Genomic DNA, 260,854 nt, shown 5'->3' with positions numbered 1-260,854 from the left:
CAATCAACCTAGCAACCAACACAATCTCTGGGATGTGGGAGGAAACCAGAGTACCCAGGTGAAATGCACTTCAAGAGAACATTTCAGTGGGCTGTTTGTTATTATTTGTGCTGGCAAGTCTGCTGCCTCAATTAGGCAAACCAGACTTTGTTTACTAAGGCAGGTATATTAGTTTGTTGTCAGGACTGGAGGGCTTGAGTAATGAGGAGAGAGTAGTAGGCTAGGTTTGCTTTCCCTGGAGTGAAGGAGGCTGAGGGGTGACCTTATGGAGGTTTATAAAATCATGAGGAGCATAGTTCTGTACAATGGTCAATGTACTTTTGATGGTCACCTTAAAACTAGAGGGCATAAGTTTAAGGTGAGAGAGGAAAGATTTAAAAGGGACCTGAGGGGACAGTTTTTCACACAGAGGGTGGTGGTATATGGAATAAGCTCCAGAGGAAGGGGTAGAGGCAGGTACAATTACAGTGCTTAATGGTCATTTGGACAGTTTCATGGATAGGAAAGGTTCAGAGGGATAAATGGGACTAGCTCAGGATGGCATCTTGGTGGGCATGGATGAGTTGAGCTGAAAGGCCTATTTCCATTCTGTATAACTCTATGACTCTATGACTCAAGATGTTTACATCAGCTCTGTCAACATCTCACATAGGCATCAAATATTCTCTGACCCTAAAGAGGTAACAGGCTTGCTGAGCACAAATGGCCTCTGGACAGATGTGATCAGATTGATTGAATCAATGGGATTCTTTGTAATGAAACTACACAGGCACTGACCAGGGGTTGGGGTCTCCAAAGCACACAATGAGTTTTAAGCATCTACCTGACATTACGGGAGTAGATTGGATTGAGTCAATTGGATTTAGAAGATGTATTTTAGAAACAACCTTAGCTTTGGGTCATGAAGAGATCAGGGAGCCACTTGCACATCAGCATGTGATATCATGTTGCAAAACTTTCTGCTGTATTCTTAGTATGCAACTCATGCATACCTCGGCCAAACAACTGTCCTGCCTTTTCCCAAGAAGGTCTTGGATTTAACTGCTAGGTCTATTTTCAATCCAAGGTTCAAATTCATCTTTGACTGAACTGTGGTCAAATTCTCTCTGGTGGTGTTGATCCTTCACTATACCTGTCCTTGTGGACAGAGCTGACTATTTTGCTGCACTTTCATCCTGAGCCTGACTTGAACAGACCACTGTTCAGATGAATTTAGGAGATGTCTGTTGTGAATGCAAATGAGCCACAAGACCAGGACTGTAGATGTAAAAGGCCTTCATTCAGCACAAGCATACGTTCAGGAAGAGACCTTGTGGAAATTTTCTCCTGGCAGAAATTCAGTAGAATTTCCCTGAACTCAAAGTACATTCTTTTATACTCTTAAGAACAAAGATTAAAGCAGGTGGTAGGATACAATTTCAATAGCTACAATGATAAGGTAAGATATCTTTATTAGTCATATGTACTTTGAAACAGACAGTGAAATAGATCTTTTGCGTAGAGTATTCTGGGGGCAGCCTGCAAGTGTCGCCACGCTTCTGGCGCCAACATAACATGTCCACAACTTCTAACCTGTACGCCTTTGGAATGTGGGAGGAAACTGGAGCACCCGGAGGAAACCCACACAGACACGGGGAGAACATACAAACTCCTTACAGACAGTGGCCGGAATTGAATCCAGGTCACTGACGCTGTAATAGTGTTATGCTAACCGCTACACTACCGTGGCTTTATAGTTTACTTCAATAGTTGAATAGGTGCACATCTTAATTGATAAGACACCTCTGAATGTTCAAACACCAAAATAATTCACATGGATGGTCTAAAAGTGTCTGAGGACAGAAACCTCATACACCCTCAGAATTTAGTGTTGTGAGGGCAGACTCACTGGGTACACAAATATCAAAGTCAAAGTCAAAGTCAAGTTTATTGTCATACGTATGATTACACGTATGCACAGGTGAAATGAAAAACTTACTTGCAGCAGTATCACAGGCACATAGCATCAGAGACACAACGTTCACAAGAAAAACATAATTAAACATAAATTATACATAATTATACAAGAAAGAACAAAATTAGAACAAAAAACAACAAAGTCCATTGTGGTGTAAAGTGATCAAAGTGGTCATAGTGTTGCTATACTAAGGTAGTAATTAGGGTTGTGCAGATTGGTTCAAGAACCGAATGGTTGAAGGGAAAGTAGCTGTACTTGAACCTGGTGGTGTGGGGCTTCAGGCTTCTGTACATCCTGCCTGATAGTGGTTGTGAGAAGATGGCATGGCCTGGATGGTAGGGATCTTTAGTGATGGATGTTGCCTTCTTGAGGTAGTCCGTCATGTGGATACTATCAATGGTGGGGAGTGATGTATTGGGCTGAGTCCACTACTCACTGTAGCTTCTTACATTCCTGCACGTTCAGATTGCTGTACCAGACCATGATGCAACCAGTCAGGATACTTTCAACATTACATCTGCGGAAGCATGTTAGAGTGTTTGGTGATATGCTGAACCTCAACACTAAGAAAATAAACAAGTTGGCACGCCTTCCTTGTGATTGCAGATATGTGCCTGGCCCAGGACAGGCCATTCGATATGTCAATGCCCAGGAAGTTAAAGCTGCTGAATCTCTCCACCGCCAAACCACCAATATAGATTGGAGCATGTTTGCCCTCCTTCCCCTTCCTGAAGCCAACAATCAGTTCTTTAGTTCAGTGAAAAGTTGCTGATGTGGCACCACTGTTGAGTTCCACCTTGCAGAATCAGGAGTTGGCGCGAGATTTGGACCAGGAGCTCTGAAAAGAGGTGAGTCTCTGTGCATGTGCTTGTGAGTTTCACCTTGCAGAGTTGGAGCTAGATTTGGGGCAGAAGCTTTAAAAAGAAATGAGTCTCTGTTCGTGTGCTTGTGAGTTTCACCTTGCAAGAGTCTAAAAGAGGCACATTTGCAAATTGTTAATAGTTAATTGGCTAATTAACAAGAGCGAATTAAAGGAAGGTAGGTATAAGCAGAGTGGCCATTGTTGGAATGGGCCAGAGTTAGAGTAGAGTACTTGATGCTTTGGCTCTAGAGGCTTTGGTGAGAGGAGGCAGAAGTTAAGGTAAGTCTCTGGTAAGGTTCTTTCCTTCTTTCTTTGATTTTTTTTCTTTAGTGCCAGGCTAGAGTAGTTAGAATGGTTCCGGGTCAGTGGTGTGCTCATCATGTGAGAGTTCTAGAAGACATCCAGTCTCTCTGATAGCTACATCTGCATGAGGTGCATCCAGCTGCAGCTCCTTACAGACCGTGTTAGGGAACTGGAGTTGCAGCTGGATGATCTTTGGCTCCTATGGGAGAATGAGGAGTTCATAGGTAAGAGCTCAGGGAGGCAGTCACTCCTAAGCTGTAGGAGGCAGGTAGCTGGGTGAGTGTCAGGAAAATAGGCAGGTAGTGCAGAGTACCTCTGTGGCCATTCCCCTGAGTAACAGGTATACTGCTTGGGGGTGGGGAGGGAATGACCTACCAGGGGAAAGTCACAGGTCTCTGGCACTGACCCTGGTTGTGTGGTGCAGAAGGGAAGGGGGGAGAAGAGGAGAGCGGTAGTGATAGGGGATTCAACAGTAAGGGGGTCAGACAGGAGATTCTGTGGATGAGAGAGAGACTCCCGGATGGTATGTTGCCTCCCAGGTGCCAGGGTCAGGGATGTCTCAGATTGGCCCACAGCATTCTGAAGGGGGAGGGTGAACAGCAGAGGTCATGGTACATATTGATACCAATGACATACTGTAGGTAGGAAAAGAGATGAGGTCTTGAAGAGGGAATATAGGGAGGTAGGTAGGAAGCTGAAAAGCAGGACCTCAAGGATAGTAATCTCTGGATTGCTTCCTGTGCCACAGTGAGGGTAAGAATAGGATAATTCGGCAGATGAATGTGTGGCTGAGGAGTTGGTGCAGGGGGCAGGGTTTCAGATTTGTGGATCATTGGGATCTCTTCTATGGAAGGTATGACCTGTACAAAAGGGATGGGTTACACCTGAACTGGAGGGGGACTGATATTCTTGCGAGCAGGTTTGCTAGAACTGTTGGGGAGGGTTTTAAACTAGTTTGGCAGGGGGATAGGAATCCAAGTGATAGGTCAGAGGTTGGTGCATTTAGTGTACCAGTAGATGCAGAGTGTAGAAAGACCGTGAGGAAGGATAGGCAATTTGAAAGGGCAAAATTGCAGTCAGTTGGATGGGCTGAAGTGTGCCTACTTTTATGCAAGAAGTATCAGGAACAAGGGTGATGAACTTGGAGCATACGTAAGTACATGGAAATATGACGTTGTGGTCATTACAGAGACTTGACAGTCACAAGGGTAGGAATGGCTGCTGGATATTCCAGGGTTTAGATGTTTTGAAAGGGACAGGAATGGAGGAAAAAAGAGGTGGGGGGGTGGCTTTGCTGATCAGGGAGAGTATCACAGCAGTAGAAAGGGAGGATGTCCTGGAGGGATCGTCTACTGAGTCAGTGGGGGTGCAAGTCATAAACAGGAAGGTACCAATCACTCTATTGGGAGTACTCTACAGACAGCCCCTCCCCCCCACCCCCTACAATAGCAGCAGAGACAGAGGATCAGATCGGAAGACAGATTTCGGAGAGGTGCAGAATTAACAGGGTTGTTGTCATGGGTGATTTCACTTCCCTAATATTGATTGGCACCTCCTTAGTGTAAAGGGATAGATGGGGCAGAGTTTGTTAGGAGTGTCCTGGAAGGATTCCTGACACAGTATGTGGACAGGCTGATTGGAGGAGAGGCCATTCTGGACCTGGTACCAGGCAATGAGCCTGGTCAGATTGCAGATGGGAGAGCATTTTGGAGACAGTGACCATAACACCTTGACCTTTACCATAGCCTTGGAGAGGGATAGGATCAAATGATATGGGAAAGTATTTATTTGTGGGAGGGGGAATTATGATGCTACTAGGCAGGAATTTTGGAGTGTAAATTGGGAACAGATGTTCTTGTGGAATTGCACAATGGAAATGTGGAGATTGTTTAGGGAGTACTTGCATGGGGTTCTGGATAGGTTTGTCCTGTTGAGGCAGGGTCAGGATGGCAGAGTGAAGGCACCATGACTTACAAGAGGCGTAGAATACCTTGTCAAGAGGAAGAAATAAGCTTGCCTAATGTTTAGAAAGCAAGCATCAGACAGGGCTCTGGAGAGTTACAAGGTAGCCAGAAGGGAACTTAAGAATGGACTTAGGAGAGCTAGAAGGGTACATGAGAAGTCCTTGGTGAGTAGGAATAAGGAAAGCCCCAAGGCATTCTACATGCATGTGAAGGATAGGAGGATGACCAGAGTGAGGGTAAGGCCGAACAAGGATAAAAGAGAAAACATGTCCCTGGAGTCGGAAGAGGTAGGGAAGGTCCTTAATGAATACTTTGCTTCAGTATTCACCAGTGAGAGACCTTGACATCTGTGAGGATGGCATATAACAGGCTGAAATGCTGGGGAATGGTGATGTGAGGAAAGAGCATGTGCTGGAACTTTGGAAAAACATTAGCACAGATAAGTCACCGGGGCTGGATGGGATATATCCAAGGTTATTACAGGAAGCGAAGGAAGAGATTGCTGCACCTCTGGTGATGATCTTTGTATCCTCATTGGCCAAAAGAGTAGTGTCAGATGATTGAAGGGTGGAAAATATTCCTTTGTTCAAGAAAGGGAGGAGGGATAATCCTGGGAATTACAGGCCAGTGAGTCTTACTTCAGTGGTGGGCAAATTGCTGGAGAAGATTCTTAGAGGCAGGATTTATGGGCATCAAGGTTCCTCATGGAAGGCTCATTCAGAAAGTCAGGAGATATGGGATCCAGGGAAACTTGGCTGTGTGAATTCAAAATCAGCTTGCCCATAGAAGACAGGGTGGTTGTAGATGAGTATATTCTGCCTGGAGGTTGGTGACCAGTGGTCTTCCACTGGGATCTGTTCTGGGACCCCTGCTCTTTGATTTTTATAAATGACTTGGATGAGGATGTGAAAGGGTGGGTTAGTAAGTTTGCAGATGATAAAGGTTGGTGGTATTGTGGATTGTGTAGAAGGTTGCTGTGGGTTACAACAGGACATTGATAGGATGCAGAGCAGGGGCTGAGAAGTGGCAGATGGAGTTCAACCAGGAAAAGTGCGACGTGATACACTTTGGAATATCGAATTTAAAGGTAGAATACAAAGTTAATGACAGGCCTCTTAGCCATGTGAAGGAACAGAGGGATCTTGGGGTCCACATCCATATATCCCTCAAATGTTGCTGCACAGGTTGATTGGGTTGGTGTATTGGCCTTCATTAGTCAGGGTATTGAGTTCATGAGCTGTGAGGTAATGTTGCAGCTCTATAAGACTCTGGTTAGACCACACTTGGAATATTGTGTTCCGTTCTGGCCACCTCATTATAGGAAGGATGTGGAAACTTTAGAGAGGGTACAGAGGAGATCTACCAGGATTCTGCCTGGATTGGAGAGCATGTCCTATGAGGATAGGTTGAGCGAGCTAGGGCTTTTCTCTTTGGTGCAAAGGAGGATGAGAGGTGACTGTACAGAGGTGTACAAGATAAGAGGCATAGATTGAGTGGACAGTCAGAGACTTTTCCCAGGGTGAAGATGGTTAACACAAGGGAGCATAATTTTAAGGAGACCGGAGGAAGGTATGGGGGAATGTCAGAGGTAGGTTTTTTACACAGAGCGGTGGATGTGTGGGAGAGGGTGTGGAGGCAGATACATTAGGGACATTTAAGAGACTCTTAGACCAGCCACATGAATGATGAAAAATGGAGGGCTATGTGGGAGGGAAGGGTTAGACTGATCTTAGAGCAGGATAAAATGTTGGCACAACATCGTGGGCTGAAGGACCTGTACTGTGCTGTACTGTTCTACGTTCATTCAACCAGGTGTCCTATCTCGCTCCTGTATGCTGATTCATCACCACCTGTGATTCACCCAATAACAGTAGTGTTGTCAGTGAATTTGCATATGGTATTGGACCTGTGCTTAGTCACGCACTTGTGTGTATAGGGAGTGGAGCAGGGTGTTAAGCACACAGCCTTGATGTGCACCTGTGTTGAAGGTCAGTGAAGAGGACATGTTGTTAGCAATCATCACTGATTGAGGTCCCTCGATTAGGATCCAGTTGCAGAAGGGGGTACAGAGGCCTGAGTCTTGCAACTTGCAACTTCGATGAGATGATTTTGTTGAATACTGAGCTGTAATCAATGAACAGCAGCCTGATGTATGTGTTTCTGTTGTCCAGATGGTCCAGAGCAGAATGAAAAGCCAGAAAAATCACATCTGCTGTTGACCTGTTGTGGTGGTAGGCAAATTGAAGCAGATCCAATTATTGATAGATGAAGGAAATATGTCTGTCTGTGCTAAATGATAACAGAAATCTGGTCTGGAACCTTCATTGATCTCAGTCACAATGCTGCAAAGTAACTTAGCTGAAGGTGCCCGCTTTCATGTAGGCCACTTGACATAGCTTCATTGACTTGTGTTTGACTGCTGCAAATGAGAACCTGTCATGGTCATGGCAGCTTATAAGTTATCTCTTAAGCAAACAGCCTCTGCTGTGGGTCAGTGGCCTGTAATCTGTAGACAGTACTGTTTACAAAGCTGCCCTTTTAACTTCAGAACTGATTACTGCTTGTAATTTACATTTAAACAGTTTTTTTTCAGAATCAAAATCAGGTTATTATCACTGACTTCTATGTCATGAAATTTATTGTTTTGCAACAGCAGTACAGTCCAAAGACATAAAATTACTATAAATTACAAGATAAATAAATAGTGCAAAAAAAAATGGAATAATGAAGTAGTGTTCATGGACCATTCAGAAATCTGACGGCGGAGGGGAAGAAGCTGTTCCTGAAACATTGAGTGTGGGTCTTCAGGTTCCTGTACCTCTTCCCTGATGGTAGTGATGAGAAGAGGGTATATCCGGATGTTGCAGCTTCTTCTTGAGGCGCTGCCTCTTGAAGATGTCCTGAATGGTGGGGAGGGTTGTGCCTGCATGGAGCTGGCTGAGTCTATCCTCTGCAGCCTCTTGTATCATGTGCCACTGGAGCCTCCATACCAGGTGATGATGCAATCAGTCAGAATGGTCTCCACTGTACCTTGATAGAAATTTGCAAAGGTCTTTGACATACCAAATCTCAAACTCCTAATGAATTGGAGCCACTAGTGTGCCGCCTTCATGATTGCATCAATGTGTTGGGCCCAGGATAGATCCTCCAAGATGTTGACATCCAGGAACTCGTTTGAATTACCTAGCTGCTCCCCCTATTTCATAACCTCCTGAAGATATCCCAAATGATCCCCAACAATGTCAATGAGTAGATACTGGCAGGTCAAGATTACAGTCTGCAGTTTCACACAAGATAACTGTAGAAAAGTGCAGTTTGTAGTCAACAGTGGAACCACCTGGAACAGAGACGAAGTACAACCCAGGATAAAAGTGCAGCAAGTGTAGTCAGCTCTGTCCATGAGGGCAGATGTGATGGCTAAAGTGCAGGCAGTGAAGAATTGGCACTAACTACAGTTTATTCAAAGATGAAGTCAAAACTTGGACTGATAATAGACCCAAACAGCTAAACCTAAGACCTTCCAGGGGACAGGCAAGCCAGTCGTTCAGCCAAGGTATGCATATGTTGCATCCCAAGAAAATCTTGTGACATGGTATCAAATGTAATGGTGACATAGTATGTTACCATTAATGGGAACATGATATCTTCTATAGTCAATGTGAATGGATAATATTAACAGAGGGTATAACTTCAGTGACGTGAAGGGGCATTTTATGGGAGTGTTGACTCCTCGGGTATAAGACAGTAAGGTCTGAGCATGCATCTGGTGTGCTGTGGGTCAACAAATGAAGCAGGCATTGGATCAATTACAGAAGTTCCTGCAGAAGGAAGTGTGACCTGCAAAGCAAAGTAGCAAACTGGCCAGAAAACTGCACCAGAGTGAAAAGTGTTCGGTCAGTGGAAGATTATCCCTTAAGTTCGGGGTCTATGTTCAGGGTCAGTGGAAGATTACCCATTAAGAGCAGCCGAAGCCAAAGGTATTTCTTTGATAATGACTTGGCAATATCAGAACAATGGAACCATTCACAAACCTTGATAGGAGAGCCAACTTTCAGGACAACAGCTCCACAAACGAACAAAAGGCTCAGCATAGAATGCAGAAGAGTACATCAAAGTAACAGGTGCTTCAGCCCACAATGTCTGTGCTGACCATGATACCAATCCAAACTAATCCCTTCTGTCTGTACATGGTCTATATCCCTCCATTCCTGCCTATTTGTGTCTCTGTCCTAAATGCCTTTTTCACTGGCAAAAGATTCCAGGCACCTCCCACTCTCTGTGTAGTAAAAAAAAAAAACATTTGCCTTGTAGAATTTTCTTTAAAAACTTTTCCCCCTCACCTTAAAGCTATGCCCTTTAATAGTTGACATTTCAACACTGGGGAAAAGACTTTGACTATCTACACTGTCTATCCCTCTCATAATTTTATAATCATCTATCTGGTTGCCCTCCTCAGCCTTCAATGCTCCAGAGAAAACAGTCCAAGTCTGTCCAACCTCTCCTTATAGCTGGTACTCTCTGATGCAGGCAAAATCCTAGTGACCTCTCTGCACCTTCTCCAAAACCTCTACATCCTTCCTGCAATGCAGCAACCAGAACTGCAAACAATACTGTTCCAAAGCTGCAAAGATCCTCCAAGGGATGTTACAGTAGGGATGTACATTAATATTCACCCAATAGTAATGTAGAAGAGGTTAAATAGATGATTTCTTGACTTCTAAGAAAATGGCAAGAAAGAGGGAAGGTCCGTGGGATACTGTGAATCAATTAGGATTTCAGGTGTTGGGAAAGTAGTGGCACAAAGATGGGGAGGTTTAAGGAACAACCAAAGGTCAGATCATTCAGATAATTGGAGGCCCTCAGTTGGCATCACTATATTTATAAATGAAATAGACAATGGAAATAAATTCATATAATCAATATTACCAAAGACACCAATTGTTTGTGGGATTGTAAGTATGGTGGATGGCAATAATGAACCACAAAGTGATATTAATAAATTGAATGAATAGGCAAAATTCACCAAAACCTGCCAATTTCAATTTTGATATAGAATTAAAAAATTGTTTTCAGTCGTATCTTTATGCAACTTGGGACATTGCCACCACTGGTAAAACACGTTGCAACAGAAGAAATAATGGTATCAGTTTATTCTTGTCACATGTATTGAGATTCAGTCATAAGCTTTTGTTTTGCATGTCATCCGGACAGATCATGCCATACATAATTACATCAAGGTAGTGAAGGCAAAACCGAATGCGAAGTATAGTGTTACATTTACAGAGAAAGTGAGTACCGAGGTAGACAAATCAAGTGCACTGGCCACGAGGTAGGTTGGGTGATCAAGAGTTCATCATTTAGCGGTTGAGAGGTTTATTCAAGACCTGATAACAGTGGATAGAAGCTGTCCTTGAGTCTGGTAGTTCGTGCCCTCAGGTTTTTGAATTGTCCTGCCCGATGGGAAGGGAAGAAGAGAGAATGACTGGGGTTGCTGAGTGATCTGTGATGCCTTCTATTCTACTGCAGAGCAGCACAGTGGTGCAGCTAGTAGAGCTATTTGCCTCACAGCTGAAGAGACCTGGTCTTGATCCTAATCTCTATCTGTGTGGAGTTTGCACATTCTTCCTGTGCATTTTTTTGAGTGCTATGGTTTCCTGAGATGGCAAAAGATCTGCTGGTTGGTAGGTACATTGGCAACCCTAAATTCTCCTCCTGGTGGGTGGTAGAATCTGGGAGAAAATAATGGGAATAAGGGAAGAATAAATGGGATTAGTGAAGGATTAGTGTAAATAAAGGTCAGGACAGACTTGATGGGCTGAAGGGCCTTTTTCCCTGTTGTGTGACTTGATGACTCTCTTGATCAGTCCTGAGGGGGTGCAGTGGAACCATTATTAACATGCAAGTATTGTAGCTGATGGTTGCTTTGTAGTCAGCTCATTCCATTATAACCTGAGATTGTTCTGACTATGAAAGCAGGATGGGCAACTATGAGATGTGCAGAACAGTGAGCAGTCAAGGTGACCATGAAACAGACAAGAAAACAGGCAAGTGCATCTGAGGGCTCACTAGAATGGAATCAGTGGCCAGTACCAATGTCAGCTTCTGCTGAACACTGGGTAATTCCAAGACAATTATAAGTAATAGGGTCATTGAGCAAGTCAAAGGTCTGTGGAAACAAAACTTGACTTGATTACTGTTGAAGAACAGATGTTATAAGTGATTCTTTTCACTACAAGGTCAAACAGAATCACATCAATTTCAATTGAACTTTCATTTGGAGAAGGCTTTCTCCCTAATTGTGCAGAGTATGGCATTTTAATACATAACCAGAGGTGGTGGTACAGATATTCTATCAGTACCAAGCCAATCATATAAAACTGAACACTGAATCAGTTGAACACTGAACACTGAATGTCATCAGTGACATCTCTGGCCCTGTGGTTTGTAGACCCTACCTTCAGGCCTGGAATGTGAGAAAGGAAGGTGTCCTGCCATGTTAAGTTCTGTACAGAACAAACTAATACTCAAAAAAGGGACCTTAATGGTCCTCTAAACTAGGGGGGTGTTGCCAATTAAATGCAGAACATGATAAAACAACACCAGATAATGACTTTGCCTAACAACTATACTTCTTTATTTACTTTAAATACATCTGCTTTTCTTGTAAAAGTGTGTATAATTTATTTTAATTATGTTTTTCTTGTGAATGCTGCTTACATGATGCTATGTGCTTGTGATGCTGCTACAAGTAAGTTTATCATTGGACCTGTGAATACATGGACTTGTGCATATGACAAACTTGACTTTGAGCCTTATTAATTGTGATTAGTTCAAACAATTCAAAGATTCACTACGTAGTTTCATACAAGACTCATTAACTCTTTAGTTGAACAACTCTTAATTACACAACTCTTTAGTTACTTTTGCAACTTCCAAATTCTACTACTTATATTCAGATTAAGACCCACTCTTGATGAACCCGACTGGGGTTTGATCTGGTGAGTTCTTCTCTGAGTCCCTGACCTAGCATCATCATCTTCATTGGTTGGTCTCTGGAGTCACTGCTGTCAATTATTTCATAAGGCACCCTTTTATTTCTTTTCATACCTTGAAGCTGTTACTTCATTCTTTACTGCCATTTATGCAGCTGGAAGTCCACTCCTTATCCATATAAGTATGTGCTTTTTTAACTGCTTTAAATTACTGCTGGCATCATTCTATAATTATCTCAACCATTGGTTCCTTAATTATCAGAGTGTCTGTTTATGCTTTTGTAATTTATCAGACTGTCCCTTTCAGAAATCCCAAAACATCCCCATTTGCTTGTTCTGTTCTCTGGATAGTTCAGTGGGATGTAAAAGGATTCTCCACACTGGTGCCCCACAAGGCTGCATTTTCAGCCCTTTACTCTACTCCCTATATACTCATGACTGCATGGGAAGATTCTGCTTTAACTCCATCTACAAGTTTACAGATGATACCACTGTAGTGGGACATATCTCAAATAATGATGAGTAAGAGTACAGGAAGGAGATAGAGAGCTTAGTGACATGGTGTCATGACAACAACCTTTCCCTCGATGTCAGCAAAACAAAAAAGCTGGTCATTAGCTTCAGGAAAGGGGGCAGTGTACATGCACCTGTATATCAATGGTGCTAAGGGTGAGAGAGTTGAGAGCTTCAAGTTCCTTGGAGTGAACTTCACCAATAGACTATCCTGGTCCAACCATATAGACACTATGGCCAATAAAGCTCACCAGTGCCTCTACTTCCTCAGGAGGCTAAAGAAATTTGGCATGTCCCCTTTGACACTCACTGACTTTTTACTGATGCACCATAGAAAGCATCCTATCTGGATACATCACAGCTTGTTATGGTAACTGCTCTGCCTGGGACTGCAAGAAACTGCAGAGTTGTAGACACAGCCCAGCGTATCACAGAAACCAGCCTCTTCCCCCCCCCCCCCCCCCCCCCCCCCCATGGACTCTGAAGCAGCTGGCATAATCAAGACCCCATCTACCCAGGTTATTCTTTCTTCTCCCTTGCCTATCGGGCAGAAGATACAGGAGCCTGAGGGCACATACCACCAGGCTCAAGGGCAGCTTCTTTCCCATGGTGATAAGACTATTGAACAGTTCCCTTATACAATGAGATGGACTCTTGACCTCCCAATCTACTTTGTTAATCCTTGCACCTTATTATCTACCTGCAATGCACTTCTCTGTAGTTGTGTCACTTTACTCAATACTCTGTTATTGTTTTTACCCTGTACTACCTCAATGCCCTCTGTACTACCTCAGTGCACTGTGTAATGAATTAATCTGTATGAACAGTATGCAAGGCAAGTTTTTCACTGTACTTCAGTACCAGTGACAATAATAAACCAATATCAACTATGTTTGCATGTTGATACTGATCAGGTGTTGATCATGTGACCTTCCTACATTGTGCCTCTTTGTTCTACGGTCCCCAGCATCTCTTCCTAGCCAGCAGAGTACTTGACTCTGTGTGTTTGTGTGTCCGTGTGTGTGTGTGTGTATAGGGGTCCTACACAATCTCAGTCCAAATTACTCACTGTCATTCCTTGCTTATATTGCATTCCGTGGCATCCAACAGTATCTAAATCTTTCCCATGTCACCAAAGAGAGAGTTTATATTGTCCTCTTCTTGTCACATGGTTTGTTTACCAGCACACTCTCCGATACTGACTGCTAACTAACTGAAGGGCTGAGCACACACTTTAACCCTCTATGCTGCTTGTCCTTATTTAGTGAAAAATTAGAATCACTCCTCTGCAATTAAGTGTTTCGGAATGTCAATATCTGATGTTATGCAGAAGAAAAGTACATCAAATGTTGCCACAAATGACTTTGTGGGAGTCTCTAGAACAGATCAGACCACACGAGTATTGTATTAAAATGTGCGCACTGCTTCACAAATAGAATGCATGGGCAATGGAGAAGTCTCACTGTTTACTTTCATTTACTGTAAGCCCCCTGGGATTTCTTTAACTTTTTGTCTTGTGGATATTTCATTCATTAGTGGTCAACTCCGTGTTGAATAATGTCTGGTGTGGCTCAGGAACTTCACTCTGGCAAGGCTGCCTCTCTTGCACTTGCTGGAGATTGAGGCAGGAAAACAAGAGGCACAAACTCCACTCAGATATCCATTGTTATCTGCCCCTTCCAATCCCCTCTTGAACGGTCAACCTCTAGTGGCTTTGACCATTGGGGCATCTCCCCAGTCGTCCAAAGCTCACCAAATATTTAAATCTTGTCCTTGCAAGTTGTCCTTGCAAAGAATGTCCAGGAGTTCATGACCTAGTGGCCAGTTCACCATACAGAATGTCCTTGAAAATATGACCGGTGAATGTAACCAATCTGTTGCAAATGTCATAGTTTACTAAGGGATGTAGGTATGAAGAATGAGCGTAATTCTGGATCTAGTTTGGGAATGGAGCCAAGATATGTGAACCTATCAACACCCTTCAGTAACACATGATCAAGATGAAGGTCTGCCAGGGTCTGGGTCACCATGTTTGGCTTCTTGGTGTTGGTAGTCAATCTAAAGTATCTATTGGAGTGAGATTCTATCCATTAGCTACTGGAGTTGTTCCTAAGTCCAGAAGGCCAATTTAGAATTGTGAGCATTGAGCAACTCCCTGATGAGAACCTTCAGCACTTTGGTCTTGGCTCTCAAATGGGCAAGGCTGAACAGCTTTCAGTTCTGTGACAGAAGCAATGAGAAGTTCACCAAGGAGTGCTGGCACTAGAATATAACCCTATTTCACCCCGCTGCATAGTTCAAAGGGTTCCACCTTTACACTGCCACAACTGACCCATCCTGACGTGAACAGATTACACTAAGCACCATCAGTGCCTGGCTGATTTTCTTCAGCAGTTTTAATGAACTGCTTCTGCTCTCAGCCATGTGAGTCAATGAAGGTAACACAGAAAGGTTACCTTGCTCACTGCATTTCTCTTAAACTGAGAAGATCATCTCTTGTGGATCTCCTGGTTCTGAAACCAGGATTCAGTATAAGAGTGAACAAACTAGGTCAGCATTCTAGTCAGGGCAACACTGGCAAAGACGTTCCGCACAGTGCTCTGCTGGGAGATGGCTCAGTGTATTTTCCCTGGAGTACAACAAAATAATATTCTGTGTATTTTCCTACCAGTTTATTATGAAGTGTGATGCTCTCCCTTGGTTTTGTATTCAATGGAGCTGTTTTCTTTGGTGGAACTGTTGCCTTCTTGACCCCATTGAAGGTGCCCTACCATTCCCTGTGTCAAAGGGTTTCTCCAGCAGAGTTGTACTTTATTTCCAGCAGCTGTTAAGACATTCAGAGCTTCTCATTCAGGTCCCTCTTGTCATTGACGAGGGTGGTTTATTTGACTTGTTCCAAGACTGGTTCCATTACAACAATATTGGCCGCAAATCTGTCGGCACTTTTTCCCTTCACGTTTTGAGAGTGCTGTGTTGCACGTGATGGCTCACTCCTTCTATGTGTGGGCAAGTTAAAGAGTTTGTTCAGTAGAGCTGTAGGTTATTTGGGAGACAGTAGGGTGGGCATTGATGATGGGACTGTCTTTCTACTTTGAAGGAAAAGATTCAAGGATTACATCCTGACCTTGGTACATGTCGGTGAGTGACCTGTGCCAGAGTCAGTGTTCCAGTAGCTGTGTGTGTGGGGGATGTTATTAAGCGAGTCATGCCCAGCAATGACCAGATCCAGCTGGTGACCTGACCTTGGATGTCTCCAGGACAGCTGACATGGGTTGTTCAGAATCAGGATTATAAGCACTGACATATGCCGTGAAATGCATTGTTTTGCAGCAGCAGCACAGTGCAAGGCATAAAAATTACTATAAGTTACCAAAAATAAATAAATAAAATAGTGCAAAGGAGAACTAACAAGATGGAGTTCATGGGTTCATGGACCATTCAGAAACCTGATGACAGAGGGGAAGAAACTGTTCCTGAAATGTTGAGTGTGGGTCTTCAGACTCTGGTACCTCCTCCCCGATGGTAGTAATAAAAAGAGAGCATGCCCTGGATGGCGATGGCCCTTAATGATGGATGCTGTCTTCTTGAGGCACCGCCCCCTGAAGATATCCTCAATGGCGGAGGGTTGTGCCCATGATGGAGCTGGCTGAGTCTACAACCCTCTGCAGCCTCTTTTGATCCTGCACATTGGAGCCTCCATACCAGGCAGTGATGCAACCAGTCATAATGCTCTCCACTGTACATCTATAGAGATTTGCAAGAGTTTACTTACACAAAACTCAAAGCAGCACCATAGACCAAGTAGTTTCTGTTAATTATGATTTATAGTTTGCCTTCCATGATTTCTGAGGGAACTGTAACATCCTCACTCTTTCATTTTGAAGTAGGGATATGTTGGGGATTTTGATGGCAGTTTAAATTCCTCAGAGAACTGACCTTTCATCTCTGGTGGAGCAGAGTGTTAGATCATCCTCACTCATGTACTTAACTGGTGGGTAAAAAGAACACATTCCAAGCCATCTATTGGGAATTCAATCAGTGAGAGCAGTGAGTGCCTCATAGCAAAGCCTACATCTTGCTGATGCATTTCCACTGAATTCCACTCTAGTCAGATAAATGTGTGATGTTTTTCTTCTAGTAATCCATTAACATGCCTGCAATATTTGGCTCCTTCCCACAGAGGTGAGCACCAGAGTGGTATTTATTGCATTCTAGTGATCCTGTTGTCTGCAATTACAGCACTCACCTCAGTGGAGGCTGCCAGTAGCGATTGTAAGAAGTGATCACATGCTACCTTTAGCATTCACTGATTGTTGTATAACCAACCATTAATTTTCATTGCACGTAGTTTCCCCTGGATTTAGGGAGGGGAGGGATGAGGGGAGGAATAATTAAGGTTCCACTTTATATATAGTGGCATTGCACAACCACAGAGTCTCACTGTGCTTTTCAGTGCGGTTTACAGCTCGCTCCATCACACTTTCAATGAAATTGTATTTATTAATTTTTGGTATTTGTATCCATCTCTTTACTGTTCTAAAAGAGAATTAACCTAGTTGTTTTAAACAGGTTGGTTCCATTAACATGTAGTTAATGTCTTGCAGTGATCTTTAAACTGTAAAATTGGACAGTATTTTTCACCTGTGATTTAAATTTCAGTATTTGGTTTTCCAGTATCAAAGCTGTGAAAAAATACTTGTGCAGTGATGTGGGTTATGGGCGATAGGGTTGGGTTGCAGTGAGAGGAGGAAGAGATTTTCTTGGGGTGATTTACAACTTAGTCCCACCCATGGAGATGATAGCATTTGGGCCTGGGCTCCTGTCACAAGAACAGAACATGTCAGTGTAAATTCCCTGCTATCGATCACAGTGGTCTCCAGCACAAGAGTCTAATGGAATACAAGTACTCATCTATGAATTGTACATGAGAAAATCTTCACTTACACATACCAATGACTTAATCTGCAGTTTTTGGAAGATGTGCTCTGAAATAAAAACACTGATATAACTTGATGAAGGCAGAAAGAAATCCTTTTTTGTAAACATGCAGGCACCAGGGTTTGTTTCGCAATGAGTTACCTCATGTATTTCTGATTATTTGACTTCTAGCTAACATTGGTGAACTCTGCTGGTGTTCTTATGTAGCAGGTATTATATATTATTTATTGTATATCTTATGTAGCAGGTAATATATTATTTAACAAGCAGCTCATGTTTTACTAGTTATTAAACAGGGTTTACGCAATAATATATATGTAGAAACTGCTGGTGAACTCCATTCTATTGCCAAATATCTATCTCGGTATTTCAGAATATGCCACCCTATATTTATAAATCAATACATACTTTGCCTAATAGAATTCACTAACCTCTGGTTAGTCATTTCTTTCTTCATATTGAATTGTGTAGTGCTTGCTCTGTTGAAAATAACATTTCATTCTGCTGGTTTAGAAAAAATATTCTTGAAAGATTATCTGGAAATGTTCTTTAAAGTGGAGCCTCAAAATGTAGAGATGGAAGATGAGATTTTAGGAATTTTTTTTTAATGAGTACAGCAGCTTGCTTTTTTAACCTCCAAATTTAAGCAAAGCATATTGTTACATGCCAGTTGTTTTCAAGTTGAAAGGGAGCCCTTCTCAACCCATTGTCTGCCTGCATGGCAACCTAGAAACTAGCCAGCAACTCCAAAATGCTGACATCAGCCCACAACGCCATTCCCTGAAAAGTGATCCTCGATTTTAAACGTGTGATGTTGACAATGTTTACGCAGGTTTTTTTAATTTTAAGGTATTGATCACTGTCTTCAATATACTCTGTGACTGAGTCCCCACAGTCTTCTGGGGGAGGGAATTTCTTCCCATCTCTGTCCTTCATGGCCAACCCCTTATTTTGAGACTGTGACCCTGGCTATTTACCCCTCAGCTGGGGAAATCTCATCCCTATACCTACCCAGTCAAGTCTTCCGAAAATTTTGCATGTTTCGATGAAATCACTTCTAGTTCTTCTCAACTCTATGGAGTATAGGCCTAGTCTGTTTAATCTCTCTTTGTATAACAGACTGCCAACCCAGGAATCAATCCTCTGCACTGAAGCAAATGGGAGGATGGTCCTTACACCTAACATTTGTGTTATGTAGTTATAATAAAGAACTACAGTTCCCAGTAGGCAATGCAAAGGGTCACCTGGGGGAACAGGAAGTGGCTGTAAAAGAGAGGGAAAGCAAGCCAGTCTGTTGTTCGTTGTAAAATGTTCATATGTTAAACCCACGCAAAGTTTGTCTCTTGATGAAGAACAAATGTAACAACATCAACAAGATAAAGGTCCTCTACCAACCTGTCCTGCTGCAGTATACTGCCACCCAACGAAAGATGTTCAGAGCAAGACCCTGGAATGTATGGGCCACATTCCATATCTCGGAGTCACCTCTCAGCAAAGACGGACATGGATAATAAAATTGACTGTTGTCTTCAATGTGCCATGGAAACTTCAGTTGCTTGAGGAAAAGTATGCTTGAAGATCAAGACCTCAGATCTGATGTAAAACTTACGACCTACCAAGCAGCATGCTCCTACATGCTTCTGAGACCTGGTCTACGTACAGCAAACATCTCCAGGCACTGAAAAGATACCACTTACGTTGTCTCTGCAAAATCCCCCATATTCACTGGAAGGATAAGAAACATAAGTGTCCTCTCCCAGGCCAACATGCTCAGCATCAAGGTCCTAAGGCCATGCAGACACCCACACCCACCCACACATACACACAGAGTTATCCCATTATCAGTGTCTCAATGTACCCCTAAAAGCCTCAATCCTCTCTAACAATTTAAGTTGCTCACGTCTCATAGCACGTAGTCAGGAAAATAAATGAAACGCTGGCAAACATTTGAAAAGAACTTTCCATTTAGTCTTGCAGAATAATGTTGGCTTTCACTAAAAACAGGAGGTAGAAATGTTCCAGTTGCAAAGACTTACCAGATGGAGGACAACATCCTCCCCTCATGGGGAAAGGTTACACAGTTTGTCAAGCTTGCTGAGGTTGTCAGAAGTGAAGCAAGTATGCAAATTTCTGTCAGCTTTCTTCTCAGGTCTCCTCTTGTAACACCAATGGTCATGTGTTGTTACACTAACATACCTATTCTTTGATGGAGATTCATAGACTGGGAATTGCATGAAAAAGGTTAGTTAAGTTTTATATTTTACATTAATATTTTGATTATTTCTGAGTGTTTTAATTGAAACAATTTAATATTATCTTAAATTATATATCTCCATTGTAACAGTTTTCAAATGTTTCTGAGTATCAGATATTTAAAACATTTTAAATTTTTGTTCTGCCTTTGGGCCATAAGATTCCTCCACCAGCTCCACTTCCAATCAGACAGTCTGGGTGTTCTGGGGGCAGGCGTTCTGGACTACACTGCCTAATGAAACATAGAACTGCAGATGCTGGAATCTAGATGAAAAACACTATGATGCTGGAGTCTAATGGCTACTTATTACTGGGGTTTCACTGTGTCACCACTGAGATTGTCTTTCAGCACCGACACTAGCTTGATATAGGAAGGCAAGAACCACAAGTGGTGACTTCGAGTCCTGTGAGGTATGGTCCAATTAACATCCTCTCTATGTATATCTGTATGTCTGCTGGGTGATTTTCCTCATTGTGGCATGCACTCATCAGTACTATGTTGCATTGTTGTCTTTATCCTTATCAGTTCCAGGCTGACAGTCTCTGGGTCTTGATGGGCTTCATTCTAGGATTCTAGATCTTAAAAAAAAAAGTGGCTAGTGAGATGGTTGACGTATTGGTTTTAATTCTCCAACACTTCTTAGATTTGGGGAAGATTCCATTAGGTTGGAAAATAGGAAGTGTCACTACTTGAAGGGTCACTTCATGGAACTCAGGATGTTGACACAACTGGTATAAAGGCTATTGTAACAGATAAGTGTTTCTCCCCTATAAAATAATATTAGTGAACAAACAGCCCACTGAAATATTCTCTTGAAGATAGTAACCCTTCACTGGAAGTTACAGGATGCAGCATTCCTTGCAGTGACACCCACGGCAATTCGTGGCTTGGATTAACATTAGGATATGTCAAGCAGGACAATACAGATGGAGTTATTTGTGAAGAGTTAATTGACAAGATATGTGATTGCTACAGGTAGAAAAAGGATAAAAGGAGCTATGTTTGTTCCTAAAATAATTGACTTCTGGAATGCAGGGAGTCAAGATATTATTTAATCTTGTGATCTTATTGAAACAAAGTCCCAAGGAGGCTTGACAGAGTAGACGTGGGGATGTTTTCACTGGTGGGAGAAACTTGAATAAGGGGACATAGTTACAGAAACGTACAGTCATTTAAAACAGATGCATAGGAAGCTTTCACAAAGGGTGTGAATCTCTTGAGTTCTATACCCCAGATGTTTTTGGAGGCCAGATCATTGGAGGTATTGAAAGATTGGGGAATTGACAGTTATGGGGAACTAATACAGAAGATGAGGTGAGATCAGGGGCTGAACAGCCATGAGTATATTGAAAGGTAGGGCAAGTTTAAGAGGCCAGGTAGCCTACTGCTTCTCCTACTTACGCTTTTATTTTCATGTAATCAGGCCTAGTATATAGTAATCACTGGATACATTGTGATTTTTAAGTTATCCTGAAACTGTGTACTTGGTGGCTGCCTTGCATTTACCTAAATAAACCAGTGAACAAAGGAACCTTGATTGATTGCTCTGGGTGCCTTCTAGTCCCCTACGTTGTATTAAAAAATAAATGGGATCCTGAAACAAAAGACTGCAGGCCAGTTAGTTTAACATCTGTCAAAGAATAAAGTTAGGAGCTATTATCAGAGACAATTATAGCAAAGCACCTTTAAAAAAAAAAATTAATAGTATGAACCCTGGGACTTCACCTTTTACAATTGCTATTACAATGACTTGGAAGAAGGCAAAACAAAATGGTTGCTAGATTTACTGATGACACAAAAATAGTCATAGAGGCACAGAAACAAGTCTTTTGGCCCAACTTGCCCATGCTGACCAATTTGCCAGCTGACCTTACCCATTTGCCTGCATTTGGCCCATATCAACTGAACCTTTCCTATCCATGAAACTGTCTAAATGTCTTTGAAATGTTGTAATTGTACAGTCCTTTGGCTACTCATTCCATACACCACCACAGAGAAAAACGTGTCCCTCGGGTCCCTTTTAAATCTTTCCCCTTTCACTTTAAATCTATGCCCTCTAGTTTTAGTATCCCCTATCCCAAGAAAAAGACTATGACCATCCTCCTCATCTACGTCCGTCATGATTTTATATACCTCTTTTAGGTCACCCCTCAGTCCCCTATCTTCTGACACAGGCCAGCAAAAGAATATAACCCTGCGTGAAGCCTCAGTCAGCTGTCTGCTTGCTGGCATGGAAGAACAGATGGCTACCATCTAAGAACAGAGGTCTCACAATAGGGATTGGACTGCAGCCATGCAGAGAGATGCCACCAAGTAATACACTGTTTTGGCAGCAGAGAGCAGATAGCTGTAAACCAGATAGTAAGGCAGTTGATAGAATGTCACTTTTGTAGTGGAGCTTGGAAATGCTAACCTCCTCTCCAAGGTGTTTGCATCTCCTCTGCCATCACAATTCCCTGTTGATGCCTTTGTGTGTGTCCTGGAGCCAACCAGCCCAGAATGCTGCTTTTCAACCCAAGGAGATTTAGGCAACGATTATTGAGATGCAGAACTCCTCGCACTCATCCATCACGGCCATCTGCAGTGCCAACCATTCAAAGGAAGGAGCTTTCCACAGGCTTGCCTGCAGCAACAGTGGTAGGGAGCTGCCATTTTTCAAATATTCTGCCACACAGCATATTGGTTTGGAGTTTTATGAGAAAGTCAAGTCAAGTTATACGTTATTGTCATTCACCCATATGCTATAAAACACATGGAGGAATGAAATGTCATTTCCCCCAGACTCGCACAACAAAGGACATACAGTACATAGAACAGAGGGCATACAGTAAATGCAGACAAAAAATTTGTGTAAGTACAAATAGTTCAAAAAAGGGTAGATACAGGATACAAAATTAGTGCAGGGAAACCAGGACTTCTGACGTGGCATTTGTTTGTAACTGCCTCCAGGGTATTCAGGAGCCTGAGAGCCTGGGGGAGAAAACTGTTGTACAATCTAGTAGTTCTGGCCCGGATGCTCCAGTACCAATTGCCAGATGGCAGTGGGACAAATAGGTCATGGGAGGAATGAGAAGTGTCATCTATGATTCTGCAGACCTTTCAGGTGCATCGTGTGTTGTAGGTGTCTAGGATGGAGGGAAGAGGTACTCCAATGATCTTTCCAGCTGTGCTTGCAATCCTCTGCAGAGTCTTAAGATCTGAGGTATTACAGTTACCTTACCAGGAGTGGGGATGGGGATTTGCTGGCAGCCAAAATTGTCAGGAGAGCTTTAGGCAAGTTCAGACACCCTTTACAAATACCAACACATGGAACCTTTGTCACAGCTGGTGGAGCAGCTGCCATGGAGCTCCAAGGATCTGTTCTCAGTCCTGTCCTCCAGTTTTTCCCATGACTGTGTGAGTTTCCCCGGGTGCTCCAGGTTCCACCCACATTCCGAAGGTTTGTTGGTTGCTTAAGTGAAGTAGCCACTACAAATTGACCCCAGAGTGTAGGCGAGTAGTAGAATCTGAGATGAGTTGATGAGAATGTGGAGGGAATAAAATAGGATTTGTGTAGGTTTGGTGTAAATGGTGACTGACAGTCAGCACAGACTCATGTACTAGAGGTCCTGTTTCCACGCTGGTTGACTCTGCCTCAAGAGGAACATGAGTTTGGAGGAGATCAAAATCCTTTCTAACACCATCACCAATGGAAGCATTGGTACAGGAAAACATATCACCACTTTAATTAAAAAATGGGACTCATGTAGGATGAATGCAAATGTTAACGGTGAGCACAGACTCATTGGGATGAAGGACCCATTTCTGTACTTTATCTTTCTATGACTCTATGACTTTCTTGGTGAAACCTTGTCAGCTTTGCCCAAACCTCTTGAACAATATTTTTCTTCCCAAAAGAAAAGTTGATTGAGAATCATTTCCAATTATTATTTGAAAAGTAACCGGAACAAAAACAAAAAGTTCAAACTCATGGATAAATCAATAAAACGGTTATGTAGTTAAAGCAGAATACACTGGGCTGAAAAAGGAAAGCAGAGAGGGATGACAAAATCTCACTGGTAGATTGGATAAAGGTAAACCCAAAGGTATTTTCTGAGGGTAAAAGAATAACCAGGGAAAGTGTAAGGGTCCAAGAGGGACAACAGCAACAATGTGTGCATGGAGCCAGAAGGTAGAGGTGAACTCCCAAGTGAATACTTTTCATCAGAATTCACAAAGGAAACCAACTTTGTATTTGGAGGAATCACTGAAGGGGAAGGTGAAATTCTCATACAAACCTCTATGACTAAACAGGAGGTATTCAAAGCCTTAGCAGGCTTAGAGGTGGACAGATCCCCAGGGTTAGATGCAATATATCTGTGGCTGTTAAGGTAGGTGAAGAGATTGCTAGGGCTCTGGCTGAAATTTTTAAATAATTGGAATTGGTTTATTATTGTCACTTGTACCGAGGTACGGTGGAAAAACTTGTCTTGCACATTGTTCATGCAGGCCAATTCATTACGCAGTGTATTGAGGTAGTTCAAGGTATAAAAATACAGAATGCAGAATAAAATATAACAGCAACAGAGGAAGTGCAGTGCAGGCAGACAATAAGGTGCAAGGTCATAACAAGGTAGATTGTGAGGTCAAGAGTCCATCCTATCATACTGGGGATCCATTCAATAGTCTTATAACAGCGAAACAGAAGTTGTCCTTGAGCCAGGTGGTACATGCTTTCAGGCTTTTGTATCTTCTGCCTGATGGGATAAGGGAGAAGAGAGAATGTCCCAGGTGGGTGGACTCCTTGATTATGCTGGCTGCTTTACTGAGGCAGCAAGAAGTATAGACAGAGTCCATGGAGGGGAGGCTGGTTTCCATGATGTGCTGAGCTGTGTCCATAACTCTTTGCAGTTTCTTGTGGTCACGGACAGAGCAGTTGCCATACCAAGCCGTGATGCATCAGAATAGGATGCTTTCTATGGTGCATCGATAGAAGTTCGTGAGTGTCAAAGGGAATGTGCCAAATTTCTTTAACCTCCTAAGGAAGCAAAGGCGCTGGTGAGCTTTCTTGGCTGTGGTATCTGTGGTTGGACCAGGTGATGTTCACTTCTTAGAACTTGAAGCTCTCGACCCTCTTGACCTCAGCACCATTGATGTAGACAGGAGCATGTGCACTGTCCCCCTTCCTGAAGTCAATGACCAGGTCTTTTGTTTTGCTGACATTGAGGGAAAGGTTGTTGTCATGACACCATGTTACTAAGCTCTCTATCTCCTTCCTGTACTCCAACTCATTGTTATTTGAAATACGGCCCACAACAGAAGTATCACCTATATATTTGTAGATGGAGTAAGATTGTTGGCCAAAAGTGAGGTACCAGATGACTGGAAGGCAGTAAGTGTGGTCCTCCTTTTCAAGAAGGGCAACAGGGAAAAGCCTGGTAACTGTAGACTTGTCATCCTAACATCAGAAATAAAGTTATTGGAAACACCTCTAAGGGAAAGGATTAATGATCACTTGGAAAGGCAAGGATTAATGAGGAGTAGCCAGCATGGCTTTGACAAGGGCAGATCCTGTCTGATCAATCTGACTGATTTTTGTTTCAAGAAGTAACAAAGTGGGCAGTGCAGGAGGCATAGTTTACATGAACTTTAGAAAGGCCTTTGACAAAGTCCCACTTGGGGAGACTGGTCCAAAAGTTAAGACCCATGGAATCCAGGACAAGTTGCTAAAATCCAAAACTGACTTGGCAATAGGAGACAGACGGTGATGGAAAAGGATTATTTTGGTGATTGGATGTCTGTTCCACAGGGAGCAATGCTGGGACCATTGCTGTTTTTAATATATGTGAATGATTTGGATGTGGATGGAAGAAACATGATCAGTATGTTTACAGCTGACACAAAGTTTGGTGGAGCTGTTGACAGTGTTGAGGGCAGTCTTAAGCTACAGTGTGTCGGTGAAATGGTCTGAGAAATGGCAGATAGAGTTTAATCGAGTTAAATGTGAGGTGATGGATTTTGGGAGTACTAATGAGGCTAGGACATGCACCATGAAGGGAAAGGTCCTCGAAGCATTGAGGAACAGAGTCCTTAGTGTTTAAGTCCAAAGATCCTTGAAGGTGGCGGCATAGGTAGATGATGTGGTTAAGAAGGTATGTAGGATACTGGCCTTCATTAGGTGGGGCATTGAATAAATATCAACTCGGAAAGTGGGCCAATGAGGGGCAGTTGGAACTTAAGTGCAAACTGCTGCATTTTGGGAAGTTAAACCAGGGCAGGATACACAGTGAATGGCAGGGCTCTGGAGAGTGTTGTAGAACGGGGAGACCCAGGGTACAAGCTTATAGTTTCCTGAAAGTGGCAACACAGGTAGGCAAGATGGTGAAGAAGGCCTTCAGCAGTGAGGTTATTGACTGCAGGAGATGGGACATCATGTTATATCTGTACAAGATGTTGGTGAGACTGAACTTGGGAGTATTGTGTACAGTTCTGGTTATCTAGCTTTAGGAAGGATATCATTAGGCTGGAAAGGGTGCAAAACGCTTCACAAGGATGTTACTGGGACTGGAAGGCTTGAATAGTAATGGATAACAGGATAGGCTGGGGCTTTTTTCCCTGGAGCATAGGAGGCTAAGCAGTGACCTAATAGAGTGATATAAAATCAGGAGGGGCATAAATAAAGTGAATGGTCATACTCTTTTTCCCAGGGTAGGGAAGTCTGAAACTAGAGGGTGTAGGTTTAAGGTGAGAGGGGAAAGGTTTAAAGGGAACTGAGGGGGAAGTTTTTTCAGAGGGTGGTGGGTATATGGAACGTGGTAGTGGAAATGATGGAGATGGGTTCAATTACAATGTTTAAAATACATTTTGACTAGTTCATGGATAAGAAAGGTTTAGAGGGATATGGGTCAAATGCAGGCATGGACCAGTTGGGCGGAAGGTACTGTTTCCGTGCTGAATAACTCTGACAGTCTGACAAAAGGCAGAGAGGTTATGCCTTGTTGTGACTGCTGAACTGAGCCACATGGAGGCTGTAGCTGAGAGATTTAAAAGGTCTTTATTTATATAAGGTCTTTATATACGATAGAGTAGCAGTAAGCATAACGTTATTACCATGTTATATAATGCTATATCTTATCTTTTTAACACAGCAGATCTTCTAGAGACATTAGAGATGGCAGATGCTGGAAGCTGGAGTGACACACAAGACGCTGGAGGAACTCAGCAGGTCAGGCAGTGTCTATGGAGAGAAATGAACAGTCAGTGTTTCAGGTCGAGACCCTTCACCTGGATCCTCCTCCTTCTGGAGAATCTATTTCTCTCCTCCTGACACTCAACAGTACAGTGATGTTTTATACTTTTAAACGCAAAGACAACAGTAAATGATTAACTACAATGGCAATAGTTACCTACTCAACTTTAACATTTTGAGTATTGACATAACTTCTGCAGAATTACATATTTGCAATGGGAGCACATTCCATCTGGCAGTACCTCTTTGAATATTCAAGTACTGGTGGCTGATCTGACAGCTTCTAAGCACAAACTCCAGACACTCAAAATACACCTCTTTTGTTAGTGTTGAGGAATGGCTCCCTGAATATACAAACAGCCAAACTATTAAATGACATTGTCCTGAACCATGTATTAAGTGGCAGGGATATGCCTTTAACAATGTGTTAATACAGGAGATGGCCACTTAATGGCTTCTGTGGTCTCATAATGAAGGTTTCAAAGAGCTTCATTTAACGTGAACATTCATGTATTGTCTTCCCCTGTGTAGATACAATGGTACAGAATCAGAATGTCCCACACCCGGCATTAGTTTTGATAGCCTTAAAATGTTAGTGGAAGTTGAATTGTGGACAGGTATTATTTCTGAAGACCAGTTCTCATTATAATTAATGCTTGCTATATCCATATAGTTGCATAATTCCAGAATAATCTCTAACATGCTCCAATTTTATAAAACCTTGGTGAAACCTCAGCTGGAGTACTGCGTGCATTCTTGTCATCACACTGTCGGAAAGATGTGATAGCCCTGCTGAGGGTGCAGAGGAGATTCACCAGGATGTTGCTTAGGATGGAATGGAGCATTTCAGTTCTGAGGAGACAGTGGGGAGGATAGGTCTGTTTTCCTTAGAATGAGGGATGTTAAGATGGGATTGATTGGGACATATAAAGCTATGAAGGAAATAGATAGGGTGTTCTTCAGGAAACCTTTTCCCCATATCAGAGCTAGATCAAATTAGAGGACATAGATTTAGAGTAAGGGGTAAGAGAGGATCTGAGAGACCTTTTTCACCCAGAGAGTGGTGAATACCTGGAACACTGACTGAGAGAGTGATGGAAGCAGAGTCACTGATAGCATTTAAGTGCCTGGACAAGCACATGAATTGCCTAGGGATAGAAGGCTTTGGGCCAAGTGCAGGAAGGTGGGATGAATACGGATGGGTGCCCACTGGTCAGTAGGGATGTGGTGGGACGGATGGCCTGTTTCCATGCTGTATGGCTCCATGACTCTATTTTAATGCTGAACTGGCAATTCATTCCTTATTTGTAAACAACGGCAGGGTCAAACATTTACATAACAAGACTATCCGCAATTGAAGGAATAATCAGTAGCAAAGAAATATTTAAAATGACTGCCACTTACAATACAAATATATTATAGTACATCCACAGCAATGCTTGAAATAATACATTTCCTAGTTGTTACCAGGTGGTCTGAAGAATGGGTCAAGGAAAGAAACATAAATATTGGATTGGTTAGGCCAGGTTTTCAGGCACAAATCATGCAAAAAAAAAATTGACTTAACCTGGAGCCAAACACCTGAGCAATCATTTCCAGGTGAAATAGCACCATTGAGAAATTGGACCAGACACCAGAGTATGCTATTTATGTCAATGCAAATGACATTGTTCAACATCAAATATTTATCTAATGAGATCACTATTCATGAAAGAACTCTATTCATCCTTATCAACATGTTGGAGCTCTAGGATGCAAATTACAACTGTTTCTTAACTGTCTCAGAAAAACTAAGAGCACACTACAATAGATTGTTTCATTTGTTGTTTAAAAGATCATGTTCTTTGGGAACTGGTCTAACTGATCACCTGTTCCCTTCACTGTCAAGTGTAACTACCTGAGCGTTCAAAAATTGGTTGGAGAAGAAACGCAAGATCAGAGAAAAATTGGGAACAAGGAAGAGGTGCCTCCCCTGGATGGTACACAAGAACCCAGCCCTCAGGTGCGAGTTGTTCTTGGTATTGCTGTCTGTGCCACAGGTATGCCCATACCATGCACTGCTGCCGTGACTGTCACCTAAGCTGACTTCCATTTCATCTGAGGATCCAAGATGGAGAACTTGGAGCTAAGGAATACACTGAAGTTTGATGCAGCCAATGCAAAGGCTTTGTGCGAAGGACTGTAATTTAAGATCCTGGTGCCACTGAGGCACTTGGCCATGTGTAACAATCTTGCAAACAATTGTTGGCCATATTGTTCAATGAGGCCACATGAATGGCAGTGGTGCTTTGTACATACAATGTATTAACTTGATGAAACTACAAATGTATAGACTTGACAATACTATGAATATATAGATAGGTGACACTATGAATGTTAAGAAAGTCACGTACTGTTTTGTGAAGACATAAAAGACTGCAGATGCTGGAATCTAGTGCAACAAGCAATTTGCTGGATGAAATCAGTGGGTCGAGCAAGCATCTGTGTGAGGAAAGGAATTGTCAATGTTCTGGGTCAAAACTCTGCATCAGGACTCAATGCAGGGTTTCAACCCAAAACGTTGACAGTTCCTTTCCTCCTGCAGATGTTGTTCAACCCACTGAGTTCCTTCAGTAGATTGTTGCTTATGGAGAGGGGATCTAGATTCCCATGGTGTTGTACAGCACAGAAATAGGCCCTGCATCAAATCATATCCATGATGATCAACTATCAGGTAAAGATGTGTTGAACTGAGCAAACAGTCCTAAATAATGAAGTCAACACCTAGAGGTCTAGTCTCAAGATCCAAGTGATTTATTTGCACATATATGAGAGAAACAGATGGAAAGCCTTGCCACTGAGCAGATGTGGATTTTACACAGAAAATACACATTGAGGTACAATTGGCCTTTTATAATATTTTTCACTGATATGTCAACACATTTATCATCTCTATAGAATTAAGAGTTTGTTCAGCTGGTCACTTGCTCCTCACAGTTTTTAGATTAGATTGTATTAGATTAGTTTACTGTCATATACACCAGGATGCAATGAAATTCATTGTTCACATGATGCTCACAGAGGTGAACAGTATACAGGGTAATAATAAATACAACAAAACATACAACGATGAGCGCAAAACAGCAGAATGGTGCAAAGGAAGTAGTACAAAAAAAAGTGACAATAACGGAATAACTGGGAGAGGCAGAGTGAAGAGTATGAGAATGTGGCAGGGCCACCAGGAAGTGGGTGTGAGAGAGATGGTTGGTTTACGAATCTGATAGCAGTGGGGAAGAAGCTGTTCTTAAGTCTGGACATCTGGTCTTTCAGGCTCCTGCATCTCTCCCAGAAGTTATAAGAAAGAAAAGCAAGTGGCCAGGGTGGCAGGTATCCTTGAAATGTTTACAAGTTTACATGTTTACCTATATTGTATCCTATCTGTCGTACCCTGTTCCATCCCCCAGCCTAAAGGTCAAACTATACATGTGACCCTTTTGTGCATTCCCTTGACCGTTCTTTGCTTCCATGCTCTGTTAACACCATCAATTTCTGTTTAGATTAACTACCTTGTTACATCCATCACTGCCACCTTTTGATAATTCTAGTCAATAGACTAACTTGACCAACTACACAGTAACTGGCAAATTGGTAAATTGGTTTATTATTGTCACATGTACCGAGGTACAGTGAAAAACGTCTTGCATACCGTCCATACAGATCAACTCATTACAACAGTACATTGAGGTAGTACGAGGTAAAAACAATAACAGAGTGCAGAATAATAAGAGTGGAAATTATTTTCACCCTATTCCTAATTGCTCCATACACTATCAATATTCCCATCCAGGAGACATTGTTGTTCTCTGGCAATTATTATCATTCACTTCCTGATTGTTCTACACACTATCAAGCCCCAAAATATTTCTAAGAGCAGCCGAATAAATATTAACTAATGGGATATAATTCTAATGTAGAGGTAGATATCAGCAGTCACTTCCCAACTCCAAAATCTCTCCCACCATGTTTTAACATATAATTCCATTCTCATTTTCCTTTCCAGCTCTATGAACCTGATTTGCACAAAATGGTAATGCCTGATTACATTCTTTCGATCACCCTTCATTTCCCTAAAATTTTCAGGTGGATGGGGGAAGAAAGGCTTCCTTCTATTCCTCAAACTTGAGGCATCTGTCTTGCAGACATTGAGACACAAGAGACTACAGATACTGGAATGTGAAGCAACAGACAAAATGCGGGATGCACTCAGCGGGTCAGGCAGCATGAGGTCCTCCAGTCCAGGTGAGGGGTCTCGACCCGAAACATCAACTGTCCATTTCCCTCCACAGATGCTGCCTGGTCTGCTGAGTTCCTCTAGCAGGTTTGTGTGATAAGTCTGTCATGCAATTTGCCGTTGGCATTTATATCAACTTAATCTCCTAATGGATTATGTGGTTTGTGCCCAGTAGTCACCAGTTAAATGAGTGCAAAGTAAAAATTGGGATCCCTGATGTCAAATGTAGATTCTCCATAATTATATGAGCCTTCGCCCTTAATTATATTCTTCAGCTTTTCTTCATCTTTGTTGGCTTCCTATACATCTAATGTGCTAATATCAATCTTCTGATATTTACTACAGTAACACATTGCCAATCAGTCATATTTTCTGTTGGTTAAAAGTTGCATCAGGTACTTGGCAAATGAGAACCCTTAATTAATGATTAATGCATACCACATCCATCAGGAATCTAATTGCAATTGACAGGCAGTTGTAAGTTTGATAAATTCACCATGACCATACAGTCTCATGGTCTAAATTGTCATACAATTGATCATCTTTGGTCAATAATGTCAGTCCACTTTATATGCTGGGCAGTCAAATTTGGCATTGGTCTGTGTATCTGCTGCAGTAATAATAATCAGGTTCACAATTTCAAATGACTCCAAGCACATCCTGAACTTGTATTGACCCTCTCCTCATTAATCTTTTAACCTGTTTGAATGAGGCAGCCATTATCTCGAGTCAGGTTGCTCACTTGACACCTTAGTTCTTCAAGGTTTTGCATCGCAAAGCCAGCCTGAAGTCCATTTGCACACTGCTTCTGCGTAATGACCACAATCTGGACCACTTGGCACTGCAGAAGCTCCATTTTATTCTGTAGCTCTGATGTCCTTCTATCCTGTGCAAGAGAATCTTCATCATCTAACTTTACACAATGTAGGGCAGCATAAGTAATCACGTTCTTGCCTTCAGCAAAACACAAAATGCTGGAGGAACTCAGCAGGTCAGGCAGCATCTATGGAGGGAAATGGACAGTTGATGTTTTGGGTCAAGACCCTTCACTGCCAACCTACCACATTCTTTACCTTATTTGCCTTCCACTTCTTATTCTCAACCAGTTCCCCACTGAATACGACTGCATCCTGTAAAGATGCACTAGGGCATCTATGCTTCTCATGGAGTCATAGAGACATACAGCACAGAAACAGGCCCTTCAGTCATCAAGTCCATCCCTGCTGTCAACCACTCACTTACACTAATCGTACCATAACAACATATGTTCAAAGACATTTCCAGAAATAAAATTTATTCATAAAAAAGCATATACAAGAAAAACAAAAACAGTCCATGGCTTCCTTTATGTTCATAGTGTCATTCAATATATATATTTATAGTGTTATCAGTCTTTATATTTTTTGTGTTTTGCACCTTGTGTGTACAAATCACCATTGCCACTCATGGCCTCCTAGAATGATATAAACGTCCAGTGTTTATAAGGCTTTTACATGGGGCTTAGCTGCTCAAGATCCAGTTGCAGCTGTCCTTCCCCACAATGCCTTTGCGTTGGTTGCACCAAGCTTCAGTGCATCCCTTAGCATGTACTCCTGCAGCCTGGAATGTGCCAGACAGCAGCATTCCCTTACAGACATCTCACTGTGCTGGAAGACCAAGTTTCAAGTGGACCAAAGTGCGTCTTTCACTGAGTTGACAATCTTCCAGCAGTACCTGATATCTGCCTCAGTGTGTGTTTCCAGGGATCAGCCCGTACATCAAATGGCACTCTGTAACACAGCTGCTCAGGGTGAACTTCAGCAAGGTCCCTTACATCCTGGAAGGGGAAGTCAGGAGAACTAGCACCAATCCTCATTGATTAGTCTGAGGTGGAAAGGGTGAGCAGCTTCAAATTCCTGGGTGTCAACATCTCGGAGGACCTAACCTGGATCCAGCACGTAGATGCAACCATGAAGAAGGCATGCCTGCGTCTCTACCTTCTTAGAAGTTTAAGAAGATTTGGAATATCATCAAAAACTCTAACAAACTTCTATAGATGTTCAGTAGAAAGCATTCTACAACACAGCCTTGTGTGGAAACTCCAATGCACAGGAACACAAGGCTACAGAGAGTGGTGGACTCATCCACTTCCTCAGGGTACAGTTCTCCTCACCTTCGAGGACATCTACAGGAGGTAATGTCTTGGGAAGGCAGCATCCTTCATCAGTGACCCCATGATCCTGGCCATGCTCTCTTCTCGATGCTGCTGTCAAAAAGGAGGTACAGGAGCCTGAAGACCCACACCTCAAGGTTCAACAACAGCTTCTTCCCCACTCCCATCGGGTTCTTGAACCGACCTGAAAAATCTTAACACTACCTTGGATTACAGTTTTTTTCTCTCTCAGTCTTGCACTAATGCCATTGTTTATTTTGCACGCGTGTAAGTTATGTATAATTAGCGTTAATTCAAGATGATGTTAATTTATGTTTATCCTCGACTTGTAACGTACTGTGCTGCTGCTGCAAAAAGCTGATTTTCATGGCATTTATACCCTGTGTATGTGTATCTATGACAACAATAGACTTCAGTGTTTCCACTCCTTCTTTGCAAATGCCAGACCTCTTCCCATAAAGAGGTAAGCCATCATCTCATCCTTATCGGAGCCGTCCCGGGGGCAGCATGTGCGACAGATGAGTCGCCGAGTGTACAGGAAAGATCTGACAGAAAGGACCCGCTCATTGCCGACCAAGCGAGATCTCGGTGCTTGTTAGTGAGTTCTGGCAATTAGGCATTCTGCTTGGTTAACCATCTACAAGATCCATTGAGTCCTTGTCCTACAGTATCTGCAGGATGGTCAGTGCTGACCACTACCAGAAGGACTTGTGGTCAAAGGTGTTTTCCTGAAAGAACTTTCCACGAAGGATGGATAATTTGGCAAGGTCCAACTGAATGGAACACTGTGCAGCACCAAGACCTAGACCAATCTTCACAGCACCAGTGCCAGTTAGATCCTCAGTATGTAAGTGACACTTGATGCCTGTGCACTTTGGTTCCATGCCCAGCTTGTTGCAGACACACAAAAAGATGGCCATCAGGACAAAACAATGTTGAATACACTTTTTCTTCTGCTATTTGGGGACTTGTGCATTGGGACCCATCAGACACGCTCCATCTTGGATCCCCAGATGAAACGGAAGATGGCTCAGGTGACTGCCACGGCAGAGGAGCGGAGGATGGGCCACACCCATGCCAAATACAGCAACACTGAGAGCCCTTCGTACCTGATGACCAGGTTCTTACCCACCATTGAGAGGGAGCACTGCTCCCACAGACCCACTTTTTCTTTAACCTTGCTTATCCACTCCAACCAATTGTTGCCTCTGCCCCTCTGAACCAGATCCCCACCACCTTCAAGTAGTCCTGATGGTGAAGGGAATGGTGGACTTGTCGGACCAGTTGCCAAAGAACACGGCCTCGCCCTTCCTCTTGTACGGAGTGAACTCTGGATTGGAGGATGATCTTGGAGGATTCTGAGGCAAAGCGTGAGGCTTGTCAGGTCTTCATCTCTTGGAGTTCCTCCCTCACATCCACCCCCCTTGACTGCAGAAGGAGAAGGTTCTATAAGTACATCTGGAGTTGGCACATTTCCCACTGACTCTGTTTTGCTTTCTGAACACTTTTGAGGATAAACAACCTTTTGATGTTCTCCTTGGTTGCTTCCCACCAGTGCATCAGGGAAGTCAAAGAGCTCTCCAACCCCCATAGTCTTTTGTTAGTTCCCCAATGTGCCCTGGGGTCTGCAGCCTTATATTCAACTTCCACATCCCCCTGCCTGCCTTCTGGTCTTCCTAGAGGTGACAGTCAGTCCAAAGAAGACAGTTGTCAGAGAAGAACACCATGGATCTGACCATGTGTGCCTTAGACACAAAGAGGAAGCCTATCCGAGATCAGGCTGAGCAATTGGTCTTGACCAAGCGGATGGCTACTGTAGTCCACCAGCAGGGTTGCTGAAGAAGTTGCACAACTTTGCATCTGTTACGAGTCAGGTTGCTATTGGTGAATGTCCCTTTAAGGCACCTGGACAGTAGAGTAGTAGTGTGTGTGTGTGGTGTCATCAAGACAGCAAGATTATAACAACGTGCTGACGGTTTTGCTCAGTGAGTCGAAGTGAGTCGAAAAGAGAGAGGAAAGAAAGAGAGAGAGAGGACACTGACTGCTGGTCACAGTAACAATGGATGAAGAACAATAGCTGTGTCTGTCACTACAATCCATGCATGGATTTTTGGGGCAAACAAGTGGAGTCCACTTTGTCATTAACCTGTAGTGGAAAACAGGTATTTCTGTGGGTGACCACATCTCGAATGCCTTCGGGGTGACAGATACTTCGGAACAAAGCAATGGAGATCACAGGAGATTGAGGTGTCGTATGGGTTCCATCGTGGAACATGTGGATTTTGTAAATTCTCTCTACATTCTCTCTGCATTTTCTCTTCGGTCAACGGTGGTTTTGCAAAGCCTTTGCTCACGTTTCAGCTGATGACTTGCTGAACTGAACTTTGAGAACTATTCCTAGACTTGGAGTTTGGGAATTTGCCACACACACACTTTAAGTCTAGTTTTGGGGATTATGTTTTGATATCTGACATTTTTTACTTTTCTTATTATTACAAGTAGTTATTAATAAAATAGTTTTAACACTTGTACATGACTCGGTGTGTTTCTATTGTTGCTGGTACGTAACACATCATTTACCGTTTGCGTGTAGAGTCTGGAGGTGCTGTTCAGTCTGCTGGGATCACAATCGCGACCACCTCCAATAACTGCAGAGGTGAGGCAGTCCTTCCTCTTACAAGAAAGTTACAACTGCCTTGACCTCAGCAAGGTATTCCACAGCAGCAACACATTGCACACGTTTAAGTGATGCAAATTTCATATCTATAACTTGTTTTTTAAAGTTTGACGTTCATTGTCACATTCAATAGTTCTGAACCCACATGACCACTGCTTTTGCACAGTGCTGCACTGTTTGTGGGCTTAGGTCCTGGCACTGATCTCCCACAGGAGAGGGATCGCCTGTGGTGAAGTTGGTGGTGTTGCTGAGGGGAGATCAGCCTGCATTCCGATTACTCCTGTCTCCATCTGTCTCTGCAGGGTTTGTATTGCCAGTGTCCTCAGCTGGGGTGCATCGAGCACTGCACTGCTGCAGGCCTTCTGGAGCAGGGAGTGACCAGCTGGTTGCTTCCTTCTTATGTTCCTGGCTGTGGGCTCTCGTCCTCCTTTGTGTCTCTCCTGATTTGTTGCTTCCTCTGCCCACATCATCGTTTCACCGTTGACAATTCATCCTCGAATGAGGAGAGGTCGCCGACATCTGTCTGGGACTTCTTTCTTTTCTTCCCATTTCCATTATTCTCAGAGATCCATTGCCTCTTGGGATAGTGCCTTCCGTGCCTTTTCCTCTTCACCACCTGCCATTCTCCTTCTTGTTCCTCTGGACCCCTCTTCCATTGACTCCGTCTCCTGGGGAAGGGGCTGGTGGTTTGCGGCTGGGGCTTGGGAGTTGAGGCGGCAGGGCTTTCCTCACTCTTCCTGGTCTCGTTCTCTGCTGTCGTCTTGGCAGGGTGAGAGGATATGTGGGCATTCATGGGGGGCCTGTTGCCAGCTCCCACACTTATTGCCTGAGTGTAAGTTCAGGCACATTTGGGGCAGACTCTATAAAGGTGCCTTGCTTCCCCATGTAGGTTGCAGCGCTTGGTTTCTTGCAGTCCTTGGTCTGGTGGCCTTCCTGCTTGCAGTTCTTACAGATTACTGCACTGCATTGATCCACCATGTGCCCAGGTTGCAGTTTCAGTACACTCTGGACTGTCCTGCGTACAGCAGTACCATGATTTCTTCCAACTGCAAATACCGAGGGCAGGTGGATGATAGCTCCTTTTTGTCCACCCTCAGCTTGAATTTCACTTGCCGTTTGTATTGTGGAGGGTCGTGGCTGTCACGTGACAGCGCTGCCCCCTACCTGGTCAGATGACAGCACTGCCACCTACCTGGTCGGAAGACACACCACTGCTATCAAGGTTTGGCCCCGTCCCACCCATCAGCACACACCTGACCATTGGCCCTTTGTAATCGATTAGTCCTTGCTGGCACCGGGCCATTGGCCTTTGTAAATTACCTGGGCTGGACTCCCCAGCCTCCCCAGCACTATAAAGGGTGCCACATGTGCTTGGCTCTCTCTCTTTGTCTGCTCCAAGGGATCACCCTGCTTCATTCAGGCCGAGGACCGTGGAACGGCGCTGGAGAGATCGTTGGTGAGGTGTGCACTGTTGAAAGGATTGGGAGCATTTCCTGAGAAGTTCAGCCTCCCACCAGATAGAACAGTGATAGTGTTCCACTAGACCTAACCTTTCACCTCACCAGCCTCCAACTGAACACCTCCTTCTTTCCAGTCCTGAAGAAGGGTCTCAACATGAAACTTTGAACTATCCATTTCCCTCCATGGATGCTGCCTGACCTATGGAGTTTCTCCAGCATTTTGTGTGTTGCAAAACACTTAAATAGGCAAGGTTTAGAGCGATGTGGGCAAAACGTGGGACTAGCTCAGAAAGCCACCTTGGTCAGCTGGAACAAGTTGGGCTGAAGGGCCTGTTTGCATGCTATATAACTCTTCGACTCCATGACTAGCTCCAAGCAGTGAGCATGATTCATAAGGATATAATAAACCAGAACAGAAGCAGGCCAACTGGCCCATCAAGCCTGCTCTGCTCTTCATCATGATCGTGGTTGATCTTCTATCTCAGGCACTTTTCCAGCACTGTCCTCATATTCCTGAATCCCCTTCAACTGAACACAACAAATAAGCCTCCAGAGCCCTCTGGACTGGAGGAATTCCAAAGGTTCACCACTCTCTGAATGAAGAAATGTATCCTTATTAAATGGTCTGTCCCTTACTCCTTAGCAAGGGAAGCATTTTACCTGCATCCAGCCTGTGGATCCCTGTAAGAGTTTTCTAAGTTTTGATGAGATTCTCCTCTTATTCTTCTAAATCCTAAGGAATATAGTCCCAGCCAATTATTCAGATACAGCAACAGGAAGTAAACACAGTAAAGGACTTTATGCAATCATTTCAGCAATTGTGCATCAGAATTCTTAATATAAGACTTGCAACATCCATAATATTTTGAGCAAAGTCTAATATGAATTATTGCTGCCCGGAGTAGTACAATAAGGATTTCACCAAATACATCAGAAATGTAAATCAATGACTCAAATTGTCTATCCAATCATTTGTGGTCAGAGAGATTTGATGGTGGGGTTGTCTACTTTGTCCAGTCAGGTTTGCATATGAAAATATAGATAAAATGCAATGGTAATTCAATTTTTCCACATTACAGCCATGGCTACACTTCAAAGATACCTCATCACCTGTAAAACTGCTGATCACGAAAGGTTTTACATATTTATATATTTCTTTGATTCTGTTGAATATTGGCTCAATTAATAGAGACTTCTTGGAGTGGTTTGTATGTGCCCTTGGTCATTAGAAACATGAACTATTGAACCACTTCATAAGTTCAAATGAAAAACCATAAAGCAAGTATTTTTTCTGTTTGTCGTTTACCACAGAAAACATATGGTTTGAAAAGAGATTTCTAATTGTAGACATCCTTCTCTTTTAAAAATATCATACAAATTAATACCTTTTGCGATTTTAAATTATAAATTAAAATCAATAGCCTGTAAAGAGATTTAATCTAATCATAAATGCTGACTACTGAAGTAATAATTGTAGAAGACATTTCTCCTCTTCAATGGGGAAGTTGCTGTCATTGAAATGAATCAGGATATACAAACCCTATGTAACCAAGAATAAGATGTAGAGAATCATGAGAGAAGACATGGAGTTGGTGATGGAAGAGGTAGTGATTAGTGATAGGCTGTTGATCAAACTGGTATCCTGGTGTAAGATCAGCTGGGAGTGTTCAGTGCAAATGTAGAGCCAGTGGGGCTCAGTCCAGTTTTGGGGTCATTCCTCATTTTATTTGAGTTCTGCAGGCTAGCCGTATATTCTGTGCAAAGGGTATGACAATTCAGATAGAATATTAAACTGCTACTGCACCAATGGGAACCTTATTTTTAACTAAGGAAAGTTGAGAAGCAGAACAATGGAATGGCAAGAGACAGTAAGTGTAACTCTGGAGTCCCATGGCTTTTGTGTGGACTGTCTGGTGAAATAAATTTAGGAGACAGGAATCAAATGATCTTCATGTTTTAAGAGCATGGAAAACTCATTTGGCAAGAGTTAGCACAGTCTGTGAATGCAAACATGCATGAGGTTTGCACAAGGATCTTCAGCAGTGTAGAAAGATTGAGTTAATTGTTGAGTCGGAGCTAAAAAATACACCATTCTTTACAATATTAGCTGTCAGTCTTAAAGGCTGCAGAAATAATGTTGCAGTTTCAAAATTTCACTATCATTGTGTCAAAGGAAAAACTCATAAGCCTTGCCAAGTCAACAAGAAAGGAGTACAAGTCATCCAGCAATTTGCAGAGAAAATTACCACTTCATAAATTGTTAGACTTTTAAAGAATGAATCATTTCAAGTGTTATTAAAATGACATTCTCAGAACAGATATTGTTCCAAGTTAGTGTAGTGCATTCAGTGCTTACAATGTGTGCTCCTCTACACTGGAGAAACCAAATGCAGATTGGGTGACCACTTTGAAATTCACCTCCATACAGTGTGCAGGAGAGACCTTGAAATTCTGGTTGCCTGTTCCTTTATATCGCCTATCCCACTCCCACTCCCACTCTGGCCTTCTGCAATTGGCTTCTTTCACTGTTCAGATGAATTCCAGAGTAAGTTCGAGGAACAGCATCTTTCAATTCGGAATGTTACGCCCCTCAGGATAACATTGGATTCAACAATTTCAGGTAGCCAATCTTCCCAGTCAGTCCAGATGAAGGGTCAAAACGTAGACTATCCATTTCCCTCCATAGATGCTGCCTGACCCACTGAGTTCTTCTGGTATCTTGTGTATTGCTCCAGATTCCAGCAGCTGCAGTCTCTCTTGTGTCTCCTGTGCACCCAGTGTGTGTCAGTTTGAAGGGTCTTCACTCTGTAAAATTAACCCTGCTTTTCTTTGAAACTCAAAAAACTACAGATGCCGGAAACCTGAAAAGCAGGAGGTGGATAAAGAAATAGACTGGAGACCCTTCATCAGAGGCATTGGATGAAAGATCTTCGACCTGAAACATTAACCCTGTCTCCCTTTTCACAGATGCTGCCTGACCTGCTGATATTTTCCAGCACTTCTGCTTTACTTTCGCTTTTTCTTTTTCCATGCATGCTACCTGATCAATTGGATATTTTCAACATATTTTGCTATTCATTTAGTCTTCCAGAATTTGTCTCACAGTCTAAGGAGGTGACTTGGAAGTAACTCTTGAAATAAATAATGTCTGATTAAATTGCCACTCTTTTGAAAGAAAAGAACACATTCACGTGACATCTTGATACTTAAAAACAATACCAAGCCACAGCAACATATAATAAAGAACACAGTTACTGAAGTCATTGGCCATATTGAGTTAACCTGGTTCTGAAGAGGTGAGAGGTCGGCAGGAATTCCAATCCAATGAGGTAAGAAAGCTGCTTCATACTTAAATAGCTTCAGAAATGGTGAATCGGGCAGTGAAATTATCAAGGAAAATTGTCTCTCCAGCAGCCAGATAGAGTGCTCAGTATCCAAATGTCCCTATAATCATTATAGTGTGATTACAATGAGCAAAGATAGAAAGATCTTGACCAGGGGCACAAGAAATTCTGCAGATGCTGGAATCTGGAGCAATACACAAAAAGTGCTGCAGGAACTGAGGCAGCGCTTCACCTGTGAGTCCGAGTGTGTCATTTATTGCATCTGGTGCTCCCAGTGCATCCTCCTGTACGTCGATAAGATCCAATGCAGATTGGGTGACCGCTTCATCAAGCACCTTCGCTCCCTCCAACACAACAGCCAGGACCTCCCGGTGACCACCCACTTCAATTCCACATCCCACTCCCATACTGACGTGTCTATCCATGGCCTCCTCTACTGCCACTTTGAGGCCAGGCGCAGGTTGGAGGAACAGCACCTCATATTCCGCCTTGGAAGTCTCCAACTTGATGGCCTCAACATCGATTTCTCTAACTTCTGGTAACCCCTCCCCTTCTTTTCCTTCCCCCCCACTCCTTTGTCTTTCCTTATTCCTGTGGCTCCCTTCCCCGGCCTTGATGACCTGCACATCTCCTCTCCTCCATTCTTTATTCCATGGACCACTGCCATCTCCTACCGATTCCTTCTTTTTCAGCCATTTGCCTCTTTTACCTATCACCTCTCAGCTTATTACATCTTCCTCCACTCCTCCACCCACCTACCTTCCCTCTCTTACCTGGACTCGCCTATCACCTGAACTCACCTGTCCCCTGCCTGTGTGTGCTCCTCCCCCTTCCCCCACCTTCTTATTCTAGCTTCTGCCCTCTTCCTTTCCAGTCCTGATGAAGGGTCTCAGCCCAAAACATCGACTGCTTATTTCCCTCCATAGATGCTGCCTGACCTACTGAGTTCCTCCAGCACTTTTTGTGTAAGATCTTGACCAGGACTGTTTGAAGTGTCTGAAAAGAAAACATCTCCTTTGGAAACATTAATGTTCTCTTCAATTAATGTTCACCAATCCATTCTATTACTTGTTCTGCAAAGATGACATTCTTGTATTTCTTTCTGAAGTAATCCATTGCTTTTTCTAATTATTTCTTATCAGCAGTGATGGCTTTCCATACATTTGGCATGACTTTTATATAATCACCCCTTCGCACTGAACATCTACATACATCACATTCTCTCAGTCTCCCCTAATGCACCTGAGATATGCATTTGTCTGTTCTGTGAACTCGTGGAGGATTTCGTCTTGTAAGTGATGATAGAAGGTCCAGGAGCAAGGATATCCAGTGAACATATGATAGTCTCCTGGAATATTACGATGCTCGTCATCCATCCAATCATGAAGATTATAATGTTGCCAATGTATTCTTTTGATGAAACTTTCATGGAGGGTTGGAAGGGTAATTTTGAAGACAGGAGACAGATAATTGGCCATAGAAGGTAAAGTGTAGGCTTGATGACCATTCAGTTTTGCCAAAGCATATAATGTTGCATATTCCCCCATCTGGTTGCAAGTCATCCACTAGAGTTAATTGTCCAAATTCCCTATGTTGAAGTTTTCATCCTTGCAGAGTCTTTCTTTGTATCAAGTTCCAATTTATTTCCTGTTTCATTTTCAAAAATGTTTGGATATGTGGCTGCTTTGTTGTCAGTCATGTATTTATGCATGTATGTAATCAAACATAATGTTATTAAAGCAACACACAAAATTAACAAAGTCATTTTCATCTTATTTTGCCATTGAAAAATTCTCTTCAGAAGATTCATTTCCTGGCACTCTTCACGTTGTGATTTTATGATTTTGTTTTCCTCAGGTCAGAGTTTCTGAAATTCCAAAATTGTACATTACTAGAAAATCAATAATGAGTTTGAACAATTCTTCAAACTTCACTAATGCATCAGTAAAAATGAAATATCAGGGAGGTAATTTTTGCTTCTTACGCAGAACACCTTACTGGTGTAATTGATGGCATACTTTCACAGATGAAACGTGGATATGTAACTTCCTATTCTATCTTTATCTAAGTCTTATATGAACATGTTTGGCAGTTGGAACCTCAAAAAGCATCTTTGAAAGGCACCACTATCACCTCCTGATAATAAGCGCACTTATGAATTATCATTGTTCCCTGTACATTGCTACTCAGCCAATTACTAACCATGTTGTACATTTGTTTTCAATCCTATTAGCTTCAGTTTAATCTAATAGCTTCTTATAAGGGACTTAACAAATACTCTGAAAATAGTTGCAAATAACATCCATAGTATTTCCCTGTCCACTTCATAATTTGCCTTTTCAATACATTCAATCAAGTCTGTACGGCAAGATCCATGCTGTACAAATCTATGCTAGTTATCTTTCCAATCAGATAAAATTTTTAAAGTGAGGTTTCACTTCATCCTTTAGAATAGCTGACAGTAATTTCCTGACAATAGGCAGTGGATTAAATTTTCTATAATTCATTGGCTTCTCTCCTTCACCTATCTTAAACATCAGAGTGACATTCATAACCTTTCAATCTAATAGGAAAATTCCTGAATCAAGGGAATTTCAAAAATAGGGTTATTGACCTGAAATCTTAATTCTGTTTCTGCATCCAGAGGTGATACCTGACCCGCTGAGTATTTCCAATAATTTCGCCTTTTATTTCAGATTTCCAGCAATTGCAAGTTTTTTTTATTTTCTGAAGTGAAAATTGGGACATCTATAATGTTCACCCGTTCCTTCCTTCGAAATCCCTGCAGAAACAGTCTGGTCTTGGAGATTCTGAACTGTAGCCACAGCATTTTGTTGGGTAGTGAATGGTGCCCTCACCCCCACCCAATTCCCCCAGTATGTTGGTGATCAGGGAGTCAGCAAGGATAATGATATTAAATTTCAAATGTAGGTGGTTAGTCTCTCCCTTGTTGGAGGTGGACATTTTCTGAAACTTGTGTGGCATCAATATTTCTCACCACATATCAGTTCATGCCTGAATGGTCTCTGGGTCTTGCTGCACACAAGCAGGGACTATTCATTTTCTGAGGAGCTGCAAATGAAACTGTTTATTGGTCACTGATTCAAACATCCCCATTTCTGATCTTTTGATGGAAAGAAGAAGGTTGATGAAACACCTGAAGACGGTTACGCCCAGGAATTTCCTGTAAAAGTAGCCTGGAGCTCCAATAACTGTGAGGGCAGGCACGGTAGTGTAGTGGTTAGTGTAATGCTATTACTGTGCCAGCGACCTGGATTCAATTCCAGCCGCTGTCTGTAAGGAGTTTGTACGTTCTCCCCGAACCTGTGTGGGTTTCCTCTGGGTGATCCGATTTCCTCCCACATTCCAAAGATGTACGGGTTAGGAGATTAGGAAGTTGCGGGCCTGCTATGTTGGCGCCGGAAGCGTGGCAACACTTGCGGGCTGCCCCCTCAGGGCACTCTACGCAAAAGGTGCATTTCACTGTGTGTTTCGATGTACATGTGATGAATGAAGATATCTTATCTTATCTTTTATTTGTGTAAGGCAGAATTCCAAGCAATGAAATGTTTTCTCCTTGATGTCCACTGACCTCACTTTTATCAGGGTTCCTTGATAACACATTATTCTTTCCACTGCTGCCAATAATGCAACAAATGAATTATGCTGATTTCACTCACAATATCATTATCAGTTTTCAGTGGCCCCACATTGCACCTGAACACTTTCCTTTCCCTCCCTTGTTGTCTTCACTTTGATATTTCAGTCAATGGAGTTTGTACTAGTTGTTGCTTTTGTGTCGGCTTTTTCTTTAAGTTTTCTACAGTTCCTTAGCCTTTCAGCTGCAGAGTGGAAGGTGAACTATTCCCTGAAGATTTTTTGAAATGACCCCAACTTCACCAAACACAGAAATCATTCTTCTTGACATGAGTCTTCTTTCAGATCAATTGCCAACAAACCTGTGGTATTTTTAATAGCGTAGTTTTTCTTTAATAGCTGGGTTCTTCCTGTTATAAGCACTGGTTGAAATACATGGCATTAGCTGCATGCTTGGGTCTGATTTTGCAATGCATACACCCAATCATTGTTGCATGAGCATTGACATCCTGATTCATTTACTATGCATACATTTACCTTTAAATGCTTTCCTTCCATCAATTGCCAGCCTATCCCTGATTGTGGTCTGGGTCTTGCTGCATAAACTGTTACATTTTCTGAGGAGTTGAAAAATGGAATTGATGGTGTGCACACACATCTATCAATCCTGTAACCACTCTTACCCCAAAATGGCACAGAATGTACAAAATACAATGCATGTATGCAATGCAAGTGAAACTTGCACAAAATTGACATTCATAACCTCAAATATAATGAATCCTACCCATGCAACTATTATTCCTGGGAGATTCTGGAGGAACTGAAGGGAGCTCTCCTTAGAGGTAATGGACCATCAGAGTCAACCACATGCACAGGGAAGACGATGCAGAGTGCAGTAAAGTTCACCACTGCCCTTAAATTTAACACCTCCATGTGTCTCCACACTTGACATATGAGAGCTCTGCAGTGTCACATATTTATCTAGAAACTGGATTCCCCACCTCCACCCTTTTTAGTGCACGAGACTGTCATTGTGTTTAAGGTTATTACACAACTGAATACTTCACAGAAGAATCACGAAACTTTAAAAAAAGAAATCTGAAATCACATTAGGGTAATTCACACCCATAAACAAGAGCTAAAATATGCAGTTCACAATGGGGCCAACACATTGATGACACCTTTCTATACATTAAACATAGAGGCGTGTCAACCCTTACTGACACACTTCCCATGGTAACAACAACTTTTTAAAAGTTGTTTTTCAGTTCTGGGCTTATTTTTCCAGTTGCAGCAGCCAGAGCAGCGGAATGGAGGACCAGCAGCTTTTTAAGAGTTGTTTCTGATTGGCTAAGTGTGTGGCAACTCAGCCAATAAAAAGAAGGTAGGGTAAAATGGAGTGGTCATTGTGACAGTGGGCCAGCAGAGACTCAGCCACATGTACAGGGAAGACGATGCAGAGTGCAGTAAAGTTCACCACTGCCCTTAAATTTAACACCTCCATGTATCTCCACACTTAACATATGAGGGCTCTGCAGTGTCACATAGTTACCTAGAAACTGGATTCCCCACCTCCACCCTTCTTAGCACACGAGACTGTCATTGTGGTTAAGGTTATCACTCAACTGAATACTTCACAGAAGAATCATGAAACATAATAGAAACATAGAAAACCTCAGCACAATACAAACCCTTCTGCCCACAAAGATGTGCCAAACATGTCCCTACCTTAGAAATTACTGGGCTTACCCATAGCCCTCTATTTTTCTAAGCTCCATGTACCTATCCGAAAGTCTCTTAAACGACCCTATCGTATCCTCCTCCACCACCGTTGCCGGCAGCCCATTCCATGCACTCACCACTCTCTGAGTAAAAAACTTACCCCTGACATCTCCTCTGTACCTACTCCCCAGCACCTTAAACCTGTGTCCCCTTGTGGCAACCATTTCAGCCCTGGGAAAAAACCTCTGACTATCCACACGATCATTGCCTCTTATCATCTTGTACACCTCACTCAGGTCACCTCTCATCCTCCGTCGCTCCAAGGAGAAAAAGCTGAGTTCACTCAACCTGTTTTCATAGGGCATGCTCCCCAATCCAGGCAACATCCTTGTAAATCTCCTATGCACCCTTTCTATGGTTTCCACATCCTTCCTGTAGTGAGATGGCCAGAAGTGAACACAGTACTCACAGAACACAGTGTCGGGAAAGCAAATGTTACACCCTGTGCGGGGAAGCAGGCCACCTCTACAAGGCCTGCCCAAAACGGGCCTGTACCTACGCACAGGCAATAAGAGGGGATGCCAGCACCAGCAACACCCCGAGGAACACTGACACGCCCCTCACCAGCACGGGGGCCTCAGAAGAGACCTAGGCCAGGAGGGGTGAGGACAGACCGACCGCCTCGAGCCCCCAACCCCTAGCCACAGACCCCCAGCCCCCTCCCCAAGAGGAGGAGTTAATGGAAGAGGGAGTGGAGGAGGGACAAGGAGGAGAATGGCAGGTGGTGAAGAGGAAGAAGGCACAGAAGACAACGGGCCATGGAAAACAAGGGGACGGGAAAGAAAAGAATATTGCAGCAGATGGACACCAGCAACCTCTCCTCGTCAGAGGATGGAAGCAGCAGCGGAAGCCGGCGACAGAGGCAGAGGAAGCGGCAGAATGGAGGAGGGGAAACCAAAGAGAAACAACAGACAGGAAAAGCGAGGGAAGAAACCTGCCTGCCGACCCCCAGCTCCGGGAGACCGGGAGCAGCACCATATCCAATGCACCCCAGCAACGGGAGATGAAAGAAACTGGACCACCAGAGAAAAGGACAGGGGCACAGGTGGATCCCCACCAGAGGCACCTCCAGCCTCGCCACAAGGGACCCCACACCCAGTGGGAGACCACTCCCAGTATCTGAGCCCGGAATCAGTGAGGTTCACCAAAGCTGTGGGCACGAGGGCCCAGGACAAATGAAAATGGACTGTGTGAGTGGTACTGAACTCCAAAAGAGCCACGGAGATAAAACTGGGATCTCTAAACATGCGCAGTGTGAAGAGCACTGCACGATGTGTTAACGCCTTGCAGTTCCTTGCCAAGGTAAAGGCGGATGTGACTTTCTTGCAAGAGTGCGGGCTGCCACACCTCCGCAACTATCGGTGTGGTCGGGAGGCAATGATTGTCACGCTTCCAGCCTGGGGATTCTGATGTGGGGGGGCAACTTCTCAGTCACTGAGGTCAGAGAGGTGTGAGAGGGCGGCTCTTCGTGGCAGATGTGATGTACTGGAACACTCCGCTCTAGTTAATTAATGTATGCGCCTCGCCCGTGCGGAGCAAGCGGCTGGCCATCCTCCAGCAGCTCCCACCGCTGCTGGTGACGTCCCGGCCGGTCGTTCTGACCGGTGACTTCAACATCATCATCGATGCGGCTGGACGATCCGGCAATGCCGAGAGCAGACTGGATAGCACCTCCAGACACCTGATGGAAATGGTAAAGGATGCCAAGTTGCGCGACGCCTTCAGCACCACTGCAGGCAGAGCACAGCCGCAACACACCTGGTCGAGATCGCACAGCTCAGCCCGGTCCCAGATCGACCTCCTCTTCGTGTCGGAGCCAATCACGGTCAGATCCACTGACGTCGCACCGGTGTTCTTCTCTGACCACCGTCTCCTTCGGGCCTCCTGTCACCTACAGGAGGACCAGAAGGCAGGCAGGGGGACATGGAAGTTGAATGCCAAGCTGCTAGCCCCAGAGAGCATTGAGGAGCTAAAGAGGGATTATGCAGGTCGGAGAACCGTGAAAGTCCTCTTTGACTCCCCTGTGCACTGGTGGGAAGCGACAAAGGAGAACATCAAGATGTTCTTCATCCGCAGAGGGGTCCAGAAAGCAAGACAAGGTCAGAAGGAACTGTGCCAACTCAGGACAGACCTGCAGCAACTTCTCCTTCTGCAGTTGAGGGGGGGTGGATGTGAGGGAGGAACTCCGAGAGGCAAAGAGCCAGCAAGCCCAGCTCCACGCCTCCGAATCCTCCAAGATTATCTTCCGATCCAGGGTTCGCTCCATGGAGCAGGATGAGACGTGCTCACGTTTCTTCTTCCAAAAGGTGCACAGGGGGAGCTCTGTGACCCACAGCCTTAAGGAAGAGGACGGCTCAGTAACATCCTCGCAGACGGACATATTAAGGATCTGCAGGTCCTTCTATGCCAGTCTGTACGACAAAAAGGCCACAGACAGCACAGCCTCCCAGAACTTCCTGTCCTCTATCACAGAGGTCTTAGATGACAGCAAGTGGGAGAGTCTGGACCAAGCACTGATCCTGGAGGAGCTGATTGGGTCTGTCCGTTCCTTTGATTCAAATAAAACTCCTGGAAGCAACGGCTTACCGGTGGAGTTGTACTCAGCTCTGTGGGACTGGATGGGCCCGAACCTGCTGGAAGTGTACAATGCTATGCTTCAGTCTGGCAGTATGTCAGAGTCTATGAGGAAGGGCACCATCACCCTCATCTACAAGCAGAAGGGAGAGAGGGCGGACATCAGAAATTGGAGACCCATCTCACTGTTGAATGTGGACTATAAGATCCTGTCCAAGGCCATCACCAACAGGGTCAAATCTGCTCTGGGACAGGTGATCCACCCGGACCAAACCTGTGCTGTACCTGGCAGGAAGATCTTTGACAGCCTTGTGCTGCTCATGGACACAATCGCCTACATGCAGGACAGAAGGGTGGACACCTGCCTGGTCACCTTGGACCAGGAGAAGGCCTTCGACAGGATATCACACATGTACATGTTGGACGTGCTCTCCAAAGTGGGCTTTGAGGAAGGAATCAGGAATTGGATCCAACTGCTCTACACAGACATCTGTAGCGCAGTCCAAATCAATGGGCAGGAAACAGACAGCTTCCCCATTAAGTCTGGAGTCAGGCAGGGCTGCTCTCTCTCCCCTGTCTTGTTCGTGTGCTGTATAGAACCCTTTACTGAATCCATCAGGAAGGATGAGAGCATCAGAGGGGTGACATTGCCAGGCAGTGAGGTCACCCAGGTGAAAACCTCCCTGTATATGGATGATGTCGCCATCTTCTGCTCAGACCCAAGGTCAGTTCATAGATTGATCAACATCTGCAACCAGTCTGAGGTGGCATTGGGGGCCAGAGTCAAACGCATGAAGAGCGAGGCCATGCTCTTCGGCAACTGGCCCAACCGATCCAACATCCCCTTCACCATCAGGCCTGACTACCTGAAGGTGCTGGGGATCTGGTTCGGAGGAGCTGGGGCGGGCAACAAAAATTGGCGGGAGCGGATTAGGAAGGTGAAGCAGAGACTGGGACAGTGGGAACAGCACTCCCTCTCAATAACTGGGAAGAACTTGGTCATCAGGTGTGAGGTGCCCTCAGGGCTGCTATACTTGACACAAGTGTGACCTGTTCCTCGCTCCTCTGGCTCGAAAATCACCCAAGCCGTCTTCCAGTTCATCTAGGGGTCCAAGATGGAACGGGTCTGATGGGTCGCCATGCACAAGTCCCTGGACAATGGGGGCAAAACTGTCCCCAATGTCACCCTCATCCTGATGACCACCTTCGTCTGTGGCTGCATCAGGCTGTGTGTGGAACCAAAGAACATGGGCACCAAGTGTCACTATGTGCCGAGGTTCTACCTGTCCCCGGTGTTGCAAAGGATTGGCCTGGCCCCGTTGCCTAGCAACGCACCAGTCAGCTGGCCGTTGCCGCATTACCTGTCCTTCATGGAAAATTTCTTCCAGACCAACACCTTTGACCACAAGGCAGTGGTCAGCACGGAACATCCTGCAGACACTGCAGGAGAAGGACTCAATGGATACTGTGGGGTGGTTCCCTGAGCAGACTGTCCAGACCATCTGGCAGATTGCCTCATCACCAGAACTCACCAACAAGCACCAAGACCTTGCTTGGCTGGTGTTGAGGGGGGACTCCCAGTCAGATCCTTCCTGCATGGTCGGAACATCAGTCCCAGCGTGTGCTGCCCCTGGGAGGACTGCGCTGGGGCCAAGACAGTCGCCCAGCTCTTTACGGGCTGTGGGTTTGCAAGGAGGGTGTGGCAAAAGGTGAAAGGGTCCTTGTCATGGTTCATCCCCAGCAGCTGTGTAACAGAGGATTGTCTGATCTACGGGCTGTTCCCGGGGACACACACATCAAATGTTGCTGGAGGGTCATCAACTCGGTGAAAGACCGCTCTTTGGTCTGCCCAAAACTTGTGGTCTCCCAGCACTGCGAGATGTCCATAAGGGACTGCTGCCAGCTGGCACATTCCAGGCTGCAGGAGTACGTGCTGAGGGACGCACCGAAGCTGGGTGCAGCCAACGCAAAGGCTCGGTAGGGGAGGACTACAGTTTAGGGTTCTTCTGCCACTGGAGAGGGAGGTGCGGGGGTCAGGCGAGAAAGCCCCTTAAATATTGTAAATACAGGACTGGTAGCTCCCAGGGAGCTACACACGTGGCATCGGGGCTGGTGTTTTTTATATACAAAGGTAACACAAATGATTGATCTGTACAAGAATGTAAAGGCTTGCACTGTTTTATAATTGTATATGTTTGTCTTTTATTATGAATAAAGTTTATTTTGGAATAAAAAAAAGACCTTTGACTTAGTGTAGTCAAAATGACAGTCAGAGCAGTGGGTTGCTTCTCCTGAAAGATGTGGGAAGTCAGGGAACCTCATGGTCTCCCTGATGACCACATCTGTGGCAAGTGCAGCTGCAGCTCCTGACAGAACAGGTCAAGGAACTGGAGGCGCAGTTGGATGTACATCTACGAGGCTGAGCATATCATAGATGAGTTTTAGTGAGGTGGTCACACCTAAGGTGCAAGCTACAGATAGATGGGTGACCACCAGGAGAATTAAGGGGAGTAGGCAGACAGTGCAGGGTTCCCCTGTGACCCTTCCCTTCAGTAACAAGTATATCCCTTTGGATACTGGTGGGATGAAGGGTGGGAGAGGTGACTTTTCAGAGGCCAGTAGCTGGGTTAGTGGCACTGTGCACAGCTCTGAGGCAAAGAAGGGAAGGGTAAAGTTAGGGAGAGGGATAGTGATTAGGAGACTTGATAGTATGGGCAAAGATAGGTGTTTCTATTGCTGTAATTGAGACTCCAGAATGGTGTTGCCTCCCTGGTGCCAGGGTCAAGGACATTCTGAGAGAGCAGGGTGAGCAGCCAGAGGCTGTGGTCAATATAGGTACCAATGACATGCTCAGGAGCAGGGATGAGGTCCAACAAAGGGATTTTTAGGGAGCAAGGTAGAACGTTTAAAAAGCAGGATTTCCAGGGTTGTAATCTCAGGATTACTACCTGTGCCATGTGCTGGTGGGGTGAGAAATAGATACAGTACATAGTGCAGTTCAGTATATGGCTATGGAGGTGGTGCAGGAGGGAGGGCTTCAGATTTATGGATCATTGGGCTCTCTTCCAGGACAAGTGGGACTGGTACAAACAAGACGGTTTGCACCTGAACTGGAGGGGAATATCCTCACTGGGAGGTTTGCTGGTGCTACTCGAGAGGGATTAAACTAGAGTGGTAGGAGGTTGGGAACCACAGTAGCAGGGCAATAGGTGGTAGGGCTGAGGGCAAGGGACAGGCTAATAAGCACAGTGGGACTGATGGGCTGAAATGTTTTTTTTCAATGCTAGGACTACTATGGGTAGGGAGGATGAACTTGGAGCCTGGATGAGTACATGGAATTATGATTTTGCCATTAAAGAGACCTGGTTGTGTGAGGGACAGGACTGGCAGCTCAAAGTTCCTGGGTTTTGATGTTTTAGACATGATAGGGGGTAAAAGAAGTGGAGGACTTGCACTACTGATAACAGAATATCACAGCAATACTCAGAGGACACACTGTAGGGCTCAACCACAGGAGCAACGTGGGTGGAGCTCAGAAATGAGAAAGGTGAATTGTGCTGATGGGATTATACTATAGGCTCCCCAATAGCCACAGAGAGGTGGTGGAACAGATACATAGATAGATCATGGAAAGGTGCAGAAACAACAGCGTTGTCATAGTGGGGACTTTAACTTCCCCAGTATTGATTGGAACTTCTCTAATACAAGAGGCTTAGATGGGGCAGAATTTCTTCAGTGCAGAAAGAAGCTTCAGAAGAAAGAAGCTTACCTAAGGTTTAGGCAGCATGGATCAGACAGGACTCTGGAGAGTTACAAGTTAGCCAGGAGGGAGCTTAAGAATGGATTTAGGAGAGCTTGAACGGGGCATGAGAAGTCCTTGGTGAGTAGGATCAAGGAAAACCCCAAGGTGTTCTGCACATATCTGAAGAATAAAAGGATGACTACAGTGAGGGTAGGACCGATCAGGGATAAAAGAGGAAACATGTTCCTGGAGTCGGAACAGGTAGGGGAGGTCCTTAATGAATACTTTGCTTCAGTATTCACCAGAGAGAGAGACTTTGACATTTGTGAGGATGGTGTACGACAGGCTGAGATGCTGGGGCATGTCGATGTGAGCAAGGAGGATGTGCTGGAACTATTGAAAAACATTAGCATAGGTAAGTCACCGGGGCTGGATGGGATATATCCAAGGTTATTACTGGAAGCTAGGGAAGAGATTGCTGCGTCTTTGGCAACCATCTTTGCGTCCTCACTGGCCACAGGAGTAGTGCCGGATGATTGGAGGGTGACAAATGTTGTTCCTTTGTTTAAGAAAGGAAGTAGGGATAACCCTGGGAATTGCAGACCAGTGAGTCTAACTTCAGTGGTGGGAAAATTACTGGAGAAGATTCTTAGAGGCAGGATTTACGAGCATTTGGAGAGGCATAGTCTTATTAGGGACAGTCAGCATGGCTTTGTGAGGGGCAGGTCATGCCTCACGAGACTGATTGAATTCTTTGAGGATGTGATAAAGCACATTGATGAAGGTAAAGCACTGGATGTGGTGTACATGGATTTTAGTAAGGTGTTGATAAGGTTCCTCATGGAAGGCTTATACAGGAAGTCAGGAGGCATGGGATCCAGGAAAACTTGGCTGTGTGGATTCAGAATTGGCTCGCCCATGGAAGACAGAGGGTGGTGGTAGATGGAGTGTATCCTGCCTGGAGGTCGGTGACCAGTGGTGTTCCGCAGGGATCTGTTCTGGGACCCCTGCTATTTGTGATGTGGAAGGGTGGGTTAGTAAGTTTGCTGATGATACAAAGGTTGGTGGTGTTGTGGATAGTGTAGAAGGTTGCTGTAGATTACAACAGTATATTGATAGAATGCAGAGCTGGGCTGAGAAGTGCCAGATGGAGTTCAACCCGGATAAGTGTGAAGTGATACACTTTGGGAGATCAAATTTGAAAGCAGAATACAAGGTTAATGGCAGGACTCTTAGCAGTGTGGAGGAACAGAGGGATCTTGGGGTCCACATCCATAGATCCCTCAAGGTTGCCACGCAGGTCAATAGGGTTGTTAAGAAGGCGTATGGGGTGTTGGCCTTCATTAGTTGGGGTATTGAGTTCAAGAGCCGCGAGGTGATGTTACAGCTCTCTAGAACTCTGGTCAGACCACACTTGGAGTATTGTGTTCAGTTCTGGTCGCCTCATTATAGAAAGGATGTGGAAGCTTTGGAGAGGGTACAGAGGAGATCTACCAGGATGTTGCCTGGATTGGAGAGCATGTCCTATGAGGATAGGTTGAGCAAGCTAGGGCTTTCCACTTTGGAGAGAAGGAGGATGAGACGTGACTTAATAGAGGTGTACAAGGTGATAAGAGGCATAGATTGAGTGGACAGTCAGAGACTTTTTCCCAGTGCAACAATGGCTAACACAAGGGGACATCATTTTAAGGTGATTGGAGGAAGGTATAAGGGGGATGTCAGGGGTAAGTTTTTTTTACATAGAGAGTGGTGGGTGCGTGGAATGCACTGCTGGCAGAGGTTGTGGGGGCAGATACATTAGGGACATTTAAGAGATTCTTAGATAGACACATGAATGATAGAAAGATAGGGGGCTATGTGGGAGGGAAGGGTTAGCTAGATCTTAGAGCAGGATAAAACGTTGGCACAACATTGTGGGCCAAAGGGCCTGTACTGTGCTGTAGTGTTCTATGTTCTATGTTCATCCAAGAGGAGGTCTTGAAACAGTCTGTGGAGAGTCAAACAAGAGGAGAAAATATATTAGACCTGGTTCTGGGAAATGAACCAGGCCACGTGACCGACCTGATAGTAGACGAACATTTTGGGAACAGTGACCACAAATCATTATGTTTTAAGTTATGAATAGGATAAAATATGGATTTTTCAGGAAGGTACAAAATTGAGGAAGGGGAAATTCTGACAGGGTAAGACAGGAGCTAAGGGGCATTCATTGGGAGCAGCTGATGTCAGACAATTCAACATCTGACATGTGGGAGTTGTTTAAAGGCCAGCTGATCAGAGTTCACAATCAGCATGTTTCTGTAAGAAGTAAGGTAAGGGAACTTCAGATGACCGGAAAGGTCCTAAATTTAGACAGGAAGAAAATGGAAGCATGCATAAGGTTTAGGAAGCTAAAATTAGACTGGGCCTTTGTAGAGTGTAACAATAGCAGGAAAGTACTCAAACAGGCAATTAGGAAGGCCAAAAGGGGCCATGAAATGTCCTTAGCGAGCAGGATCAAGGAGAATTCCAAGGCATTTTATAATTGCATTAAGAAAATGAAGATAACTAAAGAAAGAATAAGTCCACTCAAGGATGAAGGAGGGAATTTGTGCTTGGAGTCAGAAAGTGGCTGAGGTACTAAATGAGTACTTTGTGTCAGTATTTACTGAGAAGGATTTGGAGGATAGTGAAGGCAGAATGGGGCATGATAATGTGCTGGGACATTTTGAGATTGAGGAGGTAGTGCTGGGTCTTCTGAAAAGCACTAAGGTGGATAAATCACCAGGGCCTGATGGCATATATCCAAGAATATTGAAAGAAGCAAGTGAGGAGATTGTTGGGGTTTTGACAAAGATCTTTATGTCCTCACTAGTACAAGGTGAGGTCCTGGAGGACTGAAGAGTAGCAAATGTTGTGCCTTTGTTCAAGAAAGGAAACGGGGATAATCCAGGTAATTGTATGCTGGAGATCCTCACGTCAGTGGTCGGGAAGCTATTGGAGAGGGTATTAAGGGATAGGATTTATGCGCATTTGGAAAGGTAGGTGTGGGGGAGGAGGGGAGAATAGATCCACTGGGGGATGGGTCAGACGTAAGGAGAGAAAGGCAAAAGAGGTAGAAAAAAAGAGGCTAGGAAAGGGAAGAAAAGATGAAGCATGGTGGGTGGGGGCTGGTTGTGGGGAAGCGGGGTACTTAAAGTGGGAGAATTCAATGCTCATACCATTAGGCTACAAGGCCCCTCCTCCCCCACACCTGCCTATTACTATCTCTTACCTGCATCTACCTATCACCATCCTGTGCCCACCCCACTTCCCCTCTTTTGTCCACCTATCACTGCTCTGCTTTTCCCTCCTATATATTGGGCTTCCCCTTTTCCTATCTTCAGTCCTGAAGAAGAGTCCTGACCCTAAATGTTGACCACCTGCTTTTATCCACAGATACTGCTTGGCCTGCTGAGTTCCTCCAGCATCATTGTTTTATAAGTTAGAGTGACTATTCAGCTCTTACAGTATTGTACAGTTACATATCCTGGCTTGACATAATTTTAAATAATCCTTTATCAACTGCATAAGTAGTGTACAGCTCATATAGCCACCACAGACATGAGCCTGCATGGACAAGGTGGAGATGAGGAGATACCATGCATCTACACCAGAGAGACAAGGGAGAGAATGTTGGGGGAACAGGTGGAGGGGGAGTGGATGCTTCAGAGCTGAATTGGATCCCTAATGATTGGAGGTAGTCACAAAAAGTCAACAGCCAGAAGTCAGTCACCCAGGGGAGTACAGGGAGAAATTCCATAACTTTAAACAATTTGTTTTGTGTGGATCAGATTGTAAGTTTGAGTGACTATTGAACCCTTGCATTATTGTACATTTATATATCCTGGCTTGACATCTTTTTAAAGAAAAAGCAACATGAAAGTTGAATTGATCGACAGCAGAAGCAGGAGATTTTCAGCTCTTTCTAAGGCTGTCAGCTCTGCAGTCATAACTCCTCAATGAATCCCCACACTTGAGTCGTGAGACACGCGACTAATGTGTGCTAAGCTGTCCAAGTGTTTCATCAATCCTGACAATCAGTGAGGATAGGCAGCAATACCTCCGGCACGATTATTCTCAACACTGGTGTCCCACAAGGCTGCATCCTCAGCCCTCTACTCTACTCCCTATATACTCATCACTGTGTGGCCAGATTCTGCTCTAACTCCACCTACAAGTTTGCAGATGATACCACCATTGTAGGCCGTATCTCAAAAAACAATGATGAGTCAGGGTACAGGAAGGAGATAGAGAGCTTAATAGCATGGTGTCATGACAACAACCCTTCCCTCAATGTCAACAAAACAAAAGAGCTGGTCATTGACTTCAGGAAAGGGGGCGGTGCACATGCACCTGTCTACATCAACGGTGCTGAGGCTGAGAGGGTTGAGAGCTTCAAGTTCCTGGGAGTGAACATCACCAACAGCCTGTCCCAGTCAAATCACATAGATGCCACAGCCAAGAAAGCTCACCAGCACCTCTACTTCCTCAGGAGGCTAAAGAAATTCGGTATGTCCCCTTTGACACTCATCGACTTTTATCGATGTACCATAGAAAGTGTCCTATCTGGATGCATCACAGCTTAGTATGGCAACTGCTCTGCCCAGGACCACAAGAAACTGCAGAGAATTATGGACACAGCCCAGCGCTTCACGGATACCAGCCTCCCCTCCTTGGACTCTGTCTTTACCTCTCGCTGCCTTGGTGAAGCAGCAGCATAATCAAAGACCCCACCCACCCAGGTCATTCTCTCTTCTTTCCACTTCCATCAGGTAGAAGATACAAGAGTCTGAGGGCACGTACCACCAGGCTTAAGGACAGCTTCTACCCCACTGTGATAAGACTATTGAATGGTTCCCTAATATGATGAGATGGACTCTGACCTCACGATCTACCTTATTGTGACCTTGCACCTTATTGCACTGCACTTTCTCTGTAGTTATTGTTTTTACCTGTACTATCTCAATGCATTCTATACTAACTCAATGTAACTGCACTGTGTAATAAATTGACCTGTATGATCGGTGTGCAAGACAAGTTTTTCACTGTACCTCGGTACAAGTGACAATAATGAACCAATACGAAGAGGCACTTAAATAGGAATAAGAGTATGCAGAGTATGGAGGTATTGGTTAGCGAGACGCTATTACAGTGCCAGCGATCGGGGTTCGATTCCCGTCGTTGTCTGTAAGGAGTTTGTACATTCTCCCGTGTCTGCGTAGGTTTCCTCCGGGTGCTCTGGTTTCCTCCCACATTCTAAAAAAAGATGTACGGGTAGGTTAATATGGGTTTAAAAATGGGCGGCGCGGACTCGTTGGGCCGGAAGGACCTGTAAATAAAAATTTTTTTTAAAAATTTAAAACATTCCTATCTATGTACCTGTCCAAATATCTTCAAAATGATGTAATTGTGCCCGCCTCAATGTTATGAGACATGGGACTGATGTGTGCTATGCTGTCTAAGTATTTCATCAATAATATCCTGATGGTTGTCCAATATCTCAGCTAATGAAAGGAAATGCCATGAAATCAGCCAGTAGGGTGTGGGAGGAGTACTGGTACATTTGCTTGACTTGCTGTCCACGATTTCTCATGAACCACAGTGAAGACGTGTATTTTGATCTGCCATATAGAGTCACAGAGTTTACAGCACGGAAACAGGCTCTTTCGTCTAACTCTTCCATGCTGACTGAGCTGCCTGCTGGAGATAGTTCCATCTGCCTGTATTTGGCTGATATCCCTCTAAAACTTTTAACTACCTGTCCAAATGTCTTTTAAATGTTGTAATTGTACCTGCCTCTACCACTTCCTCCAGCAGCTCGTTCCATAGGTGGATCTTATTCCAGCAAATTATCTCAGCTTTCCTCTTTCCCAAGCTTTCCTGCCAACTTCACATAATTCATAATCCAATACACCCTTACCAGCATCCTTTATCAACTGTGTAAGGAATATACATGCACATAGCCATCACAGACATGAGCCTGCATGTCCTTCTGGACGAAGTGGAGATGGGGCGATGCACACATCTGCGCGAGAGAGACTAGGGAGAGAATGTTGGGGGAAGGGGTGGAGGGGGAGTGAATGCTCCAGAGCTGAAGTGAATCCTTAATGGTTAGAGGTGGTCACAAAGAGACAACAGCCAGAAGTCAGTCACCCCCCCCCCCCCCCCGGGGAAGTACAGGGAGAAATTCCACAATCTTAGTCAATTTGTTTTGTACAGATCAGAGCATAAGTTTGATTGACTGGCAAGACACTTAACAATGCTGATGTACAGAGGAATCTTGGGGTCCAAGTCCATAGCTCCCTGAAAGTGGCTGCACAGGTTGATAGGGTGGCATGCTTTCCCATGAAACACGATTTCCCATGCGCAAAGCCATGCTTACTATCCCTAATCCATCCTTGCCTTTCCAAATGCAGATAGGTCCTTGGTCTCCGAATCCTCTCCAGACTCACTGGTCTGTAGTTCCCTGGCCTGTCCATGCAGCCCTTCTTAAGTAAAGGCACAACATTATCCACCCTCCATTCTCCAGTATCTCACCTGTGGCTAATGGAGATTTAAAAATCTCTGCCAGTGCCTCAGCAATTGATTCCCACAATGGATACACTTGGTCAGGTCCTGGGGATTTAGCCACCTTTATGGGCCTCAAGATCACCAACACCTCTTTCATAATACTGATATATTTTAGGACATCACTGTTCTCTTCCCTGAACTCCCTAGCTTCCATAACCTTCTCAGCAGTAAATACAGATGAGAAGTATTCATTTAAGACCTTACCTGTCTCCCGTGGCTCCACACATCTCAACATGTACTATTATGTTAGTCCGATCAAAACATTTCTTGAGCTGTAAATGAAAATTTTAAAAAAATGTACGTGTTGGAAATGTGAAATAAAAACAGAAAATGCTAGAAACAGTCAGCAGATCGGGCAGTATCTGTGGACAGAGAAACAGAATTAATGTTTCAGTTCGAAGACTTTGTCAGAACTGGGATACAGACATTAAGGAAAATAGTTCATTTGCCTGGATGAGTGCAACTTCAGAGTTACCCGGACGCTGTGTTTCAGGAGGCAGTCACACCCATTACATTAACTACTTCAAATTCAGTCTGTGGTCAGGGACAAGACAGTGTGACTATGAGTGAGGCAGGTAGGGGGATCCAAGAGGTAGTGCTGGAGGGGCCTCAGACCTTGAGCTTGTCCAATGGGCCTGAGATTCTTGTTCCCTGTGTGGATGAGAGTGGGAGCTGTAGGAAGCATGAGCAACCAAACCATGGCACCTTGGTTCAGGGAGCCATTCAAGAGGGGGCAGAGAAGAGAAATGTAGTTGTAATTGGGGTTAGTTTAGTCAGGGCAATGGACACGATTCTCTGTCGCAAGGGTCGAGAGTCCTGAAGGCTGTGTTGCCTGCCTGGTGCCTGGGTTCAGGACATCTCATCTGACCTGCAGAGGAATTTAGAATGGGAGGGGAAAGATTCAGTTGTCGTGGTCCATATAGGTACGAACGACATAGCTGGAACAAGGAAAGAGGTTCTGCTGAGGGAATTTGAGCAGCTAGGTACTAAATTAAAAAGCAGAACCAAAAAGGTAATAATATCTGGATTGCTACCAGAGCCACGTGCAAGTTGGCACAGGGTCAGTAAAATCAGAGAGTTAAATGCATGGCTCAAAGATTGGTGTGGGAGAAGTGGGTCTGAATTCGTGGGACATTGGCACCAGTATTGAGAAGGAGGGTGCTGTTCTGATGGGACAGGCTCCACCTGAACCATGCTGGGATCAGGGTCCTGGCGAATCGTATACAAGGGCTGTGGATAGGGATTTAAACTAAATAGCAGGGGAGTGGGTTCAACAGATCAGAAAAGTATAGATAAAATAAAATGGAAGGAGAGAGTACATGAGGTCACTGAAGTCTCCAGAATAAAGAATAAGACGGAAAGATTAGAAGGGGATAAGAATTTAACTTCAGGCAACGTGGAGACAAATTTGAGAAGAAGGGTGGTGAATAAAGAACTGAAGGTGTTGTATTTGAATGCACGCAATATACGAAATAAGATAGATGAGCTTATAGCACAGTTAGAAATTGGCAGGTATGATGTTGTGGACAACACAGAGTCGTGGCTGAAAGAAGATCACAGCTGGGAGCTAAACATCCAAGGATACACATCCTATCGAAAAGACAGGCAGGTGGGCAGGGGGGTGGGGTGGCTTTGTTGGTTTAAAAAAATGAAATCAAATCCTTAGCAAGAAGTGACATAGGATCAGAAGATGTAGAATTCTTGTGGGTAGAATTAAGAAACTGCAAGGGTAAAAACACCCTGATGGGAGTTGTATACATGACCTCTGAATAGTAGCCAGGATGTGGGGTACAAATTACAACAGGAGATAAAAAAGGCATGTAAGAAGGGCAATGTTACGGTGGTCATGGGGGATTTAAATATGCAGGTAGATTGGGAAAATCAGGTTGGCACTGGATCCCAAGAGAAGGAATTTGTAGAATGCCAATGAGATGGCTTTTTAGAGCAGGTTGTGGTCGAGCCCACCAGGAAAAAAGCAGTTCTGGATTTGGTGTTGTTCAATGAACCAGATTTGATTTAGGGAACTTGAGGTAAAGGAACCCTTAGGAGGCAGTGATCATAATATGATAGAATTCACGCTGCAGTTTGAGAGGGAGAAGTTAAAATCAGATGTATCAGTATTCCAGTTGAGTAAAGGTAACTACAGTGGCATGAGAGAGGAGCTGGCCAAAGTTGATTGGAAGGGGACCCTAGCAGGGATGACGGTAGAGCAGCAATGCCAGGAGTTTCTGGGAATCATTTCATTTCATCCCAAAGAAGAAGAAGTATTCTAAAGGGAGGATGAGGCAACTGTGGCTGGCAGGGAAGTCAAAGACAGCATAAAAGCAAAAGAGAGGGCATACAATATTGCAAAAATTGGTGGGAAGCTAGAGGATTGGGAAGCTTTTAAAAACCAACAGAAGGCAACTAAAAAAGAAATAAAGGAAGAAAAGATGAAATATGAAGGTAAGCTATCCAATAATATAAAAGAGGATATCAAAATTCAAGAGAGTCAGAGGGCAGAAGTGAGTGTAGTCACTATTATTACGGAGAAGGTGCTTGGAAAGCTGAAAGTTCTGAAGGTAGATAAGTTACCTACACAACTGGACTACATCCCAGGGTTCTGAAAGAGCTGATGAGATTGTGGAGGCATTAGTAGTGATCTTTAAAGAATCACTAGATTCAGGAATGGTTCAGGAGGACAGGAAAACTACAAATGTCACTCTACTCTTTAAGAAGGGAGGGAGGCAAAAGACAGGAAACTATAGGCCCGTTAGCCTGACTTCAGTGGTTGGTAAGATGTTAGAATCAATTATTGAGGATGAGGTTTCAGGGTACTTGGAAGCACATGACAAAATGGGCTGAAGTCAGCATGGTTTCCTTAAGGGGAGATCTTGCCTGACAAATCTGTTGGAATTCTTTGAGGAAGTAACAGGCAGGATAGACAAAGGAGAGTCAGTGGATATTGTTTACTTGGGATTTTCAGAAGGCCTTTGAAAGGTGCCGCATATGAGGCTGCTTGTGCTCATAAACAAGATAGGAGCCAATGGTATTGCAGGAAAGGTATTAGCATGAGTAGAAGATTGGCTGACTGGCAGAAGGCAAAGAGTTGGAATAAAGGAGGCCTTTACTGCTTGGCTGCCTGTGACTAGTGGTGTTCGCAGGGGCTGGTGTTGGGTCCACTACTTTTCACGTCATATGTTTATGATCTGGATGACGGAATTGATGGCTTTGTGGCCAAGTTTGTGGATGATACAGAGAAAGGTGGAGGGGCAGGTAATATTGGGGAAGCAGGGAATCTGCAGAAGGACTTGGACAAGTTGGGAGAATGGGCAAAGAGGTGGCAGATGGAATACAGCGTGGGGAAGTTTATAGTCATGCACTTTGCTGGAAGGAATACAAGCATAGACTATTTTCTAAGACTTGGGAGTCCTAGTGCAGGATTCCCTAAAGGTTAACTGCTTGAGTTGGTGGTAAGGAAGGCAAATGCAATGATAGCATTGATTTTGAGAGGACTAGAATATAATGCTGAGGCTTTAAAAGGTGTTGGTCAGACCACATCGGAGTATTGAGCAGTTTTGGGCCTGAAATCTCAGGAAGGATGTACTGGCATTGGAGAATGATCCTGGATATGAAAGGGTTAACATAAGAGGAGTGTTTGATCGCTCTGGGCCTGTACTCACTGAGTTTAGAAGGATGAGGGGGGATCTCATTGAAACCTACCGAATATTGAAAGGCCTGGATAGAGTGGACGTGGAGAGGATGTTTCCAGTAGTGGGAGAGTCTAGGACCAGAGGGCACAGCCTCAGAATAGAAGGACGTCCCTTCAGAACAGAGATGAGGAGGAATTTCAGAGGGTGGTGAATCTGTGGAATTCATTGCCACAGACAGCTGTGGAGGCCAAGTCATTGGGTATATTTAAAGCGGAGGATGACAGGTTTTTGATTAGTAAGGGTGTCAAAGGTTATGGGTAGAAGGCAGGAGAATGGGATTCAGAGGGAAAATAAATCAGCCATGATCATACGGTGGAGCAATGGGCCAAATGGCCTAATTCTGCTCCTATGTCTTATGGTCTCAATTAAATCTATGCCCTCTTGTTTTTGATATTCCTACCACGGGAAAAAGATTTTGACTATCTACCCTATCTATGTCTCTCGTAATGTGAAGTTTACTTCCATATTTTGGGTGTGAACAAATGGTTCCTTTGGGTTGTACACTTACAATGGGAATGTATCTTAACAAACAAGTCCATCCTTTCAACCATTCAGTTCTTGAACCAACCAGCACAACCCTGATCAGTAGTTTAGCAACATATTAACCACTCATCACTTTGTAATAGTGATAAAAGTGGTCATAGTGTTCTTTATTGTAAAAATTGTTTAATTTATGTGTAACTTGTGTTTTTTTCTTGTGAACGCTGCTTATATGATATCATGTGCCTGTGATGCTGCTGAAGTAAGTTTTTTATTGCACTTGTGCACACACGTACTTGTGCATATGACAATAAACTCTACTTTGTTTATATCTCTGAACATTCTAATAGCTTTGTTGAGACAAAGTAGTGCACACTTGTGTTCTAAAAATATCTGAGGGTAAAACCTGGATATCAAAAGCTTTTTTCTTTTACCACAGTATTTTGAGGGTACCACTCTAGATTCACAAGCACCCCAAGTATTGATTGATAAAATAAATATGACAACAAGCATATTTGATGTGCTAAGAGATAAAGTAGCTGCTCTGGAAAACAGGTGGATAGGGTGATGAAGAAACCATTTGGCACACTGCCATTGTTAGTCAGGGCATTGAGTACAAGTGTTAGGACGTCATGTAACAGCTGTACAAGACGTTGGTGAGACTGCCATTCTGTGTACAGCTTTGGTCGCCTAGTTATTGGAAGGGAGTCATTAAGCTGGAAAGGATGCAGAAAAGATTCACAAGAATATTGCGAGGACTGGAGGGCTTGAATTATAAGGAGAAACTGAATAAGCTGGGGCTTTTTTCTCTGGAGCGTAGGACACTGAGGAATGACCTTTTAGAGGTTTATAAAACTATGAGGAGCATAGATGGGATAGATAGACTCTTTTTTCCCAGGGTAGGAGAGTCTAAAACTAGATGGCATTGACTTAAAGTGAAAGCAGAATTATTTAAAGGGGACTGGAGGGGCACATTTTTCACACAGAGGGTGGTGGGTATATGGAATGACCTACCAGAGGAAGTCGTAGAGGCAGGCACAATTATAACATCTAAAAGACATTTAGACAAGTACATGGATAGGAAGGGTTTAGAGGGATATGGGCCAAAGACAGGCAAATGGGACTGGTTCAGGTAGGCAACTTGGTCGGCATGGATGAGTTGGCCTGAAGGGCCTGTTTCTGTGCTAGTTTATGAAAGACAGACACAGAGCGTGTGCTTATGAATAAACTGTGTAAATTACAACTTGTTGCTTTTCCTTCTTCAGATCGCTTTGGTTTCCGTTGCATAACTAAAAACTAAATTACAAATGGAAATAAAGTAATTAACATACTTGTTTCCTAAATATAACACAAAAACTTCAAACAACAAAGGCAAGCAGGACACTAGAAGGGTAAGCTTTCATCTCGAAGCATGACACGCATGAAATACACGGTTTCTTAAAGAAATGCTACTTCTTAACACACACACACAAACCTTTCAATCTCACCTTCTCTCTCTTTCTGTTTCTCTCCATCTCCCCATGTAACTCAAAGGATACTAAGCTTCCTACAGCTTCTTATAACTTAGAGCATCCACAACCCTCAAAGCAGCTCAAAAACAGACTCATGCACAAAATATTGAACAAAGAAGATTCTTAAAACAATCATTCACACTTCAAGGAAACGAGTTGCTTGTCCATCTGTCCTGTGGCACTGTCTCTGTTTCTCATATTCCCAGTCCCCATCATCTCCATATGGTGTTATTAAGACCAGAGTTGAAGCAATCAAGACTAGCATGACTTTCATTTACTTCCGACTGCCTTTCTCTTTCTCATGTTTCTTTCTTAAGTTATTATTCACTTAGTCACTCATCTTCACATGATATCTTAACATAAGTAGGCACAATTTAAAAAATACCCTGCTGTTCTATTTTTTCAACTGAAGTGCATGACCTCGCACTTACCATGAGCATGGGCCCATTTTAGTCACTGATAACTTTTTGTTGATAACCATCCTGCAGTGGTTCAGAGAGAAGTTTATTTGAACAAGTTCTTCAGGATTTCCTGTCAGCCTGAAGCCTGTTTGAAAGATTCAGCTTTGAACCTCATCATTCCCCACAGCTGCTGGGATAGATATTTTGATCAATGTGATCAATTAGGTGACAAAACAAATTGATGAAGGTGGAGCAGTGGATGTGGTGCATATGGATTTTAGTAAGGCGTTTGACAAGGTTCCCCATGGTAGGCTCATCCAGAAAGTCATGAGGCATGGGATCCATGGAAAATTGGCTGTGTGGACTCGGAATTGGCTTGCCCACAGAAGGCAGAGGACGGGAGTAGATGGAGCGTATTCTGTCCGGATGTCGGTGTCTAGTGGTGTTCTGCAGGGATCTGTTCTGGGACCCCTACTCTTTGTGATTCTTATAAATGACTTGGATGAAGAAGTGGAGGGGTGGGTTAGTAAGTTTGCAGGTGACACTAAGGTTGGAGGTGTTGTGGACAGTATAGAAGGTTGCTGTAGATTACAACAGGATATAGACAGGATGCAGAGCTGGGCTGACAAATGGTAGATGGAGTAATCCGGAAAAGTGTGAAGTGATGCACTTTGGAAGATTGGACTTAAAGGCAGAGTACAAGGTTAATGGCAGGATTCTGAGCAGTGTAAAGAAACAGAGGGATCTTGGGGTTCAAGTCCATAGATCTCTCAAAGTTGCCATGCAAGTTGATAGGGTGGTTAAGAAGGCATATGGTGTGCTGGCTTTCATTAGTTAGGGGATTGAGTTCATAGCTGCGAGGTAATGTAACAGCTCCATAAAACTCTGGTTAGACCACACTTAGAGTATTGTATTCAATTCCGGACACCTCATTATAGGAAGGATGTGGAAGCTTCAGAGAGGGTGCAGAGGAGATTTACCAGGATGCTGCCTGGATTAGAGAACATGTCTTATGAGGAAAGGGAGAGTGAGCTAGAGCTTTTCTCTTTAGAGCAACGGAGAATGAGAGCCAACCTGAAAGAGGTGTATAAGATTATGAGGGGCATAGATAGAGTGGACAGCCAGCACCTGTTTCCCAGGGTGGCAATGGCTAATACCAGAGGACATCACTTTAAGGTCAAAGGAGGAGAGTTTAGGGGAGATGTCAGAGGTAGGGTTTTCACACGGAGAGTGGTGGGTGACTGGAACACACTGCCGGTGGTGGTGGTAGAGGCTGATACAATAAGGACATATAAAATACTCTTAGATAGGTACATGGATGTAAGGAAAATGGAAGGTTATAGGCTGAGTAGAAGGGAAGGGTTAGATTGATCAGGTTTATACAGGTCGGCACAACATTGTGGGCTGACGGGCCCGTACTGTTCTCGGTTCTATGTTCTAGTGTATAGTCCATGTTGGTTTACCATTTGAAGATATCTGCCATATCATTAAGGCTTAACTTCACCATGTAAACTTTTTTTAAAGTTTACAGTTATTTTCAAAGGTTCCTAAAGAAAGAAAACACCAGCCTGGCAGTCTAGTTTAAATTTTTTCCTCCTGGTTTCTGTTAATCTAAGAATTTATCAAATAAAATAGTATACTTTGACAAGAATAAAAAAAGAACTTCAACAACATGAATCAGAAATGTTGAGATTTGGGATTTTGAAATTAAAGACAGGACAATGGGAAAATATATTGTGATATTTCTGTGATATTCCAGGAAATGTATCTGGAATTATCAAAGTAGTTAGGATGTACTATATTGGATAGTAAAGTTTTTCCGGGGTGCCTGAATAACATAAAATATATAGTTGAATAACTTCAACTGTATATTCTCAATTGCAAACAGAGAAATTACCCACTAAAGGTGAAGTTTTCCAATATTATATTTGAATAGGAATAAATTAACTGGGTAATTTCACAAATTTTGTGTGTGGTGCATGTATGTGATTCAAATTGACTGAAGTGTTGATGTAGTTGGTTCTGCTCTGGGAGGACAAGTATTACAAACTTCTCCCCACCACCCCCACCACCCCACCCCCACCACCAGCACTGGAAAGGCACCTATAATTTGAAAACTTCCAGGAGTTAAAGCCAGTTAAGGAAAAAAATTAATACTTATCCCACACATAACTGGAAGCAAGAAGCATTTGAAATAAATGATTGCTCTGGAAGAAAGTGTTTCAGTTATGAGAAGACACTCCACATTGTTCTGATTGTAGAACAAATGGATTCTGTCGTAGATCAGTTATTGGAAAATGGGACAGTTTGGGAGGTTTTTGAAGATTTGATTTACATGGGATTTTTGAATGTGTTTGTGTGATCAATAACAAAGCATTCTTTCATTGTAGAGTCTTAACGATTTGAAGTCTACTTGAAGTATGCATGATTGTGTTTTAAGCCATATTGTATGTTTGACTCTTGAGAGCAAGTTATGTTTTTTAACATTTAAAGTGTGTGAATTCTCTGTAAAATGTAGCATCGGATTCTCTTGATGTGCACAAGAAAAGAGACAGGGCATAGAAAGAGAGACAGAGAAAAAAATGACACAGGGAGATGGGGAGAATGAGACAGAGAGAAAGCTGCACAGGGTGGTAAAGAAGGTATATGGCATACTTGCCTTTATTAGTCAAGGCACTGAGTTCAAGAGTCAGGAAGTTATGTCGAATCTTTATAGAACTCTGGTTAGGCCACATCTGGAGTACTGCATTCGTTTCTGGTTGCCCTATTATAGGAAGGATGTGGAGGCTTTGGAGAGGGTGCAGAAGAGGTTTACCAGGGTGCTGCCTGAATTAGTGGGCATGTGCTATAAGGAGAGGTTGGACAAAGTGGGGTCGTTTTCTCTAGAGTCATGGAGGCTGAGGGGAAACCTGATAGAAGTTTATAAGATTATGAGAGGCATAGACAGAGTAGACAGCTGGTATCTTTTTCCCAGGAGTGTCTATTACTAGAGGGCATGCATTTAAGGTGATAGGGAGTAAGTTCAAAGGACATGTGAATGTGCAGAGAATGGAAGGATATGGATATTGTGTAGGCAGAATGGATTAGTTTAGTTTGGGATTTAATTACTAGTTTAATTAGTTCGGTACAACATCATGAGCCGAGGGCCTGTTCCTGTGCTATGTTCTGTGTCCTAAAGTGAGACAGAGAAAGAATGAAACAGAGAGAGTGAGGCAGAGAGGGAGAATGAGGAAGAAGTGATAGAGAGAAAAAGAGAGACACAAAGGGAAGGGATAAAAAGTAAAGATACTTTAGGTGTTTGTTAAGTCTATGTCTGGAAGAATTAGTCCTATATTCTAGCAGACAGGATATGTTTAAGCAAGAGATTTTGATATTTAATCACAAATAAATTTGCAGGACTTCTTATGTTTTAAGGGCAGGGTCTCTTCCAGAAGCTGTTTGAATGTGAGAACTTGTGCAGCTCCACCTCGTCTTGTTCTTTGGCATGACTGTTAAAGTTTTATTTCACAAAAGAAATGAAACATTTTTAGGTTATATGGTTACTTGCAAATTTCCTAAAGAACGAAAGCATCAGCCTGGTTATTGTTGTTTTGTTCCCTTGCTTTTGGCATCTGTCATTTTATTTCTGTTTTTTAAATGTTGTCTGAATTAGCAATGCAAGAAATAAGTACCTGATTTTCACAATGATCATCTAGAATTCCAGTTAATATTGTGAATAAAGTGAGGCATTTTAACTTCAGATACAAGATTCCTACATATTGGAATTGGCAATTCTGAATTGACATTTTGTGAAATGTTTGGGACAGTGGGGGTAATCTGAGATGCTATCTTCCTTAATGTCACTTGTGATTTTTGCCATTCTAACTGATTTTCTGGTTCTGAAGTATTTTTAAAAAACTTCTTTGTTTTGATTTGGTTACAGTTAAGAACATCTTTTTCCCCATCACTTGCAAAGAAGTACATCTATTTAGTACCAGATGGAACATTTACTAAAACATGTTTTAATTTGATTACTGTGCTTTGTCAAGTGTGAATAATCAGTGCTGTAGACTGGTTTGTGAGCAAAGGTTTACTTGTGATGGAACAAAGTAAGGATGAACATGGAGAGCTCTGAGTGTAGTAGACCTGAAAGATTAGGTTGAAACTTGTCTAAATGGGTCAAACAGATGGTCAGGAGGACATAGGTGTCCAAAAAAGGAATAGGGTCAGTTGTTTTAATCAAAAGTTCTGCAACAAAGAATGGGAAACTAAAAGCTGTGGCAAAGTCACATTTTCTTTTCCTTTTTTTATAAATAAAGTAACTTTGAGACTGTGGACAAATGGAAAGAATGGTGGTGTTCCTCGGGAAAGTGATTGCAACTAATGAGGCTGATTTCAGCTCATCAACTCTCCCGTACCTCGGGAGAACAGCTGAACTTGAAGCACGTTCTAAAGAGCAGTATTTTACACATTCTTTTCACAATAATGTCAAATCTCAAGAAAGGAAAAGACAATATAATGAGAAAATAATGTTGGTGACTCATGATAGAGGTAGAAGACCAGAGGCAGAATTTTATGAAATATAATTTTGCATCAACCAGTGCATTGTACCGAAGCTGCAAAATAGCACGGACATAACCTGGCCCAAACTTGCACCAGGTAAACTCCATGTGGGATATTTAAGTGTAAAACCTGTGACAAACTGCAAGATTCTACGATGCCAACCATTCTGTAAGCAACGGTAGAGTACTGTTGGAGACACAAGAGACTAGAGATGCTGTAATCAGGAACAAAAAACAAACTGCTGGAGGAATTCAGTGGGTCGAGCAACATAGTGCACTGTTTGCTGAACTCGAATAAGCAACATGAAGGGAGATATTATTGTGAACACAGGCAAGGTAACAGCATTGAGTGTAAGTATGAAGTAAACCATCAAACCAGAACAATGTGTCAGCTAAAAGTGGTATAAAAGAAAATGCCCAACCTAAACCAACAAAATTCTTCACTGTCCAATAAAGGAAATCAAGACTTAAACATAGCCTAATATTGCTTCCAACAAATCAGATATCACATCAAGATGTATTGGTATTGGTATTGGTATTGGTTTATTATTGTCACTTGTACCGAGGTACAGTGAAAAACTTGTCTTGCATACTGATCGTACAGGTCAATTCATTACACAGTGCAGTTACATTGAGTTAGTACAGAGTGCATTGAGGTAGTACAGGTAAAAGCAATAACAGTACAGAGCAAAGTGTCACAGCTACAGAGAAAGTGCAGTGCAATAAGGTGCAAGGCCACAACAAGGTAGATCGTGAGGTCATAGTCCATCTCATTGTATAAGGGATACATTCAATAGTCTTATCACAGTGGGGTAGAAGCTGTCCTTAAGTCTGGTGGTACGTGCCCTCAGGCTCCTGTATCTTCTGCCTGATGGAAGAGGAGAGAAGAGAGAATGACCTGGGTGGGTGGGGTCTTTGATTATCCTGGCTGCTTCACCAAGACAGCGAGAGGTAAAGACAGAGTCCAAGGAGGGGAGGCTGGTGTCCGTGATGCGCTGGGCTGTGTCCATGTACTTTATCAGGCAATTCCAGCTATTTTAAATGGAGTCTTGACCCAATATGTCGACCATCCCTCTACTCCACAGATATTGCCTGACCCACTGAGTTCCTCTAGCAGTTTGTTTTTTTTGCTCCAGCGACACACAAAATGCTGGAGGAACTCAGCAGGTCAGACATCATCTATGGAGGGAAAGACAGTCGATGTTTCGGTCACGACCCTTCTTCAGGATGACTAGAATGGTATGTGCATGGTACATAGTAATTGGTTAATGGCACAAACTCACCAATTTAGAGAGAACGGAGGAGTGATATTACCTGAGTGGATTAGCAATGAACATCCAAGATGAATTATGAAATTTCACCTGATGTGAACCTGCAAAATTTAAGGATAATTCAGGGTCAGGTAATTTATCAGATGCATGTGGTGATTCTTCCAATGATATGATATTAGGGGCAATATTAGGACATATAGCTCCAACCCACTGTTTAGAGTGGAAAGTATTGGACAAACTGGACACAAATATCTATGGAACATTCAGAAAATGCTTCTTATGTAGCTTACAATGTCTCTAAGTGAAGTGGATGGTTTGTAACTAATTATGTTTACCTCTACTGGCACTTTGGCCTTGGGGAGAGGAGTATCCTTTGAATCATCAATATAATGGACCCCTTCTTCTTTAAGACTTGACCAATTAACAGAATCTCTGAGATTGCCCACATCACTGCTATTCCTAAGTGGAGTCATTCTTATCAATGCTACTATGGCCTGCTGTCCAGCCTCTCCACTGGCTCTGAAATCCTTAGATTACACAATGAATGGTCAGTCTCTCATGAGCTTGATTGATTGGCTTCTCTAAACACTCCTCTTGCATCCTTTACCTCTTTAAGGACCACTTTTTCAGCCTGTCTCATTTTCAATAGATCTTTCGTGTCTTGTCGTTCTTTAGTTGTGCCAGAGTCCTTCAAGGCTGTTCCATCTGTTGCTATATAACAAGCACCATTTTTTGGGGGTAGACTTGTTCCTTAAGATGTTTAATTTCTTCCTTTTCTCTTAATTTTTTTTTGAGTATAGAAATAACCAGCACGTAATTTAATCTCCTTTTGATCTACTCATTCCCGAGTAACATATTCCATATCTTTAAAGAGGATTTGGCCTCCCTTTGTGAGTGATTCTGCCAATAATACCCTGCAAGTCTTGGTTAACATATTAATAAGCAGCTGTAATACTTTGCCCAACATCCTACAATTTTTTAGGAAAACCCCAAACATCAAAAATATTGGTACAGTGAAAGATTTTTTCATTTATTAATTAACTATTACATGTGACTATTAATTCAGAGTATTGCGATCTTAAGTATGATTTAACACAATGTATTCTGTAATATTTTTATTCTCTTTTTTGATGCATGTACCCTGTATTTTTTCTCATGGAATTAATAAAAATAAGTAAAAGAAAGAAAGACTTTGTTTTACATGTCATCCATATAAATCATTTCGCATCAGTACATTGAGGTAGTGCAAGGGAAAAGCAATAACAGAATGCAGAATATAGTGTTACAGATACAGAGAAAGTACAGTGCATGTAGACAGTAAGGTGCAAGGCCATGACAAGGTAGATTGTGAGGTCAAGAATCCAACTTACCGTATAAGAGGTCTGTTCAATAGTCTTATAACAGCAGGATAGAAGCTGTCCTTGAGCCTGGTGGTACGTGCTTTCAGCCTTTTGTATCTTCTGCCCAATGGGAGGGGGGAGAAGAGAGAATGTCCAAGTTGGGAGGGGTCTTTGATTATGTTGGCTGATTTTCCAAGGCAACGAGAAGTGTGGACAGAGTCCGTGGAGGGGGGCTGGTTTTCAGGATGTGCTGAACTGTGTCCACAACTCTCTGCAGTTTTTTTCTGGTCTTAGGCAGAGCAGTTGTCATATCAATCCATAATGCATCCAGATAGGATGCTTTCTCTGGTGCATCTATAAAAATTGGGGAGCATCAATTAGGACATGCCAAATGTCCTTAGCCTTCTGAAGCAGAGGCACTGGAGTGCGTTCCTGACCATGGTTGGACCAGGACAATGTGTAAATGTTGATCATACAGCCAGCCCTAAAATCTAATCCTATTACAGTACACAGGCCATTTCATCTTGTCACTTTTCAAGACCCTTCAGGCACAGATGACCTTCACTCAGTTTGCTCTCCTCCTGTCAGTCTTCAATGGAGTCCTTAAACCTGTGTGAATCTTTCTTCTGTGTGCTTAGCTTTATCTCTCAATCCTCAGGCAAAGCAATTCAATCAATGTCCATATAATTTCTTTATTAGAGTCTGCTTGATTTAATTAACTCCAGTGGTCAAAATGCCATAACCTCTAAAGGGCTCATGTGACCCCCTCATACTCCACCTAGATCAGAACCTCATGGTCTTTTGACCATTGTTCAACTTCCTCACACTGATCATTCATATCCATTCCTACCTCATTTTTTCTGCAGACCAATCTCGTATACCCTTGTGTCCACCACCTTACTGACCATAGTCACTCAATAACAGAGAATGCCCCAACAGTCACTGTTTTGCAAAGCCATTGTAGCTTTCAGTTCTGCAGCATCTCCTCGGGTAAAGTAATAACAAAATGAAGGACCATAGTGCAGGTAGCAGAGACATCACCATCTGTATGGTTTATATTTTAGCTGCATAATTCTTTAGTTCTTAAGTAATTTACTTAAACTGCACATTGTTAGGGATTATTCTGAAGTTATGAAATCATGGAGAGCAGATAGTAATTAAAATGAGAACCAGTCTTCAGGAAATAAAACCTGTTCACAATTTAACTTCAACTGATACCTTAAGGTCATTGAAACCAATCATTGTTTGTGGGACATTCTGATTCTGTACCATTGAAACTACGTAGGGGAAGACAGTAGATGAATGTTCATGTTAATTGGTGCTCATTGAAACCTTCAGGATGAGATCAGGGAAGGTATTAAGTGGTCAATGCACACAAAATGCTGGAGGAACTCAGCAGGTCAGACAGTGTCTATGGAGGAAAGTGACCATCTCCTGGATTAATGCATTGTTAAAGGCGTATCCCTGCCAATTAACATGCAGTTAAGAACAGGTCTGTTTTGTCATTTAATATTCTGACTAGCTGTATTTTCAGGGAGCCATCCCTCAACACTGTAACAAAAGGGGTATATTTTGAGTGTCTGGAAATATTGTGCTTAGAAGCTTTCAAACCAGCCACGAGTATTTGAATGTTCAGAGGAGTTCTGCTAGTTGGGATGTACTGCCATTATAAATCTGTAATTACCTGTCTACATCGGATAGGATGCTTGTGGAGTGAGAGAATCATTCACACATTCTGTTCTCAGTCAAACAGAAACATGTTTATTTGATTGATCTTTCACCTCAATGAGGAGAGGGTGGGACGTGGTTACCTTACCAGTGCAGTTGGCACATTCTCTCGCTGACTGGAATGTTTTAGACATATTCTGAGATAAGATGCAGCATTTCCAATCATGCACAGGCGTGATGTTATCAACTTTTGACCAATCGAAGAAGAGAATATGTGATCAGCTGCCTCTGATATCACTTTCTCTACATGATCATTTGTGCTTGTAGATCCCTAGTTTGGTCAGAGTCTGATGGTTTCATGCCTTAGGTATCTGTAGGTTCAGTTAAGGCCTTGGTTATCATAGGTACTAGCAGGCTACATAAATCCCAATGATATATCTTTGGAATTCTGCACAAAGAGAACTATGGAGGCTCAGTCATAGTGTATATTTAAGATAGGGACTGATGGATTTTTAGATATTGAGGAAATCTTGGGACATGGGGTCAGTTCAGGAAAGTGGTGCGGAGGTAAAAGTTCAGCCATGAACTTATTCAAGGGATGATCAGTCATGAGGGGCCTCATGACCTCATCCTGCTCCAATATCTTCTGTAACTATGTCCTTATCTCACCATTTCAAAAAAATTAAACCCTAGTTCTAGTTTCTCCCATAAGAGGCAACATTGACGTCCCATTAAGATAATTTGAACCACAAATAACGTTTGTCATTCAATAGTCTTGTAACAGCCAGAGTGATGTCCAGTATCCCATCAAGCTCTGAGAGGCCACTCTGCTGGCTAGGAAGAGATGCTGGGAATCACAGAACAAAAAAAAGCATGGGGAAGGAAGGTCACCATAATCAACACCTGGTCAGTATCAACTGAGAACAAAGTTCAGACAGTTTTACAGCCCTGCAGACTGTCCCATTATAAACCATCCCAATGTGAGCTATCCAGAGGACTAAACAAGCAGATGGGGATGTTTTAAGAACTAACCTTGCGGAAAGAATGATTTGATAAATTACAAAAACTCAAACACTCTGGTAATTAAGGAACCAAATGGTTGATGGGATGAAACCAGCAGGAATTTGATAAAGTTAAAGAAACATGTATGGATAAGGTTTGGAATTATAGCCGTATAAACAGTAATAAAGAACTAAGCAAAGTTTGGAAGGTACGTGAAGAAATGTATAAAAAGCTGCCTTATGAGATGACCAGCAGCAGTGACTCTGGAGACCAACCACTGAAGAAGACCCTGAGTCAGGGACTCTGAGAAACACTCACCAAGATCGAACCCCAGCTGGCTTCATCAAGATTGGGAATATCTGAATACAGGTAGTAGGTTTTGAAAGTTGTGAAAGTAACCTAAAGAGACATGTAACTAAAGGAGTTTTGAAACTAACGAGTTAATGAGTCTTGTTTGAAACTACGTGGTGAATCTTTGAATTGTTTGAACTAATCACAATCAATCAATAAATATAGATGTTAGACAAAGTCATGGTCTGGTGTGTTTTATTGTGTGCTGCATTTAATTGGCAATACTATTCTGATGCAAAGTATTGTTTTGTGAAGTCAACTGCTTCCCAAATTTCTCTCTTCCTTTCCTGAAGATATCACAACCAAGAAATTATTCCACCCTTTCAACTGACGACAAAGCCTGCTTTATGTTTGGACCATTTGCTCCAAAATTCTAGTGTGTACAGAGCCAAGGCACTTGGGTAGAAACTCAGGTAGGTCATAGGTCAGTGTGAAGAACAGATGATGGGGGATGGGGATGTTGGTATGGAATTTAGGGTTTCTATTGGGGAAGGAATTGGCACATTGAATTTCCGGTTGAGGCATCTAGGGACATGATAGGACCACAACCAGCTGCTGGAGAGGGTGAGCAGTAAATGATTGCTGAAATGGGTCAGGATGACAAGTAGTTGAGGGCTGATCTGGACCATGATTTGCTGGAGTCCGGCAGAGTGGCCTGAAGGAGATCTGTGGTGAAGGCTCAGTAGAGGACATAATGGAGATCTACCTGTAAGTGGTTCCAAGCACCAGTCTCCATGGCCTGGGATGTGATCAGACAGGCCATCTTCAAATATTGCCAAAGGAGTCTCTCTAGTCTTATAAAGGCTTGTTGTTGTGTGACTGGACGCCTATCTGCATTTGGTGCAAAGGGCATTGAAACATATATAGTGAACCATTCCTTCGTCCTCTGGTTAAGGGAAAGTGGGAATGGGCAATAAATGCCAGCACTGCAATAAACAAAATTGACTCATTTAAAAATGAAAAACTAAACAATGATGAGTTTCTTTCTGTCCAGATGAAGGGTCTCGACCCGAAACATCAGCTGTCCATTTCCCTCCACAGATGCTGCCTGATCCATTGACTTCCTCCAGCAGTTTAGTTTTTGCTTCAGGTTCCAGCATCTGCAGTCTCGTGTCTCCATGAATTTTTGCTGGTAATTTTAGAGATGAAAAGATAGATGGTGGCTCAGGTGATGCGTGAACTGGTTGGGCCAAGTGGCCTGCTTCTGCTCGTATATCCTACGTAATCCCACAAAAGACAAAGTTCTCCATTCATCAGTATGGCGCAGTGAGAATCCATGAATAATTTGGTGTTCAAAAACTGTACAGTAGTTAGTTGGTTTCTGTTAGGATTCCAGCACATAGCACACATCACAACTTTACACTGTGCTTTAGAAATATTATGCTGAATGAAATTCAGTGGGAGTTGGTAACTGTCTGGGATTTTCCATAGCTGTCACTGAGGAACTTTAGTTTTCATTTATACTGCAGCATTGACATGGTTAACCTTCACAAGATATTAAACAAAATTTCTCACTTACCAACATAAATTGATATTTAGAGGAGACACTAAATACTTGGTCAATGATCTAGGATTTTGGGAGACATTTCCTGAATTCAGGGCCTTGACCATTGAAGGCATGGATGAGGATAAGGGTTGCACCAGAGGCCAGAATTGGAGCGATAGAAAGCCCCTGAAGGTTTTCATGGCTGAAGGAGGTTATCAAGTTATGGATGGGCAGGGTTTGAACACATGGATGAGAATTTCAAACTTGAGGTGTTTGTGGCTTGGAAACCAATATTGTTCAGTCAGCTCAGAAGTGATGGGTGAAGTGAACTGGGAGTCAGACAGAAAAATTTAGCATTGGCTCAAATTGACAGGGAGTGAGCAGTGGAAGACCAGCCAACAGGTCATTGGTGGGTAAGTCTGGGGTAAGAAGAAACACAATTGAGGTTTCAGAAATAGATGGGGTAGGCAGGGACGGAGATTGGCAACATTGCAGGGATGGAAGTCGGAGGTACTTGGGGACATGAGGTTGGAGTTCATCTCAGGATCAACATACAGATGCCACAGCTGTAAAGAAAGGGGTTCAGCCTCAGACGGGGAATGGATCTGGTGGCTTAGGATCAGATTCAGATTAGTTTATTGTCACATACACCAGGGTGCAATGAAATTACTTGCTCACATGAAGCTCAAAGAGTATCTCGAATGAAGAGTAACTCAAATGAAGCCTATCTCTGAATAGAATGGAGCTGGTGCATCCCCCTATAAATGAGGAGGTGAATTATTGATCCCATTTTGAGACTGTAACTGCCCCATTAATTCCATATAAAAACAGTGAATTGGTCTTTTGGGTGAGAGCATATTTCAAAGATGACCTTAAAATTTAGTTTCTATTGCTGTACCACTGAGCTGAGCACCATTGTCATAGCCAAGTAGATATGGGAGCTGAAAAGAGATGAAACGAGAGCAGAATTGTTGGAATCACATTCAATGTTACAGATTACTGGAATAGAATTGCCCCCAGCAACATGCATTAGAACATTGGATTCCCTCACCTGGCCTATACACATAGTCCAGCACTATATTTTCAGTAATCCTCAGTCCTTAATAAATTGTGAAAGAAAATTTGGGAGATATTGGATTGACTTTCAGGTATTTGGAAAGAATTGTCAGTGCAAACTGAACAGTCCTAAATTTAAGCCCTGTTTTATTTGGCCTTCTGATTCTAATGCAATTTGAGCTGGACTTTTGGACAACAAAACATTGATTGTTTTCAAGTTATGCTTAGATTTTTCAGCCTTCTGCATGAAAAAAATAATGTTGAGTTATATGAAAGATCTTTTTGTTTAATTACCATATTTTCATCACAGAGAAAGCACGAGACCCATTTTCACTTCCTACCCTTATCTTTCTCTGGTTGGCAATTACCCATAGTTGTTTGACTTTGACTCCTTGTTACTTTGCTATCAACGTTCAGTCAGTATGCTGCTCTTTTTGTTTCTTGGTCTATGTTGCGGTTTAGCTGTTTTGTTCTATTTTTTTCTTGCCTCAAGTCCCAACCCTTTTTCTGTTGACACTAGAAAACGACCTCAACCTTTGGTGCTGGACCAGAATGCCAGGGACAAAATCCTTAAGCGAGGTATGTCTTGTTAACTTTGATAACACCGTGCAAATTATTAAATGTAGGTAACGCCTTGAAACAGAATGGAAGATTATTGTGATGGCTTTAATTAAAGAAAGTCTTGTACCATTTTTATGGCTAAACTAAGCCTCGAGGGGTAATTAGATTGTTAATAATTAAGAGCTTTCAAGGCAGAATAGTTACTTTTCAGCAGAGTTGATCAATAAATATATATCGGATATTACTAGTGCACTTCTGTACTAAATGCAGTGTCCAACTGTTTTCTGGATTTATTAGTATACACGTTTTCATTCATCATTTGCAAACTGTACTGTCTACTTTGGACTTGAATCTTTGACTCTGTATCTAACTGCACCTACCTCATAATAACATGGTGGCTTGATGGCTGGTGTTGAGGAACAAGGGATAGCCAAGTGTCAGGATCAAAGCTAAGAGCTGAATTGGGATTTGAGCTGTAGTTGAAGCTGTAGGAATGCAGGATATATGAGGAAGCAATTTGGATGGTGTTGGATGGAGACTTCCTTCTCCAGGCTACACATTCAGGAAAGGGAGAATGCTAATCTAACTAGCAAACAGTCCCAACTTTACTGACAAAAAATCTGCTAGAGGAAATCAGTGGGTTGAGCAGCATCTGTGGGAGGAAAGGAATTGTCGACATTTCGGGTCAAGACCCTGCATGAATCCTGATGTAGGGTTTTGACCCTAAACGTCAACAAATCTTTTCCTCCCACAGATACTGCTCGACCCAGTGAGTTCCTCCAGCAGATTGCTTGTTGCTCCAAATTCCAGCATCTAGAGTCTCTTGTGTCTCCAACTTTACTGACTAATGACATCACTGAAGTGGAAGTCTTGATCAAACATTAAGCTTCTTGTTTACATGTTAGACCCAGTCATTTGTTCCAAACAGATGACCAGCACTTTCTAGTTGCTGATTGGGATCCTAGTATCAGAATCAGAATCAGGTTTATTATCACTGACATATATTATGAAATTTGTTGTTTTGTGGCAGCAGTACAGCGCAAGACATAAAGACATAAAAATCACGATAAGTTACAAAAATAAATAGTTAGTGCAGAAGAGGAATAACGAGGTAGTGTTCATGGGTTCATGGACCGTTCAGAAATCTGATGGCAGAAGGGAAGAAGCTATTCCTGAAATATTGAGTGTGGGTCTTCAGACTCCAGTACCTCCTCCCTGATGGTAGTAATGTGAAGAGGGCATGTCCCGGATGGTGAGGGCCCTTAATGATGGATGCCGCCTTCTTGAGGCACAGTCTCTTGAAGATGTCCTCAGTAATGGGGAGGGTTGTGTCCATGATGGAGCTGGCTGAGTCTATAACCCTCTGCAGCCTCTTTCGATCCTGTGCATTACAGCCTCTATACCAGGCGGTGATGCAACCAGTCAGAATACTCTCCATAGAACATAGAAAAACATAGAAAATCTAAAGCACAATTCAAGCCCTTCAGCCCACAAAGCTGTGCGGAACATGTCCCTACCTTAGAAATTACTAAGCTTACCCATAGCCCTCTATTTTACTCAGCTCCATGTACCTATCTAACAGTCTCTTAAAAGACCCTATCTTATCAGCCTCCAACACCGTTTCCAGCAGCCCATTCTACACACTCACCACTCTCTGAGTAAAAAACTTACCCCTGACATCTCCTCTATATCTACTCCCCAGCACCTTAAACCTATCTCCTCTTGTGGCCACCAGTTCAGCCCTGGGGAAAAGCCTCTGACTATCTACCCTATCAATACCTCTCATCATCTTATACACCTCTATCAGGTCCCCCCTCATCCTCTGTCTCTCCAACGAGAAAAGGCCAAGTTCCCTCAACCTGCTTTCATAAGGCATGCTCCGCATTCCAGGCAACATCCTTGTAAATCTCCTCTGCACCCTCTCTATGGCTTCCACATCTTTCCTGTAGCGAGGCGACCAGAACTGAGCACAGTATTCCAAGTGGGGTCTGACCAGGGACCTATATAGCTGCAACAACACCTCACGGCTCCTAAATTCAATTCCCCGATTGATGAAGGACAATACACCATATGCCTTCTTAACCACAGAGTCAACCTGCGCAGCCGCTTTGAGCGTCCTATGGACTCGGACCCCAAGATCCCTCTGATCCTCCACACTGTCCTACCATTAATACTATATTCCGCCAACATATTTGACCTACCAAAATGATCCACTTCAAACTTATCTGGGTTGAACTGCATCTGCCACTTCTCAGCCCAACTCTGCATCCTATTTATGTCTCTCTGTAACCTCTGACAGCCCTCCAAACTATCCACAACACCCCCAACCTTCGTGTCATCCACAAACTTACTAACCCACCCCTCCACTTCCTCATCCAGGTCGTTTATAAAAATCACAAAGAGTAAGTGTCCCAGTACAGATCCCTGACGTACACCACTGGTCACTGACCTCCACTCAGAATACGACCCTTCAACAACCACTCTTTGCCTTCTGTGGGCCAGCCAGTTCTGGATCCACACTGCAATGTCCCCTTGGATCCCATGTTTCCTCACCTTCTCCATAAGCCTCGCATGGGGTACCTTATCAAACGCCTTGCTGAAATCCATATACACAACATCTACTACTCTCCCTTCATCGATGTGCTTAGTCACATCCTCAAAAAATTCAATCAGGCTCGTAAGGCAGGACCTGCCCTTAACAAAGCCACGCTGACTATTCCTAATCATATTATACCTCTCCAAATGTTCATAAATCCTGCCTCTCAGGATCTTCTCCATCAGCTTGCCAACCACTGAGGTAAGACTCACTGGTCTATAATTTCCTGGGCTATCCCTACTCCCCTTCTTGAATAAGGGAACAATATCCGCAACCCTCCAATCTTCTGGAACCTCTTCTGTCTCTATGGACGACAAAAAGATCATCGTCAGAGGCTCCTCAATCTCCTCCCTCACCTCCCACAGCATCCTGGGGTACATCTCATCCGGTCCCAGTGACTTATCTAACTTGATGCTTTCCAAAAGTTTCAGCACCACCTCTTTTCTAATATCTACATGCTCAAGCTTTTCAGGCTGCTGCAAGTCCCCACTATAATCCCCCAGATCTTTTTCCGTGGTGAATACTGACGTAAAGTATTCATTAAGTACCTCCGCTATTTCTTCCGGATCCATACACACTTTCCCACTGCTGCACTTGATAGGCCCTATCCTTTCACATTTCATCCTCTTACTCTTCACATACTTGTAGAACGCCTTGGGGTTTTCCTTAATCCTGCCCGCCAAGGCCTTCTCATGTCCCCTTCTGGCTCTCCTAATCTCCTTCTTAAGTTCCTTCCTTTTAGCCTTGTACTCCTCCAGATCTCTAACATTACCTAGCTCTCTGTACCTTTTGTATGCTTTTCTTTTACTTTTGACTAGATTTATTATAGCCTTTGTACACCACGGTTCCTGTATCCTCTCGTGACTCCCCTGTCTCATTGGAACATGTCTACGCAGAGCTCCACACAAATATCCCCTGAATATTTGCTACATATCTTCCGTACTTTTCCCAGAGAACATCTGTTCCCAATTTAATCTTCCATTCTCCTGCCTGAGAGCCTCATAATTTCCTTTACTCCAAGTAAACACCTTTCTAGCCTGTCTGTTCCTATCCCTCTCCAGTGCTAACGTAAAGGAGATAGAATTATGATCACTATCACCAAAATGTTCACCCACTGAGAGATCTGACACCTGACCAGGTTCATTACCCAATATCAAATCAAGCACAACCTCCCCTCTTGTAGGCTTATCCACATATTGTGTCAAGAACCCTTCCTGAACACACCTAACAAACTCCACCCCATCTAAACCCCTCACTGTATGGAGATGCCAATCGATGTTTGGGAAATTAAAGTCCCCCATCACAACAACTCTGTTATTATCACACCTTTCTAGGATCTGCTTCCCTATCTGCTCCTCAATAATCCTGTTACTATTGAGCGGCCTATAAAAAACACCCAGCACAGTTATCAACCCCTTCCTGTTCCTAACCTCCACCCACAGAGACTCCGTAGACAATCCCTCCACAACGTCCACTTTTTCTGCAGCCATGACACTATCTCTGATCAACAGTGCCACTCCCCCACCTCTCTTGCCTCCCTCCCTGTCCTTCCTGAAACATCTAAAACCCGGCACTTGAATCAACCATTCCAGCCCTGGAGCCATCCAAGTCTCCGTAATGGCCACCACATCATAGCTCCAAGTATCAATCCAAGCTCTAAGCTCATCCACCTTGTTCACAACACTCCTTGCATTAAAATAGACACTCTCAAGCCTGTCTGAACACATCCCTTCTCTATCACCTGCCTATGGTACTTACTCCTAGCCTCCTCTATTTGAGAGCCAAACACCTCTTCCCCAGTCTCTCCAGTACGGATCCCACCCCCCATCAATTCTAGTTTAAACTCTCCCCAGTAGCCTTAGCAAACCTCCCAGCCAGTATGTTGGTCCCCCTGGGATTCAAGTGCAACCCGTCCTCTTTGAACAGGTCATACCTGCCCCAAAAGAGGCCCCAATGATCCAGAAAACTGAATCCCTGCTACTTGCTCCAATCCCTCAAACACGAATTTAACCTCCTCCTCATTCTGTTCCTATACCCACTATCGCTTAGCACAGGCAGTAATCTGGAAATTACTACCTTTAAGGTCCTGCTTCTCAACTTTCTTCCTAATTCTCTATAGTCTCTTTTCAGGACCTCGTTCCTTTCCCTACCTATGTCGTTGGTATCAATATGTACCATGGCCTCTGGCTCCACTGTACATCTGTAGAAATTTGCAAAAGTCTTTGGTGACATACCAAATCTTCTCAAACTCCTAATGAATGAGAGTTGCTGGTGTGCCTTCTACGTAATTGCATCAATGTGTTGGGCCCAAGATAGATCCTCTGCATGGTCTCCCAATAAGGAAGCTGAGGATCCAGTTGCAGGGGGAGGTACAGAGGCCCAGGTTTTGAAGTAGAACAGTTAATACCTAAAAGATGGGCACTGTGTAGCCAACGTTTCCGACCCATGTTTAAATCTTACATTTAAAAGCTGACACTTCCATTCAGAATAATCACTTTTTACCTGTGGACAACCAATCCTGGGATAACGGCACTGTGTTGTCCTCCAAAGGAACACAAACTTCTGCGGATATTCCAATCTGTGGAAAATCTGCCTGATAAACCTGTGTCAATTAAGCCTGCCACAAGAAAGGGCATAGATGTGGTGAATGGACACAGTTTTTTTCCCAGGGTTGCGGAATCAAGAACTAGAGGGTATAGGTTTAAGGTGAGAGGGGAGAGACTTAATAGGAACCTGAGGGGCAACTTTTTCACCCAGAGAGTGGTCAGTATATGGAATGAACTGCCAGAGGAAGTGGTTGTGAAAGGTACGTTAACAACGTTTAAAAGGTACTTGGACAGGCACATAGATAGGAAAGGTTTAGAGGGACTGGGCCAAATGTGGGCAGGTGGTACTAGCTTAGATGGAAATCTTGGTTGCCATGGACCAGTTGTGCTGAAGGGCCTGTTGCCATGCTGTAGGACTCTATGACTCTAAGAACAAGCTGTCTTCTCTATTATTATTTAAAGTACTTGATTTGAATGTATGTCATTGCTTTTCATTGTCCTGTGTTATTTTAAGTATTTTGTTTATTTTTTACATTTTAAAATTTAAGATTTTTAATTTTAATAATTCTTACGTGTTTCTGAATGCTTATGAATGATTCATAGACATTCAATCTCCAGGACACCTTTGGCAGCTGGTAAATGTGGGGACAGGATTTAATCAAGTCTTGCAACAATTCAGGAGGTAGGGCTTGTCAGTTTTCATTGTAAAGGCGATGCATTGCACTTATAGTTGCATAAACGTAATTGCTGGTTCTATGGTTATAACATGCTGCAAGTGACGAAGGATTTTGATATCACCTTTTTCATAAATTGAACCATAACATGTGCAAATGGCACAGCCGTGCAGAAAACTATAGAATTACCTTTTGCTAATCCCCAAAGCCAAATTGTAAGTTGCGCCTGTAGCAATGCACTGTTTGACGGGTTGCCTTTGTGTGAAATGGGTGAGAGGGTGTGGTCAAGACAAGAACGAATGAGCCACACGGAGACTGGAGCTGTAGATATAAAAGCTCTTTATTCAGCACCAGGCATTCTGAGGAACATTCTCTCTCTTGGAGACACTCTGGAGGAACAGGAAAATCATCTTGAACTCAAAGTACATTGAGTTTTTATTTTCTTAAGAAAAAAGATAACAGCAGGTGACAGGATACAATTTCAAGAGCTACAAGGACATTATTTACTTTAATATTTTATGTCTGACAAATGATAAGATAAGATAAGATTTCTTTATTAGTCACATGTACATTGAAACACACAATGAAATGCATCTTTTGTGTAGAGTGTTCTGGGGGCAGCCCACAAGTGTCGCCATGCTTCTGGCGCCAACATAGCACGCCCACAACTTCTTAACCCATACGTCTTTGGAACGTAGGATGAAACTGGAACACCTGGAGGAATCCCACGTAGACACAGGGAGAACGTACAAACTCCTTACAGACAGCAGCTGAAATTGAACCCAGATTGCTGGTGCTGTAATAGTGTTATGCTAACCACTACACTACCATGCCTGCCCATTGGTTCCACTGAATTATATATTTATAATGGGAGTACACTGTAACTGACCAAACACCTCTGACTGTTCAAACACTTTGCTGGGACTAAGCAATTCATATAGCTGGTCCAAGATTTTTTGAGGACAGAAACCCCAGACACTGAAAATTAGTGTTGTGAGGGCCTAACTCTCTGGATACACAAAATTCTCAATTATTGATAGACAGAACAAATATGCCTCTGACCACGTTTGATGTGCTAAGTGAAAAATAAGTCTGGTCTGCAAACTTCCTTGATCTCAGTCACAATGGGCAAAATAACTTAGTTGAAGATGTCAGATTCCTGGTTTGATGAAGGCCACTTATCATAGCCCCATTGTCTGACATTTGGCTGATGCAGATGAGAATGACTCACGGTCATGTCATTTTACTAACCATATCTCTTGAGTGGCCTTTGGCTGTGCACCAGCTGCATCTGTTCTGTTGACCATATTGTTTGTTTACAAAGCTGTCCTTTTCATTTCAAACCCATTACTTGTAGTTTACATTTGAACAGGTTTTGTTTGAACACTGATTCTCATTTGTTTTAATACCTGCTATCCAGTGTTTAAAAATCCCTAACACATCCTGGACAGACATCTGTCCAAGGAAGGCCAAAGTCTAATTACCGAAAACCTCAACAAAAGACCCTTCACTCAGGATCCCTATCCAAAACTCTAGGCTACTACAAAAGCACATCTCTATGTGGAGACACAAGAGACTGCAGATGCTGGAATCTGGAGCAACCAACAATCTGATGGAGGAACTCAGCGGGTCAAGCAGCATTTGTGGGAGGAAAGGAATTGTTGATGTTTCAGGTCAAAACTCTGCATCAGGATTGGTGCAGGGTTTCAACCTGAAACGCCAATAATTCCTTTCCTCCCACAGATACATCCCTATGTGGACCTATATACTATCTAATCTGGCTTTCTACAAGAATATAGCGGTAGTAGCAATAAAACGTTGCTCCATGTGTTTGACCACATCCTCTTCTTTGATGCCTTACAGCAGACATTATATTGTTATTTGGATTCTAGCCACCCTGATGTGACTGTGCTTCAGGATTTGGTGTTTCACATCAGATCCTTGCTGTTGAAGGTGCCTGTGTTTAAAGATAGTAGTTATGATTTTCATGGCATTTCACTGTCTTTTCCCCTGCAAGCACACCGCAGCATACATTGCATTCTTTAATCTCTGTTTAACTTTGAGACTATCAGACATGTGTAGACAAGTGGAACCAATTGGGGAACTTAGTTTGTCTCAAGTTAAGAATCACACAAGCACTAGGTCGTGTGTTCGCCATGATAAAGGGATGTACGGGTCAGGGTAACCACAGTAGGTAGGTTCCGTTGAAATGTCTACACATCTGTATACAATTCCTGAAGGAAGTCCTATGTCTAACAATTGCTAACTGAACCACCCACCATATTGTATGAAGAACCTCAGGCCCATGCATCAAGGCCACAGAGAAGCCCTGCAGAAGTGGTGGAAGGAGTGCAGTACCTCATAAACTACCCGCCTGTCCACCCCATCAGACACGTACTGTTCCATCTGTGGAAGAGTCTCCAGTTCCATTGATCTAATCAGTCACTATCGAACCCGCGATACCGGAGTAGAAGCAAGTCATCCTTGATCCTAAGGGACTACCCAAGAAGAAGAAGTGATAATGGCCAATTCAATTATCCAAATGTAGACTGTAACATAAGAAGCAAAGGTGTAAAAGAGTTCCTGACCTCTGTTCAGAAAAACTTTCTTGAATCAATACTTTCTGCCTCAATGAAGAAGACAACATTGCTGAACTTGGCTCTGGGAAATATAGAATCAAGCTAAGTGAAGAAGGTATCAGTGGGAGAACACCTAGGAAGTAGAAATCATAATAACAAAAGGTTTAGAATAAGCTATGGGAAAAATCATCAAGTTCTTCAATGCCCAGGTTAAACAATGTTTATTAGGGAAGAGCTAATTTCAAAGGGATGAGTTAAGATCTGGCCTGGGCAAACTGCAATCGAAAATTGGCATGAAAAACTCTAATTGAACAACAGGAGACCTGTGGTAGTCAAATGGTTAAAAACAACCACCCCAAACAAGAAAATGGACAGTATTTTCAGTTTGAATAAGTATCTGGAGGTTGTCACATACAAGGGCAAATAATGGTTCATGATGCTCTCTGAGAATTCTAAGGAAACACAAGCCAAGAGATTGATAATGATTTAACTGAGGCAGTGAATCTCCATGGATTAATTGATTGATTACAGAATTATGAATCAGGATCAGTTTTGTGGAGCCATTGGTGGCAATTAAACTGTGAAGTGAACATAACCACAGACCAGAGCAGTGTAAGATAAGAAATAATACTGTGTTCCATAAGTAACATTCCCATTAAGCAGCAGTGATAAATTGAAGGTTAGCTCCCTTTAGCAAGACTTAAGGTCTCAAACGAACAATAATTTGGGAGCAACAAGACATCTAGTTGTATTGAGATAAAAAACAATGTCCACTCTGAGAAACCTCCACTGGCATACAAGGCCTTGGCCGCAGGCAGAAGAGCTGGCTGTTACTTTAGTAATTAGAGGCCTAAATTAGGACAATGAACTGGGGAGTGAGAGCTTTTTATGAACTATCAGGATGAATCAATTCCATGCTCCTCTGATACCTGATTGGCTCAGTACCAATAACTAAGATGCCACAGAACTGGTGAAGTGGAAAATGGAGGTGATCCTGTAGCAATCAAGAGTCCAGCTGCAATAATTTGCAAGAAGAGTTTGAGTAAAGCTAATTAAACCTTTCACCGGTTATCAGTAATATAAGTGTGAATCTGGAACAATAAATGTCTTTAAGTTACAGTCTAGATACATTCCCATCAGAGAGAATGGTAGGGAAATTAAAGCCAGAGCAGCTGGGTAACCAAGAAGGTAGGAAGTAAAATAGAGCAGAGGAAAGATGCCTGGTTATACCTGGAGATGTCTCTTCACAAGAGAGAACCAGGGTGATTACGTACTGTTCACACGTGATTTAAAAAGAAAATTAAGGAGGCTAAGAGAGAGTCTGAAAAACCACTGGTGGAAAGCATAAAAGGGAGCCCAAAAATATTCCATCCCTATTTCCACTGGCAAAGAATTCTCCATCTCAATATAATTTGCTTCCTGTGAAACTGATTCATTGAGATCCTATTAATCATCCTTAAATTATATGTGTTATGAATCTTACTAAGTTTTTAATAAGTTCTTTTATGCACCATCTATTTCCAAAAATGATAAATTTTGACCATTAACATTGCTTCACTCAGTAACACAGAACCACTAATGGAGCCCAGTTATATGATAGGGAATGAATGCTTTTGGACATCAGGAAACTGGGAAGGGTTTCACAGTTCTGACTCCTGAACTCCTTTAACCCAAAGCAAAGTTGCCACAGCAGTCAGTGTTAAAATGTCTACTGCATCCTGTCTTTTCAGGCTTTACCACAAACAGAGTGCCCGCTCGTCTTGATGCCATCGTGATTGGCAGTGGAATTGGAGGACTTACAGTGGCAGCAGTGCTGGCCAAGGCTGCCAAACGTGTTCTGGTGCTGGAGCAACATGACCAGGCTGGAGGCTGTTGTCACACATTCATTGAAAACGGATTTGAGTTTGATGTTGGTAAGCCATTTCCCAAATGTATCTACAGAGCTCTTCGAATACATTGTTTGGTGGCTTTATCACTTCTTTCTAATGTAAAATAAGTTGGTTCAGTCATTTGATGAGCAGACATGCCCTTTAATGAGAGAGAATGAAAAGTTGCATGATCTGTGTTCCTTGAAACTTCACATGGAACGAGCATGTGCACGCAGAACAAGAGAAGGAGATGAAATGTGCCTGAAGCCAGAGCTTTGAAGTAGCTTCAGGGATGAGGTGAAGAGGATCAGAAAAGAGTTTAAAGGAACAGGAGCAAAATTTCTGAAAGTTCTACCCTAAACTGAGGAAGGTGCATTGCACAGAAGGCCAGAGGCAGGAGGATGGCAGAGCTGGGACTAGGACTGGAGGTGGCTGCAGAAGCAGCAACACACAAGCCCAACAAGGGGTGTATAAATTTGTTTCAGGATAGTAAACCATCAGAGGTCATGGAGTGAAGAACTAATGCACAGGTAGTGAAGGAAACATGCATTTTACAGCTTTGGATCTTGGAACATGTGGCTGTAAATGCATTGAAGGAGATGACTCTTAGTTTGGAAAACAATTTTGTGGTCTTAGTGATAGATTCTGTCGGGGAATAGATCAGCAGGGGACATAATAGGGACCTAAAAAGATTTTATTAAAAGTACCACATATTGAACTTGTCAGCAGAATTGGTGCAAGGATAAATGGCAGCACGAGTGGCAGGATAAGAAAATAAACAACTGAAATAAAACAGAAAGGACTAAAGTGTGGCTATTTTACAAATGTGGGGTCAGTATTAGCACCACTGCTCTCCTGGATACATTAATGGCTTGGACTTTGATGTGCAGGGGATTATCTCGAAGGTGCCAGATGGCAGAAGTACTATCAAGTGTGGAGAAGTTAGTAGCAGACTTCAGGAGGAATACAGATTGAGAATTATTGGTCTGATTAACACAGAAATGCCCTAAGTGATAAATTCTGGTAGAAGAATGAAAAGAGTGGCACAATTACATTTAAACTATGTGGCACAATTGTTAATCTGGGGAAAGAACAGAGAGGCTAGGTGTGGATTAACATATTAGATAAAGGACTGGATAGCAATGTTCAGACTGCTGTACATAAACTTACATTTCTAGAAATTTGTCTCTGATCAGTGGTGCTAAATGTGCTTTCTAGGCCTCTTCCGTCCATTTCATTCCACTGCTCCTGCTGGGTCAGAATCAGATTCAAAATCAGATTTATTATCACTACCTCATGATGCGAAACTTGTTGTTTTGCGGCAGCAGTACAGTGCAAAGACATGAAGCTACTATAAATTACAAAATAAATAAATAGCGCAAAAAAAGGAATAATGAGGTCATGTTTATGCGTTCATGGAATATTCCAGAAAGGAGAGTACGAAAAACATGTAAATGAGACTAAAACTTTGCACATCACTGATTTTGTCCCTATCTGGAATATTGCATTCAAATCTAGCCTTCAAGGAAGATATGAGGTGAATTTATTGGAGCAGAACTGTGGGAGTTCAGTTAGATAAGGGAAATAAGAAAGGCTGGGTTGTTCTCCATAAAGCACCATCAACTCACAGCTTCAAGGTCATGAAAGGAATAGGAAAGCTGAGGTTTTCTGGTCAACTCTCCTGCTTCTTATGACACAAGAAAATAAGGAACCAATTAATTCCCTTTTCTGAGTCTTTCGACACCTGCCCCACCAAGTTTGTTCATGAGGAGAATGCTGATCTGCATATTTAATCCCTTATCACCCCCTTAAACAAATTGAGTAAGATTGCAACCTGGTGAGGTAACAAGACTACCATTGTTAAATCACACTGACTATTTGAAGTTAATGTTCGACTAGCTTCTTTCATAGTAAACTGGTAATATGATTTGTATTTATCCATTCCAAATTATTGCTTTGTACATTTGTTTGTTGTATTAATTTTGAATAATATTGGTGTTTCACTGCACTAGTCATAAAACAAATTGCTTTATTGCAATCATCCCATACTTCCTTATGCCATAGAAGGAGGCCATTTGACCCATCAAGTCTAGACCAGCTTGGAGAGCAATTCTATCAATCTCATTCGCTTACATGTCCATCAACTCCCACTGATTCTCCTGCCACCCATGTATACTAGGGATAATTTACAGTGACCAAATACCCTGCCAACCCACACATCTTAGCGATATGAGAGGGAATTAGACCACCTGGGGGAAGGCCATGCGGTCACAGGGAGAACATGCAAACCCCATGCACAGATCATTGGAGCTCAGGATTGAATCTGAGTCACTGGAGCTGTGAGGGACAGTACTAAGTGCCACATCAGTGTGCCACCCATCTCAATCTATGAAGGTTAGTCTTCAAAGTTCTGGCTTGTGTGTACTCCTTTAATTGGCTGTCTCTGAGATTTTGGCAGGGGCCTAAGGTATTATCAGTGAGCTTCCACAGGATAACACTCAAACCAAACTTTTCTGGATAGGTTATGGGGTCAGAAGTAACCTTTGAAAGAAGGAATTGTCTGGCTTAATTTTGTGCCGAAGTTTATTGTGTAACCTGAAACAGCATTCACAAAATAAAGGGGAAGCAAGCAGGACAGAGATGAGAAGACATTTCTTCACTCACAAGGGACTGAATCTCAGAATCAGAATCAGGTTTACTGTCACTGACATATGTCGTGAAATTTGTTGTTTTGTTTTGTTCTTTACTCAAGAGGTCTGTGGAGGCTCAGTTGCAGAATATAATCAAGACAGTGACTGGTAGATCTTTGGATAGTCAGGAAATCAAGCTGTCTGAGCTTGAGTGGCATTTTGATAGGTACATGAACAGGTAGGGAATTGAGGGATATAGACCACGTGCAGGCAGATTGCAGTTTAAATGGGCATCATGGTTGGCGCAGACATTGTGGGCTGAAGGGCCTTTTCCTGTGCTGTACTGTTCTATGTTCTATGTTCTATGGTATAATGTAGGAAGTGGAACAGAGGTAATAGTTCAGCCATGATCTTATTGAATGGCTACTGTGCTTATGTCTGGAGCAAAGGAGGCTGAGAGGTGACATGAAAGAGGTAAAGATAGGGTAGATAGCCAGTGTCTACTTCCCATGGTAGGGGTGTCTAAAACTAGAGGGCGTAGGTTTAAGGTGAGAGGAGGAGGAGGTTTAAAGGGGAATCCAAGGAGTAAGTTTTTCACACAAATAGTAGCTGATATTTGGAATGAGCTGCCCAACATTTGAAGCACCTAAACAGGTACTTCAATGAGCAAGGCATAAGAGGAATATGGAATTAATGCAAGCAAGTCAGATTAGTATAGATAGGCATAATGTCAGCATAAACATGGTGGGTCTGTTTCTATGCCATACAACTCGATGACTCAAGTTCTGAAACAGGAACTCTGGCACCTGAGCCAGTCAGCCAAGAAAAATTAAAGCTGCTTTATTGCTCCATCTGCTGGCAGAGATGAATTGGGCAACATAGCACAGACGAGAAATGAGAGAACCTGGAGCCTTTGGTTGTTATGGCATAAAATTCACGAAGTTAACCTACTCCTTCCTCTGGCCTCAGGTGTCCATTATATAGGACAAATGCATGAGTGTGGAATGCTGCGTGTCATCATGGACCAAATCACTGATGGGCAGGTGGAATGGCTTCAAATGGATGATCAGTACGATAATATCATCCTGGGTAAAGGTGACAACTCTCGTAAATACGAACTTCACAGGGGCAAGCAAAGGTTTATTGATGCCTTGAAGAGGCAATTTCCTCAGGAGGAGCAAGCAATAGAGAAATATATGACACTTGTAAAGGTAATTTTAAATTTATTCATTTGTATCATTGATATATTAGTGTTAGAAAAACTAAGGGACTTTTCTTCCAAAAATCATCACCTCCTTCTATTTCTATTTATCCCAGTACATTTCTGGAATAACTTCCTCCCTTACCCCTTGTTTAAGTAAGAACATGGACAATATAAACTTTCAATTAATTCACAGTCAATATGTCAGACTTTTAATTTACCAAAGTTTTATTGGTGGAATCTGGAGTTTGCCGGATTCTTACCTTCTGCATCAATAAATTGGAAGAGGAAAGTTGGCAGGTATTCTCGGCCAAGAAATTTATAACAATTCAGACAGAAAGCAGCAAAATGAGAATGGATGCAACTGGTCTTTGAAAGAACAGTGGGCCAAATGGCTTCATTGCATGGTAAGATTCTGCAATACTAATGGCATTTAATGCAGAAAGTATCATCCTCGAAGAAATTTCCTCTTTGTTAACATAATACCAGTTGGTCATGAAAGTCTTTCAAACAAAAATAAAGCAAATTGTTCAAATACTTTGTGGATATTTTACCATAAATGTTTGCTCTTCCCATGCAATTTTGGTCTAAGTGGTATTCGAGAAATTCTTTCAGTTTTATTCGTCCCTCAGTTGGCCCTTAAACTCCATCTAGTGGTCGCTTTATGTGTATCAGGCATTTAAAAACCTCTTTAAAAGACTTAACCATATTCCAGTAAATTAGTAAAAGGATAGCAGTGAAACATTTTCATCTTTTGAAAGCAATGATAGTCATACTGCTTTGAAAGAGTAATCTATGAAGTCCTAAGATATAATGGCCTGGGTTTTGCTGATGTTTGAATACTGGCGGTTCTATTCAGTATTCATACCGAATAGAACTGCCAGTATTCACACATTTAAATGGTAGTCATTCAATGATCTTCATGCAAGGAAGGGAGACTGGAACTTGCTGAGTAATAGTGGGGGCATGCACCTGAAGGTCTAAATGGCCTCCTTTTGTCCAGTAAATGTCTATGATTCCATGTTACAAGACACTCAGCTAGTGGACTTCCCATAGAGCTCCATCTCACTGAGATTCTCCGTTGGGGAATTGAATCCCTGACCCTGTGCTGGTGCTGAGTGAAGACTGACACAGGGTCCTCAAGACCGTTGACTTCAAGGAGATGGTAGAGGCTGCGAGGAAGAGGGGAAAAAATGTTAATTTCCTTTTGCTTAATTACTTGTGATTTGTGCTGTGCCTTTAATTAACTTAAGGTGTTTTATCAACAAAAGTTGAAATAAATTAATTTGTTTCACTGGTTGCTAAGGGTTGCTGAATGTCAGAGAATGCAGGGACATTTTAAACAGCTGGATGTTTAAAAATTTTAGGGGAATCTTGGGATTGGGGCTTTGTTCAATGTGTAGTTCAAAGCTTTGCCACCACTCATAGCTCACTGCTGGAGGATGGGATGGCAAAGGTCAACAGGTGAGGACCTCTGCACTAGGCCAGATATGTTTGGGTGCAGAGTGACTCCAGATCAATCGTGGGCAGTAGGCTCATGCCAGCAAGTTCTGGCCCAATTACTGGTACATGAGAAATATCCCATCCAATGACTTGTTCAGTGCATATCTACTTGAAGGGAAAGTGTGGTGATCTTTTGTTAAATAAATTGCTTCTGAATGTCCTAGAAATGTGATCATTCCTTCAGTTCCACGAATAGTAAATGCGATCATTTTTATTGATGTTGCAGCAAGCTTCAAAACATGTACCCCTGATGGCTATCCTGAAAATGATTCCCTTTCCTTTGGCCAAATTTCTTGTCAGCACTGGCATTATCCATTGGATCTCCACAATATTTAAGGTTGCAAGCACAAGCGTTACTCATATTGTTAATGAGCTGACAGAAAACCCAGATCTAAGAGCCGTCTTTTGCTACATGTTCACTGGTAAGAGAATGCTTTTATGTTCCCCCCTTCTCTTCTTGTCTGCTATAACTGTAAGATCTCAGATAGGAATAAATTCTAAGATGATCACATGAGCCTATTTATGCCTTTCAGGTGCTGATTCAGTTGACATCTTGTCTATCTTTACAGTTCATTTTGTTTTTATTCATCAGTGGATTTAAGAGTGTGCTCACTTCCAGAAATCCATAGCAAAACAAATTTTTATTTTTCTTTCATTGTGCATACTTAATGCAGTGGGTCAGCAGACCTATCCACTCTCAGTGCATTGTTCCACATGCTGCAGGATGCACTGCCGATACTCGCCAAGTCTTGCCCAAACATCTCCTTGTAAACTGCTGTCTCTGAATATGCAAGGCCAGTTTTTATTGTCCCTCGCTAACTTCCCTTGAATTGGCTTGCTTGGCCATTTCAGAAGGCAGTTAAAATTCAGCCATGTTGTTATCCATCTAAAGTCACATGTTAGCCGGACAGGGTTAGGCATTAATAAATGTTTCTTGTTTATTATTAACAATAACATTTGTTCTCAAATTCTAGATTTTAATCTCTTTATACATGTATTTAATTACTTTCCCACTTCTGTGGGATTTAAAGTCAACTGCTCAGGCTAATTGATTGCAGAAGAAATAATTTAAATGTAGATGTCCTTACCCTGCCAGACGCTGTTGTCTCTGAGCTCTCCTCCTGTTAAATAATTTCTCCAAAGTTCTAGCAAGTATTATAGAGAAAATTAACAATTTTTAACACCACGGGTCCTTGTCAGTAGATTTTAATTATAGTTGATGATCTTCCAAAATAAACTACTGCTTCATTTTCATTAGTTAGCTATTGCTTGGAGCAGATTATTGATTTTACAAAAACAATGAATCAGGTAACAGTAATTTCGATAAAAATAATTCATACCTAAAGTCTGTGCTGTGCAATATTAGCAACTGATGTGAATGTGCCTCTTAATGGCTAAAATCGCAGACAAGGTATCATTAAAACATATTTTCATTGATGTTCATCCCTGGTCAAAAGTGAAAAATGTGTTATAGAGTTGCAGCTGCATTTTTTAAGTTTGAAATTCATTTTCATTGAATTCAATGAAATTAAATTTCAGAAGCAGGGTAGAACATGTAATCACTGCCAAATATCACATTTAGTGAAGCACATCAGGGGTGGATTTCTAGACAGTTGAGAGTTCCATACCCATGTCATGCAGAGAAATTTCTAAATATAACCGTCTAAAGATGAGACATCGATCAGCAAATCCGTACTATAGATGTAGGCTAAAATTCCGGTCAATTTGCAATTCTGTTCAATTGTGGAGTTTAATATACGCTTGCAAAGTTATGTTTATGGAGTAATGATTTCAGAAAGAAGGAAATTATTGCATGAATGTACAGATTATTTATGGTAGGAATCACAGTCTCTTTGCCTCTCTAGGTGTTCCACCCAAAGACACCAGCTTTGTAATGAATGCGTTACTGGTACACCACTATAAGCGTGGTGCATGGTATCCCAAAGGAGGGGCTAGCCAGATTGCTTTCCATTGTATTCCAGTTATCCAGAGAGCAGGCGGAGCTGTTCTTGTGCGTGCTCCTGTGCAACGAATCTTAATTAACAAAGATGGAAAAGCCTGTGGTGAGTTTAAAGCCAAACCTTTTCACTACCTCTTCTCTGACCCTTCCTGCCCACAAAGGAAGAACAATGTAGCCTTCATGAAACTATGTCTATTAATAGCCTATTCCACTTTGGTCCTGTCAACTGGTCAATTCCTTCTTCATCTCAAAAAGAGTTGCATTTCATCTTTGAGCTACCCTGCTCAAATGGGCAACTTTTCACTCGAACTAAAGAATGATACAAATACTAAGAGTGCAAACTCTGGTGTAAACTCAAACTCAAGTGTAAATTGACATTGTTAGTAACTTATGGAGCCAAATTTGCATCAGTGGAATCTACAGCACCATCAGTTGCAGGGAAGTCATGGTCCATGGTTCTACATCATCCAATCTACCAGTGGCATTCAAAGCTCCAAGTATGGCATATGGAGAGAGTTCAGCACATGAACATGCTGATCCAATGATAGATTAACCTGTTAACTTCTGCTCCAATTCTATCTGCCTTTCCTTTTTAAAATGAAGCATTATTTTATGCAGAGAAGGGAAATGCTTCTTTGTGTCTGCACTCTCCTGCAGAGGATTTGATATTGCTCCAATTTGAAATCATCAGTCATGCACAAGACACCATCTTTCTACCTCATCAATTGGCTGCTGATGAGCTTAAATAAAAGTGAAGACACCAGCTCTTCATAAACGTGGTTCATCACCAAACAGAGATTTATTTGGCAATGTTTTCCACAGACAAGGTAAACATAAATGAAAATAGAGGCATTAATTGCAAAAGTACACGTCAGATTAAATGGACGGAGTGGAAAGATTTTATTTCCTTTATGCATTTTTACCCTGTTAATGAGTTCCTATCTGCACTGTTAGAAAGTCAGGTCTTTCGATTTTCTCAGAAAATTCACACCCACACCAACAAACTCATCTACTCGTTGTGTTTTCATCTACATGATTACAACATGGCTAATTGGTCAAGAATTTGAGCTAGAGCAGATCGAAAGTTGCAGTTTTCACTTCAGTTGGTCTCTTCAGCCTTGTAAAATTTACTTTTAGGGAAAATAATATCAACGGCTATGAGCTTTCTCATGAGTTTTATTTACTATAACCATATGTTCTTGTAGGTGTGGCTGTAAATAAAGGGCAAGAGGAAATATGTATTTATGCATCTTCAGTGATCTCTGATGCTGGAATATACAACACCTACGAACATCTTTTACCAAAAGAAATCCAAGCCAAACCTGGTAAGAAAATAATCTACTTTATCTTACTGTGGCAAACATATCTTATTGTATCAGGATGAATTTTCTTCACCTGGAATATCTATACTTTTCAGCTCTGCAGCACAAGGCTGATAAACAGTTGATCTTTATAGTCAATGTTGTCACATAGGCAAAAGCATATTTCTAAGTTCACTCGACTCCATTAGCAAATGCTATTACTGAAGACATCAACAAATTATTAAATATCCTGATTATTTTTCTTTCCACCACGCAATAGAATGCAACAGGACAGGCCATATATTGTTTAGTTATGAAAAGTTCTATGTGGAACTGCAGCATTTAGCACCAGCAGGTTCAGAACTCTCTCCTGAGTGTGGATATCCCAAACTTATTAGTTGTGTCCCATTGGAGATTTCCTGACTATGTCCCACCACTAGAATCTCCATAGTCCAATAGTGGAACAGGAGCTTGCTGACATTACTCAGCACCAGGGAATCTGCTGCCTCTTTCTACACCAAACTAGATCTGGCCCAGCATCTGCAAACCCATTTACTTAAATGGAAATTGTACAGCTTTTAAAGAGGAAGCTAAGATTGAAATAAGATAGATTTTTAACTCTTTGTGTTTGCCATTTTTAAAAATATTTCAAAGTATTTAAAATTATTTAGGTGATTTTATATAGAAAAGGTTTATTTAATTTCTTGATCGCTTATTATATTATTAATTGCCTTTAAATGTTGACCAATGTTAGGGACATTCAGAAGCATTGAAAATTCTTGCGCCTTTGGCATCCAATAAAGGCTGTGATGAGACTTTGCTGAATGCCACAAGTTTCCTGAGCGTTTTGTGGGCAGGGCTTGTTTTGGTGCACTCAACAGGATTTGGTCACACCAGCTGAGACCATGTCAATGCTCAGAGCCTTACTGCTCAGCTTCAAAATGGCTCCTACCAGCAAGATCTGCCATACAGATCTGGAGCAGGTAAGAACGGGACATTGGGGAATGCAAGTGGTGAGTATGGGTGGCAGACTCCACTCAAGAAAACTTGGTCCATGAATGCTGATCAGTAATCTTTTTTTTCCCTATGTAGCCATTCAGTCACAACTTGGCATGGTACAGCACAGCATGGGATCATTCCTTGTGTTCGTTGGTCTCAAAGGTACAAAAGAAGAGTTAGGATTGAAGGCAACCAATTATTGGATTTATCAAAACAACAACCTGGATGAGTTGTAAGTCACTGCAACATCCACTTATGTCAGTTCCAATGCCAGCAATTGAACATTGTGCAAGGTTGAGGGGAGTGGCGGTGGAGGTGTTCTGGGGTATGCAACACTATTCTGTTGTGTGCACCAGTGTCAATAACAAAGATGCACAGTAAAAGCAGCACTTGTAAAGGCAAGCCAATCCCACTCCAAAATTTCAAGTCCAACACTCATCAGTTTCTGTTCCTACACCTAGGATTTCCTCCCTAAAACATATTGCTTCTCCATCCCTTTCTTCCTCCTTTGAGCCTTCTTCTATCATCTCCAATGGCTTGGATTTTCATGAGAAGTGCTGGCAGTTCCCCACATGATTTCTGGAGGTTCACGACTCCTGTATCAGCATGTGGGAACTATCAGAGTTGTCCGTGTCACAGTCATTCTGATTTTGCTCTAAACCTAATCAGCAACCGAGTTACAACATCCCGTAGTTTCCCAATAGCTCTGGTGGGAAATTGGTTAGACCTGCACATTATTTCATTGGAGAGGAAGGGTTGTGAGGGAGAGAGGTATATTATGGTTAATTTTTTTTGTATTAACTGAATTAACTTAAATATATTTAGTTGTTTTTAAGTGTATTTTCTGTTTAAAGTTCTTTTAAAATATAATAACTTTTATATATTTTATTAGTGTGATTCAAACTCTTTGGTGGTACTAACACTAATTTCATCTGGGAGTTACGTGGCATAAAGGCTACCTAAACATTTCAATGAGTGGGGCTTACCATTTATGGATGGGTAACCCTGTGTTCCATGGTCCTCATCAATCAGGTCAGAGCTAACTGCATTCACTAAGTCTTGCCTTGAAGTTGCCTGCACGTAAGTATGATCCTGGTGGGTGGGGACAACTTACATGGAGAGTTCAACATGTCATTTGCTTCTTTTCTCTCTATCTAATGCCCTCATTCACCAAAACAATTCCATTACCCACATAGCTTTGGAAATCACTCCAACACAAATATTCCCTTTGTTCTCTCCACCTTTCCCCCTCTCTGCCACTTAAAATACACCTGTTTTCTCACTTTTCTGGTTCTGATAAAAGGGCAATGACCTGAAACATTCTTTGTGTCCCTCTCCACAGACGCTGCCTGGCCTGTTGAACATTTCTGTCATTCACTATTTTTGATTCAGATTTCCAATATCTGCTGCTTTCTGCTTCAGAGAAGGTATAACCATGTGTCAGTCCTCTAACTGTTCACATCGAAAATCAGTGGAACTACCTTTCCTGAAATCAAAAACATTTCCAAAGCTATTCTAAAAATGATTAAATGTAAAGGATGAAAGGTTTGATTGTTTCTATTCCTGAGTTTCATGTTTCAGAATGAACCACACCATTTCTGCAAGCAAGGAAGAATTTATCAAAACTATCCCGATGTTATTTATTACCTTTCCATCTGCCAAGGATTTCACCTGGCAGGAACGACATCCAGGTAATTACCAGCAATGTGTGTTGAGGGAGTTGGGCAGACAAACAGAGCATGAGACCAATTAAATAATCAATAATTAAGTATTTAATAACTAAATAATTAAGTTTTTTAAAGGATACACACATAGGCATGCCTTTCCGGTGCATGTCCATAGTGCAAAGAGACATCTAGTCTCCCAGAACATGAGACTAACTTGATGTGCTTGTAAAATTCTTATCGGCTACATTTAGGCTGTTGTAGTTCTTTCAAGGCACAATGTTTAAGGAAGCTTTCACACAATTACAAAGATTTATGCTGATTCAAAACTAATTTTTCCTTTTCTCCCTGTTGCATGGCTTCCCTTTGGGAAAGTTTGCACTGACCTGGCAGTGATATCTTTAATTGTACAATGTCTTCTTGCCACACAAAGCTTCAGAAAAAAGGTCAATCTGAACTTAGTATCTGTTGTGTGAATTGTTTAATATCAAACCCCATCTGCAGCAATAAATAGTATCCAATTTGTATACCATGTTGCTTGTTTACTGATCTCTGGTCATCTCTTGGGCCACAACTGCAGAGAGACCTACAAATTGAGTCAACAATTATGATCATGGAGGGTATCACAGTGAGCTGTATCCTCACAGCAGATCCAACAGAAGGGAAGGCCATCCTACATCTGCAGGGCAAAGTCAGTCAGTTGGTGGGAGGAGTGTGGGAGAAGAGCCGTGTGTATAAACAACCTAACTAGTAGCTGCTGAGCCACTCCCCAGAAAAGAGATTGGAGCTCCCTCTGTGGCCCCAGTCTGGGTTGTCTGGTGAGTCTCCATGATGATAGACTTGGCCCACCTTCTCCAAGCTGAGCAATGTGAGCAGGGTTTCTCCCAATTATCTGTTATACTGAATTTCCTGCATCTTGGCACCTTTGGCCCACTTCCATGCCACAGGTAGCTGGATGGAGAGTATGGTTTTATCCTTCGTCTACATTAACCATGAACATAAACAGATAACACCATCCTTGTTTTGTATGACTCTTGTGCATGTAGAATAGCAACAATAATATAGCATTTATGTCATTGAAACAGAAAATTGCAACAATAATATAGCATTTATGTCATTGAAACAGAAAAAGCAGCAGTATGTGTGTCTGTGATGCCTCCTTTATATTTGTGCATTGAACATTGAATTATTTGATTTTCCACAACTTGCTTCAGGTGACCACAGTTGCAAATTGGAGAGATTTCAACATTCCATTTATGCATTGAGTGTGTGGGCTAGGAATGAAGAGCAGAAACTTGGGCTGAATTTTTCCATGGTGTAGAGCTTTTGAGGCCAAATGTGGAAATCCACAGGCATCTGGGCTGATATCAGATGCTTCCTCACAGTCTGGAGCTCAAACCTGTGATCTTTGGATCCACATGGTTCTGTTACAGAATTACTTCACTGAGGCGAATCAATTTTTATGCACCCCCATCAAAAGAAGAGTGTGGTGTATGAATGGGACACGTGCAGAACATAGCAAGTAGAGTGTTGATAGTTTATGTACATAGCCAATTGTACTGTTGAAATTGAAATGAGAATTTGCAAAAATATCTACATTTTTATTTCTAAAATAATTTGTGTACATTTATGCAAAGTACCTTTATGACAAAATGATAATCAGAACAGTCACAGTGAATGAGCCAAGAAGGCTTTCTCCTGAGATTCCCAGCATTACGGTAGCCAATCTTTAGCCAATATATTCACTTGTGATATAAAGAAATGGCAAAGGGCACTGGGAACAGCACATGTGATGGGGCAAGACACCACCCCAGCTCCAGTACTGAAGACTTGCACTCCAGGACTAGCCACACTCAAACCAAGCTGTTCCAGTACAAGTACAACTCTGGGATCCGTAGCACATTGACCAGGTACATCCTGATCAAAAAAAAAGAACATATCCAATTCAACTAGTTACTGCTTAATCAGTCTACTCTCAATTATGAACAAAGTGACAGAAACTGTCATCAACAGTGTTATCAAGTAGCACTTATTCATCAATACTCTGCTCACCAGTGCCTTGTTAGGGTTTCACCAAGACCACTCAGTTCCAGACCTCATAACAGCCTTGGCCTAAACATGGAGCAAAGAACTGAATTCCAGAGGTAAGGTGAGAGTTACTGCCTTGACATCAAGCTTGCATATTACCACTTGTGAGATCAAAGAGACCTGGTAAAACTCAAGGCAATGGTGTGGAGGAAAAAGTACTCCAGTTGTCTGAGTCATACCTTGCACAAAGGAAGATGGCTGGAGGTTAATTACCCCATCCCCAGGAGTTCCTCGGAGAAGAGACTGGGCCCAAACGTTCCTGGACCTTCTCTCCATAGAAGGTTACAAGTGAAGTTGATTGTTAATAATTCCACAATGTTTAATTCCATTCACAACTCCTCAGCAACTGAAGCAGCCCATGTCTACATGCAGCAAGGCCTAAATAACATTCAGGCATGGGCCATTAAGTGGCAAGTAACATTGGCAGCACATAAGCACCAGGCAATGACCATCTCTAACAAGAGAGAGATTAATCACTTCCAATTAACACTCAATGGCTTTAAGATCATTGACCTTGGCACCATCAATGTCCTGACAGTGACTCACCTCCTGACACCTAAAAGTCTTCCACCATCCACAAGACACAATACAGTTCTGTGATGGAATCCTCTCCTGGATGAGTGCAGGTCCAACAACATTCAAAATGTTTGACACCACCAGGCAAAGCAACCTGCTTGATTGGTACCTCCATCCACCACCGTATATATTTCATTCCCCCCAGCACTGATGCATCAACCTCTTAGGCCACTCCAACAACACCTCCCAAATAACCTCTACCAACAAGAAGAACAATGGCTTTGGGTACACCAAAACACTACTGCCCACATGTTGATCTCCAACTCGCACGCCATTCTGACTAGGAAATAAGTCGCTGTTCCTTCATTGTTGCAGGGGATAAATCATGAATTTCCCTCCCTACAGCATTATGGGTGTATCTTCATCAGTAGAGTTTCAAAGTTTTAAGAAGGCAACTCACCACCACCTTCTCAAGGTCAATTAGGGATGGACCAATAAATGCTGGCCCTGCCAGCAACATCCATATCCAAAGAAAGGACAAAATAAAAGAAAATGAAGACGGGCACCAGTAAATATTCTGCAGAAACTCTGGGAACAAATCACATCATTAAATATTTGTTAGCCTGCTGTTATTATAAAGCACCCTATGGTTTTAGAGTCATTAACATTACCATTCACAACAGGACCTCAAAGTTTGCATTTTGATTTACACAACTGAAATTTCAGCAGGCTCTCTCTTTGAAAAGTAGATAAAATCAATGTATAGTAGCTGCAAACATGGAAAAATAAGAACAGGAAAAGATTGTTCGCCCATTTGAGCTTGCTCCACCCTTCAATATGATCATGGCTTATCCATTACCTTAATGCCACATTCCTACAGTCTCCCTATACCCCTTGATGCCTTTAGTATCTGTCTATTTCCTCCTTAAATAAACTCAGTGACAGTGTCCATAGCCTTCTATGGTAGAGAATTCCACAGGTTTATCACTCTCATAGTGAAGGAATGTTTCCTCATCTCAGTCCTAAATGACTTGCCTCATAACCTGTGACTGTGATGGCTGGTTCTAGACATCTCCAGCTAGGGGAAGCAACTGCCCAGCATTTAGTCTTTCAAGCTCTGTCAGTATTTTGTATGTTTCTATTAGATCTCCTCTCATTCTTCAAAATTCTAATGAGTATCAGCTTAGTCAGCCCAATTTCCCAACAAGTGACAGTCCTGCCAACCCAGAAATCAGTTTGGTGAACCTTCGTTACACTCCCTCAATAGCAAGTGTAATCTTTCTTAGGTAAGGAGACCAAAACTGCACACAATATTTCAGGTGTGGTCTCCTACTCAAAATCTCTTGCAATGACAGCCAATATACTATTTGCCTTCTTAAAACAATCAGCTACACTTGCATGTTTACTTTCAATGACTGGTGTACAAGAATATCAACATTTCCCAATCTCTCACCATTTAACTAATACTCTGCATTTCTTTTCTTCTTACCCATGTCAATACTTCCAGATTTATTCATGTTTTACTGCATCTGCTACATATTTGTCCAATCACTCAAAATATCTAAATCGTCTTGAAGCCTCTTTGCATCCTCCTCAGGTCTCGCTATCCCACCCAATGTTGTGCTGTTGGCAAACTTAGAAATATTAAGCACACTCACTGTGGTACCTCAATGGTCACTGCATGCCACCCCAAAAAAGACCATTTATTACTAGTTTCTGTTTTCTGTCTGTCAACCAGTTTTTAATTCATAGAGAATCAGAATCAGAATCAGAATCAGGATTATTATCACTGACATATGTTGTGAAATTTGTTGTATTGTGGCAGCAGTACAGTGCAAGACATAAAAGTTATAAAAATAAATAAATAGTGCAAAAGAGGAATAATGTGGCAGTGTTCGTGGGTTCATCGACTGTTCAGAAATCTGATGGTAGAGGGGAAGAAGCTGTTCCTGAAACACTGAGTTTGGGTCTTCAGGCTCTGCACCTCTTCCCCAATGGTAGTAATGTGAAGAAGGGCACATCCCGGTGGTGAGGGTCCTTAGTGATGGATGACACCTTCTTGAGGCACCGTCTCTTGAAGACGTCCTTAATGGTGGGGAAGGTTGTGCCCGTGATGGAGCTGGCTGAGCCTACAACCCTCTGCAGCCTCTTTTGATCTTGCGCATTGGAGCCTCCATACCAGGCAGTGATGGAACCAGTCTGAATGCTCTCCACCATTCATCTATAGAAATTTGCAAGAGTCTTATATAATTACAATTATATAATCCATAATCTCATGTGTTTTAATTTTGCACACTTACTTGTTATGTAGGTCTTTATGTAAGTCCTTCTGAAAATCTCAATATACTGCATTGTTCTTTCTTAGTAATTCTACCAGTTATATTCTCAAAAGCCTCCATTGGGTGTGTCAAACAATACCTGCCTTTCATAAGTCCATGTTCATTTCATCGAATTTATATTTATATTTTCTCAATGATCTGTTAGCTCATCTTTCATTATACACTCCAGCATTTTCCCTACCACTGATGTAAGCTAACTTGCCTGTAGTTCCATGTTTTCTCTCCTTTTTAATACAGCAGTTACACTGGCTGCCCTCCAGTTTTTGGAAGATGACAATATGCATTCCATTATTTCCACTCCTATCTCTTTTAGTACTCCGGAATGCAAATTATCAGGCCCTGGCAATTTATTGGCTTTCAGTTCTGCTAGTTTCTCCAGCACGTTTTTATTTACTATTATTAATTTCCTTTAAATCCTCCTTTTAATTCTACTCGTACTTCTCTTGCATTTCTAGAAAGTTGTTTGTCCATGAAGTTTTTGGATGAGATTTTGCCTAATTGCACTTCCATTTCTTTGTCCACCATTATAAGTTCTCCTGTGGTAAGGGATTTTTGTTTGTTTTCACACATCTTCCTTCTTTTTGTATACTTATAGAAGATTTTACCATCTGCTTTTATACTCCTTTACTCTCTAAATCTATTTTTATTTCAGTAATCCATTCCTTGACCCTTTTTAGTTAAATTATAAGTTACTCTCATTCCTCAGGCTCGGTACTTTTTCTAGCAGCTTGAAATGATTCCTTTTCAGATCTAACACTTTTCTTAAATTGTTTTGTTAGCCATATTTGTGTTGCTTTTTGAATAAATCTGGATCAACCTAAAAACTGCCAGATTGTTGTGCAATCCCATCCAGTTCACTAATATCCTGATCTGGTCTATATGTGTCTTCCGGTCCCCTGGAATGAAATGAAATGAACAAAACCGAATGTTAAAAAAAGCAGTTCCAGCATTGTTCCTTAAATGTTAGCCATTGTCTGTCCACCATCATGACTTTCAATGGAAGTCCCTAATCTATCTAGCCAACTCACTGTTCATATCTTTATATTTTCTTTTGTTAAGATGTAGGATCCTAGTTTCAGATTAGCTTTCCAATTTAATGAGGAACTCTATTGTGATATGTTCACTCTCTCTTAAAGGATCTCACACAGCAAGGTTTTTAACTAACTCCTTCTCATTGCACAGTATCCAATCCAGGAGGGCCTGCTCATTAGTTGGCTTCTCAATTTAGTGGTCTGAAAAAAAGAGAAACAGTCCAGGAATTCAACCTCCACAGTATTTTTTCTAACTTGGTTTGACCAGTCCATAGTTAGATTAAAGTCACCCATGATTACTGCAGTACTCATGTTATTTGCATCTCTATTATTTTTGTTTGACTCATTCCCCTTTATTGCCACAACTCTTTGGAAGCCTATGGACATCCCCCACTAATGGTTTCTGCCTCTTGGTGCTTCTGAGCTCCATGAACACTAGTTCTACGTGTTGATTTTCTGAGGCAGTATCCTTTCTCACCTTTGCACTGATTTCATCTTTTACAAACAACATCATTTCATTCCTTTGATCCCATCCTTCTTAAATATCAAATATCCCTGGATATTCAGCTCCCAGCCTTGTCACCCTGAGTTATGCTTTGCAATAGTAATTATATCATATCTGTTTACAAGTATTTGTGTTGTTAATTTGTCTATTTTATTACAAAGGTGTTGTATCTGAAGCCACAGTATTTGTAATAGAGTAACAGCACTAGTAGATGTAAACAGATTTGATATCATTGTCATTGCAGAGGCATGACAGCAGGCACCAAACATGTGAACATTTTCGGACATCCTAACATTTGTTTATGCACTATGGCACCATTTGCCAAACTATCATCTTTTTCTTTATATTTTAATCCATCCCAGTTCAAAAGGTGATTCAATGTTACTTGAGGTACACATTCAAGGGTAAGAGATTTTCTCACACTAACAATGCAAATGAAAGCACCTGGGCTTTATGATCGATCAAAAGGCGATTAATTGATGGAATTGTGAAGCAATTCAGACCCTAATTTGTCAGTACCCAATTATTGGAAGGCAAACTGAAGAGAGAAAGAACAATTGTCAAAAAGGTCACACAAGCATTAAAACATTTTGGTTGTATTTTACTTTTCAACTGAGAATGTTGTTACTTACAGTCTGTGTTAAGGAGAACAGTTAGTAACTAGGCTTGATTTGATTTACTAATCTCTCTGCGGTATGCAGAGATGAAAATATCTGCAGACTATAGTGACACGTTTAAACTTTTGGTCTTCACAAACTATCTAGAGAATAACTGCACATGTTTCTGATTGTCAGGAAATTCATGTATGACTATTCTGACCATGGCTCGCTACGAGTGGTTTGAAGAATGGAAGGACAGAAAAGTAAAGAATAGAGGAGCGGATTATGAAAAGTGGAAGATGGGCATTGCCAGGAAACTATTAGACTGGGCCATAGATTTATTTCCGCAGCTGAAGGATAAGGTATCATTAAACCCATGATTCCTTTCTTTTTAGCTTGTTGCTGGCAAGGCCAGTATTGATTGTTCAGATCTCATTGTCTGCTGAATTGAATGACCGTGCTGCAATATTTAGGTGCAGTTAAGAGTCAATCATGTCAGAGAGTCTGGAGTCACATATAGACCAGACCAGGATATTAATGAACTGGATAGGATTGCACAATCATCTGGTAGTTTTAAGACTGATCCAGATTCATTTAATGGCTTTAATTTTAAGTACCCCAGCTGCATATGACAATGAACTCGACTTGGACATTGCATTGGCAGGATTCAAACTCATATCTACCAGTGGTCCATGACTTCTGGATGCTTGTCCAGTAACCCAGCCATTATGTCTCCATACCCCTTACTGAGCATCTCAACACTCCATGCTTGCCTTCATTGCTAGGGGCATAGAGTCTAAGAGTCAGGAAGTCATGATGCAGTTGTATAAATGTTTGATTAGGCATCACTTGGAGTATGCGTGCAGTTCTGGTCACCCATTACAGGAAGGATGTGGAGGCTTTGGAGAGGGTTCAGAAGAGGTTTACCAGGATGCTGCCTGGATTAGAGGGTAATAGTTATAAGGAGAGGTTGGACAAACTTGGTTTGTTTTCTCTGGAACATCGGAGTCTGAGAGGACACCTGATAGAAGTTTATAAAATTATGAGAGGCATGGATAGGGTAGATAGCCAGAATCTTTCTCCCAGGGTAGTAATGTGGAATACTAGTGGGTATAGCTCTAAAGCAAGAAAGAGAAAGTTTAAAGAAGATGTGTGGGGCAAGTGTTTTTACACAGAGAGAGGTAGGTGCCTAGAACGCGCTGCCAGGGGTGGTAGTGGAAGCAGATACGGTCGCAACATTCAAGAGGCTTTTAGATAAGCATATGGATGTCCAGGGAATGGAGGGATATGGATTATGTGCAGGCAGAAGGGATTAGTTTAATATGACATTATGCTTGGCACAAACACAAAGGCCTGTTCCTGTGCCATACTGTTCTACGTTCTAAAGAATCCAAAGATTTACACCCTTAGAGTAAAGGAATTGCTCTTTACACTCACTGATCATTACTAATATCAGCATTCTAGCCTAGAAACTTAAATTCCCCACACTATTGTGGTGGGATTTGGACATTTTCAGATCAACTGTGCAGGGGCTTGAATTTCAAGTCCAGTGACTTAACCACTATTCTTTTTGTATTTCTCTCTAAAGTAGAAGGATTTTGAAGTGATTTTTTTCATTACTGCTTTCACACACAATTCCACCACCTTTCCTCAACTGCATTTCCCCTATTTCCTGCATGTCTGTTTGCACTCGCTCCCCAGGACAGTTCCCCTGGTACTCACCTTCAATCCCACCAGCCTTCACGTTCAACGCATTATCCTCCAGCTCCAACATGATCCCACCACCAGTCACATCTTCCCCTCTCCTCCCCTTTCTGCATTTTGCAGGGACTGCTCACTTTGTGACTCCCTGATCCACTCTTCCATCCCCATCCACCAGTCCCCATACCGTGACATCTTCCAATGCCAATGGAGGAGATACACCTCCAGTCCATTCACCTCTACCCTTCCCACCGTCCAGGAGTCCAAAACAACTATTAAGTGAGCAGCAATTCACTTGCACTTCTTCCACTGCATTTGATGTTCACAGTGTGGCCTCCACTGCATCGGAGAAACCAAATACAGATTAGGTGATGACTCTGTGGGAGCACTTGTGCTTAGTCTGCAGGGGTGACCCTGAGCTTCCTGTCACATGCCACTTTTATTCTCATCTCACTCCCGTTTCTGACCTGTCTGTCTGTGGCTTCCTCCATTGCTGTAGTGAGATCCAATGTAAACCAGAAAAACAAGATCTTATCTTCTGTCCTGGTACTTTGCAATTTTCCAACTTCAGTTGAACTACTCCCTCGTTGTTTCCCATTATCGTGCTTACTTCCCCTTTTCTTCAAATTCCCTTGCTTATGGTCATGCTCCTTATCACCTGATCTGTTTTAACCTACCTCCACAAAGGCTTTTGTCTTACTCCTTACTCCTCCACCCAGCTCTGCTTTGATAACTGTAAACCCTCCACTCTCCCCCCCATCCCATCCCACCCCACCCCAGTTCTGAGAAAATTCCAGAATCTACAGAACTTTGGAAATTGACAGCCAGAGCATCATCATGTCCAACGTCACCTCCTTCAAAACTCTGGGATGTAGATTCTCAGATCCTTGGGATTTATCAGTTTTCAGGTTCAGTATCTTCTCTAATAGTACTTGTTTTTACTAATACCAATTTATTTTACTTCCTCATCTGCACTGGATCCTTGGCTCTACAATGTTTTCATTAGGTTTTGTGTGTCTCTCCAACATCAGCACGTCCTTCCTAATGTATGGGGCCCAAAACTGTGCACAGTATTCCAAATGAGGCCTCACTCGTGCCCCATAGATCCTCATCAACACTTCCTTACTTTTATACACTGTACCTCTCAAAATGAATGCCAACATAGCATTCGATTTCCTTACTGCCAATCTGACCTGGTGGTTAACCTTTAAGGTATCCTGCACGAGTACCCCCAAGTCCCTTTGTACTTCTGTACTTTGAATTATCTCCCCTTCTAGATAATAATCTGCCTGTTTATTTCTGTTTCCAAAGTGTACAAGTGCACATTTCTCAACATTGAATCTCATCTGCCATTTCCTTGCCCATTCTCCTAAACTATCTAGGTCTCTCTGCAACCTTCCTGTCTCCTCAATACTCCCTACTCCTCCACCTATCTTGGTGTCATCTGAAAACTTAGCCACAAAACCATTTACTCCATCATCCAAATCATTAATTTACAGAGTAAAAAGAAGCGGCCCCAACACCGACCCCTGCAGAACACCACTAGTAACTGGTAGCCAACCAGAACAGGATCCTTTTATTCCCACCCTTTGCTTTCTGCCAACCAGCCAAATCTCCACCCATTCTATTATCCTACCTGTAATTCCATGACCTCTCATCTTATTAATCAGTCTCTTGTGCGGCTCCTTGTCGAAGGCCCTTTGAAAGTCTAAATACACAACATCTACCGCCTCTCCCTTATCCACCCTGCCTGAGATTTCCTCAAAAAAACTCCAATAGGTTGGTCAGGCAGGATCTTCCCTTCACGAAACCATGTTGGCTTGGCCCTATCTTGCCTTGCACCTCTAGGTATTCCATAACCTCATCCTTGAGGATCGATTCTAATAACTTTCCCACCACCGATGTCAGACTAATAGGTCTGTAATTTCCTTTATGCTGCCTCCCACCTTTCTTATACAGCAGAACTACATTTGCGACCCTCCAGTCCTCCGATTCCTATCGATTCCTGGAAAATTATCACCAGTCCCTCCGCAATCTCTAAAGCCACTTCCTTCAGAACCCGGGGATGCACCTCATCCGGTCCGGGAGACTTATCAGTCTTTAGTCCATTTAGATTTCCTAGCACCTTCTCTCTAGTAATCTTAACTGAACTCAGTTCCATCCCTTGGGACCCCTGACTATCTGGTATATTGCTGATGTCCTCCACAGTGAAGACCAATGCAAAATACTCATTTAGTTCCTCTGCCATCTCTTTATCATCCATTATAATCTCTCCCGCACCATTATCAATTGGTCCTATATCAACCCGTGTCTATCTTTTACTCCTTATATATTTAAAAAAAACTCTTAGTATCCTTTTGAATGTTATCTGCCAACTTTCTTTCATAATTCATCTTTTCTTCCTAATGACCTTCTTAGTTTCTTTCTGCAGGTTTTTAAAAGTTTCCCAGTCTTCTGTTTTCCCAATAATTTTTGCTTCCTTGTATGCCCTCCCTTTTGCTGTTATTTTAGTCTTCACCTCTCTCGTTATCCACATTTGTGTCTTTTTTCCATTCAAAACCTTTTTTCTTGGAATCTATCTATCCTTCATTTTCCTTATTTCTTGTAGAAATTCCATCCATTTCTGTTCTGCCGTCCCTCCAGCTAGCTTACTCTTCAAATCAATTTGGGCCAGTTCCTCTCTCATACCATTGTAATTTCCTTTGTTCCACTGAAATATCGATACACCAGTTATCAGCTTCTCCTTCTCAAATTTGAAACTGAATTCAATCATATTGTGATCACTAGTTCCTAATGGTTCCTTTACCTTTAGTTCCCTAATCACCTCCAGTTCGTTACGCAGCACCCAATCCAAAACAGCCGATCCCCTGGTGGGCTCATCAACAAGTTGCTCCAAAAAGCTGTCCTGTAGACATTCCACAAACTCACTCTCCTGAGATCTACTGCCTTGCTGGATTTCCCAGTCCACCTTCATGTTAAAATCTCCCATAATTATCTTAACATTGTTACTATGACACGCTTTTTCTATTTCTAACTGCAACTTATCATCCACTTGCTGACTGCTATTAGGGGGCCTATATATAACTGCTACTACTGTCCTTTTACCCTTTCTATTTCTTAGCTCCACCCATAAGGATTCCACTTCTTCTGACCCAATGTCCTTCCTTTCTATTGATCTTATATCATTACTAACCATCATGGCCACACCACCCCCTCTGCCTACCCGCCTATCCTTCCTATACACTGTGTACCCCTGGACATTTAGTTCCCAATCACATCCATCATAAAGCCATGACTCAGTGATTGCCACAATGTCGTATTTATTAATCTGTTGTTGTGCCACTAGGTCATCTACCTTATTCCTAATGCTACGTGCATTTAAATATAGTACATTTAGTCCAGTATCTGCTACTGATTTTGTTGTACTTCTATTGTTCAGCAAATTATCCTGACTTTTCACCTGCCTGTCCTTCTTGCCATCCTCACTGCACACTGTCTTGGACTTGTTTCTATAAACCTCCTCCCTTACCCTAACATCTTGTATCCTAACATCCTGGTTTCCATCCCCCTGCCAGGTTAGTTTAAACCCTCCCCAACAGCTAAATTAAACATTCCCACCAGGATATTGGACCCTTTGGAGTTTAGGTGTAACCCATCCTTAGTGAATAGGTCATGCCTCCCCCAAAAAAGGTCCCAATGATCCAGAAATCTGAAGTCCTACCCCCTGCACGAGTCACTCAGCCACTCATTCATCTGCCAGATCTTTCTATTCTTACTTCTGTTAGCACGTGGCGCAGGTAGTAATCCAGAAATTACCACCTTAGAGGTCCTACTTCTCAACTTTCTTTCTAACTCCTTGTATTCCTCCTTCAGGACCTCTTCTCTTTTTCTACCTATGTCATTGGTACCTACATGTACCAAGACTTCTGGGTCTTTCCACTAAGCTCTCTATCTCCTTCCTGTACTCCGACTCATCACTGTTTGAGATACAGCCTACAACGGTGGTATCACCTGCAAACTTGTAGATGGAGTTAGAGCAGAATCTGGCCACACAGTCATGAGTGTATAGGGAGTAGAGCAGAGGGCTGAGGACGCAGCCTTGTGGGGCACCAGTGTTGAGAATAATCGTGCAGCCCTTTGCGCATTCCAATCAATTTGCCTTTGAAAGGAAGTCATGGAAAGGAACTAGTTTACATCAGCACAGCACCTTCTTCTGTCCTCAAGTAAATGATCTTTCAAAATGATTACTCAACGGAGAATACCTCCTCAAAGAGTAAATACTGTTAACCAAAATTCTTAATATTTTTTCAGCCTGACCAATTGTCATAGAGCCATAGAGCATAGAAACAGGACCTTTAACCCATTGAGTCCTATTAAGCACCCATTTATATTAATCCCATACTTATTCCATTTTATTCTCCCCACACTCCCATCAACTCCTCCCAGATTCTACTACCCCTTTACACACTAGGGGCAATTTACAGTGGCCAATTTACCTACCATCCCATAGGTCTTTGGTATGTGGGAGAAAACAAAAGCATCTGGAGGAAACCTATGGAATCACGGGGAGATTATGCAAAATCCATACAGCCGGCACCAGATATGAGGACTAAACCTGGGTCACTGGAGCTGTGAAGCAGCAGCTCTACTCGCTGAATCACTGTGCTGCCCAGTATGATCATAATGTGACATCATTTTAACAGGGTTGTTTGGTAATGAAAGCCAATACAGTCATATCAATGAAATGTAATTGTTTAATGTGAAAATCCTAGATTGAATACTTCAAAGCTGCAACCCCCCTCACTAATCAATACTACCTGGCTGCTCCTCGTGGGGAGATGTATGGGATCAACCAGGACCTCGCTCGGTTCACTCCTGACGTTGTTGCCTCTATCAGAGCAAAAACTCCTGTGAAAAACCTTTACCTCACTGGTAAGTATTCCACTGAGTCTATGTTAGTCAAGAAAGAGAGTTTGTTACGTAACTATCTCTCTGTGTTTGCAGACACAAAATCCAAAATAAATCTAAGTGGATTATAAACTCGAATATAAAAGCAAGGATGTACTGCTGAGGCTTTATAAGGCATTGGTCAGAGTGCATTGGAATACAGTGAACAATTTTGGGCTCTGTGTTGAAGGAAAGATGTGCTGGCCCTGGAGAAGGTCCAGAGGAGGTTCTCAAGAATGATCTCGGGAATGAAAGGAATGTATGAGTAGCATTTGATGGCTCTGGGTCTGTACTCAATGGATTTCAGAATGTTGACGGGTGATCTCATTGAAACCTACAAAATACTGAAAGTCCTGGATAGAGTGGATGTGGAGAGGATGTTTCCATTAGTAGGAGAGTCTAGGATCAGCCTCAGAATAAAGGGACATCCCTTTAAAACTGAGATGAGAAGGAATTTCTTCAGCCAGATGGTGGTGAATCTGTGGAATTCAATGCCACAGAGGGCTGTGGATGCGAAGTCATTGGGTGTACTGATAGGTTCTCAAATGGTAAAAGGTTTAAGCATTACAGGGAGAAGGTGGGAGAATGGGGTTGAAAAATAAATCAGCCATGATTGAATGGTGGAGCAGACTCATTGGGCTGGATGGCCTAATTCTTCTCCAATGTCTTATGGTTATGGTATAACAGTCAAGTGCTCTCCTTCTCACACTGTAGTTCTTCCTGTGCTTAGAGCTGCCGGCAACAGCAGAGATCAAGGCCTCAAGGGCCATTGGCAACACTGACCAGACGGTAATTCGTCAACCTGCATTATCAGGACAGTGTCATTTCTCTGCCCAGACCCACCACCCACTTACCTAATATACTTTCTCTGGCTGAATATCAGGTGTGACCTTTGTTCTATGGCTGCTTCCCTTTATTACCTTGACCATCACAGCTTACACAATATAGTTTTTTGATTGAATCTCAGGAATGGCACTACAGTTGCTCTGTGATGAGAAAATATAAGTGAGTCATTTGTGTCTCAGAACTCAGTGCACTGAGCTGCCTGGAAGCATGAAGTAGAAGAATCCCATTATATTTTGCCACTTATATTTTCCCTTTCGTACCTTCTGTCCCACACAAGTAATACTTGGCAAGACTAGATATCCCAGACATAGACAAGTAAAATATAAGTTGCTCACTACCTGTCTCAGCTCTGGTAGAAGTTCTGAACATCTTCACTACAATTTGTTCACAGCTGAGACAAACTAGTTTCATCAAATCAAAAAGTAAAAAAGCTGCAAATGTTGAGTATCCCCAGCATTTTCTCTTTCAATTTTTTTACTTTTTGATCTAATGAAACTAGTTTGTCTCAGCTGTGAACAAATTTTAGTGAAGATGTTCAAAACTTCTACCAGAGCTGAGACAGGTAGTGAGCAATTTATATTTTACTTGTCTATGCCTGGGATGTCTAGTCTTGGAGATTATCAAGAGGAGTCAAACTCCCAATTATTTTTGAGGTTTGGGCCTTAATTATTGACCTGCTATGTTCAAACTCACAAAAATTTAAGAAACAATAGTTAAGCCATGTCAAAAATCTTCCACAGCAATCTCCATGGTTACAACATGTTTAAGATTTTAGATGGTCTAAAAATAACTAATACAAATTCCAAAATCATCACAAGCAGTTTTTCAGGCCCTGATTCCTTTATTTCTAGAACTGCAACCCATCCACTTATCTTGTTGAACTTTCTTGCAGGTCAGGACGTTTTTTCTAATGGGGTAGCTGGAGCGATGCATGGAGGCCTCATCTGTGCCTCTGCCATTTTAGGGCGAATTGTGTATCTGGATCTTATTCTTCTTAAAAGGAGACTTAAGAAGAAAGAACATAAAAAAGTGATGTGAAACTCTTACAGCAGGAGTTATCAATGCTCTACTCCCACATATTTCTATGGCACTCTGCATTGCAAAATATAGGATGCTTGGTTCAAAGTTGTGTCTAAGTTGTTACTGTCTCTTCATTCTCAATTGTTTTGCTGCCACTTTCTCTTTTGGCATACAGTTTATGAATTTTCTTGCCAGTCGAGCACACAGAAAACCAATGTCAAGACTGGAGCCAAAGGGTTTTGTTTTAATTATTCACTTTTTGTGATCTAGGCATCGGTGGCAAGGTCAACACTTGTAGCTCATCGCTGATTGCTCCTGAGAGGTGATGACGAACAACTGAGTGTGTACTTCAGAGGGCATTTTACCATAGAACCATAGAACCATAGAACAACACAGCACAATACAGGCCCTTTGGCCCACCATGTCATGCTGACCTTTAAACCACACCTAAGACTATCTAACCCCTTCCTCCCACATATCCCTCTAACTTAAATTCCTCCATATGCTTATCAAACAATCTCTTGAACTTGTCCAATGTATCAGCCTCCACCACCACCCCAGGCAGCACATTCCATGCACCAACCACTCTCTGGGTGAAAAACCTCCCTCTGACATCTCCCTTGAACTTCCCACCCAATACCTTAAAGCCATGTCCTCTTGTTTTGAGCATTGGCGCCCTGAGAAAGAGGCGCTGGCTGTCCACTCTATTTATTCCTCTCAATATCTTGTATACCTCATCATGTCTCCCCTCATCCTCCTCCTCTCCAATGAGAACAGCCCCAGCTCCTTTAGTCTCTCCTCATAATCCATACTCTCTAATCCAGGCAGCATCCTGGTAAATCTCCTCTGCACCCTTTCCAACTCCTCCACATCCTTCCTATAATGAGGCGACCAGAACTGGACACAGTAGTCTAAGTGCAGCCTAACCAGAGTTTTGTAAAGCTGCATCATCACTTCGCAGCTCTTAAACTCGATCCCCCGACTTAACACTCAACCACATGGGGTGGAGTTACATAAAACCAGGCAGTTAAGGAGTGCAAGTTTTCTCCACTGAAGGACATTCATGGGCCAGATGGGGGTTCTAGGGGTATCTCATGGTTTTTGGGTGGTCATCACTTCTACTAGCTGCCTGATTATTGACTGAATTTAAAATTTCACAGCTGCCCTGCTGGAATCTGAAACCACTTCTCTGGATAGTCTAAGCCTGTGGGTTAGGCAGCCGGTTAATTTAACTGTTCACCACCACTGTGCTCTGGAAGTTCTGTTCACTCCAGAACCCAAAAATCAAAATGAGATTCTCAAGGTAAACTCTTTCCATTGGTTAAGAGCCCACTGTAGGATGGTTTAAACCACAGAATAATATGTTCAGCATTTCATTCTTTTGAATAGTCCATGCTGCCTTAAGACAGTGCAAGAGACAGCCATGCAATGCACTTGGATTCCCGTTGTTGGATGAACTCAGATGTACCAGTTGGAAACATGAATTTGGAAGGATAACAGCTCCTGTTCTCTCCTGAGTTTAAGTCAGAGCTGGTTGACCAAAACATCCAGTTCATGATTTTCTGTACCTTTTTTTTGCTAACATTGTGGCCACTGTAAAGGAGATTGCGATGTTCTAAACTCTGTCTAACATCAGTCTCAGTCCAATGACTCCCATAGCAGGCAGAGGCAGTAACTGAAGCAAATGATGCCCAGATTCACCACACAGAGGTTGATGAAACTTGAACAATGAAGATAAGGTGTCCATTGGTCCATAACAATAAAGTAATGCAAAAGTCAATACTGCAAATGCTGGAAATCTAAAAATAAAACCATGAGATGCTGAAAGTACTCAAGAGGTCAGGCAGGGTCTGTGAGGAGAGAAGAATCAACATGTCAGATTGTTGATTCTGTTTCTCTTTCTACTGATCATGTCTAACCTATCAATATTTTCACCATCTTTGTTTTATTTATGATTATAAAGTGTTCTTGTCAGTTATCTGTGAGATAGTTGACAATGCATTAATATCCTGACCTCAGTATTGACTAGAAAATCTTTGGAATATCAGAAAATTTAAAGTTCAAACATCTTCTGCCTTTGAAAGCACTGTCTGCTGTACTCTCAATGACTGGACTAGATTTCTGATAAATGTATTTGACAAAAAAAAATGATATCATAATGAGATTCACCATTACCTTCAACACATCAGCACAGCCAATTGGCCATCTGATGAAAAATTTGTTTGAAAATTATGTCCTCAGAACTTGCACAAAATACATAATGGACCAAATACCAATGATTGCTGTTCTCCTGTATGTTTCTGAGACATGGAACAATACCTCAAGGCATCATTGCTCACATAAGAATTCACAGAACCAGAGTGGAAAGGAGTCATCCCCAGTCCTGAGGAACTCCCTCAGAAGAAGTAAAAGTCATTTCTAGGCTGCCATCTGGTGTAAAATGTGAACTCTGTTTTGGAATATAGAGGTAATGAGGGAGCAAACTCTATGTATTAAAACTTGTAAGTTTAACAAGGTTGTATAACTAATTATCCAAAGAAAATTCATTATTCATTTACATTATTTTTATTCAATGTATTAACATTCATTTTTAGTAATACACTTATAATCTATGTTTTAACATCCAAAATTACCTCTTGTAAATTCCTAGTAAATTTTGCAAATATCACAACTAAGATCTCTACAGATATTTTATTGGAAGGTTTGTCAATGACTGTGCAGTATATAATTAATCCTTCAACTTAATTTTATGATGAAATAAGCAAAACGGGATGCATTTTAGGATTCTAGTTTCTCTCTATAATCGTTGTGCTGAGATTTATAATAGCTCTGCATTGCCACTGTCAGGAAATTATTAGTACTGCAGTTGTCGGTTTTATCTTGAAAGAGGAAGTAACAAGGCACCATAAAAACAGATATACTTACTACATTAAGAAAACACAAAATAAATCAATCATTTACCTGCACTTACCTTTTAACTCCAGGTCAATAAGCAAATGGAACCTTGGTACGTTCTCAACTGTCTCTGATATAAAATTAAGGGCCAAGATACTAAGTATGTCTGGGCCTTCAGCTTGGGATATCAGTGTTTCACCATTGACCTTGGTACTGAGTTGAGCAGCAGAACAATGAGATCAGTTGAACCACTATCCAATCTCAAGCTCATATCTATGCACAGATGTAGAAGTCAGAAATGTGCTGAAGACCAAACAGGAGACTTATCAGCTGGTTTCCAATGAATTACTGCTCACACGCAAGTATGATCTGAGCCATTATTCATTATATTCCTCGAAAGGTCTTTGGGACACCCTGCAGTTGTTGTTGTTATTGGTGGGTAACATCATTACTTCTAGCATGTTCATCGAATCATAACATTTACAGGACAGAAGGAAACATTTTTGCCCCATACCGGGTGTTTTGTGTAACATGAAGGTAAACACTGCAAATTGTATTGGCAGAATCACATTTACTTTATTTCAATTTCTAAAAAATATGAATCTTTGATACCATTAAAATGTTACAACATTATCTATTAGCTCAACAAAAGGGAAGATCTTAGAAGCTGTATTGTTGAAACATTTGCCCCTTTGACAGCCACAGGGGTATGCACAGATACTTAGCTCTGACCACTTTTGAAGGGGCACATTAATAACACACATATTATCGACATATCTATATATACTAGCAGCCTTAAAGTTCTAACAATTACTGGAGGACCCAAGCTCCCTGGTTCCACCCAGCCATTACTCTACACAAATCGCTGCAGGAACAGAGCTGTATTACTGCAGCATAATTAGAAATAGCCCAGAAAGAGGCCTTTCAACTCGTTATGTCCATGTTGTTCCACAAGTTTAATTTCACTTCACATCTCTTGTTCCTGATACTTTCTAAATGTGGTGAGGGTGACTTTCTCCACCACCCTTCAAAGCAGTAAATTCCACATCCATACTACTTGTTGAATAAAATATTTCCCCACTAATCCTTCTGCCAATTTACTTAAAGCTATGGCCCCTGATTAAAGACCTCTCTGCTGATGGAAAAAGGTCCTCACTATCACCATCATTCCCTTATGCACCTCCATTAAATCTCCCCTCAATTTCATTTGTCGCAATTATTTTGAAGCACACCATGAAATAAGGAATAGCTCATTCATCTAATTGTATTTTCAGAAAATAGTATTTTGCATATGTTATTTTAAAAAGTGCAAAGTAATTTTTCAGTGAGCTAACCAAATATACAAAATATAATATTTTTACTATACAAATCAGAAATTATAATTGTCAATTTTCAGCTAGCAAATGATTGACACGATGATAAAATATTCTGTTATCTATTATTTTGGCTAACAAAGATTAATCTTTAAGTTAAAACAGTGAGTCTTCCACAGCAGTGTTCAGTATTCAATCACAGTAAGAATACCAACAGTAACTGTTGGCCTTAAACCTTAGTTCCACATATAAAAAAGCTAAATTCTGTTCACATCTTTCACCAGGTGTACAGTAAGAATAAAAAAGTAAATGCGACCAAGAACATGGAAAGAAAGGTGATTCACATTTTAGTTTGCACTGGAAAGAAATGTGCCTTTCTCCTAACAGAAACACAAAAGTATCAGTTGACAATTGTTGCACCTTGTCACACATTAGGAACCAAACAGAGCAACATGCAAAGCACACAGAGGCCTAGGAAGTGAAGTGCATCCAAAAGGGTGTAGTAAAGGTTCATTTCACAGTGGACCAACAGCCATTCGTTCATGTGCCCCCTGTAGGACAGGGGCTTAGACAATCAGGCGGTTGGAGAACTCGGGGTGGAGGGGGCATGGTTTTCAGGGCCTGGGCCATCCAAGAGGTAAGGGCACTGGCAAGCCAGAAAGTGAGATCAGACTACACACCACAGTATACAGTCTATTTTAAAACAGGGCGAGATCAGACTGCGACTGGATGTGTGTAAAAATAGATTGAACTCAAGCCAGACATTTTTTGTTCATAAAATCAAACCACTCACTTACAGTGCTGCACAATGTCCAGACATGAATGACAGAGAATTATCCTATCACTTCCATTCTGGCACATAATAATGGTGCCACAATATGCAATCCAGCCAAAGCATCCTTCTCTTAACTGCTCAATAGCAATGGCATTAAACTCACAGTAAATGTACAAATGTGAGAAGAAATTTGATAATTGAAAGAAAAAGTAGATATTGAAGATAAAATGCAAAAAAAATAGAATCATCATTGGTGCTGGAGAGGCAGCCATAACATTAAAAGTATTTGAACTCAGCAGCTCCTGAATAAACACTGTTTAGCAGGAGTATTAAGGCCAAACACACTTTATCCAATACTGGCAATGCATTAAAACTGACAGCTAATGCAATACAATATTTTTGAATATTTATTTATTAATTAAAGAACATATTAAAAGTTATAACTTTAGTAAAATAATCATGATAGATTAAAAATAGGATATGTACTTAGATAATTTTGTATTGCAAATTAAGAATTTGATTTTTTTTGTAACTTTTTGCAACAGTTGCTCCTCTTACCATCCAGTATGCAAAAATAGCATTGAAAAATTTTGGACCACATTTCCTTCCAAGGTGAATATTTGTTCTTTTCAGAATCAAGGGAATTAAGTGGATGTCAAAGCTTTCACTTTTGAACCACTGAAAGTTACCATTATGTGTGGAAGACTGTAGACTTGCTGTCATAAATCTACATCAGCAACTGGCTTCTCCTTGAATTAACACTTACTGAAATTGTTCTACTTTGATGGTGCCATCATTTCCTTTGATAAAAACTGTGTAATTCTGCACTGATTTTCATACATTGAAGCTGCGCTAAAAGTGGAACAAGTTCAGTTCCTTTCTTCCAGAAATTCAAGATGTTGGCAACTCTTTTATCTTTATGATAAACAAGAGCTCTTAGCCAGACATATGGTAGCAGAGCAGCTAAATTACTGGATCTGAACCTGTTGACTTGGACTTGAGTTGGACTCCCACACAGCAGCTGGAGAACTTAAATTCAACTAATGAAATGAATAAGCTATAAGATGTTGATATTAGCAATTGCAACCATTTTGATTGTCATAAAAAAACCATCAGATGTCCTTTTGGGAAAGATACCTGTCAACCTTACGTAGTCTATATGTGAATCTAGACCAGTCAAATGTTATCTGCTGAAACTTAGGAGAGTGAGAGGGGACTTGACTTAAACCTATAACATCCTGATGGGTCTTGACACGGTGAATGTAGAAAGAATGTTTCATCTTGTGGGAGAGTCTAGAACCAGGGGGCCATTGCTTAAGAATAATGGGTCGTCCTTTTCAGACAGAAAAGCAATGAATTTAAGAGAAAAAGTAAATGAGATATTTTCTCCCAGAGGGTCATGAGCCTTAAGCATCCAATTCCTCAAAGGGTGGTGGAAACAGAGTCTTTGAATACTTTGAAGGCAGAGGTAGACAGATTCTTGATAAATCAGGGGGTGAAAGGTGACTGCAAATGGACGGGAATGCAGAGCTAAGGACATAATCGGATCAATCATGATGTTATTAAGTAGTGGAGCTTGAAGGCACTTAGTTTAGGGCCAATTAGGAATGGACAATAAGTGTCAAGCTTTCCAGCAATAACCAAATGCTGTGTTCAGATAATAATAAAAGAGGCAGTTCAAGAAAATAAATGTTACTCTATTGGAAAAATGAAAGTTACTAGTGCGTGGTAGAATTTTGGGGAGAGTTGATGGGGAGAATAAAAAAATGGGATTAATGTAGTTTTAATGCAAATGGGTGATTGATGGCTGGCATGGACTAGGTAGGCCAAAGGGCCTGTTTCTGTGCTGTATCTCTCTATGACTCTATGACTATGTTATAGGTTCAAGTCACATTTCTGACAACTGAGCACATAGTTCAGATTGAAATCTCTAGCACGGTATTGACAGATTGCTACATTGGGAAGATAAGTATACTTCAGGTAAGGTACTGAACCCACTCAGATAAAAGTGGATCCCATACCTTTGTTAAAAAATGTTGATGAGTTCTCCCGGATACAATTGTAGTAGAACAAGTGTAAACTTAATCCAATAGCAACCGCAGAATACTAGGGCATGAACCAAAATGTATCTCTCTACCAACACCTATATAACAGGTTATCTGGTTTTATCTGTCATTGTTACTTTTGGATCTTGGAGTATGCAAATTTTCTGTCTTGGTTCTTGCGTTGCAACATTGACTACACTTCAAAAAACAGATCATTGGATATAAAGTGTTTTGGACATCCTGAAGTTGTGAAAGGCACTATATAAATACAAGTATCTTATTTTCTTTAATATGTGCTAGATACAAAAATTTCCATAAGGTGAGGAACTATGTAGGAATATTTAACCTTGATTTATCACTGATATTGCCGTTGTATATGTTTTTATTATATGGAACATTCGATGACAATACTATGACAGCCAATCAACTGGTTGGATGAAGAGTAAAGCTCACAGACATCATATACAGCAAAGTCAATTTATTCAGAAATGTCACCATCTTCTCCTGATAAGAGCAGGGTAATTTCTCCAGAAAGTTATGATAAGTGGAAAATAGTAACATATAAATTATGAACATAAAATCCAACTTGGTCACTTACAGCTCTTGTCAATTAAGCATGATTGGCAGGAGAATTTCCAATCACTTCTACTCCAGCTTGCAATGACAACGTCACTACATTCAGCCTTTATTAAATTAAACTTAATTTAGGATATCTGTGTTATGATGGCCCATTCTAACACTTCCAATTATTATACTTAAAGGCAGAAAACTTCATTTCTTCAATATATTTTGTAGGAATAAGTGACTGAGGATTTCTCTCTTTTAACATTTGCAGACCTGAATTTATAGACATAGAATAAACAGGCGACATCACACCTTGGCATTTTGTACAAACTCTGTGGACCTTTGTCCTTAGAAGAGAAGGGATGGCTCAGTCTAGTGCCCTAGTTACTTTGAGGTTGCTATTGGCTAAGGGTTTATAATCACTCTGCACCTTTCGAAGATTATCTCATGCTTCGAAAACAGAAGCATTTGAGAATGGAACAGCAAACAAGCTTCAATGGGCTAAGTGGTTTTTGTAATTTGTATGACGTCAGTCAGCTACAAAATTTAAGAAGTATCAACCTTGCCCACAAAATAAAAAGAACACTAATGCTCCTTCTAGGGAAGTTTACATGGAAAACTGAACATTTGGATTTTTTACATGACTAGTTCACCAATTGCTGATGATTCCTGCAAGGCTTTCCTGTGACCAGTTGTGTTAGTCGATAGATTGTACATAGTTTCCAGGAAAGTATCCAGTAATTCCATTGATGACACCTTCATACCATCCATTTTCATTCTTATTGATGACATAGATAATTTCTCCTTCTTCGAAAGTCAAATCTTCTTCGCAGTTTTTTTTGTAGGCATAGAGTGCAACAACTGAGGTGCGGAGCAAGGTGGGGGGTGGGGTGATGGGGAAAAGCAGAAAAAACATTTAAGTGTTGCTTGACACAAAGTACTGACTCAAAGAACCCCAACCAGAGTAACGTGAAGCAGAAATATCTGCACAAGAATACCTTCACAAGAACCACTAACACAGACTTTGTTTTTGACATTGTTTTGCCTGAAACTAGTTTGCCTTTGCATTCTAATGGATTACGTCATGGCAGAGAAAGGTATGTTATTAGCATAATCATATCAATCAGGCAGGCAAAATAGATAGGAGAAAGCTTTTAAAACCAACTTTAAATTTACAAGGCAGATTCAGGCAAGGATAAGCACAAGTGTACCATAGCTAAAGGGAAAACATAAACTGAAATCAAAAACATTTTCTGGGAAGAAGCTAAATTGATGTAAATTTCAAAGACTCCCAATGAAAAATAGAGGAACATAATGTTTAAGGGACCGGGAATGTGAAGGAGTGGGGTGGGGGAGTGGGGTGGGGGTAAGATGGAAGGACAGAAAATAAGGTTAAAAAGAAGTGAAGGCAACAGATAGTCCAGTGAAGCATTTTAAGTCAACGCTACCAATTCCATATGCATTCTGTATGGCTTCACCTGACAGTGACCTTCAAACCAATAACATTTAAAGTTTTTTACCTAGCCCTCATTAACATTTTCAACTCACATTACTGCTGAAAGACTACAGTTTATACTAATGGAAAGGTGAATATAAAAGAAACAGAAAGATGGTGGGGGTGGATATTCAGTGACTGAAAGCAGAGAAAATACGAACATGGAATAATTAATGGTAAACTTAAACATTGCTGAAGGCCGTTCTTACAACAATTAAACCAAATCATAGTAATAAACAGCAAGATTCTAAGTCTCTACTGTGCAATTGTACCCCTAATCCTCAGCCATGATCAAGATGAATGGCGGAGAAGGCCTTAAGGGCCAAATGGCCAACTCCTGCAGCTACTTCCTCTGCTTCTATGATTCTGTGAGACCCACCAATGATGAAGGGTAATAGGTTTCTAAGTCAGAATTGTACCCCTAATCCTCAGCCATGATCAAGATGAATTCAGACCCTTTGCCTCTTCTACTTATCACCTCTCAGCTTATTACATCTTCTCCCCCTTCCCAGCCACCTACCTTCCCCCCTCACCTGGACTCACATATCATCTGACTTACCTATCACCTCCCAGCATGTGCTCCTCCCCCTCCCACCACCTTCTTATTCTGGCTTCTGCCCTCTTCCTTTCCAGTCCTAATGAAGGGTCACGACTGTTTATTTCCCTCCATGGATGCTGCCTGACCTGCTGTGTTCCTCCAGCACTTTTTGTGTCTTGCTCCAGATTCCAGCATCTGCAGAATTTCTTGTGTATCAATTAACTATTACTTGTTTTCCAATGGTTAAGTGAAACTCTAGATCAACCTTGCAAATTATTCATTGCCTTTATAAATACAGACCCTTTACAATTGGCATGTAAAATAATTTTAGCATTTAGAAGAAAATGAATGTCAAAAAAAACGAAACAAAGGCCCAGCAATACCTTTCTCGATGTAGTTGGTGGGTATCAAGTGATGGTCATCTAAGTAGTCTATCGGAGGAGGTGGGGGTGGACATTCATCAAAGTCAAGCATGTAGTCAGGAGGAGGTGGTGGGGGTGGATATTCAGTGACTGAAAGCAAAGGATCAAAATCAGAACATAGAATAATTGATGGAATAAGCTTAAACATTGCTGAGGGTCGTTCTTACAGCAATTAAACCAAATCATAGAAAACAGAGTAATTAACAGCAAGGTTCTAATTCTCTGAGGTGCAATTGTACCCCTAATCCTCAGCCATGATCAAGATGAATGGTGGAGAAGGCCTTAAGGGTCGAATGGCCAACTCCTGCAGCTACTTCCTCTGCTTCTATGAGACCCACCAATGATGAAGGGTAATAGGTTTCTAAGTCAGAATGGTGTGTGATCTGGAGGAAAGCCTGCAGTTGTCTGCACCTTTTATATTTAACAGTCATGCTGATTGTATCTTTATTACTTGGTAGTTCATGTGCAACTTTAGAGAAATATATATTCAAAGAATTTTACATTGGTAAGAAAAAAATGTGGTTTTAAAAAGAGAGCTGAATGAGCTGAGTTTTTTACGTTTACTATTAGAACAGCATGAAACTCATTTACTGAAATGCATTAATTTGTGCAATTCCATTTGTTCATTTCCATTGAAGAACACTCAGGGATGGTTTTATTTTTGTGGCTCCTTTCTCACAAGCTTTACACCCACTAAGTGGGGTCTCAATGAATCGTTTATAAACAATGGTTCAGAAGTTGCTGACCCAATGCTTCTGCCCGGAATCACCACTCACATTACTCCCATGGCCATACTTACCTGGTTGAATGCAGAGTGCCAATCTCACTATTTCAAAGTATCCCAGATTCCAGTGCCATGACCTGGATGGCAGCAGGCCATCTCCTGATGGACCAAGGATGCCTCGCTCCAGAAAGGTCATTGAAAGCTTTGATAGCCAGCATAGCCCCCACCCCAGCTTTGCCAAATGTAAGATCCGTGACCATATTTTAATAGTTTCTAAATGTAACTGAGATGTGTAAAAGCTATTAATAGTGAAGTAATTCAGAAACTAAAGTATCACAAAAATAATTATAATAATTATTAATAACTAACATTTATAAAAAAGCATGGATGTGAAGTGAAATAACTTATGTAGCTAATCTATCTTCTTCTCTACCTCCTAACCTATTTTTCTGCAATCCCATTGAAATCTAATCTGGCTCTGGGCCCCAGAGGTAATCCTTTGGCACAATGCTGGGGAATGGAAGTAAGGCTCAGCTCCACCTCTGGACTCTCTCCAGCAGCAGAGCAAACTGATAAATCCATTAGTAAGTCCAGGAGTTGTACCTTTTGGTAATCCATAGCTGGAAGTCCAAGATTCAATGGCTGTGGTTAAATAGAAAACTGCTGGCAGGTCCATTCAGAACCCTTGGCACTAGCCAGCAAGATCCACTCCAACAAAATATAACATCAAAATCCTATTTAAATTTCTTCTGAAGGAAGAAAACTTCATCCTAACATAAATGTGTAAAGTCAGTTTCACTGTGGATCACACATTGCTTTTACTGCTCTGCCTCTGAATTCAAAAGATGAAGAGCTGAATAATTCCTCTGCCTCTACCAGCTGAAATTTGGGTTGAATTGAATACTCTTGATCCAATAACTAATGCCCTGGGCATGGTGACCTTTTAACATGCTTATTCACAAACAACTAAATTAACTTATAAAACCATTAATGTATTTGGCCCTTCTGACATTGCTAATGTGATGTACTTTTTTTAATTCATTCACAGGATGTGGATGTCACTGGCAAGCCAATATTTATTGTTCTTCTTAATTAGCCCTTGAATGTACTGAGTCATATCAGGGACATTTAAGAGTTGTCAACAAATAGGCCAGCCAATGTAAGGGTGGCAGCTCTCTTTCCCAATACATTAGTGAACCAAATATAACTAGAAGGTTAACGTCTACCTTTACTGATACTACCTTTTTATTCACATTTATTTAATTATTGTGTTTATAGTGACAAATGGCAATTTTACAAATGTGTTTGGAATTCAAACCTAGTCAAGAGGAATGCAAGCAAAGAAGGCAGAAACTTACTATTCTCCTGAAAGCGAGCAACAAAGCCAGTCAGAGGGATCTGTGGAATAGACTGCAATAAAGGGGAAAGGGCAGGTTCTGGGGAGCAGACTAAGGGAGTGGTAGAGATATATAAAAGCCCTTGTAAGTCACTAGAGCAAATGAATCAGGTTAAATTGCACAAAGTAGAATTCTAAAATTCACATAGCTGAAGAAATCTTACTTGAGAGTGGGGAGGAGAGAGGTGTACCATTTACAAATGGATACCGTATAGAAAGGGAGCTTGCAGAGTGCCTGCACCTGAGGCTTGCAGAAGCTGTTGCACTACAGCCCTGTCGAGGGCCCTGCCACATAAGATGGTGCTGACAGGCTGAAGCAGAATTAGCTGCATCACAGAGACAGAAGGACAGGATATAAATCCATCAACATGTGCCATCCACAAAAAAGAATTACGATGTTTTCCATTGGCTTTATAGCACTCTAACACAGCATTCTTAAAATTAAAATTTGAAATTTTATTTACAGCGTGGTAACAGGCCCTTCCGGCCCAACGAGTCCGCGCCGCCCATTTTAAACCCCAAATTAACCTACCCGTACGTCTTTAGCATGTGGGAGGAAACCGGAGCACCCAGTGGAAACCCATGCAGACACGGGAGAACGTACAAACTCCTTACAGACAGCGACGGGAATCGAACCCCGATCGCTGGCGCTGTAATGGCGTCGGGCTAACCGCTATGCTACCGTGCCGCAATAATGCAATTGCTTGTTAGTTCACTGCTTTTATCTATCCTTCATAATTTTTGTGTTTTCAGCTCTGTTTTGTATGGGGCGTGGAGATACCTCAGAGCTGGCACTCCATTCTCTGTATACTTACTTGGCAAGTTTCACTAACTCATGGTCACTCCGGTGTCTTGAGAATTTCTGATCAGCTTGGACGTGACCGGGTAATTACTCCATCAATCATGCCTTCTGTATGTGACTGGGATTGACTTGATGATATAACTATCTTTCACTCAATGTAATTTGTTAGAAAAATTCCTTTGGTTTTATCTGGAATTGTTTCTGTCATTTTGAGCATGACGTTTATTTGCTGCAGTCAATGTTGGGTGCAGACTTAGATTACCCTATTTTCCAATAGACTGCATTTGCTTTGGAATAAATGGTTTTCCATGTGTTCTAATCTATGACTGACATATATCTCATCACTGACCCCACAACAGAGGTTCCTGGCTTTCACATCCGATTCCCCCCCCCCCCCCCAGGACAGTCATCAGAATCCATTCAGCCAATGGATGATATGGCCACCTGCTCCACAAGTGGAAAATACAAGATGACCCCAAAGTCTAATTGTGACCATAAGTCCCAAACCATGGAATACATCACATCAGCCTGCCCAGTAAGATATACTTCAGGAGATGGCTTATTTCTCCACTTGACGTCTCAGCAGATCAAACAAAGGAGTGGCTTCCTTAATTCACATGTTTTGGACGTGTCAGAGTCTTAAAAAATATTGGACAGAGATCTTTCATACTTTTTCTGTACATTTTAAAATAAATTTTAAACTTAATCCTTTGACTGCACTATTTGCAATTGTTGGAGAAAAAGATATAACTTTGAAGCCTTCTGATTTACATATTCTGGCTTTTATTTCTCTTATAGCCAGGAAAGCAGTATTGCTTAAATGGAAGGAAGCTACTCCGCCTACGCATGTTCAATGGTTACGGGATGTTATGTCATACTTGAATCTAGAGAAGATTTGCTGTTCAGTTTTTGAATCTAACCTAGACTTTCAAACCCTGTGGGGACCCTTTTTGAATTATTTTCAAAATCTCTGATTTGGGGACTAAAACGCAGATATTGGCTGACACTGTTACATTTTTTAAGGTTTTTCCTTGTTGTTTCTTCTATCTAACAGCTTCAGGTTTTGGTAGTGGGGGTAGATTTTTTTTTTTGTAATAAAATATTTCAATTTTTTCTTCCTTTATTAACTAACTACTTTATCTGATTATTGATTTAGAGTATTGTAATCCTAAATACGATTTAACACAATGTATTCGGTAGTATTTTTACTCTCTTTCTTGATGCATGTGCTCTGTATTTTTTTCATGGATTTAATAAAAATATTGCAAAAAGAAAAAGACATCTCAGCAGATCAATGAGTGGATTGACAGTCTGGATAACCAAGAACAATACTATTAATGTCATACAAAGGAGACTGACAGGGAATTGTTAATATACTCTCACTGCTCAATTTTGGGATGCAGGAGATGGTGGAAGCTGCCTCTTAACAGAGGGACACAGAAAAACACAAGGAGACATATAGAGAGAGAGAGAGAGAGGATCAGGAAAAAGTCAAGGTATAAAAAGGTTATTTGTTTCATCTGCAGTGACCATTTGCTGGATTTTTAACTTGCCACATAATGTAAAAATCCTCTATGCAACATAGAAAGTGCTTGACCATGAGAAATCAAGGCAAATATATATGGGGTGGTTCAAGTAATGGGTGGACAAACCAAACATCAGTTTAACATCTGGTTGACTGTTTGAAAGTCTTGTCCCGGTTTTCTAACACAGAGAAGCATGTAGAATCCATTGCAGAATCCAATTATATTCAATTTCTTGGCTGATGAAATTTAAACTATTAAAATAAAATTTTAAACATTTTCTCACATTAATTAAAATGACATTTCTTTAAATGAGGGAATATAAAGTAAGCCAGGAGGTTCCTTACCTGATGAAGGAGCATCAGACATTAAGGGGGGAGGATGAGGGAGACAGACCTCACTGGAAACCTCTGGTGGAGGAACAGGAGGAGGGGGCAGTCCCATTGAGAACAAGCCTGGTTCATCCTGGAAGCCAACTCCATCTTTGAATCATAATAACTACAATTAATCTCATTCTGTGCCAGCTTGATCAATTTAGTCTTGTGTTAATCAAAGACAAAAACATTCTCTAGTAACACTTAATTACATTCTATGGCATCAGAATTCGGATCTTAAGCAAAGAAGAGCCTTGACATCATGGGATACTTATAGCAAAATTAAACACAGAACATGGTGACTTTAAATCCTCTCAGTGCTATTTTGGCAATTAAACTTGTTATTTTACCATTTGATATTAAGCAGGAGCTATCACATACTTTGCCAGTTACATGTGTCATGTAATTTTCCATCCATTGGTGATACTACATCGAAATTCCTCCCACTATCTGAACCTGATTCAAGCTCAAGTTAGCAGAGCCATAAGTTTTAAATAAGCACATGAAATGTTTTCACAATAATATCCTACAGTTTCATTTTAGGGTATAAGACTGTACAATCCACATGGGGGCTCTGTTCAATGGCACTTGCTTTTACAGTTCATTTTTTAAAAAAATTGATCGGTTAAAATTAAAATGAATAGTTGTAAAAGCTACTCCTGTATGCTGGATTGGTTTTACAAATTAAGTACGTCATATTGATAAAGTAGGGTTAAACTTTAGAAAATGACTTAATCCACATTAAATCCAATTTGAAACTTTTTTTAAGTAAATGTGCATTTTGACATACTTGTTCCTATTTCAATGAATTCCACCTCATTACTCCTGTATATTCTTCATATCCATCAACTCTTTTTCTTTCTCTCCAGGGACACCTAGTTATCACTGGAACCCTTCATGTCATTTCTTTCAATCACATCTCTTACTAACTTGTTTCTTTGGTGCACAACTTATCTGACTTGATTCCCTTGTTCTTCATGTTTAATCATGATCAATAGCTTTTGAACCCTCAAAAAGCTGACGAATTTAAATTCCTACGTACTTCCCAGAACCAATAATTACATATGCAGTCAGAGTTCCACTAGAATGCCTTAAAATTCAGCTTTGTTGATGTAAATATTTTTAAATTAATGTCATACTAAAAGTAAATATGTACATTTTTAGAACAGCAGGTGGTAATTTTGAAGCTAAAGTACAAATTACAGATTGTTTAATTTATTGCAGACCAATGTAATAAATTCACTTCCAATGATTCAAAAGTTTACACATGCACAAACACTGACCTGGTTCATATGTTGCTGGGGCAGGTGGGGCAGGTGGGGCTGGTGGTGCTGGTGGTGCTGGTGGGGGTGGAGGTACCGCCACCTCACTGCCTCTGGAGCTGCTTCTATTTCTACCAGGATCACTGCTTCCCGAAAGTAGGAAAGAGCAAAGCAGAAGGGAGAAATATAACCATGAGGATTTCCAATTTCATTTTAAAACTCCCCAAGTTTTATAATTGCTCTGACTATGCTTACCTAAGCATCTGAGGCTCGTCTGTAAGTGGGGAACAAGTCACGAGGCTGCTGTATGCACTTGGAGCAACAGGAGGCTGAACAGCTGCAGGGACCTTACCACGTCTTCTGAAAATGGCAGAGGCAGGAAGACTTGTAAGTGTAGAACATAGTAACTGGAGATTAAGAATGCAACAGTGCAGTGGGTGATCAAAATTTAAAAGCAGCTTGGACTGATAATGGTAACAATTTTTCCTCTTTGTTGGTTGAATAGATTTGGACAGCTTCAAATTGGTACCTCGTAGGCATGAGCTTACTACATCAAACTGAAGGTCTCATCCTGAGAGCATACAGAGTGAGTTGGAGGTGAAAGAAACTTGCTCTGCCAAGTGTATCTTGAAGCATATTAGAGGGACTTTTGCTTCATATGAATATGTAAACTGGTAAGGTGCAGAGGAGTGGTTACTCCTCCTGCTGTGTGAAATTGCTTAACCTTCACTGATTATTGGTTATGTTGGTGAGCACACGAGATAAAAAGTTAAAGAAAGACTTTCTCATCAATACTGGCATGGCTACTTTTAGTCAAAAGAAGACTCTAGTCTATTCTAGTTCATAGACTCATTGAATCATCAATTAATACAGGAAAGAAAGAGTCCAAACCTACACTTAGTCTTTAAAAAACTACCCAGGTAGTCAACCATTTTTCTTAATAACTGCAATTTTTTCATTTACAACCAATTATCTTTTGGAAGTTGCTATTGGATTTGCATCCATTTCTTTTGACAGTGTAATCCAGATCATAACAATTCACTGCATTAAAGAAAATTCTCCACATCTCTGGATCTTTGGCCAGTTACCTTAAATGTGTGAGACACTGCAGCCACAAACAAGATGCTGGAGGAACTCAGGCAGCATCTGTGAAGGAAAATAGACAGTCAATGCTTCAGGTCAAGACCCTTCATCTAGATTGATGAAAGCGCCAACTGAAGGGTCTCGACCTGAATCGTTGATTTTCCAATTCCCTTCACAGATGCTGTCTGACCCCGAGTTCCTCCAGCATCTCGTTTGTGTTACCTTAAATGAGTGTCATCTGTTTTATGACCCCCATGAATGGAAACATTTTCTGACATTTATTCCACTGAAACCATCATACATTTCTAGTAAATATCTCGAGTAAATATCCTGTTAACATCTTTTCTGAGGAAACTAGTATCAGCTTCCCCTTCCTGCACATATCTGAAGTTCCATCCCTGTATAATTCTGGCAAATCTCTGCAACATTCCAAGAATAAACTTTGTGGTACATTTGCCATTTTTTATTATTGGATCAACTTCCACTTCAGGGGTTTGAACACAGAAGTATAGGTGTACACACATTCCACTACTCTGGACAAAAGTTCAGCAGCAGAATACCAATGATGGAGGAATACATCTATTGCCTGCATGTATTACTTGCCTCTGAAGCCAGCACGCAAACTTTGTCGTTCCATAACAGAGTTAAGCCATCTGCCCATTCAGTGCCATGTTGTGTTTAGATGATGATTGAGTTATCACTAATAAAACCAATTGATTTTCAACCTTTCCCACTGCACCACCAACAATCCTACATAGAGCAGGGTGGCAGAGGTGAGAAGTCTACAAGTATCCTGGAAGAGGTCCCTTCTACAGCTGCTTCATTCAATGCTTTAGGTCATTGAATCCATTGTATGAACACATGCTCCCCAGTTAATAAGAGGATTCCATGAAATAGGGGAAACCATGCAGAAAGTGGGTTTCTTCCTAAGTTTAACTCTCCCAAATGTCAACAAGTATCCTGGAATATAACTCACACTTACCCAATAGTTCCTTGAGAAGGTGCAGTTGGACACGTTGGTATACTTCCTTGTCTATTCTTGCGTGCTAGAGTTCCCAGTCTGGAATTGTTACTACTTTCCTAAAAAAAAACAAAATGAAAGTAAAATACATAACTTAGAGGAAGGATTTCCAACTAAGGAAGACTCTCCAGCTGCTTTTTAATAAATAAGTGAAAGTGATGCCTCTGTGCTCTTCTAGATTAAGTTTCTGTGTAATGGTGCTTCTATAAATTATAATATCAAATCAAAGTATTATTTGAAAGGCAACACAATGTGACAGCATTCCCAGCCAGACTCCCAGTGGCTAGGTAATTGCCCCTGTTATTTAGGCCTGGTAACGACACTGATGTAAGTGATTAAGATTCATTTCATGCCCATAATTTATATGGAGTTTTCCTTCACATTTCATCATTCTGGAAAAATTAACCTGATCTTATTAGAGGGGTTGTTAAGGTCGTGCTCATAATCACCGTTTAGTCATCGAGTCATACAGCATGGAACAGGCCATTCGGCCCACCACATCCATGCTGACCAGTGTGGGCACCCATCCATATTCATCCCATCTTCCAGCACTTGGCCTGTAACCTTCCATACTAAGGCAACTTAAGCGCTCATCTAGACACTTCTTAAGCACTGTCAGTGTCTCTGCTTCCACCACTTTCCAGGTACTCACTACACTCTGGGTGAAAAAGGTCCCCCTCAGATCCCCTCTGATTCTCTTACCCTTACCCAAACTCTATATCCTCTAGTTTTATCTGACTCTGAAATGGGGAAAAGCTTCCTGCAGTCTACCCTATCTATACCCCTCATCACTTTATATACCTCAATCATGTCTCATCTTAATCTTCTCCGCTCCAGGGAAAACAGACCCAGACTTTCCAATCTCTCCTCATAGCTGAAATACTCCATCCCAGGCAACAACCTGGTGAATTTCTTCTGCACCTTCTCCAGTGCTATCACATCCTCCCTATATTGTGGTGACCAGAACTACATGCAGTACTCCAGTTGAGGTCTGACCAATGTTTTATAAAGTTGGAGCATAACCTCCCTGCTTTTGTATTCAGTGCCCCAACTAATGAATGCCAGTACCTCATGAGCTTACTTAACTATATTATCTACCTGCATAGCCACCTTCAAGGATCTTTGGACTTACATGCCAAAGTCCTTCTGTTCCTCAATACTCCCTAGGACCTTCCCTAGGACGGTGTCCGTCCTAGCCTCATTCGTACTCCCAAAATACATCACCCATTTATCAGGATTAAACTCCATTAACCATTTCTCATCTCATTTCATCAACACATGAATATCATCCTGTAGCCTAAGACCGACCTCCACACTGTCAGCAACTCCACCAATCTTTGTATCATCTGTGAACTTACTGATCATGCCTCCTACATCCACATCCAAATCATTCATGTATATTAAAAACAGCAAGGGTCCCAGCACCGATCCCTGTGGAACACCACTTGTCACAGGACTCAAACCCTAAAACAACCCTCCAGCATCACCTTTTGTCTCTTATTATCAAGCCAATTTTAGATCCAATTTGCCATCTTGCCCTAGATTCCATGGACCCTAATGTTTTGGACCTGCACTTTGGGCGGCACGGTAGCATAGGGGTTAGCATAATGCTATTACAGCGCCAGTGATCAGGGTTCAATTCCCGGCAGTTCAGTATGAACTTGCACTTCCTTTATTGTCTGCTATTTATATTAAAATTTAGAGAACGCAGTCATTGAACAAGCAAATCAGGCATATCTTTCGATCATGTGCTATGCATAACTATGGAGGCCCCACAAATATTAGGTTACATAAAATCACCAGTATGGACAGAGGGAGATTTTGCTGATTACTATTTGCTGCAGTAAAATAATCACATTCTTCACATGCCCGTATATGATTTTAGCAATGAAATAGCTAAGCAAAAATGAGCTCAGGGTGTTTAATTTTCTCATAAATGCTCCATGGCTTGCTTTCTGTTTCATTGACTGTCTTAATTTAAAGTTGCATCACAATACTTTTCTGATAATTCTGTTTTTAAGCAATCAATTTTCACTTTGCTCTTTCATTTACCATGCTTGATTCAAGTTATTGGATAATAAACGTCCTACTTATGGAAGAATTGACTGAATTAACAGGAACAGACTTTTATCTCAGCTATAAATTCTAAGCTAGATATTTGTCTACATTTTGCTTTGGGTGGTAATATATATATCAAAATCTTGCTATAAATGTTCATGGCCTGCATTAACTCACCTAAAAATTCAAGCAGATGTTTACTTATACATTAAGCTGAATCAATGTTCTTACCTTGACCCCATGACCAATGTCATCTAGAACTGTGTAAACAATAGGTTTCCTGGTGTACTTTTCACGTTGTGTAGGATTTGAAGGAGGTATAATTTTGTTGATCTTTGGTGTGGTCTTAATAATAGTAAATGTTCCAATCTCTCGACGAGCTACCTTTTCCTTGTGCATTTCCACCCTCTAGGTACATTAGATAGAAAAAAGTTAAGGTAATTGTTTAGCAAGGTATTAAATGCCTTATCTTTAATACACAATGTAAAACATAATTTCAAATATGCAGGATCCCTGGAACCTAGAAAGCCTGTGTTACATCATTATGTCATCAGCAGGGCCTCAAAAATTACAAGGAGCTATCAAATATAACATTGATTGGTAGGAAATCAGTTTGAAGGACCAAAAGAACTTCATTTGTATGGAGCAATTTGTTGATTCTGTGATTAACAAGAAAACAAGCAAATTCTATCCTAAAATACTGCTACAGTCCCCATGACCTTGAAGTTGTTTGGCAAATGAAAAAGCATATTTAATCAGTGGTGCACAGCGAGCCAGCAATATGTTTCACGGTCGAATGCCGTAAAATTCTATGGTGCACGAGACCCACGCTCTCTTGCACTACAGTACAACTTGCACACCAGCGATGTGATGAAAGGACATTTTCATGCATGCTCCACCATTGTAAAGGGCAGAAAGGAAAGAGGTGGGTCATGGGTCTGACTCATTGATTGCAGGGTGTCGTGCGGAGAGTTACTGGGAAAAGAGATTCGATAGTGGGACTGCTATCAGGTTGCTGGGTGGGTCACTTTGAGTCGCGATTGGGTCGAATGAGGTGAGTGTGGACTTGGGGAGGTGTTGATCATGAACAGGCAGGGTAAGGTAGGATGCGAGTTGAGATTCCAAGTGAGAGCCATCATGAAGGGTAATTATTTTACATGAATTTGAATCCACTGCTCCAGATCCCATATGGCCTACTCTGGCAGCATCCTTTCAAGCAATAATAAAACGGGCTACACATGCGGCATAGGGGTGGTATCTGGTGCTCGTCCTGAAATGGACCAAAATCAGGCATATAGTGTCCAGAAGTCTATTACACATTGCAATGCATGTCTGCATTTCTCCATGCATCAATGCAATAGATGCATGTAGAACTTGGAAAGAAAACTTCAAGTGTTCCCAGAATTCACAATTAGTCTGTGGTTTCCCCTAATAATTATCTTTTATTTTAAAACTGAAGTTGCATCAGATGGGACATATTGCACCGTGCAATTTCTAAATCTGCATTTATTGGATCATATCATTTTATACTTTCATTATTTGATTGATGCCTTTGTGAGGTGTTTATAACCAAAGCTTTTCATCACAATCAATAAAGCATTTTAAAGTTTGTCTCTTAGCTGTCAATTGTCGACCTTCACAATGAACCACTGATTTGTTTTAAAGAAGTTGTCTCTAAATCTCATTGAAAAGTGGTTGAAATATTTTTTTTAATTGGTAAATTGGTTTATTATTGTCACATGTACTGAAGGTACAGGTGATAAACAGGCCATCCATACAGATCATTTCATTACAACAGTGCATTAAGGTAGTGCAAGGGAAAACAATAACAGAATGCAGAATAAAGTGTTACAGTTACAGAGAAAGTGCAGTGCAGGCAGACAATAAGGTGCAAGGCCATAACTAGATAGATTGTGAGCTCAAGAGTCCATCTTATCGTACTAGGGTGCTGTTCAATAGTCTTATAACAGCCGGATAGAAGCTGTCCTTGAGCCTGGTGGGTACATGCTTTTAGGCTTTTGTACCTTCTGCCCAATGCGAGGGGGGAGAAGAGAGAATGTCCGGGGTGGGTGGAGGTCTTTGATTATGTTGGCTGCTTTACCGAGGCAGTGAGAAGTGTAGAGGAATCCAGGAGGCTGGTTTCTGTGATGTGCTGAGCTGTGTCCACAACTCTCTACATTATTCTTCAGTATACATATTTGGGAGCAGTTTAATCTCATGTAAATTAATATAAAAGTATTAATACGAATTTAAAAATGGGGAAAAAACAAGCCACTTTAAGTTCACTTACGTTTTAAATCAAAGTAGGTGATTCTATTCAAACGAATGGGGCTTGGCTAAGTATATCAGCATGGCTGGTATAAATTTAAAGGACCTGATACTAAATGCATTTGGCCCCTCAGAGTGCAATCAGGAATCGCCACTGGATTCGGCACTGAGTCCAGCAGTGGAGCGGGAGGTGATTTCATCCATCTCATCCTGCCTCTGAGCTCTAACGCATTCCACAGTTCATCTCTGCGGTCCAGACAGGTAGTGGCTCTTTATTAAAGAAATTATGGTGTGCTTAAAAACATGCAATAAAGCAGCATTGCAAGAGGGCCCATGATAGTATGTACAAGTTGCTGAGTTGATGTTTCTCATGTTGTCTTGTGGAAGGGAAATTGGTGATGATAGAAGTTCACATCCCATTCTCAGCCATTGACATTGGGCACAATCTGGAACAATTTCACCTGCTGTTTGTACTGAAGGCCTTCAACCTGAATTTCCCTCCTCTGCATTTAGTGGTCATAAGCTATGGATACCCAGGAGTCAATGGATGGCACTAAGCTAAGGGGCCGGGTGCAAAGTGCCTCCAGTTCCTCAGTTCTGGATGTTCCTGAGCTGCCCAGCACTCAGTAATAGAACAGGAGGTCAGATGCACCAACACCTGATTTCCAGCACATTTGCAACTTGTTCATTGTAGTGAACAGCTCCGAAAGTTGAAAGCACCTATCAGAGTATTATTGAGCCCAATGTTATTTTAATGCAATCTATACTCCACTACCTTGTTGCAATACTGCTTGTGGTGTACCCAGCTTCAATTACGTTGCTATGATACCAATAAGTCAGGAGTTTCCCTTTAGGCGATTGTTACATCCACCTGACAGAAAGACTTTCATCAGTGCTTTTGGCAATAGCAACACTGGAGCCTTACTGTAAACAGCTGCCATTCATCCTGGCTATGGACTGAATCTTGTGTACAAGTCACTAATATATTTGTCTTCCTTTTGGTTTCCATCGACCTTTTCAGCTTTGAGAAAAAGGAAATAAAGCCAAGAACTGCAACCTTTTAACACCTACACAAACACACACATAAAACTGCACATTTCTTTTTATCATTCTCTATGCTTTGATTTCAATCTTTTTTGCAAACGCACCACAAGGCTCAGTGTTTAAACTGTTGCATAACTACAACAATGTGCAGCAATTTCTGTAATAAACTGTTTAGAAGTGTAAATACTACAAACCTAAAAAAATAAGAAATTTCTGGAAATATTCAGCACCTAAAAGAACATAGAACATAGAACGTAGAACGGTACAGCACAGGAACAACACCCAACTAAACTAATCCTTTCTGCCTACACAATGTCCATATCCCACCATTCTCTGCACATTTGCCTCCCCTGGCAGCACATTGCAGGCACCTGTATAAAAAACTTGCCTGGTACATCTCCTTTGAACTTACCCCCCTCACCTTAAATGCATGCCCTCTAGTATCAGACATTTCAACCCTAGGAAAAAGATACTGGCTCTCTATCTATGCCTATCGCAATCTTATAAACTTCAGTCAGGTCTCCCTTCAGCCTCTGCCATTCCAGAGAAAACAACCCAAGTTTGTCCAACCTCTCCTATAACACATGCCCTCTAATCCAGGCAGCATCCTGGTAAATCTCTTCTGCGCTCTCTGCAAAGCCCCCACATCCTTTCTATACTGGGGCGACCAGAAATGAATGCAATACTCCAGATGCAGCCTAACCAGAGTTTTATAAAGCTGCAACATAACATAACTGCTAAAAAAGGAAATATAAACTAAAGCTTCTGCATCCTAAAGCTTAACTCTTTCCCATCCACTTTCTGATAGTCTTGCTGTGTGATTTGAGCATTATAATGTTGTCATAGAATACAACATTGATACTATATGGAGAGATATAGCACAGTGTCCCGCTGAGTCTGGGCCGACTATCTAAGCATTGATACTTGCACTAATCCTACCCTAGTCCATTTCATTCTCCTCACATTCCCATCAACTCCAAAAAGATTCCACCACCCAGTGACACACCAGGAACAACTCATAGTTGTCAATTAACCTACCAACCCCCACATTTTTGGGGTGTGGGAAGAAACCAACACAGTCATAGGGAGAATGTGCAAACTCCACATAGACAACACCGGAGGTCAGGATTGAACTAGGAGCTGTGAGACAGCAGTTCTACTGACTGCACAACTGTGCCCCCTCTAATCACCCTGACTCAAAAGCACACCAGGGGAAGATCTTCACAAGGGTTTATTTATTAAAACATCAGAAGATTTCAGATGGAGATTAACTGTTATATATAAGATTTTCTCTCACCAGTTTATCTTCCTCATGAATTGTGAGTAAATGGAATAAACAACAGTGATAAACAGTGGAAACTGAGACGTTTTGCATTTCTAAAACTGAGGTATGAGCGGATTTTCAGTCTGCATTCACAACAGTCTGAGGCAGTTTCTTTTCCACTAAAGAGATTGAGCTGGGAAAAGGATTTCAACCCTTTGTCCTAAATAAGCTGTGTATACTTGGAAGGAAACTTAAGGGTCTTGTGCACAAAGCTGTTACTCTCCGGCAGTGCCACAAACTTTATTAACACCACTCCCCTTTGTGATATCCGTGAACGAGTTCTGAATCTTGTGCTTAGTTACAGCAGAGTATTCTCAACTGTTTGAGGACTACTGGAAGAACCTTGTGCTAAATTTGTTTATTTTTGTCTTTAAAAGCATGACAACTCACCCATCAGTGCACATCTCACTGAAAATGAATTTGGTTAATTATATCCATTTCACAGTACTATACTTTTGACCTAAAGGTGGAGCAACTTCACCTCTGAGCTGGAAGGTTGTGGGATGAAGTTCTGCTCCAGAAACTTGAGACAATCACTTCAGTGAGACAGTGTTGCTCTGTTGGAAATGTTTGCCTGAAAATTCTGAGCATGAATTTTAGAGGTGGGGTGCAATGTGCTGTTATGTCTCTTGCTGCTACTGATCAGCGGTGATCCTCTAGACACTAATCTTTTGAAAGAGATGTCTTTTGTCTTTGATGGATTTACAGTATTTCAAAGGAATCCCTGCTGGTGTCTTAGCTAATATTTATTTTTTAATCAACTGATTATCTGGTCTTTAGCACACTGCTATTTGTGAGAGATTATTGTGCACAAATGAACTGTGTTTAGGTTCAGTATGTGGGGTTGCTTTGGAATCAGTATCGTGCATCTATTACAATGGTGATTACACTTCAAAAATAAAATGGAAAATGCTGGAAATACTCAGCAGATCAGGCAGCATCGATGAAGAGAGAGACAAAACCAATGTTTCAGCTTGACAGCCTTTGACGAAGGATCATTGACCTGAAAAGTTAACCCTGTTTGTCTCTCCACAAATACTGCCTGAGATGTAGAATAGTTCCAGTATTTTAGTTTAGATTTCCAACATCTGCAGCATTTTGCATTTGGACTCTTGAAAGTACTTCATTGTCTGTGAAGTGCTTCTGACATCCATAGAAATCCATAGAAGGCGAAAAAGAAATGCAGGTAATCTTTTACCAGCTGAATGAAAATGTTATCTTACAACATTTTTTCTGAAATGGAACTTCAGAAGGCCATGGGGTAGAAACTTGTCCTCTGTAGTACACACTAATTATTTGCTTTGATTCTTCGATGATATGAACAGAATTCCCCATTTGTACATGATTCATTAGTATCTGGTAAATGGTTTAATACTACTTTGACAGAAAGCCACACCATTGGGAAGCTTAAGGACAATGGTTGGTAAGAGTAAATATTAAAGGGAAAGAGCTTTCAAATTTAAAACACAAAATCCAAAGAAGATTGAAAAAGAAAGGCTTTACAGTGTATCAAAAGTAGCAATTCACACGCAAAACCAATCATTCTCCAGGTTACATTTTGAGTATGTGTGTTTTTATTGTAATTTTATACCCACAGAACAAAGTTGAACTCTACGGAACTTTAGAGATTTGATCTGAAGTTCTATAAGTTTGCCATGGAAATGAAAAATGTTAGTTACTCAAGGGCCCAATGATCAATTAGCATTGGAACAAATTTCACATCATCACCCGCTTTCCATAGAGAGAGGAAAAAAAACAAGTTTTTGGTTTTCAGTTTTCAAATGACAGCCAAGTGCCCATTGAGAATTATTATCTCGATATTTCTAACCGCCCATTTGATAAAAGGTGAAACGTAGATTCCTTTATAGATAGGCCTGTGGAACAAGTGGACATTAGGCAGATGAGATTTAATCCAAATATGTGCAAGGCAACTCATTTTGACAGGAGTAACAAGAAGGAATAATATTGATTAAATGATACATTTCTTTCCCTTGTTCAAAAAAGGTAATAGGGATAGGCCAGGGAATTATAGACCAGTGAGTCTCACGTCTGTGGTGGGTAAGCTGTTAGAAAGGATTCTAAGGGATAGGATTTATGAACACCTAGAAAATCATGGACTGATTAGGGACAGCCAGCATGGCTTTGTGAAGGGAAGATCTTGCCTCACAAGCCTGATAGAGTTCTTTGAGGAGGTGACCAGGAAGATTGATGAGGGCAGTGTGGTGGATCTGGTTTACATGGATTTTAGTAAGGCATTTGATAAGGTTCCTCACGGTAGGCTTCTTCAGAAGGTCAGAGGCCAAGGGATCCAAGGAAGCTTGGCTGTGTGGATTAGGAATTGGCCCGCATGTAGAAAGCAGAGGGTTGTGGTGGAAGGAGTGCCCTCGGATTGGAAGGCAGTGACTAGTGGTGTCCTGCAGGGGTCGGTTCTGGGACCTCTACTTTTTGTGATATTTATAGATGACTTAGATGAGGGGGTGGAGGGCTGGGTTAGTAAGTTTGCAGACGACACTAAGATAGGCGGTGTTGTGGATAGTGTGGAGGGCTGTCGGAGCTTACAGAGGGATATTGATAGGATGCAGAGCTGGGCTGACAAGTGGCAGATGGAGTTCAATCCGGAGAAGTGTGAGGTGGTACACTTTGGAAGGACAAACTCCAGGGCAGAGTACAGGGTAAACGGCAAGGTACTTGGCAGTGTGGAGGAGCAGAGGGATCTGGGGGTTCATATTCACAGTTCGTTGAAAGTTGCCTCACAGGTGGAAAGAGCAGTTAAGAAGGCCAATGGGATGTTGGCTTTCATAAGTCGCGGGATTGAGTTTAAGAGCCGCGAGGTTATGATGCAGCTTTACAAAACTCTAGTTAGGCCACATTTAGAGTACTGTGTTCAGTTCTGGTCGCCTCATTATAGGAAGGATGTGGAGGCATTGGAGAGGGTGCAGAGGAGATTTACCAGGATGCTGCCTGGATTGGAGGGTATTGAATATGAGGAGAGGCTTAAGGTGCTAGGGCTTTATTCACTGGAAAGGAGGAGGATGAGAGGAGACATGATAGAGGTATATAAAATATTGAGAGGAATAGATAGAGTAGACAGTCAGCGCCTCCTTCCCAGGGCACCAGTGCTCAAGATGAGAGGTCATGGCTTTAAGGTTATGGGTGGGAGGTTCAGGGGAGATGTCAGAGGGAGGTTTTTCACCCAGAGAGTGGTTGGTGCATGGAATGCACTGCCTGGGGTGGTGGTGGAGGCAGATACATTGAACAGGTTCAAGAGCTTGTTGGATAGGCATATGGAGGAATGTGAGATAGAGGGATATGCGGGAGGAAGGGGTTAGGTAGTGTGAGGGTGGTCTGATGGACGGCACGACACGGTGGGCCGAAGGGCCTGTTTTGTGCTGTATGGTTCTATGGTTCTATGGTTCTATGGTTAACTGGGTGTTGGAACAGAGAAAGCTAAAGAGGAAAGGCAAACGAATGAAGACTAATTTTCACCTGAGATATGCAGTTGATAGAAGATTCCATTTTGGAGATTTCAGAAGCCTCTAAGTCAAGTAGTCTGAGCACTTTCTCAGCCAGTGTATTGATTTGATACACCACACCTGCAAGAGATTGGGTGGCATAGGCCTTGGTCTCCTGAAGAGCTTTAGCCTTGTCTTGAGCCTGTAATAGAAACAAATTCATTTAGGACATCACCTATAAAAATATTTAGGACAGATGTTATGAAGTGAATATGTCCACTCCAGATGCTGAGAAATATCAACATACTGTAGTGCACCATTCTTATATATATCAAAAAGTTTCTGAAGAAATCATGGAATAAAGTCATTTGTTTGTTTGTGAAAATGTTAAAATTAAACAATCATCTTCAGGCCTTATTATTACAGTATGTATCTGTGGTTTGAAGTTGTGGTATTGATGCACCGTAGAAAGCATCCTATCTGGATGCATCACAGCTTGGTATGGCAACTGCTCTGCCCAGGACCAAAAGAAACTGCAGAGAGTTGTGGACACAGCTCAGCACATCATGGAAACCAGCTTCCCCTCCATGGACTCTGTCTATACCTCTCTCTGCCTTGGTGAAGCAGCCAGCATAATCAAAGACCCCACCCACCCGGGTCATTCTCTCTTCTCTCCTCTCCCATCAGGTAGAAGATATAGGAGCCTGAGGGCACGTACCACCAGACTTAAGGACAGTTTCTATCCCATGGTGATAAGACTATCGAATGGTTCCCTTATACGATGAGATGGACTCCGACCTCATGATCTACCTTGTTTGAACTTGCACCTTATTGTCTACCTGCAATGTACTTCCCTGTAGCTGTGACACTTTGTATTCTGTTATTGTTTTTACCCTGTACTACCTCAATGCACTCTGTACTACCTCAATGCACTGTGTAATGAATTGATTTGTACGAACAGTATGCAAGACGAGTGTTTCACTGTACCTCGGTACAAGTGACAATAGTAAATCAATACCAATACCAAATAGAGCTAGTAGGGCAGATTACACAGAAAATGCAGCAATATTTCCCTCTTAATTAGTTCATTTGTGCAGACAGCGTGGAACATTACTTTTTCCACATGTGAAAATGCAATTATCGCTCCATTCTACTGCTCAACATAATGCATTCTGTTCAAAACTTTGTTTTAATTGGAACAATTTCCCATGATATGCAGAATGAGCTCAAAGCACAAGTAAGGGTAGGAAGCAATATTGACAGAGCTCTGCCCTTGATCCGACCCTCATGATCTGAGGGCTGTCTAACATGGAGGACAATGTGGTTTAAACAAGATAACTATCTTAGTTCTCCATTTTTTGACAGTGAATCCACTTTAACATTTTCCTAGAAGTATTGGATCAAAGGAAATAATCATCTCTTTTTCAATTAGACAATCACAACAAGGCAGGCAAGAACCAGAAAGGTTCCAAAGTCAACTTCCTATTTTTGCAAGTACATATCCTTGATTCAATCTAGATTTTAATTCCCTAATTTTGGTTACAACAAATTCTATATCTTCTCCCCTGTCATTACCTCTTTTTTAACCAGCTTAGTGCCTCCTCCTAATCCTCTCAACAGATATGGCTCTTTTCTCATTCAAGCAACTCCCTTCTCTTGCAGAGCCAGCTGTCATCAGTCTAAACCTGTTACTGAAAAAAGGCAAGAGAAGTTGATGCACCTCTGTTTCAAGATTTTTTTAATATATTTGTTCAAGGGGTATAGGCTTTGCAGGCTGAGTCAGCATTTAATTGCCCATCCCTAATTGCCCTTGAGAAGGTGGTGATGAGCTGCCTTCTTGAACTGCTGAAGTCCTTGACATGTGGGTATACCCACAATGTTGTTAGGGAGGGAGTTCCAGGATTATAACCCAGCAATGTTGAAGAAACGGCAATATATTTTCAGGTCAGGACGGTGTGTGCCTTGGAGGGCAACTTCCAGGTGGTGGTGTCCCATACTTTTGCTGCCCTTATCCTTCAAGCTAGTAAAGGTGGTGGGTTTGGAAGGTGCTGTCTAAAGAGTCTTGGTGAGTTGTCGCAGTGCATCCTGTAAGTAGTACAAACTGTTGCTACTGTGCGTCAGTGGTGGAGTGAGTGAGTGATATGCCTATCAAACAGGCTGCTATGTCCTATATGGTGTTGAGTTTTTTGAGTGTTGTTGAAGCTGCACTCATCCAGGCAAGTGGAGAGTGTTTCATCACACTCCTAACTTGAGCCTTGTGAATGGTGGACAGGCTTTGGGGAGTTAAGAGGTGAGTTATTCACCACAAGATTCCTAGCCTCTGACTTGCTCCAGTAACCATATTGTGTATATGGCAACTCCAGTTCAGTTTTGGGGTCGATGGTAACCCCCAGGGTATTGACAGTGAGGGATTCAGTGATGGCAATGCCATTGAATGTCGGGGGGTGATAACTGAGACAGAGGTCTCTCTCTCTCTCAAGAGAAAATAGGATTAAATGTTTGAAGCAGAGAGCTTATGGGACAAGAGCAGGATTTGCAGGATAAATTTTTACTTAGTGTTGTAATATCAGCATATTTACAGTTGGCCAAGATGAGCCAAATGGCCTCCTCTACAATGTTAAAATCTCTGGTTCCTTAAACAGAACAAAATTCCTTTCATTATAACTTCTTGTACATCTACAGAATACTTGAATTCATAATCAGTCAGTTCCTGTTTTAATTCAAGTCATTCAGCGGGCCCAATTGGACTGCAAGGACAATGGGCTGATGGGGGGGACAAGGTGATAAAATATTTGGTTGTGGTAGTTACTTAAGCAAGAGGGTGAGTCACCGGGGCTTGTCTTGCAGAAATCCCAAACATTTGGAAGCAGTGCATCTGCACAATGTTTGATATCCAATCCTTCAATCAGGAAAAGTGGGTCCATTGGTGCAGCTCATGGAGCTGATCCCTCACATGTCCAGTGGTGTGGGTTCAATCCTGACCTCCACTGCTGTCTGTGTGGAGTTAGCAAATTCTCCCTCTGATGGTCTGGACTTCCTCGGGGTGTTCCAGTTTCCTCACACAACCGGAAGATGTGTTGGTTGGTTGACCTCTATGAATTACCCCAGTGTGTAGATGAGTGGTAGAATCTAGGGGGGTGTGGATGAGAATGTGGGGAGAACAAAGTGGGTTAGAGTAGGATCGGTGTAAAAATGGATGCTTAATGATCAGAGAAGACTCAGCAGGCCGAAGGGCCTGTTTTGGTGTTGAATGAATCATGACTCCATTGCATAAAGGCAGGAGGAGATCTAATTGGTGAAATGCAATGGACAAACTTTGAGAAGTTGGAAAAGATGAGGAACATGTGTCCAAAAGTAACGGAACTGCTCAGAAACAATTCTTTTATTCCTCATTACTTATCTGTTCATTTTGACAAATTATTGACTATCCTAAGTCACCGCCATTAAATATGTGGGAAAGGTACATTGCATCAATTTAGAATACTGAACTTAGTTTGTTTTGTTTTTACATTTCTTGCATCAGCTTGACACATTTAAATATTTCCCTGCCAGTCAATGCAAGAAATTAACAATTAACTCACTGTAAATGGAGCAAATCTAGTAGAACAATTCTCAACTTATTTATTCAATTTACAGTTGCATATAATGGCTGTTATAATGGCTTATACAATTAATGCATTTCCACAATTTTTGGCAATATGATGACAGGTTACATAATGTAACAAAGGAAAGAACTAATTAAAATATGACAAGATAGTCCAATCCTTTAAACAGTTCAGTGTTCCAACTCTATTAAAGTTCCTGCTGAAACAATGCAATTCTCACAAATGTGTTTAATTTAGGATTCCATTTTCAAATTCAATCGAAGCATTTAGAACAGGATTATTTTCTGCTAAGCAATTAGTCAAAGCATGTAAAGTGAATAATTTATCTATCAATAATGATATAGTTAAGGCAAGTTGTTCCCCTGTAAAATAACACAAGCCACCACAAGGCATCTTCTACCAACAAAAACAAACTTGTTTCAAAACAGTATTAAAAAGATGCTCGGTAATTCTCATAATGTATAATAAAACGAGATAAAAAGTAAAGAAAGGTGCATATTGCAGAACTGGCATTTTGCGATGTGCAAACTAAGCCACTTAAACCTCATTCTTGTGGTCTCACTCAAGCTTAACACTTGATGTTGTGTAACATACTTCACATTTCAAAAATGCAGCATTTTATTCATATATAACTTTGCAATGAAGTACACCACTGAAAGGGCAATGACTAAACTACAGATTGCTGCCCAGTAGGTCCCATAGATCGAGCTGCATTCGTCTCATCTATAAAAAAGTCTAACTGAAGTGTGCAATCAGACATTAAGCTCTTTGTGCCCTGGGACATACAGTAAGTTCCCACTGGAGTTGATGGAGTCACAGAATCCCCTTATGATGGCAGTGGGGGAAGAGTTGCTGACTTTGACTTTGGAGATGATCTGTTGGGCATGGTGGTGCTCTGACATGATCATGGGGGTTCAGGGAGATGATTGTGGGTCGACAGTTAGTTCAAGGATAATTGGTGGAAGGAGTAATAGGGAGACAAATTAGGATGTCTGGGGACATCAACAGTGACAAGCAAAGATGAAGGCAGTCAATAACAATGAAAACCTAAGGAAGGCACGTACCTGGAAAATGATAAATGCTTTAAACTCCAGGCAGTGGCTGAGATAGGGTCAGACCCTTTAAAGCATGTCAAAACAGGTCTCAAACATCTGGATTGGATTAATTTGACTCAAAGCATCATTGCTCAAGGCCCATGACTTTCACTGGGCTCATACTGTACATGTTGTCCAGTTTTGTGAAATGATATCAGAACAAGCATGTCATGTTACAGTGCATGTACACTGACCTCTGTGCATGTGTGTGTTGTATACTGGGGCACAAAATATCACATTGGGTTGGTTTTTAATTTCCGTCATAGAATTCCCTACATAAAGAAATTTCAAGATATTGAGTTTTTGATTGAACATAGAACTTGATACCAGTACAAAAGCCTAAAAATTACATTAGCTATTGATAACTTATTTTTTTCCTTTTCTGGGTTTGGGATGCAAGCTGCTTTCATGGTCCCTATTATAAATTACAAAAGCAAGAAACCAAAGAAGGTACAAAAATAGAATATTTTATTTTCAATGATTTGAGCTGCCTGGATACAGATTCAATCTGCTGAATAATTAACAAACAGTAGTCATATCATTGCAAACAAATAAGGTATCCTAACCTCTCCCAGACATCTACACATAACCTTAAATCACATCAATATCAAGTTGATCCTTTCATAACACAATCCCCAACTGAAGACTGTTTGACAATGAAAGGATTTGCAGTGATTTTGATATTTCAATGCAATCAGCTCATTTGGTCTCCTCAAAATTGAGGAAACTCAACACAGACTTGGTGACTGCTTTTCAGAGCATCTACATTTGAACTCAGCATCTTCAGATAGTAATTTTCAACTGTGATGGAAATAGAAAGATGCAAAGACGTGCAATATCTTTAGCAATCCTGCAAGCGGAGCACAACTGTAATCCACCTGATTAAGACCAGGTGGTTCAACCTGGTCCAAAATAGACTTCCTCTCTGCGTCAAAGGCAGTCACGGTCAGATTCATCGACGTCATGGCATGTTCTTCTCTGACCACTGCCTCCCTCGGGCCTCCTGTCACCTACAAGAGAACCAGAAGGCAGGTAGGGGGATGTGGAAGTTGAACGTCAAACTGCTGACCCCAGAGAACATCAAGGAACTAAAGAGGGACTATGCAGGTTGAAGAAGCGTGAATTCACTCTTTGACTCCCCAAAGCACTGGCAGGAAGCAACCAAGGAGAACATCAAGTGGTTCTTAATTCTGAAAGAATTCAGAAAGCAAGACAGAATCAGAGAGAATTGTGCCAACTCTAGACAGAATTGCCAGTAACTGGTCCTTCTACTGTCAAGGGGAGTGGTTGCGAAGGAGGTACTCTGAGGGGTGAAGAGCAGGCAAGCCATATTCTTCACCTCAGAATCTTCCAAGATCATATTCTGATCCAGGCTCCACTCCGTAGACTAAGATGAGACATGTTCGCATTTCTTCTTCCAAAACGTTCACAGGAGGAGCCAAAAGCATACCCAACATCACCTTCATCTTGTTGACCACCTTTATGTGTGGCTGCATCAGACTTGTTTGGAACCAAAGTATATGGGCACTAAGGGTCACTATATGCTGAGGTTCTACCTGTCTCCAGTGTTGTGAAGAATGTCCCAGTCAGCTGGTCATTGCCACACTACCTGTCCTTTGTGGAAAAGTTCTTCCAGACAAACACCTTTGACCACAAGTCCACCAGGCAGTGGTCAGCATGGAGCGTCATGCAGATACTGGGGGACAAAGACTCAATGGATACAGTGGGGTGGTTCCCTGAGCAGATTGTCCAAACCATCTAGCAGAATGCCTCATCACCAGAACTCACTAACAATCACCAAGAGTTCACTTGCCTGGTGGTGAGAGAAGCCCTCCCTGTCAGATCCTTCCTGTACAGCAGAATCTCACTCCCAACACACGCTGTCCTTGGGATGGCTGCAATGGGGAGGAGATGGTCATCCACCTCTTTGCAGACTATTGTTTCCCTCAGAGGTCTGGAGAAGGATGTGACAGTCCTTGTCACAGTTTATCCTGAGCAGTTGCATAACAGAGGACTCTCTGATTTACAGGCTGTTCCCAAGGACACACACACAGACAGACGTCAAGTGCTGCTGGAAGATCATCAACACCATGAAAGATGCCATTCGGTCTGCCCAAAACTTGTTGGTCTTCTAGCACAGTGAGATGTCCATAAGGGAATACTCCCAACTGGCACATTCCAGACTGCAAGAGTAAGTGCTGAGGGATGCACTGAAGCTTGGTGCAGCTAATGCAAAGGCTCTATGTGGAAGGAACACAGTCTGGGCTCCTTCTGCTACTGGAAATTGCAGAGTCCGGTGGTGAAGCCTCTCAAACAACAGAAATGTATATCACCCCAGGGGGCTGTGTGGCTGGCAATGATGCTATGTACAAAAAAAATGTGCGAACACTATTATGTATGGAACTAGCAACACTGAATGTGTAGACCAAATGACACAAGAATGTAAGAAGCTTTGCACTACGTTCTTCTTTGGTATATATTTTTAGTTTGGAAAAGAAAATTTATTTTTGAATATGAAATCCTGTTGTTATTTCAGAGTTCCAGCACTCTTTGTATTTTATTATGTAACAAGGTAATGATGCTGCTTTGATTTATACCTCCTCTGAACCCACGCTTTGTTATTTTGTAGGTTCCACTACCTCCCTTTTTTGCCTTGTACTGTCATTCTTTCTGACATTTGAGTCCTCCTGCCATCCATCCTATCACAAACTATCCCTGTTGTCCTCTCCTTTCTCAGCACGTTTATCTCCAATTTTACCCAGTTCTAGTGAAAATTCATTGACCTGAAACATTAGCCCTGCTTCTCTCACATTGTTGATCTGGTGCATATTTCCAGTATTTCCTTTTTCTATTTCATGTTTCGATCACATTAAAGTTAGTGTCAAATAATAAGTCACTCAGTCAGCAAAAATAAAAAGTCTTATTCATTAGCCGAACGTTTTTTTCCAAAGCTGCAGCACGTTCTAAATACATGGGGAATTAAATGTTCTAAAGAACTTTCTCTTTTTAATTCCATTTGTTCTAAAATAGTACCCATGTGATTGATATGTACCAGAAATGTTAACATTTGCACTTCTACCACTTATATCCTAAAAAGTGGAACTTCCAAATGCCGATAAAATAATGGGGAAGGCAGCTTTAACTTCTGCTATCATGCTGATTTTCAAGGACTCAGCAAGAGTTCATTCCTGGTCACGTCAAAGTCCATTTCAAAAAAAATGATGTGGGCAGTATTTCAAAATAAATAGCATTAATGTAGAATTTTGAAGAACTGTGTTTCCCAGCTTAGCTTTGCATTGTACTGCACATTAATTCAAAGTTCTCTGGCAACTTCAGTTTCCTGACATCATTGTAGAAGTGAAGGAAGTTCTGTGTTTGGCCACAATTTCAATAATTTATGCCCCACTGGGTTCTTAAAAAATAATTCTATGGGAGAAAATGCCATTAAAATATGAATATTGAAAGAGCGATTCCCATAGCAGACCTAAATCACTTATACATTAATGCAATCTAACCATTATACACAGTACCATTACTTCAAAATTGACGGCAATAATTATTTAGTACTTAAACATTCACTTCATCCTAATCCACAAATTTTTAAAGCTCCAGGCACTTCTGCCAACTGTTATAATCCAATGAACATTGAATAAATTGCCATGTGCATTCATTAACTGCAGGTATTGAAATGCAAAGCACACAACTGCACGGAAACTAGAAGTGTGTTCTACTGCCAGCCTTGCATCCAGTGCACTCCAGTGCAAAGGAAGGTAGATTAGTACGCAAGTCTGTAAGCACTGTTTAAAATTCTCACAGCAGAGCTTGACAAATACACTTCCAATTCTGTGAGTGAGTAAATGATTTCTGATTCTGTTCAATAAATTAAAAGATAACCGCCAACTTTTCATTCAGATTTTATCTTTCAAATATATACCTGAAATATTATTTTGCATTTTGTCAGTTTAGAGTTCGTGGGAATAGACTTTCAAACTTTGAGCTAGTAGTGATAAAAAGTATTGCAAAAAGTATAGTAATTAGAAATATCTTTTAGAAAACCGCATGGTGGTCAGGTTATAGCAAGGTTCACATAGAAGTGCAAGCTATCGATATGAATGAGCAGATGAACAATGCCATCGAGAATGCATTGCAGCTATAGTTAAGATTGTCATTGTTGCAAGTATTTCATAAAATGAATTCACATACCTGTACATAGTTATTTTCACAGTGTTCTGCTACCTGCTGGAGTTTTGTGTAGTTTTCCACCAGAACTTGTCTATCTGCTGGGATGTCTTGTTGAAGTAACTTCTGAATTTCTGCCATTTTGCAGCCAGACTGTTTCATTTCCTTCTTTCTGTGAATGCTCAGGTTTTAATGTTGAGGTTTTCCCCTGTCTCTGCCTATTTATTGCGCTCTTTCAATCAGAAGCATTCTGGGCATTCTTTGCACCAAAAAAAATTGCAGCGCCTTATATAAAAGCATTGTTTATTTAAAAAGGTAATGTCAGAGATTTTCTTCTGAGGAGTTTCAACTGAAACAAAACATTATTAAGGCAAATTGTAGAAAATATAGAAGATCACCATTTAAGATGTAAAAATGTTCTTTTTAAAACCTAACAGAACCTTGCTAAAGTTTACTCTTTATGTTGAAGTAGAAGATCAAACATTCTATTTCTCCTCTGCTATGTCAAATGAGTGTATTTACCCATTTAAACAAAAATAAAGCAAGCTGCATAGATCATATCCAGTCAAACATTTGGTGGGTCCCACCAATTAAGAGTGGAAACTCTCAATGAGATTCAGTTTCTGCAATTCATTTTTATTAGAAAACAATATACAGTAAAACTTCTATATAAATTAGATCAAAATTTCTATATTTGCCAATTATGTTCGTCCTTTAAGTGGTCGATGAAAGAAAATAAGAAATAGAGGCAGCATTCAACATCAACAGCATTTCGAATTCCTCATGACTGAAGTAATAAGTGAAGAAGAGAAATGATTCTGGAGACAGAAGAGACTGCCGATGCTGAAGTCTGGAGCAAGAGACAAACTGCTGGAGGAATCCAGTGGGTCAAGCAGCATTTGTGGAGACAAAGGGATGGTCACCATTTCAAGTTGAGACTCTGCATCAGGACAGTTAGTTAGAACCAGAGAAATAATTCTCCTTGGGTCTAACTCACATGGCCCAGAAATTCTACCTCTAGTTTTCCCAACTCTTTGCAAACACATAACACAAGGACCATGTGGATGCTTCTGTCTAGAGATGTGACCCCTGCCACGTTACATAGAATATAGAGCATAGAAACAACCCAAAAGGTCCATGCCAACATTCATGCTAATGCTATTAGATGGATACCTTCAGGAATTGCCATCTGCAGTTAAATGATCTTTTCCTGAGTTATACCCCCAGACACTAGATATTGAGTAGGGATGCCATTCTCCCTAAACTCAAATGTTAATATATTCAATTCTTATACATTTTATTTTACAGTAAAACTCTGATAACCTGGCACCCTTGGGACTTTGGACCAGACCAGCAGATTTTCCAGACTATTGGATGTTACTCTTACTAACACACAAACACATTTTATTTCACTTTGTTTTTACATGTTACACAGCTGTATAATACATTTTCCAGTGAACCTGGTGGGTTTAAAGAGAGCTGGAAATGTACAAGTACTCTGAATCCCAGCTCCAGCCACAAACCTCCCCACATTCCTGACCCCTGGTGTCCTGGGCCATAATTCGGCCCACAGTCGTAACCCCAGCCCAGGTTGCACTTTGGACCCCGACTCTGGCCATGCACTCAGCTTGTACCCTGGGGCCCAGCCCACATTCTACACAATGTGCAAGTCTGATTCTGGATCATTAGGATTTCCAAACTGGATTATTGGAGTTTTACTGTATATTGTTTTCTCATTTCAACTTAAGGTTGTCCTGCAGAGATTTTTTATTGTTAAAATATTCACTTTTTTTAACGAGCAAAAAGTAAAGCATTGAGGCATTAAAAGTAACCCTTTGTTTAGTTATCCAGAGATAGTACTGCTTCCCAAATGTGGGTTATTTGGCATAACTCAACCTTTGACTACTATAAAAAGGAAAAACATTCCCATTATCAATCCACCAGGAAATAAATATATACTCAGGCAATCCACTTGGAAATTAGTGGTTTCTCTTCCCTCTTTAAAACATTATGGAAGATTTTCGATATTAAAAAAATACTGTTGAGATGCAAGATGTTGTTGTTAACTCAAAATCATGGATTCAGGGTTTTATTTTCCAACCAAAATTGATAGAACACAAAATGTCAGTAACCTGAGGTAATTCAATACTGTCAACCCCATTCACTGCCACTGTGGGCTTATGTCCCACAGCCACATCCTGTCAGATTATCATATGAACATTGTAGACTTTGCAGAGCTTGGTTGTGTTATGCCAATGAACGGTGTACAGTGAGATCCCAGTCACATTCACAGAATAAAATCATAGAAGAGTACGCTGCCAACTGAGTCTACTCCGCCCTTCAAACCTGTTCCAGTTTGAGGAGCAATTCAGGTTTTCCCATTTCCAGCCCTTTTCCCATATCTTTAACTTTTATTTCCTTTAGTTATTTATCCAATGGTGTATTCATTTCCATTGCTGTCAGTTTAATTCAAATCCTAGTCACTTATTTTGTGAAGAACTTTGTCCTCAGGTTGCCTCTGGTTCATTTGCCAATCTGCCTAAGTCAGTTCCCTTCAGCTAATGGATAAAAAATATGTTTATTTTGACTGGCCCCATCATGTTATTGCACATATCCATCAAATCTCTCAACTCTCACTTTTCCACTCTATTGATGTAACTCATCCTTGATTCCATTCAGGTAAATTCCTGATTTACTTCTTCCTACATCCTTTCTAAAGAACATAAGACAGGAGCTATTCAACCCCTCCAGCATTCAATAAGATCATGGCTGAGCTTTTACCTTGGCACTTCTGTGTACTAACCCCATTGCTCTTGATCCCCTTAACATCAAAAAAATTTATTGGTTTTTATCTTGAATATACTCAGTAACTGAACCTCCACAGTCCTCCTGGATAGAGAATTCCAAAGATTCACTCCTGTTTGGGTGAAGAAATTTCTCCTCACCTCAGTTCTGAATGGCCAGCCTCTTATTTTGAGACTGTGATTCCTGGTTCTAGATACACCTGCCAAGGGAAACATCATCCCTTCATCAATCTTGTGAAGTCCTGTAAGAATTTTGTATACTTCAATAAGAATACCTCTCATTCTTCTAAGCTCAAGAAAGTCATGGACCAGAGTGCTTAATCTCTCCTTATGGAACACATTGTCATCTCAAGAATCTATCAGGTGAACCTTTTTCATTGCTCTCCCTCTATTGTAAGAAGAATTCCTTATGAAGGGAGACCAGACCTGTAACAATATTCTGGGCGAAGTCTCAGTTGGGCCCAGTATTATGCAGTAAGACATCTTTAATGTTGTACTTAAATCTTCTTGCAATAAAGGTCACCATATCATTTGCCTTCCTAATTGCTTGCTGCACCTGAACATTAACGTTCAGTGATTTGTGTACAAGGACACCCTGATCCCTCTAAACACCAACACCTTTCAAACACCCACCATTTAAAAAATACGCTGCCTTCCTGTTTTTTTCTACCAAAGTGGATGACCCCACGTTTCCAAATGATATTCCATCTGCCACGTCCTTGCTCATTCACTTAGCATTCAAAGCCTCTTAACATCTTCCTCGCAACCCACATTGTTACTCAATTTAATATCATCAGCAAACTTGAATATATTACACTTGGTTCCCCATCCAAGTCATTTATATGGATGGTAAACAGCTGGGGTCTCAGCACTGATCCCCATGGCACCGCATAGTCACAGATTTACGATCTGAAATTGACTGGTTTATTCCAATTCTCTTTTCACCACCTGTTGACCAGTCCTTAGACCACACCATTGTATAACCCCCAATCCCACGTGCTCTAATTTTGTTTAATATTGTTTTGTGTGGTATCTTATCAAAGACCCAGATACATTACATCTGTCAGAATGCACTTATCCATTCTACCAATCACATCCTTAAAGAGTTTTATCAAACACAATTTCCTTCTTGTAAATCATGTTGAATTTGTCTAGCTTCTTGATATGTTCTAAGTGTCCTCTCATCATATATTTTATAATAGATTCTAACATTACCCTGGCATGTAGTTCCCCATTTCTCTCTCCTTCTGTACTTAAATAGCAGGGCTACATTTGTTACTTCCATAAGAATTATTATGGAAGCCGTTAAATTTTAATAGCAGTGCCACAATCTCCACAGTCACCTGTTTCAAATCTTGGGACACATGTCATCATGTCCTGCTGATTTGTCTCATTCATGTGACAATTTTCATAAGCTTTTTTGTGTTTTCTTCATGAAAACAGGAACAATCTTTGTTTAATTTCTTTGCCAATTTATCCACCAATATAATTTTTCTTTTTTCAGTCTGTATGGGTCCCACATTAACATTTACTGGTAATTTCCTCTGTACATTTCTATGAAAACTTTTATCTTCTTTTTATATGCATTATGCTAAGTTCCTTTTGTATACTACTTTCCCTTCCCTTAATAATGTTTTGAGCCCTTTGCTGAATTCTGAAGTGTTCCCAATCCTCAGGATTTATGCTCTTTTCAACATTATATGCCTTTTCCTTTGATTTAATGCTAACTATTACTTCTCTTGGGGTAGTTTTCCTGTTGGGTTTTTGTGCCTAAAGAGGATATGTATTTGTTGGAACTATGCATCACTTCTCTAAGTGCTACCCATAGCTTGTTTACTGGCATGCCCTTTAGTATAGTTTCCCAATCCACCATAGCCAATTCCCATCTCATACTTTTGAAGCTGGCTTTATTTAGATTTAGTGCTCAAAAAGGATTGAGGAACCATATGCCATTTCATGCATGCAGCAACAATACACCAGCTTTGGACAGCTTTAATGAATCACCTTCACTATCCTACACACTCGTGCATAGGAAAGAGGCTCATCGGTAGCTGGTGTGCCTGTAAATCTCCTACTTACAGTGTGAACACACTCACGGGAAGTTAGACCCTTGGATAATGGGCATAGACACCCTCTCTCCCCTAATTACCACCATCCTCCCCGCCACACCTATTCCTCAGGCATTCTTTTAGGTATAAACATGGAGCTTCAAAAGATTGATAAACCTCACATGTATATGTTTTAATGGGTATTTTTCCCCATGTTTCCACTGAAACTTGCTATTGTCCCTATGCTTGGACAACCTCCAATTGTCAACACTGCTGCAGATTCAGCCCAAGTTTAAACTTCTGGAACCTTTATTACACCTTATTTTCAGAATTACCTCAAAGTTGGAGTGACTCTGCTCGTCAATAAACCTTTCTGTACTAGAGGCAGCCGTGAGTGATGTTAGGCAATATTATCTCTGCATCAGAAGATTGGCTCAAGTCACAGTACATTACTGACACTCCTAGATGTAGTGAGAATGTGCTGTACAGTTGGATGTGCTGTTTTATTTAGCTGAGGCATTACAATGAGGCCCTATCTTCCCTCTAGGAGAAACTCAAATGATCATAGGACCCTATTTGCAAGAAGGGCAGTAGAGCTATACTGATATCCTCATCAATATTTATCTCTCAACCAACACCTCAAAACAAAATTAGGTGTTAATTGTCATAGTATTGCTTATAAGAACCTGCTATAAAAATTGTCTGCCATTTTATCTATTTTGTAATTATGCTGATACTTCAAGAATTACTTCATTGCCTGTAACATGCTTTGCCTGTGAAAAATGTTCTAAGGACTTCCTATGACATTCTATTGGAGGAAGAGGAGAAGGTTCAGCAGCATGGGGCAGTGAGGAGTGTGAGACAATTTAGCAGAAGACACCAACACACCACAGCACAAATCCTGCTTCACCTAACCATATCACATTATCCATGTAGATATATGGCCACTCACAGCTCTGGGAAGTTTTCTATCAAACTTTAAATGCTAGCTCTTTCTATTTTCAATATGTTTTATGCAGAAAATATTTAGCAATATGACCTTGCACAATACCAATCTGATGTTATAACATCAAAAGCAGGTAATTTGTCAGTTTTGGAGAATATGAATAAAATTTCATGATCAAAATGTGTGCCTTTAACAGGATTGTTCATTATGAATTGTTTTCTTTTGTTCTAATTGTGTTCTTTCTTGTAAAAAATGGTTTAATTTATGTTTAATTTGTTTTTCTTGTGAATGCTGCTTATATGATATGATGCTGCTGCAGATAAGTTTTTCATTGCACTTGTGCATACATGTACTTGTGCATATGACAATAAACTCAACTTTAACTTTGAAGAATTTGTAAAGTTCCAAGACTTCAGAAGCTTTCTCATTTCCAATGCTAAATATTTTCAACAATTCACATGTTCCAACTTTCAACCATCTAATTGCAAACCTGAACTTAAACAGAGGCAACATTGTAAATAATTGTAAAACATTGTAAAACATTCAGCACAGCTTTGTGGGCCGAAGGGCCTGAATTGTGCTGTAATTATTCTATGTTCTATAATCTGTCATGGAACAGACAGTAATTATCCAAGTTGGCCATATTTGGACTGAGGACTGTACATGCATTTCAAAGTAGCCTAATTAGAGGACTTGCAACATTTGAAATGGGAAAACTGCAAGTCACATGAGACTAAAATTCAAGGAGAATTTATGATGTGACTGAACTACAAGCCTTGTATGATTGCATTTTCTGTCCAACGTAGAAATGGTGCACATTAGCCAAAAGTTACCCTATTACACAAAAGAGTCAGCAATTCTCGTACTGGGGAATATGAAGCAAGCTCACTTTCTGGAACACTGCACAGAAGCCTCTAGAAATGCTGATGCAGGAAGTCCATGTTGCTGTTGTTGGTCTTCTCATACACTTATTCTCATATACATCCACCAAAGTCATGGTGCTTTCACTGACAGGCACAGTGACTCTGGTTTATTTGGTGAAAGCAGTAACAGGATTGGCAATCAGAAGGATTTTTCATACAATGTGTCAGGGGTTGTTTGAGCTTTCTGCTTGGAACTTTATTAATTTTATTTCAGCAGTTGTGAGAAATGAAAGTAAAACCACTTTTGTCTCCACCATCCCAACCCCAGCAGTTCCCATAAATTTAGAGATGATGGTGACAGAAACACTGCCCCTTTCCAGTAGCCGATCTTATACTTGCATCTGTGATGTATCCATTACTTTGACCATTTGTAGCTGCACCATTTCTTGTCTGCCTTTGCAACCTTTAACCACTAGATTGACAGTATTTCCTGTGACGGGTAGTTAGAACCCAGACACATGACTGAAAATTTCAGACAGGAAAATAAGAAAATGTTTTCCTGTTGAGATGAGGTGAAAAAGAAATGCAAATATTGTGGGTGCTGGAAAATGAAATTAAAAGTCAGATATGATCATTTTCTTAAAGTTTTTGGAAACAGAAACAAAGGATACACAAGGGAAACTTTATTCACATAACTACTGAACTGAACACATAACTGAAATGCAGTACTAAAAACAGTTCTGAAAAGGAAAAAAAAAATGCAGGTCCTTGGGGAGTGGAACTAGCTGGATTACTTCTAAACACAGACTCAATAGGCCAATTAGCCTACCTTAGTGCCGTAAAAATTTTATGAATTCATAGCTTAGAAGTTGGATTAGATAAAGATTTGTGCCCATTTTTTATGCGTTGGTAGCGCAGAAGGTGCAATTCTGGGCATAATTTGCACATATTTCCTGTTGAAAATCTGAAAATTCAATCCTAAATTTGGGAGATTGAATGTCACAGTTCACCCTCTCCCAATGTTGTAGCATGTGAGGCTGTCACCATGTACACAGCACTTACTTACCAAATGAAATCGGAGCAAAGGCTTATGACTTATGGCCTTCTATATCATACTAAACTTTGTGTGATTTAAAGCGTAACGTGGAATATCATTTTTATATGTTAATGTCATTCCCTGAATTCATGGCCAGCAAGCCTTCAATCAGATTGAAGCTTCTGTGAGCTAGCAGTTACACAGATCTGTGGTCTCAACACTGCCACTGTTCATAGTACCTGTGGCCATGAGGTATATTTGGCCTGCAATGACAGGGGACCTCTGCCCCAGGAGACCTTTGTGCCTATACCACCCCCTTCCTATTCATATTCCTCCTTCCCCCAACCCTGTCTTTTACCCTCTTCCCTCATCTGTCCTCTTCTCCAAGGCAGACAGATCACTATCAGGGTGACCCATTTCTCATGCATCAGTAAGTGAATGATATTGCTGCTGCCTATCCTGCAAGTATGCGAGCAGCAATGGCTGTGAAATACACGGGTCAGATGTTAATGTTTCTTAAAGGAAGTAAAACCATGATTGCAGATTCTTAAAACAAATATACACTGATGTTGTGATTTTTTTTGTTTGGTGACTTCCAGTTTGCTGTTACTGCCAAACAGAGTGCCCATTTAGTGCACTAAATATCAAGGAAATCGAACATTTTGGCGCAGTTCTGAAAACAAATTGCTGGAAATACTCAGCATTTTGGAAAGCTGATAGAGATAATACTTCAGGTAAATGGCTTCCAATCTGGGGAGAAAACAAAATGATTTTCACTTGCACAATACTGAAAAAAGGCACCATGCAATTGAATTTCTAGGTAGTCTTTAGTAATCACAAACATTTAAAAGCTTTTAACAATTAAATGTAAAAATCAAGTCGCTCAAACCAAAAAATGTAAATGTAACATGGTTATCTCTCTCACAGCTGTTTTTCTCCATTCAGATGAATACAATCATTGAACTTAAGTGCTGGGGCATTTGGGGTTTTGCCACTCCCTGCTGGACTTCCAGAATCTCCTTCTACTTATGCAATCCATCAGGGTTCAAGCAGAGTTGGTTTCACTATTAGTCTGTATGTTAATATAGTTTCTCATTCAACCAGTCAACTCATTCCTCATACCTTTATAGTTTTCTTTATTTTGATTTAAATCCCTAGTTTCAGATTAAATTACGTCACTTTACTGGTTAACGTCAAATTCCATGGTCACTTTTGCCTCAGACCCTTTTGCAACAAGATTATTAATTAACCCCTATCGATGCATAGCACAGGATCTACAATAGCCTCCCTTGGTGGTTCCTCAGCATAGTGATCTGGAGAACTATCTCGTCTATATTCCATGAATTCATCCTCCTTCATATTACCACTTATTTAACATATTCAGTCCATATACAGGATAAAGTTCCCCATGATTACTGAATTACCCCTGCACTTCTAATTTCCTGATTTATGCCATGTCCAATATTCGGCAGCCTCTAAATAACTGCTAATGTTTTCTGCTTTTTGTTATTTCTTAGCTCTGCCCAACTTGTCTACATCATAACCTATCAAGCTATGATCATTTCTATGCTGATCTCTTTTTAATAGTGCTACACCACCTTTTTTTTTGCCTGTCCTTTCTAATTATTGAATATCATTTAACATTCAATTCCCTGCAGCCACATTTCTGTCAAGGTGATTAGATTGTACCTATTTACTTCTATTTGTGTCATTAATTCAACTCCCATATTGCTAACGTTGAATGCAATTAGGTTTAGTGTCTTTCATTTTTTTCTATTTTAGTATTCTTCTGTGCCTTGACCCCATTTGCTGCTTGTCTTTGTTTTGTTACCTATATATACATGGAACATAGAACGTAGAACAGTACAGCACAGAACAGGCCCTTCAGCCCACAATGTTGTGCCGACATAGATAATCCCTCCTACCTGCAGCATGTCCATAATCCTCCATTTTCCTCATCCAGGCCCTTCTTAAAAGCCCCCAATATATATTGCTTAACACTTTTCTGACTTCTTACTTATTTTGTTTCTCTCTCTGCTGAATTCTTGCTAAAGTTCCCTTGTCTTGGCTAAACTAGTTTAAACCCTCCCCAAAAGTCCCACCAAAGTCCCTGCGAGAATATTGTCTCAGTCCTGCTGAAGGGTAATATATCCAATTTGTACAAGTCTCTCCTGCTCCAGAAATCTGACAGCCTTCTTCCTGCACCATGTCTCCACCATTCAGCTGCTCTATCCTCCTATTTGTTGGAACATGACATTGGGTGTAATTCTATCTGTTGGAACATGACATTGGGTGTAATCCTGAGATTACTAACGTTGAGGTCTAAAATCTGCCCACAGGTCTTCATCCTGTCTCTGCACGTGTCATTGGATAGGATATGGACGACAAGTTCTGTTTTTTCACAGTCTCATTTAGTATGGTCTGCAAGAGTTCAGCCATCCTTGACCCTGGAACCAGGGTGGAACCAGGGAAGCAACGTACCATCCTGGGGTCAGGTGGCAGCCTGCCTGCCTCTTAACTACAACCCTAATCATTACCTCAGTGTAGCAACACTCTGACCACTTTGCACTAAAATGGACTTTTTTTTGTTCTAATTGTGTTCTTTCTTGTATAATTTTGTATAATTTATATTTAATTTATGTAGTGTCTTTAATGCTACGTGCCTGCACTGCTGCTGCAAGTAAGTTTTTCATTGCACCGGTGAACCCATGTTCTTGTGCATATGACAATAGACTCAACTTTGACTTTGACCTTATAAGTATTGTTCCTTCATCCTTCTTTCTCCCCTTCTTTGCAACTGAGCCATTCATGGCCCCATGTTCCCAGCTCTGGATGGACTCTCCTAAGGAACCATTACCCTCACCAGTATCTAAAAGAGAACATCTATTAGGGAGTGAGATGGATTCCAGGGATTCCTGAACTAGCTGCTTGCTCCTCCCTGTCTGCCTGGCAGTCACCATTTCCTCTCTGTTTGTACACTCTTAGGCTCTAGTGTGACCACCTCTCTGAATATGCAATCCACAAAGTTCTCAGCCTCACAGACGCACAACAGTGCCCTCAGCCACCACTCCAGCTCCAAAACCCAGAGTTCAAGCTGCTACAGCTGGAGATGTGTAAGAACGTAGGAACCAGAAGCAGGAGTCAACTATTTGGCCAATCAAACTTGCTCCACTACTGATCCCATCTTGGCCTCAACACACTTTCCTGCTCTCTCCCCACTCCCCAATTCTACCTTGTAGTTTAAGATCAATTCTATGCTCTAATGATTGAAACCTAATCTGCTCATACTTCCTCCATACCTTCCTTCAACCTTTCTTCATTCTAGGAATCAACCTAGTAAGCCTTCTCTACACTGCCTCCAATACAACAATATCCAGGCAGCACCAACGGTAGAGCTGCTAGCTCAGAACACCAGAGATGCTGGTTTGATCCTGACCTCCGGTGTAGAGTCCCATGATTTCTCTCTGTGACTGCTAGGATTTCCCCTGTGGATTTCTTCCCATGTCCCAAAGGTGGTAGGTTACTTGGCCATTGTAAATTGCCCCTAGAGTGTAGGTGAATGGTAGATAATGGGAGAATAAAATGGGATTAGTGTAAAGGAATGCCAGATGGCCCCAGAGCCTGTTTCCATGCTGTATCATCTTATGATCCTATTATTCTTTGCTATGGGGACCAAAGTCATACACAGCTCTCCAGGTCTGGTCTCACCAGTGATCTGTAAGGTTGCATCAAAACTTCTCTATTTTTAAACTGCATAGACCTTGCAATAAAGGCACTTTCCATATGATACTTTCTATGTAGTCTATCCTAGCTATGCTGGCCCATAGAGCAATCCCATTTCCACACCAACTTTCCTTGTAGTCCATTCACTCCAGATTCCTATCAATTCCTTCAGGTTCTTCCACCCACACATTAGGGACAAGTTACATTGGCCTGTTAACCTACAAACCCACACTTTTTTGGGATATGGGAGGGATCGGGAGAAAACCCACACAGTCCCAGGGAGAACATGCAAGTTTTATACATACAACACCGGAGGTTAGGATTGAATCTGGGTCACTGGAGCTGTGAGACAACAGCTCTACCAGCTGCACCACCTCCTCATACTTGTACTTGCATACTTACGTCTTGTGTTTTATGTACTAGGACCCCTCAGATCCTTCCCTACCACAGCATTTTGTAGTCTCACTTCAATAAATAATAATTTGCATCTTCATTCTTCACCTTCTGCACATGTGGTTGTCAAGGATGCTGGAACCATCCACAATTTCCCAGATGGCACAGGACACACATTCTACTTGACTGAGCTGCCCTGCCTGATGCCATGATTTGCCTTTATAGATAACTCACAAAATAGAAATGTCAGAAAATAAGCACCAGTCAGGTACCTGACTTGCACTAACATCACACACTCAAACCAATGCCAGTGTTGAGTTGCTCCTACCAATTCCCCGCAACGTCACTGCTACCTCACCAAAAACCCCTTATCACCAAAGTCTACACTGAAGACCATGCACTACAAGAATCCTATACGCAAACACCTACTCCCCCTTGCTCCCAAATTCACAGCCTTTCCATTACATCCCACCCCATCCACTGTCCTATTCTGATGCTCCCAATCCCTATTATCTCCTCCCTTCAAAAATGATGAGACCTCTCCATTCCCCACTACCCCCACCCCACCCCCAAGCTCTCTACTATTGCCCAATTTTCCCTTCTACCAATGCCATTGCCTGACCTCCACCCACTTGTGCCAAAGGCCAGCCTCCCTTCCTCAGCCTGGGGGCCAGTCTGGGATCAGTTGGGAAGAGGATCGGTCATGGGTCAGAGATACAACTGTCAGGAGGTGGAGGAGGAGGTTAGTTGGTTGGGGTGATTATATAGGGTCCTGAAGACATCACAAGCAAGATTGGTGTGTGAGGATGAGTATTGAACTATGTATGTGCAGAGCACTTTTATACACATGACACCAACCTTGGCTTCTGAACATTTTAAATCATTAGAGTGGAAACATCCACATGGAAACAGGGTGTTACAGGATAGATTTTGTCACCAGTATCTAGTCATTATCACATTGCTGTTTGTGGAATTATGTCCTGCACAGACAGCTACTCTATATTCTACATTACAGTGGTGAATAATTCCTTTGTTGGATGTAAAGCACTTCAGGACTTCCTGAAACGTACCATGTACATAGTAGGCTCTTTATTCTTGCTGCTTTGGTCTGACCTATCTGGGTCTACAATAGCACAATTGAATTGTCAATTTGAGGTAAAGTGGGGGTGGACTGAAGTTATGCCCCTCCCAACTGCTATCACAAAAAGTGTAAATGGGTTTAGTGTAGATAGTAGTCACCATGCACATAGTGGGCTTGAGGCCCTGTGTAGGTGCTATGTGACTTGCTGACTCTAAACCCCATTTGTTTCACACTTCAGCAGCAAAAAAAACTTTCTTTCCAGCATTTTTATGGTGTGTAGACAAAAAATAAACTGATATCAGCAGAGTAAATTCAATTAATTCTTTCCTCTGATATGGAGTAGTGTTTAATACTGTATCTGTGGTAATAAATGATTGGGATCGATGGAAAACGAAGCCATTGTGCAGTACTGAAGACAATGTTCCTTTAACGCTGCTTGGCGTGAAGCTGACTCCACCTCCCTGCCTGTACTTCCTGTATTCTCGTGTGACAGAGGTTCGTGGATTTGGTCTGCAGGCCTGTCTTTTGAGTTGTTCACAATTTTAGGGTGGTTGTTCGAATTGTGATTATTGTTATCAATACTGGTTAGGTTAAGTATCCAGTACATATTTTGTGGGTTTCTTATTGCTGGTTTATTTGTTATCGTTTACCGAGTGGCAATGCAATGCAAGGCAGTGCAGTCTTGTTGATAAGTACTAATTGTGAGTGTTAAATGTTCTTTAAACACTTCCCACTTCAGTCAATGCAGAGTGATTAAGTTAAATCTTCAGTTGCTTACAAGGTTTTGAGGAACGTTAGAAACGTTATGATCATAAATTATAAGCCAACTATATGTGTGGAGGGGTGTTTTTTTGCACCTGTACTATGCATTGGAATAAGTTTCATTAATGCACCTGGGGGTATGCAGAGTGACATACAGCAGCTCTGATTACTGAAGATTAGAAGGATTTTGTGTTGCTTGAAGGGCTTTAATTTAAAATTTGATCTGTGAAGTCTACTGACAGTGTCTCGTGTTTCTAGTCTGCATTCCCAACCAACAGGCTACTGTGTAAACAATGGGGATGAATGTCAGCCATGACAATACCAGGAGCGCAACTAGTCTCCCTGCCTCGCTACCTTGTTCGGGTCACTGGCTATTGTGGCTTTCCTTATCACTATATTTAAGTCCCAACTTTTGAATATTTTCAGTGATGTTTTGACATAGAACAGTACAGCACAGGAACAGGCCCTTCGGCCCACAATTTTGTGCTGAACTAATTAAACGCCTAACTGAACTAATCCCTTCTGCCTACACAATGTCCATATCCCTCCATTCTCTGCACATTCATCTGCCTATCTAAGAGTCTCTTAAACACTTCTATCGTATCTACCTCCACCACCATCCCTGGCAGCGCATTCCAGGCATCCATCACTCTCTGTGTTTAAAAAAAATAAAACTTGCCCCACACATTTTCTTTGAACTTGCCCTCACTCACCTCAAGTGCATGCCCCCTAGTATTGGAGGATTTCCCCTCTATTCCCTGCCCACTATTGAAACACAGCCTCTCTACGTAACTATTTTCCTTCTTCAGACTTGTTGTTTCTGCTGTCTTGTGCTAACCAGCATCCAAACTTCACCACAATCCATCCCGATTTGTGGAATGTTTGCATCCCACACAGAATCCCATCATGGAATCATCGGCCTGAAGCATACTGCCAGCCAGCAGGTGATCCCACAGAGGGCCACCAGCCGTCGGCAGTGTGCACTGATGTGGGATTCTGATCCCCACACCTGTGTACAGCAAAGGAAATGTTGGGAATGCAAAGGAGGTCGGATGTGGGACCTTCTGCCCTCTCACTCTGTCGCTAGACTCACCGCTGAGTCCACTGGCGTTACGTAAATTGCTGTGTTAAGGGGATGGATAAGGTTGGCATCTGCCCCCTCTGCTTTATTCCAGCCACAGGTACCACATACTGTGCATCCCCATTCATTGAATGAAATGATTGACCTTCATTTAAGAGTTGCGTGTGGGTAAGTTTTCTCTTTATTTTTGTATATGTTAAATAAGAACAGTCTAATGTGTTTAAATAAAGTGATTATTCTTCTTAATTGCTTGATTATTTACATTTTTTCAACTGTTTCCAAATGTCTCTGATGACTTGAGACAATTGGGAGCAGTGAAGAGACCTCCTGACCCTGGCTACAGACAGGGCCTTACTTACAGTCACCTCTGGCCCTCTCTGTCTCCACTGAGGCAATGATGCTGACAGGATCCTGGGAGCCACATGACCACAAAAGGTCAAAAGCAATCTGCTGGAGGAACTCAGCAGACTGAGCAGCATCTGTGGGAGGTAAGAAATTGTAGACATTTCAAGTTGAGACTCCTCATTAGGACTTCTTTTCCCTCCATAATTGCTGCTCGACCCGCTGAATTCCTCCAGCTGTTTGTTTTTTTGCTCCAGATTCCAGCATCTACTGTCTCTTGTGTCAACACTAAAGGTAGTAAGGTGTTGGGGTTAGCACAAGGGGAAACCATCAGGTGCAGACTGGGTCATGGGTGATCTGACCTGTAGATAATGTAAGGCACAGAAGGAGGCTGTTCAGCCTACTGTGTCCATGTTGGTCAATAAAAGCTACCAAGGCTCATCCCACTTTCCAGCACTTAGTATCTAGCCCTGCCGGTCATATCCAAGGACTGTTTCAATGTGATGAGGGTTTCTGTCTTACCAACCATTTGGGCAGTGGGTTTCAATCCTCTGCCATCCTTAGGGTAGGAAATAAAATGGTCTCATCTTCCCTCTAATCTTACTAGCTATATCTATGTCCCAGTCTCCAGCTATGTTCTGCTGCAGATATCCCCCCTCACTCTACTCTAAGACAAGGCTTTCAGCCATGTTGGTTCCTTAGTTTAGAATTCCTGCTGAAATTTCTCCTCCCACCTTAAAATTCCTCCTCCAACCTATCCCTCTGACTGGAGTCCATAAGTGGGATCCAAATGAGGCTGCGGTTTCCCCAACATAATGCAGGAAAACTATCTCTCTGATCCCACACCTTCAGATCTGGTGTTGGGTCAGAGGACCTACCCCCTCCCCCTCCCCCCACCCCAACTCAAATGAATAAGAAACAGGAACAGAAGGAGGCCATTCAGCTCTTTGAACCTCCTCCACCGTTCATTAAGATCATGGATGATCTAATCTTGACCTTAGCTCCTTTTGTAGTTCAAGTATCTGTCCACCACTACTGTGAATCAGATTTCTGAACAGCCCATGAACACCACCTCATTATTCCTCTTTTGCACTATTTATTTATTTTTATGTTATGGTAATTTTTATGTCTTGCACTGTACTGCTGCTGCAATACAACAAATTTCACGACATGTGTCGGTGACAATAAACCTGATTCTGATTCTGAATATATTCAGTGACTCTGTCTGCATGTAGAGAATTCCAAGGAGCCACGATGCACTGAGAAAAGAAATTCCTTCTCCTGTCTTTCTTAAATGGACATCACTTGTTCTGGAACTATATCCCCTAGTTATAGAAACTCTGACTCGTGGAAAATCACCTTAATGTTCTCCTTAAGAATTTTAGATGTTTCAATAAGATCACATATCATATTCCCGAACTCCAGTGAAAATAATCCCAACCTACTCAACCTCTCTTCATATTATCAACCCTTCTGTCCCAGGAATCAATATAGAGAACCTTCTCTGCACCTTGTCTCCAATGCAAGTACATCCTTTCTTAAATATGGAAACTAAAACTAGCACTCTAGAGATAATCTCACCAGAGAATTTGCATTAGGTTTCCTTCCTTTTATAAATTTTATCTTATTGTAAAGGCAAACACTCCATCAACTTTCCTAATTACTAGCTGTACCTGCATGCCAACCCTTTGCGTTTCATGCACTTGGATCCCTTTGCATCACAACATTTTGTCATCTCAGACTGTTCAAATAATTATTAGTTTTTTCAAAAGCAGATAACCTTGCATTTTTGCACATTATATTCCATCTGCCAAATTCTTGCCCACATACCTAACTCATCTAAGCCTTTCACAGGATCATTGTGTCCTCCTCACAACTTGCCAACCTGTTATCTTTGTTTCATCAGCAAATCTGGCTGCACTACACTCAGTCCCTTTATCCATGTTGTTAATAAGGACTGTAAACAGTTGAGACCCCAGCACTGACTACTTATTTACTGCCAATCCAAAAATGAGCCACTGATCCAGCCCTATGCTCTGTAGGGATTCCTGACCCAGAGACTGGGCAGAAAAAGTAAATAATGTTATTTATTTTGTTCTTAATGAATTAATATCTTAGTATTTGAATGTTAAATTTCAATATTAATTTTATTTGCTTTCATATTTGAAATGTTTAATTATTTTAAATTACTTATTGCGTTTTAATTGTTTTTAAATGTCTGAATATGGGATACAGTTTATAAAATGTAAAAAGTCACACTGCTTTGACATATAGTGAGGCTCTGCCCTAAGTCTTGCCTCCTGCTATGAGGGAATTCCAGTAGCAGGACTCACCATGAGGCCTACAGGTAGCTCAGTTGGCCCTCACAAGTAGGTGAGGGAGGGGGGTGGGGGGAGGAGTGGGCATTGGACAGGAACCAGCAGGATTTGGCCTAACCCCCACCCCCGGCCTCTCTTCCACACTTACTCAGAGCATTGAATGCTGTGAGATGCTGTATCGTTGTAAGACATTGATAAAAGAAATGGTTAGAAACGTATGTCATCTTTGAATCTGTCAAATTTTGAAAACCAAATGTGCCTCTTGTATACTTTTTCTGCAGGGATGTTGAATATCAACCAATGGATTAGGGTGTCTGCGAATCAGTAAATGTGATATCCCCTGTGGAATTACTCCAGGTATCCATTACCCTCCAAGTAATGGCCTGTTTGCCAATTAACTTGTTTATTTATAGCCTTGTGTTTTATGCCAGTCCCTGTTTGCCAGGACGGTCTTCAGTTTCAGACCTTGACCTCTACTGCCAGGAGGAGTGAGGGAGTGAGGGAGTGAACAGTGAGGATTTACTCTCTGACTCCTTTCTTTTCCCATCCCATTCCCCCTTTTCTAGAATTGCTGGTCAGCTTCCCTGTGGTTGCCAAGGTTAGCAGACTTGCTGGCATCTCTTGTATCTCTGGTCTACCACCAGTAACAATATCACCTTCCTTTTCTCATGCATTTCTCTGTTCTGTGTCCTCACCTCAACAATACCCTCGGGAATATTTCCACTCCGTAAACAGAACAGGAATAAATGGGTCATTTTTAGGTTGAGAGGCTGTGACTGGCGGGGCTGAGGTGAAAGGTTAGTTATGAGTGACAGAGGAGACATGAGCTGATTGGCCTATTCCTGCTTCTTATGTTCTTATTATTTTCATTCCACCTATATGACAGATTTCTGTCACTTCCTATTTCTTGAAATTGGCAACATATTCAACATGTCTACTACCTCCCATCATTACTTCTCTACTGAGGGAACCATGTTAAATTCAGTGTGTTACTCCCTCAGACAGCAACGTCCCAGGCACGATACCAGTGTGATGTCTTGGGCTATTTTGATTTTTCTGCTTGGTGCATGAGCAAATAGCATTGGTAGAACCACCTCTGCTCTGGTATCTCCAGCAAAGAGAGCAGGAGTGAGCATCTTGTCATGAGAAAAGAGCATAACACACTCTCCTAAGGTTGGTGTCATTAGTGTTCCCCGTCCTTGGTATTAATTTGTTCCATGTTAGCTTAGTCTTCTGAGGCCCATCTTGTGCCCTGTGTGCCTGGATTGTGCTGGTGGTATTTGGAGGCTGTGATGTCATGGGACACCTGGCATGGTGCCTAACAGATGGTCAATCTTTGCATTGAATGTTGTAGAAACCGAGCCGGGAGAGGTGTGTGTGTGCAGCACCTATTCCTTCTGGTTTTAATGAATGTTTCTGCCCTGAACACTGAGTAGTCGGTGCCTGGAGAAGTTTTGAAACGTGTTCCATTTTTGGCATCTATTGCCACAAGGACGAGTTATTGCATTGGTTCTAATCTCAGCAACCCTTCCCTCTGTGTTCAAATCTGTTCCACTCCCAATAGTTTGAGAGCCTGAATGTAGCTGCTGGATTCCTATAATGAATTAATTTACTGTTGGCAGGTCAAGGTTGGCCTAACTCAGTTAAACCCAGATCTGTGCTGCTGTCATGAAAAGGAGATATCATATAAATCCCTTTGGAGTCCTCTCCTGCATCCAGATTTTAGAACATAGAACAGTACAGGACAGTACAGTACAGGCCCTTTAGCCCACAATGTTGTGTCGACATAACTAATCCCTTCTACCTACAGAATGTCCATATCCCTCCATTTTCCTCTCATTCATGTGCCCATCCAAGCCCCCCTTAAAAGCCCCCAATGAATTTGCCTCCACCACCCTATCAGGCAACGCATTCCAGGCATCCACCACTCTCTTGAGTAAAAAAAACATACCCCTGACATCTGTTCTGATCCTACCCCCTCTCTCCTTAAATGCATGCCCTCTTGGGAGCAACATGCTAACTCAAAGCCACCCTGATTGTCATCTGAATATTGTACTATGGTTTAGTACATTTAAGACCTGGAAACCTTTTGGTGATATACTCCCCATCACTTAAAATACCTGCATTTAATGGAGAACCATTATCCATTGGCTAGTGGTTTGTAGTTCTAACTTCTTAAGTGCTCCATTTACTTTGGGCACAGACACAGGTACTTGCAAACTAGTTTGTAACTCATGGTTGCTTTTGCATAGTTAGACTCTGGGACTGAAAAGGAATTTTCTGCCAATCTTACTAATTTCTGTTCCACCAGCTTCATTGGTTAATGGCACGAATGAAATCATGAACTTGAGTGTGAGCTCGTGGAGTTCTCACATTGATGCAATTCAGGTGGAATGGCTGTTGCTTAACGTTCTGTGGCCCTTGTCCAGGGTATTACTGCTTCAAATGTTTACGAGGTCCTTACTAATAAATAACCTGTGTTCTCTGAATGAAAGATGATTTATGCAGAAAACCTAGTATTTGTGTCATTCTGTCCTGTGACTGAACACCTCAGCTTGGGTCAAAAAAACCCAGGAAGTCTTGGATTGCATATTATTTATGTTTGTGTTCAGCAAAGATTTGAATCCCTTTAAGGTGCATATTAAACTGATACTGTACAATTCAAGGCTATTTATTTAGCAAACTGATCCAGTGATCTGTGTTTACAATGCATCAAGCACAGTGAATTTGCAAGTGGTGGTATGGTCACTGAGTGATGAGGCTATGAAAACAACTACAGATCCTCCTCAGTTTACAAACACCCAACTTGTGTACAGCCCGTACATATGAATGAGCGTTTGGGAGACCGGGGGGATGGATTTGCTGGGTGCTGCGGGGCTGCAGCCATCTTCTGCCACGTGGGAACTCAGTTTACAGCTGCGTCTCCAACTTGTAAACTGTTCAAGTTGCGAACAGTTCACAGGAACGGAACCCTGCTGTAACCTGGGGAGGACCTGCAGTTAGTATTTGTGACAAGAGGCTGGCACACTTGTGATTCCTGTCCTATGACTCCTAATGTAGACACAAGAGACTGCAGATGCTGGAAGGGTGAGCAGCATCTGCAGAGGGAAATGGGCAGTCGAAGTTTCGGGTCAAGACCCTTCCTCAGTCCTGATTTCTTTATTAGTCACATGTACATCGAAACACTCAGTGAAATGCATCTTTGCATAGAATGTTCTGGGGGCAGCCTGCAAGTGTCGACAAGTGAAGGATCTCAACCCGAAATGTCAACTCTCCATTTCCCTCCACAGGTGCTGCCTGACCCGGTGAGTTCCTCTTGCATTTTGTTTGTTATTCATAATATATAACTGGGGAATAAATAGTGATCTCTCATCTCTGTACAAGTACATGAGAACTGTGACTGTGTGCTTGACAGTCATGTTAAATCAGTTGTCTCTTGATTGTTGTTGAACTGTCAGTAAATATTGGCCTTGTTAAAACTTCCTACCTTCCCAATATAATCAGCCTCGTTTTTAATTATAAGTTGTTGCACTTTTGCTAATGTTGTTCTTCCAGACCACTGCAGCAGGAGATACCGGTTTGTGTAGTGGGCTTTGAAAACGTTGTTAAGATCACAGCATGCTTTGAAAGAATGTGATGGTCATAATGTTCATTTCCTGTCTACCTCTCCTTGCCTGTGGTCCTGTCAAACGCTGGTGTCTGATCACAGTTTGCAACCTTCCTGCAGAATGAGCAAAATGACAGTCCCCCTGTTCTTCCTCTCCACAGTTAAAGCAAAAAAACCCTCCCTTGCTGTGATGGAAAGGGCCCATTCAAACAGTTTTATAGCATGATGATTCTTCCTCCCCTTTGTCTGTTTGGACTTGTGGGTAGTTATCTCTTACACCTATTCCCTGGAATCTGCCTAAAGCTGCCTGGGTAGGTAAAACTAGTTTGGCCTCTCAGAACAGAACTAGTTAAAAGGTTTATTAAGACTAAACAAATGCCACAAATAAAATAATATAGATACAAACAGTAAGAATAATATGACATAAGATGGTACAAGAAACTACCGAACATTATATGATGTAAAATACTACAAAATACTGTGCACTACTATGACCTCTGTACTCTCACAAACTTGAATCCATTAATTGTCACTACGGCTTCGACTCACACAGAGACACAAGAGATTCTGCAGATGCTGGAATCTGGAGCAACACACACAAAAAGTGCTGAAGGAACTCAAGAGATCAGGCAGCATCTATGGAGGGAAGTAAGCAGTTGACATTTTGGGTCGAGACCCTTCATCAGGACTGGAAAGGAAGAGAGCAGAAGCCAGAATAAGGAGGTCAGGGGAGGGGGAGGAGCACATGCAGGCAGGTGATAGGTGAGTCCAGGTGAGGGGGGGAAGGTAGGTAGGTGGGGGAGGGGGGAGATGTAAGAAGCTAAGAGGTGATGGGTAGAAGAGGCAAGGGGCTAAAGAAGAAGGAATCAGGTAGGAGAGGGCAATGGACCATGGAATAAAGGGAAGGAAATGGGGAATAGATGGGCAGGTCATGAGGATGGGGAAAGAGAAAGAGAAGGGGGGGAGGGGGCCATGCTCTGTTCCCTGCAAACGCGAAGATTGCCCGGTGGCCAGCCACTTCAATTCTACATCCCACTCCCATACCAACATGTCTATCTACGGCCTCCTCTACTGCCGTGTTGAGGCCAGATGCCGGTTGGAGGAACAACACCTCATATTCCGCCTTGGGAGTCTCCAACCTGATGGCCTCAACATCGATTTCTCTAACTTCTGGTAACCCCTTCCCTCTTCTCCCCCCTTTTTCTCCCTCCTTGCCCCCCCTTTCCTTTATCTTCCCTCATTCCTGTGGCCCCCCCTTTTTATTACTTCTCTGAAGCATCAGCAAAAAAATTACTGGTGTGATCACTTGTGTACCATGACATGTCGTATCTGCTTGCTTCTGAAACCAGTCCATCAGGCTGATGTGATTATGCAGCTGATTTAAGAAGCTTCATGGTGTGATCATGAAGCTTGTATCTTACTGACTGTGTTGTTGTCGTCAGATCTGTCATTTTATTTTTCTGTAATTAACAACTGTGGCCTTTGAAGCTCATTCACTTGTTGGCTTAATGCCATTTGAAGTGGCTGAGACTTTCAAGCGAAGGGAGCAGGGAGAATAAATCATGGCCATGTTTAAAATTATAATCAACTTTTTATGAAATAATAATGTGTGCACCTCCAAACCTGGGCACTCGGGTCCTAATCTTAAAGTGGTATGGTATCTAAATGTCTTGCAACTTGAATTTACCAGTGTATTGAATGGCCTGGCACCTACAGCTATTACATACCAGAAATTTGTTACAAAGACTTCTAGATCAGATTCCAGAACTTTACTCATATAACAATTAATAAGGTATTCAATGTAACTGGAGGAAGTTGATCTTGGAGACCAGAAAGGCTAAAAACTCATCTTCTTATTTCAACTTTGAAACCCCTCTGAGCTGGCAGGCAAGATCTTAGTGCCATGTTTTAGGGTTTTAAATTTAAGACTGAGATGAGTAGAAAGTTATTCTCCCAAGGTGTGGTGAACTTGTGGAATTCTGTACTATAGAAAGCAAGTGAAGTGAAATCATTAAATATATTCAAGAAGGAGTTAGATCTTGTTGATTGGGCTTGGGGGTCAGGAGCTATGGGGAGAAGGCTGAAATGGTACTCAATCTGGATGATCGATCATGTTGAATGGTGCAGCAGAGTTGGACAGAGTTGCCTACTCTTACTCCTATTTTCTATGTTTCTGGTTGATAGCGCTTGAGCCCTCTTGAAGTACTACTGGAAAGTTACCCTAGATCAAACTCGTGTATCATAGATTCATAGAGTTATACAGCATGGAAACGGGTCCTTTGGCCCAACTCATCCATGCCAATCAAGATGCCGATCTAAGCTAATCTCATTTGCCTGCATTTGGCCCATATCACTCTCAACTTTCCTATCTATGTACCCATCCAAATGTGTCCTGGGGCAGGGCATGAATAGACTAATCTTTGAACCGTTAGAACAGAGCAATTCTACTTGGGTCGAGCTGACACTTCTGGTTTTATTTCCCCACTTATTATGGATATTTCTGATTTTAATTGGGAAGCTCCAACCCCTGTTTGCTTTATCTCAAAATCAGATTTATTTTCACTAACATACGTCATGAAATTTGTTGTTTTGTAGCAGCAATACAGTGTGCAAGACATAAAAATTACAAAGTTACCAAAAAATAAATAGTGCCAAAGAGGAATAATGAGGTAGGGTTCATGGACCATTCAGAAATCTGATGGTGGAGGAGAAGAAACTGTTCCTGAAACATTGAGTGTGGGTCTTCAGGCTCCTGTACCTCCTCTCTGATGGTAGTAATGAGAAGAGGGCATGTCCCAGATGGTGAGGGTCCTTAATGATGGGTGTCGCCTTCTTGAGGCACCGCCTCTTGAAGATGTCCTCGATGGTGGGGAGCATTGTACCCGTGATGGAGCTGGCTGAGTCTATAACCCTCTGTAGCCTCTTTTGATCTTGCACATTGGCGCCTCCATACCAGGCCGTGATAGAACCAGTCAGAATGCTCTCCACCGTACATCTGTAGAAAGTTGCAAGAGTCTTTGGTGACATACCAAATCTCCTCAAACTCCTAATGAAGTAGAGCTGCTGGCGTGCCTTCTTCATGATTGCATCAATGTGATGGGCCCAGGATAGATTCTCTGAGATGTTGATGCCCAGGAACTTGAAGCTGCTCACCCTTTCTGTCGCTGACCCCTCAATGAGGACTGGCGTGTGTTCTCCCAACTTCACCTTCCTGAAGTCCACAATCAATTCCTTGGTCTTATTGACATTGAGTGCGAGGTTGTTGTTGCGACGCCATTCAACCAGCTGATCTATCTCTCTCCTGTACACCTCCTCATTCCTATCTGAGATTCTACCAACAACAGTGGTGTCATCGGTGAATTTATAGATGTCGTTTGAGCTGTGCTTAGCCACACAGTCATGAGTGTAGAGAGAGTGGAGCAGTGGGCTAAGCATGCATCCTTGAGGTGCACCTGTGTTGATTGTCAGTGAGGAGGAGATATTGTTACCGATCATACATTGTAAAGGATTAAACAGTAAAATCGTTGAAATATTACCATTCTGATTTTGTAGTCACTGCGTATTCATCTTTATCAATCCTTGCCATATTGCTATAGTTAATCCACATTTCTCATTAACAATAAATTTATCTTGAGAAACTTTTTGCAGTTGCCCATACGGTTCTCTGGAAACTACCATCTAGCCATGAGAGATCTACTTGTAATTCTATGCCTATTGTGTGTTTATACTGACAGCTTCCATGGACACCAGAGATTCTGAGGACTAGGTGCTGTTTCCCTGAAATTGGAACAGCTGAATTAAATTCCTTCCTGACACTAGAAAAGGGGCACCATGGTAGAAGTTCAGTCTGACTGCCAGAGACAGTTCCAGGCAGCTGTGTCAGTCATCCACGCCCTGCCAAAAAATGGTGAGTGCATTTTTCTTTAAGATATTGCGATGTTGCAGATGTTTTGGTGGGAATGGCAAATGATGCAGACAATGTCATGTTTTCCTTTCCATTTATTTTCTTCCCCTTCCCTTTGCCTAATACCACTGAGATGCCTGACAGGCAGACTCCTCTCCAACCCTTGGCTGTGCTAATCTATAATTACCCACTATAGTAATTTCAAGGATTGCTGCTCAACAGTTTTGAAGATTGGTCAGCCATTCATTCCTTAGGGTGCTGTGTTTTGGAAAAGGCCGTTCACATTTGCTAATGTTCAAATTTGCCAATTTTTGATCTGACTGGTTTTGATGCAGGTGCAAGTTTTTCTTTAAGAATTCTCCCTGTCTGTTTTCAATTGAGCACGCTGTGGGTAGGCATAAGCATCTGGGAATTGTTTGCGTGAAAAACCCAGGTATTTTTCCATCATTTCTCCCCTAAAACAAATAGGCTAAACCCAGTACATCCCTTTTGGTGGCTTGGTTAGATTAGGTGATCCACATGGGAAATTCTCAGCACAAACACTAGTCCAATCATTCCATGATGCAGACTGTTGTTCGCCACTAGCATATTGCAGGTTTCCATTGTTTTAATCATCCATCAGTAGAAAGCTGTTTGTGTATTGTGGAAGATTTAGAAGGACTTTAATATATGTAGGGGTCTCACAATGTAATCCCACAGCAATTTACTATTGATCCTTTTTGATGTTGCTGTTTGGTGTCACCTTTGGCCATAGTCACCAATTGCACATGGGCTAGTGTTTAGCAGTGCTAAAATTGGGTCAACAGTCAACAGAAAAGTTCAGGGAACTTTAAATCAAAGTGACCTACTCCCAGACTAGTTGTGTACATGTTTCTACAATCTGTTATATTGACAAAAGGTTCAGTTTGCCAGATCACATCCTCTCCTCAAAATTGCCCCTGGCTTCAGTGAGTTATTGGTTTGCAAAGGTTCTTCAAGTTGTGCATTTTTTTTTCCATCATGCACAGAGGCCAGTGGCCCTGTTCTCAAAGTTCACTCATGCCCAACAGAAACAAGAAACCAGCTAGTGTGCACAAACGAAAGGATTACCTGGACCAGTGTAGATCCTGGTTATGTCATCTTCAGTAATTTCTAAGTTACTAACAAGTGGCAAACTGAACACTCTTAATAAAAGTGCTGTTTTTATGATATTAAGCCCATTTTCAGACTTGAAACCAGAGCAGATTATCAATCTAAAATGCATCAAGAAGTATTTTGAAAGGAAAGAAACATAAGCTGCATTGTCTGATTGTGCTGCTTCATGGACAATCTTGTGTTTGTAGTTACACAGGTGATTTCTGTTAGAAACTGTAATCTGACCAGCACAAATACCAGTGTAATTTCACAACTATACACAAAGCAGAAGGTCTACTTCCTGTGGGCTGAAACTATTCAGACCTAAAGTTCTGCAGTATCGTGGACAGTACTGGAGGCTGAAAAATGTTGCAAGCACTGCTTTAAGTTGTTGCTTTGGAATCAAAGATGTCTTTGATTGCTGTTTGATCACTAAGTTGAAGGCATTCACCTCATTTCTCAGTTAAGAGAGGTTTCTACCCTCCATTCCACCCACACATACAGTGAAAGATCTGAAGCATGGGGTCTATGACCTGTGTAACTCACAGCCATCTCTAAACTGTGTTTGGAAAGACCATAATAGATGTAGATTCATAAAACACAAATGGAAAATAACTTTTCTTCAGACTTTTCAACTGCCTGATCCATAAACATGAAGGAGGTACCATAGCAGTACGGAGACACAGGAATACAGATGTGAATCTGGAGCAACAAGCAACTCGCTGGAGGAACCCTGTGGGTCGATCAGCATCAGTGGAGGAAAGGAACTGTCGCTGTTTTGGGTCGAAGTCCTGCATCTGTCATGATGTGTTCCTCCAGTGAATTGTTTGTTACCATAGCAATACATTCTGTCACCCATAATAACCTAAACATGTAAAATTATAGTGATTCTATGCCAGTATACAAAAGAAGTTATAGAACATTATCTACCTGTGTCACATGCTAACTGCTTGCATTAGACTTTTTGAAAAAATATCAAATTTCAACATTGACTTACAAAGGCAGAGGTACAGACAGAATTGTGAAATAAACATAATTCTGTAATAAAATTAAGGAAAGGAAGTTTATTCTTCATTGCACAAGTTGAATATATTCAGTATCTCCAATTAAGGATTACAATTTCAGCTTAATTTATTTATAAAGAAAGTTCTTAAGGGTGTGTGATCTAACCTCATACTTTGGTTGCTCTGGCATCACAGTGAGCAGCCAACTAGCAGATGTCAAACAATATCCTCAGACAGAATTCCCAGCAGACGTTCTGTTGCATATGCCAGCAGTGCATTAGAGACTGGACTGGAAGGCTTGTGATTCATGTGAAGCATAAAATAAAACTGAGAACTCTCTTGACATTTAATTTAGCAAAATAACCAGGATTAGCAAAATACTCCTTCAATTTTTTTTATGTAGAATTAATTAAATTTGATTGATGGAGGAGGGGAGATAATTATCTTCTCACAGGGGATTCCGAAGGGCTGACTAAAGTTTTTAATAACTGCCTACTGTGCCAGTTCTCTTGAGGAAACTGGGGCTTCTACGTAAAACAATAATGTGGACTGGCCAGTTATGTGTAGTAATATTTCTCTTGGATGTAATATGAAATTTGGGTTACAATCTGTCTATAACAAGTGGAGCATTTGATTCAAAAGGGGGCTAAGAGTGCTCAAAATAATCTTGATCTAATTGTTTTTCTGTTGCAAATGAAGGAAGTTGGCGAGTATATCATTGCAGTGTCTAAGCTGCATTTCTTGGATTGGCTTGGTGTCAGCATCTATAAGAATGGGCACTGGAATTTAAAATGTTGTTCATTAAGCCAGAGTGCTACTATATTATTTCACACTGCTGTGGATAAAGGTGAAATTATTTAAAGATATCTGTATTGTTTGCTGGCCCCCTGCCTATGCCATGTTTTTCCAGAGAGATTGGACGTGGGTGTAACGATATTTGATGTATGTTTCTGGAAAAATAAATGTCACTCAGGTCAGAGTAAGTCATTTACAATGTGGGACCGAGATATAATCATGCATTTAAATGCATGTATTTAGAGGTATGAATGTATGTATGTATTTAATACAAATATACTTTGAAGGTTCACCACACCTGATCAATAGCATTTACAGATGGCCAGTCAATGTTGGCCTTGCCAGTATTGCCCATGTCTTGTGAATGGATTTTTAAAAAAATGTAACAATGTTAATTAGCAAAATTAATTAAAAATGTGTTGTGTTTTTGGCTTCTGAGTTTTGGAGCCCTTGAAATCAATATCAAAAATATTGAAGTACTGACAGCATGAAAGAGATTTTCCAATTGACCACATTCATGAATGACTGAATATTGGGCCTTGCTTCATTAATCTTTGAACTATTTTTGCTTATCAGCTCATCTGAAATAAATGTCCAAGCTGCCTTAACAAAAAACTCATTAAGGGATACAGTTTGAGATGCAAAGCATTAATTCAATATGAATGTAATCACTTGAAAGATGTATTCCATGAAAGTAGGAACCATGACCTAAGAATTCTTGGGGAGCTACATTAACGTGCTACGTATTCCCAGCCACGGGGCACTGTTTGGTTTGTTGGACTGTTGCTGTGCTTAAGAAATCTTGTAGCTGAAAATATGCCACCTGGGAGAGGCCCCAGTTATGGGTACGGGGGATTGTGGTAGAGGGGACAGGGGGCCAGTGGCATAGGCAGAGGATTTGAGCTGGGGTCAGCAGGTGAGTGGGAATGGAGGAGGGGGGAGGTACCAGATAACTTACCGGGCAATATTGGGCAGGGTCAGGACCTGTTTCCAGGGAATGCTGGGATTTTGCTCCTGGGTTCGGGTCATGGGCAACACTGGGGCCAGCTGGTAGACCTCCTGCCTCATAGATCCAGTAACTCCGGTTCAATCCTGATCTCCAGTGTTGTCTGAGTGGAGTTTGCACATTCTCCCTGTGACCACGTGGGTTTCTTCTGTGTGATCCAGTTTCCTCCCACGTCCCAAAGTTCGTGGGTTGGGAGATTAAGTAACCACTATAAATTGCCCCTTGTGTGTAGGTGAGTGGAAGAATCTGGGGAGAGTTGATTGGAATGTGGGGAAAATGAGGAAATAAGTGGGATGTACAGATGGTCCGAATGGACTCAATGGGCTGCAGGGCCTATTTCTGTGCTGTATGACTTTATGATTCAATAATGAGTTGTTAGAGGGGTTTGGGGCCTGAGTTTCAGGGTTGTGTTCTGGACTGTGGGGGAGGGGGGTGTTGAGGAGTGGCGGGGTGCCAGGAAATTGGGTGATCACGGAGGCCAGTCCTTGGGCCTCGGGGTGAGGGGGGGATTGAGGGATGAAGGAGGAGGGGTAGGAATGGGGTCAGATCAGTGGCTGAGGGGATCAGCTGGTGCCTTGCTGGGGTGGGTGGGCCTCAAAGGCAAATGTAGATACATGACATTTTTAAAACTTAGCTGTTCCAATAATTCCCTATGCCTTTTGTATAATCCCTAGGTTGGTTTCTTCTTTGGCAATCCTTCAGGGCCAAGGGTAATTTGTTTGGTAATTGGTTTATTATTATCACATGTACCGAGATGGCAATGTAAAGCTTTTGTATGTGTGCCATCCAGGCAGATCGTTCCATACATAAGTCCATTGAGGTAGTACAAAAGGAAAAAAAACAGAATGCAGAATATAGTGTCACAGTTACAGAGGAAGTGCAATGCAGGCAGATAATGTGCAAGAGCCATGATGAGGTAGATTGAGAGATCAAGAGTTCATCTTTAGAGTTCAATAATCTTATAACAGTGGGGTAGAAGCTGATCTTAAGCCTGGTGGTACGTGTTCTCAAGCTTTTGTATCTTCTGCCTGATGGGAGGGGGGAGAAGAGAGAATGATCGGGCTAGGAGGGGTCCTTGATTATGTTGGCTGCTTTCCTGAGACAGCGGGAAGTGAAAATGCAGTCAATGGAGGGGACGCTGGTTTTCATGATAGACTGGGCTACGTTCAGAAATTTCTGCAATTTCTTGCGGTCTTGGGCAGAGCAGTTGCCATACCAAGTGTGATGCATCGGGATAGGTAGCTTCCTTTGGTACATCTGTAAAAATTGGTGAGGGTCATTAAGGACATTCCAAATTTCCTTAGCCTTCTTGTGCACTTCCTTGGTCACTGCGTCCACATGGCTGGACCAGGACAAATTGTTGGTGACATTTACATTCCGCTACACTTGAAGAATGGAAGATAACTGCACATGATTTCTTTTAACATGGGGTGGCTATTACACCCCAGTTACCACGTGGATTTCACAATGTGAGGTCTTGGTCTAAAGACAGAGGTTCAAGTTGATTAGGCACCATATTCTGCAGCACAAACTTAACACACGAGTCTGTAGACATTCAGACTCGAGTTACAGTCTAGCTGCACACAGAAGCATCTTCAGTCTGCACACATGAATGGTTGCATCCTTAAGGTTTGCACACACAAATGGAGGCATTTTCATTGTGCACGAATGCACAGACGCATCCTTGAGGTGCATGCACAGATGGGCACACACATATATACATCCTGTTGCTGTTTTTACAGTCACATTCTTAAGTTCTTTCAGACACTTCTCACTCAACCTTTACAGTTTTATTTGAACTTGTTCCCCTGTGCACAAAACAAGAGCCCATTGCCATTTCCTTCTGATCCTGAATGTAGGCTCTCCAGTCCCCTCCACATTTGGTTGACGTGTCCACATTAAGCATCTTTGCAATCTTAGTTTCCATCCCTACTCAAGAGGGGCAGGAGAGAAGCAAACAAGAACTCTAGAAATTATTCCACTTATCTCAGTGCTTGTATATATTATGTGAAGGAATTTAATATAAAAATCAATCATTAAACCTGTTTGGGTACTTTGTGGATGGGTTATGAGCTATTCTGTGCTTAATAACTTCCTGTTGCCTTCAGAAAGTTAATTTACTTTTATTAGAAGAAAACTCCCAAGAGTGTTGACTAATGTTGAGAATAAGGGAAACTGCATCGTGTTCTGATTTTATAATTAAATTAGGAATGTGAAACAAATATTGGGAAGGGACAACACCTGTTCAGCATCTGTAAAGAGAAGGCAGTGGTGAACACATCAGGTGCAAGCCTTGAGAACTGAATAAAATCACTGGTAAAAGCTGTAACAATGAAGACAAACTTGGGGACATGTCATTGTGGTTAAGTTATTCTACTAATAAATCGACCTATTGATCTTGAGACTTGAGTTCAAATCACACCACACCAGCTAGGGAATTGAAATTCAAGTAGTTGAATAAGCTTGGATATAAAAATATTGGTTTCTGTAATTGAGATCATGATATTACTGTACTAATGGAAAAACCCATGTAATATCCACAAATGTTCACTGACAATAATACCCATATCCTGTGAACAGTTTGTTTAAATGAAAGCAGAAGTACAAACCTCTTTAGAATTAAGCTAAGAACAGAAAATGTTGGAGGTACCCAGCAGGTCAGGTAGCATTTTGGTTTGATGACCTCTCATCAGAGTTTACTAGTCGTGGAAATTCAGGTTTTGATTTTCCTATTGGAGTACTGAGCATATCGAGTTTGTAGGTTGAAATTTCTGGGGAGTCGCAGACAGCCCTAAGTGGAGAAAAATGTACTATTACAGTGCATTGACCTTAATAGGTGACGCTCAAGGAATGGGACAAGGACCATCATCTGTATCCAGTGGGAATATTATTGTCTCCACATTCCAGTGAATGGAAATGCGTGTTCTACAAGTCAGAATTTAGACACACAACGTCACCAACTTTTGATGAATGGGAATCTGATTTTAAAGCTTCAGCCTGTGTTGCAATTTACAACAAAAGGTGAAGGCAGTGCCCTGCATAGATGCTCAAATCCTTCTAATGACCAGTTGGTCTTTGGTGTTCACATTGGTCATCTTAATACGTTGAGTGCCAAAGGTGAAAAACTATTCTATCTCACTATAGCTCTGACATGACTCTATGTGCCTGCAATGAAAGAGTATTTGCTCTTTTTAATTTTTATTTATATTGTAATAATTTATATTTCCTCTGTGCAATATCTGGAATTTATGGCACTGATTAAAACTGACTGCAGCTTCTGGAATCTGCATATGGCAGTTAAACATGGAAATCCCAAAATTATTAGTGTGGGGTTGTTAGAGAACTTGAGCTTGTGTGTTATTCTTATGAAAACCATGTAAAAAAAACTAAGCCTTACTGAATGAAGTTTGTATGAGTTTTTAATGGTCTACTAAGTCCTAATTACTGTTGAACAACCTCTCTGGCCTTATAAAACTATTGTATTAATATGAGGTGCTATTCCCTGCATTTGCTGTTAAAAATTCATTGATCTCTTTAAAAGAAAAATTGCAATTTTTTTTTAAGTTTGCTGTTTTTCTCCAACCTAAATTCCATGTATATGTCCCAATCAGAGCCTGCTAAATCTTTGGGAGGTACTTTCTTCAAGTCTACTACTAGCAAACTGTAATGACACTGACTGTAACATTTGGACCATTGTCAATTTTGATGGAATCAATTGATCCAGTGAGTTGTTGTTGTTTAATAATCCAATAGAAAATAGACATTGTTTGCATTCCTTGAGAGGAGTGTAATTTATTATCAGGTGTTCCAGCTTGGTCAGAAGATTCTCAGAAGCAGTAAAAATATCGATAAAAGTATTTTTGCTTTTATGTTCCACCATTACTGCACTTGGATTTTTCAGAAATTTGCAAAATCAGCTGTTTATCAAACATTATTAGTAATAATTTGTGGGGATGGAGTAGGGTGATTGTTACATGAACGGGCTCTTCATTGAATGAATCAAACTCCAAAAGGACACTAGTGGTAAATCATTTGTCCTAACAAGTGATTATGCTGTATTGTTAACTTTTCTGCTTTTGTTTTTAAAAAAAATTAACACCATCCTGGGAATGAGAAAAGAAGGGAGAAGCTTGCATTTGTATAGTGTCTTTTGGATTTCCTTTTTGGTTATTCCAGAGCAATTTACAGCCAATGAGCTATTTTGCAGTGTACTGTAGTCAATTTGCACAGAGCAAGCTTCAATAAACCTCTGTATAACAATCCATTGTTCAGTTAGGCTAATAAACAAATATTAGCTTAGACAATTCTCCAGCACTTATCTTCATATGGGGTAGGTTTCCATTTCTAGAACATTGACAGAATGCTTTGCTGGGCTGCAGCACATCATTGACAGAGCCAATAAAGGATCCAGCCTGATTTTTGTTCCCAGCAATGAAACGACGGGGCTTTTGATACGACTTGAAATCCTTCTGTGCAATGGTTTCATAACCATGTGTCGAATATGAAAATCCACGACACTAAAAGGAACAAATATAAAAGCTAAAAGATGAATTAATAGTTCTAAATGCCTCTGGTAAAGGAAATTAAGATAATACTTTGTGATGCCAAAGAGTTCAGGCCACTGTACACGGCAATATTATGGTATCAAGTCTTGTGATTGTTGAAAGGTTTGAAAATCACTAATGAACCTTGCTGAAGCGTTATCAGGAGCAGGAAGGTGGCTGATGAGGTTGTGTTACCAGCTTCTGTATCTCCATCTTCCCAGTTTCTAAGTTGTTTCTAATTTTGTTTCTCTCTCGTGATTTTGTGTCAATCAGCTTGTCAAATTTGCACAATTGTGTAATCACTCTTTCCAATCATATGCCCACTGATTACCCCCACAAAAGAAATTAAGTGCTCAGATTGCTGAGATACTCATGTACTACCTTTTCCTTTCCAGGGTCTGCTTGTTTCTCCCAGTGTAACTAAAATTTGCATCACTACAGTTACAAAGCTGGTTCATCCTTGCCAACATTATGAAGTGTTGTGAATTAAAAATTTTTGGAAGTTATGTTGCCAAGAATTTGATTTCCAGTTGGAAGGTATTCAACTGGAATCTCCTGTTTCCTGTAATAGGAATGAATTTGTCTTGCTCTTGTTGCCTGAACTGAACAAAACACTTCACAACCACAGAAGTAGCTACTGTATATCTAAGTCCACACTGAAGGAATTGTTCTTCTATTTCAGCAAAGTGGTTCAGTCGTTAATAGAAACTGGGCTTGAATTGTCACCTTTATTGTGCCAGTTGTTACTCAGTTGGTCACACTCTTTCCTCTGAGTCAGAAGGTCCTGTGGATGGGGGGTGGGGGGGAAGGGATCCGAGTAAAGAAATCAAGGCTGACACTCCAGTGTAGCACTGTTGGCAGTTGTTGTTGCTCGGGTAAGGTAGTTACCTGAAATGGACGTCAAAGAACACATGGCACAAATTTAAAGAAAAGCAGGAGTTGTCCTAGGTGTCCTGATCAATATTTATCCAAGCATTTCTTCTGAAACAAATAATCTGGTTATTATTATATTGTTCTTTATGGGAGCCTTCTGTGCAGAAATTGGCTGCAGCCTTTCCTAAAATAGAAATAAGTGTCCTCCTTTGCTCTTTGGGATGTCCTGCAAGGAATGTGAAAGACACTCCATAAACGCTAATCTTTCCTTTTACTTTCTTTCATCTGTGAATGGCAGCAGCAAGTGGCTGAGTGAGAATAACTTGGAGGACTAAATAAAGTGTGCTATTTGTCTTTCTGTCATCAGGTTTTTACCGGCCGTCCCATGAGAAGATGCTGACGGTTTTACAGTTACTACAAACAGGCGACTGTAGGCCCCTTGTAGCATCAACAGGCCCGGATTCTGGGATCCCATTGGACGCATAAAATGGTAACATTTGCCTTGTGTTATCTGTGCAATGAGGGTGAAGGAACTATGATGATTCTTGTCAACAAAGATGCCATTTTGCCTTTTTTTTCAGTATGGAGACTTTGAGCTGCTTTCGGTTTCACTTTGAAGTTTAGTAACTCAAAGACACTGCAAAAAGTAATCAGGGGAATTTCCAGCATGGGGGTGATGAGCCAAGTAGTTTGTTCTGTGCTATAAATTTCTCTTTCCCATCAATACCGTTTATTTTTGTGTCTACCTCCATTTTCATTTGGAAGGTGGCTGGATTGCTGGAGTGCCTTTATTAATGGCTCAACTTGCCATCTTCCGTTTGTCTGAACATCACTAGAGCAGGTTCCTCACCACAGTACTCAGAGGTGGAATCTCTCAGCCTTCACGTTGGTGGCAGCAATGTTCTGCAATGCAACTCCACCCAAATATTTCATGGCAACTGGACTGTTGACTGAGACCTTGGCCTTACCCAGGGTGTCTGGCTCAGACCAGGTCTGCTGGGTGGGGAAGGGTGGTAGGTGGTTGAATCTGGTGAATATATAATCGCTTGCCTGAAATACTAGCCAACAAGCCAGAGGTATTTTGGGGAACTGGACTGAGGCAGGTGTTGGCCCTAATTTTTCCTTTTAAATATCGTTTTCACGTTTTAAACTCGCACATTCTCCCAGCTGATCAATGTGAAAACCCAGTTAACTTGTCTCAGCTGTGTCCTGTTTTGGGACCAGAGGAGGGAGAGTAGAATGGGTGGGTATGATGTTTCCCCGTGCCCCAACACAGGACATAGCCAGAAAAACACCACTGGGTTTCAAATATATTTTTTTGTTTTTCATATTTTTCTCATGATGTGGAAGGAGGCTATTTAGCCCATCAAGTCTGTGCTGGTTCCCTGAGCATTCAATACCATTCCCCCATTATTTTCCTGTAACCAGCTACGTTTCATTGTCAACACCTGTGGAATGAAGGAATTGATGTCATCCACCGCATTGAATGGCACAGAGAGCACCGTGGGTGTCAGCCTGCTGCACTCGGTCAGGACTTTGGCAGGTTGTCAAAGGGTGCCGAGTGGCATGTGCCATGGCCACAATTAACCAGTGAGGTCGAACAATGCTGCCAATACAATAACTAACCCACAAATGTAGGCCAGTCCAGGCATGAACTGACAGAGAGAACTGAAGACTCAGCTAGTCAGAGGAAGCTTCTGCAGAGGTATGTTACATAGTCTGGAATTTTCATTCTGTTGAGAAGCAAAGTGAGGGTTGGAAGATTCATTACTTTGCTTATTTTTCTTAATTCCTGCCTCTCTTTTGTGTCCATCCATCAAGTTGTACCTCTTTTTGAAGAATATATTTCCATGCCCCCAAATTGGCCTTGGTGAAACTTTGCATTGTGTGGGGAAATTTCTGAACAGTAAGTAAACCAGAAGGCATTGCATGGGCTCCAAACCAACCTGCCTCTGAGGGCAATCTCAGATGGTGCATCTCATGATACAGGATAAAGCAACCACTTGAAGTCTTATTGGAATGCAACTTCCTTTTGTTGGTTTATGCTTTCACCAAGCTACAGGCCAAAGAATTTGGAACTAAAGCATGAAAGGAAATGTCCAACTTGCAGGGGCACCACAAGAGGTCCCATTCCGCTGACTGCTGGTCCTTTGTGTTCATCTAAAGGAGTCCGTTGCATTTCCCAGATTTCCTAGACTTTTTGCAACCAAACACTTGTGACACCTCACTTACTCTGTCACCCACTGCTCCCTGAGCATCTTGCTGGTTTGGTTCCAGAGACTACGACAGCTTGTTCAACCACCTCCTCACAGATCAGGTGTGAAGCTCTGGAGAACCCCTCAGCTTGCTGTTCATTTTCCCTGACAGCTCAATAAATGTCCAAATCATTGGATGGGATCATCGAACTTCAAATTATCCTTTCATTAAATTATTTTCTTTGTTTTCAAATAAATTTAAAAAATTAGTTTGTTCTGTATACATGCTCCAGGATGGCCACTTACAATGTGACAGGTTTTACAGTAATTGCTTCTGCTATGATCCATCACTTTTCTAAATCTGTATTTTAAACCCATGATGTAACTGAAATCATCAAAACTTCCTTTGCTTTCAGTTAATTTACAGCTGAAGCTCCAAAAACACATCCTGAAATGGTCTACATTCTGTCAGAATTTGAAATTTTCTCCACTCAAATCAGATTGCTAACTTTATCAATGGTATTTCTGCAGTACAAAAGGGCATAACATACACCCAGTGATGTCATCCCATCCAGAATACACCATACATCAGGAAGTGAAAATAAATGTTAACAAATATTAATAATAGCAAAGTAATCTTCCACAGTATGGTATCACATGATTATTTGATATTTTCTGTACAATTAAATAGCATATTTTGTGGCACATTAAATTTCAAAACACTTTTAAAGAGGTTTGCAAATAAGTATTCAGGTAGATTAGTTGTTCCCTTTTAAAAGGTTGTACAATACAATGTGTAAAAATGGTTGTGTTGCTAAGAGACTGCCAGTTTTATAACAACCCTCTTTAGCTACATTTGCAATGAATGATCTCATCTTCAGTTGTTTGTTCACCCCACTGGCAGAGGATCACTGTCAATTTGATTGGATGTGTGTGTATGTGTTGCTCCTGCAGGGACGCATGGAAAGCTCTGGGGAACATGTCAAAAAAAGAGGCCATGACAAATTACATTGAAGAGATAAAAAAGCAGCGGGGAGGTAGGTTCTTGAGTGTTTCCACCAGCTCTCTATGCAAAAGGCAAAATTCTTTAGCTTCCGTTGATGACCATTTAATGTTAATGGACATTTTATTATAAGTCTGTAGCTGGCCTGTTTCCTATAACCTCTTGATGAAGGAATGTTAATGCTAGACAATGGAAAATTGTCTCTGAGGAGCACCAGATTGGTGAAAGAATTGAGCTTGGAAGCAAAGTTTTGTCACAAGTTTATTGGTTACCACAAAGGAGATGTGCGCAGATTCTACGGAGAGGAACGCTGGAAGGATTTGGCCCTAGGTACTTGCACGCCACCTATTGGCTGGATGAAGAGTAATTGTATATCGTCTCAAGCACACACACAAAATGCTGGAGTAACTTAGTAGGTCAGGCAGCATCTATGGAGGGAATGGACAGTCAACGTTTCAGGTTGAGACTCTTCATGAGGACTGGAAAGAAAGAGGGCAGAAGGCCAGAATAAAAGGGAGGGGGGGAGGAGCATGAGCTGGCAGGTGATGGGTGAATCCAGGTAAGAGGGGAAGTTAGGTAGGTGGGGGAGGGCGGTAAGTAGGAATGATGTGAAAGCTGGGAGGTGATAGGTGGAGAGGCAAGGGGCTGAAGAAGATGGAATATGATAGGAGAGGAGTGTAGACCATGGAACAAAGGGAAGGAACTGGGGAACCAAAGGGAGGAAGGTGGGCAGATCATGAGGGCAGGGGAGGGAAAGAGAAGGGGTAAAGGGGCCAGAGGGATATCGTCTCAACCCAGGATCAGTGAGGTAGAGAGTGGGAGAAGCAAAATTACTCTGTGAGAAATAAATTCATTTAAAAATAATCAACCCACTCAAACTTCTTACAATCAGGTTTTAAAGCAGAAAATGATGAAAATTCACAGCTTGTTGAACAACTTCTGTGGAGGAGGAAACCATTAATAGTCCTTAGATTGTACTCAATCCTTCCCACACTCCAGGTCCCCAGCACTACTCCCATCCTGACTGCACCAACTATTTACAGTCACATGGCTCACAGTGAGACTGGAGCCACAGCACCACAGCCACCCTCTGAAAAAGATCAGGCTACAGCCGGGAACAAGTCTATAGATGATGCAAGCTGAGGCTCTGCCACCATTCCATGTCCTGATTGGCCTTTGGCAACTGGTACTATAATCAGAGACATCTAAAAACAGTTGAAATTAATTTCAGTAACTAAAATATTTTTAAAATAAATTGAAAATAATACATTTATTTAAAATGCAATAGACTATTGTTAATTAAAAAACATGCGTAGGAAAATAAATGCAAAACTTAGCCAAATTTTTAATTAAGATTGGTGATCTCCTTCAAACGAGGATGTGAAGCTGAGGGGCCGGAGACAAAGTACAATCAATCAAAGACCCCACCCACCCGGATCATTCTCTCTTCTCTCCTCTTCCATCAGGTAGAAGATACAGGAACCTGAGGGCACGTACCACCAGACTTAAGGACAGCTTCTATCCCACTGTGATAAGACTATTGAACGGTTCCCTTATACGATGAGATGGACTATGATGTCACGATCTACCTTATTGCACCACACTTTCTTTGTAGCTGTGACACTTTACTCTGTACTGTTATGGTTTTTACCTGTTCTACATCAATACACTCTGTACTAACTCAATGTAACTGCACTGTATTGAATTGACCTGTACGATCGGTATGCAAGACATGTTTTTCACTGTACCTCAGTACAAGTGACAATAATAAACCAATACCAACTCTGTTAGTTATAGACTGCCCTTGGACTCAGTGAGTCCAAGGATGGGGGAAGAGGCTAGATGTATACACATCTGACCTCCAGTGAGCTCTGTATTACAGTCACAGAAGTCTAGAACATGTTGGTGCACAGACTATAACTAGGTGTCTTCAAAACCACTGCTAGTTATCATCAGAATTCACCCCATCATTTTGGGTCAATGACTGTTCTGCAGAAACTTTCCATTCAGAATACTTACCTTCATTGAAGGCACTGAAATGGCCTGAATTCTAGCCTTTAATGTAGTGGGGATGTGCAGCTGTGAGATTGGGAAATTCAAAATTTGCTAAATTTAACAGAATAGGGGTCTGATTAATGGGGGTCTTGCCTATTGAAAGGCTGTAGGCATTGCAGACAAGGACCTTCCCTCAACTAGATGGAAATCTGTAAGCAGGCGGAGAATTAATTGCAGGATGGAGTTAGGAGTAGGAGATGAGGAAGCTCCAGATATCTGGGTGTGTGCTCCCAACTGTAGGGCTTGGGATGAGTGGGGAAATCCCAAGAACAATGGGGAACTAGTGGGTGGTTGAGGTGTTCATTGGCGATTGGGATTCCAGAGGGTCAGTGGGAGGTAAGAATGGTGGTCAGGGAAGAGTTGGCATACCCAAAGCATGGAGAATTTCTCTGCCCATCCCCCACCCCACAGATGCTGCTTGACCTGCTGAGTTCCTTCAGCTGATTGTTGAAACATAGCAGTCGTTTATTACTGAAAATCCAAGTAGCTTATTATTTTTGCCGTGCAGCAGAGAATCAGGCTTATTATCACTGTCTTATATCACGTGTCTTATATAACGTGACGTATTTGGGAGCAACTACTGAGCAATTGCTGGGTGATGTTCTGCTTGGTAAGAAATATTAATGTCCTTCTCTGAAATCCATTCACTCAGGTCATGGATAAGATGTCAGGGACTGATAATGCAGAGCAGCACTTCCACCTGTTCGAACCGCTCTACAAAGTTGTGGAGGACATGCCTCGACCGCCAGGCTTTCCCCTGAAGAAGGTGCCAGGTAAGAGCAGTGATAGGGTGGGCTGGGGCAGCGAATGATCAAATTGGCATTCATTGTCCCTCCCTCAACACAGTGCCCTGCTGGGTCATTATATCAGACCATCCTATTGGCACATTGTTTTGTGTCTGCAGTAATGTATATCCAGACCAGGTAATTTCAGCAGATTTTCTTCCTTCAAGGACAATAGTGAACCAGTCAGTCTAGCAGTTTCTACTGATAATTTCTGGCAGTTTCATTCCAGATTTATCGAATGAATTTGTATTTGCCATTTCTTTGACTTCATTAAAGAAAATCGCCTCCACTTCTTTTTCAGCCGAAGAAATACAACTGACCTCCTAACCCTGAGTTTCTGGTTCTCATAATTGAACAGCTAGCTGTTGACAGGAATCGTATGAGAAGCAATGTTTCGTGCATTGTACAAACCTGCGGTCACAATGCAGGGCTCCTACTTCTGTCCTCGGGGTTAAACTAAACCTTGCTGCCAAAGGGTCACGTGTGTGTAGGGAAACTTTGTCGGAAATGTTCTTTCCACAGGCACTCACATCCCCTTCTCCCAGTCCTTATCAGCCTACTGTCATTAGATAACAGTTCCCTAACTGGAAAGCAGGTCAGAAGAGTTATTACTTTATTGTGTAAATTAATTACTTAGAATTGCAGGGACTGCAGCTCAGAATCAGACTATGCAGGCTGATTGGCTTCTGTCACTGATAGCACACTGCTTCCATCCCCATTATCTAACCCTTGGAGGATAGCTTACCATTCCAGACTCCCCCTTGTGCTCATTTAGTTTCCCCTTAAATACATCAGTACTGTTTGCCCAATCTCTTCCATGCGTTGGTGACTTCTGTCCAAATCGCAACCATTCCCTGGGTAAGGCAGTTCCTCCTGAATTCGCGATTGGATTTATTAGTGATTATAGCCCGCACAAGTGGAAATATCTTCCTCATGATGCCCAAGCAGAATAAAATGAGCACCCCCCCCAAACTCCCTGATAACCCCCTCCCCCAGACCCAACTCCCTTTCACCCCAACACCATCTCCCCAATCGTTCTCCTCGCTCCTGACATCACCAGCACCTCCGGCCCCATCTTGCCAGTTGCCCAAACTTGCTGTTCAGTTTATCCCTTTATCTTCTCTTTCCTTGGAAAATAGCCCCAAATTGTTAGTTTATCCTCTGTTGTATCTTTTTTTTGTGAATCTTTATTAGCATTTTCCAAAGTCTCTTCATCCTTTCCATAATGTGGAGTCCAGAACAGCTGACAGCTACCCAAATGTGGTGCAATCAACAAGATTTTAATGCAATTCCACTATTTTACAATTCACTTCCTCTGAAAGTGAGTCCCAGTGCATGGGTTCCCTATTTATTAACCTCATTTTGCCATTTTAACTGCGTCATAAAGTTTTACTGCCCCACCAGAGACCATTCTTTGAAAAAGTAGCCCAATTTCATTCCATGACTTGGATTTTCACACAGAATCCTTTAAACTTGTGCTCAAAAAGATTTGTCCTCAAAAGAATGTGTCCCTGTTGAAATTTTCCAGAGGATCTGCTTACACCACCTCTAGGCAGTGTATTCTGGTTTTCAAAAACCCTCTGTATGAAGAAATTTCCCCTCAAGGCTATTCCAGTTTTTTTTAAACTGTATGGCCCCTGGTTATTGAGCCATTTATCACAAGAGAAGTTGTAGTGCTCCATTAGAGATGTGGTGTCTGGTTATTATATGGCACACAAAAGACTCTTTGACCTGCTACAGTGGCAGCTGTGGCCCAAGGCTTTGGACATTTCTGAACAGTGGTCACATATTTTCTTTATGGAGGAAAATAAGGCTTCTGGGATTGAGAGTAAGTTTGTGGTGGGTATTGGTATTGGTTTTGGTTTATTATTGTCACTTTTACCGAGGTACAGTGAAAAACTTGTCTTGCATACCAATCGTACAGGTCAATTCGTAACACAGTGCAGTTACATTGGGTTAGTACAGAGTCCATTGATATAGTACAAGTAAAAACAATTACAGTACAGAGTAAAGTGTCACAGCTGCAGAGAAAGTGCAGTGCAATAACGTGCAAGGTCACAACAAGGTGGATCGTGAGGTCATAGTTCATCTTATCATATAAGGGAACCATTCAATAGTCTTATCACAGTGGGATAGAAGCTGTCCTTAAGCCTGGTAGTATGTGCCCTAAGGCTCCTGTATCTTCTACCCGATGGAAGAGGAGAGAAGAGAGAATGTCCTGGGTGGGTGGGGTCTTTGATTATGCTGGCTGATTATGCTGGCTGCTTCACCAAGACAACAAGAGGTAAAGACAGAGTCCAAGGAAGGGGAGGCTGGTGTCCGTGATGTGCTGGGCTGTGTCCACAACTCTCTGCGGTTTCTTGTGGTCCTGGGCAGAGCAGTTGCCGTACCAAGCTGTGATACATCCAGATATGGTGCATCTGTAAAAGTTTGTGAGAGTCAAAGGGGACAAACCGAATTTCATTAGCCTCCTGAGGAAGTAGAGGCATTGGTGAGCTTTCTTGGCCGTGGAACCTACATGATTTGACCAGGACAGGCTGTTGGTGATGTTCACTCCCAGGAATTGAGGGGAGAGAAAGCCAGAAGCAGGAGGCCTAATTGGAGCCTGTGGGATAGTGTACAGTATTCTGACAGAGGTGTCCTGATTGGGGCCTTGAGAGTGAAGAGATTCAGGCAGCTGAATATCAACTCTTGTGGAAATTTTTAAAAGAAGATGGCAGATGCTATGACTATCTTGAGGACCTGAGTTACAGGAATAGGTTGAATAGGTTAGGACTTTATTTCCTGAAGCGCAGGAGAATGAGGGAAGATCTTATAGAAGTGTACAATATTATGAGGGGTATAGATAGGGTGAATGCATGCAGGCTTTTTCCCCTCAGGTTGGGTGAGACTAGTACAACAGGTCATAGGTTTAGGGTGAAAGGTGAAATATTTAATGGGAATCTGAGGGGGAACTTCTTCACTCAGAAGGTGGTGCAACTGTGGAACAAGCTGCCACCAGAAGTGGTAGATGCGGGTTCAATTGTAACACTTGAGAAGTTTGGATAGGTGAATGGGTGAGAGAGGTTTGGTCCGGGTGCAAGTAAATGAGACTGGGCAGAAAAGCAAGCCAGCATGGATTAGATGGGCTGAAGGGCCTGTTTCTGGGCTGTAGTGCTCTATGCTGGAAATCTAAAATACAAACAGACAATGCTGGAAATGTTCAGCTGGTCAGGCAGCATTTGTGGGAAGGAAAACAGTTAATCTTCCAGGTTGAAGACCAATCATGAGAACTACAATGGAAAGAAAAGAAGCTTGTTGAGATGCAGGGAAGGGGAGATGTCTCTGATAGGCTCACCATAGTTTTACTTTGGGGATAAGCTGTTAATCTAGTCAGTGAGGTGTATAGGAGCAACTTAGCAGTGAGAACATCTTCAAAAGAACATAGGACATGTCAGGAGCCAGGGAGTAACTTGGGAGTCAGGGCTGGGGGCAACAGGGGAGTCGGGGCCCGTGGAAGGAGAGGGGTGATCAGGATGAATGTGGGGGGGGGGGGCCTCATTTTATTTTGATCCACATTAAATTGCATCGCCCATTTCACTGTCTACGTCCTCTTGAAGTCTTCTGCTATCCTGGTCACTCATATGACGTTGCTGATAAAAGAGTAAATGTAGACGTACTCAGCAGATAAGCAGCAACTGTAGAGGGTGAAGCAGAATTAACTCTTCAGGTCAATGGCCTTTTATCAGATTTGAGTACTGGATGAAAAGCTGGTGACGCTACTTAACGTTGAAGTAAACCAGTGTAGACCAGACGGAAGTAGAAGTCTTTCTCAGGCAATATGAAGGACTAGAAGCAAGTGGAAAAAGCAAAGCCTCAGGGCGTGTATTCATGGGAGCACAACAAATCCAGCAAATGGATAAACCCCTGGTCAATGTATGCCTTGAAGAATGTTGCAGGAGGGAAGATTTCACATTTATGTTGATGATTATACTATATTTGGTGTAGGAGATAGCTGTCCAGAGAGGACACTTCAAACCTAAATATAAACAAAATAAATCTAGAAGTTATAAAGGTGGAATACAGATTCAGATTCTGATTCAAATTAGTTCATTGTCATATACACCAGGGTGTAATGAAATTCCTTGATCCTGTGAAGCTCACAGAGTAAACGGTACACATGGTAATAATAAATACAGCAAAAAATATAGCAATGTGGACAAAAGAGCAAAATGGTGCAAAGGTAGTTGTGCAATCTGAAGTAGGGCAAAAGGAAAATGCAAAGTGTCAATACCGGAATAACCATGAGAAGGGGGAATAAAGAGACTGAGAACCTGGCAGCATCACCGGGAATAATAGGGAGGTGAAAAAGGTGATTGTTTCAGGAGTCTGATAGCAGTGGGGAAGAAGCTGTTTGTAAGTCTGGTTGTCTGGGCCTTCTCCAGAAAGTAGAAGAGAGAAAAGGGGAATGGCCAGGGTGGCAGGCATCCTTGACGATACTATTAGCCTTCCTGAAGCAATGCACCGTGAAGGTGGACTGCATGGAACGGAAGTGTCAAGTCCGTTTTGGTCTGGGCAGTGTTACCACTCTCTGCAGGTTCTGTCAGTCCAGAGCAGAGCAGTTGCCACACCAGGTTGAGGGTGCAACCCATCAGGATATTTTCTATAGTGCATCTGTAGAAGTTCGAGAGACTTCTCGTGGACAAGCCGAATCTTCTCAGATGCCTGAGAAAGTACATATGCTGATGTGCTTTCCTTGATCACTGCATCAATAAGGAGGGACCAGGTGAGGTTGCTGGTGATATGGATGCCTTAGAACTTGAAGCTGTCAACCACCTCTACAGCAACTCGGTTGATGAGGACAGGGTTGAGTTCACCTCCCCACTTCCTTAGTTCAACAACCAGCTTTTTTTTGTCTTTGCTGACATTAAGGGCAGGGTCGTCATTCTGACACCATGACGCAAGGTTCATAATCTCTTTCCTGCTACATTATTGTTGTTGATCCGGCTGATAACAGTGGTATCATCAGCAAACTTAAAGATCAAGTTGGCGCTGTATTTGGCCACATAGTCATGGATATACAGAGGGATGGAGCAGAGTACTGATCTCGCAACCCTGAGGAGCACCAGTGTTAAGGGTCAGGGTAGATGAAATGTTATGACCAATTCTAACCAATGAGGCCTGCCGGTCTGAAAGTCCAGAAGTCATTTACAGATTGGGGCCCCAAGGCAAGGTCCAAGAGTTGGAGATGAGCTTATTTGGTATTATGGTGTTAAAGGCTGAGCTGTAGTCAATGAATAGCATCCTGATGTTCATATTGTTGAGGTGATCCAAAGCTGAATGTAGTGCAAGGGGAGATGGTGTCCTCCGTAGATCTATTTTTTTCTAGATGCAAATAGCAAGGGGTCTAGATTGTCTGAGAGGCTGGCAATGATGTGGGCCATTACCATTTTCTCAAAGTACTTCATTGTGGTTGATGTTAGAGCTACTGGTTGGTAGTCATTGTGGAGTGGGAGGAGTTAAAGTTAAAATACTAAAGGGGGAAAGTAGGTTATCCTCTTTTTGAGAGAATAAAGACAGAAGAGAGAGATGTATAACAACAGAGAAAATGCTGCTAACAATGCATGGTAATGCTAGAGTTAACAGCATAAAGCATTATCATGAGGAAGAAATTGGAGTAGAGGGGTTTGGTAATCCCACAATTACACAGGGCAGGACTGGGAATTAATATTCCAGAGAAGCAACTTATAATCTAAGCATATCATAGACATTGAACAGCTTTAGTTCGATACAATTTTAAAGGTGGATCTATTTTTGTAGGAAAGACGGTCCGATTTCAAGAGGCTGTTGGGCAAGATGGTGCCAGTAATAATGAGACACATCAAATGAAAGATGTTCATTCAGAAGATGAAGTCCGTGGATCCAGAAGATGAGATTTTACAGCTGGAAAATAACAAGGAACTTGGAAGGACCACACAGCCTCTAGAGAGCTCCACTGTGCTTCAAAGTGTTACAGGTTACGGCAGCTGGAAAATGAATCAAAGGGAACACGAGGGGAATTTTATCCACCTGAAGAGTGTTGCTTTCTAAAAGATGATACTTGAAACGGTGGAAACAAATTTATAAGGAACTGGGATGCATGCTTGAAGAACAGGAAATGTATTACCAAATGTTGCAAGGCTGTGGTGAAAAAGCAGGGCAGCAAGACCAATGAAGAGGTGGTTTCGACCTGAAATGTCAACAACTCCCTTCTTTCCCCACAGCACTCCCCCCCCACCCACAGATGCTGCTCGACCACTGAGTTCCTCCAGCAGATTGTTTGTTGCTCTAATGAAGAGCTCATTCAAAGAGCCTGATGGGTTTGGTAGCTTTTAAACTGCAAGTCTTTGTGTAAGTCGTAAGAAAAACCTTAAAAAAAACAAGCCACAGTGGATGGAGTTGCCTTTATTGATACTATTGATTGACTTATTTATTTAGAAATAAACGAGGTCCATTATTTTAAGTTGATCTCACTGTTCCTGCTGTGGAACATCTGTATTACTGGGTCAGCAGTTTCAAAGGCTCATTTTGTTATTTCTGCTTGCTTCTTCTACTTGACTTAATATCTGCTGTACTGTAAAAGGCTAGAAATTGTATATTTTGGTTATCATCCAACACTTTAATGTATACATGTATTTCCCATAATATCCATGGTAATTGTAACACTTGAAACATTCATTCATTTCAAAACCACTCTCCATTCTGCAAGAGAAACATGTTCTGTATCAGCTCACAAAATCTGCAGAGGGACTCTGTTTTGACTGGTGAATCTGACGGATTAAGGTTCCATGTCAAATAATCCGTTTCTTCTCCCAAGTTTTCTCTTGTACCATGGAGATGTTGCTTGTTCAGTGATTAAGGCTCAGGAAACCAGTTGTAAATTCAGTTTTTAATTGGTCATTTTTAATTTAAAACAACCATCACCTTGCATTTGAAGCAGTGTTTCCTATATGAAGAACCAGCCTTAATATTGACGTCATGTTCTATACTGAGTGTGCGATTTTACAGCTGGATGAAAGATTGTGATCTGTAACAAGAGAACATGAAATAACTCCAGTAAATATTGGGCAACACCAAGGCTGAAATTAAAATTCCTCAACCCTTGGATAAAAGAGATTTATTTTGGTTTCACACCAACTTTGCTCTTTGGTTTCCAGGCCGTGACTTGAATTGCGCAGTGGACGTAGTTGATACCAATCATTTCACGAGTGACTCGGAGAGCGAGGTCTTCTGCGATGCAGTGGAAGAACTGGACCACGAGAAGGTAAACTAGATTGGAGTCGTTAGAACTCAAGCATCAAGGAAGAAAAGAACACAACAGTTATTGACGATTGAAAATTGTTTTGGAGAAAACTGAGGTGGTTGGTGACTTAGTGATGGAATTCAAATTTTTATATTTCTTTTGGCATAGGAAGCCATTCTAACCATCAAGACAGTACTTGCTTCTCATCCATCAGTCCACTTCCCACTGATTTCCCTGTAACTTATTCTCTTTCACAAGCCCATGAACCACCCTAGTTCTCCTGCCACCTTCTACACCAGAGGAATTTACAGTGGGTATTTAATCTAACAACCAGCACACAACTGGAATGTGGAAAGGAAACAAACACACCCAGGGGATAATCCACCCTGGTCAGAGGGAGAATGTGCAAACTCCACACGGTATTCATTTCAGAACAGCCACAGTTCCCCACCAGCCAGTGTGAGTGATTTCCCTGCTGTATTGCAAAAAGCAGAAACTTGTGTATAAGGAATGGAGACAGTAAAGGGAAGCTGCTTGGAGTGGGTGGTGGGAAGATGAGGTGGATCAATATCTCATTGAAACATGGGCAAGAATATTCATTATATTTACCAGTGTTAAAGAGACCTTCTCCCTGTAGAGTGTTTCTGTTTCAGCTGGTTTGCTTCTTGAAGGGAAGGGTTATCAGACAACGTGCCAAAACCGTGCTGATCTTTCATATGCTATGGTGGGTACTCAGGACTGAGGAGAGTTTATCATTAAATTAATTCCTTTTGAATCAGCAAAGTATGAGATAAGTAGCTGCTGAGCTGTGATTCGGGTATGGTCATGGGTATATTTGTGCTGCCCAGAAGAATGGTAACATGGGATTCTATGAACAACTGAAGTGGCATAGGATTTGATTTGTTTCAAAGGGCCAGCAGGTAGCCTCGCTCCCAAGTTGTCATCTTCAGTCCTGTTTGCCCACTGAGCGGATAGCTGCAAAGTAGTCACCAGGAGGGAGCAATTTGCTATGGTTGAGAACTAAAACATCACAAGCTTCACTTGGGCAATCTGCCAAGGCTATTCCTTCCGCTATATGGTACACAGACAGTCCTAAAGCAGGCCCTGTCCAGCTCACTTCCCAACAGAGGCAAACAGCCACAGTTAAATATCCAGCAGAAGCCGTTATTTTACATCCTCCCTAGATCACCTGGTGTAATTGGCTAAACCTCCAGAACACTGGCACTGTTATACAACCCTCACTCTCAAATATGGGACGATATTGCTGTTTGATATTAAACTTGCAGGGCATTTAATAACATGAATGAAAAGTAAAAGGATCCTGTTCAGCAGGGAAAGTGAGAGCTATATGCATTTCTTATTCCCTTAGGGATTGGTAAAGGACAGTGATTCTGAGGTAATGATCAACCACAATCTTATTGAATGGCAGGACTGGCACAAGGGGTCGACTAGCCTATTTCTGCTTCTATTTCTTATATTCTCATATTACCTGTTCAGGGAGTTTGGAAATGAGCAATAGAGCAGGAATAATCCATTTCACCCCACATGCCTGCTCCACCATTCAATAAGTTGGTGGCTGAACTTTACTGCCATTTTGCTGCAATATCCCCAGATTCCTTTAATGTACAAAAAATGCTCCTGTGAAGTCCCTTGCTTTGTGTAAGGCAGAGCTTGTTATTATTAAACAAAAAAGAAATTGCAGGGCAGATTTTAACATGCGATGTTAAAGAAAATGGCTGCTAGCAAATCATCCACCAGCTGAATCTTTCCATTGACTTTTTTGATGATTTTTTTTCCCTGTTGGAAAGATTTGCCTTCCAGAGTAGCCAGCTCTTTTGGAGCATTTTTATCCAGTTTTCAGGATATGGGTGCCAGCCAGCATTTATTGCCCATCCCTAAATGGCCTTGAGATGATGGCGCTGAAGGACTGTTTGTCTTTCTAGTGAAGGTACCCCTACAATATTATAGGGTTGGGAGTTCCAGGACTTAGACCCAGTGATAATGAAGAAATTGTGATGTATTTATAGTGGAGATGTATGTGGTTTGATATGGTAATCTTCAAGTGGTGGTTTCCCATGGGTTGCTGCCCTTGTTCTCCTGGTGACAGAGGTCATGTGTTTGGGAGATGCTGTTAGAATAGGTGCTGAGCGAATAAATATAGTACATTTGTAGATGATATCTATTGCTTTCTCAGTTTACCGACGGAATGAGTGTTTAGGGTGGTGGATGGGGTGTCAATTGAGTGGGCTGCTTTATCCTGGATGGTGTTGAGTTTTTAGAGAGTTTTTGAGCCTGCACTCATCCAGGCAAATGAAAAGTATTCTATCACAATGCTGACTTGTGCTTTGAAGATGATAGAAAGTCATTGGGGTGTCAGAAGTGAGTCACTTGCTTCTGGAGACCTAGCTCTGACTTGCTTGAACAAGTCCAGGGGGACTTGGGTGTGAGACAGAGTGGGGACATCAGTGTGATGCTAACACTCCAGCCAGAGCCCAATCAAACCGCACAACACAAACACACCTTTGAGTTCTAACAGTGTATTTCAAAAAATAAAGGACAGGATGTGGGTGGGGAATGTTTCCCTTGTGGAAAGGGCTTCCCGTCCATGGTTTCTGGAAGTTCCTGCTGGACAGATTGCTTCGAGGGAAGTTTGAATTTATTGTGGCGTTCAGCAGCGAACTACAGAATCCCGCCCACTGTGTTGGTCAGGTGAATCTGGAGTCATTCAGCATGGGTCCAGCCCAGACTTGATCTCTATGGGCTGGGTGGCCTGGTTTGGCAAACTATGCAGGCTAATGCATGTCCTGCGCTGGTATTGCACCAAGCAGCAACTTTCTCTTTTAAATACTGGATGTCCCATTGAAATGGGACTGTTGGGGCCCAGCTATATGGTGCTTAGAAAGGTACATTGAAGTGCCTGGGGATGGAAGGGGGCCATATTAATTTTGTGTGGTATTGGGGCCCCAGCAATAAAATTATTTTGCGCACCAGGCCCGAAACATTCCTTCCCTAAACATTTCCACCTCTCTTCCTTTCTCTCCGAATATATGGTTCAATGATTCCCTTTGATCAAAAATTCACCTGAAGATACTTTGCTACATTAAAGGTACAATACAAATGCAAGTTGTTGTTGCTCTTGTTGTAATAGTTTTTCCCAGTTAAAATCTATTCTGATTTTGTGACAGAATGTTAGAAGAATGTAATATTTTGTAAGGTTTGGGTAAGGTAGAGAGGAGAGGATTGTGTAGTGCAGGGTTCATTAATACAAGATCGAAGTTAAGTGCTTTAGATCAGACCTCCAAAAAAAACCCTCTAAGTTGTGAAGCTTTGAAATTCACCTCTGGGTTTAGTGTTTGGGGCAAGAATTACAAACAACCTTCAGGTTGGATTGGTTGGATGGATGGATGAAAGAAAGCGACCAATGGGGTATGGCTTTGGGGAGGAAACGTGATAAATCCTGACATAGACTATCTGGTATAACACTTGTACACTTTAATGGAACATTTAGTAGATGAGTTGCTGCAGATCATTCTTATTGTTCTGACCAAGCAGTTAGAACAGTCTGGTCCAGGAGTAGCCCATCCTCCTAGTCAAAGCCCAGGTGAAACATTTGTACTCGTGTAGATGAAGGAAGTGTTGGTTACAGAGATTCTCAGCCAAATGGGCCAAGTTCAGTCATAATGTACATCACACTTCATTTAATTTTCCAAGGAAGCTGGAAAAAATACAGCTAAAACTTCAAAGTAGAGACTCCTGCGGTGTTCCTGTATAATCTCAGAAAAGAGCCGGTCTGCTGATAACCTTTGTTTCTTTGTGTTTTCCAGATTTCAGAGAATCATAGCAGCAGAGTGATTGCGAATGTTCTCAAGATTCTTCCGATTCACAAGACATTGGACACCCTCCATTGGTCCACAGTGTCACATTGAACACTTGTAGGCCAGCTGAGTACCAGCCTGCAGATGAAGAATTGCATCATTGCCAACCGTCGTGTAGCAGTAGCAATGGGGAGCATGCATTAGTTACGGGAACTCGGAAGAAGAAAAAGAGAGTGTTTGCGAGCCCATTCTTGGGACCTGAAGCGCTAGTCAAGGAAACTGGTTAAGTGCAGTGTAACTGCATATGTTTTAACAATCAGTCATGTAAAGAAAGCAATAAGACTGTGACACAGAGATTCTGCAGATGCTGGAATCTGGAGCACACACACAAAATGCTAGAGGAACTCAGCAGGTCGGCCAGCATCTGTGGAGGGAAATAAAGATGGCTGACTTGCTGAGTTCCTCCAGCATTTTGCATGTGTTGAAAATAAGACTCTGTTGATTGCATAATACAGGAATTGAGAATAGGTTACTGGCAGAAAAACAGAGGGTAAGAATAAATGGGGCTTTATTTATTCTTACCCTCTGTGGGGTAATGCAGCATTGGTGATGGGACCCGAGCTGTTCTCCAACTATGTCACTGATTTGAAAGAGGGAACTAAGTATAATATATATTTTGATGTAAGCCAGGTGTCAGCTTGAGTTACAAGAAGGGGAAGCAAAGAGGATTCAAGCAGATTTACAAAGGCAACAAAATGGAGAAGGTCATGGCAGATGCAATACTGGTCTTCCCCAAGATGCGAACAAGCATTGGAAGACTATCGGTATGGATTTGCCAGCTGCTGCAGGCATCTTCTGCCGCTGGGAAATCATTTCACAGCCACATTACTGACTTGTGAACTGTCCAGTTTATAAACAGTTTGCAGGAATGGAACCCTGCTGTAACCTGGCAAGTACTTGTACAATATAGAAAAATGTGAGGTCATCCACTTTCATAGATAAAATAGAAAAGCAAAGTATTTTTTAACTGATGAGAGATTGAAAGAGGGTTGCCCTATGTGGGGGTGATTTAGGCAGACTGGTCCTGTACCTTCTTGGGTTTTGAAGGAGTGATCTTGTTGAAACATTAAAAAAAATCACCTGGGCTTGACAGGATGGATGCAGGGATGATGCTTTCCTTGTGCGGGCTGTCTAGAACAGGAGGTCGGACTCATAAGGGATCGGCTATTCAGGACTCCACCCAGAGGATTGTGAATCTTTGGAATTCTTTATCCAAGAGGCTTGTGGAGGCTCAGGTGCTGAATATATTGAAGATAGATCAATAGTTTTTTGGTATTGAGGGAATCAACAATATGGGGTTAGTGCAGGAAAGTGGTTCTGAGGTAAAAGATCAGGCAAGGGATGAATGGCCTCTTCCTGCTTCTGTTTCTTATGGAAAAAATTTGTGATAGTAACTAATGAGATTGAATCCAGGTCAATCCCATTGCTACAGGTATCTACTTAGGATCAGTCTCTCCCTTCGGTGGCTGATCTTTCATTAGTTCCCAATGCCCAGTATCTGCTGGCATGGTAGGGGCATTTGAGAATATAATGCAACTCCCTTATAATCTAGAACAGGTATCCATGCCTATACACACCTACTCCTTTAATCCCTGTGGCAGTAGATTGAGTCAACTTTAGGTGAGCAATCATTTGGCTTCATTCATAGACTGCTTTATTTCACACAGAAAACATTAAGTGTGATGAAAACCATTTGGCACGATCAGTTCAGCACTTGGACATGAACTGTGATAAAAAACAAGAACACATGTACATTATCCCTTTTGTTGGGGAGGAGTGAGATCCCTTTCTGATTGTTTTGCTTTCGCTAATCCCATTTGTGCACAGTTACAAAAAAAAGAGGGAACTTGCATTTATGAAGTAGCTTTCAAGTCCTGTGAAAACCCCAAGGAACCTGAAGCCAATGAAATAGCTTTGTAGTCACTGATGTAGTCCTCAAAATGGCACCATCCTTTGCTTGTACAGTAGGAATGTAACTTACAGATGATAAGCTCCTCTGCTGCTTCTCTGACTCTTGCGTCTCTGTGGTGTCTTGGACAAACATTTATCAGTATGCAATGCTGGTTGTCTCCATAATAGCCAAGTGTAGGCAACGAATGGGCATTGTTTGCAATCTCTGCCAAGCAATGGTCCAGCTCCAACTGTGCTCATTGGGGACTGAGGACAGGTCTGTCCAATCTACATGTCACTCTTTGGAAGGTTTCTGTACAGAATGCACTTTTGGATACTTCCTATTGGGTCCTATTTTATGTTGCTGGTGTTCCCATATGCCTGGTACCCCTGTCATTCTTGATAGTAATAGTTGTGGGTTTTGCTGTTGGAGCAACCCAGGTGAGTAGATGATACCCATTGTAGAATGCTGTGTGGTGGAGGAGGCAGTGAGTGTTTAGGTTGATGGCTGGGGTGCCATTCAAGTGGGCTGCTTTGTCCTGAATGATGTCAAGCTTCTTATAAATTGCTGGAGATGTGCTCATCCAGGCTACTTTTGCCTTGTAGATACAAAGAGTTTGGAGAGTCGAGGGAGGTCATTCACTGCACCCAGCTGGTTATGAGGATAATTATTGGAAAGGGGTTGGGGAGGCTCCCGTGGATTGCAGCGCAGTTGAATGTCAAGGAACGTTGGTTAGACTCTTGTTGGATTTGGGACAGGAATGTAAGTTGTTATTTACCAGACCGTGCCAGATTGAAGATAACTGAACTGTGTGTCTTTGCTCTCCTTGAGTCTCTCCTGATTTCCCTACTGTTTCCTACATTTTAAGTTTCATGTCATCTGTAAACTTTAAAACTATGCTCTACCTACTCAAGTCCAGCCATCAATTGCATTAAAAATACTGTTGTGTTTTAATGTCGTTCACAAATTTTACAATATACCACATATTTGACAGCGCTTTTGAAGTCCATGTGCATTGCAAATGCACTTCCTGTTATTTCATAAAAGCACAATTAAGTTAGCCAACTTGATTGACCAGAAAAGGTCTCTTCTAATTTTTATTTACTATGTCACATTTGTCCAAATGCCAACTCATTTGGTCCCAGATATATTTTCATATGGTTGAGTAGGCTTTGAAGATGAGGTTAGCAATCATTCAATGGCTTCAGGTGAATCTGTGTGACGCCACCAGAAAGAGATTTCTCAGGCAGGAGTTCAATACGTGGGATGATGTTCTGAACCAGTTGGTGCAGCCAATTTGGCCTGTTCCCATGTTCCTCTTGCGGAGCAGGTGGTGACCTCTTCCCAAGCAGTTGAGAGTTTTTTTTGGAAGGCTGGAGTCAGAACCAGGTTGTGGTCAGCGATCTTTGCAGTTAACCAGGAGGTGCACCTGTGAAAGGTGTCCCAGAACGATTGTCTTAGTTTCCTCACTACTGGCATTAATCTAGCTGGCCTACTACAGGTCCTCCCTAGGTTACGGCAGGCTTCCATTCCTATCAACTCTTAGTAACCCAGACCGTTTACAAGTCGGAAATGCGGCCACGAACTGAGTTCCCACATTGCCAGGAAGACACCTGCTGTCCCACAGTAGCTAGCAAATCCATCTAACCAGTCTCCCAAATGCTCGTTTGAATGTATGGGCTGCACGTGTTGGGCATTTGTAAGCTGGAGAGGACATGTATTGTTGTTCTGCTATTTATTGGGGAGCATAGTGAAGTATTTGCAATGCTCCTGTCTTCTCGCATTATTCCCCTTTCTAAGGAGAGTTGGAAGGCTGTGTCCAGAGCTTCTACTGCTTCCTTCAACACTTTTTAGGATGCATTCCATCCAAACTGATCGATTTTTCTACTTCAAACATTGCCAGCTGTTAAGGTCCACCTCTTAGCTGTTTTAACCTATAGAATTTCTCTGCTGCGCCCCCCTCACCCTTTACTGTAGCATTGACAATATCTATCTTAAAGACAGATGCACAGTGGACATTTAGTACCAGAACAACAAGAGAATCTCATTTTCAGGATAGTCTCACATGTCTTTAAGCACTCATTTAATATCCATGTGTTTTCGACAACTTTTTACTTTACCAGCTAATTCCATGAAGTAGATATCACAGCTATTGTGTGGACAGCAAGATCTGCAAACAGCAATGCAATAATAACCAGATAAACATTTTTTTGAGAGATACAAACGTTCATCAGGTCACCAGAGATGACTTCCAAACTCTTCTTTGAAGTAGTACCATGGAGGGAGCAGACAAGGTTTCAATTTGACATCTCATCCGACAGACGTCTGTGACAGTGCAGCAACCCTCGGTACCACAGTGAACTGTCAGCCTAGATCTTTCTTGCTCTAGAGTAAGCTTCTTTTACTTGCTTCTGAAGTGCAAGTCTCACACTCTTGGCTGCAATACATGTGAAAATAAGCTTGCTGGAGCATCTGGGTGAAAATCAGTTCCCAGACGATGACCTTTATAGATAATAACAGGCTTCCGCCCACTTGTTGAGCTCTGGCATTAAAGGCCTTAAAACCATGCCTGTCCTTATCGTTGATGTAAGAGTAAAAAAAAAGTTCTGTAATATTACTGCTATCTTCACAGACACTCTTTGGTGTTTGATGAAATCTGAGGGATATGTTTTAATCTGACTTTACCTGAAGAGAACAATCCGTTGAGCTCTTTCACAATTCCTCCAGCAATCTTGTTCTTTTAGCTTCCTAATAGCATATGGGATAAATTAGGAAACACAAGACTTGTACCTTGTTGTCTGTTTTTATAACGTGCATGTGCTGTGATGGCAAAGGGCACAGAATGACCAAGTAATTGTGAAGTGTTACACTAAACACGGCTTGACCCCCCACTTCTTACTGCCATAATGACAGAAAATGAAAGGATCAATCAGGCCTGGGACACAAACGGAACAATGAGTGGTAATACAAGTATGTTTTCATGTCATCAATTGTGCTGGTATTTCAATTATTTTAATTGAATATTAAGGTTAAGGACAAAAAATAAATCGAAAAATGTGCAGTCAGCAGGCTTTCTGTAGCATGCTTTTGCATGGACTTTAAGAGGTTTTGTTCATCAGCAGTTTATGAAATTAGTTTTTGCCTGCATCCAAACAGTTCAATGGATTAACCAACCCTTTAAATGTAATTCTAAGCCAGGAAGTATTTAAGATTTCCATGAATGATTATATTAATACTGCAGTAAGATTAAAGATCAGGATTGCTGATATACTGAAGAAATACTTTGCTTTTTGCTGGCACCATTTAATAGTGTCTCATTACTTTGATTTGCAATTGCTGGTTAGATGGAGCCTGCAGGAGAATTTATGATGAACTCTCCTATAGGCAATAAAATGAATTCAGGGCTAGTGTGGGATAAGCCCAGGCCCAATTTAGGATTGAATTCCTGAGGTCATTGCTGACATCACTGAAGCAGAATAGGAAGGAAGGAGACCTGCACAAAATTGCTGCCACCAATCAAGAATGGCTGACTTATTGTGCAGTAGGTGTCACTTTTCTATTTTTAATAATTGGATTGAGAAATATGCGATGGTAGGGGGCCAGTTTCCCTGAGCTTTGTGGCAAGGGTTCAAGGTCCTTGAAATAGAAATTTCCATGCAGGAACAGGTCATACATCTCAACAGATCAACGCAGGGTTTAAGTTGCACACAAAACTCTTTGCATCTTTCTATATTTCAGCCCCTTGCAAATCCTACCAATGCTTTCTTCCTCATCTGCCTTCCTCCTACATGTATCATTCTTCTGTTCACTTGCAACTGAAATTCCCAAATTCTATCTACTTTCCAGGTGAGGAAGTTGCTCAGAATTCCTATTGGATTTAATGGTGACCATCTCACATTATGGCCCCTTGTTCTGTCTTGCCCAGATCCACCCTGTCAACTCTTTACTAATTTGAAAGACTTCTTCAGGGCCCTCATTCAATCTTTTCTTTCCTACAAAACGAGCTACATCCTGTTCAGTCTTTTCCTGGTGGATAAAACTTCACAAAGCTGACATCATTCTTAAGGATACTTTTGCACTTTAACAAGTGCCTCTATACTCTTCCTGGAATTTGGACATCAGACCTGTGCACAGTATCCCAAGTTCAGAACAACAGAATTTCTGCACAAGTTTTGTGTATTTTGTCAGCTTCTCAGTTCTATCCTGTTAGAAATAGTCTGTGGTTGTATTTTGGGGGCTGAAGTGTAAAGGAAGGCAGTTCTTGTGCATTGGCTGTAGAACTAAGTTCATTTCTGTAATGGATCTCAGAAAAGAATTACTGCAAGTGCCAAAATGATAACCAGGACTTAAAGGGTTAAGTTATGAGAATAGGTTGAATAAACTTGGCATGAGTTCTTTTGATAGCAATTGATCAGATTGAATTATTTAAGATGTTGCATGTAACTATTTCCTCTGAAGGAGAATCTAGAACAAGAGGGCATATTTTAAAATTGTCTGGTCTCTACCTTATTTTGGTGAGGGAAAGGCAGCTCCCATTTTAGCTCCAGTCACTTCAGAATTATGTGAGCTAAAATGGAGGAAGCTCCCCACTTTGAATGGTACAAATGGGGTATATAAAGTACTGGAGCTTTGTTCTTGCACTTTGCATCATCTGATTTCCTCTGGTGTATCGTCTATTAATGATCAATCTCTGTATGATTTTGTGATAAATTGCAGCATTTAAACTTGAGTGTTGTTGAAATCTGTATTTTGGGAAATTGCTTCAGCTCCTTGTTTTCATTCGTCTAACACTTCACCAAGCCTCACTGATGTAGAAGAGCATGCAGCTGCTTCTGATTACCAGAACAGGCGTCCTGTTCCAGAAGGGCACGGTATTTTAGCACTGAGTCTTTGTTACTCAATTCCATATAAAAATTTCTAAAAATACGACTTTTTACTTTAATCAAACCTCACTGTGAGTTAAGAATTGTGCCTTGGTGAGAAAGTACCCTGGTGCTGCATTGTAATGCACCGATAGCAAATGCTGCTATTTATGTTAAAAATTTCCATTGATGAAGAGGTGTTCTGCATGATTTAAAATAAAACTTAGGCTAAATATAAATGAAAATCAATAAACTACAGGTGCTAGAAATCTGAAATAGAAACTGAAAATGCTGGAAACGCCCCAGCAGGTCAGGCAGCATCTCTGGAAAATAAACAGAGTTAGCGTTTAAGATGGAAGATCCTTCATCAGAACTGGGAAAGAGGGTCTTTAACATGAAATGTTAACAGTTTCTCTTTCCACAGATGCTGCCAGACCTGCTGAATGGATCCAAACTTTTTTTTGTTTTGGTTAAATATACTTCACTGTCCATTAGATATCCACATCTGATGGTGCAGCCTGTTTGTCAATGGAACAGCTGATTCATGCACATAGGAATCAAGTTTGGGCAGGGCTAGTTGAATTTAGTTATGAAGAGTTCAAAGGCTGTTAGTCTTGAACATCCTGTCATAGGGACGAAAGGCTCAACCAGGTCTTTGCTCCTACTGGTTGTCTAATAGCCTCTCCTAGAAATTTTCTGGCTCTGTGGAATAGTAATGAGGTGTCAGCTGGAATTTGAAGCATGACCTCGCTCTGTCTCACTTATAAGACCGTAAGATATTGGAGCAGAATTAGGGCATTCAGCCCATCGACTCTGCTCCACTATTCAATCATGGCTGATTTTTTTTTTCAACCCCATTCTCCTGCCTTCTCCCTGTAACCCTTAACCCCTTTACCAGTCAAGAACCTATCAATAGTTGCCTTAAATACACCTGATAACCTGGCCTCCACAGTCCTCTGTCGCAATGAATTCCACAGATTCACAACCTTCTGGCTGAAGAAATTCCTCCTTGTCTCAGTGAAAGGGATGTTCCTTTATTACTTTGGTGATCTTCTGCAGGGAATGCGATACTAAAGGGAAAAGCTTGCATTTCTATGGTGCCTTTCTCATTCCTTCCTAAATGCCACAAATCACTTTAAATCAATGAATTTAAGTGTTGACATTTTGGAAATGTGGCAGCCATTTTGTGTAGAGCAACCCACAAACAACAGTGTGATTTATTTAAATAACCTTGTGGAGAATAAATATTGGCCAGGACACCAGGGTTAACCTCCCTACACCTTCTTAAAATGATACCCTGAGATATTTATAGTTACCTGAGAGGACAGAAGAAGTTTAATGTTAGAACTTAAAGACCTCTGCTGTTCTTCGAGGGTCTGTTTGGTCTTAAAATTAAAACCCAATCTGAACCAAATTACTAATCCCTTTTTCTCCACCCCACCTGACCTGAGCCAGAGGTATTTGCAGAATAAAGCACCGAGACACAGACACTGAGTAAGACTTGATGTTCACACCCAAATAGGCACTTGAGCCTGGGCAAAGTCCCATGTCCATCCCCCACAGCTGGATGTCACAGCATGTCTATGGTACTAATGCAAACCTGAAGCCAGTTCCCAAGATGCATGCTCCAAACATGGCCAACCTTGCCTCGTTCACTCCCTTGTCAAGTCGTCCTTGGTGTCAGCAGCAAGGACAACTTGAAATCACTATTCCCTTCTGGGTCAAGTCCCTCTTCTTGCTCCCTGGTTGGGGATCTATCTAGCTATTGACACCAGGTCGCACTGACTGGATAAAGTACTGAGCAAGGCCAGCAAAGCATGACCTGACTTGAATATTTTGACAAAATATTGCATCCTCTCAGATGGCAGACTCAATATTGGACTAATGTGGCAAGTTTTGAGTTTGTCTGGAGTGAAACTTGAACCCTAAACTTTCGACTCAGTAGCAAGAGCACTACCAAGTGAGCCACAATTGAAGATAGTTACTGTGATCAGAAGTGTTGGTGGGATTATGTCATTTGTAAGAAATCAGTAGACATGTAGATCCACCAGAATCTGGTCTACAAATGTTTAAGATCGTCTAACAGCAGGGTTGAATCTGCTGAAGCATTTGTCCTTTACAGGATATGTAGTCATCTAATTGCTTTGATTACATGCTTGTTCCTCCACTGAGGTGAGTTCCAGTGCCCACATTCAGTATGGAAAAATGCTTGGCTATGGGATTTGGGATTAAGGCCCCTGTGAACTAGTGTCTTGATGTCGCACCCTGCCAGAAACTCTTTGGGAGGAAATTCTAGCCTATTTTGTCGATGCTTGCAAATGAAAAATGGTCTCTTGGGTGAGGTTACATATGGGCATCCGGTACCCTAGGGCCTGTTTCCTGTCATAAATCAGTGGACAGGAGAAACATTATAATGAGGATATACAGATTTAAAAATGCAGCTGTCTTTAAACCTTTCCATCCAGTGTTTCATGTAAAACTCAAATAAGCCCTGAGCAAGCGATAGGAAACAGCTCCCTTTATAAATGAGAATATTTTCACTGAATGAGGAGCATGGAACACAAATTTCAAAAAAGCTCATAGAATGTGATCTCAAAGAAACTGGCAGTCAAAAGTGAGGAAGTAAAGCTTCTGCTAAAGAGAACTTTGACCAGAACCCATGTGTACTCATGCATTCGGTGTTCTCAGGAAGGATATTTGTTTACAGCAAGCAGGAGATATAGCACAGACTCGCCAGAATGCCCCAGGAAAGAATAATTGGACTACTTCTTGTGTGGTGGGAAAATCATTACTGTGCAAGTGTGAAGAAATGTGTTGGTTGAAGTGCATAAATCATTAAAATTGGTGGATGGATATAAAAAGCAGTCTAAAAAGTTAATAGATTACTGGTCTTTATCTCAAAGGGACTGGCACCTAAAGGAATGAAAATCTGCTGCTTACTGTATATAAAGTCATGGTTGGACTCCAATTCAGTGCTGGGCATCATACTTCAGGCAAGAAATGTGGACCTTGGAGAATGTGCATTGCAAATTCACTGTTTTAATAGGGCTAGTGAGCCAACAGCTAGCAGAGCTGCTTCTCAAGGTTCCAGTGACCTGGGTTCAATCCTGACCTCTGGTGCTGTCTGTGTGGAACTTGCACGTTCTCCCTGTGACCACATGGGTTTCCTTTGGGTGCTCTGAATTCCTCCTATATCCCATAGATTTGTGGGTTAATTGGTCTCTGTAAATTGTCCCTAGTGTGTAGGTGAGTGGTAGAATTTGGGGAGAATAAAATGGGACTGGTGTCAGATTAGTGTGATATGGTCAATATGGACTTGGTGGTTTGAAGGACCTGTTGTGTGCTGTAAGACTCTTATTACTCCATGATAGATGACTCAAAGGAGTAAGTTATGAGAACAAGTTACATACATAAGTTGAGGGTGACCTGTTTGAGATATTTAAAATTGTTAGTGGAATCTACAGGACAGATCTAGCAAAACTATTTCCTCTGGGAATCCAGAACAAAAGGATCTAATTTAGAATTAGTGTCAGAACATTTAGGAATGAAATTGTGAAGCAGTTTCTAACATAAGGTGATGTGAAAATCTGGAACTTATTCTATCAATGGGATGCTTTGATTTCCCATACCAGCCATTGATAGAATGGTAGTTCAGTGTTGCTTTTTGTACTTTTAATCTGTCCATAATAGAAGTTGGATCAACACTCTTTTGTACTTGTTCCGCTTTGGAATTAACAGTAAGTGATTCTCCATGGGTGTATCTTCACTTTCTACACAGGGCACTGCTATCTATCTGGCCAGATGCTTCACTGTTATGCCAGATCTGTTAAAACCTGACATCAGCTGCTCAGAACAATTCTTAAGAAGACTTTTTTTTTGTTAACACAACAAATATATGTTGTGAATTCAGATTTTTTTTTAATACGTTTAAATGGAGAGATGTTTTTTATGATAGTACCCTGGGATTGGAAGAAGTCAGATGTTGATGAAGCATTTTCTCTTTGATGTCTTTGATAAAATTGTTCACAGGAGTCTGGTTGAGCTGATCGTCCATGTGTCCTGTACAACAGTGAAACCCTTAACCAAAGGACACAGACTTGAAGTAGCACAGAAGTACGGAACAAGTTGTAAGTGAGAGATTGAGATCTCCTCCTTGGAGAACATCAAGGAACCAGTTGGATTTATATGATCAACTCATGATCTGAATTTTTTTTTCCAAAAGTATACATTGTTTGCAAGATTTCCAAATATACTGTGAGTGGTGACATGAATGAACTATATTGTATAAGACATCTCATTTCATTTGTTTACAAGATTTATATGTTATCAGCATGGCTACAACTTTTATTTCACATACATTCCATCAGTGATAAGATTGAGAAGTTTTCACAGGCTCCAGCCCCTCATTGTGCATTGGTGGGAGAGCCTGAAGCTGTGATCTTGTCCCATTGAATCTTTACACCAGCTTCACCCCTCAGCAAACAGGCCTGCACCTTGGAATGTGTCAGTCTGCAATGCGAGGTCATGCATATCTCCCCACACTGAGGATTTAAATTCTCTGATCTCATTTGAAGTTTGTTCATTTAATACTTAGGTTGTCTTTGTTTCATCCCAATTTTATTTTGATATCTGCCGTATAAATTATGCTTAAAAGTATTTCTTGTTTCAACAGGCTTGCAGCAGGTTGAAGGCGGGTGCTCACAAAGACTAAGAAATGGTCTTGTCAGTAATATAGAGGACAACAAAAGAAGGATACACAGAGAAAAAGGCACAATCAACCTCGATGACAAGATTGGGATGGTACTTCTTCACCTACAGGAAGATATGCAAAATGTTTTACAGCGACTCAGACTGCTGGAGGACCTGACAGCATCTCAGGTTAGCAAATAATCTTGGCGGGACTTCCTAGCTGAGGATATTTTGTTGCCAATTTATACTCCATTTTTTGTTGTTTTTTTTTATTTTAACTTTGTTGGAGGGATTTGGTAGGAGGAAAAGACAGACCTCAAAAATCCAGTGTATCAATTTAAAATGTAAAAAAAGTCATTTTTAACATGGTTAAGAATTAAGAGATCAAACCAAAGGATTTCTGTTACATAATTAAGGTAAGTAATAATTCATAATTGCCTAATGTTCAATGCACAATATTTTAAAGTTTGTCATGAGATTCTCTATAACCTCTGGATAAATAAGAATAAGATTTATAAGAATAAATATCAGAATGTGTTTTATGCTCTCACTTTCCTACTGCCATGATGGATTATTAAAAAACTCTTTAGTATCTTTCACAACATCTCAAATGTGGCAAACTTAGCAGTGTAAGGATTATGCACTAGAGTTAAAACCTGAAACCATATTGACAGTGGATGGCTTTACCTGTGGGTGGTTGGTAGTGAGTGCCTGATAACAATTAGAAAATCCCAGCTACCTCCGGGCAATGCCAGTGGCATTGTACAAATGAGCATGGAGGAGGGGAGCATGGCCCTTGGTAAAGGAAACCCCATCAAAAGGCAGGTGAGTCATTCATTAGTGGGACTACAGTCTCTACAGCCTGTGAGTGCACAACAAATCAATGTAGGCAGTCTGAAACACAACTCCAAGTCACATGTCACTGACACAAGAAGGAATGTTATCAATGAGGAACAAAGAGATAAAGGGGAGACTCATAGGAGTTCTGACAATTGTCAATCGATGATAATGATGAAGATGCACTGGGGAATAATTGCAATCTTGCATTTTTAGTAAATAATGCCTTTGTGTGTAAACTGAGTCAACCCCAATCTTCAGGGCACTAAGTGCAGTAATTATGTCAGTGCACTGTATGACTTGTGTCTTGTTCCACAGCTACCAATGAATGAAAGATTGAATTTCTGTCTGTATTATTAACATGGTATATAATTCTATTAGTATTTGTCTACTACTATAAAACTGTAGAATCTAGATAATTCTAACAACTGTAATCAAAAATGCTCACTGTATTTCTGTTCCTGATGAAAATCCAGTGCAGAAGCAACCTTAACATTGTACATTTCACTCAATATAGTGCTGACATCAGTGTGCCAAATCCAGATCCAATCTGTGTAAAGAGACAGGAGGAAATTCAAATCTAAGAAGAAATCTAAGAAGAAATAAAATTGAAATCAAACCTTTCAATTGTAATTAAAACAAAAATGTTTTGACTGTAAATCTGATGCAAGCATTGTCCATTCTTGAGGTGCAATATTAGCTAGCTGCAAGCCAATTTTCTTCACTATTATACTGTGGTTACAAATTCCACAAAGTAAGCTTTTTTTTGTTATTGGCAGCTTCAGTGTTTGAACAGTTTCCCAGAGCTTATACCACTAAATCCTGTTCCCAGGATAATGAAGTTACATTTACTCGTGTATACATTGGAAGCTAGCTCAGAGGATCTGACCTATGAGAACAGCTCTAGTTTGTGGCAACGGTTAAAGTAATGTAAAACTGATTTTATAACCTCTCAGTAAGGACAATTTTACTTTGATTCAGATAAGAGAGCACCTTTGACAAACCATAGGAGCTGGAGCAATATTGTTCCAATCTTGTTCATCTGAAAATGATTAATTAGAATGTGGATGTAGGTAAGTGGGTAATAGTTGTTTCATGAACCCTGGAAATTTTCATGATTAACTCTCTGTTGCCTCATTTCTATAATTCAGTTTTCTGAGATTACCTGTACCAGCCTAATCTTCTATGGCCTGAAGATCTCTAGCAATGCTTTCTCCTCACTAATCCACACCATTTACCTTTGGAGTTTCCCGAGGATCTGACTTCAGAACCATTCTCTTTCTTCTTTATCCCTTGACATCATTTGCCAGCTCAGAGACACCTTCCACGTCCAAGTTGTTGACCCCAGATTTGTCTTTCAACCACTGCTCTCAATCACATGACCACCTCTGCTGTTGGACAGATTGTCAGATAGCGCAGATGAAAATAAAACCTAATCAGGCCCCAGACTCTGCTCCTTTGCTACCAAGACATCTCCATTACAATGACTGCCTGCTTCCACCTCTGTGGCATTTGCCCCATTCCCTCTCAAACTCTTGACAACTCTAGTGTTTCTCTGAATGGCCTCGTTTGCTATCAACACTCAAAATTCTGCTACTCCATCCATACACCCTTACGCACAGTAAGTGTCGTTCTACAAAGACACAAGAGTCTGCAGATGCTGGAATCTGGAGCAAAAATCAAACTGCCGGAGGAACTCAGTGAGTCAGATGAAGTCCTGTCCATATGAAGGGTGTTGACCTGAAATGTCGACTGTCCATTTCCCTCCGCAAATACTGCCTGACCCGCTGAGTTCCCCCAGCAGTTTGCTTTTTTGCACCTGTTAATCTATACTGGGTCCTCACTCACAAACAAGTTCAATTTGAAATCCTCATCTTCAACTCCCTTCAATGTAATGCTGTTACAGCACCAGCAGCCTGGATTCAATTCCGGCCACATCTGTAAGGAGTCTGTACGTTCTCCCCGTGTCTGCGTGGGTTTCCTCCGGGTGCTCCGGTTTCCTCCCACATTCCAAAGACGTACGGGTTAGGAAGTCGTGGGCATGCAATGTTGGCGCCGGAAGCGTGGCGACACTTGCGGGCTGCCCCCAGAACACTCTACGCAAAGATGCATTTTACTGTGTGTTTCGATGTACATGTGACTAATGAAGATGTCTTATCTTCCTACTGTTACCCCCATCCTATTTCTGTAATTTCTTTTAACCCTATCTCCCAACGAGGATACTTCTTCTGGCTGTTCTTCTGTGCATCCTCCTGCTCCCTTCAGTCAACATTGTGGATGGAGCCTAAAGCTCCTTAACCCTTTTGAAGTAATTAAATGTCTCCATCATTCTCCTCTAAAAATATTGTCAGAAGCTTATCCATTTAGCAAAGCTTCCAGTCAACCTTCTCTCTCTCTCCTTCCTGATTAGGCGTCTGTCACTCACCTATAAGACAACTTTGATCCTTAATAAATCATAAAGGTACTTTATAAATGCAAGTTGCTGTTGTTTTCATAGAGGTTTAATGGCTTGAAATTGAAACATTTGCAGGAAAGCATGTACTTTACTTGAGTAGTGCTCCTGAGATGTGACTTGAAAACACTCCAGGATGAGAGGTTTGACTAACATATGGGAAGCCTGCTGGGTGTTACTGACAATCCAAAAGGTTCATTTTATCTCTGCTGCAGCAGTGTATCCACCATTGTATGTGTGAGGAGTCCTCCTGGGACCTCTCAGTTACCTAGCTGGACCACTCTGCAATCCTGGAACAGTGGCGCAATTACACAAAGCCTCAGCCCCTTGCACAGTCAGCATCTCTTCTCTCCCTCCCATGACAAAATGTGAGTGCTGATGTCCACAATTTAAGTGAAGTTGTCAGCTAACTACAGGGCGTAGGACTATTTTATTCATTTCATTTTATCTCTCATTTTATTTAGCTACTCTCCAAACCAGTGGGTGGGCCAGTGAAATCACAGCTTATTGTATGTACTTTAAGATTAGGCTTCCTCACAAATTCACATGTCAGTACGATCCAGTTGCATGCCTGCAATAACTAACATGGTGTTCCTTGTATATGGCCAAGTGCAGAGTCCTGAAAAATTCTGGCTCTTACAGTTACAGTACAGAAACAGGCCCTTCAGTCTGCCATGTCCATGCTAGCCTGCAAGTACCTATCTAAACTAATCTCATTTCCCAGCACTTGGCCCTTGGTCTTTGCACGTATCCTAAGCCAGTTTGCAGACAAGTAATTTCTTTCTGGCACTGGGTCATAACACAGCCCTTTCTGGATGTAAAGATTCAAAAGAAAATAGGTTTAGGGATTTTAAAAACATCTGGTAATGACTGGTTTACACACAAGGTCTCACATGGCAGTAAAGAAGCAGCTTCTCCGTGAAAAGGCAGGGAGCATGTTGCTTTTGTGAAGTATGGCAATAATGCCCCAGGGGAGTAGACTGGGACGATGGAACATGTTGGAAACGAGCAGAAGTGGGTATTTTCTTAAATAAATTGGTGTTGATGATGGGGAGAAGCATTTGTGCTGTATATTGTACAGAGGCTAAACCCAGTGGTGGAGCAGTTATGTATCAGTTTTGTATGAGGCTTGTTTCCAGCAACATTTATTGCACAGTAGGCCTAAGCTGTTGTATGTGGTAGGACAGGGCACGTGCATTTTGGTCTTTCTGTCACTAGCGGAGCTGGGCGTTCTTTGGCTTCGGGATTGTGCATGGAGGCAGGGCGGGCGGGGGTTGAGAAGATCAGGGGTGGGCGCAAGTCACAATGGGTTGAAGGGTGGAAGTATGACTTGCTTGGACTGACAGAAAGTGGTCTGGTTTAAACAAAGGGGCATTTAGAGGTTGGGTAGGGACACAATTGGGAGCCTGACTTTGGCAGCAAGATGGGGAGAGATGAAAATGAACCACCTAAAGGCATACCTGTCTTGGTTTGTACCCCCCAAGCCACCAGACCAGGTAAGATTGCCCTCCCCTTTAACTACCCACCAATTACAATTGCTCGTCCTGTCAACTTTTGCTTCAGCATGCAAGCACACGTACTACCCTCGGACTTCTCAGCACAAGGATTTGTGACGCAGGGATATCTCATTGCTGCCTAAGGTTACTGATCATGTCCAACACATACGCATCATTCCCACAGCTGATCCAGGACAAGTCTCTTGACGTGCCAAATAAAATTCCATTTCATATTGCACAATGTAACAGAATTTCTTGGCCTCCTTGCGTTCTCTATTCCTACTGATCCTGCAGACGAAATGCAGAATAAATATGTAATTATTTTGCCAGAAAGTAACTTCTCCATTATCTGTACCAAGCCACAGAAAATCCAGAGGAAAGCTTTCCTTACACCACACCCCCAACTCCAAGAGTGAGATTGAGTTGATTCCTGTGTAGCACGTGACAGAGTGCAGCAGCTGGATTTGATGGCCAATATCCAGCTATTAACCCATTGGATTCCTTTCCGGTGGTTATCGTTGGATTTTGATCATATGTGGAAAATATGAATGGATTATGGAAGCAAACCCATGCAGTTAGATTCCAGTGGTTCAGTTTAAACTTTAACACACTGAACAACAGTTGATTGTGATTCTTTTTATTTCTGATTTTACACTTGAAAATTATATGTGTGTTAAGGTAAGAAATTAACTTCAGCATGTTTTGACCCTACTTATTTCAGGGAGCCAAAGTTTTATGCTTAAGTTAGTTGCTAGCATTAGATTACTCTGGTACCTGTAAATCTCAAGGGAAACACACAGTGAAATGTTGATAGTTGATTGATTAAGAATAGTAATTTATCCTTTTAAAAAAAAAGGAAGAAGATTTGGAAGGGAGAGCTGATTTTTGGCTCCTCTGACACATTTCCTCATTGCAGACACATCAGCAGAGTCCTAGGAGTAAGTTTACTTACTATTAATATATGGCCAACAAGCTAAGAGAGAAAATGGGGTAATAATTCAGGGAACATACCCTTCAATGATTTATTCTTAAATAATGGATTCCAAATTCTAACATAATATGTAAACATTCAACAATAATGATCCATCAGGAAGGATGAATACTTGAACATTTGCAAAAACTTTATTTTGTGCACTTGCCAGTATGTGGGTTTATCAACCACTCATAAAACATTACACTTGTTATCATCATCTGCCTTGTTAACTTCTTTAACAAGTCATTTATTAATGGATCTTTTTTGTTGTATGTGGCACGACCTAGAAGTTCCAGTGGTAAATGTGTTTTGCTGTGGGGAACCAATATCCATTTCAGCTCGTGCCCCCTGCTGCAAAATGATTGGATGTGGCGCGTTTTCTTAATGGAAAATGTACCCCTCAGGGTTGGGCCTGAGACCAGGTTCAGGGGGTTAATGTGGATGGCTGCTGTAGGCCTGATCAACATGTGCTGTAGCTGGGTGATAGGGGAAGGTATCAACCTGTGGGGAAGGTGTTTGGGGGACCTATAGGGCCACCTTTGTGTTAGAAGGTGAGGGATACATGCAAAGCCTAAGTCGTGTTTGCAGGAATTGTGCTAAGCATCAGGCCAATTTGAACTCAATGGCAAGGGATGGGATCAGGGTCTCCAATGTTGACCTGAGTAGAGGTCATGAGTTTGGAGGGAGCAAGGCCAGGAGATGGGAGGACAGGAACCTGGGCCTTGGGATGGGGTCTTGATCTTTGGTGGACCACAGAGTCAGAAGACCAAGACGACATTCATCATCAAAGATCCTCACCATCTGGGCCATGCCATCTTCTCTTAGCTACCATCAAGCAGGAGGTACAGAAGCCTGAAGTACCACTCCACCAGGTTCAAGAACAGCTACTTCCCTTCAACCATTTGGTTCTTGAACCAACCTGCACAACCCTAATCACTATCTCAGTACAGCAACACTATGACCACCTTGCACTACAATGGACTTCCTTTTCTTTTTATTTTGTTTTAATTAAGTTCTTCCTTGTGTAATTTATGTTTTTAATTTATATTTTCTTATGAATGTTGCTTAAATCATGCTATGTGCCTGTTTGCTGCTGCAAGTAAATATTTCATTGCACCTGTGCATACATGTACTTGTGCATGTGAAATTGAACTTGACCTTGATGAGAGTGTTGGGGATTGGCTGCAGGAAGGGAAGGTGGTAGGACCATGATTGAGATCGAGTAGTGGAGGTTTGGGGGTCATGGCAGTGTTGGTGGGGGAATGAGGGGGAAGTGGGGGATTGATAAGGAGGACCAGGTGGAAGTAAGTTGCCTGTTAGGGACCCAGGGCCGAAATACAGAGGAAAGTCCAGTTTGTCCCATGAGTGTCTAACAATGGTAAGTCCCAGAACAAGTGGTGCAAGTTTTTTTTTCCGCAATGTTCCCTAAACAATTTTGCAAAGAGAATGACATCATCCACGTGTCCCTGATGTGAAAATCCTGTCACAACAACAAGGGTGATATGCCCAGTCACACAAAACAACCAAATGATGATCAGGAAAAAAATCAGCATTATGCATTTAAATTTCTGGGTAATTTCATTAAAATGAACATTTTGTTATTTTTCAAAAATGCTCTTTTCCAGCTGGTGGCTGGTGTTAGGCAGGACAATCGATTGCACTTCCAGCTGAAAGCCCACAGTTGTTCTGATGTATTTCACTTGCCGACATGATATTTGATTCATTCTGCCCGATGAATTCCCCTATTCTCCTCTTACACATTTTGCTTGGTCCTGAAGCCAAGAATACAGCTGGTGTTGTGCTACTAAACCTATCACTGCCAACTGGAAAGCAAATGAGAGACTCTGGCAATGATTCTGATCACATTTGAGAGCGCTTTCTCACAACTATGATAAGGGGCTCAACGGCATGGGAACCATATTGGCACCGGTACAGTAAATTGGAGCCCTGCTGGCAGTTTGTAATGTCCCCCCCCCCCCCCCACCACCGTTAGTTAATAGTTTTGACTGTGTCACTAGATGCAGCTCATGAAAAAGCCTATTACTTCAATATATAGCATATGTTTGTTAACCATTGCATCATTACATCACAGATGCTACAATTGCTCACAGAGTCATGTTATGGTATTTGTCTACATCTAACACTTTGAAAAGCATGAATGCTTTTAACCTCTTGTATGTATATACCTCCCCTCTTCTTTTGGGCTCATGCTCTGTTAAGTGACACAATAAAAAGTCAGTGCATAAAAACTGATCCCCTTAACTGTCACTAATTTTATGCTATTATCACTGAAAACAACTGATGAACATTTTAATTCAAAACTTAATTTGAATGGTAGAAGAGTGTGATCTTTTCCAATTTTGTTTCTTTTTTATATTGGATATTACTTTAATTCTGTAGCCTAAATTCAGTATTTAGTAACAGCAGTGCAGATATGGGAATAGTTAATACATATTCATGCAAAAACTACCATGCACAACTGCTTTCAATTCATACTGAATTATCTTCATTATGTAATTAAATTTGTAGAATTAGATTATTTTAAAAAATAGCATTATTAGTACTAATTTATTAGTGTCATATCTTCAGTAATCACATGTATTATGATTATTAATGGTTAAATATTTCACTCAGAACTAATTATTTCTTGTGTGGCAGAACCTGCAAAAATTCACAAATGGTTTTCCCCTCTTAGGTTTTATCCGCCTTATTTTTTTCCTGAAGGCACTGACAAATCAAGGACTGTGGTTATACCACGGTGAGAAATTTGACGGTATCAGTCTGGTTCATGGGCTGCTCGACAAAGGAGGTCAATATAGCTGAGCCAGACCATCTCCCCACCTGAGCTCCACAAATGACATTCCCAAGAGAAATCAATGGATGGGGATCTGGAGCAGGCTTTTTTTGCCTTTCCAAAGCCTGAATTCCCCTGCTGCTTGAGAGAGCTGTGATTAATATTGAACTGGTGAAGTCGTGATGTGCGTTGCATGATGGTGCGCATGCAGCAACATCACTAGTACAGTTGCATCCAGGATTGGTTTTCAGCACCATATTCTGGGGATAATGCCAACTCGGGTGAATTCCCACGTTGATATTTCAGATCACCCTGCTTAAAAACTGCATATCAAGTTTTTCTCATACTGCTTACTTTGGGTAAAACAAATAAGTGAAGTTGCAATCTATCCCCCTTGATAGTCACTGTCAGCTGAAGCATAAGCAGGGGAAAAGTTAATTAATGCATGAGGTGTATGGAACATCAGGGTATCTACAAAATAGAAACAGCTGTCTTAAAACCCAGGCTTGGAGAACTCCAGTTAGACCCATAGAATTAGGGACACAAGAGAATGCAGATGCTGGAACCTGGAGCAAAAAAAAAGCTACTGGAGGAACTCAGCGGGTCAGGCAGCATCTATGGAGGCAAATGGACAGTCGAAGTTTTGGGTCGAGACCTTTCATCTGGACTGAAAGAGTAGAAGGAAGATAGCCAGTATTAAGAGGTAAGGGGGAGTGATGTGGCAAGAGCTGGCAAGCAATAAGTGGACAGAGTGAGGAGGGGTTGATTGGCAGATGGAGTCAAGTGGGGAGGGGGAGAGTGGGAATAGCGACAGAAGCTGGAAGGTGACAGGTGGAGGCAACAAAGGGCTGAATCTGTAAGAAAGGAAGGTGAAGAGGAACCAAATAAGGGAAGTGTGGTAGGCAGTTGGGAACAGTGGGGAGAGGGGACCCAGTGGGAGGTGTGTGTAGGTGATGGGCAGGTGGAGGAGGTCGGGGATGGGGAGAAACTCGGAGATAGGGGGGGTGGTTCAAAAGATGTTTGTGAGGGCACCCGGGTAGATAAAAGCATAGAGAAAGGGGCAGCAGGTTACTGTCTTTCTTTCTTATGACGAAGGTGGAGGCCCTTTGGCCCATTATGTCCATGCCAACTCCCAGAGGAGCAGTATCATTTCCCTTTCTCATTCCTTTTGTACCCCTGCAACTTTTCTCAGTGCCCATCAACTCCTCTTTGAATCTTTTGTCATCTAGTTGCACCTTAAGGGGTAATTTTTAGGAATTAATTTACCAGCACATCTTTAACTATGTCATTTAGTATCACCACACCTTTCTAGACTCTTGCTAATTCATGATTTAATGATATCCAAAGTAAAAATTGATATTCATCGATTCCCTTTGAATTTAACATTGTTTTCTTCCACTGACTCTCAGCAATCCTGACCAAATCCTCAATGAAGTATATCAATGATTATAAAATAAACTGTATGAAACCTTCAGTTTTAACTTGTAACTGTCAATAATTAGTAAGAATTATTGAGAAACAGGTAGAAAAGTTTAATGTTTTCTTGCACCGATATGTGGCCTTGAAAATTTGTTCTTTTTGGGGATATTTTAACTATTAATTCTCACAAAGTAGCAAGAGCCAGGAACTAAACTCTGAAATAGATACATAGTTGTTCATTGACAATCTCATTCGCACAAATATGCTCACTTTAAGCATCATCCTTTTATGAGCATTCTATTGAGTTTGACAAAAACAAGCCTTGTAACACAATTCTTACGCATAGCCTAATTTCTGTTGCATGCTCCTATCTTGCTTGGGTAATAATGGAAGTTCACTGAAGTATGAGATCAGTTTTAATGATTAATATATATTTTTACTTTCTTATTACAGATGGAAACAGCTGAGTTACAGCCTCCATGCTTGAAAACAACTGGGCCTAAGGTGAATAATGTTTTGAAGGTAATTTTTTAATAATCTCTTGCTTTATTAAATATCAATTTTTCCTTCCATGCAATGCAATAATGCTTATTTGGTGCCACAATTATACTGAGAGAAATGTACTGCTGTAAATGTTTTTAAGAATGATTTCTTCCTCATTAAGTTCTCTCTCTAAACTACCATAGCAAGAACAGGTTGGAAACTGTTTCCTGACATTCTTAACACAATAACCCTAGTCTCTTATGAGCCGTAATCTATGCCCTTCTGCGTCACGTGAAAAAAATAAATTGTTCCTTGACCACGGCACAGTGCTCTAGGGATCACAAGAAAATGTTCTACTACCTCCTCACCAAAAACAAACACTATATGATACACCCTTCGAACAATATCTTCAGGTTAAGCTCTTAGATTCATTTATTTAGTAGACAATATACAGGAAACAGAGTAAGAACGAGGAAAAAAAAGTCTGCAAAACACTGAAAATATGCTTCACTGAAATCTATTTATTACATGTGAATATTACTGTATTCTGTACTGTAGGAGACTGCAATCTTTCCTGGATCCAGAACGATGTAATGCTGTATGCAGTGATATGATGCTATTTCTCATCCCTTTCTTTCAGTGGCACAAACTTAGCATAGGGGCTCACTGTGTCTGTGCTGGTTCACTCTAAGAGCAACCCAAAATTAATGCCATGGCTCTGCTCTGTCCAATATGTTGGAAATGTTTAAGTTCTTTCCCCCAAGGTGTGGTGATCTCTATTTCTCTCTGTTGCAAAGCATTTTCTGGCCTAAATAATTACAAATAAATACACCTCAATTTCTCTCCTCACTCTTCCTGACAATTTTAGTCCAATGGCTCTTCACCACAGACTCCACTGTAATTTAAAGAACCTATGAAAGCCTTTCTATCTTATAAATTCAGAATTAAATCACTTCTTAATCTTCTTCTTTAAATTGGAAATAATCCCAATATTTTAATGCTTTATTTAGTTCCTTGACATTATCATTGGTGAATTTGAATGCTCTATTTGCTCTTAATGTCCTTTCTACAGTGGAGGCAGAGGGAGTCAAAATCTATTTTGTAATCTACCTGAGGTCTATTGGTTGGCTTGTATAAATTGACCTCTTTACTGTTGTACGTGCTTCTGTTCATGAAACTCAAAAGTGTGTGTGATGTTTCTATGACTTTAAGTAAATGACATATTTTCAAGAATTTACATATTGGAATCACTCAACTATTTTGTTCTTACTTACAATTCAGCATTGCTTCATTGGATAAACACTCCCATGTTGGGAAATGTGAACTTGTTCTTTTTTTGGAAGGAAGGTGGAAACAAGTGTTTTATCCAGACAGTGAGAGATTGCAGAAGATATAAGATAAGATATTTATTAGTCACATGTTCATTGAAACACGCAGTGAAATGCGTCTTTTTGCGTTACTGAGAATGTGCTGGGGGCAGCCCCGCAAGTGTCACCACTCTTCTGGTGCCAACATAGCATGCCCACAGCTACTAACCTGTACATCTTTGGAATGTGGGAAGAAACCAGAGCACCCAGAGGAAACCCACGCAGACATGGGAAGAACATACAAACTCCTTACAGACAGTGGCTGGAATTGAATCCGGGTCGCTGCCACTGTAATAGCGTTATGCTAACCACTGAGATACAGAGGGATCTGGATGTCCTGGTGCATGAGTCACAAAAGACCAGTATAAAGGTATTGCAAGTAATTAGGAAACTTAGAGAGTATTAGCTTTATTGGTAGGGGAATTGAAAACAAAAGTAGGACATTATGCTTCAGTTACATAGGGCATTGCTGAGACAACATCTGGAGTACCATATACAGAATTGTGGAAGGTAGTCTGAGGAGGAAAGGTTGGACAGGACAGGCTTCTGTCCACTGGAGTTTAGAAGACTGAGAATGGACTCGATTGAAACCTTCAAGATCCCGAGGATCTTGACAGGGCAGTTGAGGCAGGAATGTTTTCTCATGGGAGAATCTAGAACTTGGACTCACTGCTTACAATAAGTGTTGCCCATTCAGGACAGAAATGTGGCATTTTTCTTTAAAAGGTGATCATGAGTTTTTGGAGCTCTCTTTCTCGAGGGGAGGTGGAAGCATAGTTTTTGAATATTTATACTTGAAGGGTGGGGAGGGGGGCAGAAGGGGTGGGGGTGAAATGTTACCAAAGGTAGACTGGAATGTGGAGTTGAGATTACAGTCACGTCAGCCAAGATCTTACTAAATGGCGGAACAGGATTAGCCTGTGGCCTACTGCTCCTAATTCCTATATTCTTATTAATAGATTTTGAAAATGTGTTCCTTATTCTTAAATGCAGTTATTTTAATATTCCAAAAAAATACCAAACCCATCTCTAACAATAGGAGGACATTTCTTCCAATCCCATGACACAAAAGGAAAACCACTGCCAATCCCAAGACAGTAGAATACTTGTTGCAATCCTGAGCCACTGGAGTTAAATCACTTCCAATCACATAATACAGGCAAACACTGCTTCCTATAGCTTGGCACCAGCGGGAAAAATCCACTCAATGTGTATCAACATCAGTCCGTTAACCTGAGACAGATAAGTTACCTCATTGATGCGCGACACTATTACAGCGCCAGCGATCGGGGTTCGATTCCCGTCGCTGTCTGTAAGGAGTTTGTACGTTCTCCCGTGTCTGCGTGGGTTTCCGCCGGGTGCTCCGGTTTCCTCCCACATTCTAAAGACATACGGGTAGTTTAATTTGGGGTTTAAAATGGGCGGCGCAGACTCGTTGGGCCGGAAGGGCCTGTTACCACGCTGTAAATAAAATTTTTTTTAAATTTATGTCCCTTGCCCACACAGTAACTACTCATGGTGTGTCTGATAGTCTCAAAGTTGTACAGAAACCAAATGAGCAAAGATAAGGATGTAACGTATGTTGCAAAGGCCAGCAGGGGAGGAAGTAGCAAAGTGCCATTAAAAACCATTCCCTCTAACCTTACATCAGCTCACTTTCATTTATGCTAATACATTTTTTCTTGTGTCATATATAAATTTTTGTACCAAGCCCCCATGAGACATCTTATCAAATTAAGTTTGCAATCAGAGATGTCCTCTGTTTAAAAAAAACATTGAAATAACTAACTCAAATTATGAATTCTGAGAGTATGCCCATAACTGAGGTTCGACTAACAGATCTAAAATTGCTTGGTTTATTTTTCCTTTCTTTCTCGAACTGAGATATGACATTTGTTCCTGCTTCCTTCAGCAACGTCCAACAATCTCATTTGCCACAAGAAAGATTTGAGAATCAGAATCAGGTTTATTATCACTTACATACATCATGAGATTGTTTTGCGGCAGCAGTACAGTCCAAGACATAGAAATTACAATAAAAGTTACCAAAAATAAATAAACAAAATAGTGCAAAAGAGGAATAACAAGGTAGAGTTCATGGACCATTCAGAAATCTGATGATGGAGGGGAAGAAACTTTTACTGAAACATTGAGTGTGGGTCTTCAGGCTCCTGTACCTCCTCCCTGATGGTAGTAATGAGAAGAGGGCATGTCCCAGATAGTTAGGGCCCTTAGTGATGGATGCTGCCTTTTTGAGGCACCACCTGTTGAAGATGTCCTCGATGGCAGGGAGGGTTGTGTTCATGATGGAGCTGGCTGAGTCTACAACCCTCTGCAGCTTCTTTCAATCCTGCATATTGGAGCCTCCATACCAGGCAGTGATGGAACCAGTCAGAATGTTCTCCACCGTACATCTGCTGAAATTTGCAAGAGTCTTTGGTGACATACCAAATCTCCTCAAACTCCTAATGAAGTAGAGTTGCTGGCACGCCTTGTTTATGATTGCATCAATGTGTTGGGCCCAGGATAGATCCTCAGAGATGTGGACACCAGGAACTTGAAGCTGCTCGCCCTTTCCACTGCTGACCCCTCAATGAAGACTGGTGTGTGTTCTCCCAACTTCCCCTTCCTGAAGATCACAATCAATTCCTGGTCTTGCTGATGTTGAGTGCAAGGTTGTTGTTGCTACACCACTCAACCAGCCGATCTATCTCACTCCTGTACGCCTCCTCGTCGCCACCTGAGATTCTACCAACAACAGTGGTGAGATAAGCAAATTTATAGATAGCGTTTGAGCTGTGCCTAGCCACATAATAATGAGTGTAGAGAGAGTAAAGCAGTGGGCTAAGCATATATCCTTGAGGTGTACCTGTATTGATTGTCAGCAAGGAGGAGATGTTATTACCAATCCACACTGACTGTGGTCTCCCGATAAGGAAGTTGAGAACCCAGTTGCAGAGGGAGGTACAGAAGCCCAGGTTTTGAAGCTTTTTGATTATTACTGAGGGAATGATGGTGTTGAATGCTGAGGTGTAATCGATAAACAGCAGCCTGATGTATGTTTTGCTGTTGTCTAGGTGCTCCAAAGCCGAGTGGAGAGGCAGTGAGATTGCATCCACTGTGGACCTGTTGTGGCGGTAGGCACATTGCAGTGGGTCTAGGTCCTTACCCAAGCAGAAGTTAATTCTAGACATGACCAACCTCTCAAAGCACTTCATCACCGTAGATGTGAGTTCTACCAGGCGATAGTCATTGAGGCAGCTCACCCTGTTCTTCTTGGGCACCGGTATGAATGATGCCCTTTTGAAGCAGGTGGAAACCTCCGACTGCAGCAGTAAAAGGTTGAAGATGTCCTTGAACACTCCAGCCAGTTGGTTGGCACAGATTTTCAGTACCCAGCCGGGTACACCATCGGGGCTTGATGCTTTGTGAAGGTTCACCCTCTTGAAGGATGTTCTGATGTTGGCCTCTGAGACAGGGATCACAGGTCACCAGATGCTGTGGGAATTCACACAGGTGTAGTGTTATTCTCCCTGTCAAAGCGTGCATGAAAGGCATTGAGCTCATCGGGGAGTGAAGCATCGCTGCCATTTATGCTGTTAGGTTTCGCCTTATAGAAAGTAATGGCATGCAAACCCTGCCACAGCTGTCGTGCATCCGATTGTATCTCTAGCTTCACTTGGAATTGCCTTTTCACTCTCACGATGGCCTTCCGTAGGTCAAACCTGGACTTCTTGTAGGGCTCTGGATCACCGGTCTTGAACGCCACAGATCTAGCCCTCAGCAGACTGAATCTCCTGGTTCATCCAAGGCTTCTGGTTTGGGAAGACTCAGTATGTTTTTGAAGGTACACACTCATTCACTCAAGTCTTGGTCAGTGACGGCTGTGGCATATTCATTTAGATCCGACTATGAATCCCTGAATATGGTCCAGTCCACCGATTCAAAGCAGTCCTGTACACAGTCCTGCACCTCCCTTGACCATACCTTTGCTGTCCTCACCACTGGTGCTGAGGTCCTCAGTCTCTGCCTATATGCCGGGAGTAGAAGTACAGCCAGGTGATCGGACTCGCCAAAGTGAGGGCGTGGGATGGCACGGAACGCATCCTTGATGGTGGTTTAACAGTGATCGAGTGTGTTGGCTCCTCTGGTTCCACAGGTGACATGTCAGTGGTAGTTTGTCAGAGACTTTTTCAAGCTGGCCTCGTTGGAGTCCCCCACGATGATCTGGAAGGCATCAGGGTGCACTGTCTCGTGACTGCTGATCACAGTGCTCAGCTCCTCCCAGTGCCAGCTTGACATCTGCCAGGTGTGGAATATACACCGCTACCTGGCTGACGATGGAGAACTCCCTCGGCAGATAAAATGGATGACGCTCGACTGCCAGATGTTCCAGGTCAGGGGAGCAGGACTGAGACAGAACCACCACGTCTGTCCAGCACGATGAGTTAATCATAAAGCAAATGTCACTGCCTCTGCCTTTACCCGATGCCGCTGTCCAGTCCATGCAATGGATGGTGAAGCCCTCGGGCTGGAGCACAGTGTCTGGAGTGCTGTGGGTGAGCGATGTCTCTGTGAAGCAGAGTAAACAACAGTCCCTGATGTCCCTCTGGTACTGTTGCACCAGCTGAAGGAATCAGTTCTTTCTTTTGAACCAAATGTTTTGCGTCTTTAAAGAGAGATAACCAGAGGTAGAGAAAAATTTATTGCCTCTGAAGAAATTTTCTGCAAATATAGTTCTTCAATATTAGAAGCTTTATCATACAATACAGATAGATTGTTCTTCTCTGGTGGGTTCCAGTTGACTTGAGTGTTTTTGACACTCACAGAACTTTGATTTAAAACAGATTGATGTAATGCCTTCTCACCATCTCAGACATGTATTAGAGCACTCCATATACAACAAATTATTTCCGAATTGGAATGACTGGTGTGAGTCTGCCTTATTAGTATGCACGTTACAGCAACTATAGTTTCATATATCCTTAAAATCTTATTTTATGAAAGCAGTCTCATAATCTAACCATGCTGACATTAAAGCTACTCTCCTCTGACAATTGAATTTGCTTTTTTACAAAATTATGTACCATGCTTATGAAAGCTGAAGTTATTACACAGAAAATAACATTTCAGTCTTAGTGATGAGTTATTGAACTGCAGGCATCAGGAATCAACTGGACAATTTAATTGGAACATCCCAATACCTCACCCTGTTTTCCCAAATATGAGGGTTTTAAAATTCGATCCACACGACATGGCCATTTCATTTTTCCTTGCTGTATTAAATTTTCAATTTACATTTATATTTTACGTAAATGTAGTTCAAATTGTTTTAACCTGGAGTACTGTGTGCACTTCTGGTCTCCTTACTTGAGGATAGATATACTGGCTTTGGAGGCGGTGCAGAGGAGGCTCACCAGATTGATTCTGGAGATGAGAGGGTTAGCCTATGAGGAGAGATTGAGTTGCCTGGGACTATACTTGCTGGAATTCGGAAGAATGAGAGGGGATCTTATAGAAACATATAAAATTATGAAAGGGCTAAATAAGGTAGAGGTAGGAAAGTTGTTTCCACTGGTAGGTGAGACTAGAACTAGGGGACATAGCCTCAAGATTCGGGGGAGTAGATTTAGGACAGAGATGAAGAGGAACTGCTTTTCCCAGAGAGTCGTGAATCTATGAAATTCTCTGCCCAGGGAAGCAGTAGAGGCTACCTCATTAAATATATTTAAGATACAGTTAGATAGATTTTTGCATATCGGGGGAATTAAGGGTTATGGGGAAAAGGCAGGTAGGTGGATATGAGTCCATGGACAGATCAGCCATGATCTTATTGAATGGCTTGACAAGCCCGATGGCCTCCTCCTGCTCCTATTTCTGATGTTCTTATATAATCTACCTATTTGTGAATCTGAAGCAGATATTTTCAGTGTTAAACAAGTCTTATTACATGATCATACCAGCCCTTCCCTAGAATGTGTTTAGTGTAATATTACATTTTCATTCTCTAAAATTAACCTGGTTCCCTCCCCACCACTTCATCACTTCCCCTATTGCACTACAGATTGTCCAGCAGCCCTGAATGTGATCTGTACACTGTTCACTGTCCCCGCCATTTCCTATCCTGAATTTGGCTGGCAGCCATGCTCACAGACATCAGTATTCCGTCCCCTCAGCCAACATCCCTCCCCCTTTCCTACTGACTGCACCTTCTCAAAAAAACGAGATCCTTGCTCAAAAAGCAGACTCATTTTCAATCTGCCAATGTTTTTATACGTTGTCCTCCCAACTTTGTCCCATTTCACTTGCAACGAGAAAACCCAAGCATTGAATATTATGAAAAACACCTTTGGAGATTACGCCCATTGTATATTACTTCTCCCCAATTTTTCCACAAAATTTTGTTCCCCTACCTGTCTTATCAGGTATTGCCCATTAGCATAGTGATGGGAACAGTTTCCACATTTAGTTTGATGACCGCTACAAGTTTTTTATCTCTTTTGGCTACTCGGTTACTTTCATTCAGATCAACCTTAAATTTTAGATCGATAATTTCCTCCAGTTTAACATTAGAACGAAGAATATATACTTTACTATACAATTTTGTGATCCCAAAAAGTCACTGAGCACCTTACAATCAGTGAAATGCTTCTGTAGCACAGTAAATGTTATAATGAAGAAAACGGCCAATAGCCACACAAACAGCAATGTGATCATGACCCGATCATCTGTTTCAATAATATTGGTTGAGTGGTAAATATTGACAAGGATACCATTTCCATTACTTCACCCCTCCAACCGCCATTCCTCTGCCCGAGATCTTTCTTCAAAATATTGTTGTATTTTACCTGAGAGCAGATGATTTTTTTATGTCTGACCCAAACAACAATGTCTCTGACTTCTTCAGTGTTGCATTGGATAATCAGCTTGGATTTGTGCTGAAGCCTTTGGAACAAGACTTGAACCCACAACCTTCTCCCTGAGAAATGAAAGTGCCGCCAATGTTTCCATGGCTGGCTCTGCTGAAGGTTATGGGTTTGTTTCCAGTCCATTGACGATATTCCCCTCCCTGACCTGCACTAAGCAGTTTAAGATCTTATTGCTTTGTTTGAACCTCAGCAGAATTTTAAATCTCACATGTTACCCATCATCGAAAATGGTCACTCCACCTCTTCAACTTTTCAATGACCATTGAAACTATAAGAATTGCCTTTAATACATACAGACTTAATGGCCCTTTTTTTTTGTCTCTTTCACACCTCATACATAGATGTTTTTGTAGACGAATATGAGATTACAGCACTTTAAAAAAAAATTACTAATACATAACATCTTTTCCAACCTCACATGGCTCACATGCATCAGACCACCATGTGAGGTAGGAAGATTATTGAATTGTATAACAAAATTTCCAGCATACATATAGATAATTTGATTGAATTTTTTTGGGTTGGGGAATCAAGAACTAAAGGGCATAGGTTTAAGGTGAGAGAGGAAAGATTTAATAGGAACCTGACGGGCAACTTTTGCACACGGGTTGGTATGTATATGGAATGAGCTGCCAGAGGAAGTGTTTGAGGCGAGTACAATAACAATATTTAAAAGACATTTGGACAGGTACACAAATAGGAGGGGTTTGGAGGGATATGAGTCAAGCGCAAGTGGGACTAACTTGGATGGACATCTTGGTCGGCATGGATGAGTTGGGCCGAAGGGCCTACTTCTTTGCTGTATGACTCTATAAGGAAAATGGGGAATTATTACAAGAGATTATTTTCTTTGGAGCAGGAGAGGCTGAGGGAAGACTTGTGGGGCATCTTCACTGGATTGTAATTTTACGACCTTTGTAATGATATGGTAAAAACCATCTACCACAGCTGGTTCATTTTCTGTTACTTTTAGAGAACTGCCCGATGGCTGCTCAATCCATCCAGACGGACCTTGATATTTCTGGTTTTGTGGCCTTTTGTTGCTCAGTGGATAGTCCATGTGTTTCTTCGCAAGAGACGGAGCTGAGGAACTGTGGTAAGTGCTTGCATCCTGGAAGACTTCCTTTTGGGAGCCAGCTTCCTAGCATTCACTTGATCCATATGAATGACTTCATGTATTACACTGCTGCATTACGCCTTCAAGAGGTATTTTCGGTTGGAATCCAGTCCTTTGTTGGGAAAGCAAGGGGATGTTAGTTCTACATGTTAATTTATTCAGACTTTGAGATCGAACCTAAAATAACAATAGCTTGCAGAAAAAAAGTTGTCTGGCATTCTCCTTTAATAACTGGGAGACATTCTCTAGATGAGTTGTTGTCTACATTGTAGCTGTCAATCTCCCTTGACCATTATGCTGTTGTTGCCAGGCTCTGGATCATGGCCAAAGCCACGCCTACATGGTCTGACAGCTCCAAGTGGAACTAAATACAAAACCCGGAATTACTCAGCAAGGAAAGGATTTGCAGACTCTTTCTAATGTAGGTAATACGTTGCGGTGGAACTGGACTCTCTCATGTGTTTTGAGGAATTTCCAGCTCGCTGTTTGGCTCATTGAGACAGGCATTAAGCCTAAGCAGCTGAATTCTACGAAATTCCCTCCACCACCACCCCCAACTCCATCATATGCCTGCAAAGCTTTTGTCACAAATACAAAATAAACTAGCTCAACAAAGGTCGCTTTACTTCTTGTGGAGTGAAAACTTATGCCTGTTTTTTGCTTTTTTTTTGTGTGTTATAATTTTTGTCAGGGCTCTTTGTGAATAGATTGATGTCCTCTTGGAGAATATGAGATTATTTTAGGAGCAGATTCAACACAAGAAGATGTAGGTGGCATTGTGGTATTTTTTTGAAAGGAACTTTTGAGTTCTCACTCACATACCAAGCCAAGATGTCAATAAAATTAAGGAGGTTCTTGTGCTTACCCTCTGATATCACGTTCTGACAAACCAAATTGTAGTGATGGAAAGTTGTATTATTCCAGAGTCTAATCCCCATCTGGCTCAAAAAGTCCGATCCTTTCCTGTTTCCATTCCTTTAGTTTGAATAAAATAGAATAATGTTATTATGAAGACAAATTCTAAGTATGGGTTTCATAGACGAGGTTTATCTTCCCTCGAGGATAAAATTAACGGGTGGTCTAATTAAGATGGTTAAGGGAATTGATAAGATAGAGAAAAAAATTGGCAGCAGATATGATTACCTAGCAGTATTCATTTGAGTGATGCATAAATGACTACTCAGTGAAATATGATCACAACTATTTCTGGGTCATTTCATGTCACTCCAGCAAGTTAGCCAGGAATTTCCTGGCTTGAAAAAGTGATGCATTTCCATAACTGGGTGAGCATCTCCTGACATTATTCTGTGTAATGCTGTTTTTTGATGTTGCTGATAGAAATTCAATGATGTTTTTTTCCCAAAACTCATCTGTTATTGTGGGGTTATGTACATAATTTATGTAATAATATATAGTTGAATGTTATGTACTTGGTAGTTGTTCTCCAATACAACTGAGATCATGGTGCTTTTGGGTGCTTACCTTGTGTGACTGTTTTGATCTTTGGCAGGCACCATTTTCATTGATCACTAGAAGGACAGAGTGTGCAAACATGCACTCAGCAGGCTTGAAGAACATAAGTAAACCTCCTAAAGGACAAAACTAAGGCTTCACCTTTTTTGGATGGTAGGATGTAACATATCGACAATAGGGCTCAAAGTCAGTCTTGAATGAAGATTTTTTTTCAAAAAGAAAATACAAGGGGGAAAAGGAAAGTTTAACAAACCATCTGCTTTCTATAGATAAAAGAAAGGAGAATAGGTTCAATTGCTGCATTTGAGTCTCAAACCCAGACAAGAGAGGAATATCATGAGATACTGTAGCATTTCTTTACTGCAAACAACATCAATGAGAAAAATAAACCAAGGTCTGCCTTTACTATTGTGGTGGAAGCCCCTGCACACGGTTTAATGAAAATCTTGCTGAGCACAGAGAAATGTGGTAACAAAAAAAGAGGAATTCATGGATTTGTTGAAGAATCTCTATAACCCAAAGCCAAGCAAAATTGTGCAAAGATTTAAGTTTTATTCTAATGAAACAGTGGCTGAATTTGTAGCTGAAATTGTCACAAGACTGTATTTAAGGCAACACATGCTCTTGGATGCTAAAGTTCAGGTTAGTGTGCAGAACCAATAATGACTGGATTCGGAGATGATCATTATCAGAGTGAAATTAAACTTTGCAAACGCAGTGGAATTATCAAATAAAAAAAATGTGCAAGGCTTGCAAGTGAGACCAGGTGTTCCATGTAACAACAGGGATTGGGCACAAACCCCAAAGCAAATTGTTCTGAAGCAACTTGAATATTTTAAAATGGTAAATAAAAGCTGTTACTACTATGGAGAAGATGTATGCTATCTGAATGCTGGTTCAGGCAAGAAAAGGGTCACCTTTGTGTTTTAAAAAGCCATTTGCCACAAGTTGAGCAAACAAAATGAAAGTAAGAAATTAAAAATGATGCTCAAAATTTCCAAAGGTTCCACCATTCTCACAGCATGAAGGAAGTGAAGACTGTAATACAGATGTATTTACAATATTTAATGAAAAAGGGGCATTTAACAAATGCAGAACCACGGACCGTTATCATGGAAGGGAATGAAAGAGACATTTGAGCTTTACACTGGGTGGATTGTTACACTGATGAACCAGACTAAATGAGCAACTGGGTGGCCAGAGAACATAACATCTAAACGTAAACAGGCACAGGTAATTCTGAATATACAAGTGAAAGCATTGAAGTAGTTGGAGCTCCTGACTTGACAGCCAAATACCAAGGACAAGTTAAAACATCACCACAAGTACTTGTTACAGACTCGGGACTGAACCTGTTGGGAAGAGGTTGGTTGAATGAAATTGCCCTGGATTGGAAGAGTAATCATGTGTGTGGCTGTAACATTACAGAAAGGGCTAGGGAGATGCAGACAGCTTTTCAAAGGTGAGCTAGGCACATTGAAGAGTACCCAAGCCAAAACCCGTGTTGATCCTGCCTCTCCACCACCACCAACCAGCCAAGGGCAGTGCCTGAAGCAATGAAGCCAAAATTGGAGGCAGAAATTGACAGGCTTCTCAGAGAGAAAATAACTGAACTGTTGAGTACACTAAGTGGGCAACACCCATTGTGTCAGTGTTAAAGCACAGTGGATCCATCAGGAACTGTGGAGATTACAAGTTGACCATAAATCAAGTCCTGATCCTGGAATAGAAAAATTACTTTCAGTTTTGCCCACAGGGCAGCAGTTCAGTTCACTAAATTGGATATGAGTCATGCATATCAACAGATAATGTTACAGAAGCAGTCTAAGAAGATTTTGACTGTCATCACGCACAAGGACTCGTTCACAAATAGCTGACTACCCGACGGAGTTTTCTTTGCAATTATTATCTTTAAAAGAACCATGGAGAGAGTGCAAGTGTTGCTGTATGCTTGAATGATATTCTGAGAGGGGGGCCTCAAGAGATGAACAACTGCAGAATCTGGTAGAAGTGTTGACCAGATTGGAAAAGGCAGGACTGTGTCCAAAGATAAGTAGGTGTGCTTTCTTGATGAATGAAGCACTGTATATGGGACACTGTGTGGACACTAAAGTACTATATTCAGTTCAAGAGAACATCCAAGCTATTACCTATGTTCTTGCCCCAATTAATGCAGCTGAGCTGAAGGTATATCTGGAATTGTTGAATTATTATAATACATTTTTGTCATATCTAGCAATTGCTGCAAAAGGATGTGAAGTGAAGATAGACTGAAGCTCAAGAAAAGTCTTCTGTGCATTCCAGTTTGCTACTCAACAGCCAGAGAGTTTATCTTATCTTGTCACTTGTCACCACAGTGTTGGTGTTGTGTTATCTCATCAGATGGAAGATGGTTCTGAAAACCTGGGAGGTTTTTGTGTCTTCAGTGTTTCAGCAGCAGAGAAAAGATACTCGTAGCTGGATAAAGAAGGTTTAGCCATCATGTCTGGACTGCACTAGTACCATAAGAACGTGTATGGATATCATTTCACCATTTACACAGATCACAAACCCCTAATTTTCCTTTTCCATGAAATAAACCCAGTTCATCAAGTTGTTTCCCCATGAATTCAAAAATAGGCCTTTAACCTTGAGAACATGTGAATATACCATTGCTTTCAAAGCAACAAAATACTATGGAAACATGGTCGTCTTCTGGTGTCAGAGACAACTATTTTTGAAGGAATTTGGGTCCAAGTGCAAGCTATGGATCACACGCTGCCTGTGAGTACTGTACAAGTAAAACAATGAGCAGCCTTAAGTGGAGATCATGCACTTGACCAGAGTGAGGCGATATTTGAAATGTTCTGTTAAATAATGTTGAATTAGCTTGTGATGGATGGGAGGATGTAATAATGTATATTATGTATTAATATATATAATCGATCGTTGGCAGATGCCATTTTGATTGCTGAAAGGGCTATTTCTAGAAATGTATTCAGCAGGCTTGAAGAAAATAAATTTAACTTCCTGAAGGACAAACTAAGCCTCCATGTTTTTGGATATTAAGCTATAAAACATTGGCTACTAGGTTTTGATAATGGTGCTTACCCTCTCATTCTCTTATTCTCACTCCCTTTGTACGCTGAAGACTGCCGGCTCATTTGAAGCCAGTCTTAAACATCAATAAGACTTCTGCTGAGCTCCACTGCAATATCAGAGCTTGGAAACTAATTGCAATGTGATGCGGCCACTGGTTTTGCTGAAAGACTCAGAACTAGAGCAGGGCATAGGAGGGGCTATGGCCACAGACAAGGAGACAAAGGAGGGAGGCACAACAGGACACACTGATTAACATAGGGCTACCCCTTCCCCCGAAGTCTAAAGAGACCCTGTACTTTCTTGAATTGTAAGCAATGCAGTATCACCCCTAACAGAAGCCTAATTGTCCATTGGTCTAGAATCAGAATCTGTATCCATCTCCTATAGTCTCATGCACCTTCACGCAAAGAGAAGATAAAAGTACCTCCCAGCATCATTAATCACTATGGAAACTCCAGCCACAAAGCTACCTTCAATGCTGGGACTCACTTGCTTTTCATTATGATGAAAGCAAATGTCCTGTCAGCATTGTCTCAGTAAATTGTGACCTCTCTTCATCTTGCAAAGACTGATGTTGGTGCTTTGGATCAAAACTGTACTATGCATTAGCCCATTTTTGGTGAGCATAGCCACTTACTGCTCTGCACAATTTCTTTGTTTCACGCAGAAATTCAAGTGTAAAATGAAGTGCTTTATTCAGCATTAAAAATGAAATGAAACTAAAATTAAAAGCCCCTTTCCTTTTGGACAAAAGTCACAAAATGGTGCCAGTGCAATGAAACTTATTAGACAATTTGAGGATTGAAGATTCCAAATAAGCTTCATTCTCCTGTTATTAGAGTGTGGTATCCCCCACAGAACCAGTCCCCAACCCTCCAGCCTGCTGCTAGGGGTAAGCAGAACTTTTCTGGACACCCACTGTGAGCCCTTGCCCCAAAAGTGCCAATTCTGACTGCTATGTTCCAACAGAATTGGCTGCAGTTTGGGAAAGCCAGCTGTGGTGCCCTTGCAAGGCCATTGGCTGGAAGCCGTGGGTAAGAAGAGAAATCCCGAACTCCTGAGGGAAGACGGGACTTTCAGGCCTTGCAGTGGTACTAGTTCTCTCACAAGGCCAGGCACCTGACCGCGTGGGGATCTGTGGTAACCCAGGTCAAACTACAGGTGCAAAAGCTTCCAGAACCCAGCAAATGCTGACTAACAAATCCCGCAAACCAGCTGTCTGCATTGAGATGGAGACAACGGCTGCCACAGAAGAGGGCTGTCGCAGTCTTTTTCCCAAGGAAAGGGAACCAAAAACTAGAAGGCATAAGGTGAGAGGGGACCCGCAGGGCAACTTCTTCATGGAGAGAGTGGTGCGTAAATGGAACGGGCTGCCAGAGAAAGTAGTTGAGGCAGGTACAATAATAATATTTAAAAGACATTTGGATGCAGTTCAAATTCGGGCAAATGGGACTAGCTGAGGTAGGCACCTTGGTTGACATAGACAAGTTGGGCCTTTTGACTCTGTGATGCCACAGTGGAAGTAAATCTCCACTCTCTTCCCAAAGCCACCTCCATGCTCCAATTCATCTTATGCGTTCAATCTGGCAGGCCATACAAATGTTTCTTTGTGGATCCTCATTAGCCCTTCAACTTATCTTAGCCAGGGAAAGTACCAATGTGTGGAGTCACCTCTAATAATCCAGCACAATAGGCTTTCTTGTCTTACTGCTTAACTGCAATCCACCAGTGCCAAGTGACTCCCTTGGGCAGCATGCCCTCTACCCTGTGTTCTGCCCTGATGATTCCACTATGAGCTTATGTTTAATGTAGATAGATGTGATGATGCAAAATGCTCTCTGCTGCCATGCCAGCCACAAGCTTATCATCTTCCTGCATCTCTTCCTGTGCTGGGGCCTCTATTGGTGGTGGTAAACTGAGGTTACCTGATAAGGCTGCAAAGATAAGACATTATTGTGGCTACGTTGTACAAACAGTCCACTGGTAGAAAATGTCCAGCAGAAGTGCAGAATCTTTTAATCAGTGAGACCATTTCAGTAAGGGAGTGGATATGTGGAAGGAGTGCAAGTTACCTGCATAACACAAAAACTGCATGTCTTCTTAGCTGCCCCCACATCCTCTGCTGTAGCCTGAAGAGTCTCAGAGACCTCCTCCTGTCTCATGTGGCAGATTCCAATTACTTGGTCTTGGACTTAAAGAATTGGGGACATGGAACACTAATGACCATATGTGTCTCTGGCTCACTATCTACACGTGTGGGGGAGTGAGAGCTGATGCTGAGTGGTCACAGTGCTGCAGCTTAAAGCAGTATATTTCAGTAGCAGGTGAAGTACGTGGAGCTCACTACATGTTTCAGAATGTCGATCCCTGGAAGTCAGTTCCACTATCACCTCCTTCCAGGTATGCGTGGCTGATGGACTACATTGCCTTCTGCTTCCCCCCACCCCAGGCTCCAACACCCTTCTCTCCTTCCACAGATCTCCTCCACGAAAATGTCAGGGTTTTTTTCTGTGACGCAGGCTCTGCTGTCCTGCCCCGCTTTCTGTTTTCTCAACAACACCGCAAGCAGATGTAATTGTGTGAGTTTATTGGGTCCTTGTAAGGGTTGGAGCCCCAACGACAGTTGCATGGCCAAGTGAAGGCAGCCACATGAAATTTAATTGGATGTTTCATTAGGCTATGCCACTTGCCAAAATAGGAAGCATTTGAGACCAGAGCTGTTGCATGAGGATCGCGATTGAAAATCAAATACCTGGCTTGATAGTGAAGTGTACAGAGCTACCTCCTGGTGACAGATGTGCTGTTGCAAGAGGCTTCATGACTAGGTCATTGTCAGCAGCAAGTTCACGTTGATGCTTCTGATCTCTTCTTCTGACTGGCTATGGAACATGAATGCACCTGTTTAACGTCGGCAACCTATACTAAAATCTGAAGCCATGGATGACACTCCAAAGCTCCTGTCCTGATAATTACACCCTCATCTACAGATTTAGTTATAAAAAATTAAACTAGTTTGAATCAGCCCTGACGTGAGGCCTGTGTTTGAAGGAATTTTTGTGTCTTGCCCACTGGAAATAAATATCATTCAATATTGGGATATGGAGAATCTGTCATCTTTGAAATCAAGCAAGGTTTTGGATGGTCATGGCCCCATTTTGTCACAATAGACAAAATGGCAAACTGGTAACTATGGAGAGAAAATCTGCATCCAGTCATAAGTGGTGTGTTTGAATTGCTGATCCCATGGAGGAAATCAAGGGTAGGTCGGATCTTTCCTCAGAACACCAAGCCAATTTGTATCACTCTCTATCTCTCCCAGCATCAGAATCCTAGATGCATTGGTGTTGGTGTTGGTGTTGCAAGCTGAGTAGGGGTAAATGATATTGAACTGAGTGGATACGAAGGATCTGAATCAAAATCTTATTTAGTAGATTTGTGTGATCATTGATATAGCATTTTCCATGATCTCGGGTCCTATCAAAGCTCTCCGCAGCCAATGAAGTTCCTTTAAAATCTGGTCACTGTTCTAAAGTGGGAAACGAGAGCCAACATGGGCAGCAGCAAACTCCCATTATTGTGCAAATAAGATAATCTTGACATCTTTGTGACATTACTTGCAGAGTAAACATTGGTCAGGATCACACAGTAAAACTCCTGGTCCTTCAAATTTTAAACAGCCCCATTATGATGACATCCAAGAAAATTTTTTGTTGCTGGATAACACATGAAACAATTCAATGATTGTGTATTTTAGTATTCTAGTACATTGTCAATGTGTCTAAACTATGCTAAATCACTGATCAATCAATGAATAGAATTCTCTGGTTAATGATCAATAATTTAGCACAGCCAATAGAGTTAGAGATATCGCTTGTGCAGCTGAACAGGCTGTAAAGTAAAAATCCTCTTTGACTACGTCATGCAAAAATGCTTGGATCTAGTTTCCGATGTCTTGTTAACTGTGGTGTGGTTCATAAATGAATTTTACTTTGCTAGATGGTGATTAAAAATGCTACTATTTGACTTCCTTGTAAAAGATATGTTTTGCATTCATGCATCAACTCTACAATATTTGGCTTTAATGGGCAAATATCAGCCTGCTGGCTTCTCGCTCCAGGCTGACACACATAGAAAAATGCTTTAATACCCAACACTAATAACCATATTGATATTCCAACTAATCATGCATATTGCTTTTCTCAGAATGAGCTAAAAATATATAATTAGTTGTAAAAGATAATAATGGCAGTTTGTTTTGATAAATGACAATATTATTTAAAATTATTAGTAAACTAGCTGCCAATGCCCGTGGTACATTGCAAAATAGGTTAAAAGAAACTTCTAATAAAGTTCACCATATGCAATATTTTTTAGAGACATTGGGATTAATTTAACTCCACAGTTCTTTTGCAATAAGAATCCACAGTTAAGAGCATCTCTCAAACATTACATGCAGAGATTTGGTTAAATACATTGTGATTGATTTCTCTTTCTGCGATGATTAAAATAAATACATTACTTTCCAGGATAATCAACAATCACTGCTTCATCATCTCAAGTCTTTCCGGTTTCCTTATGCAAAGAAGAAATGCAACTTTCTCCTACCTAAGCAGGCTATTTGCAGCAGCATTATTGCCTAAAAGTTCCAATGCACGCTTTAAGGGCATTGTAGATGCAACAGGACATCAGAAGTGTTACAGAGACCAGGTTCTTCATATTTTCCCAGCAAAAATATGCCACTTGTCCTACTCTCCTTGGGCTGGGTTCAGGAGGATGGACACAATCAGTAAGGGAGTGTAGCAGGGAGATTGACAGGTGGGGCAGTTGCAGATAGAGTGGATTAAGGACTCATCTCCACTCATCGGGAATGTTCCAGCACTCTACCCCAGCAGACATCTTGATTGGTGAGAGTGGAATGGGTGCTGAAGGGAAGGAATCGGAGAAGCATATTTGGTAGAGAGGGGAATCGGAGAGTAATATTTGTTTGGGCAAGGGTTGTGGGTTTGGGGGAACTGGCATATATCCTGGCAAGGGGACCAAGGGTTGAGATGAAGATATATAGGAGGTACAGCAGTGTTGATGGGAAGTGACAGTGAAGGTTGAAGGTGGGGAGATGTATCAGAAGTTTCGGACTAGGCTCAACATTGTGGTTGGGATTGTTGGCTGAGATGTTGGTGGGGTAGGGGTGAGCAAAGGTGAAGGTAAATATTTTGCCTGCCTTGCAGGCTTCCCAGATTGGTGACAATGGACCACTGATGCCCTACAATGGGTGGCCTCAGAGCAACAAGACCCACATTTAACCATAGTGCTCCAAAAGGAGTGTAAGATGTACATGGGCACACCAGCACTGTGGGATCCAGTTTCTAGGTAGCCGTCTTTAAGTGATACCTCAAGGGATATGCTGGGTATCATACTTCATCATAATTAAAATCTTTTGTACCTCAGTTTAAAATATATTTTTAAAAAAGATAAGTTAAAGTTTCTCATTTCCATTCTACCAAGAAAACAGTTGTAGCAACTGAATGTAACTCCCAACATCCTCTATCATCTTTACAACAACCATATATTTTCCTTAAAGATAGGGTGAAATTGCTTGAAGCTGCATTTTTCATTATGTTCTTGCATATACAACTGCTCCAAATGCATTCTGCAGTGAATAATATCACAGGACATCTACTAATAAACATTTAAATCATCACAGCATTAGCCCATTTCCCACCCTGGACAATCCCAGTTTCCTGTTTTAAATCAATTGTCACATCTACTGACATTGTTACTTACCTACACTATTTACAAATTTGGATGTTTGTCAAAGGCCATCCAAAGATCACTAAATATATATCAAGCATATTTGTCCTGTTCTTTGTGCATATGATTTCTTTAAAACTGGTCTCCTTGTTTGAATCAATTCTGATAGTATTTTCTTTTTTATTCACCCTTTTGAACAATTATTTCACAGTTTTTCCCACATTCAGCATGAAAACCTACTGGTGAAGCTTCCTGATATGCCTTGATTATTTTTAAACAATGATAGAATTTCCCAAATCTAAGAAACTTCAAAAATCTCTGAGTTGCAATTATTTCAATTTTCATTTAAGATTTATAAGTCTTCTACTGTCTGCATTAGGTGGCTTATCACTTTAAAGAACATTTAGGGTAATTTTAAAATAACAAATTTGTGACTATTTGCAAACAGTTGGATCAGTTATCAAAAGTTATTCAATGACAGATGTATTGTGACTACTTAAAATACATTTCATATTTGCATGATGGCCCAGATGGGTAAAGTTATTGCCCAGTGTACTGATAAGCAGGGCTGGCAAATCATTTAAAGATCATGAGTCAAAAAACGGAATTTACTTACTGAAAAAGAGCCACAGGCTTTAAATTTATTCTATTTAATTGCATGGTCTGCTCATTAATTTTATAGAACAGTCTATGCCACTTAATTCATAGTAGTTTAACTGATATCATCTAATCAATTTTTAGCATTAATGAGCCTCTTTGCCTTGTTCAAAGAATTAATATCATGTATTTTGTGCAAAAATGACTGAATTACCAGTGATACATGTATCATTACAAATTTATAAAATCATCAAAGCATTAATTTTTGAAATCTATTTTAACTGTATTTTGAGAGTTATAAAATCACCATTTTTACTTCAATAATAATCTGTGAAAATCCATTATAATGCATTACCAATGTAAAGTTACTCTTTTCTGTAACATGATTAATCTATTAACTCCAGATTTTGATGTCAAGGAATGATAAAAATATAAGTATTCTTCATATGTGTCCATTGATTATGAAAATCAATTAACATCTTATCCAACAGGCTGTTCATAATCAGTCTAATGAATACAGAAGTTGAATATACATTTGTCAATCTTCTGTGACTTGGAATTGCATCAAAATTAAATTAATACCAATTTATTAATAGCTAACACTTGTCAGTGTGAATGCATTAACATTGTTTTCACTTTTACCTTTTAACCAGACATTGGGGTTGCATTGAGAGACTTGCCTGGATCCAGAATGATCCTTTCTTAAAAGCACTTCTTCCAGTCTGGTAGATAGTGCAGGTCCAACCAGGATAAACCAGGATATTTAGCAACCAACAAATTACCCAGCCAAGAAAAGATGCCAGTGCACTCTGGTCTACTTCCTCACATCACATTTACATCATATATTTAAATGCAAAATGATCTAAAATTAAACTAAAATAATGATTGATTCAAGCCCTAGTCACCATTGTTTTCATTCCATCTCAATGATGTAACAACTTTAAAAGAGCTTCAGAAAAGCGACTTGCAGCTCATGAATTACAGGTTGACCATGCCTGTTGTCGACCATGTAGCTCCCAGATTCAAGACTAGTATGGCCACTGCTTAAGCACTCATGATTGGGCTTAATAGTGGTGAATCCTATGATCAGATGGACTGCTGAGCCAATGTCCAGGAATGGAACTTGGCATTGATGGAACAGGATCTCGGCAAAAGTTGGTGCCTTTGTGGGGGAAACAAAAAGTTGGGAATTTAATAAGTTAGTGATTTAAACAAAAATCAGAGATCAAGAGTCCAAAGAAATTACTTAGCAAATGTAAACTTTTATAGCTGCAAAGTTCAAAGGATAAATTTGCAAAGATTTGACTGGTCACTCACCTTCGAAGGAAGCAAAAGCACAACACACCTGGTTTTCGATGAAGGCATTTCACCTTATTTTGAGCAAAGGGAACAGGCTAGAAATGTTTATCTAACTTACCGTTTGAGGCAACTATGCTTTATATGCCAATAAAATTAAACAGGTTACCAACAAATCCTTGGAGATCTTGGTTCTCTGTGTCATGTGTGGATTTATGGGTTTAAAATGTCAAAGTGCAGTAGTGTGCAATTGAATCTGTAATACATTTGATAAATGCTTGCTAGAATTGAAAATGTGGATAGATCAAGATTTCTAGAACTTGACTGGATTTCATTGCAGAAACATTGGCTATGCAACAAGCATTTTAAATACATATTTGAAACTTTTATATCAGCTGTTTTATTAAACTATAATTAAAAATTGCAGTTCTAGACACAGTGAATGACACAGTTGCTCCATTACATCATTCTGTACTTCAGTGTATAATCATGACATTTCACCATAGTAACATAACATTTTGAACAAAAGTGTGCATTATATGCAGATATGATTAAACTCCAGCAGCAAATTGCTGTCTCCAGGTGAAACTTACCAGCATATTGACTGGCATTACTATGTTGATCTTGAAAGAAGGGGAAAAACGGACGACATCTAATATTTATAGTTTAATGCTAGGCTTTTGTTCAGTCTTCTAGTAAACGGGAAGTGACACCTACCTATGAATCCAAAATGGTTTTGTATCAAATATCCTTTATCCTTGAGCTGGGTGCTATGGAAAAAATTCTGCTCCAATTTGTATGAGAGAATTGGGCCACCATGAAATGGGAACATTATCTGAATTCTGTAACAGCTCTACAGCAGCAATGCCTACTTTGAATTTTCAAAAATTGGAAATTACATGACTTTGATTAAAAGAGAATGGAAAGGAGTGTTTCCCTTTGAAGTGTCTTACAATAGTTGCCTGAGGTACTTAGATATGAAGTGTCAGCAGTATATTAAATTAAGAGATGACCAAAGAAGAACTTTTGAGTAAAGGTTAACAGCATTAAAAAATAAAAGGATTGATGGGATCTGGCACTAAACAGAAAGAATTTCTTCACAATAATTAACATAAAAGGTGGCCAAAACTTGTGGATGATGTGAAACCAATACAGTGTCAACCTCTTTCTCTACTGTGCTGTTTTTGCCACATCTGCTACCTGCTTCTTTTGATTTCTAATAGTGTTTGCATTCATCACTGTAAAATAGAAATAACCAGGTGAAAGGGGGTATAGGCATATGTCTGACTTAGTGAAAAAAACATGAACTGAAACCTGCAAGTTCTAAAGATTTTTAATGATTATTTACCTTAGTGAGATAAGCAAATCTATTTCGTGATGGTAATGAATTTCAGTCCTGTATTCACTTCTGAAAGAGACTCTGATAAAGACTAGTTTTCTGGTAGATGGAGACACGGGTGGATCTTGAGGATTTACACTACAACCTCCAATCTACTTTTAGTAACCCATTGTCTGTTATGTTGAAAGGGCGAGTTAATTAGATTGTATAACATTCAATCAGTTAATTCTAAACAATGCGATACATTCTTCACACTTCAGAAATGTCATGTTTAGTTTCACAGGATTAAAATGTGTAAAGAATATTATTACACGCTGAGATAGCTTGATAATGGACTAGCGTCACAGTATCACAGTTAGCAAATGTAAAGATTGGAGAGGTTCACATCCAAGGATGTAAGACCTGTGGAATTAAGTTTATATAATTATTTCACTAGTACTGAAGGAGCATTTCAGTCCATCAGGTCTGTTCTGTTCACTATTGCTCCACTAACCCATCCTTCGTATGGCTTAAGATTGGTTGTATCTGTTGATCTGTCATCTCTGTCACTATAATTACCTGGAAAGTTGTCACAGTCTATTATATTTTTACGCAGATTAAAATTGTTTTCTTCTTTCTCATTTTGCCAATCAATTTAGACCAAACTTTTCTGCCCAATTTCAATTTCCTCCTCCCTCCTTACAAATCTATTCTTTCAGATACAGAGACATTAGAGACTGCAGATGCTGGAATCTGGAGTAAAAATGAGCTGCTTGAGGAACTCAGCGGATCAGGCAGCATCTGTGGAGGGAAATGGGCAGTCGATGTTTTGGGTCAACATCCTTCTGAGTCCAGATGAAGGGTCTCAATCTGAAATGTGAAATGTCCATTTCCCTCCATAGATGCTGCCTGACCCACTGAATTCCTTCAGAAGCTCATCTTTTATTTTTTTAAAAAACAAGTTTTACTAATTCACTTTATAACAGTAAATATCTTTCAAGAGACACGTGGAAGGGTATTACCCATCTGATTGTACAACATGAAAAATAAAATTTATCACATAAATGAATAACTACATAAAAGTTGGCTCCAATATGATTTCTTCAACAAACATTGTACCACCTACCCTGGGGACATCCTGAACTCTGGCTACATCCTCCCTATTCCTACCTGTCTCCATGACTTCATGATCACTCAGCCAATCAGATGACTCCGGAGGTCCATTGTAAAAGTTTCAGTAAAAGCAAGTAAACTGTACAACCAATGCTGATTTTAAAAGCACATGCCTGGATTTAAATCAATAAATCTATTTAAATGAATCAATGAGTTCAAAGCACATTTAATTAGTAAAATGTATAAATAGTTTTATAATTTATTTTATTTCCTTATAACATATGAGGCCATTCAGCCATCGAATCTATGTCAGTTCTCAGAACCATCCTATTCCCCCACTTATTTCCTTGTAACCTATTGTCTCACATGCCCATCAACACCACCCTCCCCTTGCCAATTTCCTCATGAGGCACCCATCAGATGTCATTTATAGGAGTCAATTAAACTACCAACCAGCACAATTTTGGGATGTCAGAGGAAACAAGGGGAAAACCCACTCAGTCACAGGGAGAGTATGTAGCCTCCTTACAGACGGCGTCCGGGGTCAGAATCAAACCTGAGTAGCTGGATCTGTGAGACTGCTATACTATAGTGCTACTGTTATGCCCTAATAGAAGGGGTATATTAGGAGTGTGAATTCTCCAAAGAATTTGTAAGTTATTTATATGCCTGTACTCCCACATGTATGCATAATTATTGTTATGAACTGATATTAATGTGTGTAATGTTCTATGAATTTCAACGATAATTGCTTTTGGGCACCATTATTTTGAGGATTAGCATAAATTTAAAAAGAAAACCTTTTTTTCTAGTGATTAGACTGAGGATGAGTGCTCCAGGACGAGTTCAAACATCCCTCCCTCCTTTGTTCTGGCATAATTGATAGAATACTAGGATGATAGCTAAAATAAGATTATAAGAAGCTGCCCCTTCCTTCACCAGAAATCTTTCCAATCCCTCTCCTTCTCCTGAAAAAAGTACTAGTGGAAATGCCACTCTGAATTTCCTAGCTCGCCCCAAAATAAAGTGAGCATGCATAACTTTTTATAATAGTGCTGCTATACCAGGGATTTGGCTATTCTGGTGAATGAAAATCCCACCCTACTGTAAGCCTAGCACTGGAGTGAGCTCAGGAAATGGCATCCTTGCAATGCATGATAAACTTCTGCTTAGAATAACCAATGAATTTATCCTGATTGTCGCAATGGAATTTATGACTTAATCTCAGTCTCAGAATGAAATATTACATTTGCCAACTAAGAATAGGCCAGATACATGATAGTTTGATACAAATAAAAAGACCATCTCATCATGTGGTGCACCCTGCATTTTACTTCATGAGAGAAATTTCAACAGAAAAGTGTCATATTTTGCTTGATTAAATTATTAATTGTGGATTTTGTTGCTGTGATAACGGTAAATTTATTCAGTGAGGTTGACAGCAATTTTCTGTTTGTCTGTGCATAGTTAAATGAAGAAATCCTGACATTACCCTCTGCATTTGTGGTGTTTCAAAATAAATTTGTATTTTTTTAAAATAAAGCAGTTATTCCAGTACATAATTACAGACGAAAACCTCCCTGTTTCAAATCTAGCTCGGTGTGGAATCTAATTCCCTTAGAATAATTATTCCAAATTTCTGTTCCTAAGATTTTTTTTAATCTTTAAAGTTTATTATATTCAAACTCTGACCTTAATCATGTGCATATTTCAATCCCTACTTGGCTCTTCTTAAAATATTTTTTAAAATAGAGCATTTTACTTCCTGGTTTACTGTCTGTGAGAATTCTTCAATACTGCTGGGTGTCTGGTCTGCTGAAAGATCCAAGATTTACCCTGTAGCTGACATTACAATGAAACTAATGTCAGGAACTGTGAAACGAATGCCACAGAGATTGACAGATCTTTGTAGTTTGCTGTCTTTGAGGTCAGCAAGCAGTGCAGTCTCTTTATCACTGATCACAGATTCCAAGCCATGTTCCTGCAAATTTCCGTTAAATATTACAGTGCTAAGAATTGCCCTTTGTTTTTTGACTCTTCCAGCAAACAAGAAGTTTCCATGATGAAATAACATTGCACAACTAGTCTGCCTTATATTTGCATATAAGTACCCTCGAATGAAGGCAATCAACACATGTTATGCAAATAGCTGTTGTACTCCAGAAAAAACAATAACAAACATACAGAAATGAACAAAATTCATGCAAAAATTATTGCTACCGGTAAATAATACTTACGACAATCAAACCAAGTGCAATAATCTAATATACAATTCTGTACAATTATGAACCAGTTGAAATTTAGTGCCTGTATCAAATTAATTTATATACACACTATTTATAAGTAATGGTTAAATTATAGAATTGGCACTTTGTACATGGAAATATAAAATGTAATTTTAAAAACTTTGAATAGTACTGCAAATGAAAAGTATCATGCTTCAGTGAAATGTACCTGATTTAAAAATGTGTGTCTATTTTTAATCCAAAGTAGCACACTTACAAAATGAAAGTTGTTTTAAAAAATTGTCAAATTAATTTATTTCAGGTGTAAATAATAAAATAGGATATTAAAAAGTATGGTACTTCAATTAACAAGCATTTAATTGGTCACACTTTTATTACAAATTCTAGTTTCTTGGTTTTTGGAAAGGTGGAACTAGATTTAACTAGAATTAAGAAAATATAAGTCTCATACTAAATGGATTAGTGGGTTAACACACTAATCTTGAGAGGATAAGCTAAATCCAAGTTGCTTGAAGGGAAAAGGGGTGTCCAATCCCTTCAAAGGGACAGTTGAGTTGAACTGAGTTTGGAAAATGGTACAAAACCTTTTTATAAAGAAGAATCTAACTTCCTGGTATTCATTTCTTGATACCCCAGCCATCCTGAGATACCCCCCTCCCCCCCCCCCACCCCCGCCCCTGCTATCTGTTGAGGTCAAAGTTGTGGGATGTTCCCAAGACAGCAGCAGAACCTTCTAGCTGGTTAACAATTTAACCATGCCTCATAATCCGAACGCAAGATGCAACAGATACAAGATGGTGCCGGAGCATGGCAACTTATCACAAGTTGCTCTCTGCAGATCCACTCATTACTTCTATTATAATCATTCTACTCTTTTAAATCTAAACTCTATGTCGGTAAGAACGACTCACTTTCTCTGTTGCTGTTACATTCTATTCTGCATTCTGTTATTGTTTTACCTTGAACTACCTCAATGCACTGTGTAATGAATTGATCTGTATGAACGGTATGCAAGACAAGTTTTTCACTGTACCTCGGTACACGTGACAATAATAAACCAATTCCAATTCCAATTAGTCAATTAGCCAGAGGTAACTTTTCAATATTATGTTTCCTTTAGTTGGGAGTTTGGTGATGGCAATGAAATTGGCTGGCTCTGATGTTGACTGAAATCCAACATGGTAGTTCAAGGTTTTGGGTTGAGGGAGCAGTGGTCAGGAGCAACCTAATATGGAGCAGGAGAGCACTCCTGAAGTACCAGCTGTACAATTTGCTAAGAAACATTTCAAATGTATATTTCCAGTGACAGATTCCATAGACTTGTGATCTAAGTGCCTGTAAAAACAGATTAAGAATGCAGACATGAGCTACAACTTTTCACAAGAGCAGAGATGGTTAGGGACTAAAAATCAGCCCTGACTTTTAAAGCACATTAGTTCAAGTTGAAATTATTGAAAGACAAGCTTTACACGATTTAGCAACAAATAACATACAAATCAGAGCTCATAAAAATACATAAAAAGGGATGGATTGTATTTGTTACTTGGGCATTGATTACATTTTCTGTTTTAATTTTTTCGTGAAGACCAACCAACTGGCCCTCAAGTGTTGTGGCCTCTGTAGCATTTGCCTGAACTTCCAGCGGTTCATTCAAGTCTGCACGTTAGAGAGCAGATTTAATGTCTCATCTGAATGAAGGCACCTTTCACAGTACTGCACTCCTTCATGCTGCACTTGAACCTTGAACTTACTGACAAAGAGGAAAAAGTACTATCCGCGAAGGTATGATGTGTAGTCATTGTAACTCTCAACATTTATCATTTACTTGGTGACTTCAAAAAAACTTTTAAAAGAAAAATTCTTCTTTACACATAAGTTGCAAGAGAGAAGCCAAGTAAAACCTGAGCAACCAAGAGTTGCTGATAGGTAAACTTAGCATTTTGAATGGATTTCCAACAGAGTGTGGATGTTTTTAATATTATTCAAGTTCTTATGAATTTGTTAGTTGTACATAGTTTTCTAATGAAGTTATCTATATGGCTTTCCAAAAAGCCAGGAAAATGTTGATGGATAATTTGAGTTCATTTTGCGTTTTGACTTGTTTTTTTTTATTGATGCATTGGAAACAATTAAGTATTTTGATTGTTTGTGTCGTAAAAACTCTAATTTAATCTACAATAAGAGACAATAATTCCGAGTTTTGTTCCAAGGCTTTATTTTACATGGTACCATGGAGAGTGGGCAGCAATCTCCACTGTCACCTAGACTAACATACAGAAGGTTACAAGCTTATTTTCTATGTTAAAACAACAGCTATATCACGTGACTATTCCAGTTACGGTTGTTACACACTTAAGAACTTAATCAATGTATCACATAAGACAAAGAACAACACCAATCAGTTCCCCTTATCAGTGCGCTCAAGGCTGACCTCGCAAAGCTGACCTCTCAAAGCTGACCTCGCACCCTTTTTATTTCAAAAGTCTGGTTTCAGAAGTCTCCTGAAGACTTTCTGGCTCCAAGCCAAGATTTACTGTTGACTGTTCTCTTATACAAAGTCAAATATCGCATCAGTATAGTCAAAAGACACCATTTATTCTTCTACAGTTTGATGCAGCTTTTGTTGGTGGTTTCTGAATTTCCAGCTTGTCCTCGGCTACATCATTGGTAATTTTTTCCACTTTACTGTATTTGAGCAAATTTAACATGATGGCTCACATATGTTGATTATTGGAACCAGTGAAGTAAGTGTTGGACCATTTGCACCTACAGGATTTTATTGCTCAACAAAGATTCCCCACGTACTGCTAATATGATTTAGTTTGCTCACACTTGTTACAATAAAACAGCAATGGAAGTAAATTCCTTATTACAACATTTTATAAGTACACAAGAAAATAAACTAGATATTAACAACTAAGGGCATATGATAAAGCTCTAACAACACTCCACAAAATTTTAAGAGTATCAGGTTGGCTCAGTTAACACCTTGGTCACCTCTGCGTCAAAATATTTTGGGCTCAAGTCCCATATCAAAATTTAAACTCATAAGCTAGGCTAATACTCAAATACAGGATGAAAGGAGCGTGGAATATTAATACAAACGATGTGAACTCAAGTGATTTAAGGAGACATTCAAGGTCTTGTGGGACGGTCAGAGAGCTGCGAGTTTTCTCCTGCAATCCATTTGCTCATTGCTGTCTGTGGCATGATACTGGTGCAAAGTATTTCAGTTGGTTCACAAAATAAGTCACTGCAGTTCAAAATTTATTCCATAAAGCATTGATGCAATAATATAAAACAATATTAAAATTATATTGAATAGAATAAACAGTAGTAAATAATTATTGATTGTTGTGACCTACTGAACCCTATACATTAATTTACCCTGTAGGTCCACTCAGTACATTTAACAAACTATCCATGGAGCGTTTGGCTATCTCTGATGCTGGAGGAGGCCCTTGGCTATCTCACTCCCCCTCACTCTATACCTGCACACTCTCACTCACACACGCGCACGCACGCACACACACCCACCTCTCCCGAGCCCTCTCTCACTCCCTCTCTCTCCCCCTTTCTTATGCACACTCCCCCCCTCAAGCCTTTCCCTCTTTTACTTCTTCCTTTCTCTCAGTCCTTCCCCCTCTTTCCCACTTACTGTTCCTCCTCTCATTCACTGACTTTTCCATTTCCTCCTACACAGTCCCTCCCTGACTCACTCACATCCCCTTGCTCACTATCTCATTTGCTCTCTCCACTCAGCTCTGCCTCTCAATCACTACCCTTCTATACAGCGTTCTATAGCTTCACACCCTCACTCTCCCACTTTTCACACTCTATCACTGCCTCATAATAAAGGGACGACCCTTTAAAACTGAGATGAAGAGGAACTTCTTCAGCCAGTGGGTGGTGAATCTGTGGAATTAACTGCCACAGAAGGCTGTGGAAGCCAAGTCATTGGGTGTATTTAAGGTGGAGATTGATAGTTTCTAATTGGTAAAGGGGTTAAGGGTTACGGGGAGAAGGCGGAAGAATAGGGTTAAAAAAATCAGCCGCGACTGAATGGCAGAGCAGACTCGATGGGCAAATGCCTTAATTCTGCTCCTATATCTTATGGTCTTTAAGGGAGATGTGCGGGTTTTTTTTACGCAGAGAGTGGTAGGTCCCTGGAACAGGCTGCCAGGGGTAGTAGTGGAAGCAGATACAATATTGGTGTTCAGTAGGCTGTTAGATAAGCACATAAATATTGCAGGCAACGGAGGGATATGGATCATGTGCAGGCAGAAGAGATGCAGTTTAATTTGGCATTGTGATCGACACAGACATCATGGGCCAAAGAGCCTGTTCCTGTGCTGTACAACAATTCTACAGCCTATGTTCATGGTCATCCTGGTTTTACCCCATCAGAGACATCTCCACTACCCTCCCAGCAGTTCAAGGAGCTTCTGTTTTCTCCTTCCTAGTTCTGATGAAGTGTTAACATTGTTTCTCCTCCCACAGATACTGCCTGACCTGCTGAGTATTTTTCTAATTTTATATGAGGGGGAAGAAGCTGAGGGTGACACTGAGGGGAAAGAGCAGACCAAGGTTCATCTCCCTCCACCCTGGCCCTCAAACCCTGCTGCAACTACTTTATATATTCTGTAGCTAATTCTTTTGAACAAAACCCGGACAATTGTAATGCATAAATTTTATTTGTACGACTTAACTTAATTCATGCCCGAGTCTGTCTTTACACGAAGTACTGTACAATGTTCTGTGGTTATCACCGCTTTAACGTGCACCCCTCCCCCACGCTTAATGTCACAGTCAGCGAAAATGCCTCGTTGGTACCCGCCCCCTCGTCTCCCGAGCAAGGTGACTGGCGGAAAATGCACAGCGAAGCGTTGTGAATGACAGAAGTCCAGCCCAATGGCTCAGGCGGATTCCGGTTAGCAACAGAAGAGGTGGAATTTCAATAAGGCGTGCCGGCCAATCGGTGGGGGCGGAGAGGGGGAGGGAGAGGGAGAGGGGGAGGGGGCGGGGCCGGGCTCGAGCCCCGCGCCGAGGCGAACGGTCGGGCGAGGAGAAGCGCGAGGGCCCCCGCCCGCGCTATCCCGCCCTCGCTATCCCGCCCTCCTGCGCCAGCAGGGGCTGTTGGGAGATGTAGTCCGCGCTCCGCCGGCCTGCGCGGAACGGCGGAGGGGAGGGAACTACCGCTCCCAGAGTGCTGCGCGGCCAGAGGCGCATGCGCAGAGAGGCGAGGTACCCTCCCCTCCGCGTCTCTGTATATCAAGCGGCGCCGTTGCGGTGGGAAGAACAGTTGGAGGTAGGTGAGAGTGGCGGAGGTTGCCGGGGGGGGGAGGGTGGGAGGGAGGGAATGATGAGGATGAGGAGGAGGAGAAACTTCTGAGGTTGCCCCCCCTCCTCCTGACGGGCCGTGTGGGGAATGGGGGAGCATCAGGCGGCGGGTGGCACCGGGTGCCCGGGCGGTGAAGGCTGGCTCCTGGGCGGCCCCTCCGCTGCCCCTGGGAACAGTGAGGAGGAGGAGGAGGAAGAGGAGGAGGAGGAGGTGTCGAAGCCGCCGGCGGAGAGCGATGCCCCGCGCCAGGCGTCTGTTGACCGGCACGGCGTCCCCAGGCAGCCCAAGAGGAGGCACCGGAGGCGGCCGTCCAAGAAGAAGCGTCGCTGGAAGCCTTACTTCAAGCTGTCGTGGGAGGAGAAGAAGCAGCTGGATGAGAGGGAGAGTGTGCGGGCGGCCAAGACCCGCGCCGAGATGTTCGCCAAAGGCTTCACTGTGGCCCCCTACAACACCACCCAGTTCCTCATGGAGGAACACAACCAGGAGGAGCCCGACCTCAACACCGGCGTGTGCCCCAAGCGCGTCAACAAGTCAGACGAGACAAGCGAGGAGGAAGAGCTGGACGAGGAGGATCAGGACAGCGGCAGCGACGGCATGGGAGGCAACGGCAGCGAATTCCTGCAGAGGGACTTCTCCGAAACTTACGAGAAGTATCACGCAGAGAGCCTGCAGAACATGACCAAGCAGGAGCTGATCCGGGAGTACCTGGAGCTGGAGAAGTGCCTGTCGAGGCTGGAGGACGAGAAGAATCGGCTGAGGGGCCGGCTCGAAGGCATGAAGGCGGCCAGGAGCGCAGACGCTGCGGAAATACAAATGAAAGAGATCGAGCACGAAGTGGAGCTGTTGAAGGCTGAAAACGAGAGACTGGAGAAAGAAAACGAACAGTATAAACAAAGATGTTTGGAGAACGGAGAGTAAAACAAGTTCGGACATTAAGTTGATGTTATGTAAATATTTTAATTGATGTAAGCGTTTTATAAAAATGCATTGGAAGAACACATTACCCTTCCCATGTTGTTGCTTGTGCCACATGTGTACATCTGTGCTGAACTTTTTATGTGCAACTTTGGCTTATTTACCTTCTTTGAGCTCACGGTATACAGTGGGAGTGTTTGTCCCGTTACTGCAAAGTTTCTGATGTGTTTTATCTAGTCTTGTACATCTTCAAAATGACATATAACTGTCGAAGAATAAACAATGCGTAAGTAAATTAATGGCACTGTTAATGATATGATGCCTTCGGTAAGGTTTTGAAGCAACGGAAAAGCTCCGTGCAACCGTTCATTGCAGGGTTAAGCTATCTGCCAGACGCTCATTGCTGACGAATGTCACTTGTCAACTACTTTGTTGGTCTCGAGTATCTGCTGAAAATACTTGAACTTTCGGCAAAACTAAACGACAAGAATAGGGGAAATGATAAGACAAATCGCGATTACACGACTGTCCACCAGCTACTTAACTGCAATGTCAAACAGAGCGCAGAGCATCCGTTATAAATGTTTGGGTGGTGTATTTGTAAATCGGGCACAAAAATCCATCACATTTGTTTAAAGAACCTGTTGTCACAAGAAGAAGAAGAAAGACCGTTGTAGTAATGTGAAGAATATGCAGATCACAAGTGCAAGCGATCTTCGTATAGCCCTCTATACAACCAAAAGCAAGTGATTGTGGACCTTTTCTCACATAGATTGAAAGTACCAGCGAAAAAATATAAAAAGTCAATCCTTTCCCCACGTAGTTAGATTACCATTCCTAAACTGTTTAGATATTGACCGTAAAAAAAACTGGGGGACTAAGGTACGCTAAACAAGAGTTAATTATTTGAAGTGACACGAGACCTTGCGTCGCCTGTTTTAAGAACTGTCTTTCTTTCCCCACCCCCTATTTCTGCAGCCGGGATTCGATTACAATTTTCTTGCGAAAGACGGTGAGGTCTAAAGCCTTAGTACAGACGTTTTAAAAATAGAACCAGAGTTATTTTCAAAAAGGACAGATATTAATTTCTGGCTCCAAGTCACGTGTACATCTTTGAAATTATACAGGAAGTCAAGATTGAGATATATTTCAAACACGGAGAGTGATGCTTTTAATTTAACGCTTAGGTTAGCAATATTTTCCTAAATGTATAAAGCAATGCAACCAATTTAGTCTTTTAAGAAGTTTGACACGTTTGAATAAACACTCCTTTGGACAATTTTAGTCAATTTAAAATCCTGGACAGACTGATATTCCACGTAATTATTAACAGAGGGCGCAATTCTTGCGGAAGGAACAATTCGCTACTTCGCCTAATTGATCGCTTTTGAACAGCATTAGGGAAATTTTATAAGTAACATCAGGAGACTTTATTTACTTAAACATGAAGCTCTGCTCGTTGCTTCATCGAGAAACGGTTACTATAGAGCCACTCAAAAAGGTCCACAGGTTTAGCAGTCCCGCGTGCTTGGTTGGCTGAGGGCAATCCGGGCAGCTAATCATAGAATAGTACAGTATAGGAAGTCGTCCTGCCTTTTCAAGCAATCCCGTTAATCCCACGCCCTTTTGTAATTCTTTCTCCTGCGAGTATTTTTCGACTTCCCTGTTGAGGTTTGCTGTTGAATGTGTCCACTAAATCCTAATCAGTTGTATAAAAAAATATTTTCATGTGATATAAATTTGGGCCTTTTGGTTTTTGAGTTGGAAAGTTTCCCTAAACCCTTTATACCTTAATGGTTTGATGTACGAATAAAATAATTGACCATTTTACAGCAAAAAGCATGCTGAATATTTTCAGCATATTCTGTTTTTACATAATTCTGCATGCTTTAATTCAACCCGTCTCCCTCAACATTCCCACTTTCACCAAATTTCCATTTCAGACATCCTCCCTTTGTCATTCCTTTCACAGCTCACTTCTGCTAGTATTCCTCTACTTTTTAAGACATAAGCAGTTTCTGCAGCATATTCCCCATAACACTACCTGATTAACACTTGCCTGTGACCTACT

General features: G+C 41.5%; 4 protein-coding genes, 1 long non-coding RNA gene and 1 pseudogene across 8 annotated transcripts; 4 read left to right on the top strand and 2 right to left on the bottom strand.

The window, feature by feature from the left end:
- Positions 1-36,576: 36,576 nt before the first annotated feature.
- On the bottom strand, positions 36,577-43,744 carry LOC127582828 (galactoside alpha-(1,2)-fucosyltransferase 2-like; annotated as a pseudogene).
- Positions 43,745-47,007: 3,263 nt separating this feature from the next.
- Positions 47,008-115,691, top strand: si:ch1073-13h15.3 (all-trans-retinol 13,14-reductase). The gene is made up of 14 exons (XM_052038394.1): positions 47,008-47,427; positions 47,798-47,986; positions 63,812-63,927; positions 78,493-78,578; positions 88,686-88,868; positions 92,423-92,664; positions 94,384-94,579; positions 96,023-96,220; positions 97,323-97,442; positions 98,511-98,649; positions 99,999-100,108; positions 107,355-107,521; positions 113,633-113,792; positions 115,546-115,691. The coding sequence occupies exons 1-14, from the start codon at positions 47,008-47,010 to the stop codon at positions 115,689-115,691; spliced, it is 2,472 nt and encodes an 823-aa protein (XP_051894354.1).
- Positions 115,692-119,134: 3,443 nt separating this feature from the next.
- On the bottom strand, positions 119,135-153,092 carry LOC127583065 (abl interactor 1-like). 3 transcript variants are annotated; one of them, XM_052038789.1, is made up of 11 exons: positions 152,954-153,092; positions 144,086-144,253; positions 136,195-136,371; positions 133,867-133,964; positions 132,057-132,161; positions 131,823-131,944; positions 130,513-130,647; positions 128,005-128,166; positions 127,803-127,892; positions 125,682-125,810; positions 119,135-124,126 (listed from the first exon to the last, which is right to left on the bottom strand). In XM_052038789.1, the coding sequence occupies exons 1-11, from the start codon at positions 153,089-153,091 to the stop codon at positions 123,963-123,965; spliced, it is 1,488 nt and encodes a 495-aa protein (XP_051894749.1). In that variant the 5' UTR covers position 153,092; the 3' UTR covers positions 119,135-123,962. The 3 variants fall into 3 exon arrangements, with proteins under 3 accessions (XP_051894749.1, XP_051894750.1, XP_051894751.1); XM_052038790.1 differs by lacking the exon at positions 128,005-128,166; XM_052038791.1 differs by lacking the exons at positions 127,803-127,892; positions 128,005-128,166.
- Positions 153,093-166,340: 13,248 nt separating this feature from the next.
- Positions 166,341-190,393, top strand: LOC127583050 (uncharacterized). Of its 2 annotated transcripts, XR_007958200.1 has the most exons (6): positions 166,341-166,524; positions 167,761-167,834; positions 170,608-170,683; positions 177,668-177,840; positions 187,540-187,662; positions 190,322-190,393. It is a non-coding gene; the product is annotated as an uncharacterized LOC127583050 (long non-coding RNA). The 2 variants fall into 2 exon arrangements; XR_007958199.1 differs by lacking the exon at positions 170,608-170,683.
- Positions 190,394-193,089: 2,696 nt separating this feature from the next.
- On the top strand, positions 193,090-240,134 carry LOC127582826 (acyl-CoA-binding domain-containing protein 5-like). Its single transcript, XM_052038392.1, has 7 exons — positions 193,090-193,198; positions 200,386-200,492; positions 204,313-204,568; positions 215,772-215,977; positions 226,213-226,281; positions 235,512-235,634; positions 235,966-240,134. Exons 1-6 carry the CDS (start codon positions 193,090-193,092, stop codon positions 235,623-235,625), a joined length of 861 nt encoding a protein of 286 aa, XP_051894352.1. The 3' UTR covers positions 235,626-235,634; positions 235,966-240,134.
- Positions 240,135-257,872: 17,738 nt separating this feature from the next.
- Positions 257,873-258,868, top strand: LOC127583116 (protein HEXIM1-like). The gene has a single exon (XM_052038881.1). The coding sequence runs from the start codon at positions 257,956-257,958 to the stop codon at positions 258,784-258,786; it is 831 nt and encodes a 276-aa protein (XP_051894841.1). The 5' UTR covers positions 257,873-257,955; the 3' UTR covers positions 258,787-258,868.
- The last annotated feature ends 1,986 nt before the right edge of the window (positions 258,869-260,854 follow it).

The sequence above is a fragment of the Pristis pectinata genome, chromosome 25 (genome assembly GCF_009764475.1).
Source record: "Pristis pectinata isolate sPriPec2 chromosome 25, sPriPec2.1.pri, whole genome shotgun sequence".
NCBI lineage: Eukaryota > Metazoa > Chordata > Chondrichthyes > Rhinopristiformes > Pristidae > Pristis > Pristis pectinata.
This window is presented reverse-complemented; position numbering and strand designations above follow the sequence as displayed.

Coding starts and splice junctions, on each gene's coding strand:
- si:ch1073-13h15.3 (XM_052038394.1), top strand. CDS start 47,008: ATGGCAGGTGGTGAAGAGGAAGAAGGCACAGAAGACAACGGGCCATGG. Junction 47,987..63,811: donor CCAGACACCTGATGGAAATG/GTAAAGGATGCC, acceptor CTTTTACCACAG/TATTTTGAGGGTACCACTCT. Junction 113,793..115,545: donor GAAAAACCTTTACCTCACTG/GTAAGTATTCCA, acceptor ACTTTCTTGCAG/GTCAGGACGTTTTTTCTAAT.
- LOC127583065 (XM_052038789.1), bottom strand. CDS start 153,091: ATGAAACAGTCTGGCTGCAAAATGGCAGAAATTCAGAAGTTACTTCAA. Junction 128,167..130,512: donor GTCTGATGCTCCTTCATCAG/GTAAGGAACCTC, acceptor TCTGTGATGCAG/CTAATTCTGCTTCAGCCTGT. Junction 124,127..125,681: donor CACCAACTACATCGAGAAAG/GTATTGCTGGGC, acceptor TCCGCACCTCAG/TTGTTGCACTCTATGCCTAC.
- LOC127582826 (XM_052038392.1), top strand. CDS start 193,090: ATGTCAGGGACTGATAATGCAGAGCAGCACTTCCACCTGTTCGAACCG. Junction 200,493..204,312: donor AAGAACTGGACCACGAGAAG/GTAAACTAGATT, acceptor AGAGAATCATAG/CAGCAGAGTGATTGCGAATG. Junction 226,282..235,511: donor AGGTGAATAATGTTTTGAAG/GTAATTTTTTAA, acceptor TGTTACTTTTAG/AGAACTGCCCGATGGCTGCT.
- LOC127583116 (XM_052038881.1), top strand. CDS start 257,956: ATGGGGGAGCATCAGGCGGCGGGTGGCACCGGGTGCCCGGGCGGTGAA.